General features: G+C 39.2%; 6 protein-coding genes and 1 long non-coding RNA gene across 22 annotated transcripts; 3 read left to right on the top strand and 4 right to left on the bottom strand.

Annotated features, from left to right (window-relative positions):
* Positions 1 to 48447: 48447 nt before the first annotated feature.
* Positions 48448 to 105330, top strand: NFKB1 (nuclear factor kappa B subunit 1). Of its 6 annotated transcripts, XM_039381513.1 has the most exons (25): positions 48832 to 49132; positions 51109 to 52434; positions 60486 to 60538; positions 61663 to 61747; positions 69380 to 69420; positions 71904 to 72002; positions 78174 to 78322; positions 79850 to 80013; positions 80766 to 80924; positions 82559 to 82663; positions 84584 to 84675; positions 85252 to 85390; positions 87747 to 87869; positions 88825 to 88914; positions 89750 to 89947; positions 92500 to 92641; positions 95825 to 95939; positions 97787 to 97988; positions 99697 to 99866; positions 100689 to 100791; positions 101456 to 101580; positions 101920 to 101986; positions 102313 to 102485; positions 102615 to 102792; positions 104413 to 105329. In XM_039381513.1, exons 3-25 carry the CDS (start codon positions 60494 to 60496, stop codon positions 104598 to 104600), a joined length of 2952 nt encoding a protein of 983 aa, XP_039237447.1. In that variant the 5' UTR covers positions 48832 to 49132; positions 51109 to 52434; positions 60486 to 60493; the 3' UTR covers positions 104601 to 105329. The 6 variants fall into 6 exon arrangements, with proteins under 6 accessions (XP_027573674.2, XP_027573671.2, XP_027573672.2 ...); XM_027717873.2 differs by lacking the exons at positions 48832 to 49132; positions 51109 to 52434 and adding an exon at positions 48448 to 48570 and having other exon boundaries at positions 89753 to 89947; XM_027717870.2 differs by lacking the exons at positions 48832 to 49132; positions 51109 to 52434 and adding an exon at positions 48448 to 48570.
* On the bottom strand, positions 99665 to 161268 carry MANBA (mannosidase beta). Of its 8 annotated transcripts, none has more exons than XM_039381517.1 (23): positions 160935 to 161233; positions 152176 to 152270; positions 151576 to 151681; positions 149491 to 149661; positions 146761 to 146884; positions 144173 to 144348; positions 141050 to 141160; positions 136558 to 136644; positions 135438 to 135589; positions 134391 to 134508; positions 132260 to 132346; positions 131594 to 131761; positions 128828 to 129046; positions 127362 to 127526; positions 125706 to 125850; positions 118443 to 118585; positions 116434 to 116691; positions 112613 to 114222; positions 108440 to 108554; positions 105806 to 105892; positions 103341 to 105045; positions 102896 to 102974; positions 99665 to 102725 (listed from the first exon to the last, which is right to left on the bottom strand). In XM_039381517.1, the coding sequence occupies exons 1-18, from the start codon at positions 161118 to 161120 to the stop codon at positions 113998 to 114000; spliced, it is 2736 nt and encodes a 911-aa protein (XP_039237451.1). In that variant the 5' UTR covers positions 161121 to 161233; the 3' UTR covers positions 99665 to 102725; positions 102896 to 102974; positions 103341 to 105045; positions 105806 to 105892; positions 108440 to 108554; positions 112613 to 113997. The 8 variants fall into 8 exon arrangements, with proteins under 8 accessions (XP_039237451.1, XP_039237450.1, XP_039237453.1 ...); XM_039381516.1 differs by having other exon boundaries at positions 102896 to 103797; positions 103897 to 105045; XM_039381519.1 differs by having other exon boundaries at positions 102896 to 103453; positions 103897 to 105045.
* Positions 161269 to 174723: 13455 nt separating this feature from the next.
* UBE2D3 (ubiquitin conjugating enzyme E2 D3) lies at positions 174724 to 197630 on the bottom strand. Its single transcript, XM_027717876.2, has 7 exons — positions 197017 to 197630; positions 182804 to 182867; positions 182687 to 182718; positions 180149 to 180226; positions 179189 to 179294; positions 177830 to 177923; positions 174724 to 176237 (listed from the first exon to the last, which is right to left on the bottom strand). The coding sequence occupies exons 1-7, from the start codon at positions 197038 to 197040 to the stop codon at positions 176192 to 176194; spliced, it is 444 nt and encodes a 147-aa protein (XP_027573677.1). The 5' UTR covers positions 197041 to 197630; the 3' UTR covers positions 174724 to 176191.
* Positions 197631 to 211043: 13413 nt separating this feature from the next.
* Positions 211044 to 218831, top strand: CISD2 (CDGSH iron sulfur domain 2). The gene is made up of 3 exons (XM_027717932.2): positions 211044 to 211180; positions 217231 to 217442; positions 218469 to 218831. Exons 1-3 carry the CDS (start codon positions 211078 to 211080, stop codon positions 218556 to 218558), a joined length of 405 nt encoding a protein of 134 aa, XP_027573733.1. The 5' UTR covers positions 211044 to 211077; the 3' UTR covers positions 218559 to 218831.
* Positions 218832 to 220943: 2112 nt separating this feature from the next.
* SLC9B2 (solute carrier family 9 member B2) lies at positions 220944 to 242928 on the bottom strand. Of its 3 annotated transcripts, XM_039381496.1 has the most exons (13): positions 242822 to 242893; positions 241950 to 242118; positions 240133 to 240232; positions 238400 to 238574; positions 236748 to 236918; positions 233929 to 234071; positions 231935 to 232062; positions 230903 to 231078; positions 230257 to 230363; positions 228980 to 229129; positions 226459 to 226567; positions 226119 to 226255; positions 220944 to 225163 (listed from the first exon to the last, which is right to left on the bottom strand). In XM_039381496.1, exons 3-13 carry the CDS (start codon positions 240220 to 240222, stop codon positions 224924 to 224926), a joined length of 1626 nt encoding a protein of 541 aa, XP_039237430.1. In that variant the 5' UTR covers positions 240223 to 240232; positions 241950 to 242118; positions 242822 to 242893; the 3' UTR covers positions 220944 to 224923. The 3 variants fall into 3 exon arrangements, with proteins under 3 accessions (XP_039237430.1, XP_027573727.1, XP_027573728.1); XM_027717926.2 differs by lacking the exon at positions 241950 to 242118 and having other exon boundaries at positions 242822 to 242928; XM_027717927.2 differs by lacking the exon at positions 241950 to 242118 and having other exon boundaries at positions 238400 to 238571; positions 242822 to 242895.
* On the top strand, positions 242585 to 254422 carry LOC120323282. The gene is made up of 3 exons (XR_005563592.1): positions 242585 to 243093; positions 244158 to 244209; positions 254231 to 254422. It is a non-coding gene; the product is annotated as an uncharacterized LOC120323282 (long non-coding RNA).
* On the bottom strand, positions 243812 to 258622 carry BDH2 (3-hydroxybutyrate dehydrogenase 2). Of its 2 annotated transcripts, none has more exons than XM_027717929.2 (10): positions 258547 to 258622; positions 257032 to 257112; positions 254076 to 254154; positions 252022 to 252118; positions 251387 to 251495; positions 250151 to 250211; positions 249384 to 249497; positions 248786 to 248844; positions 248004 to 248096; positions 243812 to 246758 (listed from the first exon to the last, which is right to left on the bottom strand). In XM_027717929.2, the coding sequence occupies exons 2-10, from the start codon at positions 257101 to 257103 to the stop codon at positions 246705 to 246707; spliced, it is 738 nt and encodes a 245-aa protein (XP_027573730.1). In that variant the 5' UTR covers positions 257104 to 257112; positions 258547 to 258622; the 3' UTR covers positions 243812 to 246704. The 2 variants fall into 2 exon arrangements, with proteins under 2 accessions (XP_027573730.1, XP_027573732.1); XM_027717931.2 differs by having other exon boundaries at positions 258577 to 258595.
* Between the last annotated feature and the right edge of the window lie 781 nt (positions 258623 to 259403).

The following is a 259403-nucleotide window of genomic DNA, read 5'->3' as shown; positions in this document are numbered from 1 at the left end:
TCATACTCTTGCTGCCTTGTTTTTGAACCAAGTCATTGTTGAAATGAGCAGCAGTAAACATTTCAATTTTTCAATGAACTCCAAATGTATCTAAGTTCCTAACTTATCTCTTACTTTTAGCTAATCAGAATACATGTGGGATTTTTAACTTTTACACCTTTATGTAGAACCTCCCAAGCCAAATTCCTAACCACAAGTGACCAACATTTGCTAGTTATTCATGGTTGTTTGTCAAATAGATCTTATTAGCCTTTGTCAATTGTGTACAAAAATAAACAGTAACAAATTTGTTTTTTCTATTTTTAGCTATTACCAACAAGGGGCAGTTGATCATCATAATTTTCACTACCAGCAATACTTCGGGAGGGGGAACCTTAAGAGAGGTAGGAGTAGGACAGTTTTCTTTCACGAGTAATGAGCAGAGAGGACCAGAATTTTGAGGTGCCCTTCTCTGAGACAAAATCAGCCCCACTGATGTGAGTACACAACAAACAAGTACTCTGACATATGGGTAGAAAGCAGAGTGCTGGGCAGTAAGAGATAACTGCAGTGTTCACTAAAGCAGGTCTGTGTACTAGAGCATGGGGAAACACAGAGCTGAAGTCACTGAAGGAAAGATTCAGGTCCTATCAGCATGGTTACACTTTGCAGGTGACTACAAAGGTATAAATGTCGCATGGATTTCTCCTGCCCGAAGGGGAGACTCCATGGGCAGACTCCATTCTCTCCAGCTCTTAGGTATTTCCATCCTTTTCTGATGTGTTTAGCTATCATGGCAACGACTTGGCTATTGAGAGCAACTGAAACATCTTCCAGTGAGAGCAGATCACACTCATATCTGGATTCTATTCCCAGTGCTGCTTATAACTCCTTCAAAAATGTGAGGTTGCTTCCCCTATTCATATGGATTTTAAACAGTTATATTAGAACACACAGTAGGGCTGAATTCCTCAGATAAAACAGAAAAAAACCCACACATTTTATTTAACTAGCAAGTATCTCATAAAATATGACAGGTACTTTAAGGCAAGGCTTGTTCAGTTAGTGACAGGTTTCATTACCTGGTGATAGATCTTTAATATCACTTTAAGAATCCTTTCCACAAAAAAGAGAATATAGAATCCACCAAACACAGCAACTGCCTTCTCAACATAGTTATCTACTTTCGGGTCAAACCCAAACGCCTAACAGTGAAGAAAAAAGCAATGCAAATTAGTCTGTAATCTTAATATATTTCCAGAAAAACAAACAAATGCCACACTTCACAGATACCCCTTTATTATAAAAACTGTCTCTATACCCACCACCAGTTTCCATGACCTGAAATTGTGAAAGATCCTGATCCTTTAAATTTTTTAAACTTAGATTAAATGTTAACAGTGTAGCCCAATAAAGTTCACTACGATTTTATCCAATGCATTTCTCTTTCTGTCTAAAGGCAGCATAGCCCATGAACATTGTTCCCCAATGAACAATAAGACAGAGATCTTGATGGCTCTGACTCATCCCAGAAAGGGATCATAGCTAATGGCACTGAAACCCACACAAAACTCTTTGGAGACTACAACCCACACACAGAACCCCACAGCAGCATGCTTCTAAAATTAATATACTTTAGAAACTAGTATGCAAACTAAATAATGATTCCCCTTGCTTACCTCTGGAATGAGCTGGAAAATTGCATTAGAAAAGAGAGTACCAATGGCCAAGCCCACAAAGTAAGTTAAAACCTTGGGGAAATACGACTTCTTTAAGAGAGGAGTTAAAATCAATCCCAGAAGCGATGCCAAGTTAATGATGGTCACAGTCAGGAACCCAAATCCCCAAACTGTGGATAAACAAGGAGAAATACAAAATATTTTAGTATAACACCCACTTCAGTTCTGCTTGTGATTTCTCTAATTGCTAAATTGTAAAAATGGAATTAGTAAAAGTAGTGGTTCCTTGATTGAAATTAAAATTCACAAATATGTAATTCTGAAGTTAAGATGCACACCTGCAGAAAGGAAATATCTGAAAACACTGTCTGGGACTACCATATTAAAAATGGAAACTGTGCTAGTATAAGTATAAATATACGGGCTAGCCTATATGCTGCTAATATAAATCAGGTCTCTGTACAGCCAATAAGGAGTAAAAATTAAGGCTTAGGCTAATAACTGAAGTAGCTATAGCATAGAGATGATAAGACAAAACTTGTCACTAGTCCCAGAGTCAATTGCCATTTAATGCCAAATAAATTGCCATTTACTTCTAAGGAACTCCAAGACTAGAAGGCTGCTGTCTTGGCTGTACTAGATACAAAAATCCTTCCTGATAATGGATGACTCCTTCAAATCACCCTGAAGTGGTATCTCAGTTCCTAACTCTCCTCCCTCCTTCTCTTATTCAAAGAAGTTCTGCTGGCTGAAAATGCTGCCCATCACCACTTATCAAACAGGTGGGTGACAGATAGCTCATAGTTGAGACAATTATAATAGAGAAATGAAAGTGCATTTAAAAAGAGGTTCTAGGTTCAAAAAGAAGGACATACAATTTAGGTGCGCAACGGGGAAAACTTTTTCTAAGAAGCAGTATATGCACCAGGGTTCACCATAACTTTGTTTCCTTCACCATAAGCATAGTCTCAGATTTTTCATGTTCGGACACAAGGACTTGCACAAATCCATACCATAATAATTCTGGAGTCTGAATTACAGGTTGGAGAGGTGTGGTGTGGTTGCTGTTGCTGCTCATAAGCATCACAAATTCGTGCCTCTATGTGTGATTACTGTTTTTCCCAGTGACATTTCAAGTCACTGTGAGTACAGAGAAAAGCTTTAAAAGTTGCTCTGAAGAGGTCTACAACGGTGCCTCAAGTGATGCCACAGAACCACAAAGTTATCCACACAGACAGAGGATTTGTCTGTAAAATTAACCACAAATAATAATCAGAGCCAACACCACGCTGCCTAGATGAGAACAATTTGGTATAATCCAGAACGCTGCATCATTATAAGCTTGTGTGTATGTAAAGAAGTTGCATGGCAGAAACTAACTGCAGCCTTACTTTTCTGGAACACAACTGGAAAACACAATAAACTAGATTACTCACCTGCTACCAGGATGGCTCTATTTTGTTTGTATATATATAATTATATATATATATAATTATATATTTTGTTTGTATATATATAAATTATATATATAATTTTTATATATAATGACATTTATATTATATCAAGAACAGAAACGTTAGAAACATTTAAAGTATTCAAAGAAGGTGTATCACTGCCAATTAGAACATTAATTTGCCAGGTTTGAGGGATATACACAGAGAGCAGGAAAAAACCACAACTAGATATGGGTAGATTCACTAAGCTACACAGGAGTTTAATTTCCATTAAAATAAATTACAATTAAGCTTGCAAATATCTTTTTGAAATCAAGTTTATAATAGACAAATAGGTCTGCAATGTCATCAGGAGTCACAAACCACTGTTTACAGTTTGGGATTACTACAGAAGCATGAGTCTCTTTCAGTTCAGTGTATGGACATCTACACATATTCTATGCAAAAATGTACATTTTAAACTGAGTTAACAAAATAAAAAAGTGACAAAATTCCAACATAACCAATGTTGCCGAAGTTCCTGCATTGCAGATTGTATTTCACAATGCGGTATGCACTGCTGTCTTAAAAATTATTTTATTCACTAGGACTCCATCCACACTAAGTTTTTCATGAATCCACACATCTCAGAAATCTGAGATACCAGAGCAGGGCACTCTGAACACATACTCTCTCTTCCCCAAGACTGGTGGTGCAGTCAGCTTTAGCCAACTACTATTATTCTTTCTGTCTCTGGAACTGCAGACCCAATAAAGAGACAGCCAAGATACCCAAAGACTCAAGAAATCTAAAAAACAGAATTGCAGGAGTGCAAGTAAGATGGCCTCCTTAGAACACCATTGCTCAGCATTGCTCTTTATAAGAACAAGCAGGCTCAGGCTCTTCCTTAGCCTTGGCCTAGGATGAAGAGGAAAAAAGTGCATGAATACCTTTCTAAAGAAGTCAAGAAAAGAGCACAGAAAATGTTCACGTTGGACAGAAGGAATGCCACTGGGAACTTCCAGCATTTCATACAGCTCTCCCTATTATCTTTCAGAGACGCAAGTTAGGGAAGGACTTGAGTGTGCCCCTAAGGTCAGCTAGGTTAGATATGAGTTATACAAATCCCAAGAAAAAACACGTGATATATGTTGCCTTCCAACTTCTACTCTGCTTCATCAGCACTTATTTTTTATTTCAAGTAGCTGTTCTGTAAAGCTCATTGTACAGGTTTCTTCTGTGTGTCTTGTCCATTAGTATTTCAGAAGACAGTATATCGTCTTCTGAAGTCCCTGGGGAGAAAATTCACATGAGCACAGATATAGACATGCACAGAAGATTTTGCTTCATGGGCAGTAACTGAAATCACCTGATGCCAATGCTGTAGCAATACAGATTCATTTTGTGATGGGGCGGGGGTGTGAATAAATCAACAGTTGCATTTGGCACTGGGCCTTCCTGTGAATTTCTGTTCAAAATAGGTACCACTGTGTGTCACAGCCTCATACCCTTGTGGTTTAAAATACTTTACATGGACCTTGCAGATTTCTTGCACTGCAGCCAAGGGAGGGGCAGGGAGAAGGCTGCCTTGCTTATCTGGCTACTGGACATTGCTTCTGAGCGTGAGGGATAAAAGAAAAACAAGAGGGATGGTCTAGATAGCTTAGGAGGTTAACTGTAGGTCAAGGATTCCATGTACAACCTACTTAAACAGTTCCCCCCAACAAAAGAAAAAAAAAGAGAAAGACAGATCCTACTCTCTGGTGCAGATATTATGGACTTCTTGGCAATATGTGTCTTCATATGATACAAACAATCTAGAACAGCCATAGTAAATTGGTGATATGATTTCAGTGATTACTCAAGTAGAATTCTAATCTTTCACTGACACAGCTAAGATTTAGGAATTACCTCTAATTCTTAATAAATATGATCACCTATGTTAATCAGAATGTTATTAATGCTAGTATTTCAAAAGTTACAAAAAGCACTTTTCTATCTCTTCTCATAAATGCTGACATTAGGCACCAACTCATCCAAAATCCTAACTTTTAAGTTTAATTCAGATGACTCCCTTGGAGTAGTAAATTTATTTGTGATACTGAGTCAAATCAGTGGGTCATTCTATATTTGATCCTTATCAGTGAAACAAGTTACTTCATTAACCAGCCGAATTTTCCCCGTCCTTTGTTTTTTACTGCACCATACAGTTCTGTGCACAATAAATATGGAAATAAAGTAAGAAAAATAGGAGGAAGGAAGACTAAGGCTACCTAGCCATGTGATGATATTCCACATGGAGGGGTCATCACAGAAGATGACATGAAAGCAGGAGTCAGAATTTGGAAGGAATATTTTTCCTCACAAAAACAATCGCTGGCTCCCCTGCTGTCATGACTCCCACCTGCAAGTATCTACACTCAAATGCAGCCCCCTAAGTAAACCTTGTATTGCCCTGATACATGCAAATCCCAGTTAGGTGATTTCCCACTGCAAATCAGCTGCACAGACTTCCCTTCTGTACTCCCATCTTCTCTCCTATTAACCAGCTGTTAGCGGGACTCCTTGTGTTTGTTTAGATGGTCTGCTAACCCGAAACAGCATATTGTGTTTACACTTTACAACCATATCCTCTTAAACAAGACACTCCTGTTATGTATAGATAAATGACTACTATTCCCCTAAGAAAACCCCACTCCAGTCACAGTATTAATATTAATTAATATTAACTAACCTTGTAAAGAATGTGGTTTAGACGTATCCTCAAAGTTTTCCTGATGATCACATGGGTGAAAAATTAGCTGTTGCAAAACAGCGGGACATATTGTAGAGAAGTTGGAATTTGATATGTGACTGTTGTTCGGTATCCCATGCAAAGAAAAAATTTCTTCACCAGTCAAACACTGAAACAAAAAGGAATTTTGCCAACTTAATACATTAATGCAAACCCAAAAATTCATACACTGAGAAATCCAAGAATTACATGAAAATACTGTAGTGCATTTTCAAGGAAGTCTATGCAGTGTTTGTATGCTGTGCATGAAAGCACTGTGATTGCTTAATGTGACGCAGAAATGATTCAAAGTATTTTAAGTGAGATAAACCAGAAATCAATACAACATATTTTAAAGAGACATTTGCAAATCTTATGCCCTATGAACCAGGACAGTTAAACCCTAAAATATATTTGGAAAAATAGCTTCAAAGTAAATAATAGTAATTATCAAAGTAAATAGTATGTAATTACAAAATAATTACATTTAAGAGCAGAATAAATATATTCAAAACCTCAGTGACAGAGTAGGTCAGAAAATGACTGGTAATTCAGTGACAGTTTATTCATGCAAGCGACCACTTCTGTGTTACAACAACACTTCTTATTTATTTCCCCCAATTAAGTGCTTAAAAATGGTCTAAAGCTTAGCAGCACTCAACATTTTTCATTCATTTTACAGCAATAACTGTTAAGAGCAAACATTGTTTTGTAGAGCTTTCCTGCACTCCAATGAGATACACTCCTACTTTGGATCTTCACTTTGCCTTCAGCTTGGGATATAACAGTGTCTGACGGGTCAACAATAAACGTACTTGGCAGTGCTAAACCAGGCCAGGGCAGGGCTGGTTCCTGTGCTTGTCACTTTCAACCAAAAAGATAAAATACAGACCAAGAAATATTGTAAAACATCCATCTACAGAAAAATTGAGTGGGTTTATATGAAATGTTCCAAACTGTTGAAGTCTTTCACCTAACACTTTCTGTTAATTCACGTTCTTTATTTCCTACAATAATAAGGAAAAAGTATTCTCTTTTTGAATGTCAACAAAAGTGATTTGGCTTATTTCTGCACAACAAACACACACCAAGGTTAAGTCTTGGGACCAAAAAAAGTCAAATATTTTCCTTCTATAGGAGACATCAATTACAGCATAACTCTCCCTGTAGCAAATCTCAGTTGCAAAAGCAGAGCACTTGAAGTCTTAGCAAAATAAAAACAAATGTTCCCTCCCTGCTCTTTTCAGTTTTGCTACCCTTCAGATTCCATAGCACTTCTCCAATAATTCAGCATTATTATTTATGAAGCGATTTCCTTCTAGAGACAAGCTTAAGCAACTGCAAGTCATTTACTTCAACTTCCGTTAATAAATAATTTTGTAATACTGTCCAAAAACTGAAAGCATGTGCACATCACTTGAAAGTGACTCTTTTTGATTAAGCTTGGAGGAAAAGAACATGCAGGCCAATTCAAGCGACTTCAGCTAAATTACATCCAGGATACTTCTATCCTTCCTCTTTAATGACCCAGTCTAGCAAAGCACTCAAATACATGCTTGACCTTAAATATAAGTATAAACTTTGTTAAGGTCATGAGACTCTGAGGACTCAAATACAGAGAAGCGAAGTACATATAATTTCATCTTTCAACATCAATGCTAATGTCAAAGAAGTAACACAAAATAAATACAGCTCGATAACAGAAGGCTTTTTTGCTTTAAAACATGTTGTTCCATTTAATCTCAGTGGAGTAATGCATAAAGAAATCATCACTGAACATACAGTCTTCTACAGACCAATACAAAAAACTCTGGAGCTTTCTAAACTGGTAATGTGCCATATCATTTTCCTGTTAACGCTGCATTATGGAATAATTCAAAATACATGGCTAATATGCCCACAGTGAAACAAAAGGAGAATACTTGTGGTCTACAGGAATAGTTCCTGTATGGTGCTTATTACTGGCTCATAGAGCCATTCCTGGAACCTACGGTGAAAAGCCCTTAAAAAACAAGCCACTAAGAGCTAAGAATTTATAACATAACTATCTCAAAGAGAAATTACCTTTAACTATCTCATTCCTAGAAATACAGAATGAATTATTAGTATTTTAAAACACCAATACATTAGTATTAACATTAGTTCACAAAAATCCAAACAGTGTTGTAGATAAGAAAACATATGGAGAGAAAATAAATCAGACACAGCATGAATTAGTAAACTTGAGACTTGTAACTTTGCCTACATACAAACACGTAAGTGAGGAATACCATTGGACAAGAGCTCTTTCATGTGAAATTGAGAAACAGCATTTTATTTAATTACTATTATTATTTTGATCAGGGACAAACCTAGAGGATAATGATTCTTATAAATGATTCATTGTTATAAGTCATCTCATACTCTCAGTAAACTCCTACATACATCCAAGAGCTAAAAAGCAAGCTTGCATGAGTTCCCTAGCACAATTAAAGGATTAATTAAAAGACTGAATCTATTAGAATTCTTGAACTGGAGCAATGCATGTTTGCACACTGCAGAACTCTGCATTTATCTTTGGAGGATAAATAAATACATTAACACAGCCACACTGCTGTAAAAACATGCAGTATTTATTTTGTAAGACTGACAGATGATCTCAGCAGAAAGAAAATTTAGCCTCATAAAACAGGGGACTGAAAACGATGTCCTGACTCACCAAGTCTACTGTTATGTCTATCCCCTGCTATTCAGTAAGACTTATTACAGCGATTAGGTGAGGGGACTGGCTGTAATATTACTGTCACTCAGTGTTTAGTAAACAATTGCAAAAAAAGATATAACAAGATTGTGCTGAACTTTCAAGAAAATGTTTTTAAAAACACTTTCATAAAAATTGGGAAGGACTTAAATCAGTAGGATTTACACAATTACAAAATATTCAGACTTAGAAAAAATTAAACCATCAACTAGGTTATTCAAAAACATGCTTACTTTTATCCTGCTAAGGCTCTCCCAAAAATGATTGACCAATATGGGATTCCTCTAACTGGAAAAATTAAAAAATATGACAGTAACAACTATCTTGTAAATGCATCAGTCCCCGTGTTCTGCCGTGTTCTTGTCGTTGCTCTGCCTGTTTTATCTGTAGCATTCCACATATGAAGTACTTAAACACCCAACAGCATCCTGGACTGCAGTTTCTAGATGTTGCTAGATTAAATACCAGCCCAGCCCTAAACTGAGCAAAGGGTTCCACAGTAGCAATAGCAAAGAAAGAATGCAGTGAATGCCTATCTGACCAGCTTTTTTTTTTTTTTTAACTTAGTCTGACCCTGGATAAGGCAAAATAGAGACATACAACTATGTTTTCCTTAACTTACTTGTAATAAATTAAATCATCTAATGCTGACGTGATGACTTTTTGTCACACAGCTAAGAACTGGATGCTACAAGACGATCATTCCTTCAGTAAGCAACACTCCATGAGAAGGAGTCAAACCAGATGAAGCTGCTTGAATACACTTGTGTACTTTAGGGATTTCACACACACCCCATGTTCAAGGCAGCTGGTCATGCTGGGACCTGAAAACTGTCCTTGAGTGCTGACATTTGCTGAACATATTGTAGAAATAAGACACTTAGAGGGTAGAACAACTAAGCCCATTTAGCCTCACTGATCAGGCAACATCAGATCATGGTGTTGGATCAAGAGCCTAAGTCACACTCTCCATTCTTTCAAAAAACATGAGTTTTAACTAGTAGAACACTATAAAAAAAAATCAAAGCAGATACTAGCCCAGTTCTAGTTTATTTGAAATACTAAAGTTACTAGATTTTGACTCATCCTGAGATGAAAATTAATTATAACTGATCATGAATATTAATAAAAATTTTAATTTCATTTTGTCCAAATGTTTTGTTTAAAAATTAAGATGCATCACATTAAAACACAGTATTCAGCTATAACATCTGGACTGGCATAAATATAGATTTAAGAAAGTCAAAGAAGGAAACAGGAGCATGATTTTAGCACCTACTGAGTACATCAAAGCACAAAATAAAGGTGATGTTAACAAGCTTTCTTTTCAATGACCATTTGCCTTCCATGCATTTTTGACCAAAAATTTTGAGCATGTCATTTAATCCTTTGGCATACATATATGGCTACCATACTACAGTGAATCCAATGACAGAAGATTAGGTATGCTTTCATGCTTTTACATCTTGCTAATAATGTAAAATACAGAGCACATAACCAAGCCGTCATCTGTGAGACTGCAATTGCTAATTTTACACCTGTAAGTAGGTCTCAAATGTGTGGGAATTCCACAGGAAAATGTGGAAGTATTTGAGTTTGCTCAGTTACTACTTATTTCTCTGACAAGAAGCCTGAGCTTACCTATTAAGAAAAGGTGATAACAGAAATATTGAAGAGCAAAGAAAATATAAATACACAATAAAAAGAATTACAAAAATTCATGATGAAAGAAAAGAAGAGACCAAAAGCATAAGAAATTTGAGAGAGTTAAATGCAAAATTCCAAGAGTACTCAAAAAGTGTGCCTTTTTTCCTCCTACACTAAAAAAAAAATCAATATCTTCACAAGTTACCATAAATGCCTACATCAGTATATGCTCAAACACCATCATCAACAAATTAAATCATTTTTCTTTTTTCCTTATCTTTTCAAGTCAACCTAGTATCAAAGAAAAACAGAAAACAAGCATCCATCTTCTTCTGGCTTACACATCCAGACTTTCAATCTGAAAAATGAAAAATCTGAAAAAGAAATGGATCAGCTTCTTGTAGATCTTCTCATGAGATTAATATGCTTACCAAAATTATTATGAATGAAACATTAAAACTTAAAACTAATGCTGGGATAAAACTTACAGAGGCTGTTCCTTCTTGCCAGGTGCTGTTATCACCTGTCCCTTACGGATCAGCTCTGCACTAAAAATTCCTTCAGGTTTGGCTGAAGGACTCTCAAGAGCAGGGCTGTGTTATCTTGATTCAAAGAAAGGCCTAGAAGTCATCCCATTAGCTGGAAGTTGTGAACTTAAAGTCTAAGATAAACCTTGTGTCTTCCTACAGCAGATATTTATGCAGCCTGAATGGATTCAGCCTACTTGAGAAAGACCTGAATCATTCTCCAGAGGTATTCACTTTCCTCTGTAGAGAATCAGTAGAGCTTAGGTCTTTGATACCTTCCAACCTTAGATTAGGTCACTTCATGGCTTCTGTCATAACCAGTAGACACTCAAAATCATCAACTTGTAAGCACAAAGACTCACGGTGTTTAAAAATAATCACATAGGATTTACTTGGTATGAGTATGCATTTGCATGCACCACCTGCCCAAAGTCATGGACATACCTAACATCCATGAGGGATCAAAGGTCAGGAGGAAAAAAGCGCTTGCTTTAGTGGTACAAGCTGATGGAGCAGCTGTAAGGTCAATTTTAAGAAAGAATACAAGTAACTCAGCAAAAAAAGTATACACATTTCAGTATGGTACCTACATATTATTCAACATGGACACAAATAGAACAGGCCTGTGAAAAAAATTTGTTTCTGTTAAACTTCGTATTACTTATTAGGAATATGCCTCTTTAGTAATAAGAAAGAGCATTACTCTTTTTTTCCTCTATACCTTGGTGCCAAAGCCTGCGTACGAGAGCTACGTGCTTTTGCAGAGGGAAAACTTGAAGGATTGAAGAATCTGCCCATTTCTATGCCCTTTTAAAGAAAGCTCCTTTTCATAGCCATATTGAACACTGAAAACTTGTATTTAGCATGTGTGGCTGGGAATGTTTATGTTTTTAACACACTGTGCTGGAACAGTGTTCAATTTGTGAGATTTGAAAGCAGTGAGCCCTGCAAATATTGCTATGCTTATACTCAATACTACATTGATTTCAGTGGCGTTAATTCCCGCTGAAACCTTTCTAAGACAAAGGGAGGTTATCCAAGATTCATCTCCTTCACAGAACAAGAAAAGGAGCTACTACTCCAAATGTTAAAAAACAGTTCTCAAGGTTCTAGAGTCATTCCTCTTTATTATGAAGTGGAATCAAACCAGACCAAACAGTCATTCCTACTTTCCTTTCATTTTTTTGGCTTTGTGTCCCTGATTTCTGAGCACGTAGAAATCTCCACTAGTCTCAAAATTCTCCTTCAGGAAAACAAACTTCGTCTAGGACACTAAGATACATGAAATTAAACACACTTTAAAAGTAGCCATGAGATCTGAGTTTTGAATGGAGACACTAAACAGAGAAAAATATTTTCATGAAAAGTAATATTCCAATGATTAAACATCAGTTTAAAAAAGCTTTTGGTAGGTAAATTGATGTGTGTACACTTCGTACTCAATTTAGATGAAAGATGTGAAAATTTCTTTAAAAGTTTCTTTACACAACTAGACCTGTCTGTATAATTGAGTTTGTGCTGTCTCATGACAACTGTATTTTGAACAAGTCCTGAAGATTTGCTTATTCAACTGTCGGAGGGAAAAACTAGCTGATTCTCATATACTTTTTGCTGTTGTCCAGATGCTATTTAACCAGGAAAAGTGCTACTTTAAGAGCTGAACAACGAGGAGGGAGAACTCATGCCAGGAAGCAGCAGTTCACTGATGGACGGCAGCTTCTCCCCTGCCGCAAGCTGCTCTCTCCAGCGGACCGGTACCTCTGCCCGAATCCCGGACGCAGCGCCTCATAAGACATTTCCTCCCTCCCTCCCTCTTTCCCGGCTTCAACACGAGGAAACACGACGGCAAGCGAGATTTAAGACACTACGGAGCTGCCGAGCCGGCTCGGCGCCCTCGTTCCTGGACGTGCGTTCCCAGCCGGGCCCTCGCTGCCGCCGCCGCGGAGCGAACGCGGCGCCCGGCGCAGCCCCCGCGGTACCTGGTTGTGGTGCAGGTGGTGGAGCGGCAGCGCGGAGCTCAGGGCGGGCGCGGCGCCCAGCTGGTGCAGCAGCGCCGAGAGCTGCGCGGCCGACAGGCTGTGGTTGGCCCCGAATACCCTCAGCACGTCGTCGGCGAAGCTCGTCGGGGCCGCCGCGCGTGGGAGCAGCATCTCCATCCCGGCGGGACGCGGCGAGTGTCGCGGATGGCGCAGCCCCGCCGCGCCTCCCCCGCCTCTGGGGCTCTGCGGGGCGGGAGCGGCGCCCGCCCGGCCCCTCCCCGGGGGCCGCGGTGGGGACACGGGGCGGGCGGCACCGCGGCGGAGCCCCCGCGGCTCCGGACGGGGCAGGCCCCGCTCCCCCGCGGCGGGAGCCCCCGGAGGGGACCGTCCTGCTGCTCAGTCCCCGCCACGGTGTCGGGCTGCTTACCGAGCGTCAGCGTAGCCCCGGCAGAAGGTGCCGTGGGGCTGATCGAAATGACCCCACGTGCGGGCAAAGGGGGAGGCTGCGAAACTCCTGGTTGCCACCACCCCCGGTGCAGGGGCCAAGGGTCAAACAGCCATCATAGTCATTGCCCCCAGTGTGCTCCCAGACATATATCCAGCTTGCCTGCCTGCCCCAATCTGCCATGCAACACCCTTCTCCACACCCACCTGCCCTGACCCACGAACCCCACAAGGGATAGTCGAGGCCAAGGTCCAGGTCCAGCCAGACACTCAAGTATGGCCCTGCCGTACACACCTCACCAACACTATCTCCACAGCTGAGGCTCTGGACCTTGGAATGAGTTGTTCAGTTGGCAGCTAGTTAGGCAACCTGCTTCTCTCAGTCCCCCTCCCTTCCACAGGTTGAGACATGGATTTGCATCTGGTCTACCTTCTTAGGAAGGATTAATGCACAAAAAAAGCATGGCATTTCATATATGCTTTTAACAAACGGAGAAACCTGGCACTGGTCACAGGTGTATTCCTGGGGACTATCACTCAAGTGGTTTGGATAAAAATCCTCACAACTGCAGGACAGCAGCTCCAGCTCAGTAGAGATCTGTACTGTTAAGTTATTCTGTAACTGCCTTTTACAAAAATTCTTCTATATCCATGTAGTGGGCAGAAACAGTGTGCATTTAAAGAGTTGTTTGTTTTGGGGGGTTTTAACAGTGTAACTGTGCTGAATTGCATGAGCTGCGGCACCATCCCAGATTCCAGATTTCCTGAGACCAGAATTTTGTACTGTGTGTGCCAAGTAGTCTGGGTAACAGCACTACGAAGGATGCATGGTTAAAAAGATAATTCACAAGCAGCAAAACTCATTCAGTTAAATTCTTCATAAAAAACTTTCATGTCACAATGCACAAAGTATCTTGCAGGAAAAAAAACCCACCAGCAACATAACCCACTACTGGGGGGGGAAGGGACGTGTGGAATCTACAATCGTATAAATTCTACTGCTAAAAATCTATCGCTTTTCCGAATTAGAGCCTGGATAACTAATATATTTTCACCCTTCCCTCTTACTTGGTTGGTGGCAGGTGAAACAGCCTGGGCACAATTTAGCTGCACGTTGTTCCAGATGTCCCCATCTGTACTGGCTATACCACCAGCTGTGGCTGAAGATGCTCCACCCTACCCACCGCTTTATTTGCATGTGCATTTTGACCCTCTTCCAGAGAAATTAACTTGCTGCTAAGGGAATTGCAACATTCTTCTTTAGGCAGCAGCAATATCAACGGCAAAACTGGCACCTCCTATACTTTCTTCTTTGGCGTGTGTATTTCTAAACACAGCTCTAGCACTAGTCGCTTACTGAAGGCATTCTGAAATTTTAAAAAGTCTAGATTTGAAAAGTACCTTAAGGCCAGTAGATAAACTGGTAACAACTGCAAGTTGGTTATAACAGGTAAATCAAAACAGGTTGCTGGTTACATTAAAAAGATTTGAGTGCTCTGTTGTGCAGGGCCAAAGAGTTAATCTCAAAATTGATTATTTTAAGACTTCCTTTTTATCTGTAGCAGAAATATAAAGGATTATTTAAATTAGTGTAATTAAACCATATTTGCATTCATTCTTAGGCCCACGTTTGCATAATGCTGAAAAGTTCAAGGAAGTCCTGGATAACGCCATTAAGATTTATTCTCTGTTGCCAATCCTTGGCAGAACGAAAATCCTGCTTTATTTCTGAGACACAGCCAAAATTTTTCCTCAAGGAGTGACGTATTCATACTGCTCTACTTTAAAAGAAATAAAAAGTTGCTAAACTCAGTGTCTCTGAAAAAACCTGCAAGAACTAGAAGGGCAAACTAACAATAAGACCAGACGTCATGTACTTTTCAAACAGTATGCATCGCACTTGAAGAACAATTCCAGATTTTGTGTATATTCTTGTGATGTTCAGACCTAATCAGGAAGTCCAATCTTTGTTCATGTCAAGTCTGATAAATCTTAGGCAAATAATAACAGAGCCAAATGCTCTTTCTCAAACTGAAAGAACAATCTGTTTGTACACTATAAAGCAAGTACTTCCCAACAGTACTTCACGGTCCTGATTCACTATTGTTTCGTTCCTGCTTTTCTTACACCTGTGTGATGTTGCTGTTACATTTAAACCACCACAAAGTGCCAGCACACCAGATGGTGACTGGCAGTGGGCAACACGACATAAAATCAGCTTCTCCAATCTTATACAGGGCCAAATCCTCTCTGAGGTGGGTTTTTCTTAAGAAATTCAGTGAAGGTGAAGCTAATTACATTAAAGCTAGCACGATTTGTAATCATATGTGTTATTTACCTATCTCAAAGTAAAGAAGAATCTTCTCTGTCTATTGTCATTCAAACTACTGAAATAAATCTATTTGAAAATAGCAATCATATAATTCTGTCATTTGGCAGGTAAAAGAGACACACCCATCCCATATAGTAACATTGGACCTTTTTTTCTCTTGGCTCTTAGTTGGATTAACTATCTAAATAGGATTTAAAAATTATATCTTGTAATTAAATACCCTTAAATGAAATGGCATATAGCAATGGATATTTTAGGGGAAGTACCTAGGTAGACATGACTTAAACCTTTTTGCACATATTTTCTCAAAGTAATTCTCTTCACTGTGGTGACCAAATTCTCAGCAGTTCCATTTTTTCATTTTTAGCTTGGCAAGGTAGACTTAAACACTCACAGCCACTATACCTTAACTCCCAGAGACTCGGTCAAATAAATTACAGCTTACAGCATGCTAAGTTAGATACTCCATTTTCAGTATTGCCAGCTCAGGAATCTTTCAGTTCTCCTCAAGTCTGTGCCCTTGTAAATACTGAAAAGGAATTCTGGTATTAGAACTCTAGAAAGACAGTCAAAGGGTACTGTGAAGACTGGAAACTACAGCAGCCAAATAAAAAAAACATATTGTTTGGCTTAAAATTCTTAATATAAAAATCTCATCAATCTGCAGATAATTGACTAATTTTTGAAGGCTTGGGTATATAGAGTAACACTGGAAATATGTCCTAATATATCATAGTAGAAAAGTTTCTGAAGTCAGAGAATTGGAAAGAATCCTTACTGCAAGGCACAAAATACCTACTGGAACTGTAAAATTTTCAAAAGAAAAAGTGGGATCTCAAGTTTTATGAAATATTTTGACTCTGCAATTTTAATTGTTTAATAGTGAATTAAAAAAGCTAGGGGCACGATATGGACCTTGAAGTACGAGAAATATAATGGCATTGCTATGGTAAATCAATCACAACTTGCTTCTCTTCTTAGGCTGCACTATCAGTTCCATTTGTGTACTGTTTACTATCCTGAGAAGCTTAGCTCCTGCAAAAGTTTAGCATTATGCAAGATTTCAACCAGCAAGAGGTATTACTCGTTCTATAACCTACACCAGCCAGATCATTAGCTCTCTCTGTGAAACTGTAAAATACACTGTTTCTGATAAGAAATGTGATCCATTTTCTCCTTAGGGCTAATTGCTATTTAAACAAATATCTTTAAAAACAAAATCTCTGTAATAAAATAACTATATTAAAACCTTCACTGTTTACATTTTCAATTAGGATCTTCAACCACAAGAATAAGAATTTTCTTTAATGGAGATATACAGGTGAATTAGCTTCAGTTCATAGCTGCTCATTAGAAAATTAGGCTTGGTAAAATTCCACTGACATTTTAGAAATATTATCTGTACCCACCTTGTTAGTGTAGGGTCAAGATAATTTAGATCCTGTTGCTACTGTCAAAGCCTAAAGTTGTTTTGAATCTGAAGTTTCAGCCTAGGGCCATCTCTAATTTTCAGTTGGTAAACCGGTTTCTAACTTAGAAATCCACTAACTGTTGGGCTACAACTTCGAGTAGTATGAAGTGAGATAGTGCCTGGAGAGCTGAGCCAGCCTATAGCAGCCTATGACTCAGAGTACCCCAGATATGTGTGCAGAGAGATAGGAAGTAATAAACTGCCTTAAAACAAACTGCCTCACATTAATCAAATAATTTTCACCAAAGAGTCATCTTCTGGAAAAAATACGTCTTCTGCAATTTGGGGAGGAAAAGGAAAAAAAAAAGACTTTTTTTATTTTTTTTAAAGCAAAAAGACACTATACATTCTTATCAGTTGAACTTCATTTTGTAAGAAAATGAAAGTTTGGCAATTTGGAGTTCTTTTTCAGGGCAGCCTTATTCTGAACTGTACCATTTACCATTAAAGAAAAGAATTTTTACATTTACAAATTCAAAGTCAAACATTTCAGTTATTCTCCCCAAGTCTTGCAAACACACTTTTAAATTTAGATTTTCTATTGTTCTAAAATTAGTTTAAACCCAATCTTAAAGACTCAAAAACATTGAGGAAACAATACATGTTTTGTAGGAACACGCCTAATAGTGACCTCTTACCTGGTGATGACCTTTAAATGCACCAGAGGTACCCAGGGGATGATCAATACATGACTGAAAGCTACAAGCTCAGATTCTGTTGACATACCTGCACCCAATCGTATGTATCTAAAGAACAAGGGTTACCACAGAATAAAGGAGAAGCAGTCATTTGTCAATATTAGTACGATTAGATAAGTGAAGTAGTGTCAGCAGGATGTCTGAGACACAACATGCTGGGGTTATATTTTACAGGCTGGATCCTGCAGGGATCAAGATGAGCCCTGTGAGACAGTAATGCTAAACCAGCTGCAGGAGTCCTTCAGGTTTTCCCTTCATAATCTGGTAGGATGAAAGAGTAAGTAAGGGAGGGACTAGAACAGCCTTACCAGCTCCCATAACAGGATCTGTGAAGAAAACAATTGTTCTGGACACTTTTCTAGGTAAGTGGCCTTCAATACATCGCTCTCTCCTTTTGTTTCTCAGAAATACAGCTACTAAACTAAATACAGCTACTATTTGAACAAGCAAATTCTTACTGAAAACATGAACACTCAGTCATGTCAGTATGCTTAGCACATCTACAAAATAGGTGCTGTACTGGTCCCTGGAACTGGCAACTATGCATTGAACCCAGCTTCATTTTTCAATAAACACTAACGTGAGAGGGGACAAAAGGTGCTACAAGATAGAAGATATCTTACTTCTGAGAAAAAAACGCAGCTGCAGCTAACACTTTCTTATTTGGGGATGCAGTGGTTAGCATACAGCATCAGGCCCTTCAGCCACTTCTCTTCTACACGCTTAACACTAACATTTTAAAAGTTCCAGTTAACAGACAGTACTCCAAGCCTGCATGAGTTCTCAAGAACTGTCACCATGCCAAGTTTAAATTCAGGATGAGCTTAAAACTGTGGTGCTTTAACCTATTAAAATAACATCTCCCAAATGACAAAGTATTTAAGTTTGAGGCACAGTTCTCAGTCAAATATTGGTTCAGTCATTTGGGAGATATTACTTGAACACAGAAAACATCTCACTTTTAACTCCATCCTGAGTGTATTTTTGCATCTGACTGCAAGTATCTGCAAATAATCAAGGTTAACATGATTTTAAAGATGCTTAGTATCATTCTGTTGCAAGACCAGCGACATCATCACAATGGAGCACCAGAGTTGTACACGGTTCATGACAGCTTTTGAATTCTTTGTACTGCAATGAACTTGTAACTAATACTTGTAGCCCAGATTAGTATCCAAACTCTTCCTGCATGAAAATAGGTTTTGTTTTGTTGAAAAGTATTAGAAAATAGGTTTTCTAAAACTTTAAACCTCACAATTACATTGTAGAATACTGAGACAGGACACCTTTGAGACTAGTTAAGAACTAAGCAGGATTGAATATTCATATTGATAACCAAAACATTCAGGTACATCAGACAGGACTTTATAAAATGAAATAGAAAAGAGTATGAACCTCTACATATAGGTATAATGGTTAGGTATGAAGTCACCTACAGACAACCTTACCAACATTTGGATTTCATACACACCAAGGTGAAGCTTCTAATACCATACACAGAAGGAGCACACTAGAGCAATCAAAGGCAGCTCCTGGTTCATCTAAAGTTATTCAAACCTGAAGCGTTGCACATATGAATTATTATGGAGTCAACTGACACAACAGTGGAATCCATTTCCATGCCTATTTCACAAAATATGACTGTGCATAAACACAAATAAGAGAGGGTTTAGAATATTCTACCACTAAGTAACTTATAGGAAAATCTTTAACATATGCAGCCAGAGGTACAAGGACACCCACAGGCTATACACAACTCTGGAAACATAGTGTCTGAAGCATCTAGTACAGAAAGAGGAAAAGAAGATTATATTCAGTGTTTTCATAATTAGAATTTACACATTTTCTAGAAGTTATCTTAGGAATCTGAAAGCTATTATTACCTTATGTACTTCCAGAATTTTCAGAATGCTTATTCCTTAAAGAGAAATGTACACAATTCATCGAAACAGAGAGCTATCATTGTTTTGATCTTCTGTACAATTTCACAAAGGACATGGATGCATCTGACTTCAGGGATTTGAGGTGACATTTACGTGCTAAAAATCAGTGGAGTGAAATAAGCCCTGTCAAAAGGGCAGTGCTGACATCAGGTCTTCCTTCAGCAATTAGAGCTGAAGCACTGAACAAATATCTGTTCAGTTACATGTGTAAATCACTAAACAGATTTAACTTATGTAACAGTGTCTTTTAGAGCTCACTAGAATTCATGGGGACAGCCCTCTTTGAGGGTTCCTCACATGCAGAAGGAAGCAATAATTTTAGTAGCAAGCAGCTGTTCATCAATGTTCATTCACTCTTTTTTCTTTCTGTCCTCAGCAAATTTTCTAGTCAAGTGGAATGTTTCATCATCCACGCTTTCCACAGTGCTCAGTTTTCCAAGATATGTCACACTGCTGAGCAAAGTACAAAACTACATCCAAAATTCACATATTCCCTTGGCATTCTCACTTATCAGTTGAGGAAAGCTGTGTATATGCACAGTGGTATTTCAGTACAATTTGACCTATTTGTCTACAGCAGTAACATCAGTATGAAGTAAAAGTTTGAACCTTCCCTCACTGGTACTCAAAGTGACAAAATGTTAATGGAACAATTATTTCTGACAAGCAGGTATTTAATGCATATATAGCTGCACAATTTTCAGATTTGAGAGTCTGTCATTTATGTAAGAATTTCTAATGCTATTTGTAACTTCAGCATGGCAGGCTTGTTTTAAGAGCTTTATTGGTGATGTTATTGGATATTATTCTGTGTGTGTGTGTTTTCAGGTTTTTTGGGGGGGGGGGGTTGTTGAGGAAAACCATTTGTAAGTGACAGCAGAGTTTTTTCATATTCAACTATTTTTGCTTTAAAACCTTGTACTCTCATTCAGGCTGAACACGATCAAGACTTGCTTACTGAGGCAGGAGTACAACCAGCTCTGCTGAGTAGTCTTTATGCACAATGTGTACAGAAGGTCAAGGCTGAAGAGTATTGATATTAAAGGAGTTGTGAGTTTACAGAACCAGAAAGGCTCTATGATTACAAAAATATGTTTTGGGGGAAAAAAATAAATAAAAAAAAAAAACCAAACAAAAAACCCCCCCAAAAAACCCAAAACCACCATTTTGGAAGGTGTATGTTAACATCTGGTCAGAGTACTAAAAAAACCTCCAGAGAACCATCACCTTTGTTTACCACAACACAACATGGAAGTGAGTGACTGAAACCTCAAAAAGTAATAAAAAGTGAGGAAAAAACTGGAAACAGAGAAAAAACACCACAACCTTCCAAGTGTATTTACTATCAGTTGTGGGAAACTGTGAAAAGTGTTAAAATGGCTAAAGGATAACACGATACAAACATTTGACAAAGAATACTTCCTGAACAAATTACAGATTTGTAACTGCAGGTCCCATAGAAAAAAAATCACCAAAACAAAATCAGAGAACTAGTTCAATACCATTAAGTTAAGGAAGCTGTCTGTAGAAGTGTTCAATTATTTTACAGCTCAATTCACACACTGGTTTCTTAAAATCCTAACCCTAAAATGCTGTAGAGGATTTATAGTCAATTAACACTTTGAAAGGTCTTTCAAAATTAAATACGTTACACTAAGTCATTTTTGTCAATTTGTGCTCTTCTAGGATAAATCAGAGTAGAATCTCTCTGGCAAAGCAGAACAGAGGATGAAGTAGAATCACAATTTGTAAATCAAAAATTAAGAGAGTCCCTCAGCCTCTATTTGCTTCGCCAGCAAAAAGTATCCTCTCAAGCAAGCCTAACACGGAGAAAAGAGGCACAAGAGTCCAGGTCAGCTCAGTCACCATTTCTGTGAGCTTGTCAAGCTAATCTGTGGACACAACTCTGCCTGCAAAAGCAGGTAATAATTTGCTGTAGATGAGGAAATGACCTCTCTATATCCATTTGTATAGCTGTCAAAGTATACCAACATGAATAGATAATGAAATTATTCAAAAGTAATTCTTATTTTTAGCAGAACTGAAAAACTTTGTGAGCAAATGCTTAGAACTGTAAAAGAATGATTAAAAAACAATGGCCTTAGGCAACTGCCCTAGAAATAACTCATTTTAGGGGTGTGTACAGACCACCATATGATAGAAGAACACACCACAACCAGTGAGAAATCTTCCTAAATAAACAATTATCAGTCTGCTGCTTGACACCACAAGTTGTTGAGATTCCTAGCATAGTTGCTGGTCATTAATAATGATTCCTTAGGAAAGAAAGATTCACCATCCAATCCCTGTAAATAAACACAGTTCAACCCTCATTAAAGAACAAGAAAACAATGGTTTAATAGCAATAGGAAACTCAAGTGTGACATTCATCTGAGAATCTCAGGAACACTGAATTTAACTACCTCATCTTCCCAAAACCTGTGAGTTGAAGGAAATACTATGCTAGCTTTTTCAGACCAGGACATTTACAAATGGTGAAATTCAATTATTTAAACACAAACGAGTACATGAAATCCACTTTCATAACTCCTCCTGCACACCACCCCTTGCTGCTCTATAGAGCAGATCTTCTACAAACACTGTTCCACGAGGGCAAGGCTGTGTATAAGATTAAGGGTGAGCTTTAAATTTGAGAGGCACATTAAGCATTTTACCAAGAAATTTTTTTAAGTAAATACACTCCAGGACACAGAAAATAACATAAAATAACATGTCCTTAAATAGCATTTAAGGACATGCTATAATTTTGTTTTTTGGGAGCAAAGAAGCAAAGTTAAACATTGGTTCACAATGACATGGAAGAAGCACTAATATCTTCTTTTTCTAGCAACATATTATTAAACATGGAAAGACACGACCCTCCCTGAACAATCCGAACTTTTAGCTGCTCTCTTTCATAAGGAAAACATTCACCACTGACACCTGTGTGATAAAGGACAGGCAAAGGATTTAACATGTGGAAAACTGCCATGTCAGCCACTGAAATATCTGTCATCAGGTCACGTGGCAACTGCCAAGAGGTCAGACAAGTTTTCTTCCAAAGATCAGCTGAAGTAGAGCATTTAAACAGAAGAGGAAGGAAAGTATTTGGAAAGCATCAGATAAGTATTGGGGGGGTGGGAGATTTTGAATCTGGAACTACATTGCCAGAATAATCCAACATTAAATAAAGGATATCAAACACAGTCCTGCACTTTAGTTTTTTCATGCTTTTGTCATTCCCAACATACTTATGACAGTAAGAAACATAATGACACCAACTCCTGACTTAACCACCTAGACAGTGTTTGGGAAATCTGAAGCAGTCTCACAAAGCCTGCCAGCATCACAAGCTGTCAGAAACAGAAATGTGTAAGAGACAGTGCCCATTACAGGTGATTACAGCTCAGCCCTAGTAAGCTCAGTGTCATGTACTACCTTAATCTGCTCAGATGTCTAGAGAACATTATTAAGAACAAATTCATTTCTTTTTATTGGTAAATCTTCTCACACTATGAACAGTATTCCTAAAGTATCCCATATTACAGCACTAAATACCCAACAACACACAAAAGTTTTGCATAGTAAAATTAGCAATTCTGGGACATTTTAGGAATTTCCAAGGCCTAAATCTTTGAAGTTCCATGCAATGTCACATATGCTCCACCCTGTAAGAGTATTTTATTGTAATTTTAGCATTCTATGGGGCTTTTTACTGAGATGTTTAAAATTTTTGTTGTGATGAAAAGTAATGCCTGAATTATTGTTCAGTTATTAAACATACAACACAAATTCAAAACAGATTTGCTTATTCCTGTCTAGGTGATTGAAAGCAGCATAAATAAAATTAAGATAAAATTAAGATAAGTATACATACCTTTGTTTATAGAGACTCTGTCACAGTGTCAGATAATACATATTATGACTATGTAGTGAAACACATCTCAATACTTCCATCTTCTCAGACACTATTTTCTTGCTGTTTATAGAGCAAAACTTCCCCCTTTCTGTCCTTCACTTGACTTGGTAATAAGTAATATGAGAGTGTTTGAAATTGGAACAAAACCTCCTTGTCCTGAGAGTACAAGGGGCGGAGGAAGACCCAGACAGGAATAGGTTGCTCTTACGCCACCCTCTTTGACAAAAGCCAAAGGACAGGACACTAAAGAGGCCATTCCAGGGCAGCTATTCCTGAGTCACTTGTCTCCAGCTCCTTCTTCATACTTTGTTATGAAATTTTCTGGCAAGTGGACTCTAAATTGAAAGTTGCTTAATTGGTTTCATTTTTTAAAAATAATGGAAAAATGCAATGACTGACCCCTGCCCTAATACTACTCACATTTGGTAGTGACTTAATGTCGCCAGGCAAAGGTTGTACATATACACAAGTTCCCTTTTGGTCTCTTTAATGAAGCAATAGGATTTGATTTATGAAATACCTGACAAGGATAAGGTCCTATTACACAAACCAGAAGCAGATCATGCTAAATTGAAGGAGAAATATCTTCTCCTGCTACAAGATTCAAGGAATAAATAACTTAGTATTACCTGTGAAGTCATTCCCATATGCCAGTATGTGAAAATAAGTTAACACTCAAGAAAGATTGTGTTAAACCACTGAAACTCTTCCACATGATTTATCCAAAATGAACTTCTGTCAGCCATTTCACGCTCCCATATTGAAACTTCAGAATTCACATTATTTTCATTTAATATCACTAACTACTACGCTGTTTAACACTGAACAGATTAAGGTTTTGCCTCACTAAAACCAAAGAAAAACTCCTCCAACCTTACAAAGAGCCAGGATTTTGTAGCTTGTCTTAAAGGGAAAGGACTGGACAAGGATAGGGTACTTACTCTCTCCTCTAAAATTTATAAAGAGAAAAAAAATTGTTCAGATGACAAAGCAACAGAGCTGCTGTGTAAGGCCTAAATCAGTTTCCTCATTTCTACTGATGCACAGAGACAGCAAGCAGGCATGGATATGGACAACAGAGCAGTCCTAAATGGCTATTAGAAGACAAAGGGATGGTGAGGAAAGTCAGAGACATACATCAACAAAAGATGGGATAACCAAGAATGCTGCCAAGCAGGGAAATGAAGTCATTCTGTGAAAGTCAATGTGATGTTACCTTAAATAATCACTTGCTCCCTATCAAGTTGTACAAAATCAAACACATTTCATGCAGTAACGGGTCATATATTGCATTTGTATTTTAATCTATATGATTAAAGCACTTACTTGTTTCTTCAGGGCATTACCTTTCAGTCCTGTTACAGCAAACCCACAGTATCAGAGAACACACAGCTCAGCTCCTGCCAAGAGAAGGAGATTCACAGCTGTCCTCTTGGCCTGCTCCCACCCTTGAATCCCAGCAGGTCGCTGATCAACAGTGAGGGTCTCGCCCATGCAGTTTGTCCTGCTCTGACAGGTGCTGGCGTTTGGCAGCATTCCCAGCAAGCAGGCAGTTGCAGAGATATGAAGACTTGGCTGCAAGTCAGAAAGCCAAACTCATGGAAAGCATGGAAGGACACAGAGGATGCAAAGGTGTTAAACCCCTTCTGTCCTTGAGCAGCCAAAGGCTGCCCTAAACTGTGCTAGCTTCCAGCAGTTGCAGGCAATTTTAGACAAACTAGAACACCAACAAGAAAAAATCATTTGAAAATAAGGATAGCCAAATATTTACCAGAAAACTTAGAGGATGTCCCTTAGCTCTTCATCATCTTCCAGCTCATGACACACTAAATTATTTGAGATGCCCAGTTATGCTGTCTAGATTAGCTGCAGCTTAAGATGTGGCTTGAAGCAACATACAGTTTTTCCTCCAAAGGAAGTCTAGCCCCTCCACCTCCAACATCAGATACCATCCCTTCAGCTTCTTCTGGAATTGCAAGGCTGTTTTGCTTCCATTGTTTAACAACTGTGGCCCTACAGCTTTAGGCTAGACCAACAGGCAGGACTCCCTTGAATCTGCTAAAGACATTCCACTTGCAAAACAGAACTTTCTTTCAATTCATTGTGTTTAAATGCTGGGAATTCCACCATAAGCAGCACAAAGAGCAGAAGGGCAAGTTATTTTTCCATCTCCCTCCCTCTCCATGCTCACACATTTCCAAAACATCAGCACAAGAGCAGTCCATAATTAGTGAGCCTCCATTAAACTTAAGAAAGAAAAGATAGTTATCAATTAAAATTTCTTTGTACGTCAGCTTACTAAACTAATGTTCTTAATTACACATAGGCAGCAATGCTCAAAGTGTGGTTATGATAAGAATCAGAGAAAGAGGTCATGAGAAGTTACTTCATGTATTCTCAGTCAACTTTATCTACTTTTACAACATCTCCTTCCCCTAGACTGATGCTATTCCTGCTTATTTACCTTATACTAAAGATTTCCATTACAGGAGACCTATGCATGTACCCACTGACAGATTCATTCTCCATCATAAAGAAGCAGCACATTGTTGTCTGGAAAAGCACTGTATGCTTCTTAGGTTGGAACCACACTAGGTTATTTGCAACTACTTGAAAATTCTATGAAGATTCACCAAAGTAGAATAATTTTGTCCTTATAAGACGTATAGATCAACATGGATACTTTCCTTCCAAAACTGTATGTGTATTACTTTGCATGAATGATAAAACTACACGAGATTTAGGACAGTATAAACATGGGACTCATTGACTCGTACAGCCTGAAACATTATATGGTAGTCTTTGGTTACTTTAGAGCCACATAACTGCATATAGGACAGAACTGCAAAAGAAATTAGAGTAAACACAGAAAAACTGGTAGGTTTGGAAATATTTGTCCTTAGCTATGCAAATTAAAGTCGCAATTTATAACAACCATGGAGGCCTTTTATCAATGGAGATAATATTTGATGTATCTTCAAGTCAAAATTTGTCAAACACTGATGGACTCATTCATAAAATTTAAAATTTCTTATGAAGGTAAATGAAGAAAGTCTGTCCTTACAGTGGAAAGATAAAGTACATTCTGGCAAAGCTGTTCTTTTTTTACAGTATAAACACCAAATGCTAGGTGGTTTTGGTTGTTGGGTTTTTTTTAATACACTGAAAACAGTTATTCAACACTTGCTGGACTAAGAGCTAATATATGTCATTTATACTGGGGTTAGACATAACACGTTTCTAATCCACAGAAAGCTATCGTTAATTAGAGAGTAACCATGCTGTAAAGTTAGATTACAATCCAGGATCTGAAAGCCTCCAAATATGAGTGGAGCATTAGTTTATTTTTAGTGCAGTCTAGAAGACTGACTTTAAGAAGTTAATTCCAACCCAGACTCTAAAAGCATACATACAGCACACAAAGAACTACTCATGCCAGTGTGTTAGTGAAAAAATATGTATTTCTAAAACTCCTTGGGGAGGCACTGGTAGGGTAGACAAGGCCTTTGCATTAACATTTTGCTCCAATATTAGACACAGTTAAGAATGCACATGAGTACTACCATTAAAGTAGAGGCACAGAGGCAATTTGCTAAGAAACCAAGGACCTAATGACAGAAATTCAGCTACAAACCCAGATTTGAGTTTCTACCACACCAACAATGTGTCTTTCAGTCACTTACAGGGAACACCCAGTACATCAGTACATCAGCCTTTCAGCAAGTACTTATTAAGGAGCCATTAATTACTATGTATCCAAGTGCTAGAGTATTTCAGTTCCCTCTGCTCTGATACAAATACTGTTGTTCTTGATAAACCAGAACTGTAACCAATCCTCTGGCTTTATGCCTGACTGTATATTTGTTTTTAGCGATATAATCTGACTGTGCTGGATGTTTTATAAGAAACATGCTGTTAAAAAGACAATTCAAAACCTTTTTATTTGTTTGCACAACTGAAAACTTGGCTGTCCCTGTTGTGGCCTTCTCTGCACAAACAGCAGCTCTGGGGGAGAAGAAAATTATTTCCACATTTATAGAACAGGCTTTTCAGTTTTGTTGTGAGGATTTACTTGAGAAATTAGGTAGTGTGCTGTGCTTACTCAGATCTAGTTCCCCAGCACCTTTTTCTTCAACCTATCTCCTTTTCTTGGCTTCTCTTCTGCATCCTTTTCCAACTCAAACAGGGCTTCTAGTTCATACCATCACCAACTCCTCTCTTCTGCTGCTGTTTCAGTCCTCCAGGTCCTATTGCAGGCACTGAGACCAAACTGACAACCCAAGATGACTCAGTCTACAGTTTCTCAGGTGTGCTTAAGCTATGCTCCTCATTCCAGAAGCCAGTAAAGACATGCCAGGACTTGTGCATGCAGGCTCCAAGCCACGACTGCCTCACCTGTGACACAATTATGTCTCAATCACTGGGAGATACTTTAAAACGTGCGTAAATATAACAATTTTCAGACACATTTTATGAATGCCTAACTTTAGAAAGCATTCCTTCCAGGTTAAGGTAAATGAACCTGACATTTTCTTCTGGATTTTCAAGTAGAGATACCTGCTGTGGTATATAGCATTGCAAGCTTATGTAAGAATTCAGCAGTTTGTCCTTATGCTGTTATCAGCCATTCTGTCACTACAGAACTGCACTCAAATTAGATTTTGGTGAAAGTTTAGTTCCAGAGCAGTACAATTCTGAGGGGGTGGTGTTTTCAGGGTTATTTGTAAGGGATTATGATGATGCTGGAGTTATATGTTATATACACTATCTCCAGGAAACAGTACTTTTCTGTATGTTAGCAGTTGACAAAGCAGGCAACTAACTACAAAACATATGGGAAAGTAGGCAGCAGGGACCAAATGAGCAAATTGGGTTTCCAATCTTTCTTCTTTTCTACATTTAACAACAAGAGAGAGAAATACATACAATTCATACCTCAGCACTGTTCTCCTACACTAAAGGGTCAGGCTGTGCTTCTGATTTTATGCCACAGAGTCACGATGGACTTGTTTGCAAACACAACAAAACTTGATTGTTTTCCCTCTTCACAATATATAGATATTGCAAACAATATTCTCTTTAACTACACAATGGCTACTTAAAAATAAAAATTATCAGATCAACTGCTAGATACCAGTAAAGACTCAAGAGGACAGACAGAATGAACCAGTTCATTTGTGCAGTCAACAGACCAGCTGCAATTACTAGTGAGAGGCTTTCTAAACAATTTCAATGCTTTTCTTAAGAGGGTCACCATTACTATACAGCTTAGAGGCCTGGCTTCTCTTTATTACCTGTCTCCCCAAGTTCAAGGATTGAGCCTTAAATCATCCTGCTAAAGACGTTGCCCTAGATTTAGAATACTAGATCCCAATTTCTGTTTTTCCTCTAGTCCTGTTATAAAGGACCAGAAAGCTTTCCAGTTTTATATTGTGTTTACCCTCGGGAAGGAGAAAATGCATGTACTTAAACCTAGAAAGCAGCATCACTGAAATAGCAGTAGAAGGAAGAGAGGTCTTGACCTGTTTATCTTTTTTTTCTGCTACCACCAACACTCTCCCTCAAGCCTTTTACTTCTTCACATTTCAGGGGCATCTAACCCAACCTAGTTTTTGAAATGAACAGAAAATTCAGTAATGAAGCCACCTAATGTCCTGTGAGGCACACAGCTGTTCCTTCTTTAACAGCTGGAACAGTAAACAGCAAAGTCTTTTCACAAAGAACTGGACTAACTCATTGTATCTTCCCAGGTGGAAAACTCAGTCAAATAGCAATCAGAAAGGGAAGCTCAGATTGAGAATCTGTGAAGTATTTAGAGTTTGTCAATTGACATACAAACATGAATAATGTTTTCAGGACAAGCCCCTCAAGAACAGTGAACCCCACAACCCAATCAATTAGCAGAGATAAGAACACATGAAATCATGGGGAAAGATTTTGTGCTATCACTACATGCCCTTGTAAAAAGTCCCTCTTCAGCTTTCTTGTAGACCTCCTTCAGGTAACGGAAGGACACAATAAGGTCACCCTGGAGCCTTCTCTTCTCCAGGCTGAACAATCTCAAATCTCTCAGCCTTTCCTTCCTGTGCTGGTGACCCCAGAGCTGGATGCAGCACTCCAGGTGGGGTCTAACAAAAGTAGAGTAGAGGGGCAGAATCATGTCCCGCAACCTATTGGCCACGTTGCTTTTGATGCAGCCCAGGACACATTTGACTTGCTGGGCTGTGAGCGCACATTCGCAGCTCATGTCCAGCATCTCACCCACCAGCACCCCCAAGTCCTTCTCAGCAGGGCTCCCCTCCATCTGTTCATCCCCCAGGCTGTATTGATACTGGGAGCTGCCCAAACCCAGGGCATGTGTTGGGGTATTTTCCATAGATAAATGTTCAACACAGGTCTGGCTGCACCAGGCTTGAAATGCAAGAATAACTGAAATCACAGTCTCGTTGCAGTGATATTAAATGTACAGTATATAATCAAGATTGGAAGCACTGACCAGTATGTGGCTGCATTACAACAGTTCAGCTAGTCACTTTGTCCCTAAAAATGCCCTGTATTCAGCATCACTGATGATACATAATCTATTTTTTACTGTGTGATTGGCTTGGTCTTACTTCAGAATATTGCTGTACCAGACTGTCCTCCAACAGCAACATGTAAACCCCAGACTACAATCCCAGTATTCTAAAGGCTGGACAGATCAAGGCCAAAATCATGCTCCAAAAATCACATTTGAGTCATTGATGGTAGCTGCACTTGCAATGTAAAAACACGCACTAACATGAGCACACTCTTGCCTGAGTGACCTCACACAGGCTCCAGATTCTGGTCTTCTCATTGTTTAGAGTGACCATCAGCAGTGGTGAGCAGGCACAGAGGGCTCTGGCTGATATGGGGGCAGGATGAGATAACTGCAGCAGTACCCTGCCCCCCTCTTTATCTCGCCCCCAAACAACACACCGTTATGCAGGGTGCTGAGCTGCTCACCAAGTAGCAACGTGGGCCCCTGCAGTTGACAGACAGCCTGTGAAAATAAATCAGCACCTGTTTTCGTTTAATGTACTAGTGTCAAACTTCCAACAAGTTCTGTATCACTCTGCAATACCACAGGAACTCTTACAATATGTCTTTTTTGTATGTTAGAGACACAATACACTTGCACTTGCAGCCATTAAGTTAGGATACTTTCAGATGACTTAAATTCAGAGAGTACCCCTATTCTCAAGCACTCTGCTAACATTCTTCTGTGAAGAGAACCGCACTTAGTACCACTACTTCTTCACTTTCCAGTATTGTAACACTGAATGGTTACAATTGCTATAATTGTTACAGAAGTGTTTTCAGATAACACATACTAAGGACTGTGAAAACTTGCAGACCATGAGTGAATGCCTTAAGTGTTTCGCTTCTACCCCAGCCCAGGAAATAAAATAAATGAGATACGAGCTTAAGTCCTGATGTGAATGTCTACTTTTGTCATACGTTTTTTTTTTTTTTAATCACACTCCTGAAAGATTTGGTTTGTGTGTTACATGTTTTCTGAACATACAAGAAACTTTCTCAGAAAGAAAAACCTGTGTACTACCATGGAGTATCCAAAATGAAAGCAAATTCCCTTCTGGAAGATCCCTATATATGGTAAAGTTTAGTCCAACATTTCTGGAGTTTCTTAAAAAAGTACAAAGCTCCTGTTCTACCAAACCTATAGTAATTATACTGTGTCATTCATCTCCTAAAACTGATTATGAAGAAAAACCATGAACCCCTCAATGTAAGCCTGCAGCCCTTCATTGGTTTAAATATTCTAGCCAATTTTTGCATTAAATAGTCATGAAAGATCATGCATTAGCCTGGTTGTCATCATAAAACCTTGCCACTGAGAGAAGACTCTTTACTTCCCTAGCTGCTCTAAGTCAATGAAATTAATCATGGTAAAGCTATAACAGACTGGTGTAGAATTCAGTTCTTGAAGCACACTAAAAGAGGGAAAGTACCTCATACTTTCTTCCCTAAGTAGTTCATGCTGGAGTGAAATCGAATCCTTTCCATGATGGAGATCTGGGGAAGGGATTAATGTATACTCTTCTGTAAAAGGTTACTAGGCTGTAAACAATTATCATAGAATTATAGAGTCATAGAATCATCATCATGGCTAGGCTTAGACATACAGTGTATGTCTAATGAAAAATATAAAATGCAGTGGTATTAAAAGCCTGACTCTATTTGACTCTTGTCAAATGTTAAAATATGAGGTCATGATACCATATTTGTCAATTTTGGCAGGAACTACTGCCGCTCAAGGACACACTAATGATCAAAAGATGAATGTAAGTAATGTGGTATTGCCAGGTACAGGTCTCTGTGATGCAGGGTCTAAGAGATTGCTACAGGAAGGAGTCGCACTCTGCCTTGCCATCGATCAAAGAAGCTATCACTGAAGATACCATTAAAACTAAGCAGTGTTTAAATGGATGTTTCCCCCCCCCCCCCCCAAAAAAAAAAATATATATTTAACTGAGATCTAAGCTTTCTGCAGGATCTATTCTTTTCAACTTTTCACTCAGTAGAAAAACCAAAGTGTTACATTATGGGCAAGATAGATTTTTTTTAGATATCACTGATGCGATAAAATGTCCTGAGTGACTTCTGTACAGTATGAAACACCAAAATCCAGCCTCCTGTAATTACTTTTCTTTCGTTTGGTGTCATAAGAATTAAAAAAAACATTCCTGGCTTCATTGTCTTCCACAAATCATTTATCTTTTGATAGAGACAAGAGAACTTAGACACTTAAGACACCACCAAAAGCTACAATAAGTTTTTAAAAGTAATGCCTTCCTTTCCAAGAAAAGCATGCAAGTCTAGTTCTTCCTCCACTGCTTGTCAGTGAAATAAATATGTTTCAAGCAGAGAACAGAAAGCTCTTAACTCTCTGCTGTGGCAGGGTGTGGTTATTATCACTACTCCTACAGATTGTTCTGAATTATCTTACTGTCCATTCAGACTAGGCTACTACTGATCTCTTCATGTTCTAGTGAAAAATAGTCTTTAATGAAGAGCTTACACAATTAATAGAGGCAAATCGGCAGCATGGGAGAGAAATACCACCCTTATTTCAATTTAAATAATTGGAAGCAAACAGACTAAGGAACAAATCTGCAATGAAATTCAAGTGTCTAATATTCATTAAACTCTAACAGGAGCTGTGTCTAAGCCCTTTTATTGTCCTTGGCCTGCATAGTCCAGGTCAAACAGACTGTCACAGAGTTAGGAACTGAGTCATCCAAATCCTTCTGTAGCACATTAACAGCACAGAATCATCCTTGTGTTTGTATATTTAACCTCAAAAATTATTCTATTGCCATAAAAGGAAGATATAGGACAAGGGTTGAGTCCATTCCTGAAGCACTCTAAAACTAATGTTACGTTTTCTAAGTTTTTAACTTCCTACCAAATCCAGATCCATAAGACATTTCAGTCAGATGGCTCAGATGTCCCACCTGTCACTACCGGAATTGCTCACAGCTTTAATTTCTTCCACCTACAGTCAGTCACAAACCTGCAGCATGTGTTTCTAGATGATGGCAACAGCAATGGCTGCCAACGTTGTCCCGTTAACTTGCCTTTAATATCCAACTTGTATCCTCTGATTTTGTGTAAGGCCTTCTTCATTTTGCAAATAACACAGGTATACAAGTAATCATTGTCCAAACCCAGTGATAAATTCAAGCCTAAATGACTAATTAGGACCATGTGAGTTGGATTTGATTGATTACTGGTTTTAAGCCAGTGAAAAGAAAAAGTATGACAATAAACTTTTAAAACAGCTGAAGCTGGAGCTCCTATAATTAATAGAAAACTAGTCCATACTTTCTATATATCACTATCAAGTGGAATGAAGCATCCTACTACTGTAGCCTAAAGCTTGAAAAAAAAAAAACAAACCAGGCTGTTACATACATGTTTAATAAAAAGGCTTTGCAAAAAGCTATGTTTGACATCAGATTACTCATGAAACATAGGTCCAAGTGCATGTGTTACTTCTGGAATAGGATGATACAAACACCAACACTGAGCACATCTGCACCACACTGGCTGGTTATAGAGGAGGGTGAAGGGGGGAAATAGATCATGCAGCTGGTCTGAGTGGTTTTCAGTATCTTCTTCTCCCTAAAGGTCAGTGAGTTTCCCAAAAGACACACCACTTCCTGACTTTTTTTAGAGTAAATCCTTCGAAAACTAGCTGCCATCCTCTGGAAAATAATGGAGTGGAGGGAGAAAAAAATCCCCCGTCTTTTGCTGGCAGTAACAGGGCACTTGAATAGAGTACAGCTTTAAAGTCCCACTCTTGGCAGGGTTTTTTGCATGATCTATTAAGACTCTACTTCTGGTTCATCTCTTGCTTCAACTTTTTGCTCCCCCAGTGTCAGGAAGACCAGAAACAGCTATTGTAGAGCTGATCATGATCTTTTTGCAGGCATTTTGGAACCCTCTCGCTTCTTAGGACTCACTTCACATCTGCTCAGTTGGTGCAACAGCATTCATCTCAGTGGTATCAACAATAACTCATTCCTCTTTACATTTGGTGTCTATTTAAAGTAGTTCATTCACCACATAATGTGGGGAAAAGAAAGTGAGGTTTTTTTAGGGCATCAATCATTAGCCATGCAGAGGGACCTAGACAAGCTCGAGAAGTGGGCCCATGGGAACTTCATGAGGTTCAACAAGGCCGAGAGCAAGATCCTGAGTCAGGGCAATCCCCACTATCAGAAGAGGTTAGGGAATGAAGGGATTGAGAGCAGCCCTGAGAAGAAGGACTTGGGGGTGCTGGTGGATGAGAGACTGGACATGAGGCAGCACCATGCACTTGCAGCCCAGAAAGCCAACTGTGCCCTGGGCTGCATCAAAAGAAGCGTGATGGGCAGGTCGAAGGAGGTGATTCTGCCCCTCTACTCCTCTCTCATGAGACCCTATCTGGAGTGCTGCATCCATGTCTGGAATTTTCTGTAAAAGAAAAACATGGACCACAAAGATGATCAGAGGGCTGGAGCACATCTCCTATGAAGAGGTGAGAGAATTGGAGTTGTTCAGTCTGGAGAAGCAAAGGCTCCAGGGAGACCTTACAGCAGCCTTCCAGTACCTAAAAGGGGTCTACAGAAAAGCTGGAGAGGGACTTCTAACAAGGGTATGTAGTGATAGGACAAGGGGGGATGGCTTTAAACTGACAGAAGGTAGGTTTAGATCAGCTATTAGGAAGAAATTCTTTACTGTGAGTGTGGTGAGACCCTGGGACAGGTTGCCCAGAGAAGTTATGGATATCCCATACTTGGAAGTATTCAAGGCCAGGTTGGATGGGGCTTTAAGCAACCTGATCTAGTTGAAGATGGTCCTGTTTATTGCAGGAGGTTTGGACTAGATGATCTTTAAGGCTCCCTTCCAACCCAAACAACTCTATGTTTCTACGATTGGCATTTGCAAGAAAAATCAACTACCACATAATGAAGGCCAGGCAAATAGGACCTGATTAAGATCTTCTTCAGAAAGACATTTTGGGATAATAGCTGAATCCTAAATCTACTTTAAATCCTTGTATTATATTGTAGTGTCCTCTGGGTGGACATTTAAAACACAATTATCACTACGCTGGTATTTTTCCCGAAGCCGACATTTTTCCAGTAAGACTGTAGGTGGCAGTAGCTCTACGGTTATTTATTTTCCTGGTTCCTTCTTGCAAACACTTAGCTGTTTAAAAACAAAACAAAACAAAACAAAACAACACACAGCAAGACCTTCTTCCTTTATTTTTTGTGAAAGAGGTCCTGAGAGGACAGCCAGCATCTAAAGAAAAAAAAGAAGCACTCTCTCTCTGCTTGGAAAAATTACAGGATGCGAAAAGCGCACATTTCCAAAGATTCCCCCTTCCCCAAGAATTAGATCAGGTTCCTGGTCTAAGAGAGTAAAGTTAATGCTCTTCAGGGCATGTTGGAGGGAAGCAAGGGAAATGTGTTGTAATCATTTCAGAACGTAACTTATGGTTGGATTTTTAATAGTTACACAGACTTATTTTGATGTCCTAAGGCAATACTATAGGGTTTTTCTTTAAAACTATATAATTCGACTTTGTATGTTTTTTTTAATATTTGCTAAGTAGCGAGGGCTAAAACAGGCATAAAGATTAGTTTTATGGATTATGATTCCATATTCAGGATGAAGACAGTGAGAAACCTAGAGAAGTGGTAAAACCTGCTTAGTATGTGCTAGTGAGGACACTAGACATAGAAGGGTTGATTCTCTGCTGAGTTACCCAGGTTTAGCCTGGTTGCCACAGGCTTGGAGCCAGTTAGACCAAAGTAGACTTATAGTAGACTTCATAATTGACTTAATGAGTTTAATACATTATGGTTGTGATATCAGCAACAGCCACAAGAATGTCAGCATTTGGGTAGGCTGTATATCCTTATTTCATGTATGAACACCTGTACGTTACCCAAATACACTGTAACTACCTTTATATACATGATGCCATCTTTTTTATTGCTCCTCCTTCAAGTTACTGTTTGCCAAATGAGCAGTGATGTCTTGTTCTATTTTCCTTGCTCTACATGCATTCCCATACCTTGTTCAGTGAAATGTATTAGAATTTGGGGTAGGAACAGTGTTGTGTTGCCCACAGCTCTCTTTTTTTTTTTCCTGCTTTCTGTTGTTCAACTCTATAATAAGTTGAAAAAATTCCAATACTAGCACTATTAGATATAACCTCACAATCACTTTTTGAGTTGGTCCTCCCCTGCCAAACAGAGTATGAGGTCAAGGCACAGCAAGGTTGAAAGCTGCAGTCTGGGTATGTGCAGCTCTAATATTACACCAACAACTGCTTCCCTTCTTCCACATATATAGACTCTATTCTTGACTAAATATTCAAAGTTGCTTTTTAAGTATCAGTTAGGCTTAGGATCAGTGCTTTTTATGAAGATGTCATTGATTAATTAAGAATTGAAACTAACCTTGAGGGTAGGGTTTGGGGGACCATTTTGCTGTTAAAACTAGATTTATAATAAAACACAAGGAAAAACAATGCAGCAAAGAAAAAGAATCTGCTCTTGCCATAAATAAAACAACAGTTGCCAATGCTGGACCTGTACAGGGTGTCTGTACTTGCAGAAACAAGACGATATGCATTAAATTGTAACAAACCCTCTGCTGCATTCAGCACTGAAGCTAACATTCATACCACTAAACAAGACTGCAGCATATACAGTAAAGAAAGTAATCTCTGGTTCTCTGTACCCTTAGAACCAATTTTATCTATCTGGGTTATTGCCTACTATACAAACTATATAACAAAATACACAATGAGTCAAACCAGTGAATTGCAGATCTCATAAACCTATTGCATTTCATGTTCTGTAAGTAGTAACTAAAGTTATGGAGTAATTTTAGGTCTCTTAACAGTATCATGTCCATTTAAAAAAAATATATATTTCAGTTCAATGAAAAGAAGTTAATGTAGTTGTAAGAGCTATAAAGGAACAATTCTGCTGTCTTCATCTTCTTAAAGTAAGGGTTTTGGAATCTCTCTGTATAAGCTTTAGACAGAAACACAATGGTACATTGTAATTCACTGCCCAATTTGTGGATGGTGGATTACATTGTATAGTGTCCTGACCCCACAGCCATTGAAAGGTCAAAATCTGTCAGCTTCTGGCATATTGGTTTCTGTGGTGAGGAAGACCTTGAGCAGGTCCTCAGCTGAAGCACCTGGAGGACAAGGATTCTTATGCATGGTGGGACATGCACTTGCTATAACCTCTCATTTTTAAATGGCCACTTCCCAAAGACTTTAAAACTTTCCTTCTGATGTCATTTCCTCAGCTGGATACTGAGGCTTGCTCTGCAAATCTGACCGGCACTACATATAGTACTACGCACATTTCAGAAAATGATGTATGGAGGTTCTGCTTTCTGGTTTTCTACATCACAGTCTGAATTTGACTGCAGAACCTCCCTATGTCACTGTGACCCTTTCACCACGAGAGTCAGTTCCTCTTTTGCATTTCTCAAAAGCCTGTCCACATAGCTGGACACAAGACCCCTGCCTTTGCATACTCATAACGTAGTCACAACTCATAGTCTTTTCCAAACTCCCAAAGTCAGTTCCCTGTTTGCCTGACAAGCAGACTATGATTTCAGTCATCACATTGCTTCTGCTATCACTAAATATCCTCTAGGTTCACTTAGTTCAAGTGCTCTGCTTATTTTCTATGCTGAGGCTTTCCCTGGACACAAGCTTGCTATACATGTCCTCAGTTCTTCACTTTTGATGAATCCTGTTGAGATACAGCCTAAAACCACTCACAGGGTACAGATGATGTCTTCCAGGAGCCAGGCTCACAGTCTAACATTCTCTCCACAGAGCGTAGCCCTAAATCCCTCAGGAGTATAAATACATTCCTTCCCACAGAATCACAAAGTACATGAGTTCCTCAGAAATAGAATGGCTTTGCAAAAGATTTCTCATCACAGCACAGTTTTTCTCTGAAAAGAAAAAGGCATTTACAGTTCTCCGTAAAAAAAAAAAAAAAAAGAAAGAAAAAAAAAGGAGCACAGTCCATAAAACCAGGCACCTTTACTCAGACTCACCCTGTTGTTAACTGTCTCAGACACTCTATGTAATGAAGAACAATCGCAGATATTTTCTGTTATTACTGTCTTCCTAACAAACCATACACTGTAGCTGCTAGAGAACACTAGATTTTCAGCTCTTGTTAGGGCTCTTCAGGCTTTCTGTCATATGACTGAAATAGCTTCCTACCAGGTGATGAGCTCTTCACCAGGTGACCTGAGTGCCAACATGCCGTTACTGATATCTTCAAACATACTGTTTCTTCTCTGTGGTAATCTATTTAATGTTTAGAAAGCTATGATTTTAACAGTAATTTCCTTAGCTCTGTGACCTTCTGTTTGTACTACAATTCTTTGACATGTAGTTTTTCCGTGGAAAACCTTCATGCAGTGACAAGCAGAGGGCTGTACCCAGGTGTCTGTGCAGGTTAGAGTTTAACGCAATGGATTGGGTGGAAATCAAAGGGGATTTTTTTGTTTGTTCAGTGTCAAGTTCATCTCCTTTCTCACGTGGCCAAGACGGACACTGATAAACACGGATTCCATTTACTCAGAATTTCCCTCTCTATTTTTTCCCTCTGGTCTTCGTTAAACAAGTTTAGATTGCTCTAGGAAGTCTGACATGCTGCCTAGGTTTTTTTAGACCTACTTCAGCAAGCCTGGAGATTTCAGAGCTGCTGTTCACAGCTCAGAAATATTTACCTAACAAATGCCCGACATGAATATTACCAAATTTGGAAATTTTGGAGATTGTTCAAATTGTCAAATGCCTTTTAAGGTAGATATTAAAAAAACAACATGTCTATTTCTTCAAGAGATTTCAGGGCAGGACTAAGTTTTGGGTGGTCTCCATTAATTAGATCTGACTTTTATGTATGTGCCACTCATATTTAATTTCCATTGTGTCAGTTCTCTAATGCATCTTTCAAGTGTTTCCATGCAAACAAAAGTGAAAAAGCTTAAAACTCAAAATCAGTGACAGCTTTCCTTTCTAGAAATGGCCAGTGAGAATTTGGCAAAGTATTCTGTTGATTGCACGTTTTCTAAGAAGAGTCTAGCTTAGCAGTCTTGGCACAGAAGCACATCCAGGAGTTAAAAGGAGTCAGAAATGAATTTTTAAATTTTTTTTTCATGATGATATGGCTTTGATATACGCATGGAAAAAGAGGCACTTTGCATAGCTATTAGGAGAACTTAACAACAAACATAATAAAATTCAATAGCTGTTTTTTCTGTTAAGGGGTCAGGTGATGAAACAGAAACACTTGTGGTTGGTTTTGGCCCCTTGTTAAAGAACTGTAACAGGTTTGGGCATGTATTGCATGTGATGAGGCTTTTCTACTGAAATCTCTGACCTGTTCTGTTAAAGACATGAGTCATAGCCTGAGAAACACTGCTGGAATCCTCAGAAAATCGGGAGGCTACTGACAGTTCGAGATGACAAAGTCTTCATTTGTGGTGCTACTTGATTATGTCATGACTTTACAGTATTTTATGACAAGTAAGGAATCATGTGTATACCTCATATTGTGGGGAGAGATCATCAGTGACTCCAGAAACATTTTTTCTCCGAAAATGGTGAGGACAAGGAGAATTCTTCAATTTCAGTAATATCAAAGACCTAATGAATGCCTGAGATGCAATGGTGCCTGACAATTTCAGGTCATATTGGATGAAAGTTAGTGGGAGTAGACTTTTTATGTAGGTTATTGTGATGAAAGGCATCATGAGTTTACAGTTCAGTAGTTCAGTTTTCAGATTTACCTTCCCGCTCAGCATTTCTGTTTCAATTTGTGCTGTTCATAAGCAGAGCATTTTCTAGAGAGGGAATCACTAGTTCTATTTTCAGCAAGAGAGTATTTTTCAGCTAGCGATGCTGCTTGTATGACTTTGTCACACAAAATATTGATAAATAGTGAAAGATGAGTCATAGATACTTTGATTAAATCTGGCCTTGTCTCTTCCACTTTCAGGTTTATTTAAGACTTGTTTCAAGGTTTTAAAGCTGCTCTTCTGAAAGGTTACAACTTAGTGAAATTATTGTAAAATCAATAGACTGCTCCATGGCAGCTAGACAGTTTTAATGCTTCACACTACAGGTATTTCATGCAACCAGAAAAATCACAGTACTGCATGTCAATAGAGGATCAAAGTAAGTTTTTGCTATTCAGGTCAGCAGAATCAGGATTTGGAGATTTGTTTGCAAAGTGGAAAATAATTAAAGGATTACCTGCAATACTAACCAAGAATTGGTCGCTGGCTGTTACTTTTATTTTAGATCTTCCCTCTCTTTCTATTGAGACTATTATGAATGGGGCTGATTATTCTACTATAGCACCACTAAACCATTGATGAGAACTTCTTATTAATTGATTATTTTCAGTTTATAACTTCAGAAAAATTTCTTTGCTTTGTATGAAAGTTGTCACTCCAGGGCACCTGGATAGGGCTGCTCTAGAAAAGAACTGCATATTAAAGAGACTGTTTTCTATAGGCCTCCATTAATTTCCTGGCAAAAGCTGGGAGGATTATGACAAACAAGCAGGTAACTGCCGGAAGAGACAGCATTAGATCCTTAATCCTGACCAAGTGGGCTATATTGTCTCCTCTTCTGTGCCAGAGTTCCTATGTGATGCTAGTCACATCACTTAAACCCAAACTTTTCACAGGTAGTCGGTGTTCCTCATCTCTAGGTGCTCGACAGACACTGAGTTTGATTGCAGAAGTACTAAAAACACTCACATCTGCAATTGAAGTCAACTGGGGCCATTGCTGTGAACATAGCAAATACTATACCAGTGTGTCCAAACTTCTAGCCAGGCAGGTCCTGTAGTACGGTCCAATGACAAATGACTTTTTTCTAATGGCATAATGACATCCTCCAAGTATGCTCATGAGATGGAACAAGATATAGTGGGCTCCAGAGCCATCTGAATTGTTTGAGTGTGGCACATACAGATCATGAGAGGGTGGGCATATTCATCTGCATAGTGACAAAAGCTGTGGGGAAAATGAGTCTCTTGTTTCAGAATCATCCTAACATTCTTATTTTCAATCTTCATTTCTTTGGACTTTTGTTCCTTATCACTAGAATAAGAATAGTACTTTCATCACAAGAACATCATTCTAACCTGTCTAAACCACTGTCAGAACTCCAGCAAACTCAGATGGATCTCCCCAGAAGCATTCATAAAGTCACCAGGACACCCACGTTACCTTCTTGCAGACCAACACACAGCTTGTAAAGCTAAATCTTGCTTCAAGAAAATACTTGAAGAGTTTTGCAGATGCTGCCCAGCCTTACTATTTGCAACCAGATGAGCCCACTGTCAGAATACTTTCCAAGTCTGCAGAGAAGGCAGGGATCCTCCCTCAGCCTCCAGCCCTACACCCTGGTAGGTCAACAAGAGTTTGCTGTTGATCTGAACACAAGCAGCACAGTTCTCACTATGCTATCTAAGGGAGTGTCTTTGGGTGCAGCCAATTGTTGGCAGCACAATGCTTAAAGCTGGGAAGAGCTGTTGTAAATACACCCAAGGGCTTAAACCGTAGTCTCATATTCTTATTTGGATGTCTAGGTAAACAGCAACATTTGAAGACTTTGCAATTCCATTTCCCTGCCCTCAGGTGAGAAAAGTCACATGTACTTTCAGGTCAGGTCTCAGCAGCACAGAGACCCTGAGCCTGTAGAAGTACACACACCTAACGTTTAAAGCGCTGTGTGAGGTTCCTTAGCCCTGAAAGCAAGGCAGGCCATGTAAGCATGACATGGCCTGACATGTAAGCAAGACAATGTGCTTGGGAACAGCAACAGGATTGCATAGTCATACCAGTTAAGGCTTTGGTGCTGGGATGTTTATTTATAGCTTAAAAACCACTGTACTGTGCTCTTACACCAAGTGGAGAAAGAATAAAAGACTGTCCCGTTATAAGTCAGGCTTTAAATTCCAATCAGCAAGTCAAGAGGGGAACTGAGAAAGAAACTAGAATAAGGAGAACCCTCTGCTTCCTCCACCTACTTCTTGTGTAGAGTAGAAAACAGATCGAGGTCCCTCTCAACTCCTGAGACTCTGCTCTATCACGGAGCTCTTTTTGTTGTTACACAGCATACTGTCCTGCTTTTCATCAGCCTGTTGCATCTTATCACAATCTTAGGTAGCACCTGCATCGTTTCTGATTTTGCAGCCCTAAGTATAGAATACTTTCCTAAAAAACATTTCTAGCCCTCACAGTTCTGGAACAAAGGTTGAAAACATGAGCTTTTGAGAAACCAAATCCATAAAACAGCTTGCCTTTTGTAGTGCCCTCCAAATATCCTTTTATAAGCTTGTATTTTTTGGAAGGCTTGATCCTTTACACTAGTAATTTATCTCAGTTCACCACTCACTGTTGTTAATCCACCATCATTACAAAATTATAAAGTCCTCTAAACCCACAGATTTGCCTAAAGAGAATCATATCAATTTAAAAAATACCCTTTGAACACGGATACTTTGGGGTTTTTCAAACATAAGGTTTAAATTTTCATCAAAACCTGAGAAAAAAACTAGCCATATATCCAGATATTCTAGGACTGGATTTTTAAGAAAAATATCACTAGTTGTGGTAAAGGCTTAAAACTTGAAACAGAAACAGTTCAGGAAATCAGAACTTACTCCTATCAACAACTGAGCAGAAGACTTAAATTAATCACTGCATGAGTTCAAACAGCAGTGAGTGTCATTTTGTGCTTTCATAATCTGTTTTGCATTATATATTTAGATGTTGAAAAATCTGTGGCAGAAGAAATCTCTTCCCTATATGTTTACACACTGCTTAGCTATCTGGAACTTTCCTTGAGCTGTAGCTATAAAATAGCAGCAATATAAATCAAGTTAGCTAAATTCTGCTTTCTGTACTGTGTTAACATTGGTCCTACTCAGTACACCTGACCCAAAATGACCCCATAAATTGAACTGAGCATTTATTTAATGAAAGTCACTATTAACAAAACAAAGTGACAAAGACAACAAGAATCAAACAGTTGCTTTTGTTTGCATTAGCTAACTGGGTGAAACATTGCTGAGGCTTTAAACCACAGTCATGAAATGGGAAGAACTTACATCTCTCGGGAAAACAACTGGGCCCCTGAATTGGGTTCTGATGGAGGTAATCAGATAAAAGAAGTATGTGTCATTCAGATATGCAAATTACTATGAAGAAAACCCAGCCCCCTCATATAATACTGACACAGTGCAGTATTAATCATAACACACAGAAGTAGGAAGAGAAGGGCATGAATGCAGCGGACTGGTAATAACCTGCTGCCACTGAACTCAAATGGCAAAAACCCATCCATCTGCCTTCAGTGGCTGGCCAAGGTGTTATATAGCTGAGTGACAGCTGAGTGAATTTCTCATAATCTGTATTAGGCCCAGATTCTGAAGAACTGACTGGTAGTTTATTAGATTTATTACCAGAAAGCACAACTCTTAACTGTAACTCTACTTGTTGTAGCAATCTGCTTTTGACTATAAGCTGCAAGTCCTTCACATTGTTATACTGCTATATACCACTAATGGTCCTATAAATAGTTTCTATAAACATAACCATTAACATAACATAACATAACATAACATCCTGTTGCACAGTATTACACAGCTCAGCCTCTAAACCTGAACTAGTAAGTAGGACCAGCCTAGGTAACACTTTTGGAGCAGTCTGTGTCTTCTGCATGATGCAGCTTAAGGCTCAGGAGAGCTGGTCAGCTCACAGCTTCTCATAGTGCTCTGGGTAGCTCCGTCAAGAGCAGCTTCCTTGCAGCAAGTTCACACAGAATCTACAAACCACCATTTTCCACGTAACCGAGAGGTTTGCTGTGAAACACTCCTTACTATCTGCCAGTGTAAAAGAAAGGAAGGAAGGAAGCCTGGCATTACATAGCCAAACTGAGGGGAGGCCAGGCTAACCACTCAAAAAATTATATACACAAAATTGCCTTCTCTACTTAGTTCTTTCCACGTCTTTAAGGAAGTGATACCCTGTACTGTGTCATAGCTATGAGTAAATGTTTAGCAGTCACACAAAACCAAAGCAGATGACGTCAGATCTAAAGCTGTTATTGTAACACATAATGTGGGTGTTTATGCCTAGATTTATTTCTTATATTAACTGGAATGCCTACTTCGGGGAAGCAGAGAAAGAAGTAAACTCATAACTTTATTAGCTATTAATGCAAGAAAACTATAGGACTCTGGAAGAGAAAATATGATAAACTCTCTTCCATCCCTTCTAATCTTCTCCCCACTTCAAATAGGGGATCAAAATAACCTGTTAAGTTACTTACCTCTATCTGTATTTCATGTACAATAGTCATCTATCACATAGAAACACAGGTTCACTCATACTCCTGTTCAGATTGTTCAGATTAGTTCTTATCCTTGGTAGTACCCTAGTTAAGGTTTCATGATCACTTCTGTATTTTTTTTTAGAATTCTTTAATCTTCCTTTTCTTGTTTACTTTTAGCTCCCCTTTCTCTATTAATTATACACATCAGCCATGTCTACAGCCTCATGGTTCTCTTATTTGAGTCTACTAAATTAACTCCCCTTCACGCCTCCAACAGTTATTCACTACTGATATCTCCTGCTTCAGCTCTGGCACTTTTCCCCAAACTGCTAGAAATTTAGTCTTTCAGCATAGTTACAGGTCTGAACCACTTTGGAGGTAATATGAGATCCCATGTCAGATTTTTGGCCCTGGATGAAGCAAGCAAAAGGTACATTAGGGATGTGACCTGTGTAACTACAGAAGACATCACAATGTTCTGAGCTTTGCAGGGTGTCACTGCGTCCATCTAAGTCTGATGAAATATATGATGAATTGAGGCCAGGTCATCATCCACCAAAATCGACAGAGATGACAGAAAGTACTTCTCATGGATGCTGCAATATGGGGATTTAGCAGCATCATTGAACTCTAGACCCTACTCTAGCTGCAGTTCAAACTGGTACACTTTGCATGTGTATTTTGCCTATTAAATACAATTTTTTTTTTAAACATGTTGTCTTATTATGTTTCTGGTGGATTCAAGTTACAGAAGATAATGGCAATGCCAACAGCAGATGTTGGCTAAACACTGACAAACCTCCATGAGGACTGGAGTGTGGTAAGGTGATCAGTGGCCATCGTCTAAGGCAAATCAGTTTTTAGGTTAGAACTTCTGGATTATCTGGATGAAAAATAAATAATGGATTGACCAGAAAGAGATTTGAATAATATGGCAGAACAGGTCAATGAAGATAGGCAGCTGAAAGCATTAAAAGCAAGTATCTCTCAGTAACTATTTTAGACTTTTCCTTATCTTTTCCTGTTTTAGTATCAAACCTACTATGTCAAAGGGAAGGAAAAGAGCCTATCTTGATTCCAACACATATCTCAGAAACAGAAAAAAATAATGTAGGAAACATCAATGAATTTTTCCAATTCAGGCATATCAATTAAAGGAAAGAGTGATTACTTTAAAAACCTCTGCTAGTCTTATATTTTTATCTATTATTAGTTACAGGATTAAAAAGTGCCGAGACCAAAGATTTCTGACCTTGGAGAAGGATCTGTATTCCCAGACCAAACCTAGCAGAGGACAGAAGCAGCTTCTAGATTGCATTTACATATGAGGAGACACAAATGTGCACAAGCTAAGGTGAAACAGCTTGGTTAAACATACAGCTAGAAAGCCTTTCCTCCAATGCACTTGTCCAGGTACCAGAAACACGGCTAGAAACATTTCACAACACTCCCTTCAGCTCAACGACAGAAGCATTTGCTCCTTTGGGTTCAGGTCTAATCACCTGCTCTTCATTTGTGAGCGGATACTGTCCAGGTACTGAAGTATCTTGATGGTAACAGTGGAAACCAGTGTTAACTAGAAAAGAGGCACCACTTTATCTCTACAAGAGCCTCACACCTGAGTCTATATTATCTGCCTGATTTTCCTAATAGCTGGAAATTGGATTAGAGAAATAATTGCTTATTTGGCTCTTCAGGTGGGAATCCTGTGCTTTAGAGCAGTTCATTTATCTAGAGTGTCCTGAGAAGATAATTTTACAAAACTGTGGGCTTACAGCCTGGCACTATAGTGGGTTTCGGTAGAAATAACACTTCTGTTACAGCATTAAGCTCTAGAAAAGACAAATTTATGTTTTAAATTGAGAACAGGAATTTATTTTAAAACCTAGATGTTTGTGGAAGCTGATTAGGACTTCATAGGGAAAGCTGAGCCTGAGTACTTGATAACTCGTCCTTTTCAAATAAATCCACCAGGTAAGTCTCCTTAAGTTTTGGAACTTTTCCACCTTGTCTGATTTCCTGGTACTTGTTCATACAAGTTTTGCCCTGTAAGCACACCTTTGATTAGCTGTGACATGGTACCTTTCCTTTCAAATGAATCTATTTTGAAACTTCTTGTACTTAAAATCCATCTAGACTTCCTTTTTGAAAGGCTTTGAGACCCAACTCTTTCCTCACTTGTTCCGCTTAACTCAGTGTATTTTCTTCCACAGAAAAGATTACTATTGGGTCTTGAGTGTCCGGAAGTATCCCCATTAAATAAGGAAAAACACGTTTTACTCAGAAATGCTGAGTCATTCTCAATTCCCAATTTGGACTGGGAAGTGAATGGGGGAATGCATTTTTAGAACTGCATCACAGAGCATGAGTGGCAATCCAAATAAAGGATGACTCTTTATTCATACATATGTATACGTAACCTGTATGAGATTTAAGTTCTCTTGTCAAGAGAGTAGAGACAATCCTTTACATTTCCAAGCTCTCTTTTGCAGTCTCAGCATAATTTTAAACGAGTGTATCTCTGCTCCAATCCAGACATGTGGCACTAAATGTAACATCTGAACCTACCCCCTTTCCAGGATTGAAATCGGTTACCATCTGGATAGACTAAAGTGTTCAGTAGCATAGTCTCCCTCCATGACATGACTGGATTATCTGTATAGTGTTAAACATAGGGCTGTAAGAGCTCTCTGGTAAAAATACCCCTTTCATCTTGTTCCAGTCAACAGGTGGCTTATGATTTGACCCCATTTCTTTTGAATACCTTTTTTGCCGTAGATTACAGTTCCTTGTTTCAGCAATAATCATGCACCTTGATTCCTTTATATTTTTTTTAATTTTTCTTATCAATTATGATTTTTGTTAGTCTCATTCAAGTAATTAATGAAGTTCCATGTCATGTGGCCCTAACATAACAAAATCCCCAGAGATGTGCTGCTGACTTTCTGGGCTAACATACATTAGGTGAACCATACATTAGGTGCGAGACTCTTTACTCTTAGCAAACCAGACATCTAAGATTCAGCATAAATATGTTTACACTTAAATGTTTTCCAAAATTTTTGTGTCAATTAAACGTGGCACTAGCTGACTTTCTTAAGCCTTAGTTAGATGTCTCTGGGAGACTTGGTTACTGTACTACAAACTTGGATTTTGGTATTAAGCAGTGTATTATTGATGGCTGGCACTGTTTAACAGAAGTTAAGTGACTAGAAGCCTGCTTTGCCAGCAGCTGTATAAATCCACAGAAAAATGGTGCTGTGTGGCCTGTACTCTCTGCTGATATTTTCAGGCACCAGGTGGAAATCCATTTGTAAACCTCCTTTACGAAGTGCCTGGGAAAGCCAGCCAGATGGTGGGTGAGTGGGGTTACATTCACTCTATGCACAGTCTCTCTTCCCTTCCAAAACCTTTTAAGGGTCAACCACTAAAAAACCATTGGCAGCCACCGGGTCGGGCCTGTCTCTACAGAAGAGTCGCGAATTGTCGCCGTGGGCCAAGGAACGTGGACAACGACAGGATTGCTCTTCCGGCGACGGTAACTCCCCTGGGATGAAAAGGCTCGCGTGTTTACGCGGCTTCATCCAGGCGGGAGGGCCCGTCCTCGGGAGAGGGATCTCGTGTCCGGCGAGCGGGCGAGCGGGTGAGCGGCGGGTGAGCGGCAGGCGCTGCCCTGGCTCCTTCCCCGCTGCCTCTCCGGGATGCCGCCCGGGGCGGCTCCAGCGCCCCTCCTCCTGCCCCGACGGCCGCTCGCTCCTGCTCCCGCTCCTGCCCCGCCCCGCCCGCGCGGCCCTTCGCGCTGCCGGAGCGTCAGCGGGAATTTCCAGCCAGGAAGTGCGGCGGGCCGGGGGCAGGGGCGGAGGCTGCGCAGGCCGGTGCCGCTCGGCTGCCCTGGCCGGCGGGGCGGGCGGGGAGGAGGGGGAAAGTCCGCGCGGAGCGGAGCCGGGGCGCGGGCGGCGGCACGCCGCTTACATGGCGCGGCGCTGAGGGACCCGCCGGCGGCACACCGCCACCACGACCTGGAGGACGAGGCGCCGCCAGCCCTGCCCTGCCCCGGTGAGCCCCAGGCGGCCCCTGACCCGCCGCTCGCCGCTTTCTTTCTCCGCTGTCCGTGCCTCGGCGCCCGCCTGCCGCTGGCTGCGCTCCCTGTGCCCCGCGCCAGCCCGGGCTGGGCTGGGCGGCGGCGGCAGCGCCGCGGGGAGCGCGGCAGCCCACGGAGCGGAGGTTTGCCGGCGGGAAGCGTGTCCCCGCGAACAGCCCAGCGCCTGCCACCTCGGCCCGGGCGCGGAGCTCCCGCTGGAGCGCCGGGAGGAGCTGCCGCGGGATTCGCCCGCGCTCGGCGCGGCGGCTGCGGCGAGCCGGGGGAGCGGGCGGGATGCCGGGCAGGGCTTTTCTGCTGGGGTGCTACAGGGGTCTTCCTGGCGAGGAAAGGGGTGTCTGTGACAGGCTGTCCGGTAAAGTGAAAAATTCTGAAAGCCCGACTTGTGCTGACGGCGTGGCGGGTGCTCGTAGGGTGAAGGAGGTGCTGCTCTTGTCAGTTTTGGTTTCGAAGGTGACACACGTACGTGCTCCACCTGAGACACAGCCGGGAGCGCCCGCCGGGGCACAGCATCAAAACGTGAGTTTGGTACTGGCGGCTTCGGGTGTCTTCGTCTTGGGTGGAGCCCAAGAGTGTCGCAGATAGTATTTAAAAAAGGCTGCGTTAAAAGGTAGGAAAGAGTGAGGTTTTTAAAGGTAATTTCGTAATAAGTGATGAAACTGAAAAGTTCTCATCATGAGGAGGAATATTATTAGACTGATTGGTCTGTTACACTTGACCTAAACCCCAAGAATATCCAACTTCTCATCATCACAATTTTTTTTGCCTAACGATGCTTTTTGCTTTGATGGTAACTTTGGTAAAAAAGCGCTGTTGACATTTTATGTGAACAAAAAGCGGAGTATTATTTCTGTGACACATGCTATGTGTTGTTGGGCTATTATCATAATGCAGCGTACTACTGTGTGATTTCATTCAAATAAGCGAATGTGAGTGCCTGTAAGCATTTGGGGAATAAGACTTAAGAGACAAGGGATCATCTGCTGTTTCAACTTCCTGTTTTAAAATGCTCAAAATCTTTGCTTAAGAGTAACATTTTAAAGGAAATACAGATTATTATTATTTTTAAAAGCGGTTTTAAAGTGCTGATCGTATTTGACATGTTTTGTGCTTCAGAAGTTCTCTTTTCACTTACTCTGTTCAGAGAGAAAAGTGGATGAATTCTTTGCCTTAACACCTCATGTCTTAGATTCTGTGAGGTGCTACACCACCGCTGTCAAGCTCACAGAACAGAGTTGAAAATTTAGCACTTTGATTTTATTGACATCCGGAGTCTCTGTGCTGTGTACTGTGTAGTACCAACTTTTGAAATAGCGTTTCAGTCAAAGCATTTTTACTCTTTCAGAAAAGAATGTAGCTGCCCCTTCTAGGAAAGCATTAACCAAGACGTCATTCTAAGATATCCTGTCTGCAATGTTTTGTAATCTACAGAAATGACTACAGTTTAACTGAGAAAATGAAAGATGATAAAGCAGCCTGTAACAATCCAGAAGCAGATGCTCTGTTCTGCAAACTTCTCTGGCTCAAGAATTTAGCTAACAGTTATGCTGAAATATTATTGTCAGGATCTGCCACAGTGTGTGGAGATTTCAAGGAATCTCAGTGCTGAAATCTGTGCAAGATTAGTTAAATAAGTTAATCTGAGATATTTCTTTCCACCCTTTGTAAGGAAAGAAATATCAATCAGTGATAGTCATCAAAAAATGGAGTCGTTTTCTATGCAAGGAATGAATACACTGACTAGAGATAAGAGAACAGCTTTGTATCACTTTGCATCATGTTGTATGTTTTTAAAAAACAGTGTTGTAGCAGATAAACTTCATACCTTCATTTACTTCATTCTGGCAGCACCTTGGTAATGTTTTTGTAGTGTTTATTTTGAAATCAGAAAAGTTTGCTGGAAAAAAGGTTGCTGGGAGAGAGAAAAAGAGAATCTTGGAAGAGGGTGGGAGGGTGGAAAGCAGACAGAGATATTTCACTGATGTGCACATTTGAAAATTTCCTGCTTCATTTGTTGAAAAACAGCAGTTCTAATTGTTTCTCAGTTCCTATGTATTTGACTTTAAAAATCAATTTTAATAATAAATATAAATTTGCATTTTTCCATTGAAGTGGCATTACATGAATTCAGTAGGATACCTACAAATAAATATCACTGATGCAAATTTGCTGAATAATAAATTTTTGAGTTTCCTTTTCCCAAAAACTTCCCATGCCACTGTCATATGAATACATGCAAACTCCAGAAATATGTTCAGTTAGGAATTAATGTCATTGTGCTTATTGCTGAGCCTGGAAGTACAGGAACTAAGTTTGAAGGCCTGTGAGTCTTCACTGTCAAGGGTGCTTGTATACAAAGTAGATTTTGGTCTTGAAGTTGCAAAGATACAGTGAAAGACAATATATTTTTTACTAACTTACAGTTGGTTTTCTGATGTAGTGATGATGAAATTCTGTGGTCTTCAGAGATTCTGGTTAATTCTGTGTTTTCATAGATCGCTTCAAAATAACTTGCTAAGATATTTTCGCCTGTCAGTGCTGTTTGCCAACTCTGAATTCAAAAGTACCAGTCTTAAAGAAAATTGTTACTCATTTAGGTAAGCAACTAATGAAAAGTCTAAAGTTAGCTAAAAAGTCTTTTTTCTAACAAGTTGATAGCTTTCCTTTGGTTCTCAGACAAAATAACACAGCTATTATGAAACAAAGAGGAAAGAATGTTTCAGGCGGAATGAAAAACCAGTTCCTGGTTTTGGTCACTTTTAGCTTTGACACAGGTATTTTAGAAGTGGAAGTCGTCATTTGATGTCCTCTAAATAAGCTGTGAACCTTTTAAGAAGTTCTACATTGATAAGATCATAATTATAGTTGCATTAACTGTGCCCTTAGGTCAGTCAAGCAGTAAGTTTGCATCTAACTTCAAGCACAGAAATAATTCACTGAATCTTCTTCAGTGCTTTCATTTAAACATATGTATTTTGCTGAAGCGCTGTTGACAGTTTCAAAAGTAAGGCCTTAAAAGATGTTTCAAATTATTATAGTCTCAAGGTAAAATCCTTTGTTTAGCATTTAGGTGAAGCTGACAGACCATGTGTGGGGAGGAAGCTACTATTGCTACTTACTAGCATTATTTCCCCCTTTCAGCTTCTATGTTCTTTTGAAAATCAGTGACACAGATATGGGTTTTTTCTTCATTTAAAATGCTAAACTGAAATACTTCTGTTTCATTTGTCCTCCAAGCAAATTGTTCTGGTATCAACAGGTCAAGTGCAAAGTAGGTCTGAGTTGTGTGGTGTTGGGCTTTGTTTGTGTTTTCTTTGTTTTACTTGGGTTTGGCTTTAGTTTTTTGTTTCTGCTGAAGATCATATTTCTAGCTGTTTAAAGATGGATAGATTTTAACATAAGAATGAAGTAAAAATGAAGTAAGCAGGTGATTTTTTGGTCTCATTAGTTTAGTCCAAGTGGGTTTTGTTGTGTCATAAGTTACTATAGAAAACTGAGACTGCAAGAGTTTTACCATTTCTTTGTGAAAAGCAAAAAAATAAGCCTTAGTAACCCCTTTGCATCTATAGATTTGAAAACTAGGGTATAGCTGTGACTGTGCTGGACTCAGTTTGACCTGTTTGGTTCCACTTACTGGTGTTAGTAAACTGTTTCTGTCATGTTATGTTTTCAGTGGCTGTTTGGAACTAAAAGGACGCTGAGAATCCCTTAGCTGACTTTTGTGATGGCAGTGCTAACAGCCCTTGCTATTTTCTGAGCCCTCTTCTGCTACTGTTGTTCATAAAATAGGGGACTGTCTTCAGTAAGACCCCAGAACTTGTGTAAGTGAACTTGATGATAACAGGAAACCTTATGTCAACTAGACTAATGAAATCTTGGGTTTACTTGTTACTTGGCTTCTCAGAAACACTGTTCTTCCCGTGCTCCCCTCCCACCACTCTCCCCCGCCCCCCCCAAAAAAAAAAAAAAGGAAAACTTTGCAGTTTAATATTGATGATTCATGACACTTAAGGCTTATGAAATGGGTATATGTGGCTTGTTAATTCAAACTTGACTGATGAACAACTTCTGTATGAAATAGAACTATTTGTAGAGAACATGTCAGTCTTTTTTCTGATCTGTAGGAAAAGTAACAGCATTTTAACATGATATTCAGTTTAGTTCAAGTAGTAGTAACACCCCATGTGGCTAAAATGCAGTGTAGTTACTAGAACTGTTTTGCTGTGTTGAACCTCAGTATTTTTACATATACTTAGCATTATACATGTACCAGAATATACTTGCCATATATTTGAATACTGTTTATTCCTTTGGTTTAAGTTGCTTTGAATATGTTTTAACAAAAACATTCTAACTTTATTCCAACAATATCATGGAAAAACAGTTTATATGTTTATGGCATTTTAGTGTTTCCTCTTGACATACTGGTTCACTACTTTGATACTTGGGAAAGGAATGAAACGAAAGTTCTGTTTGCACAGATAGTTAATAGAGCAACCATTCAGGTAGTCCAGTTACTCTTTGCCAATTGAATTTTCTTATGCTATGATTTTTTTTTCTTCAAATAATAATAAATTTGCTGTAATAAATTTGATTCTAGATTTTGAATCATAAAATAATTTTGCACCCAGCAATTCTGAGTTAGAGCATCACACTTCTGAAATCTCTTAAATATTTGTGATTGATTTAATTTCCTAAATATTTTGTAGTTTTTCTACTGTTGTCAAATAATGCATCTGCTCACAACTAAAAATATTTGAAAAATTTAAATTCAACAATTTTTAAATTTTAAAAATACACAGAGACAACTGCCAGGTCCCACCCAACAGGAAATAATAAACAGGCTTAATTATTAAGAAGAGGAGGCAATTTGTGTTGTTATATTAGAAAAACAAACAGTGTCATTTAGGGTTATGTAGTGTTATTGCAAATGCAACAGTCTATAAGATTGTTAACAGGATAAGAAAAAGTCTGCAGAGGAAAGTAGAATCTTTGATAAAAATGTCTCTCTGCACAAACTTTTCCTTACTTGCATACTGAGAAATTACACTCAAATCTTTATTGAACGATTACACGTCTTTGTAGTACCTGAAGGAATGTAAAAATACAACTTCCTTTTGCTGCTTTAGCGGAAATTGAGCACTGTTGAGTTGTATACTGAGAATACAGTTTCCTTAAAACAGCTCCCTTCAGCCCCAGGTATTGAAGTCATAGATGGGAGAAGAAATAGTAGTAAACATATAACATTTAAAGGCAAATTTCAAATCTGTTTCATTACTGAGTTAAAACTTCTTCAAAATAACATAGTCGATGGGGCTTCTTGTCAACCTGAGCAAGTTAGCAATCTCTTCTTGTGTTTAGCATGTTTTTCTTTCCCATTTGTGCTAAAGATATTTATGCCAATATTGTGGGTGACAGTATGCATGATGTTACCTTATATTTTGGTTCTATTTACTTCATATAATACATAATACTTTAGTTGTTTATCACCTCTTACTTTGAATAAAATGGTTTCTGCTCTGGAGCTGTACTTCTGGCATTCTGGGAAAAATAACTGAGTTCAAAGGAAATGAAGTGCTGGATGAATTGAAGAGGTGGCCAGAAGCAGGGTGAAAAGGCCATGCATTGAAAAGGAGTGGGCAGTGTCGTGACTTTGAAGGGACTGTGGTGGTGAAGGCTTGAGACTAAACAGCTTGGATCAGTATCTCAGATCTGTCAGGGCAGCATGCTCTGGCCTCTAGCCAAAATCATCTCAGCAGCTCTTGTCCTCCTTCCCTCACTGACCTAGCAATTCCAAGTCTCTATTGCACAATACTTTTTCCCAGCATCTCTGTTTGGGAAATTTTGGTCTCTAGAACAATTGTCTCTATACAGGTACAGATTATGTTTTGCAAAGGGTAGGAGAGTGAGGCTCAAGGATAAATAGTTGCCACTTAAAGTTAAGTAAACAATGCCAGGTAAAAGACATGGTAGAGACTGTACAATACAGCAGTTACTGTTTCTACCTCAGTATTTCTAGGTGCTGTTCCTAAAAACATAGTTCTCTGCAGTCACATAGTCTGCCATGTTTTATAGCCCTGATGTAGCAAAAATATACATTCAATATAATATATAAAGCACGAATGTCTTTGCTTTTTTTTCATCCTCATTCCTCTCTATTTTTAGTAAGCAAAATAAACAGGCTAAGAACATAACCACAGTGGATTTCATTACTTTCATTCAGTGTTCAGTTAAGTTTATTTTTAACAGGTAAATTACAATGAAAGCCAAGTTAAAGAGAAAAAGCACTGCTAGAATACTTTCAGGAAGTATTGTTCTTTCTGTATATCAGGTCAGTTGAAGTATAGTAGTTGAGTTTCTCACCTTGAGGCTTGCTTTCTGAATCCCAGCCTTGAAAGGTGAGAACAGGTTGATGTAAAACATCTCGGAAAGTAAGCGATGAATGTTCTTCAATGAAGAAATTTATTTAAACCATCAGACTAATTCCAGTTCACAAGTGCAATGGAGTGGGTAATAAAGATCATGATTGCCAGCAGTGTGCCCAGGTGGCCAAGAAGGCCAATGGCATCCTGGCCTGGATCAGGAACAGTGTGGCCAGCAGGAGCAGGGAAGTGATCCTTCCCCTGTACTCTGCGTTGGTGAGGCCACACCTTGAGTATTGTGTTCAGCACTGGGTCCCTCAGTTCAGGAAGGATATTGAGGTGCTGGAGCGGGTCCAGAGAAGAGCAACGAAACTGGTGAAGGGACTTGAGCACAAGTCCTATGAGGAGAGGCTGAGGGAGCTGGGACTGTTTAGTCTGGAGAAGAGAAGGCTCAGAGGTGACCTCATCACTCTCTTCAACTACCTGAAGGGAGGTTGTAGCCAGGCGGGGGTTGGTCTCTTCTCCCAGGCAACCAACAGTAGGACAAGGGGACATGGGCTCAAGCTCTGCCAGGGGAGGTTTAGGTTAGATGTTAGGAAGAAATTCTTTACAGAGAGGGTTATCAGGCATTGGAACGGCCTACCCAGAGAGGTGGTGGATTCACCATCCCTGGAGGTTTTTAAAAAGAGATTGGACGTGGCCCTTAGTGCCATGATATAGTAATTGGAGTTGGATCAGGGGTTGGACTTGATGATCTTGGAGGTCTTTTCCAACCCAATCTATTCTATGATTCTATGATTGTCTGTAGAAAGGTAATAGGAAGTCCCATTCCAAGTTTGTAGGGATTTTATTGGATGCTGGTATCAAAGAGGACAAGGGTTTACCTCATGCTTTAAATTCAGGCTGGAAAGTTGAAGAGAAGTAGAGGGAAGGATCTGGACTCTGATAAGTCAGGAGGGCTGAAAAAAATTGGATAGGGAAAGTTGTCTTGGTTTTTAAAAGGTGAACACAATGCATGCTGGAGAACAGGGAAGAGCTCTGAAATCAAATTATTGGGATAAACAGCAATGAGAATTCTTGTTCCTGGATGAGAGCATTCCTATGTTAATTATGTTGTTTCCATTTTAAATGCCTGATCCTTTTGAAGCTTTAAAACAATTATTCAGAATGCAATAAATGAAGTCATGTTCTTCCAGCTATGCCTACTTGTACCTTGTGCCATTTGGTTACTGAGGAGAGGAGTGATGGCGAAGTTACTGCCATTCTATTTGCTTGGTTGTTTGGTGCAACCCCATTGTCTTCCATATATATGGAATGTATGTATGTACAACTTCCTAGTTGATGGGTTTTTTCTCCCTTTTTAAACCTTTTTCAAAGTGGCAATTGACCTGCTGTGAGGAGAAAGGAATACTGCACATGTACGCATATGCACACACGTACACACCCTCAGTATGTACAGCTGTGTGGTTTTGGGCAAGTTTAGCTGGATTTTACATTTTCCCATTGCACTAGGAGCTAAATGAAGTTGCTTCACCGCCTTTAAATTTTCACACTTAAAAATACTGTGAATTGAAATGTTTTGTTTCCTGAGCCTTGTTATCTGAAAGACTTCAGACAATCTCCAGGGTGGAGACTGCTGTGGTTGCCTGTGGTCTGCAGATGTTGGGGCATTTTTTTATTGTAGATGCAAGTGTGCAATACAACTTGTGGGAATTGGAGATTATGCAGGAAGTGGGCATATATAATAACATGAACTTCCACAAAACAATTTTAATTGAGTCATCTTCCAATGAGAGAGAGGTGGCAGTCTCTGCCTCATAGAGGTGGCAGCTCATGTAGGGAGAGAATGAACAAAGCTACACGAGGTAGATGCTAATCTTACCATTTGATGCATGTAGGAAAGGAGTGCAGAAATGGAGCAGTAAGGGGAGAGGCCAATTAAAAGTCACACAATTAATGCTAGGGACTGTTTTTCTGCAAGCGTCTTTTTCACTTTTTGATCGTTATCAACTCTGGATTTGCACCAATTTTCGTGTAAGAAGAGGAAGTGTGGAGATTCGTTAACTAAATAAATCCTAAGGAAACAAGTTCTAGTTTGGAGGTAGGGGTCCCAGAACATCTTTGTTGTTTTTTTGGCTTTGAAGAGGACAAAACAGTGAAACTGAGGGTATTTTCAGTCATTTAGAAGGGTCATTTGAAACTGCTGGGTTAATCTTTGTCTAGGCCCTGAAAAGGCAATCAAGTGTCAGTTCACATACACAAAGATGTATATTTGCACATCTAAATCATAATCTGTTTATAATAAACTAGTTTAGCATTCAGGCCTGAGAGAAAATCTTTAACCTTCCCCCTCCAAACACTGCAGCTGACTGTTGAACACGAAAGATCTCAAGTAACAGCAGCCTGTGCTGTTGATGCAAGAGAGACTGTGTTTAACACCTGGTTAGACATTCATTAGTACATACCCGCAATATGTAGGTAGTTGCTTTGCTGCTTCCAATTGTAATGTTCATAGAATCATAGAATAGTTTGGGTTGGAAGGGACCTCAAGGATCATCTAGTTCTAACCCCCCTGCATCATAGGCAGGGACACCTCCCACTAGACCAGATTGCTCAAAGCCTATCCAACCTGGCCTTGAACACTTCCAGGGCTGGGGCATCCACACCTTCTCTGAGCAAACTGTGCCAGTGTCTCACCACCCTCCTAAGTGAAGAATTTATTCCTTCTATCTGATGTAAACCTGGTTTAAAACCATTTCCCCTTGCCTCATCACTACATACCCTCGTAAAAAGTCCTCTCCAGCTTTCCTGTAGACCCTCTCTAGGTACTTGGAAGGTGCTGTAAGGTCTCCCTGGAGTCTTCTCCAGGGTGAACAGCTGCAACCCTCTCAGCTGGTCTGCAGAGCAGAGGTGTCCCAGCCCTGTGAGCATCTTTGTGACCCTCCCTTGGACTTGCTCCAACATGTCCATGTCCTTCTTGTGCTGAGGACCCCAGAGCTGAATGTAGTACTGCAGTGGGGACATATGTAATAGTTTCTGTTTTCCTGTCATGACATTGTTCACTGCATCAGCTAAAAAGGCAGAAATTACTGCATTCATAAGGTGAAATTCAGATAGACATAGATTTTATTTCTGTATGGATTTTAATTTTTACATCAAAGTACCTAAAATGAAAAGTTTTCAGAAATACTGCCTCTGCGATATTTTTCCGCTTTGTTGGAAAGTCATGTAATGTAGAACTGTAGATGTGACCAGGAAGCATAGCAGATGTGAGAACTGCTGTTCTCACAGAGTTCTGCTGCAGGGAGAGTGGTGCAGTCTGAGAAACTAGAATAGGGCAAAGGCAATAGAACATACTGTTAAATTTGTCCTATTGGGCTTGCAGAAGAAGCTGTGCGATGCTTGCTTTGGAAGTTTTGCAAATTATACATTTAGCAAACAGGCAAGTAGGCAGATGCTATTCACATTAGCTCCTCAGAATATTTTTTTTTGAACAAGGACATTTGCTGTGTTGTCTGGGTAGGTATTTTTGAACACAGTTTTGCATATGTGACTCATGAAATAGTAAGTGTTTAAATCTGAGATCACAAAACAAGACCAGTTTTTATTCTGTTTATGCAGAAGAAACATGGCATTTGTACTCAGTTACCTAAGCAGGGTGCATCAACAGGGTTAGTATTTTCTGATGCTTTGTAAATAATGTTGGCTATTGAGATATTCAGATTGTTTTCTGTAATACTGACACTTTTCACTGGGAACTGTTTGACAAAAACTAAATTACAGTTGTTTCAGTGATTTCAGTATGTCAGTTGGCAATGATGATTATTTTATTTCTATGGAACAGAAGTCAAACAAAAACATCTTAGCAAATTTTGTTGTATGCTGAGGGGTTTTTATGCATTCTATGTCAACTTTGTCCATAAAGATTAATAATAACGATAACAGGTTGTTGATGAAAATAATGTTTTGTGAATGTGCCTGTGAAATAATGTGATTGACTGGTATTTTTCATATTGCTCAAATCCTGATGTGTTGGGTGATAAAGTACAGCATGGGTGACATTGGCTGCTTGTTCTATCTGTTACTAATTTTTGGCTGAAATCTTATGACCAGTTATTTGATGTTTGCTCAAATACTACAAATAAATATTACCCAGTAAATATTTCTCTCTAAAACTGAATTATGGTCAGGTGTGTACTTTTTACTTTGTAGAGTCAAAAATAATTTTATCCACATGAACCTCCTTTTCCTGAAAGTCATCTGTGTATTAAGTATTTCTCTATTTCTCTATTTTATTTTTTTTTCCCATTTTCTAGTTTGTGTGGGATGGGTGCCTATATGTTGGCTTTGGAGCTTGTTAATGAGCTGAGTCTCCATCAAAGTGAAGTACCTAAGTATTCCAATTTTCATATTGATACTTGCCTTTCTAGTTGCTGTAGAAGGTACATGGTGACTCAGTTTTTCTTTACTGATTTACTGATCGTTTGCAACTCTCCTTCCTAGTGCAATAGTTTTCATAGTTCACTTTGCTTTGCTGGAAAACGTGGCTCATGTTCATTGTGGTGGAATATGAGGGCCAGTGACATGTTTCTGACTTCTGTTAGTTATTAACCTTATTTAGTGTCTGCTTGCATGCAGACATGAGCCTCTTGACATAGTCATACAGTTATTTTCAGATGTTCCCTTGAAGAGCCTTATTTAGTGAGATCAACATAGGTGAAATTAAAATTCTTTCAGTAACATCTACATTAGAGGAAATAACACTAATATTTTCTAATAGACCTTATAAATTCCTAAGCAAATTCACAGGCTCTGCTCCTGGCCCTTCACTACTGGCCCCTGAAAAACTAAGCTATCCTAAACTTTCCCAGTGTCCAGCATTTACATGTAAACCTATGACAGAGGGTTGGGAATGCTGTACATCCATAATTGTCATTGTCAGCACTCTGTCGTTGTGGGTGCTAAGCACTTGTGGACTGCTGGAATTAATGGTGTCCAAAATTAGTCAATATTTGACTCCTGTTTGTATTTATAAAATGTAAAAAATATTGGATGTTCTTCCTTGGGTATCTTTGTCTTGCATTTAGCAATACTTCACAAGAAAACCGTTCTGGTTCATTCATGAATGCTCAGAATGCTCTTTTTATTGTGTAAGAATGCAGAGTCCTGCTTTTGCTAGAGTATGGTAATGATTTTGCCTAAAGTCTTAATTACAGAATAGTCAGAGGAAAGACAGAAACTAATTAATTCCTGAAGAAATTTTGACTTCAGGACTTAAATATTAATTTTTAGTTACTTGAGAGCATGCAGTGGAAAATCCCAGCTGTAACCTATCCTGTCCTTACATTGTCCCTTCCAAATCCTGAGGAATTTTGAAAGTATTTTAAAAATCATAATGTGATGAGTAAAATAAGAAGTTTCAGAGATGGGGCTTTTAACATTTTCTAGGTTTCTCTACTGCTGTACATTGAAAAAAAAAATAGAGTTTTAATCATGGTTTTGTGTTTCAGGACTTAAAATGGCAGGAGAAGATTCCTATATTATGGGAGTATCTGATCCTCAAGTAAGTGGATTTGTATGTTTTCAGTATACCTGTATCCTCTTCTAGCTCTCTGTTTAGGTTTTATCTCATACTGTCCTGTCATTTTCTAGGCTTAACAACATGGACATATCAAAGCATTTTGCACTGAAGAAGTCAGATTTGGGGAAATCTAGTTTTTTTTTCCCTAAGGTGATTTTTATGTGATCTGTAAAGTGCCTTGCCACTAGTTAAATGGTTGAAATGTAAAGGAAAGCTAGACCTGCTGAAATAAGCATTTGGAAAAATTATTTATTTTTATGCCCTGCCTGCCTGTGACACTTACTGTGAAGTTTCTGCTGTGGTAGACAGTGGACTTTTTCTGAAAATAAAACCCCTTATGCCATAGAAGGTCTTTTTGTGTAATTTTTTATGATATTTGCATTGACATAGATGAGTAAAATGTTCCTTCACTCATACAGATTGGTAGGCATAACTCTTATCAGGTCTTCCTGATCTCATTAGATCTGAACTGTGAAAATGGTGCTTGGGTGAAAAGTTTAAAGAAAGAACAGATCATTTCTACTCACCCTAATTTTCAAAGAGCAAGTACTTTCTCCTTTATGCTTGCTCCACTTTGGAAGTAGATTTATACCTGACAACAATTACAGTGAGTTAAAGATATGTCAGTGTTAAAAAAAAAAATAAATTAAACTTTAACCTGGGTATACTGTTTCTTGCATTAGACCTTGTCAATATATTTACATAAGGAATGTAGTCTGGTGAGGTTTAATCAGAGAAGTGAAAATGAAAACTCACAGGTTCTCAGCAAGGCCTTGGGCAAGACATCTAGTGTCAGATTTTCAAAATTTACTGTATAAGCTCTTTTGAATATATAGTTGTTAGCGCATGTAAGCAAAATGCACGTTTACAAACTGTGCTGAGGTCGGTGCGGTCTCATGATAGTGGTGGAACTTGGGGCAGTGCTATCAGCTCTACTTGCACTGCTGTTGCCAGTAAAAATAAATTAGCTATAAGATGTTCATGTAATTCAACAAAGTGTTTGCAGTCTCAATATCTGCAGAGAACTTTGAAATTCTTTGCTGATAGATGCTTTATGCAATTATGTATACATGTAGTAATGAAGAGTATATTTTCTTTCAATGTAGATGTTTGCAATGGATCAGTTCATGGGAATGAATGCATTATTTAATAGTACAAATTACATCCCTTCAGACTTACCAATCCGAACAGGTAAGAACCATTAGTATTTAATGGTGCTGTTGTCCTGCTGATTATTCCTGTTTGTTTCCTTTTGTAAAGTTCTTTTCAGAGGCTTTTTTTTTTCAGTCTTTCATAATACTAGATTGCAAAGTTGTCAACTAGATTTTTTTTTTACATCTTTTTGCATCTCTTTCTTACCCACATGAAACTTTCAGCAGTGAGGCAAATCTGATTCTCTTTTGGCTTGTACAGAAACTGAAAGTTTCAACAAGTTTCCCAGCTCAAACCAGAACAGTGACCAAAGAGCTTTGAGTGATCTGATTTTATGAATTATTTTGTATTGGGTTTTTTCTAAATTTGTGCCTTCGGTGACCTACCTGTTTATATTGCCAGGTTGCACGTCTTTTCCTTTTGAACACTTTCAGTTGTTGTAGTAGTTCTTAAGGTGTTTGTTTTTCACTAGTAAAATGTAGAGAATATTAACTTCCTGTGTTTTTCCTTCTCTGTGACTTCTCTGTTTCCTGTAAAGTGGCAGTGTGGTATAAGAAGTACCTGACAATTTCCTGAATAATAACACTCGTTTAAAAGTTCAGAGTCAAATTTTGCAACAAACTGCTGAAAATAAACAAATAGCATTCTGCAGAGGTCTGATATGCAGCTCTTACAGTATGGTTCAAGAACAGTAATAACAAATACAAGCCCATTGTAGCTCAGTCAGTATTAACTGCTTGATCAACCTTAGTCTGGTTTTGCTTATTAAATTTCTATATTAATATTACTTCTTGCATGAATTGGGAAAATTCTTTTTTCCTGCTTAGTTTATTGGAATAGCTGATATGAAAGGAAGAAGGAAATAAAATTTTATTTAAGCTTATGTGGGTTTTTTTCAATATATATATCTCCAATATAGCTATTAATGTCTTTTAACAGGACAAGTTTCTGTTGTTATCTATTTGACTGTTGTATCAGGATGTAGCTAGTATCTTCTGTATTACAAATTACTTTTGTTTGTTGAAAGTGAAAACCACTTCTGCTTGCAATATTTGATACACTTGACAGCAGTGAAGGTATAAAGGGTAAAATGAAATAAACATTTAGCATTTTCCTTTGTAGGGAAAATTCCACCCTGAAATAACAATAAATGCTGACTTTAAAATAAAAATGAAGGCATGCTTACTGTTTTAGTGTTTCCTTGATTGAACCATGCTTTACTTTTCTGGACTGAGTAGCAGGAAGAAAGGATCAAGAAACTCATATGGTACACATAATTTTGTTTCAAGATACAATGTTCTGATGAGCAAAGCTCTTGACGAATATGGACAAACATCCAACAAATAATTGTTGCAATCATTTGTTTGCAATGTGGTTTTATTAAGACAGATAAAATTATTCTCTAAGACTCATCTGTGTAGGATTAAATAGCTTTTGCATTGTATACCAAGAGATTTTTTTCGCTGTCTTCCCAGAGTTTCTGTGGAACAAATAAGGTTATGGAAATTTCCCCATAAGGAGCTCTCTTACATGTACCTTTTAAGTGTACTCTATACCCCTCATGCCAGATCATTCCTTCCATACCAATTATTCATTTATATAAAACTTACTTCCAGGTATCTATGTCCTGTCTAAAGTAGAAAACAGGTGTTTTCAAAACCGTGTCAGGGAGTCAAGGATTCATTGAGTTCTGCAGTCACAGAAAACTCTTACTGAGCTAAGTCTAGTTTAGTCCTTAATTTACAAAATTGCTTAGAAAAAGGCCTTTTTTTTATATGTGCCACTGCTCTTGTCTACTGCTGCACTATAGCTGCTTAGTTCCCTGTATACAAAATAGGATTCAGTTAAGAATCCTGCATTTCAGATTATTGCAAACAAAAAGTTAAGATTTAGAAAAGCTTGACAGCATCTAATGATGCCATAGTCAGTTTGCTTCTTGAGTAGTATCACTGTATTGCTTACTTCCTCCCCTGCTTAAAACTATGCCGTGTTGTTATTATGGACTAACTTTTCAGTTGTAAGATAATATAATAATTTATTTAATCTGCTTCAGTGGTTTCCAAGCAGGGACTAATTAATGATATCTTTCTACACAGCGAGGTTAGTTAAAAATTCATGTGGGATTTTCCAGGAATACTTCAGCTGAGATATGGAAAGAGTGAAATAAATGTTCTAAAAGGTTTTTTTCTAGGACGGTTGTATGATCTTTCAGTCTGTGCATTCATAAATGCACAGTGTCAGACCTATTACATTGGCAGACAGGTTTAATATATAACCATGGATTGCCATATCATGCCAGTGTACCTGAATCAACAAATAGCTAGGGAATTTGGGGACTTTCTGATGATAAACATTCTGCTGTTAATGTTAATATTTACAGTAATAGTAGAAAACCTTTGAGATGTTGGGACAATGATTTTCTCAATGACATTGTTAGTTCTCAAGTGTCTTTGCTCACTTCTTTTTCTCTCTCATGTATGCCAGCTTTAAATAAAAATTAGGATTTGTTATTTTATCTCTAAAGCTGTAGAAGATAATTACGTGGTTCAAGTTCTACATTTGCATCTATGTCTAGAAAGAGTAGTCTCTGTGTGCATTTGGTGGAAAAGAGATGGATCTATAACAAGTGCCATAACAGTGCAAGTTACAGGATGGAGCTGTGTGTTTGAAACAACACCACCAGCACAGCCAGTATGTCACAAAGTCAGCCTCTTCTTTGGCTCATTGGGAAGTATCCTGCCTTTCAGAGTTAGGTACTGAACCTCAGTGGCATCAGGGATGGAGGGAGCATTATCCATGGCATGTTTAGACAGTGTGAAAGCAGATACACATCAATGGGATGTCCATTGTGTAGTGGAGAGACAAAGCGATGCCTTATGTTGGAGAGGAAATGGGCAGAGTTGTGGGCAAAGTGGTTTATAATTTGGGATGTTTCTTACTTGCTCCTGATTATACAAAGTCATCTACAACCATGGAACACAGCAATCCGTGTGCCAGTTAGAGGTGGTTCCAGGAACTGGTTAATTGTTTTGTGTTCTAGGGGCTCTGATCTAACTAGCTCTCGGCATTAAGTGGTGTGTTTTTAAACCTTTGAAGTTGAAGCAGGGCCATCAGGAGCTGAACATTATTGCCTGGAGTCTGCTAAAATTAGTTTTCTGGTATTTCTTTAACCTCCTCTGTCCAACTCTGTGTGATGCTTGCTGTTCAGAAATGAGAAGGGCATAGAGGGAAAAAGAAGGTGCTTAAAAAAACTTTATTTCATATTTTTTCAGGGAGAGATACAGTTAGAGATTCAAGGAAGCCCAACCATTACCAAAACCGAAATGGGTGTTCCTTTTCCCTGTCCCAGGCAGTGGCCCTAGCCCTCAGAAGCTTGAACAGACTTGCATACTGTTTCTGGTGTTCTTTCTAGATCTTCTGTGCTTGTGTTTTGAAGAGTGAAGTGAGGGAAGAGGTTAAGCAAAGCGCATGTGCTGCTTGCTTTAAACATCATGCTTTGAACACTGAAGAGTTGAGATTGGAGAGTGTGTTCTTGTGCAGGTGAATCCCTGACAGGGAGGACGTGCAAATGCTACAACAGGCGTTCAGGAAGGATAAGGCACTAGGTCTTGAGTCTGAGCTTTTAGCAGCAAGGTACCAGTGCCAGGATGGACACAAGAGGGTTGGTGTAGGATTTAACAATCAAAACCTAGAGGCCGTGAGTGTTTTCATCCATGTCCATTCTATAACAGCAATTATGAGGGTGAAATGCCCATTCTGGGAGATCCACAAGCAGAGAGAAGGTAAGCGGGAGACTTTTCCACAGCTGGTTGCAGGTTAAATTGAATGGCTTCAGGTACTAGCTAAGCTGTTAGATAAAGGACCTCACTAGTCCAACAGTGCTGCCAGGCTTGCAGACATATCCCACCAACCTTACAGATCCCTTTTTCCTTGATTTTTGTTACGGTGGGAAGAAGGAATCAAGAGGGAGCCTAAGATGGGTGCTCCTTTGGAAGTGTGTGTGTAGGGTGAGGCCTGTCAAGAGGAAGAAAGAATGTAAGTGGTGGGAGTGTCAGGAGGCAGGAGGACCTCTGACTCAGGCAGGAAGGAAAATGAAGAAACTTAGCAGTTGAAGAAGACGTGGGGAAGTGGGACTGTGACTCAGGCTGGAGGTGAGGCAGCGGGATGCAAGTTGGTCTGTGGCAACCGAGGTGGGGAGATAGAAAAAGAAGCCCTGAAGCATACCCAAGATGTGGCAGTCTGCACCAAAGCCCCTCCGTGCTGGAGGACTGCATGTTTTAGTTACAGTTCTTGGCCCTCCTGGCTGCAGCAATGCCAGGCAAATTGAAGAGTGCTCGTGTCAGAACTTGGCTCTTGGCAACCATGAGAGTGATCCCTGTGTGAAGGCCAGCTCCATGACTGTGTGCCTCCAGCCTCTCTGTAGGGCAAAAGTAGAACTTAAGCTATGCATTAGATAGTGTTCCTTCTTGTGGTTGTTTAACATTTGAAAGGGGGTTGCTTGTTAACAAGAATGTGAAGCAATCAACCTTCCAGGCTACAACGGAGGTGCAAAAAATCATCACAAATCTCGTCATTATTAGTTTCTCTTACAAGGTGTTTATCTTCAGGTTCCTGCTCTCTGTCTGCTTAGACCAGACATGCCTAGTAATAGAAACGAAATATTAAAAGCTTCCCTGTGCAAAACACTAAATGTCTTTTTTTTTTCCGTGGGAAATTATGAGTGAAAGAAGGAACCACACATAGCCGATGTTAGGCTGTCGAATGTACTTCTGGGAAGTATTCAGAATTTAGTGAAGACAGTTGTATGAGACTTTTCATGGGGTAAAATCCTTTCTATGATCAAAATTATATGCCATTTATGCTTGTATGTTTTCTTGAACATTGCTGCTTAATTTTTAAATAGCATGTCAGGTGTAATTAAGGGCATTGCACTCTACTGTTATTTGGGTCTGGTTCAGATGCTATGCTAGAAAATTACTTACTCACTGTAAAAGAAAATGTTTAGTCGCAAAACCCAAGGGTTAAAATAAGACCTCACAAAACTGTGTTTTAAATACATTGGTATATGATTTATATAATATGATTAATGATAACAGCCATCTAGTTTGCCTTTGCACATTTGCACTGCATCTTTTTGCACTTTCCTAGTGTTAGTATGTAAGATTTTTATTTATTTGTCATATCTTTGTCAACTTTTTATAAACTTTTTTCCAAGGGGGAAGAAGAACCACAGTCCCAAGGTTTTAATTTCCCTGAGTTTTCACAAGTGTTGTGCAAGGTCAAACCATTTCAGTGGTGTAAACAATTTCCTTTGAGCTTTCCAATATGCCAAGATAGTGTATATTCCTCTCTTAGGAATTTGCATTTCCTTATGCTGAGGAAAAATTGAAACTTGGATCTGCTGCATCCTGGGGGACTTCTGCAGCCACTTAGCCATAGGATAAGAACGCTTCCTTTTCTGGCTAATGTTTGAGAGAAAGGGATAGTACTTTGTGTGGATACTAATCCAATGTGTATGCCTAGAAAATGAATTCCTAAGAGGAGAACAGCCAAAGAACAATTACTTTGCAGGTCTTGCCCTCAAGGCTTGGTTGAATGTTGAACTACACAGTTGTATTTTAGGTGCATTGTTTCTGCCAGTGCCCAGAAAATACAAGGCTTCTGGATTGTTAAAGTATAAAATTTCAGATGCCTAAAGCATGAGGAGGGTTAGAGGTCTATGAACAGAGGTCTTAAATTTAAGTGCTGATATATTGCTTAAACCCAACTCAGTTCCTCTTGACCCTGTTACAGACAAAAGTTGAAACATAAGACCAAAGCTAAATATTACTCTACATCTTTTAAAGTTGAGGTCCAAACTTTTTCATGCTTTCTGATGTAAGGTCGTGTGTATATGGTCTTGAGGCAATTTTTTGCATGACTTCAAGTTTACTTTTACATATGAAAGGACAAATGTTTGCCTTAGGAAATAAGTTATCTTTATATGTGAAATTGTTGTGACTGACATTTGCATTATAACTTTGGCATGAAGAAAATTCAGTGGCTGAGTCAGCTAACTGCAGCAGTAGAACACTGATTTCATCCACTGGTGTATTTATCACAACTTCCATGTTGAGAGAAGCTTGTTCAGTTAAGACCTGTGCTGACCAAAGGCATGAAGGTCTATTTTATTATAATGAAGTAGTACTGAGGAGCTGAGATGGATGCATGTAGTCATACTACAAAACATACGTTAATTAATCCCTTGCTGGTTTTAATTATTGCTAAACATTGGGCTTATTGGCAAATAAAAGTTGATGCAAGTATGTAGTTGGTGTGGTACTTGCAGATGGTGCAGTTGTTCAGAGGATGTTCACCTGGATGTGGCAGGGCATGGAATGCTTTGTGTGCTTGCTGGCTCTGCCACATCGCTGTGCCTTGTCTGCTTTGGAGGAGTCGTGTGTCCCAGTGAGCTTGCTTGATTCCTCAGCGTTAATAGAGTAGAAGTGGTGATACGTAATTCCGACAGGAATATGGCTGGCAAAATATTATGTAGGTATTCACAGTGAAGCTGTTGTTTGGAATCTACTTTGAAAACAACTGATTTTTTTAGCATTGAAATGCAAATCTTCTTGTCTGTTTAGCAAGAGGCAGGGAAGAAATCACACCTCTTGGAACTGTTGTTTTCAGACTCCTGAGTGGCTTGCATTTGAAGAGGTATTTCACAGCCATCCACCTAGAGAGCTTTCCTTCTTGATGTAAATAATCTAAATGGTCAGAGCTGGAGCTAAGCTTTGATCAGATGATGAATTCTTAACTCAGGTGACACTGAATTCTCATTGGATTTAGGGTCTGCTCCAAGACCATTTAAACTGGTGAATTTTAAATGAGGTTTATAGTATAAAGTTAACCACCGTACGAGACTGAAAGTTGTTTAAGGAAGCCGTCTTTAAAAGATGTAAGTAGAATTTTAGTAGAACATAATCCTCTGTATTGGCACCATGATCAAGATGGATCTCAATAGAGAGTCTCCATCTCTAAGCAAATTGAGTGCATTCAGTGTTTTTAGAGGCACAGCAGAACAGTATATTTAGAAGTGTATCTGAAATTATTAAAAGAATGTAAATTGTTTAGTCTTCTCAGTTCCAGGATTTTATTTAAAGCAGCTCTGACTGTTAGGGCATGTTGAGGCAGCTTGAATTCCTCTTGTATTCCCATACCTCAGAGCTTCCCATTGGCTGTCTCCAGACTTTCGAAAGCACCTATTCAGTAGGAAGCCCTAAAGCCAAAAGCTTGTGAGTATAGTCTTTAGAGCCCAAGGGGTTTAAATACAAAAGTTAACCTCAGCTCAAGAAGGCCAGGCTGCTTGTCAGTGACGAGGGGAGGATCCTGTTCTTATTCACCGTTGCAGATTTTAACTGAGTGATCAGTTGCCCATTTAGGCCCTCTGAGCTAAAATTAACTTTTTTGAGTTAATCCTTCTCTTCTTACTCCACTGGTCTCTAGGAACGCTGGAAATGACAGACCGCCAAGTGATTAAATTATTTCTTGAAAATAAAGTTCTGAGGAGACTTAGGTGCTTTCAAAAATTTTATCTCAAGACATTCAAGGACGTAATTGTACCCCTGCAACTTATATGTCATAGTAATAAAAATATAATTTCTATTAATACTTTTCTTTCTTTTATGTTAGCAGATGGACCATATCTTCAAATCATAGAACAGCCAAAACAGGTAAGAACAAGACTACATTTTGAAAACGAATTACTACATTCAGCCTTGAATAAATTTAAGACTAGAAAGAAAGAGTACAGAAAAGGCTGAACTCTCAGAACAAATGTGACACTTGAGCATTTTTAACTCTTGTAGTTAAATCGTTGCCTGTTTTGTTTTGTTTTCATCTTTGGGTCTCTGTGGGAGTGTCGTAATACAAAAAAACCCTGAGGATTTTAAAAGTATGTCTTGCTAAGTGACATCTTAGAAATGACTCTTGCAGGACCCCAGTATTTGGAAATATAAACTAGCAGACCAAACACGGAAAATTTTTAGGATTTGTTTCATGTTTCTTGAAACACAAGAAGGAAAAAAGAAAAACACTTCACTCTGTTCCCAACTTACAGGAACTTTTGACTTGTGCTTTGTCATGTTAAAGAAATTCAGTTCTTTGAGATTCCTTTTGTTGTGGTTGTCTGTTTTGAATAATCCAAGAAAAATGAAGATAAGTTCTTGAATGTAACTTTTTGTCTGATTATGTAGCAAACACTGACTTATGTTCTTCTGACAGCAGAGAAGTTATTCCAATTCACTGGTTAGTTTTCGTGCAGCTGATGTACAGAGTGATTGCTGGGTAAAGATTGCCCTGAAGTATTGCCTGGGTACTGTTCCCCTTTAGCTGGTGGCACCTGCAATTACAAGGATTCTTCCTGAAGCTGTTACAGTATGGAGGCACCTTTCCTGTCTGCCCCAATGAGTTACAGAAAACCATACCTTACAGAGCTGTTCAGTAAACAGGAGAAGAGGGTGGCTAAAAGCTGTCCCACTCTCCTCTCGGTCTTCTACAGAAGCATAACACAATCCAGTCTTCCTGGCAGGATGCAGTGGCCAATATGGTTTCAATCACACAGCAGACATTTTTGTGCTTGAGCACACATCCAGAGTTAGGAACTCTTCATCATAGTCATAAGTGAAACAGCAGTGTACTGTGAACTCTTGGAATATGCTGCCTCTTCCTTGTTGTTTTAGTTCATTCCAAATCAGGCCATGTCTTTGTATGGTGGGCCTGACAGGATACAGTAGGTAAGGAGAAACCATTGTTTCCATGTGTGACTTCTCAGCAAGTGGCTCCTCTTGTGGAATACCCATGTGGCAAGCTGGGCAATGGTTTTTAACACAGTGATGAGGGTGATTCATCAGCAGAGGGCTGAGCTTAGGATCACTGTTGGAACAGACAGATGAGGGGAGTAAGACTGTGTGTGTGAAAATATAGCTAGGACAGCAAAGAAAATAGACTGGGGAAAGCCACACAGGTGACTGCTGGGTCTGCTGGTTTGAAGGCATCAAGGTGAAGAGAGACTGGGTCATCTCCTGTGTCCTGGCTGCAGAGGATGCTTTGCCTTTTGGACAACTTGAGCTCAAGCTCATCATAGCTGGGCACTTCACTTGCATACTCTTGGTCACTCAGTTCACCTTGGGAAGGCAATATCTGAAAAAAAGTCAGATCTTTAGATTTGCCTGGGAAACAAGTTCTTAACCTGAAAAGACTTTAGCAAGATAGGTATTGGAAGCTAATGTTTACAGAGTAGTTTTAAATCGTGTTGTTTGCTTTCAGCTAATATAGACTTCGAATTCAGAGTTGTCTTCTATTAGAGAGAAGCTGAATGACTCTTGACAAAGGCTACCACACTAACTGGTGCTACTTGAACAGACACTGGGATCTGGGGATGATGGAGATTTTGCCAGAAATTGCTGGACTGGAGAGTAGATCTGAATGGATAATTGGGGACCACATGAAATATATGGTTAAGTAGAGTTAGAGTTACCAAATACACTTGCTTAAGATTTGCATCTCTTGTGCCTTATAGATTACTGTGTTAAGTAAACGGGATGTTATTTGCTATAAATAAAAACAGAATCAGTGGAGAGCTGTGCTCTGGACTGGTTGCCAACATCCTACAGTTCTCTAAAGTATATTCAGATGTCTATTTATGTAACTGAGATGAAAACCCAGCCAAAGTCCACTGAAGCTTTTGTTCTCTTTCTGGACTTCACTGGTAGATAACAGCTTTCATACACTTTTCCCGGAAGGAAGAAGCATTTCTTCTGTTTCATTCCTATTCTTTCCTTTATGATGCTTTGGACTTCATTATTACTGGCTTCAATTTCGTCTGCCTAGCAGCAATCGTGGGAGAGAGTATCTGCTCTTGTGTTCTGTGCATGTTAGTTTTTATCCTATTTTGAGAGTATTAGTAGATCTCTGCTTTAAAATATCTTAACTGAAAGAAAAAAATTCAGATTGCTGCTGTGTGTAAGAGAGAATAGAACAGTTTCTCCAGAGCTACAGTTCAGTTGTGCTTTTTTAACCAGCACTCAGCATTTCAGGGATGAACAGTTGTAACTTTTCCATTTGGGCAAGTCTTGTTTGTATGTGTGCATGTGCTATTTTTCTTTTGGTTTTGTTTCAGAACGCCTTTCAAGTTTCTTTTCCTTTCTTTCCGCAGAGGGGGTTTCGTTTTCGATACGTGTGCGAAGGACCTTCACATGGTGGACTTCCTGGTGCTTCTAGTGAAAAGAACAAAAAATCTTACCCTCAGGTCAAAGTAAGTACATAAATCATTAATTTTCTGAACTGAATACAAGTGTCATATGTACGTGTAGAGTTACGGCATAGCAACATAAATTTGTATGAAATTACTCAAGAGTGACTACATTTCAGTCCCAACTTTCAAAATGTGATTGATTTTGAAAATAAAGATTTCTTCAGATTTGTGGGGTTATTTTGGCACCATTTTTATCTGCCAGCAGCTGGGCAGTAAGCTTTCCTGCACCAACCACCTCGCTGCCCTCGTGCGGACTAGTGGAGCTCTTCCCTACGGTGCAGTTTTAGCATGAAGCAAGACCTGAGCTGTTCAGTTGCTCCACGTCTATTGCAAAGCATGAGGCTGCTTAGTTATTCCACTTCACTCTGGGATGCTATTTACCAAGTTTTCCTATTTTTTCCTGTTTATGTTACTGCTTATTCAATACCTCTAGGATACTCTGTTCTTAAGAACTTAATTCCTTTACAGTCAACTTAAAACTTCTCATTTTAATAGTTACAATGTTATGTTCAGGTGTTGGCTGAACTCTTTTGGTGGATTTTTTTTTTTCCCCTCTGGAAAAAATTCAAATATGTTAATCAAAGGAATGTTCTGTGGAGGCATAATATGAATATTAGTGATTAGTCATTCTGGGATTGGACAACTGTCTTTGCCTATGGTTCTTGCAGCAAGTTCCTTTTCTGTGGAAGTTGGGGAAATGTACACTGCATCTTTTCAGTATTTTTTAACTTAAATGGAAGTCTTGGTCTTCTTACCTTATGTCTTTGAACTATTGCACTACAGATTATCTCATGAGGCGCACAGTTAATGTATTCTAATTCTGGTGTTACTTCTTAGTGTATTTTAATTCTGGTGTTATCTCTTACTCCTTTGTGGGGAAAGAAGAGGAGGGAAGAGTGGCACACAATCAACCTCTACCTCGGTGCGTGCCTCTCCTCAGTATGTGTGTAGTTCATTTGCAGGTCTTGGGAAAGGCTGGAGTTTGGAACAGTTACATCTCCATAAGAATCAGTATAAGCATGACTCAATGGAAAATAATCAGCATTGGCTGAGGTAACCTAGGCACTTAGTCTTGCAAATTGAGAAGGTGGGAAAGCTGATTTCATATAGCCTTGCAAAACTCCTATGAAAAATTACTAGCCCAGGCAAATGATCTGCTTGCTTTCCTCTTTCCTATTTTGACAGTAATGATGAACCAATGAATGAAATTTCACTGGTATGTTCAGATATAAAATAATTTACTTCAATTGAGCCCAGTCCTTGGATTCCAATCTAATTGTATATTGATAATAATGCAAGGGATACTTTATAAAGATGTGATAAGTCACACAATAGCATGACAAGGAGATATGCAATGAGGAGTTATACAGGAAACTAGAAAGCACAATGTTCTTTGGCTTTCCATCAAACCTTCTAATTTCATTGATCATCAGATTTGAATTTCATCTAAAGCTTCCCCACACACACACATGTCCCTTCCCCTCCCTCCCGTCCTACTGTGTGCATCTGGGTTTTTTGCTAGTACAAATCCCCACATGGCAACACCTGCTGGGAGAGGCTGGCAAGGGAACACAATAAGTAAATTCCTCAAGGCCATTGCTTGTTAGTGCCTGTTCTTGATTCAAGTGGTGCCAGTAAAGACTGAAGTGTTTCACACCTTTTCCTGTAAGTCTCTTCTGTGTTTTGTCAGTGTGCTCACCTTGTCATAACTGAGGGGAGCACAGCTGAAGATTGCTATTTTTTGTTGTGTTGGGGTTTTTTGTTTTGATTTGATTTTTTGATGGTTTTGGTTGGTTTTTTTACTCCTATGCCACTGTTTTCACAATAAAACCTCCATTATTAGTTGATCACAGTGCAGTGAAAGGACAGTAGCATGAGCTTTGGCTGTGCTGTAAAAAATGAGGCTTTGTGACAGATCTTTAAACCTTGGCCATGATGTGGTCAGTGCAACTCACATTCAGATCTGCTTTCTGCTTGGCCAACTCTGCACAGAAAACTGATATAATTTACCAGTAGCTACCATAGAATGTCCTGAAAATAGACATCGTCATTGCACTGAAAAGCATTGCAGCCTCCCTGCTCTGTTTTCGTAGGATTATCGATTGAAGGCCGAAAGAAAATACATTTATGTCATATGACCTCTTGCATAATGTGGGCTGTCCGACTTCACCATTGTTTTTTCTCCCTGCACCATCACTAGCTTGTAGTTAAGCTGGAACACATCAAGATGCATCTTTCATGTAAAGACTAGAGTTTTGAAGACTTTGCTATATCTCTACGCAAGGTGTTTTGGTAGTTAATTATGTGTGTTACCACTTCCTGTATAGTATATTCATAAATGGTGTAGGTGAGGAGTTAGTGTAGCAGTTCTTCAGTACCAGTCTTTACACTTAAATCAAATGTACCCTGGACAGCAAGGTGGAATTGATGTAAAATCTCTTGTTTTAATGGAACAGTCCTGACAAATGGAGTCTGGATAACAGCAGTATTTTTCTATAATATAAAAAGGGGATTCATTTATGGTTTATGGAATTATATTCCTTTGTTTAGCCCTTTCTTTGCTAGTAATCCTAATATGTAGAAAACATCTTGCATATTCAGAGGATTCTATACAACTTTGCATGTTATTATAGAGAGCAGAGAAGTTATAGATAATTAATATGTTATAATGGAGTTACATTTCATGATTGCAGTAGAAGGCTACCTAAAATGCTTCATTTAAATTTCACTTTCATTCACTTAGTGCAAGTAACACAATGCTGGAAAATTTTACTGTCTCGAACAGTTGAAATCAAAGCTTCTGAATTGCTTGTTTGTCATTAGCTTTTTGTCCAGGGAAAAAAAACAATCAATAGTATAAGACAGAATAAAACTGGAAAATCAAATATTATCACTAGCTTACTTAACTAACTACGTTTTTTATTTATAATTTGCTTGGGTTTTACGTACTTGAAAAAAAACGTGAGAAAACTTGTACAGAAGATTTCCAGTGGCCTCACATGTTTACCATGTGTGTTTTGGTCTTGCATACTGTTATTAGTGTGGACATACTCATGGTTTACACTGAAGTGCTTGATCCGGTTTTAGGTGTGAAAATGGGCTGAAAATAGTGGAGTTGCTGTGTGTGTGTGATTAGAGTGATTAGAAAGAGAAATAGGTGCTTTTGTAGTTGCTGGCTTTGTAGGTTTCACATGGTCTTTTCTATCATTTGCTTTCTGTTGTTGACCGATTGGTTTCTCTTCTTTAACTGGAAGAAACATCTTTGAAGTAGGAAAACATTCTTATAAAGTTTTTGCAAAATTTCGGAAACTATAAAAATTGGCTGGGGTCTGGATTGCAGGATGATGGGAAATAACTGAAAAAACTTTCAACTCTTGGTTTGAAATTGACTCAACTTCAAATTCACAGGGTCCTTTTCATCTTTCAGACAAATCTCTCACACAGAAACAGCAGATAAGTGTGAGCCTACAGCATTTTAACTTTATCAGATCAATTGAATGCTGCTTCAGTACAGGATATAATCGAGTATTACAGCTATACTCTTCCCAGGAACTCCTTATTTTCTTTTTTTGCTTCATCTTTAATTTGAAGATTAGAAGGTGATTTTTTTTTTATCACAACTCTCATTTTGAGCCATACAGCACTCACATGCTATCTCCCTCCCATGCTGAGTATATGTTTTTTTGTCAACACCATAATCCCTGTGATTATATAGATATTCAGCATTGTAACATACCTTCTACCTTTTAATGCCTTTGACAGTGCTTTTTAAGTTCGTACATAAAAGGTGATAGTTACTTAATACCAGAATATATACCTTAATATATACCTTAATGCCAGAATAAATTTCAAATTATTCTGAAATTGTGGCATTATTCAAGGACATGGGAAAATTATTTCAGACTTAATTTATGGTACATAAGGATATTTAACCATTCAGACTATTTTACTGGGCACCAAGATACCCTGGATGTCTCAAAATCAAGTAGGAAAGTCTGTCTGTAAGAAATTTAGGCAGGAGACAGTTCAGGGACATTCTGTAGCCTTTGCAACATAGGACATCAGACTGGTTGACAAAAATAGTCCTTTCTTGCCTAATGACCTACATAAGGTATTATGTTTTAAGAACCCTTTTGTTTTCCCCCTGAGAGAGAGACTACAAAGATCATGCTGAGCTGAGTAACGGGGGAGATTGCAATCTGGTTACCACTGCAGTTCTGTGTTCTGCTTTCAGAGGTTGGAAAGTCCTTGACGTGCAGCAGTCCTACCTCCGGGTTTCACTGTGGTTTCTACAGCTGATGAAGGATTGTCTTGAACTTTCCTGATGTGATACTAGAACATCCATGTTACTCATAATGAATGTAGTGCTGAAGATGTGCTTTAAAAAGGAGCTTTATAGCAGGGAAAGGCTTGTTTGTAGCGAGGGATAAAACGAAAATATTTTTTTTAAAGCCACCTTTTTGAAAAGTTAATTGTAGTAGTGGTGGTGACATTTATCACCAAATGTAATCCTTTTTATTTTCAAATGACTTTGTGAAAGGCACGTAGGAATTTTCTCACTCCTAGAATTACAGAAATAGTGTAGTGGTGACTATTCTGCATCTCTGTATTGTTTCAGTCCAGCAGAGATTACAATTTGGAAACAGGAGGGAAGCATGAGTACCCCATGTCTTGTATTTTATAAACTAACACTTGTAAAATGCACATTAGTACAGTATTATACAGTTAACTAGCAGGCAGTGAGTAATAAGAGAGCTTTTGCACACCTGCTTCTCCTGGAACAACTTTTTCATAGTTGGGATTTTTTTTGCTCTCAGCAGTGAATAGAAAGGCAGGGAGGGCATGCATTGTGCATATGCAAAGTGTTTCAGCTGTGATGGAATGGGTTCAAGAGTGGGGTTAACTGGAGTGAAGGAAGCTAGAAGGACTCAGTAATGTGGTGAAATTGAGGCAATCCCTCCTTATCAGCATTTTATCAACAATATAACCTTAAATATTCAGTTCATCACTGATTCATCGCTTTAATGTTTATCGTGATCCTTTAATACCTTGGTTGATTAGATCTATAAGCTGCTGTAATACAAAGAACTTTGCCCAAGGCAAATTAGAAGAAAAATCAGAGGAGGAGGGGAAAAAGCTCAACATTGTTAAAAGGGTTAATTAAGTGAATTAGAAGGGAAGGTAATGTTTGCTTTTTAAAAAGTGGGGTAATTTTGTGTTCAGCATAATTTGAAAGTGGTGCATAACCCATAACTGACTTGGAATATTACTTGTGAGGAAAGAAAATAAAGTTCTAAATAATATATATAAAGCAAATAACTTACCAATATGGTATGTTATTAGTAACTTTAGGTGTGGTTTTGAGGCATTGTTTGACATCACAGTTTCAAAAGCTGTTAAAAAATGTGTGGTGATTAGAAATTATGGCAGAGGGGAAAAAAAATTTTGTGATCTTCTAGAGTTGGCTCTATGAAAGCACACAGTTTGTCATAGCTTTAGTCCAGTGAAATTCTAGATGGGAATTTAGCATATATCTTCATGTATATTTAAGGGAGATATTTACTGGACTGGGTAGTATGTGTTGATGTAGCATATTGAACTGACAAAATACCTATTAATGTAGAATTCGTTCACTTTAAAATTTCTACCTGAAGAGTCATTGTAATGAGACCAAAATGTTTTAAACCAATCATAATGTTTAAAAATAAATTTTTAAAGTATTTTCAAATTGGGCAAAACAATGCAGGGTTTTTAGTTAAATACATACATTTTATGTATGCTTTTTAACAGATGGCAGAGTTTATTGTGAATTCAGTGGTCTGATTGAAATTTAAGGAGAGCAATGTGGAGTAAATGGTCAGAATGTAAAACTGAGATTCATGATTTAGGAAACAGAAGATGTTTTCCTTTAGCTTTTTTGGTCACTACTTCTGCCATTTGTATATCAAGTTTAATTGCAAAAAAAAAGTGTTGGCTTTTCTTTGTGATGATCTGGTACAGTTAGTCTGCCATTTGTATTTCATGAGGAACTGCATACACATTTCTCCTATGTAAGTTTGATTGCTTGTAAGTATGTAAACTGACAGAAAATACTCAACTGGAATTACTTGTTCCATTTAAGAAAAAAAAAAAGTAAGCAAACTATCCCACATTTTTTATATTTGTTTACAGATCTGCAATTATGTTGGACCTGCAAAAGTAATTGTCCAGTTAGTAACTAATGGGAAATACGTCCACTTACATGCTCACAGCTTGGTGGGTAAATTTTGTGAAGATGGAGTGTGCACAGTTAATGCAGGACCTAAAGATATGGTTGTAGGGTAAGTCTGTCAACTCCTTTGTAAACCTGAGCACCAACACTGTAAGAAGCAATGCAGAAATACTACTAAGGGGCAGCTAAATGGAGCACTAGTCTTCATGCTCTGATCTGTGTTTTGTTTGTATCTTAAACAGAAAAATCAATGATGTTGCTATTTACCTTTGTAGAATCTGTCCTAAGCAAGCTAAATAGGTTTTAGTAAATAATATTCACTTAGAATTTGTAGAATTTTAATCTCTTGGTGTCCAGTCCAAATTTGTATTGTAAATCCATTCTTTAAAATGTAAGTATATTTGATCAGAGAAGGGACTAAAGTTACTGAAGAAAAGCTTTTATTACTGCTTTGATTAATATTTTATTTTTGTTGAAATCTGCCACTAGGAATGTAATTAAGACAAAATCATTAGAAAATAGAATTACTAAATTTGAAATTAATGCAAGACATGTATAAACGTGAAAATACTAAATGAGTCAAACTTTCAAAGTTTAAAGCAGTAAGATTGTTGTGAAATTGTAGTTGGTCTGTTCTTGTTTAATTTAAAAGAATAGTTTATATCGGTAAATGAAACTGAGGCTCCCAACTATGTTTTCAGGCTTAGATCAGGTTTCATGCTGGCTGTGAGTTTTAGTTCTGTGATCTCAAGAATGTCTTTGTTGGTGAAGAAGATGAAGTTTAAAAAGCTGAGAAGGTTGGGAGAGAGATATTCTTTTAAACTGTAACTTTTGATGTCCAAGCCCAGTGCACTGACTTTACCGAGAACAACAATTTAAATAGCTTTATTTTAAATGCTCCTTTTCATCTTGAAAAGTTTGGCTCATTTACTAACCTGTCTTGTTTTTCATCAGATGTCAGATGTTTAGAAACAGCTTTCCTGTCCTCACTTGACCTGCATGAAAATTGAGTTATTGTCTTGTTTTCATACTTCCAGATCTAATTGATTTTTAAATGTGCCAAGAGATTTTTACAAAAGCAGATCTTACATTGTGGAAGTTTTCATTCAAAGAGATACCTGAAGTGTCTGGATGAATGACCAGAGCCTTGTTTAAAATATTTTCTTTGGAAAATATTGCACTGTTGTAAGCTTCTTAGCTTGCTCTCCAAACCATTTTAAACAGATGGAGCTTATTCTGAGCAGTTTCTTTGCTTAACAGACATACAGAATGACATATTAATGTCATTGCCAAGACAGAGCAAACAAAGTGTAACAACCAGATTTTCCAATGTTTAGTAAGTTGCCTTCACAGTGTAAGTTTGAAACCTGAGAAATTACTACTTATGCCGTAGAAAAATCCTGTGCACCCATAAGATCACTGCCATATGATGGTGCTCATTTTACATGTGTTATAAGCTTGGCTCAGTTTTGCTTGGTGGAGAATTTACCCTCAAGAACTAATAGTGCCTAATTAAGCCTGCAGAGTCCTCCTTTTGACTTCATTTGTGTAGCTGTCTCTGGTAACAGAAAGACTGCCTGCTGCAGGTTTGGCATAAAGTATTAAGAAAATACCTTCCTCAATCAAAATTTGGCAGGTTTGCAAATCTTGGAATACTTCATGTCACAAAGAAGAAAGTGTTTGAAACTCTGGAAACACGCATGATAGATGCTTGCAAGAAGGGATACAACCCAGGACTCCTGGTGCATCCTGAACTCGGCTATCTGCAGGCAGAAGGATGTGGAGACAGACAGCTAACTGGTATGTAGAAATGATAGCCTGGTTTTAATTGGTCTTTTACTAAAAACAGATTGAGCTTCTGAAAACACAGGTTCTTGGGTAGGAAAGCAGCCTGTGACTGTGTGCATTAAGATCTGTTGTGCTGTTGATGTGTTTTAGGGAGTCTGAAACAAAGAGTCTTTGCTGTCAACAGACAGATGAGAAGGAAGCAACTTCCTTCCATAGCTGCCTGTACCCACCTCTGCACCTATATTCCATTGCTCTTAAGCTATTTAATAAGCCTTAGAGTAATTTTGCATTATTGCAGCAAGACATGATATTCTTAATTAACTTAGGAACCTCCTTTCGAGAACACTCTTTCCTTCAGCTGCGTTTCACCTGTGTCCTTGTAAAACCTGTGGTCTGTGTTGCTTTCAGGTACTGTGTAAAGGAGCCATCCTTCTTTTTATCACTCTTAACACCAGGAATTCCAGTGTCCTTAGTGGTGGCCTTTGTCCTTTTTGCAACCATTATAAATTGAGAGCAGCAGATAGTAATTTTCTGTCTTTTAATTATATGCCTTAAGTAAGATCTGATGCACAAACTGCATTATGAGTGCAGTATAATTTGAATGCTGCTCCTCTCTGCTTAAAAACAGAGAACCCGATGGATACTGTGTGAAAGAACGCATTTCCTCACTGTTGGTGCCTTTTGATAGTAATGTTTGTTCCATCTGTTTTGTTATGTGTCCTCTACCCCTTGTGTTACTTCATCTGTCTCCTTGTCGGTTCCAGAACGAGAGAGAGAAATTATCCGCCAGGCAGCGATACAGCAAACTAAAGAAATGGATCTCAGTGTCGTGCGTCTCATGTTTACAGCCTTTCTTCCTGACAGTAATGGCAGTTTCACACGGAAACTTGATCCCGTTATATCAGATGCAATATATGACAGCAGTAAGTATATTTGGCTTTAGTTACTTTTTTAACAAGGGGCAAGCTTTTGTACATACAAAAATGATGGGTAGATATTGCTATACATAGACTCATCTAGCCCTGCTGCTTGCCTGTTATTTGATGAATAACAGGTAAGTAGCCCATGGATAATTAGCCCCATGTCTGTCCGAGTACATGTAGTATCATTCTGGTTTTTAATGGATGGTGATGTAAGCCACTGAGCAAGATGTTATGTTGCTGTTGGCATGTTTAATCCTGCCGCTTTTATTATGAGGATTTTGTAAATTCTTGTTACATTCGTAAGAAGGGCTTGAATTTTGCGGTTTTCGGTTGCTTTTTGTGACAAAGTCTTGTCACACGGGATGTGAGGAAAAAATTACTTTGCTTCAGTCTTTGTTGAGAATTTGACACCTTTCAGTTTTGCTGACCATCTGCTTGTCCTTGTTTTGAGAGACTAACATAACCAGAGTTCTCAATTCATTTCCTTTAGATCTGTCAGTGTTTTCTGTGCTTCTGTTACATCCCTCTGTTTGTCTTTTTTCTAAGTGAATCTTTTCACTTCATGTTTTCCCTTGTGCTTTTCAATTATACTGACTCATTTTACCTGAATCCTTTCTGCTGCCTGAGTTATCCTCCCTGAGGCTGTGGATTACCATGTTCCTGATAGTCATTCTCTAATGACTCAGAAAAAGTACCATTTTTTTCTTTTGCAACAGTCATGTCTATATCATTGCTTTTTAAGGGCAAAGTCTAGATGAAAAGGTATTAAATGCAACTATTCTACTATGTCTGTTCCTTGCTATTAATTGGGAAATGTAGTGATGTCAAAAATTTTTACTTTAACTAAGGAGACAAATAAAGGGGAAATTTTGTAAGCGTGTTTCTGCTGTTGCAGTTTGCTACACAGATGTCAGTTACTAGTTTCTGATCTCCCAAGGGGAATTCTTGATTGTTAATTTCAGAAGATTTTTCTTGGGTTTTGTTTGTTGTATATGTTTTTTCTAATACTCTTCTTTGGTTCCATTCAAGCCTCTTTCACACAACAGACATGGTTTGTGGTAGCATAACTGCCTGTCACAGCTGCTTTTACTTATCAGATGATAGTTCTGTCTGGAGGACCAATAGCTGTTTATCGATGTCTCTGCTAGGATCCGTGGAGGTGGGCTTCTTTATCACAGTCCAGTAGACTGGCCAAAAACTGACATGCTTTCAAGTAAACCACAGTATAAAGCAAAGCATTGTATATAGTGAGATACAGAAAACAGCTCTCAAGAGTGTCAGGCTGTCAGCAGGGAAGAAAAAGCTATGTTCTCTTGTACTGCCCTTTTGTCATAAAATTAGTACTAGTGCAGGTTGCTGGATGCAGTTCACTGCTGGGCTACTTTGCTAGTGGAGTAATTATGGACCTTATTTTATAGTTCATAGTTCAGTCAAAGCTTAGAGGATACAAGGTTATGCCTTTCATATGAAAAGCTGTTGATTTATTCATGTTTAAAAAAAAAGACAAATTTAAGTAGGTTGTATTGGAGGCTTGTCTTTCTATTGCATTTCTGTGTGTTTTGCTTGTTTGTTTTTTTTTTTAAATCTTTAACTGTTATGAAGTTAAGCATTTTTTTTACCTTTCCTTTCAACAGAAGCTCCCAATGCCTCCAACTTAAAAATTGTAAGAATGGACAGAACAGCAGGGTGTGTGACAGGAGGGGAAGAGATTTACCTTCTCTGTGACAAGGTTCAGAAAGGTAAGAGTCCGAGTATTTTAAGATGCACCAGGGTGTTCATCTGGAGTACATGTGAAGCCTGCTGTGCTGCCTTAGTATTCTCCCACTCTGATACTGCAGCAGGATTTGTAAGCACACAGCCTTTCTAGAAGTCAGGCCAGCAGTCCAAAAATTAATAAATCAAAATAGTCTCTTGCAAACAAATTCAGCTTGTGTTGCCTCCACTGAGACCATGTGGTCACCTTTGTTCTTCTCAAGAGTTTGCCCTTCACCATATTCTGGATTTTCTTGTGGGTGGTGGGTCCTGGGTGACATTTGACTCCATTAACTAACACCTACTCTGAATTATTCTAAAGCTTATGATTTATCATTAAGTTCCTGATTATAAGGAGTAAGTATGAACATTCTCTGTTGACCATGGATGGGAACTTAATGTGTTCAGCACTACTGCTAGTAACTTCATTTTTATGTATATGCTAACGGTAGAGATTACTGTATGTAAACATACTTCTCATAGGTTCATTTTCAGTCTCTGCTCATGGCTTTGAATGTATCAGAATTTGGCAGTGTGGATTTGGATGCTTTGGTTTTGTATAGGAAGATAGTGGTTAATATGGTTGATTGTATTTGGGCTAAACTAAAAAGAAAAAAACATGGGAACAGGGGAAGTCCTTTGCATTTCTCAGGTATAGGTAGTACTTGAGACTCCCTGGTGTGGATTGCACGGTAGAGTGGGTACCTTGTTCTCATCTGTTTGGAATCAGTTCCTGCACATGTTGTTAAAATCACACTGACATTTTCTGTTAAGGCAGGCTGTCCTTTTCCATCTCTCTTTCTTGCAAATGCCCTTCTATGAATTAGGGAAGAGAGAGGGCTTTGGGGACTTCCAGGGACTTAGAAAAGAGATAGGGCTTTGAGGGCTTCTTAAAAGAAGGGACTTTGAAAAAACTATTTCCCTTCAGTAGTGTATCTACCCTTTGCCATCAGGGCTGAGATAAAACATAACTCTTGTGCACAAAATAAATAAATAAATGTCTGACTCAGTGGAAGCCCTGCGGTGGGGTTTCCCCTCAGCCTGATTGGGGTTTCCCCTGACCTCATTGCTTTCAGAAACCTCATGCCTGAAGGAACTTGAGCATGCAGGACAGCAGGACTGGAACTGGTGGTTCACAGTCTTGAGTCTAGCAGGTGTTGGATCAGAGGAAGCAGTCTGTCTGCTCCAGAAGCCTGTCCTGCATCAGTCAACCTAAGAGAAAATGGGCTTTTTCTGGTTTTTTTTTCTTGCCAGGAGTGCCGGGAAAGGAATTTGCTAGTGTGACGTTTCTCAAAAAAATATAAATAAATAAATACAAAGAGAATGAAAGAAGATTTGCTTAGAGGAGCAAAAGCCAAATGACGTGTTTCTGGCCGGTGCTGTGTTTGGAGGGTGAAGGATTGCTGCTGACATGCTGCTCGCTCACACCCTTGCCGCCTCTCTGGGCTGCAGCTCCAAAGTGGCACTCTGCCAGCAGCAAGCGGAACTTGAACTGTGGCACTTCAGGTTTTGCTACAGTTTTTTGAACTGAAACTGTTGGAGGAGAGAGGGTGGTTTCTACATTTCACGCTTCAAGTTCTCCCCTCCTTACATGTTGGTTTCAAATAAAGCTCCTCTGGAATGTTTTATAGCCCTAGAATAGGAAGAGGTAGTGAACCTAGTTCTCTTTTCACAGCTCAGTAAGTAGCAACTTCAGTGAAGTCATTACAATCAGGCTGACCTAACACTGGTGTCAAAAATGGGTTATTTCTGATGTTTTCATAAAATGGATAAAGCTAATTGATATATTGTGTAATATTGTCATTCAGCCAAGAAGTAAATGTGTTGATTTTTATCTGAAATAAACTTAGCCAAAGGTTAAACAAATGCCCAAACATCCCAGAGTGTGCTTCTTTCATTCTTCGCAGATGATATTCAAATACGTTTCTATGAAGAGGATGAGAATGGTGGTATGTGGGAAGGCTTTGGAGATTTTTCTCCTACAGATGTACATAGACAGGTAAGTAACAGCATTTGTCATTTGTTAATGATTTTCTCATCTCTGTAAGCTAGGATTATATTATAATTAGTAAATGAGGTGAAAGCATCTGTATTCTGTACTGACCTCTTCTTTGGCTGTTTACTTCCTAGTAACAATACAAACTTAACAGTTCTTTAAAGACCTACATTAGGTAACTATGCAGGTTGGGAATACAATGCAAGGAAATGAGGAGATAGCACATGCACCACTGTAAATTGGGATACGATATATAAACAGCTCTGAGAGCTCCTGTGAGCACAGTGATAAAACCACAGAATAGATGCTAAATGAGGAGGGGACAAACAGTGCAGTACTAACATATGTGATGGGGTGGTACTTTGCATGACAGTTCTGTCTTTCCCTAAAGGCCTTAGGATTCAACCTCAGGAGTGAAACTGAAAACTACAATGGAAGTTTATTGTTGTAACAGCCCTTTGCTACAACTTTTTGCCTCCCAAGCTGTAAACCAACTCCTACAAAACAGTGCAAACGTAAAAACAAAGTTGTCAAAACCCATGCTCCGTGACAGTTATCTTCCTATTGTTTCCTTCCCAGTTTGCTATCGTGTTCAAAACCCCCAAGTATCGCGATGTCAATATCACAAAGCCGGCATCTGTGTTTGTACAACTGCGGAGGAAATCGGATCTGGAAACAAGCGAACCAAAGCCTTTCCTCTACTACCCAGAAATTAAAGGTAATTCATTAAACCTGTTTTATATATTGGAAACAGAAACTGTAGGGTCCCTAGAAGTGTTTTTAATAAGTTAAGACTTGCTGGATAAGGACTTTTTTTTTTAGTTGTTGTTTTTAGAAAATATTATATTTGCCTCTTAATTTTGGGCAGAGCCAATATGAAGCGTGGTAGCTTTGTAATGGCTTTGTAGGTGTTTTTATTGGACTGGTAGGCAGTAAATCGACAAATATTTTCTTAGTGAGGCTCGCTCATGCACACATGCCTGTCTGTACGGTAGATGGCACTCTCTTCCTCTGAGTTTCTGCAAAATAATATCTGAGGGCATTTTACTGTCAGTAATTTCAGCTGAAACCTTAAACCAAAGATTGGTTGGTATCTGGTGGAAAAGGTACGTATTTTGCAGTTCTCACATTTTACCAGCATGCCAAGTCACTGATCTTTTTGAATTTTCCAAGACCGAGACATTTCTTGTGAGAGCAGGGAAAGTGCTGTTGCAATCTCTTGTGTTTAAAATTTCAGTTACTTAGCAGAAGTAGAATAGTTGGTATTGGACCTGCTTCCTAAATTATTAGTGAAAAGAAGTTTAACTAGCAGATCTGTGCCCTTTTGAAGTCTGCATTTGAAATGTTTGACATTAATGGCAGAAGCAATCATGATTTTAAATACCAATAATGTTAATGATGGAAATGCCTTGAGGCCCAAGTCATAATTGCTGTTTCATTGTATTAAGACAATCTTTCTGCTTAACAGTTTACCTGCCTGCAGGTTACACTATTAAGTTCTAATCTAGAATGTTTTCTATGTTTTCTGTGCCTAACTTAGAGCTGTGTTGAAATCAGTTTCCTGTCAAAATCTCTAAAATATGTGTGTCTGAAAGCATGAGTGGTAAGAGACTCAGGACAGCTGGAGAGGGAGGGATGGTGGTTGATGTCCAAGTGAGTCTACTTTACACCTGTTATAATAAAATAGAAGAAAACATGCATTCACAAAAGCTTCCAGAGTTGCCAGAGGATTTCTTCTTGGTAACGATTTCAGGAACCTCTTGTATAAGCATTATGGGAAGTGAAGTATACAACTACAGAGCAAAGTTGCCAGATTTAAAGCAAACTGCTTTTATATGTCTCTCAATGGAGTAAAATTAATTGAACATGATGTGCATTTTCAGATCCCCTATACAACCTAATCATAAAATTACCATTTAGGAACATTTGTTACAAGTGTTCACACAAACTCAGACATATGTATGTGGCTTTTTTTGTTTGTTTCTCTGACTAGATTGCTCTCTAGAGTTTTCTGTCCTTGTCAGTGTGAGTATGCCTGATGTGTGCATGCATATGTACTTACAGATCATGTATGCCTGGAGATAATGCACGTGTATTTTTCAGTGTACTGTTTCATGTGTTCAGCTGTCTCATTGTGCCTGTGCATGAAATTTCTTTTTGTCACGTGGCTATTGAAAACTACTAGATGGTTTAATAAACAGATTATATTTTCTTCTTTCCTCAACAGTTCTACTGGATTTTAACCCATATAATGTTTGTATCCCTATTTTTGTAGCTCTTGTAATGACATTTTCACTTTTCCCAGTCACTGCAATAATCCTTTTAAATCTTTGTGTTCTGCTTTCCAGGGGGGCTAAGTCTTATTTCGAACTTACACTATAAAATACATTCAGGTTTTTTTTCTACTGCTGCTTAGCGTGGTTTGACAGTATTATGTCCTGGTTGAAAATAAGCTGTCATTGTTCTAGGGGCTTTTAAGCTATTTTAAGTAAATAATTTCAAACAAGCATGGTTTTCACCGTCACTTGCCACCCCTTAAACAAAAGTTCAGAGGGCACTGCAGGTACCTCTGCTAAGGGTCCATTTCTCAAGTAGATTTGCTTAGTAGAAGAGCCTGTGCTTATATTCCCCAAAGACAAATTTTCTTGAACAAGTTTGTGGTTTGGGGCACTTGTGCTGATTTGACTTGGCTTAGACATTGAAGAATTTTGGGACCACTGATTTCTAGGGCTCTAAGTACACAAGATACTTTTGTAGGAATCTCTGAGTGTGTCCCCTGCAGTCTGAGCACAAGGCACTGACACAACTGAAGAGACAACACAGGCCCCAGCTATGTTGCTGGTCTGACTGGGGACTTGGCACTAGCTTGTTTCTTGGAGGAATTCTCACTGCTCCAGTACATACAAAGTTAGGTTCTGTTATTTGGAGTTTGAAGAAAATTGCCTCTTCTTACCCCACTCCACATTTTCCTTTCTAAAGTAGTAAACTGTAGTAATGCTTTCTGTATGCACGTCTGTGCTGTGCATGGCCAGCAGTAGGACTGACTCCTCTCCTGTCTGTTCCTTCCGTCCCAGATAAAGAAGAAGTGCAAAGGAAACGACAGAAGCTCATGCCTAACTTCTCTGATGGCTATGGTGGAGGCAGTGGCACCGGAGGTGGTGGCATGTATGGAGGGGGAGGTGGCAGTGCTGGCTCTGGTAAGGCAGTGGTTTTGAGTGAAGAGGGAAAGGGGTTCTACTTTGAGAGCAGGATAGATGTTTATTCTGATTTTTAAAATGTGGTGAGGATTTTGTCTCCTCCTAGGTAGATAAGACTTGACTCTGTTGCCTTTATAATAGTGTCACTCAATTGAATCAAGCATCTATCTCCTTGTTTTCTAAACACTTCCTCATCTCCTTTGCTTTCCTACTTTGGAAGCTTTCTTGCTTCCTGGGGCCTTGAAGGCACTGAAATTCATGAGACAGCTCAGTTAAGTACTGTATTGGATGCTGAAAATTAAACAGGTTCTGAATTATTTCTTGGACCACTAGTGGTATTTGGCAAATTAACCCTGTTAGTGCAAAGAACTATTAAAAAATTGGAGATACTATTTAGTAAATTTTCTACAGTGCTCTATATGTTGGAGTCGGAGTGTATCTGATACGCAGGATCATAAGAGCATTGCTTTGGTTCTTGCAGCAGAGCATTAAAAACCTATAGATCAGCAAATGTCATCTGAACAGCAATGCTTTTTTTAGAGCAGGGAACGGAGCAGCAGTTTTCAAACTGTTACATGTGTTGCCTGCAGCACATCTATAGCATAACACCAGAATACAAATCTGTTGTGGTCACAAAGATTCAGAAGCATAGAGGCAGCTTGTGATGTCTCTGCTGAGTTTTAAAAGAAGCATATAGTGATATTACATTTGTGTGGTCTTACAAATACTGGAGTAGAGAGTGTCACTAGCCAATCACCTAGAATTTCTTTGGATTTTTGGAGAGGTGGGGGAAAGCTCACCTTTAGCCTGGAAAATTTAATATAATTGGATGGAATAAAGCAGAAGGTGTGCAGAAAACAAAAATCCACTTCTTTAGCTTCACGTTCTCCTAGGTGGTGTTTTCATTGCTTTAGGATGTAATTCTCTTAATTCTTAATCTTCTTCCTTTCTTTAGGGTTCAGTTATCCTTCATATGGATACTCTGCTTTTGGAGGGATGCACTTCCACCCTGGCACAACAAAGTCCAATGCTGGAATGAAACATGGTAACAGTAAAAATGTCATTCTTCCAAGAGTTGAATTGAGTTTGACCTTCTGTATTTTCTTCTGCAGTATGAGCCCAAGTGTCATGCAGGTCTAGCTAAGTGATTACGATTATACTGCCCTGCTTCTCTTTTTTCCTCTCCAAATCTACCTTAACAGCTGTGTGCATGTTCCTTTTTACTTCTGACTCCTGAGAAGCAGTTGCCAAAACCCTTCCATGTGCTTCTGTATTCAGCATACGTTTCAAGCAACAGCCCTTTTACTTGCTTGAATGTGCTGATTACAGGTGACCCAAGGACTAGACCAGAGAAAATGTATCTTCCTTCGTTGCCACAGTCTGGTACTACACAGTAGCCCAGAGAAATCAGTGGAAAAGATTAAATTGTTAATAAGGACACTCTTGGCTTCCTATAATAGGAAGGTAATTTCAGATCTACATGTTGAATACTCTGTAGTTATTTCCACAGTCTCAGGGATGGATTTGCCATTAGGAAAACAAAAATGAATATGAATAATTCTGCTAGATTTCCTGAGACTACTTCAGACTTACATTCTTGTACCATAAAAAGAGAGGTACATCTGTTGTAATATATGAAAGTTTATTTTTAAAGCAGAGGCTGTCAAAAACATGACATAACTTCAGAGCAAGTTACATCACTATGTCTGTCCGTGTGCATTGGCATCTGAAATTGTATGATTCGTGAGTTTAATGATAACACCTATGTTAAAGTAAATTTTTATATTGATTCTTCAGGGTTTGGTTTTGTCTAGTTGAGCTTTATCACTTGCATTAAAAAAGCAACAGTATTGGACACTAACGATTCTAATTTTTGTTAGAAGGACTATCAAACAGCACAGCTGAACAAACCAGGAAGAGCTCTGATAAACAAAGTGACAAATGGGATGTGAAACATGATGTGAAGGTGGAAACTGTGGAGAGGACTGTGTGCAGAATGTCTGCTGATAATGAGGAGAAGGAGGATGCTGCTTCTTCCTGTAAAACTGAAGTAAACGAAGCAGATTTCAGGTGGCAGGGTAAGTGAACAAGTAAAGGTATTTATTTAGGGTAGATCAAACTGCTGTAAGGGTAAAGCTAGTGTAAAAGGCCTGGAAACTCCATAAATGTCTGCTTGCTGTTTTCAGAACATGATAATGCCTCCTGGAGGAAACAAGAGGGATTCCCTTCCACCAAATCTAAAGTCCCTCCCCATACATAGTTCTGTAGGTAAACCGTTGTACTGCCACTGGGCACTTGAGCTTCTGCTTGTCATGCAAAGGAGATGAGACAGCTTATCCTGCTGGGCATGTTTAACACTGCCTTTTTAATAAACCTGTATAAGGAACAGCCGCAAGCAGTGAAGGCACAAGGGATACAATTCAGCAGCTGACTTGGCTTTTGATATTTGATAGACTGTAATGGATGTGTAAATGGATGTTGGCAGTGATTGCAGAAAAGAACTACTGCAACAACACTGTCAAATTGCATGCAAAGTAGTGTTACAGGTTTGAATTTAAAATGAAAAGGTATCTATTCCCATATGGCAAATACCCAGTAAAATAACTGTTGGGTAGCAAAGTGTTATGTATCAAACAAAACGGGAGGAAGGCAAGAGTAGTCAATAGAAATGATTTCGCAGCAGAGCTGTAAAATATACAAAGACCACAAATCACCCTCTCCCAGAGCAAGACATCCTTTTTCTGGGTTGTTTTTTAAAATAATTGATGGACACTTTTTAAAAGAAATTGAGTAATTGTGCTTACCATAAAATCAAAAAAACAACTGTTGGATTACAGAGACATGCTAGCAGTAGGAATTGAGCAGGAAGGAATGTTTTGTTCTTGGCTCTTACCAAGTGCAACATGATCTAGACCACTTTAGTTGTTCCTTGGATCAGGGAGAGGGCACGTTATCTTGTGTGTATCAGCCATGTAAGGCACTTGCAATTAACAGCACTAGAAACCATGGCTTGGGAAACCAAAGTGGCATAATAGCTGGGTTGTAGTTGTAAAGCTTCTTGTGGTCTGAGAACAGATGGTGCTCTTGAGAAAAGCTGAAGGAACTTGCTGTTTGCAGTTCTGGTTGTGATAAATCACGTGGCTGGTTCAGAGAGCAAAATCTTTTGCTGATATGAAGAACTAATAATGTCCATTTAGCAGTCATGAAGGAGAGGCCTGAATTGTTTACCTGTTTTCCGAGTAATGAATGTTGTAGGCAGGAAGTTTATCATTTCTCTTCTGTATCTATTGTAATGGCATGAAAGGAGGCAACTTCTAGCTCCAGATTATATGAAGAATGGGTGCAGAAGAACAGGCTTCATAAAACAGCTACTGTAGGCTAGATCATTTGGGTATTAGACTAAAAGATGCTTGTCGTATTTTGAAGGATATTTTTTCTGTGTTTGATATGGAAAACCAGGGAGTTTCAGCATCTAGTTCATTGGTCTTTGGAAATGTCTAAATGAGAAAAGACCAAATTGCTTAATGCCCTTTACCCTGACTATTTATCCTGAACATAACATCCATTTAATGCTATTATTTAGTGTAAAGAGGTAAATAGCAAATATGAATGTAGCAGCCCAGGCATGCAGTGGAGCAGCCACAGTGATGTACTGGTTGGAACAATAAGCTTCGTGGATAGCTGAGTAAGTCTTTGCCTTACAGAAATGGTGAATTCCTGTTCATCAGGGATACACTTCTGACCCAGTCTGAATGCCTGTTTTTGTGTAACTGGAAATCCTGGGTATTGTTTCCCCGTGTGCGCTTTAAATGACGAAGTCTGTTGTACTTGTTTGCTCTTAGTAATTTCCAACCTTACGAGGTTTTATGGAAACATGAAACTGTTCAAAATGCAGGTTGGTTTCAGATGATACTTCTCAAAATGATGACTGTAGTTTAAGAGTTCATCTGTTTCATTTTCACTCGTTTCTTGCTGATACAGAACCACGAAAGTATTGACAGAGCAGCCTGAGTTACTTTTTTTTCCGCAAATGAGTTTCTTTTCTCTCCTTTCTCCCTTTTGTCTCCCCATCACAACAAATTCTACTTTTTGAAATCTCAGTGGTTGTACATTTTATAAATCTAAAATCAGGATACTACAAATACTAAGCAGTATAAAAACTGAAATGTTTAAAACAGGAGCTGCGCTGCTGCTGTACAGCAGGAGAGACTGCATGATATGAGTCTGAGGAGCACAAAGCCCTGTGTTTATTCATAGCTTTGCTGTGAACATCTGTGCAATATTTGATGGGTCACTTAGGCTTCTTGTACCTCAGTTTCCTCAAGGCAAAACTACTCAGAACTGCATGAGAGGTTTTTTTTAATTGCTGTATAGACAAGAGTCAGAGGTAGCTTCCAGGGTTTGAGTGTTCTCAGTGTTCCTGCTGCCTGAATGCTCAACATGCACCTAGTTTTGATTCCAAGGGACTCGGTTCCCTCTGTTCTTATGTCTCAGAAGTAATTAGTGAATCAGTGAATAATGCTTGGTGGTCTGCACTTTGTATTTCAAGGACAGCACAAATGCCTATTGAAAGAAGGTGGTGTTCCAAGGAAGAGAACCAAACCGATGAAGACAAAACTTTGTTTTGCAGATTCTCTGTTCCTGGAGAAGGCCATGCAGCTTGCCAAGCGTCACTGCAACGCTCTCTTTGATTATGCTGTGACTGGAGATGTGAAGATGCTGTTGTCTGCTCAGCGCCATCTCACTGCTGTCCAGGATGATAATGGAGACAAGTGAGTTGACCCCACTATGCTTACTGGGTTGAAACTGATGATTTTAGTGGCAGAATGGTGTAGTCAATTTGTTCTGTCCCTTGTGTGTGCCAATCACAGATGGCAGCACTGCTCTCATCAAATGAATATCTTTCTCCTTTGTGCTGTTTGGAAGAGGTACAGCTGTGATTTAGAAGTTCTTGTTGCATTTGCAACCAAGTTGTGCACACTACAAAGTTCATTGATCCAGTACCTGTCAGAAAGTACTCTGGTCACTGAGGGTATGTTAAGCATGTTGTGCATTTCTTTGCCATTTTTTTACTTACAATCTTGGCTGAGCATACACAATGGATGAGGATCCGCAGGTTGATGCTGAAGGAGAGTGCCCTGCTTTTTATTCCATGCAAGTCCTTAAGTCTTTATGGGAAGCTTAAAGTAAGAGATTCACTGGGAGATATAGAAACAATAGCTGGAGGGTCCATACTGCTTTTCTCCCACTGAAACCAGCTTCTTCCCAGAGGACATTATTTTGCTCTTGCTTACATCTATACTGTACTGTTGTCTTCCAAAGGATTGCACAGATGTTTGTGGCAGACTTGGCTGCTAATATTTGCTTATCAGTCCTTCAATAATGTGAGCTGGAGCAGAAATCCATTTTGTTCCTCTACAGCTATGCAGACTCTGTGGAACTCAGAGTGAAATACTGTGAGGAACTAATGATTAGTAGTTACTTAAAATGAAATTCAGCAGAAGCAGCTCTGAACATTTGCAAAGATAATCTCTGGTATAAGCAAGTGACTATCACATCCTCACTTCTCAGCTGGCAGGCCTTGAGCAGGCCCTGTGCAATTACCAGTATTTCCTTACATTGTAGTATTTTATACAGTAGAAGCCACACAAGCCTTGAGGTGTCCAGCTAGAAGGAAAATTACAAGTGATTGAGACCTGTATCCCTGTTCAATTACTCTGTGAGAGGTTACTACTTTCATTCCACTTTTGGTGAAAATAGGTCTCAGATTACACATAGAGGACTGCACAATCACAGAGAGCTACTTTACTCGCTTTGCTTTCCAATTGGCAACCTAATGTCTGCTTTCAGGAAAGCAGGAATATGAAAAAGGCAGGAGCTAGCAACAAAATCTGCCAGCACTTTGGACAACACGGCTTCTGTGTTTAAAATGAAACAAGGGGGATAGAGGAGTATTGAGCAAGTAGGACCTGCATTTAAATATCAGTAAGCTGCCTCTCAGATTTGGACTTGCAGAGCATTTAATCTAAATCAAAATAATTTTCAGAATGATGATAAATAGTTGTTTTCTTCCTGAATCAAGAAGTATCGGCAAGCTCATGTTGCCTTTCTCCTGGGATGGATTTTAGTCTGTGAGCACATCATACATCTGTTTTACTCCATAACATTTTTAAAAAAAGAAGCTTTGGTGACTGTCTTCCATCTCTCTCTTGGAGGGAGGGGGAAGGTTAAAAATCATAAATAAATTTCCCTGACTTTCACTTTAATCATTAAAATTATATGGCAACAAATAGAAAATTTTTGCTTAAGCCTTAAAAAAAATGTTAGGCTGTCAACAGTTTTGCTCATCTTTCATCAAAGCAGTATGCAGGGAATGAAAATACCTTTAGTGGGCCTTGTGTTGTGTTTCATGGCCTTGAGACAGAACACAGTAATCTATGAGTAGAGTATGTTTACAAGTAACACCGGCTGTGACTGCATTTGTACCATTTGTACCAATACCACTCCTCTGCAGATACCTGATGGCTCCACAGGGATGCAGAAATGCATGTTTTCATGTAGGACTGTTTAAGAAATGGAAGTGACTGCCCTTTTGTGGTCTGTTCAGCATGTCTTTACAGTATCACATGTAGAGGCAGGATAAAATTAAAATACTTGCTGCAGAAAAGAGAATTAAAAGCAGTAGAAGAGCATATGTGTTTCTGAAGTGAGATTTGGAAATAAAATGTCAGCACAGTAAGAAGCATCTCCCAGAGAGCAGAGGAACAGCTCTTTTCCAGTAATGGCGGGTCTGTTTGAACAGCACAGGAGACTTGGGGTAAAGTGCCATGGTACTGCCTATGGCAGTGTCTAGAACCAATAAAAAGGGCCCTGCAGGGTTGAATTTGGCTTGTAAATTATATTTTTTCCTTTGTTAAATTATCTTCTGTTTTTGAGTCCTCTCAGTCTCAATTTCAAGATCACTCTATGCCCTGAATGGCGCGGAATTTCTTTTTATTTTTCTGATGAAAGTGTAAATCTGAGACTATTCAGGTATTTCTGGAGCAGCATAACAGACACAGCACATGTCCCATGTTGATATCGTGTGTCAGCAGCAATATGCTAAACAGATGAGTCTAGAAGCTGGCCAGCACCTGCTAAAGAAGAGCTTGGCAGGATATGTTTAAAAACAAAGAGCATGACTTCCAAATGAAGTCTCAAGGGAACAAGAAATAGAGAGCTCTGTCGGACAGGGGTGATGGGATTCAAAACCTGCTTTTTTTCTTGGTGTCATTTTGCTGCTCTGACTGATGGTGAGGGACCTGCTCTGGAGAAGAGCACTGGAAAGGCCATTGCATTAACCCAGTAGAAGTGTCTCGCTATGCAGTCACTCATGTCCCAAAGCAGGGGGTTTTTTTGGCATGACATCTGTGGCCACTGCTGCAAACCTTGTGGTTGTTAGTCACCAGGCCTGAGTCCTTAGTCAGTTTTCTGTTTGAAAGTGAAGGAAAGGAAAACCCACAGATCTGGCTGGGGAAACCCCAAGGGAAAATCTGCTTTGGAGGCAGAGGGGCCTGTGGAAATTCTGCAGGAAGCTTTTGACAGTGAGAGGTGTTCATCTGCTGCATAATTCAAAATATAAAAAAAACAAATGAGCAAAGAATCTGGGGATTTTCTGAAGCAATTGTTTTGTGCTACTAATTTTGTATATTAGACTAGAAGTAAAGTTATGCTCAGGGCTGGCAAAAGCTATTCTGAGTTTGCTTTTGTGATTGAAAGGTAAACAGTTACCTTCTCACTTGCTTTTTTTACTGTTGGGGCTCATTTTAAGTGCTAATATTTAGTGCTGGGATCATTACCCCTAATAGTCAAGTGTTTATGTCAGAATTCAGTCAGATCTACAGCAAAGCCTTGAAATTTTTAGAATAAATTTGAAAACAGTCTGAATTTGTTAATCTGCTTTTTGTTTGTTTCAGTGTCCTTCATTTAGCAATTATCCACCTTCATAGTGAGCTGGTGAAAAACCTCTTGGAAGTGATGCCAGATTTGAATTACAATGACATCATTAACATGAGAAATGACCTCTATCAGGTAGGTAGATGTGGTGGTACAAGTGTTGCTGATTGTCTAGACAGTAAAAGAGAAATTGCTTCTGTGGGAAAGCACCGAGATCTGACAATTCAACAAGTTTAGAAACACAATGACATATTGTAAGGTGGTGGAGGAACGAGAGCCTGTTTTCATAAATTTAGTCCATAACTCCCCTTGATGTTAACACAAGTGTCTCCAAGGGTTAATTGCAGAATAGGCCAAAAATGGTAAATTCTTCAGTTCGTGTCTTCAGTATTTGACTTCTCTGTTGCTAAACCAGCGGTATGGATTACACTGTGCCAGCTCTGGGCTCTTTTGACCTTTTAATGTAGGTTAATTCGGGATCATGAGCCAGTTGCTTCGTCATCAGTTATCTATAGGCACGTGAAGCCATAGTAACTTATTCCCTTCCTACAGCCCAGATTGTATTTGTGTCCATCACATGAGCACCAAAGATTTCCCTTTCTATTTCTAGATTCGTATTATAGTAAAACCAAAAAAATAAGCCCATTTCCATGCCTTTTACCTTGGAGGAAAAGAACTCTTAACTGCCAGGCACAATTCTGTCTCCTCAGCTTCATCTGTGACAGAGTCTGAGCTGTTTGTATTGTAACTCAGGTTTTAGAAAGAGCTGTGGGAACCTGTCTGAAAAGGAATCTCTTCTAAAGAGATTGTGTGCACCATTTGGCTGTCGCACAGGTAACCAGCTGGACATTACACAGCAGCACTCTGACACTTGTTTGTTTTGCTGTCAACAGTAAAGGCAGGGGTTTTTTTCCATACAGGTAGTCCCAGAAGGTTTGACTCCTTTGTTTTCTTTCACATTTCATTTTTGTGTTCATATAAGGCAAGTTTGAAATGTGGAGGCTGATCAAAGCAAGCAGAACATTCTGAATTGAATTCTGTGCCCTCTGTTTAACAGAAACCAGAAGCAAAGCTGTGCTCCACACAAGAAATAAATCCCTGACTACCAGGACCTCTACACCTCTTCCTTCAACTTATACCTTAAACCAGTGATGGGAGAGAATGTAGGCTTGGGCTAGAATTTTCCTTCTGTACAGATATTCTGAAAGCTGAATTGTACATGTACCCTATAGATGCAGTAATTAATTGCAAATGTGTTGACAAACCTATTGACAAACACAAGCTTATTGTGCAAAGCTGGAATTAGTCTTTTTTTTTTAATAGTCCTCTGTTAATATAATTATCTGGAGATGGGCTCTTGTGTAACTTTTAGATTATTTTAATATTGGAAATATGATTTCCCAAGCCTTACTAGAATGCTTACTGTTTAAATACATGCAACTCTGAGTATGTTCACTAACTCCTGTGCAGCCATTTTGAGGGATAAGGAGCTTCTAAGCCTATGGTTGCAAACCTCTGATTCAGGAGCAAAATGAGAGCATGGTTCAGTGGTAAAGGCAGATCTGAGCAGGGCCTGGAAAGTGCGTGTGCTCCAACCATGGCATGAACTTGGTGATGGGGCAGCTGGAAGCATGGTTACAGTGTCTGGGGGGTGCAGGGATTATCTCATTTCCCAAGTCCCTTACACTGCAATGCTCAAATAGCCAGGTCAGTGCCCTGGCTTATAGAGTAGGCAACATCTTTGTTCCTCCCAAAGTCCAACTGCTGACACTGGCAAGGCAGCTTTTATTTCCAGTAAGTAGAAACCCTATTTGTAGTATTCAGTGGAAAAGAATGTACACATATGCAAGCTTTTAGTTTCTGTTAGCTTTGGAGTGATGTAACATCTTCTCACACTAGGAGCCTTTATGGGTTTCAGAGATTTCTGTAGAAGTGATGTAGCTATTGCTTATCTTCTCGTGGCTTGCTTCTGTCTCTTCTAGACCCCCTTGCACCTGGCAGTAATCACAAAGCAGGCAGAGGTGGTAGAAGACTTGCTGAGGGCTGGAGCAGATGTCAGCCTCCTGGATCGCCATGGTAATTCTGTCTTACATTTAGCTGCTACCGAAGGAGACGACAAGATCTTGAGTCTGCTCCTCAAGCATGAGAAGATATCTCCGATGGTCAACCTTTCCAATGGTGAAGGTATGGAAAGATAAGGGCTCTATTTTACACTTAGCTACTAGACAAACACGACCCAGTTCCTGACCCTGCCAACACTATGACTCTACATAGGTAGATACAGACCTTGAAATTAGCATCTTTCCCCATTTTGCATATGCCTGCAGGTACAGATAAGAGAACACAGATGTGTTGGTTTTCTGGTTATACAGAACAGAAAGATGTAATGGCCACATGACATAGTATGGATTTGAATTTTTGTTACTCTGTATTCTCTTCAATCTCACAAAACTTCAAGCACTGTGTTCCTTCTAAGATACCTTATGCCACCACTGTTTTTTTAAAAAAAAAAATCCCCCTAGAAGAAAATGTTTCCTCTTTTCTAGTGAACGAATCCCCTCAAAAATAGGTTCTAGACCAGTGTTGAGTTTTGTATGTGGTACTTTGTGACCATACAGAATTAGACCCTACAAATTAACCACGAAGAGACGATTCTCCCATTTTTCATTGGCATAGGGGATTTGAATTTAGTACTCCTCCTCTAGTAGACTGTAAAATGTCTGACCTAAAAATGTCATTATGGGATTCAAGAAATAGTGTTAAGTTCCTCAGAGAGAAAGAATTTTTTGTTTGGTTGGTTGATTTTTAAATACAAGGCTTTATGATCTAGTGCAGGTAATCCTGAGATGGTAAGGCAGTGTGACCTTACAGGAAGATGATACTAAAATATACCAGTTATTCCCCAGACTGTTTCTAGAAGAGATGTTCAGTAGCAGATGGGGCCAATGTGGGGTACGTACTTGTTTAGCACCAAGATGCAGGTTTTATTTTTAAGGCTACTCTCTTTTGAGTAAACAAGATGCTCTAGGTGAGCTCTGTAGTTCCTGCCTTCTGTCCCACCTTGTAGTCTGCTGGGGTTCTTTTTCTTGCGTGGTTTTGACTCACCACCATTAACACAACTAGTTCCAATTTATGCACAAAGAACGTTTTTATCAACATCATTAACATGATCCTGAGCCTCCACCTAGACTGCTACTTTAGGCTCTGGGACTCCCAGCATACAAAGGACACAGGCTTGTTAAAGCGGGTCCAGGGGAGGCCATGAAGATGCTCAGGGGGCTGGAGCACCTCTCCACTGCAGACAGGCTGAGAGAGCTGGGGCTGTTTAGCTTGGAGAGGAACAGGCTCCAGGGAGGCCTCATTGCAGCCTTCCAGTGCCTTTTAAAGGGAACCTATAGGAAAGCTGGAGAGGGACTTTTTACAAGGGCGTGTAGTGACAGGACAAGGGGGAAAGGTCTCAAACTGATGGAGGGTAGGTTTAGATTAGATATGAGGAAGAAATTCTTTACTATGAGGGTGGTGAGGCACTGGAACAGGTTGCCCAGAGAAGCTGTGGATACCTCATCCCTGGCCCAGATGGCCAGGTTGGAAGCAGCTTTGGGCAACCTCGTCTAGGGGAGGTGTCCCTGCCCATGGCAGGAGGTGGGTGGAACTAGATGATCTTTGAAATCCTTTCCAACCCAAACAATTCTATGATTCTATCATCTTTTAGTGTATAAGCAGGCAAAATATGTTACTTCTGCTCAGATAACTACAGAAACTCTAACTTATTTTACAATTCTCATAGATGCGGACATTTCAAAGCTCATTACTCTGACATTTCTGAATTTTTCAAATATTAATGCACATGGACACATGCACAGTATTAATGGTTGGGATTTATTTTTTGTAGGTCTCAGTGCAATTCACATGGTAGTGATGGCAAACAGTATGTCCTGCCTCAAACAGCTGATTGCTGCTGGAGTTAATGTCAATTCTCAGGAACAAAAATCTGGACGAACTGCGTTGCATTTGGCTGTTGAACAAGAGAACATCCCTTTGGCAGGCTGCCTTTTGCTTGAGGTAAGGGCAGAATTTCTTTCTTCCAGGTCTTTCCAACTATATATTTAAATACTCTGGACACTCCTTCAGTGCTTCAGAGGAACAGAAAGGGGGGTTCCTGTTTATTGACTAGATTACTAATAATTTTGCCATTATGCTAATTTAAGTAATGTTATTCATGGTTTTGTTCAGCACTGCTGGTGAATCTTTTGGCCAAGCTGAGGAATTTACAGTGACCCTGACCTGACTGCATATGCCATGTTTAATTTGCACTGAGTAATCCTGGCAGCCAATGAACTTATTCATGAACAAGTTCATCACTACTTCTGTGTGTAGTTGAATGTGTATAGAGAGATGTGCATAGAGATATAGTTGTGCGTATCTATAAGTATTTGTCTCATCTCTTTTAACACCTTGATCCTGGTGTCCTTAATTCTACACACCTCCTGCTGCTGTAGCTCTCCTTGGTGTTGGTGTGTGGATGTGCCACCAGCCTGGCTGCTCTTCTGAAGAGCAACAGGAAGGCAGATTTCTGTGCACACCATTCACACTCCAAAGGCCGAGGGTAATCACATGACAGAACCATTACATGGGATGCAAAGTGGCTTTTATGTACCTGGCCTATTTGGATATACACTGCGCCTCCTGCTGTAACACTGGAGCACACAACGACCATCTGCTCCTCCATGCAGACAGTTGTAGTTACTCTCTGATTATGTCTTTTCAGACATTAGTTTTTATGCAAACAGGCATGGAAAGTGCTTGCCATGCTTATGCAGACGTGAGCCTCTGCAGCTCTATTGTATAGATTTCTTTTCTTTTTGTCATTCAATAAAAACCTAGGGTGATGCAGATGTGGACAGCACTACATATGATGGGACGACTCCACTTCACATAGCAGCTGGAAGGGGCTCTACAAAACTGACAGCAGTTCTCAAAGCAGCAGGTATGAAAATAGATCATTGCTGGAGAGTTTTCTTTCACAGTGATGAAAATTCAAGTTAGAAGGCTGCAAGCAGAAAAGAATGTGCCCGTGAACTTTAATGAGTGGAGGAAGTCGGATGTTAAAAGCCTGAAGGTCTGAATTTCCTCAGAAAGTCCGACTTTGAGGTGCTATACTAACCACTCTTCAGCACCATCTAATGGCTAAAAAGGCAAATTATGCTGGTCAAGAAAAATCTCTTGAGTACTCTTGAAAGTTTTTTGAATATTTCTTGTGTAGCTTTTATAGCTGAAGAAGTGGAAAAGAGACCTTGTTATAGCTGGGATAAGTGTTGGACTGCTTTAGAAACAAAAATAACCCCATCACTGAAACATGAGCTTGTTACTGTCTCCTATTTTAGGTCACTTTAGAAGAATTAGATTTGAATATTTATTGGAACATTTTTCCCCCTCTTTATATTGGAGAGTAGCACTACACAGAGATGTGACAGCATTTAAATGTAATTTTAAAAAGAGTTATTTGCTGGCTTAATATAAAATATCATTTAGCTGGAGTAAATAAATTAGCTGGTTTGCCATTCAGAAATTAGAATGCATATTTTAAATATTGTTGAAAAGCAACTCGAAGCCTTTTTTCTTACTTTTTTTTTTGCACACTTGTTTTCCAGGTGCAAATCCTCACATTGAGAACTTTGAGCCATTGTTTGATCTAGATGATGTGAAAGATGCTGAAGATGATGATGAAGGGATTGTGCCTGGAACAACACCGCTGGATATGGCAGCCAACTGTGAGGTATGTGGTCTGTTTTTTCTGTTTGTTGAGTTTTTTCTGTTTTTATTTCTAATCATCAAGGACAGTTCAGATCTCTTAGCTAGCTCCTTTCATTGCATCCACAGTTATTTCAGTGGTGACAAGCAACTAATTTGCCATCAAAAATTAAACTAATTCAGCCACAAAACTCACCTAATGAAATAACATTGAAAGAAAGCTCCACTTAACAGACTACTGAACCTCAGAGAGGAAAAAATGCTGATTTACAGATGCAATTAGGTAGAATACTGCTGAGACTTGTTAGGATAATGGATACTAACAAGGTTTCTGCTAAATACTGAATTTAATATATTCTCTTAGGTGTATGACATATTAAATGGGAAACCCTACCAGTCAACAGAAGTTTCGGAGGAGTTGCTGACACGAGGTAACATCTATAAAGACTTGACAATATCCCTCTAGTAACTGAATTCTCAAACCATAGTGGCTGAAGACATTGCCCTGCTATAGCTTGTAACTGAACTGGTGAGGGAGAAGAGGTACCCTCCCAACCACTTGCTCACAGAATGAGCACAATTCCCTTAAGAAGTCATAAGGACACAAAGGAGTACATTTTCAATATTACAGCAATACATTTATAAACACTGGGACTGGACGCTAATATACTCTTCAGTTTAGTTTTGTTTCTGCTTAGAAATGAACTGGTGCATGATTTGTGTAAATAATAAACTAACATATTTCTCTGTTCCCCAGGAAACTTGAGAGAGCTGAATGAAAATTCCAAGATGCAGCTTTACAAACTATTGGAATTGCCTGATCCTACCAAAAACTGGTCCACTCTAGCACAAAAACTAGGTCTTGGCATACTTAATAATGCCTTCAGGTTGAGCCTTTCTCCATCGAAAACTCTGCTAGATAACTATGAGGTAACGTGGCTGTAACAAGTTATAAAGAACATTCACACATGTAGAGAACACTGTCCTCCTGGACAGTGAGGAGCCCTTCGGTTCTAGCCAGCCTGGATGATGGTGAGCATCTGGTGTCTTCTCTCTTAGGTCTCTGGTGGTACAGTTCAGGAGTTGATTGCTGCTTTGAGGCAGATGAATCACACAGAAGCCATTGAAGTCATTCAGGAAGCATTATCCATCTCACACAGCCCATCTCACCTGGAGAAGAGTACAGCAAAAGCTCTTCCGTCGTCATCACCACTCACCTTTGCAAGTGGAGAGACAGGTAAAATTGACAACAAAATATGAAGAGCTTTATTTAAGATGTTTTTCTCAGTTCTCCCTCCCCACCCCACCTTGGACTGATGATAGATTTTATATTTCCTTACACACAATGCCTCAGGTGCCTCCCTGCTTCAGAAATATTTTACTGCAGCGTGACTTTCTTGTCATAGATATTTGCTAGGCCTAGAAGAGAGAGGAAAAATGGACCATTTGAATCAGCATGCCTGCATCACAGTATTGAATACACTGCCTCCCTTTTCTAAAACCAGACACTTACTATTTGCTGATGGTAATGCCATGAATGTACTGAGAATAAGTTTCAAAAGATAAACTAGGCAATGATTTCCCAGGCATGTACAAGTGCCATTAGCTTTTGACTTTTTTCTCCCCCCTCATATACGGATACACAAAAATGTTTTGGGCACATAAGCTTCTCAATAAGACTTTGGTATTAAATATCTCTTTCTACAGTGTGTAGCACTCCAAAATGTCCCAGTATTCTGTAGGCAGAGATTACACAGGACCACAAGCAGTCCTGCTGTCAACTACCTGCTCAGAGCAGGGCCAGTATAAATATTACATGGGTTTGTCCATGTCATGTCCAGTTGAGTTCTGAGCATCTTCAATGATGGAAGTCCTACAGTGTTTCTGGGCAAGGGACTCTACTAACACAAAAACAGAGGTTGTGAGAAGTCAATAAGTCATCAGGGATGTTCAGTCAGTGCCTGGTCATTTTAAGTAAAAAAACCCTTTGTTTTTTACTGTTAAAACACCAGTAATGCTGCCTGTACGTGAAAATACTGTAGATATTTCTGGAAAGGAAAAAAAGGAAAACCACAGTCACTCCATTCTAATCTAAAGTTGCCAGTTTACTCTCTATGGAACAGTTTGTTCAGTCACGGAAAGAACCTTCACACCTACCCAAAAATGTACTTGTACACATATTACGCCTTTAGATTAATCTTGAAGGGTAAGAGGGGTTCTGCTCCTTTACAACAGGAATGGACTGCATCACATTGTTTATTTTAAGGTGTTTGTTTAGAAAAATAAGATTGAACTCTAATATGCCAACCACTGTTATAGTCACACTGATCCCATATCATACCTTCAGCTTGGACACTGATCCCTCGCAGTCAGGCACTCCTTTTGTGAATGGTGCACAGGTGATGGGTGCTGCTGACTTGTTCGTATTTCAGGCTCACTTACTAGATGAAAATTGTTCTAATATTTGTCTCAAAAAGAAATCTGTAAGTTAAAATAACATGAGCCTCATCCTGGAGCTGTACATTTGCTCAGAGCCTGAATCTGAGAACCAGAGAACCTTTTGACACCTGGGCAGAGTCCTGACCAATGTGCAGTGACAACATTAGTGTCAGCAGAGCACCAGGCTTCTCATCCCATCCAAGCTCCAACTGCAAGCTGATCTCTGCCAGCAATATGTCAGATCACATGCTCTGGTGGCCTGAAAGCACAGCTTTTCCTAAAATAATACCTCATATTAGAATCATTTTCCTATAGAAGAGCTTTGACCCTGTTGGTTTGCATTCCTTAGACTTTTCTGAAAGCAGCATTACTCAAGCCACACAAAGAATAACATATTTCCTTTTTCTCTCTCCCTCAGGTGAGCTTTATAACAGCAAATTTCAAGACAACGAAAGCACGTGTGACAGCGGTGTGGAGACCTCGTTCCGCAAACTGAGTTTTACTTATTCAGACTCTCTGAACAGCAAGTCATCACTAACACTGAGCAAAATGGCCCTGGGCTACGGACATGAAAGTTCAGTCCAAAGCAATTATATAGCTGAATAGTAATGTTCAATTAGCAATATGCAGTTACAGGAACAAATACAACATTAAAAATTACATCAGTGTCGTCCTGGTCAGAGGGAAGTGAATTCACAACCAAAAGTGCACTGGAAGAATCCCACCCAAACCAGAAGCAATGGCAACTTCAGCATGCAACTCCTAGGCACTGCTTCCTTCCTCAAGTACATTTAATTTTATTCATTTACAAGCCATATACAATAACCAGGGCTCTCCTGCCATATTAATACACAGGACTGGACGCTATGAAAGACTGACTGAGCTTTTGTGGGTTGTGAGGATTTTCTTTTACAGATGAAAGTCACTCCTTAAAGCATAATATGAACTCAAAAAAGAGGTAAGGCACACAGAGCAATCAAAGGATACAGTTTCTAGCCGGTCTCTTCATAATTTTTGCAGCACAGTTGCACGAAAAGAGCTCCTAATATAGCTGGCAAAGAAAAATCATTAATCGTAACAGTGACAATTTAGAGAAAAAAAGAAAATCCTAAAAAAAAGAATCTTGTATATTTCAAATAATGTATTTAAATTTCACTTTGGTACCTCTTATTCAAAATCTTTTTCCAGTTTGGCATTTTCCTACTTGTAAATAGTTTTTTTATATCTGTTCCTGTTTGACAAAGTGGGCTTTTTAAATGCTTATTTTTATTTTACTTTTATAATAAAACCCTAAAATTAATTCTCTTGTCTATGCTTGCTGTGATTTTTCCATATCTTTCAAGTAGAGTTATTGAAGATTTAGCATTTCAGTTTTAGTCATTGATACAAGAGCATGCTGATTTCCAAATACTAAAATAAATAAAGGGTTGCAAGCCACCTGTCTTAAAGCTTGAAGCATCTTTTTTGGTGGGAGAGCAGAAGCATCAGCAACTGCTAAGCAGCTGTGCTTTGTGCTTTGGAATTAAAGCCTCTGCCTTGTTTCAGTTCTCATAATTATGGCAGCAGAGTGTTCATTTACACTGAAACCAACTATTTAGTGTCTCAGCAAAACTCTGATGAGACAGTTCTCCTTTAGGCTATCTAGAAACTCCTGTAGTAACTGTGCTCAAGAAACAAGTGTTTCTTGTTTCACATTAATTCTGAGATAGTGAGTGTAACTGTTACTGATGTTGGCCCAACTAAAAGTACAGAGCAGGTATCAGATTTCATGATGAAAAAGCAACCAGCAGCATTGTACCATTGTCACTCACTTGCAGCCAGTTTTCGTGGCACAAAGATGGAGATTTGACAGGGTTGCTCTTGGCTCAGTTCAGTCTTCAGTAACCTGGGTGTCACTCCTGAGAAAATGAATCAAGATAAACCTTGAGAATAGCTACATTTAGAGCAGTAGTTGCTGTAATGAATTAAACCGAGTAATGAAAAAACCTTGTGAACTAATTTTATATCCAGCTGAATTACTGAGTATTTTAATTACTTTCAGGGAAACATGATGAATAATAGTAAAAATGCCATTCTTTCTTTCAGTTATTGTATGTATAACCTGCATATGCAGCATCTAAGGCATAAGGATTTTTGTTCAATTAATGTACTTGTCTAATAGAAACAGGCAAAGGTTCTCATATTCTGAGGGTGGAGGGGCTTACTGAACCCCAGATGAGCTGCTGTCCAACTCAGGAAGCTGGCAGAGATTTTTACTGAGGTCTCTACAATCTTACAGGTCACCAGTGCACCCTGACTGTTGATTCACACTTTTTAGCCTCAGTTCTGACCAGCTCTGCTTTTAAACCACCAGAAGACACCTGGGCCTATATTTCCTTTAGCACTTAATGACCAAATGCTGTATAATAGCTATTCATCCGGTTAGTGATCACGCAATGAACAGCAGGTCCCCTAGGCCCTGTGTATTGAAGTGCTTTAAATGGCAGTCTGGCAGCTTTTTTCCTTGCAGCATCTCAGTTTCAGTATATTTAACAAAAGACACTTTAGTCCTTTTATTTTTTTTCCCCTCTTTGTTTAGAGATAGAAAAAAGCTTAATTTAAAAAGTGTTCTCAGTAATTCAAACTGGAACACTAAATTTCTACAGCTGAGTCACATAATAGGATAACTTTTCCCATCTGTATCAACCCTCTCCATCTTCCACACAGTCTGTTAGAACTAGGCAAGAGGAGGAGGTAGAACACACCACCTAGTGTAGGACACACTACAGAAAGTGGCAGGACATCTACTAGGAGACATTTGTGTCTGGTGTAGTTCCATTTGGCAGAGCAAACCTGCTAGAGAGCCTAGTGCTTATTGCAAGCAGCTCAGTTAAAACACTAAAACACACAACTGTGCTCTTCTGCTCGACCTTTTTTCTTAGTAGTAGTGGTCATCCTGTACAGGGCACACTGATTCTTGCACTGATGGCACCTGGAAGAAGGTCAGGCTCCTTGCAGGTGTGAGGATGAAGGCAACATACATACAGAGGAATGAGGCTTAGCAAGAGACAGTGTGACATAGACAAGACTTGAACATTTAAAACAAATGTGTTCATATCAGGTAACTGTCAAGATGTATTTATTGACCACATCATCGTATCTGCTCTCCTCAAACAGATATTAATCCTCACACCTCCTTGCTAAGAAAGGTAGTGCCATTCCTATTTCACAAGTGTGATAGAATAAACTACAGCTACAGTCCTGCAAAAATCCAGAAATCAGCTGCCTGAGAGCTTCTGTCTACACCTGGCTTATAGAGGGAAACCTTTCTCACAGAGTAGTAATGGTGTAACTTAGGCTTAACTGTTTCATTCCAGGAGGACCGTACTACACATTGTAGCAGAGGATGTTGTCCCCATTCTATTCCATGTTACCCTGAGGAAACAAAACTGAGAAGGGTATTCACTAAGTTCTCAAAAGTCAGGAATAAGTTTGAGTTTTTTTAAGATATGTGCAGAAACGATAAGAAACACCCAACAACGTGTCAAACTCAAGAGCAGGGTGTCTCTGCACTGTGGCGGGATGAGCAGTTCTGACTAGGCCTATTCCACAGTGGGCTCTTCTTGTGCTCTGCATCGCACTGCAAGCAGCCTGGTGCCTATTTCCATTAGCAATTAAAACACTGAGGTTGAAGGTATGAGCAAAGATCATTAACCAGCAACCTCGAATTGATCCTTAAAAGCTGATTTCATGGGTTTGTTCTCACTTCTTCTCACTTTGACAGTATCAGGCTTCTTCTCACTTTGACAGTAACTGCACCCATTTACCTGCAACACTTGAAATATTCAAATGGTTCAGTATTAAAATAAGAAAGGTTATGTAATTAAGCTTTTTTTCCCCCCCTGAAATGTAAACTTCGGGCATTCTCAGTCCAGTTTAGTATTACATTTTAACTTACTTACAGTGAGGATCAAAATCTGAAATAATTCTAAACTTAATCTACATTTGCAGTGGAATGGAGCCTGCTCCACTATTTTGCTACTGTACTGCAGTAATAAACATCAGAAACTTGTGGAATGCAGCAAAAGCTGTGACAACAGATCACTATGGATCTTCTCTACATTTGATGTAAAATGGATTATTCAGAAAGTTAAACTGCCCTTGATTTTAGATTGGCTGCCACAGCTGTAAGTTTTTTGGCATCATATTTGGGGGTATTTACAAACTTGGAAATCAGTGTGGTAGTGGGAAGTTCTAGGAAGCATTCTGAAATTTTGTGGACTGCAGGAAGGATAAGAATGTTACCTACATGTGCTGGTGTATAAAGCCTCTTTTTTCCATTGTCTGGGCAAGTAAAATGCTTTTTTTCAACATTTTAAAAAAAAGAAACACTGTCCTTGCTCCCTCCAAGTGACAGGAACGCTACTGCCGATTTGTTAGCTCAGGGTGCAGTAGTCAATACTCACCCACAGTCCACAGCTTTTGGCTCTTCTGGATGAACACCCCTTGCAACAGAGCAGTTCTAAAGTAACCGCCAAAGGCGCAGTCCACACTTTTGCTGGCTTCCAAAGATTCCTACAGCTACAGGAAAAAGACAACACAAGTTAATTACCAAGGAGTTGATTTTCTGCATTCAGCATTATAAAGCAGCCTGATATCCTGCTTAGAGCCAGGCTGTAGTATGTCTGTTACTATTCAAAGCCTGCAGAGGTTTCCCCATGGCCTCATTTAAACTCAAGCACTGTAGCAATTTTTCAGCCATCCATTCACCCTTGCTTCATTTACAATACAGAGGAGCTCTAGCAGATCAGTGGCCTTCATTACATACTGCAAGGGAAAACACTTGTGACAGACTTAACACCTGTTAACCTGTGCCCCACCATGGCACTTGCCAACATTCCAGCTGAGTCAGCCCACACAGGCACAGAGCAGCATCACGCCTCTGGGATAGCTAATACAACGTCTGCCAGAAAGACAGGAGCATGACAACTGCCTCACTTCTCTTTCAGATGTGCAGTCACCTCAGTATCTTCTTGTCTTCAGCATCCCAGGGAAGAAAGTCTATATTTGGCTACAGTACAAACCAAAATCTGTAGCCAGAGCACTTCCAGATGGGTAACAGATGGCTAGATACACAAAACACGTCACTGTTCTAAACACTGAGCCCGCTTCTTTATGTGCTGCCCTTGGATCCTCACCAGTGTTCACACTGGGCAACCCAACCACAGCTTCCTACCGCCCTAACACTACCATGGAATAACAAAAGATGAAGATTTCCCCTATTTCTTTCATAGGAAACCACCTGAGGCCTGGCTCACTTTACAGTTGTTGGGGAAATGGGCTGAAGCTTAAACCCTGGTATAGTCCACGTTAGTTGGTAAGACAGAATTGCAGGGCCAGCATCCCCAAGTATTACTATTTAGCTTACTTACAACAAGTAAAGGAGGACTGCTACAATAGGAGAAGACAGAGAAGCTGCAATGCCTGGCAATGGCAATGTTTGCAAAGAGGTATCAGAGGCTGGCATTTAAGGTTTTGGTTTTTCACCACCATGAAACAGGATTGAAACTTTCAGCTCCTCCATCTGACAAGAGCTGCTTCCCCAGTAGGCCACCAGCTCAACAGACTCTTTCTTACTTAGAGCTCTGTTCTGGATTACCCAGCTCCCCACCAGGCCATAAAGCCTGGCTCAATCCACAGCCATTCCCCTCCACAGAGTCAACAAGGAACCCAGCCAGTCTCAAAGTAAAAAAGCTATGGAAAGAAAGAGCAATCCTGAACCACTTTGAACTCACAGAACCCATCAAAAAATTTCAATATCAACTCCCAAAGCAGAGCTGCATGAACAGGTCCTGGCAAGCAGCCATGCTCACTGCCTTCCTCCTGACACCTCAGGGTATTGTTTCCCTTTATGCTGCCGCACATTTCCTTTGCTGTAGTCACCTAGACCAGAGACACCTTTTATTTTGGCCATGATACACACTAATAATCAAACCAGGTATTTATGGGTCTCTACTAACTGACTCTACTTCCTACAGAAAGATGCCCTTTTTTCATTTAAGCTTTGTTTTTCCACTCTAATTAAAACTGGGACTTCGATTTCACTATTGTGTAACATCTGACTGGAAAGCAGAGTTATGTAGACCAAATTCTTTGACTGGAACACGTCCTTAAACATTCTAACCACAAGTCCCTGGATGACTTAACTTACTACTCAGAGGGTAAGAAAGAAAACTGTGATTCTGACAGTATAAAGACTGGCTTGTAAGCTACAAAACCCAACTGCCCTGTCCCAAGAATAAGAAACTCATTGGCCTGTTTCTCTGCTCCTGACACTGCTACAAGTGCCTGAAAAATGTGTCTGCTACACATCTCCAAAACCAAAAGGGGACTAATAGAAATAAAAGTACCAAAAAAAGATGTGCCTCTAAGCCAGAAAACTGTCCAGGCCAAAAGGTATGCAAACAACAGGTAACAACAAAGACTGACAAACTATGAACACTTTCTTAGAGAGGAACTTTCAGATACATTTGCATGCTTCTTTCCTGGAGAAGATGCAGAAGAACTTGAAAAAGCTTCCAAGGACATGCTCCAGTAAACTGGAGCAAAATAAGGCTTCCACATGTGGCAGAAAGTACCAACAAAGAGGTGCCCCCTAAAGCTCAAAATGGTCTCTGCAAGTCCTGAATAGGTTCAGAGCAAAATCTCTGTCTGAGACAGGTTTTAGGACAACAAATCAGCCAATGCCACACAGTGTTCTTCCCAAACCTGCTCTCAAGTTCTGTTCTAGAAGGGCATTGGTCATGGCTGAAGTGCACTCTGGCTGCTAACTTTTGCCATCAGTGGAGAATAGCCAGGAGGGGGCCCGAGAGCAAAGAAAGGCCACCAGCACAAGTAAACTCACCGGTCCTTGAACAAAACATAGCAAGGATCCACCCTGAAAGAACACGGATGAGCCCAGTCCCCTCTACTGCTACCACCAATAATTTAATGGCACGGAGGACAAGCACCATGACACTCACCATATGCTCCTCCCAATGCTCCTGCTCCTGAACCCCTGCCCATCAGACAGAACTGGCAATACAGGTGCTGCCCAGGAGCTGCAACAACACTCAGGTGGCTACAGATGGATGTGTTGATATGAGTGCTGGGTACCCTGAATCTCTCTTCATTTGCATTCCTATCTTTGCCCTGATCTGAGACAACAGCAGAACAATGTAACCAAGTATAGCACAGTATGCAACTGCAAAAGTACCAAGGGAAAATGGTTAACCAAAGCACATGTTACAGCCACTGCTGCATGGGGTAGAGAACAGCTCCTATAAATACACACCTACTACAACACCAGGAAATCAAAAGGATGTATGAAGGATATTAAGACAACAATGGAAGTGAACCTTCCCCATTAAATTCTGTTTTGAGTTCAAGCGTTTGGCTTAAGCAACTGCTAATCTTTCATAACAGCACCTACTGCGGAATTAAAGCTCTCCAGTGAGAAAGAATGGACCTGCTCCTTAGGGAGCTTCTGACCTTCAAAAACAGCAATCAAAAAAATCGCCTGAACCTTTTCACATCAATCTGGTAATTGCAGAAAGCAACAGGGGAAAAAAAACCATAAAAGAATGCTGTTCTACATAACTGTGCTGGTAGACATTAGTTGCATAGCCACTTCACCATTTATTTATCACATACCACATCATTTCTTTCACGATTTTGCCTAAAATTTGTGACAGGCTAAACAAGGTCACAGTTATCCAAATTCTAGCAATCCAAAAGCTCTTTTCTACATATCTCAAACTTCACTCCTATGCTGAGATGCACCAAGAACAAATATCATTGACCTCCAGACAATCCTCTTGACTTTCTTTAAACAAGTGACTCTATCAAAGCTCTATTTCTTTAACACTATTAAGTGCCATTTTGAAGTTCTATCTAGATGTTGCTGGAAGAAATATTTCTCCATAAGAGAAAGACATCAACAAAATCTGCCCTTTTTTTAATACACTGCAGCAGTATTTATTAATCATATTTTTTCCACATTTTTTCATCCTTACCTTATATTGACGCCATTGCTGCTTTGATTTCACTTTGATGCCAGGACACCAAAAAAAACTGAAGAATTTTTCTTGTATTGTTGGCACAGGATGCCTTTCAGATAACTTTTAATCTCCTTTATCAATATCTGCATTTTCTAACTGTTAAGTTTTACTCATGACTGTCATTTTCTCTATTTATTTTGCATAACCTATAAACATTGACACATACACCTCCATATTTTGATTGTTTTCATGTCTTCTTTTAGCTAGGACAAGTGTTGAATCAGAAAAAGCCTCCAATGCAAATGCAGTTAGTTGTTTTGCTGACCTAATAAAGAATTTGTAAGCAACTTCCATTTATCATTTCTCTTTCATCCTTAAGTTCTTTCTTTTGCTCAGGAGTATGTAATTTTTTTGTTAACACCCAATTCAAAAGCACCAGAGATCACCAAGGATTTATCAACATGTTCATCTCTCTGCCCATTAAAACTGTGGTCGCTGCAAGAAAACAACCCCCAGTCCAAGGTCTCTAAGTGTCCAGTGGAACAGCCACTCGCCCCACACGAGCTCAAGACCGCCCTCCCACCAGCAAATATCACATACCTGGTGCTTTTACAACACAGATGGACATCACCGGTAGAGCTTGTTCAAACACCACCTACTATGGTGCTGATTCTGCTTTGCAGGAAAATTAATACTTGCTAAGACTGCAAGGGGATTCTTGCGGAACCCCAGCAAGATCCCAGCTGCATTTCAAACCACATCCGACAGATAAGCCCACTGTTTAGCAACCTGCTCACAGAGTGGCTCGTTGGCCTTGATTTTGTGACAGCCAAACCCTCAGGCTTTCAGCTCCACAGGCTATTGCAGTCCACCATGCTGAAGCACGCTTATTTTCTTTGTATTAAATGCCAAAGTGAGATGACATTTCTATGAGAAACCTAAAAATTTTAAAATGTAGTTGGAAACAGAATGGAAGGTGAACCACCATTACTTTGTATAGACTCAGGAATTCAATGTGCCACCAGATGTAATAATGAGTCAAGAGTGTCTTCTACGGGGAACCATAGAAAGAAAAATGTTGAGGTTTTAATTTGTTGGAAAGAGAGGAGGATCAGTGTGGAGCACAGGACCACTCATGAGGAATGCCAAGAGGTAACAGAATGTCTGTGCAGCAGTGTCTGAGTGAGAACAGCAGCCGCTGCACCCTGCATTTAGTAGAGAAAAAACAGTCACTTGCACCTCTGTGGTTCTCTTACGTGACCATTTCTTCTCTGTACTGCCTCCTTTCTCTTGGCACCTTTGGTTAACTCTTCTCCCTGCTCCTTTTCTCACATGGCACATTATGTGGGATCCCACACAGCAGCAACAGGTTTGTGACTGCACCTGCAGCTCTCTGGGTATAGGCAAAGCTAGATGCAGAGCTCTCAAAGGCTGTTGCTTATTTTGCATGAAAAGAGAGCAGAAAACAAGTCTTGTACTGAATTCCTCTTTCAGAAAGGGGAACAGATCTGCCTGATGTCTGACTCGACAGCCCAGGTTTCATGCCTTGCAGGAGGCAGGCAGACCACCTTAATGGATGACAGCCATAGATCTGAAAGGGTAGGACTAGTGCCCTCCCGATCTGGGTGCAGATAGATCAAACAACTTGGAGGCGTACTTCTGGAGGTTGTCCCAGCTTCATTCCCTGCCCTTCCCCCTACTCCCCAGCATACCTTGCTGTTATCTTAAGATGAATTTCCACTTAAAGTATAGTGAAACTAGAAAAACTACGGATGTACTTTCAAGACACCGCATATATTATACGTAAGCTTTGCTGTTGATATCTTTACATTGAACCAGCAGTTAAAATTCACACATGACAGGAGCAGACAGTATGTTCTCCAGTTGGCTCAAATTGTGTGTCACTTCAACTTCAGTAAAATTGTTTTAACTTTTCTTCTCCTCCTGTTTCACTGTTTATATAACTAGAAGGAAACGAGGTATTTTCAGACAACATCCAACAGAGAGGTCAAGGTTAGTGAATTTTCTAGTTCTTCAACACTGGTAGGTTCCCAAGGATAAAACACAACCACTTTCTTCTTTTCAGTCATGAGGAAACCATTATCACTAAATCTGCCTTTTATACTCCCTACATCCATAGAAACAAAAGGAGCAACTGCAGTGGTCTGAAGAACAAATATATAAGTATCGTCTTGTTTGGATACAGAAGCCTGAAAGAGAAATAAAAAAAATAAATAAATAAAAGAAAATATGCATGTTAAAGAAGACCCCAGTCATACCCAAACTGGTAAAAGAGCTGCATGCCCATAACACAGACTGAACAACCACATTTGATCCAAATTAATAATCTCTTCTGGAAACCAACAGGATTCATATCCAAGAATCATGCAAAAACTGCAAATGTTATTACAGCCTTGCTACAGAATACTACAGATGGTGGAAGAATGCCAAAGTGTTATCACTCTACCATCTTCTTATGAAAATAACTGAATAAATGGTAATCTGACTTGCACATAGTACTTGTATCCTGTACTTACTGCAGTGAAAGAGATTTGTCCTTTCATAACACTTCACTCAACCGATCAATTCACAACTACTAAATTGCCATTCCAATTAAATCCATGGTAGAAATACACAGAAGTAAAAGATGGTAAAAAAAAATATCACAGTAACACAGGAGGTCGTCTCATCTTAATGGAACATGGCAGTGAAGCCCTTATACTGTGTTTAGTAAAATATAAAAAAAAATAGTTGTAAAATACCAGGACAAAGTTTAATGTTTTATATCAAGTTCTACCAGTAGTTACTCTCAGAGAGACTTAAAATCCCAACCAGGATGCATTTTCATGCAGCACTCCCCATTCACCATAATGAAATATTATGCAACATAGTTTTCAAATGCCTATTAACTATATATAAACAGAAAACAAATTATATTCAGTGCAGACGTCACATTCCAGTTACACGAAAAGCAAGGTTTTTCATTTTTAACAAAAAGCACGCATCCTTTGCATTTCATGTTTCCTGAAGAAACACTAATGTCTTCATGCTTTTTAAAAGCAATGCTATGAACAGTAGCTCTTGGATTAGCAATGTATTTGAAAATTTAGTTAGCTTATTAGTAACTACGTATAGAAGCACCAGTTTCTTGCTAAACAGAATAATGTTTTTAATCATAGAAGCATACTTTCCTAAGATGACCACTTTGAATTTATCCTTGTTAGCTATCTGTACTGCAAAGACAACACAGCTATGGGATAAAGGAGTGAAATTTCCCAACGATGCTCCAGTTGCAGAGCTTTTATTATTGATGTTGTCACCCACAAAAAAAAAACCCAGCATGACTCAGACTCCAGATTGTGCCACCAGCTGAAAAAAAAATAAAAACAGGCTGATTTCTTTCCTTTGTATACGCAGGAGGCAGACTGCACTGCGAGATAAGAGGGGAAAATCTGGCCCATTTTCTTTTTGTAAAGCAATTATGCTGGTCCAGATTCAAAGAGATTAAAGACCTCTATTCCACCCTTGTTTAGTTTAGTCCCAAAGAGCAAAGCTGCAGTTTGAAAGCCAAATGTGAGAAGGCACAGGTCCCCATCCTGCCAATCTGACGATTAAGAATTTTGCAATAAAACATAAATGCTAAGAAGTGAGGCTTAACAAAATGTGTGTGTGTACACACACACAGAGCATGCATGCTCCCTCTATACACAGCAAGCTTGCTGGGAGCAGAAGAAATCTAAGGAAAAGCACCGAACTGACTAAATGTTACACAACACTGATGCTTTTTGTGCCTGTTCAGAAGACTGACACACTTGTCAGCTATTAAGAAATAATCACTATTACGCAAATCAGAACCCTTTCTGGAGGGCAGGGAGTTGAAGAAGGAGGAAAGGATCACGGAATATTACATGTTAGCACTGATACACTGATCTTAGAGTGTGAGCACTTCAAGAGGAAATACCAGCACTTCAAAAGGAAAGAGAGGAAATATCATGACAACAATGCACTCCACACTAGGAACTAGGAACACCTAATAGTGACATTACTGCCTGCAAGCCAAAACACTTGTCATGATGCTTTTTGCTATCTAGGGACAAAAAAGTAAGAAAGGAGTAATGCTGCAGCAGTCAGGTGAAAGACAGTCTAAAAAATGAAAGGGAGGCTTCATTATTTGAAAAAAAACAAAGCCCAGGCAAAAATCACACATGAAAACAAACAAACAAACCACCAGTCTTATTTAGATATACATATAGTGACACAGAAAAAAAAAATCTGATTTTGAACTCAACACGGAAGCTATAACAGCAACAAGTAAGGAGAAAGAACATTCAGTGGAACCAGACACTGCATAGCAGGCAAACCACTCAAACCAGCAAGATTAGCAAAATCAAATGCAGTAATTTAGCATGATTGATGCTTACACTAAGCTGGGTCTTTTCTAATCCTACAGCATCCTTTAGTGATGAAAGGAAGAAATGGTTCGTAGGACTCTGGAGGCCATCTTCTCCCACAAGACAGAAAGTAATAACACAGCTTTTCCTGGTACAATTTCTGCATCTTTCCAGAACATCACTTATGGACTCCTTGTAGATGGGCACAGCACTTTGTGCTTTAACAATCACACCTTCTTTGGCAAGGGTACATACTGGCTCCAAAGAACCCCAGGTGTGCACAACGACCTATTGAAGCATATTGAGAGAGTACAAATATTAGAAGAAAAGCTACATCTATGAAAACAGTGCAGCATCCTAGGTTTCAGATTGCTCATTGCAACAGATGTTTTCCTGACAGCACCAGCTGATTTCCACCTAGCAAGAAACTCTACAAAGATTTAAACAATAGATATGGCATAATAATTAGATCATTCTAAAAACAGTTAGTCCATTTCAAACAGTCTGGAGCTGTTGTTGGTTTTGATCTGCAAGACTTTTTGTTTTCTCCAAGCTCCTCCAGAGGAGGGGATTGCCAATTTCTGCCAAGGGAGTGCTGGGAAATGGAATTAGTGAGTGACTAATTTGTTGACTCTCTTTCCTCCTCTCCTTGATTAAAAAAAGTCAAGCAAAGGATTTTCTTAAGATTGCTCAGTGTTATCTGATGTAACTCAACTGGGTAAGCTAGAGTTTCTGCATAATCACCATTAAACGGAAGCAAGCTGCATCACCTTAAAAGAGACTATGAAAGTTATATTAATACAGCAAAACACACTTCCAAACATCATGCACGCATTATGAACATACCTTTAAAAAAAGGCATAATTTGGAAGATAAACACATAATGAGAATTACATTTTATTTACAATTTATTTCATAAATTTTAGGTTATTTTTTACCTCAACAGGAGTCTGCAGTCAGAAATAGATCTTAACTCCTTTCAGAAGTTAAGTTCCAAATTTTTTTGAAGTGCAAAATACAGTATTCATCAGAACTACCCTACTGCCAATGATTTCCTGATGCTATCAGAAAATCTGAATTTAAGTCTGTTTATTTCTGGTCTGAGTTATTCTAACAATTTCAATAAGTGCAGTTCTAGTCCAAACTATCCAGAAATTGCAACCATTTTCTGTACCATATATTACTGTATATAAGCAACCTTATAAATCTCAAAATTCATGGAAATCCACCAGACAGACCAGTGAACCAGGACTTGACACACTCACCCTATTAGTTCCAAAATGACTAGTGAGTCATTCCAGATCTGGTTTTCCATCCTTACCAGAGTTTTTACATGGGACACACTTTATGCTAGGAGTTATATCTCATCGTGCAACATGGTCCCTAAATTCATTTGGGATCTGGTTGCCACATGATTAACAGCAACAAAATGTAACAAGTTGAAAAGGAAGACTGTGGTCTACAAGGCAACTCAGCAGCCCAAATACTTCCTAAAAAATCCTATCAGTTTCTACAGCATTATCAGAAAACAGTTTAAGGCATCAACTGAAAAATGATAACACTGCATAAGTGACCTTCCAATTAATGTTCTATCAGTATTTCAGAAAATAACCCAGTCCTTTTTCCCAAAGTGGTATAGTTTGAGTACCAATAAGCAGTGGTACAATCCCTTTTTCCTACCCCTGCTTAGTCAGTTAATCTAGTTCTAACACCCAGGAACAGTTTTGTTAAGTAGTGAGGTACCATTTTTCACACTTTGTTCTATTTAACCAACAATGCCTTTAAGATTTCAATAGAATAGTTAATTCCAGGCTTGTACCTACAGGTTGAAAGCAAAGCATTTAATTCCTTCTTCTGTGAAGCAGTACACACTACTATAATAAAAGACAGTGTTGCCCCTAAGAAGATTAAAGACTAGAGTTGCACCTCATTGTGTCTGAACATAGTTTGAAGCTTGTTAAGCAAAGATGTGCTCTTTCAGCTTCTCACATTTTTGCAGGAGGCACCACCACAAGGGTGGTGAGAGAGGTGTCACTTACCCTCAAAGTCAGCTTCTGGTCCCCATGAAGATCTGAGACACCGTAAATGTACAACACACCTTGGTCTTCATACGCCACAGGCAGCAGTGGTGCAAAGAAGTTCTGGGCAAAATAATGGAGCAGTTTCCACTTACCACCATACTCTGTAAAGGGTTAAAAGGAAGAAAGACTCAAACTGAACCCAAGATTGTCTTGGCACTCAATCTCTTCCTGTGCTTTCTGGTCCTGCTATGGCAATACAACATCCTCCTCTACCCTTTTGTACCTCTACCAAGTGCAAAGAATGACTGAAGGTACTCTAGCTTCCTTCCAGGCAAGGCTCTACTCTAAAGATTCGATGCTCCTTGAAGCTTTACTTTGAACTTCACCAAAAGGTCACATTTTCTACCTCTTGGTCCTATCATTGCTACACTGCCATTCAGCTAAATAAAGCCTTAAACACAAGTGACAAAACTGACACGGCATACCACACATTAAGCAAGCAGCAAGAGCATCTATGTTGTTGAGGATCCAGAAGAACACACTGGCATTGCCACAAGCTACCACTACTATAAAAAGAGACACCAGAATCTGACTTTTGGTGCTTATACAAAGTGCTTTCTTCCCCTTTTTCAGTCCCCCTCTTTCTTAGAGGAACATCAGTAGCAACAAAGATAAAAAACAAGTTCTCAAACCAAAGACAACTCTGAGCTTGGCAAAATGAATTTGCCAAGATCTAGAGACAACATTTACTTCATGAGAGCCATATGTATGTCCATGACAGACATATGCCAATCAGTTCGCATTGCCTCTTTAATGAGATGTACCTCATTACTTTTAATACTTTGAAAGCCTGCCATTAAACTGGAAAAGCCATCAAACATTGCGTCCTCTCCAAAAAAAGCAATTTTGCCAGATGCAACAGTGCCACATAATCATTTTGGAAGAAAAGCTGCTTCCATTTCTTCCTCTATTAACCTTCCATCTAGCACCCACCGTCAGCATTTTAAGTCTGTCGTTGCTCAGTCATTATCCAGTCATTGAAACAGCACTAAAAGGAAGTAGCAAGTCAGCTGCAGCATCTCATAAGGAAAGAAAAGTTAGATACTGATTTCATTCTTGTTGTTGGCTCTTTGTTTTATGCAACAGGTTTAAAGTCCATGGATGCTGAAAAATATTTTCCGTAATATGTTTTTCTCGTAACTAATTGCCTCTCTGTTTTGGTGCCTGTACAAAGCTCTTAGCATTTTCAAACATCTCTTAAGTAAAGACTTCATTCAGAGTGATGTATCCTTTAAAGGCTGTGTTTGTGACTTTCCCAGGCTGAATACACTCTGCCTGCACTCCACATAGACACAAATGAACTTTGAGGAGAGTAAAGTGCATTAGCTCCAGCTTATCACCTTACACATCACCTTGTTCTCAGCAAGTTCACAACAAGTTAGCTTGGAGAATGGAAAAGCAAAGCTCGAATCTGCTTGGAAAACCCATACAAGATTCAACTGTGCTGTGAGATCAGTCTGTTGCCAGAAAAAACACCATTCAAATTAATAGTACTGAAACAAACCAAAGAGGTAAGTCTAAACGAAAACTTCAGGAGAGGCTGCTGAGCTTCTTCAAAAAGACAGTTGACAAACTGATGAATATACTCAGTATATTGGTGCTGCTCAGTATATAGAACTGTAGAACCATTTATGTTGCAAAAGACCTCTAAGATCATCAAGTTAACTGTTCACCTGCTAAGTGCACCTCTAAAGCACGTCCCTAAGTGCCACATCTATACAACTTGTAAAGACTTTCAGGGATGGTGACTCCACCACTTCGCTGGGCAACACTGACAACCCTTTCAGTGAAGAAATTTTTCCTAAGATCCAATTTAAACTTGCCCTGGCACAATTTGAGGCTATTTCCTATTGTCCTGTCACTTGTTGCTTTTGAGAAATGGCCTACCCCCACCTGGCTACAACCTCATTTCAAGTAATTGCAGAGAGTGATAAGGTCACCCCTGAGCCTCCTTTCCTCCAGACTGAACAATCCCAGCTCCCTCATCTGCTCCTCAGACTTGTGCTCCAGAGCCTTCACCAGCTCTGTTGTCCTTCTCTGGAGACTCGCTCCAGCTCTTCAATGTCTTTCTTGTAGCGAGAGGTCCAGAACTGAACACAGAATTCAAAGTGCAGCCTCACCAGTGCTGAGTAGAGAGAGGAAATCACTGCCCTGGTCCTGCTGGCCGCACTACTTCTGATACAGGCCAGGAAGCCATTGGCCTTCTTGGCCACCTGGGCACACTACTGGCTCATGTTTAGTCTGAAGTTGACCAGCACACCCAGGTCTTTTCCTCCAGGCAGCTTTCCAGCCATTCTACCCCCAGCCTGTAGCTCTGCATGGGGTGGCTGTGGCCCAAGTGCAGGACTTGGCACTTCACCCTGTTGAATCTCATACAACTGGCCTCGGCACATCAATCTAGTCTGTCCACATCCCTCTGGAGAGCCTTCCTACCACTGCCACCCAACTCGGTGTTTGCAAACTGACTGAGGGTGCACTAAATCCCCTTGTTCAGATCAATGATAAAGGTATTAAAAACAGGGCTGGCCCCAATACTGATCCCTGGGGAAGCCTGCTAGTGACCGGCCGCCAGCTGGATATAACTCCATTCACCACCACTCTCTGGGCCCAGCCATCCAGCCAGTTTGCTTTTGCAGTGAACAGTGCACCCATCCATACCACAAGCAGCCTTTTTCTCCAGGAAAATGCTGTGGGAAATGGGTGTTAAAGTCTAGATGACAACATCCACAGCCTTTCCTTCATCCACCAAATCGGGTCACCTTGTCATAGAAGAAGATCAAGTTGGTCAAGCAGGACCTGCCTTTCATAAACCTGTGCTGGTTGGGCCTGATCCCCCAGTGATAAGAAGGAAGCATGTTCTAGCATTCCAAGGACAATTCCTGACTGAAAACATTGGTGGTTTAAAGGACAAATCCACCAATAACAGGGAGTGCTAACAAATTACTCTTTAGGGTCATGACACTTGAGAAGATGAGAGATTTGGACTGGGGATGGATTATCTGAAAGAGAGTAAACTGCAGGGCAGTACCTGATCTAACAAATAAAAGCAATGGGCCTTGTATAAGAAATGGGCTGGGACAGTTTGTGAGGGGTTGAAATCTCTAAAACTCTCAGGACTGCTACAGGACTCTCAGGAATTTCAATTGTCAGTGCAACAGACCCCCAAAAGCCCACCAGAGTTCAGACAAATTACCCAGCATGGGCTGTGGTTTCAGTGCCCATTGACTTGAATTTTTTTCCTAAGTTTCATTTACATGACGAAAATCTAGGCTTCAAGTGTCTTAAATACGTACATCAATAATGCAATTGATGTAGGGCAGTTTTTGTTACTTAGTGTAATATAAAATCATGTTTCTCTTTGATTTGGGCCCTTCTCTCAATCTCTGCTGTGCCTTGATTTCCAAATGGATTACACAGTTGGAACCACACTGCAGTGGTTACTGGAGGGAAAGAGAGAAAGTTTGCTATCTGGGTAGCAAATACAGGGACCCTCAAGAAACCTGTACAGAGGAGGAAAAAACTCAGAATAAATTTGGCATTACACTTCCACAGGGAAACAAAAACAATAGAAACCCCAACCAACATACAAAACCAAACAAACCACACACTTAAAAGTTTGTACCATTTCAAAAAACCATTCTACTACCACTACACCTATTGTTTTGGAATGTTTGAAAACATCAACAGTCTGCTTACCTCAGATCAGCTTTTTAAGATTGGTATTTCCCTTTCCAAAAAACCTAGAGCCATTCTAAAGAACCAAAGCTCAACAGCTGTAGCAGTTTCACATACAAAGTGCCTTTCAAAGAAAACTTTTCCAGCAACAGGATCTTGGTAATACAATTGTCAAAGTAACTTCAGGCAGCATAGAAAACTGAAGCTCGCTGATTAAAAACCCCCACATTCTTCAGCTCATCTGTTGTCTTGATTTCCGTAAGACCAGAGCCACATTTCTTTATTTAAAAACAGGCAAGTTGCATATAAATACCTTCACATCTCCCCCCCCCCAAAAAAATGGATGTAAGAAATCTGAAGATCAGTAGCTATCGTGAAAAATCTCTGGGCTTAAACTTTCCTGTTACAGATATGCGTGCCCAAAGGCAAGAGTCAAAAGTTATTTAAAACAGCCCTGGGGTGGTTTTCTCCTCCTCCTCCCACATTTAAATAAATTCTTAAAGAAATCCAAGTTCCCCATTTTTTTTCTGATAACATGGGGTGGGCACTCTCTGTGGTATCAAACTTCAGAACAGGAAACTAAAATTAGGTCTGTAATGAGACCCCAGTACCCTTTTTTCTGGCTCTTCCCTGAAGCTTCTACACTGATAGCAGGAGTGAAAACAAACAGTTCTCCCTGAAATGATTTTAAATTAATCACTTCACACCATTAAATGCAACCCGAGAAACATGCTGCTAGTTCTTTCCTCACTCCAGTCTCATGAATTCAGATCAATTATTCTCCATAATAGTCTGTACCAGGGCTCACCAGGGGCTCTAAATATTGAACCTGCAATAAAAGCCAGTTATCTGTTCAAGGGAACCTTGTGACAACTGAGTTGGGTACCTCAAGGTTACACCTGTGTGGGAGAGAGATAAATTGCCATGTGTATTACAGCACTCTTCACCAAAGCATACAGCATAGATGCTAAAGCATTCAACATGCACAACCAGCTCCACAACTAAGAGCTAACAGTCAAAACCCAGTTGTGATAAAGCTGTCTAGTTCTGAGCTGAAGGCAGAAGTACTATGACAGGAATGCAGTGCTGTGTTTTCATTCAATCCCAAGCAAACATCTTAAAGATAAAAATTAAAAGGATAAACATTTGCTACCTTCTTCCTTCCCCATTTCATGAGGAAACATTTTTGCTTTGTAGGGGAAATTATGTAAGCCCCTCCATGGCTCTCTTCGAAATACCAGATTCAAATAAAAGCGCTCATTGGTGATACTACTGTGCCATCTAACAAGATGCAGAAACGTGTTTTTGAAGTGCAAATAAAACTAATTTCTCTGAAGTTTTGCATAATTCCAGCCATTAGCATTTCAAAATCCCTCTACCACACTGCCTAATTAAATGAATATTAAACCTTTCCTCATTCCACTGAGGGAATAGAACAAAACAAAGGGACAGCTGTATCTCTGCTGAGCTTCTTTTCTCTAAACCAACTTCAGCAACACATGAATAATTCAAGTATTTGATATATTTTCTACAGTGATGTCAGCTCTGTACTTAAAAAGACATTTATGGTATCCACGATCTCTTCATGTATCAATACACCTGTCTTTACAAAGAGACATTTTTCCAAGCATCTTTTTCTCTTGAGGTACTTAAAGCCTAAGAGCATCACCCATTGCTAGAATCATAAAAATGAACATTGGGATATTGTATTTCCTAACACAAGTCTAGAAAGTCCCAAAAGATGAGCATTATAGCTAGACCATTGCCTTAACATTGAAATAAATTAGCCTGTTTCTTCCACTAATTTGTTTTCCTTTGTTGTTGCACTTACTTACTTTGGATGAATAAATGAAAAAAAAAAAAAAAAAAAAGAAGAACAAAAAGAGAGGGGGACAAACATCTCCCAGAGAAAGAGGGGAAGGATGGGGTGGGCTAATTTTTTTTTCAAAGGAAGAGAAAGTGGTATTTTGTTCGAAGGACAGATCAAGAGCTTCACACTCTTAGCTTTTTCTAGTTCACTCTTATTTCTTCACATTCATGAAATGCTTAAATCAAGATTTTCAAAACCAGAATATTTAAGAAATAACTAAAACTGAAAGAGAATATACCCAATAGAATAGCTGCCATAGAACAGTTCTCCCTTACAAAATGACTTGTAGCCAAAATGGAACATGAAACGCAGCCACTTCCCTCATACCACACATTCCTCATTCCTCCCCTATTTCTTACTGCCTGAGTGATTTCTCTCTTTAATATGTCTGATTACCCCGTTTTTGTGTTCTAAAAAGAAAAAAAAAATATATAATATACAAGGAGATACCATGTCTGTAAATAGCACATCAGCAGAATAATTTCATCACAAAGAATGATTCACCTCATCTGACATCACATTAGACACCAAATCCCAGCTAGTCTTTTCCTATAAAGAGCTTCTCAGAACCTATGCTGGGTGAGAGGTTTCATATGAAAGTTCTATGAAAATCACATTCAGCACGGAGAAGATAATTCCTCCCAGTTATCGGACAGCTAAGGACACAATGAATCACGTATGGAGATAACCACCTCTCCCTCAACTGACTTAAAGAAGAAATCTAGAGGCCCAGCCTTTACACTGTAAATCCCATCCTGCTCAGAACAGGATCACAGTTCTGTTGGTGTTTTGACAGTGCACTATGGTCAACTCAAGGGAGAGGTTTTGATCATTTTACCATTGGGGGTAGAGAGGACAAAATCAACCAAATTTGTTGAGATTATAGAAAGTAAAATTATACATGGGTGTTTCTTCTTACTCTCCTACCCAACTACCTCCCTCTCTGTCCATTTTCACCCAGGGTGGCTGGGTGCATAAATGTATCTGTACAGCTGAGACAATAAATATGATCAGGGATTTCCCCTTTGAAAATAGAATTTATTAGAAGTCCTCAAATTTTAAATAACTGATTTTTCTAATTTTAAAATAATTAAGCTTGCAAAAAACGTAAAGATTTTTTTTTTCTGGAAAAACCTGGAAGATATATTACATGCAGCTGGGAGGATCCACCTCTACGTAACAAAAGGAAGGGTAGTTGGAAGTTCACAAGGGGATTGTGTCCTCAATCTTAACCATCACTCCTTCCTAATAGGCAGCTTTGTCTGGCTTCAGCGATATTATTTCCTTGGGAGAAATGAGAATACTGCTTAAACAAAAAAATATGTTTTTTTAAGAAATTAAGAGTTACATACAATTTTAACTTCTCCAAACTAAACCCTGCTCAAACAAGGGTAAGAACTGGTGACTGCTAAGTTTGAACTTAAGCTGCAAAACTTCCATAGGAAAATAATTGCTTTGTTCTATACCCTCTTCCACTTTAACAGACTCTTAGGATGATCCTGAAAAAACACTTTTCTGGAAGCATTTCTAAAGGATGGACAGAAATATGTTCAGGGTTTGTAAAGTTGCCCAAGAGACAGAGCAGAGCCATACTTCTTATTCTGACATGTCCAGATGAGGAAAACAAAACAAGACTGGTACTTGGTGCTTTTCAGCAGACTGTCACAAAAACTTACCCAAGGAAGCCCATGAAGGTGCCTGCCAAATGTCATTGAGTTGCCAGTACAGAGCTCCCATTGTGTGTCCTTCTCCCCTGATTATTTCACTTTGACTAGCACGATAGAATTCAGTTTCTGTCTTTGTACACTGAGCCTGCATCACCTTGATCAACAAACACATAAAAAAATATTTTTGGTATATTGTATTCTACTTTCTTTCAAAATGTGTGAATATATTAACATACAACACAGACTTCACAGCAGTAGCATATAACTTTAAACTCCCAAGAGCTGCCAAATGTCATTATGCTGCACTACCTCCAGTACACGTTCCCTTGATGTCTAAACCCCTATGAACTGAACTCACAACACACATTCACACTATAAAGCCAAAACTCTGCACCAAAAGGGCAGCCTTTCTCCATCTGAACTCCCATTTCTTTTCTCCTTCCTCACCTCATCTAAAAAACACTTTTCAGAATTGTTCATTGGCCAAGTTGTCAACAGATGCTAAACAGCCTGTTATGTTCTTCACAAAGCACATTACTAGGCTGGGGAAGTATTGAAAGAAATTCTTAAAATAAAGTTAAAAATATTTAGGACAGCTCAAAAGCTAAAGATATCCACTTGAGCCAAGTTACTGTCTTTACCCTTTTTGCTAGCTTTATTTTGGTATTCTTCAATGGTTTCATCTGTTAGGAAGGCCCTGACAGACTTAACCCTGGAGAAACTCTCATAGCTTTTTGAGTCTGGACCCCACCGTGCAAGTTTTACCCCTGTTTTCAGTTTCACAGCATCATCTATCCTTGTTCTCTTGTCAAGAGTGCCTAAAATTCTCAAGCTGTTTTGTTTTTATATAAAACTTGCTGACAGCACTCTCAAACATTAAAAACGTAGTGTGCAGTTATTTCCATCAAGAGTGTTTCTGAATTTCCTGAAACACAACAAAAATTAACAGCACTTTAAACTTGCCTAATAGCATCAAAAAGTTACTTAACATTTTTTAAAACTTGCACAGGAATCACAAATAAAAAAGCAAGCATGAGGTAAAACTACTATGGATGAAGAACAAAATATAAGCTCCTGATTTGAAAAAAAGCCCAAATTATATTCTCTATAAAATCATTATCTGAGCATGTAACAAAATAAAAGCTACTAATAATCTAATTCATAAAGAACTACATTCCCTAGAAAAAAAATCTTGTTTCGAAAGCATGTGTGTTCCATGTGGCAAAAATCAAAGCAATAAGCCTACAAGGGCCACATGAAGAGCAAAACACACCCACCCTGGAACAGGAAGTAACATGTAGCACTGGGAATAATCTCATATAATGGAAGCCCAGCACATCCCTGCATCTTCCACCAGCTTCATGAGTGAGCCCAGCTGGGGACAGGGACCAAGGCAGCACACACTGCCAGACTTTATCCCAGTTGAGCCAGTTCCTGGGGAATTCCCTGAGAAGTATTCCAACCCTTCTATGATAAAAAGAGGAGTCTCTCTCCAATACACGAGAAAGAAGCTATTTCCAAATTAAAACGGACTCTCAAATGCTTCAGTACAGAAACTTTCTGTATGACTGAGCATTACCTAACAGAACAGGCCAAGCTCTAACTGCTGACAGAATCTAATGAACGAGTACTGGCAGCTACCTACACAGAAGATGTGACTGTTACCTGAGTGAGGTAAATTGTATCTTTGAACCTCTTTACAGGATCTGTGCCCTGCGGAAGCTTGAAATGATACCCAACTTCTTGAAGCATCTGAACATTGCCACTGTCGTGATGTTGCCGATGGAGAGAAAAATTGCTTACATAGGACCGGTCTTCAGCAGAAGAAACCTTTTAAAAAACACAAAAGTAAGGTATCAGAATGAAAAGGTAAAATGTACATTTAATGACTGTCAGGATATCAAGGAAAGGATACCTGTTACAGCCTGCTGATCATGCAAAACCTTAAAATTGGTAGTAGATTTCTACAGTGCCTCATGCAGTCATGCAAGGATTTTGAATCAGTAACACCCTTTGCTTAACACTCCTTGTACAAACAGATGAAAACAGACAATACTGTTGCAGCCAGCGGCTTTTGGCTCAATGGCATTTAACTTATTTGTCCTAAGGTTCGGTTTGGCCAAGGGATCTCAGAGTTTTGCTTGCACTTACAGTAAATCAGAAACACCCTACGCTAACATGGAAGAACGCACCCTAGTCAAGCACATTTACACAAAAAAGTTACAGAAGTCAGTAGGGCTATAAATTCTAATAACGTGTATATATATTTTCAAAACCTGCCTCTGAAAACGTATGATCATAAACCAGCTTTTTTCAGCTAAGGACAACAATGCTGCATAATTCATACAGTTATTACTGCCAAACTTTCATTGTAATTATAATTTCTATAGAATCTTTTTATTTAAATTTGTTCCTTTTTAGACTGGATTGAATAATTGTCACTGTTATTAATATGGATGAATGTTCTGATTATGCTTCAGACAATATATTTTGCCCAGTAAATTTAAAAGAACATTCTGAACTCCTTTTGGTTGCATGCATGAGCATCAACATGAAACTCATCTCTCCCTAGATAAATGGACAAACAGCACAATATGTCTCTTCTCCAATTGGATAAATAAGATAGAACATAAAATATCTAAATTCAGCAGGAGACATAAACAAATCCTCTTATGTGCGATACACCAAGAAGTGAATTATTTACGTGAAAGAAATTGCTAAAATTTACAAAAATCAAAACATTTTAAAATCCACCACAATTCAGCTTTTGTCATATTTCTTCTCTTTCTTAATGAACACATGTCCTTAGACACTACAAGAGGAAACAGATGTTAGGCAATCATTACTAAGCTATACATTAAGTAGAATTACTATTAAAACTAACAGTCTCATAATAGTCTCTTGCCTAAACTAGGTTCCCCTTGCAACATCAAGAATACTGAGGAGGAAACAGTACAGTTTCATCCCCTCCCTCCACACCATCACACACCTCTATCCCACCTGTGCCATACTACACCTAATAATACATTATCCAAACTACAGTTTGGATGCCGTAATTTGTTGGAAAGAGACTCGTTGCCCTCACTGAATGAGAGTGGAGGAGTCAGTAAGGTGTGGAAGCCCAGTCTTACCTTTTCGATTGTACTGAAGGAAGGCCAGGATTGAAATCCATATTCTGAAGCAAAACGAGTTTTAGGATACATTGTCCAGTTCCAGCAGTCATTGGTGTAGTCATAAAAGTGAGTGTCACCATAATGGGTATCATAAGGATTCTGGGAGACCCAACCTTCTTTAACTGACTCCAAGCCATTGGTGGGACTGGATGCAATAAAAGGACGACTCCTATCTTCCTGGAATTTAAAAAAACAAAACAAAACAAAACCACAACACCCTCACAGAGTGATTGGCTTTTATCATCTATATACATGGACCATATTTTGAAAAGGTGGGGCAGGGAAAACATGCCTTTTCCAAATTTTTGAGTCACCACCTAGGAAACACTCCCTTTTATGTCCTAGCATTCATCATCTTTACTTGCTTAATTAGCTTCTTACTTATGTTATTGGAGGACAGCTGGGCATGATATTGCTTGCTCCACTGTTCTGAGGGATTCTCTCCTCACATCAAGAGATTTTCTATCTTTATATGCTTCTAAATTCTTAATGAAGGCTATTTAAAGTGTGCTTTGTGACTTCTTCAGGGAAAATTATTACTTTTGCAGTGTTTTTGCAGGAACAAGGCCATGATTTTCTCCTTTCTCATTAAACAGTCACCTAAATCTAGTCCTAACAAATCCAAGGTCTTCTGCTTCTAATGCTTAGATGGTATCATTACAGGTTATTGTCATTTTACCTGGCTCTGCATGTTAAGATAGATGAGACTACAAGAAGGGTTACATTTCAAATTGTTCAGATCCGCCTTTATTTATAGCCTCAGTAGACTTACAATACTAAATCTTTTAACAGTACCCTACAAAGTACTGAAGGAATCCTTTTACAGGTCTAATTCATTTAGCACCCTACCTGCAGTAAGATAGAGGCCTGAGTTGGTTACCAGTCACAAGTTACAGCAATTGGCTCCAACACAGCAACACACTCAGACATGTGCTTCATATTTTAAGAAATATTTCTGTTCCCCCACACTTTTTTTTTTTAAATGAGTAATTAATAATTAACTGTAACAAGTTACTACAGGATATCCTGAAATCCCTGAAGTCTTTAGCTCAAGGTTAGCAGTCTTCTTAAACTATACAGTCCAGTATTGCTAGTAATTACAGGTTTCCTCAGCTGGCTTGTATTATAGAGGACCCGAAGTTATTTCACTGTATGGTTCCTTCTGGCACTGAAAATAGTTATTCTATGGATTTAAAATAAAAGAGGGTCCATATGGGATGGCAATGCTGCACGAGTAAACTGTAACTAAAACCCAGTATCAAGTCAGAACACCTCACTTTGCTGCACATGCATTGGCCATCTAACTCATGTAGCTAATCACAGAAACAGCACAGCATACCTCTACAAATAGCTCAGTATAGAAATCTAGAATCAACACATTAAGCAGGAATATAAGACACTATTACCATTTAGAATGAAAAACTGCCCTCAAAGCAGGATCCTTTTCAGCAGGTTCTTTCAAACCTGGTTTCATTTTTGTTGCTTCCTCGAATCTTTTCCTGTAGAAAGATGTTCTAAATTCTCAGAGTACAACTACACTGACAATGCCAGTAGCCTCCAATAACAAGCAATAATACTGCTGTCACTGAGTGTCTGTCTTAGCAAAGGGAAATGTCAGGTCACGAGCCTTATAATATTAAATGCATCTCATCATGAATAGGACAGAAATTAGACTAAAATTATCATACCCTGCAGTCAGTAAGATCATACTATACATGGGATAAGTAGGTAGGAAAAGGCCACTAGCATTTTTAGGTAAATAAAAACTCATACTCTTGTTGAAGCAGAAAGTTCTAACTGGACAAAATTCTCAGAGCATTTTGTCTCTTAGCTAACAGGAAAATTTACAATTCCCTACGGTTCAAGAATGGTTTGTCAATCCCTATACAATTATGTGACATTGATTTGGGACTTTTCAATCAATTTCACTCTACATACACACAAAAGAGTTAGGTAAAAGTAGATTCCATTAACTAATAAAGAACTGCAATACTTCTAGGAGGAGAAATAAAACTAGAAAAGCTGTGCAAAATGGGTAGTACCAAACTGCAGTAGACTTTACAGATTCCACGTGTTTGTGGAATGCATGCTCACAGTTTTAGTTCTACCTCAAAGTATTTTCTTTTGCCTTCATGTACTGTAGAATACCACTATTCTGTTCTTTCAAAAACACTCAATATAATGAGGACATCAGCATGAGGACAATGTTTAGCATCACTTTTGCTTAACCTGCTTAAGCCAAAAAACTTCAGTCAAATACTGGAAGAGCACACTGAAAAAATGACATCTTTATGGATTTCTTCAACCGCTATTAAAAGACCAGAGATTGTTGTTAGATGCTTCTTACAGTATCCTTCAACAAAATCAGCAAAAAGGAAACCTGATCATCTAGATTAATTAATTAATGGGCAAGTTGATTTGTGTCCACTGGCAGTGAAGGCATTTGTGGACGTATTACAAATCAGAAGGAAAAAAGAAGCAAGATCCACTACATTTTCAGGTCTTCCTTTACATATCACAAAATGCTAAAGGCATAAGTAATTTTTTGGATTGTTTTACTCTGAGAATAACCCTTAAGTTTAGAGAGCTGTTTAGAAGAGCTTGGAAAAAAAAATTTCTCAGTAATGTGCTGGGTTTAATTTCTTAAAAGGAGTAAAAAAGAAAATCCCAACTTAAAATCACTTGCCAAGGCATATTCCCCTACAGTTTCTTGAGATCACTTACATTAAGAACTATCTCTCGTATGTTCTTCACATAAAGCATCAGGTAGTCTCTGATATATCTCTCTCTTTCGGCACGAGGTATGGAGAACCAGTTGCTTGAAATTGCTGCTTCATTTTCATTGTTACCACTCCATAGAATAATTGATGGATGAGATTTTAAACGTCGCACCTGAAATACAATTTACAGTTTCAAGAGTCAAGCAAAATTACTTATCTTAAATTTTTTTTTTTTTTTAAAAATCACTTTGTTACTACTTGAATTATAAGTTCACATGCATATTATATATACTTAGCCTACAATTCCCATTTTTAGCTGCACTGTTCACTATTCCCTCAGCTTGCCACTAGGCTCAAACTTTTGTAACATACACTTTCAGAAAGGCAAACTTCTAACATGCTGACATGTATCTACCATATGCACATGTGTACCTCCATCCTCATCTACTTACTGTCTACATGTGAAGGGTAAATTCTGTGCAGTCTGCTTGACTGACTGACTGCTCCTGCAAGTAGTAGATTTACCACAGTTATGTTTTATGTATATACTGCTACATAAAGGTACACTAATAAACACTTCAAAAAAAACACTTCTGAAAAGCTAATTTATACAGTTGGTCAATCAAAAATAGATAATGGGAAATAGAACTTTGACACGTGGACAAAATACCTGATGAAGAACTTCTGCTCTTACAGATGCTAAATAATTCTGGTCAGTTGGATAAAGCGCACAGGCAAACATAAAATCCTGCCAAATCTACAGGGAAAAGAACAGATTAAAAAAAATCCATTAGCAAATTATTTTATATAATTGAAAAATATACGCTTATTGGGATGCACAATCCCATTCAGACAGAAGTTATTTATTTTAAAATATTAAACTTAAATGTTTTATTGTTATTCTTGGAAAGCACCACCAAGACAGTCATGTCCTCCCTGAGGTTCAGTATGTGCACACTCCACTGTGGTTGTCCTCAGTATCAGAGGAATCAGATCCTGACAGCCTACGCTGAGGAGTGCAATACTGCTCAGCAGTATTACTACTTTGCAGGTGTAACACCAAATCCCCATTACTTAATGAGAAGAGACAGTAATTCTTCCAGCGTGGTATCGAGCACACTCAATCGATGTCAAAGTGTACTCATTAAGAAAACACTTCCACACAAAATGATCCCAAAAAATAGCAAATCTTACACAATAAGAGGGGCAGAAACAAACTAGATCCTCTAAAAACACAGTGATTTTTCTCTTCAAAGAACAATCAAGTAGATATCATTGAGAACAACAAGCCTTTCAATTCAACAATAAACTCCATTTGTACCTTGAAGGACAAGAATTACAAAAAAAGGGGAAGGAAAGAAGCCCAATGAGATGGTTAAGATTTTTTTGTTTACCTGTTCTGTTTATTAAACTGCTGTAAATTTGAGACTCCTGCTAGTCTATCTCAAATGTTAATGGAAAGGCTTCTACAAGGAGCACATTAACCCAAAGGAGTCTGTAGGAGACTACACTTTTCTGAACACCATACTATACAGAGAGAGACAGACCAGTTCCTCATGTAATTGCATTTTGATTGCAGTGAGAACATGCTTTTCCATGGCTCTTTTCAGCATACATTCCCTAAAAAACCTGAAGATAGGGCACAAGACAGTGGGGGGTAATGGATCTATTAGTAACTGTTAAAATCCTAACACTGTACACAAAAGCAAAGCTATTGCCGAAGAGTCACTCATAATCCTTTAGTGACTGACTGTGTGGAGTCAAAACTCTCTATTGAAAGAAACTTTCTCTCACTATTTCCCTCAGTGAGCTATCACTGGTTTTCCTTAAGCACAGTTTGACACCAAGGCACTTTAAAGCCTTTGCAAGACCATCAGAAGAAACAAAACCAAAAACCTCCATCACCACCCCCTCCAGAATAAGGATCTGATTTTCTGCATCTACTTGCTATTTTGGCTGTTAAATAGGATCTAAATCTTGTATTGAACACTGTATAAGCACAGATCTAAGTGGCCTACTTAAGGTGCCTAGTGTAAAAAATGAAAGAACCGTAAGTCCTCAGAAGCCTTGAAAATCAGGACACTCATTCAGATGACTAAAATAGATGTAACTTTTTTTTTCCCCAAGCACGTATGGAAGGCAGCAAAGTATGAGTTCTGTTTCCCTGCTTTTTATGCTGCAGAGCAACACCAAACACATTTGCCAGGATTTTTAATAACAGATGCAATTTGGTCTTCATTCATCTAGTTGCTATTTCATCAAAACTTATTAATACGTGTCTCCAAGCTCATATAATTGAAGGTACTCGTCTAGTGATTGCAATAGGTGTTCCCCTTACTGCTACATTTATAGTCAAATGTAGCTTGTTCAAAATGGCCGTCTGGATGAAGCCTTCCATGTTTGACTCTGGGACAAATGAAAAGTTTGAACCAAAAAAACCCACACCTTTTCAGCAATTGCTATAAAGGAAAAAATAGTTTTAAATCCATTTCCACAACTGAGAAAAGCATGGCTAACTTCTACAGACTTCTGTAAAGTCTCCAAAATATCACTTCTAGATTCAACAGACAGCCTTTTTAATCAGAAACCATTCAAATTAAAAAGAAATTAAAAAACCCAACCAGTCAACCAAACAAAAAAACAGGTTGATCTAACTTCTCGGGTTGATACTTTACAATATCCTTTGGAAAGATGGTTAGAATGCATGTATTAATTCTCTTATTTTTGTTCATTTAAAATGAATTTTCATTTGCAAGTTCTTCTCAGTTTTTAAATAAGTGTTCTGCATTTATTGCTTTTACCATTATTCCTATTTCATCACAAATATCGTAAAATTCATCTTGTTCATATACTCCTCCTCCCCAAACCCGAAGTGCATTCATGTTAGCATCTGCTGCAGACTTCAAGAGTAGCCTTAATCTGTAAAATACAAGTTTTGTGAAACTGTATCACTTAGGAGTTGCTAAGGTTATACAAACAAACAAAGAAACAAATACCCCTACCAAAACAACAAACAAAAAGGCCAAACAAAATCACAAAACCTAAATCATTAGCAGGCAAACTAAGACTTATAACTGACAGAAATTATCAAAATACTCTGGTTTCTAAGCCTGCATGCCTTGACAGAGCTCTCAAAAAGTAATTTTTTGTGCAGAAAAAGTTGCTTGTTCCTGTTAATACTTACGGAATAGATGGAGTGACACATGTGAGAAAGTGCTTTTACAGAAGTTTTGGCATGACTAGATTTAGAAATACTCTATTTTATTAATCATATTGTTCATTTTCTTCTTAGATATTACTTGCTTTGTATGTCAATCACTTGAATTCATGTTCTCTTTTAAACACAATCAGAAACGTATATTCTCTTTGTGAGTTCCACAATGCATAGTGAGAACAGTGGAATGAGAAGGTGAGGAGAAAGACTGAGACCCTGAATCTCATTTTAAGGGTTTCAGGCTCCAGACATTTGTCCTTAAATCATACTGGCAGCCTCTGAATTGCATATGAATGCACACTGCAGCACGCTCTGTTGTCCTGATTCCCCAACTACCCAGAGCAAAGCTTAGTCAAAGTACAGTATAGTCTCCATAAAAATACCCAAAAGGCCAGTAACCTATGAACTACAAAAAAATCACCTTCCCATCAGTAATCTCACTTACATGCCTTGACACTCCAATCTATTCATGTTAATAAAGCCCTAATTCTGAAGCCTCCAACCCCCAATAATTAGTGTACTACCCTGAAAGCAGTTCCACCCACTAAAGCCAACCTTTCATAAAGGGTGTATAGAGAATCAGGAGGAGGAAAACATGATCCTTTATCCTTAGAGAACATCAAATGTGGCTTACGTGTCATAGGTCACCCTGTCCTGGAAAGAATCTGCAGGAATCCAGTTCGAGCCCTTCAGAAAAATGGGTCGGCCATTGATTCTGAAGTAGAAACTCAGACCTGGTGAGCCGGGAATAGGCTCCTGAACAAGTTCTACTGTCCGAAAATAAGCCTGTGAAGACACGAAACTTAGATTTAAAGCTGACAAAAATGAATTAAAACAAAATTAATACAGAAAACCATTACAAAAAGAATTGAACTGAACACTAACAGCATAGAATTTGTCAAGGAGTCAAAAGACATGGTCTTATCTCTAAACTCCTACTTGCTTAAAACACACTGTAGCAGGACTGAAAAATAATTCTTCCAATAAACCTGTTCACTTTTTAAAGCTACTATCATATTTAAAAGAGAGAAAGCATGAGCAAATGACTGTGCATATGCACACATATATGTAAGCAAGAGACAGATGCAGGTTTGCTTGCTGCAGAATTCAGTTAAAATTCCAGCTGATGACCAGTGGGAGGAATACAGTGGTTGCACTAGATCAGAGACACCATTTAATCTGCAATATGCTCCTCACAGAAGGATGATCCAGCAGCTCAGTTGTAAGTCCTGCCCCTAAATGCCTATCTTCAGGTTCACCTAGTAAAAGCAAAATCTTACTCTTTTACTGCCCTGAAATGATACCTTTTTAATAGGTGTAGCAATTAAAAAGATATGCATGCAAATGCAATCGCAGTTCCCAAGTGAAGGGCCCTCTGGCCTTCACAGCTGCTTTTGAACAGCAAGGTCAGCAATATGGTTTCAAAGAGACCTGTTCAGCTAAATAACCACTAACTTCGTGTAAGGTATTAAAGACCATTCCAGATAAAAGCACATCTCAAGCAGAAGCCAAACTTTTACAGCTGCTCCTTCAGCCTAATATATGACACTGTGTACTGTAGATGCTGAAACAAGAACACATTCCTTCTTCCCGTTGCAGGTGGAATAAAAGTTCTTAGGAAATCATTCCATATTTTTTCTGGGACTTTACTTCAGTCAAAGCTACAATGCTGCTCTAAGGGGTATCCTGATTGCACTGACATAAACAGTCAATTCTACAGTCATGAGAGAGCACTTGGTTCACTGCAATAGTACTTTGCTCTGTCCTCTTATTTGTACAGGTGTCTTCCCCATCTGCCATGGATCAGATGAAGAGCAGCTGCCATGCTTGCTTCTGTGCACCTGCAAAGTGTTACAGAAAATATCTTGTTCAGGGAGGCTTGAAATTTCTTTTTTTCCTGCATCCTTGTTCCAGTTCAACTTACCCAAGCCAGAAAGAAAACTCTTTTTCTTCGTTGTACCTGTTGCTCTTTTGGGACAAATTCAAAGTTTGAACCAAAAAAACCCAAACCTTTTCAGCAATTGCTATAAAGGAAAAAATAGTTTTAAAAGAAATAAAATCCATTTCCACAACTGAGAAAAGCCTCCTATTAGGGAGATAACTGGGAAATTAAATAAAGTAAATAAAGTGGAGGAAAGCCAATAGCGAATTTCAGCCAACTCACACCAAGAAACAGGTTTGGGTCAGGAAGGCAAGAACCTCATTTTTTCTAGACTACCCCTAAGATAGCAACCACTCCTCCCTCAGATGACTATTTGCTTTACCTTTTCAAAAGGTCAGCTAGTAAAGTACAGCCTGTTCCCTCTCTGCCACAAGCTGAAGCTGAGGCAAGTATCTGTCAGTAAATCAGGCTAAAATTAACCTAGTTAAGTGCAAGGGATATACCCGTCTTTAAGACGAAACTTATTTCTTTATTTCACAGACGAAACAAGGCTGGGAAAAGTACTAATCCCACTATGGGACTGCATTTTCTAAACTTTCATTTTATCAAAAAATCACACATATAGACAGAAAACTATTTCCAGAGGTAGGGAAGTAAAAGAAAATTACCGCTTATTTGCTTCCTCTTTGGTGCTTCTAAGTCAACTGAACAATTATTAACCAAACATCTGGACAGAGACAATGCATATGACAAACCAGATGCATGAGTGGAGGCTGCAGAACACTGACCTCAAACTGAACCCCCCTCTGCATTATGGCAGAGACCAAAAGATAGAAACTGAATGAATAAAAAAAATGGGATTGGCCCAAGTCCTGCAGTTTTACAGTGTTGCCCAGGGACAACAGTGCATTATCGGCAAGTGGGACTCGGCATCCATATCACTAAAGAAACTCCCAGCTAGAGAAAAACTACAAAGTCAGGCCACTGAGAACATTTCAGATTCCCAGTCCAATATCTCTGTGCACATATGTGCACTGAGGACAGTGTGCCCTCCCTTTTTTCTGCTGCAATCCCATTGCTCACTGGGTTGGTTGAATATAGGTCAAAATGATGAACTTAGCTTTAGGACAAGAGTCTTACATCCAATCCTAGAATTTTGCAGATTTATTTTAACATGAGAAGTTGAATTAAAAAAAATAACCATTACAAAAATTACCTTCCTCAGTGAATTCAGTTACTTGGAGAAAAACTCAGTCTCTATTGTGGCTCTTTTTTACGGCACAAAGTGGAATGGGATTTACAGTTGGGGCTCCCAAAGTATTTGGGATGTCCTCTTCATCGATGTCATCAGGCAGGTTGTGACTGTCTCAGAGTGCATTTGTAATGGAGTATTTATACTACTAACAGAAGTAATGTGATATCGCTTTATTCATGTTCAAGTGGAACTGGTTGAATCCGAGGCAACCTAAGAGGCTGAAACACTCAGCCAGGACCACCCATACAGCAAGAGCAAGAGGAAAAGCTCCTTAGCCTCAGCTCACATTCCCAGACTTCCAAGGTTCAGTGCCTTTGTGTTTCCAACTCCATTGCTCCCCAGGGGCCCATCTGGTAACACAGCCCATCTTCCTGTTCCTACAGCAGCTTCCTTCTGCCTCGTCGGGTAAAAGAAGGGCAAGGGGAGACAACTAGCATCTGGTATGCTTAGTTACATGCCTTTCTGGCTACCAAAACCTTGGCCACCTTGAAATCTGTCTGATAGAGCTTGCTGCCTGAGGGCTGAACATTTCTCCCAGTCTTGGAGCACACTGAAGAGGCTCTCTAGCCGCCACAGATCAGTCAGCTGGTTCTGTGCATAATTAAGAGATACCTGTCTTTTTAAGTCACATACAAAGGCTTTGTACACAGCTAAGTGACCTGTGGATCACATTTGGCATTCCCAGATTTAGCAGTAGGAAAAGTAATAAGGACGAAGATGCCTAGAGCTGAAATAAGATCACAGAATGCCCCAGTGACCTAACAAATTAGCATGCAGCATGAAAGCGGTGTGAAAACTACAAAGCCAAAAGGAAAGATTTCTGCAAGTCATACTAAAAGGCCTGGGGGGAAAAGAGGGTGTAAAAGGATGGAGGGAAAGACAGCTAGAGGCTGAGATCTTTCAAGTACTAAAATAGCCTAATGAAACAAAAAACTCATAGTACAGTGCTAAAGAAATAAACATACAGAAAGATGGGGAAACAGAACTGAAAAGCAAACAAATGCCTCATGAGGCAATGAAAGAGGTAATAAATTCCTTGATGTAGGCATGGCAAGCAACTTATCAATAGCAAATAGGACTGGATAGACCCTCACTCAAGACAATCAATTTCACTCTGAGATAACTTCTGGCTATGACTTTGTTTCACATTATCCTGAGAAACAAACTCTAAACCAAAATATTGAAATGGAAAACCAAAACCAATCCCACTTTGGATATTGGCTTTCTTCTGTTTTGGTTTTCTGCTACTCTGAACAGGAATGAGTAAGTACTTCCCTCAGCCAAAGAAGTTCCCAGCACAGCTGGTTAGAGCTCTATAGAGCTCCTGAAAGTACATACTGGAAGACCACCCAGAAATATTCCTGAAGGATTAGTTAATGTTTTGAAGACTACTCTAACATGTCAGAATCCAGAGAGTAGTTCAAGTTAAGAGTAGCCAAATCTGACATAAGATCAAGCTGTGTTTTCTCACATGTACAATTCTCATCCTTAGGTTTTTGCCTGTCCAAAGTAAAGTAGATGCTCATATGGAGACAAACCACTTGCGAAAAGTCTCACCAATAATTTTTTTTCTTAAAAAAAAAGGGTGGGAGTGGGTAATGTATTTCACCTGAATACAGTCCGTACTAGATAGACAACAGAACCGATAACAGAACAACTTTCAGGAACATTAATCCCTGTTTGTATCTCCTGAACTACTCAAAGTTCTTGTTAAGCCATATGAGTGTTGCTATTTAGTCCTGCTGACATGAGAGAAAATTGTGCTAGAACATGAAAAAACTGCATACGGAGCCTTTTTCCACTCATACAGCTCTGGGTGGGGGTGATGGTGTGCTGGTGCGCCTGTCAGAATCCAAGACAGAGATTCACAAAATACATGAAGGAAGACTAGACGTAACAATATAAAGCTTTAAAGGCTGGTTGATTTATAATGCCCACTGTGTGGTGCATTTGCTTTCTTTCCCCCTCTTTCCCCTTAAGGAGAAAAAAAGAACAGGCTTCTGAATATCTTTTGAAGACCTTGAAGTCCCTAAGATCACATGCCACAGAGCTCTATGAAATATTCTGACACAACCACACAAATGGAACCGATTAGCTTTCCTGTCATTGTGCATTTTTCACACAGTAACAACAGAATTTTCCTTTTTATAGGCTTTATAGCTGTATTTCCTATAACTAGTTTTTCCAAGCATAATATAATGTGTTTACTTGGTGTGGATTTTTTAATTGTTTCAAAATTAAATCACTAATAATAGCAAAGAATTGTTATTATGACTTCATAATCAAACTAAGGGCTAGTCCTATAATGACTAGGACTCCAGAAGCTATTGCTTTTTCATAGGGTTTTTTCACATGAACAAATGTTATGGCAAATAACAGTTTTAGATGCCTGGTGACCAGATTAATTTTTAGTGAAGCAATATACATCAGAACCATCTAATAAATGCATAAATTTACTTGGTTATTTCCACATATTGATGGCATAAGGAGCCCAGCCTAATCTCTATGATTCTTCTTTTTAATGGACAAGCAGAAATTACCTCTCTAGGGTTCTTAGCAAAACCAAACAGATAATTAAACAGCCAGTGTGTTACAGGAACCCCAATGTAAATATCCCCCAAAATTACCTTCATGGATATATTTAAGATGCTACCTCTTCTTAAACCTGAAGCACATCTATCAACATTCTAATAAATGAATGTATGTTAAGTTTTTAGGAGTGTGTCTATCACATAACTTTTTTAAAAACTGAATTAACAAGAAAAATCTCAGTAATAAACCTTCACATAATCTATAGAAATCTAAAACGATTTTTCAAAGCCAGCAGCACAGTATATTAAGTATATCTCTTTTCTGAGATTTCCATCTAACTGTAAGCCATCTTCCAGTCTCAATACAAGTAAGCATCCATACAAGCTAAGACTACCAGAAAACTGGTAACAGGTAACCATACACTGTGACATGAAAAAGAATCTTATTTCTCATTAGCATTTTCACATGCACATTACAATCAAATAAAATATTAAAGAGCTCTAGATACCTGCTGTGCAGAGTGGATGTCCTAGCAGCAACAGTGCAATGCCAGATGTAATTAAGCAGAAGGGCTCACCTTTGAAAATTTCTCAATCTGGTATCCTGCCTCCATGATAAAAGTTGTTTTCATGTTGTATCCAGTTTGCTTTCCATGTCCATTTGGCCACCAAGCCTCTACTACAGAAGTCTTGAACAGACAAGAGAGAAAGTCAGAGCAACATGTATAAAAAGAGGCACAAGATGCACCTGTGGGCTCAGATGTCTTTGAGTGAATTATCACAAGTGTAATGAGCTTTTGTGCTTCAGCTGTGGTAGGCTAATTGGGATTTCATCAGCTGCAGCTCTGAGGTGAAAACCATTTAGAGAGAAGTATGATTTCTTCCACTGAAGTCCAGGCTGCCACTTCATCTTGTGTCCACAACAGGCCATGAGCACACATACACATGCATGCACACACCTAGCTGCTACCTGTCAGTTGAGGCACACTGACAGACTACTCCTCCAAACCCCAAATATCTGTGTCAGGAGCAGACATAGTTCACTAGCCTCTGAATCATGCACCTCCTCTCACCGACAGCTTTTAACTGTGACATGCAACATTCTATAAACAGTGGGGACACTTTTGAACTGCTACTACGGTAATATGTGACTACATTGTCTGCTTCACTTATGTCAAGCTTTTCAGGCAAATTCTAAGTTTCATTCTTTCTTTTTGGTGTTTTCTGCTTTTTCTCTAAGCTTCCTAATCACACCATTAGTACTCCATAATTTTTACAAACATAAAACACTACCTCTAGAATGACAGAATGAGAACAACTTTCTCATTTTTCTAATCATGGAGTAATATTTATATCTTCATTCCAGCAGCCTGCTTCTGCTGCTCATCCTGTTGCCAGCATTTGCCAGTTGAGTGCACAACACAGAAATTGTGGAAAGAAAGCAATAACGCATGCAACCAAACAATGCAGGGATCAGCACTAAATAGAGTCATGCAAGGAGTGCCTCATCTTTTCAAATAAATTGAGGCCAGAGAGCAGCCCAACAATATGTTTTGCTGTAGCCATACTTGGATGCAATCATAATGTATCCACCAACATTTCAGCTTCCCTGATACAGAATTATCATAACTGCTTGTGCAGAAGTACTAATCTCTGTGTTGCACGGATACAAATGGAAGCACAGAATCAGCGTGTGCCTCAACAACAAGGGAGTGTTCGCAGCTGCCTGGAAGGACTGGAGTGTCTCATTGGCCACTAATGATGTCATCCCTATGCTCACCATTAGCTGATAAGCAAAACACTGTCATGTTGGCAACATAGCTGTGTGGCAACTGCAGGAAGACTGATACACATCTACACTCAAACACCTACCGACTCCGCAACGTAATCTACAATATACTCTCAACTAGAAATTAATTTCTGGTGAGGTCTCAGTATTCAACATGCACCACACATATCTGTGTACAGACTAAGGGCTCTGTTAGCCTCATCAATACATGAGAACACATTTCAGGGCTTCTCAAAAATCAGCTGATGTGAATTCATGCAGCAAAGCCTTTTGTGCACAAAGAATAATGAAACGCTGCTGCCTCTGCTCTGAAGGAAGTGCTTCCTCACGAGCTTGCAGTTGCACTACATTAACAGATCTCTTCTGAGGTTGGTGGTGGAGCAATTAAATACACAAAAATAACATCTGAAGTTTCACTTTGCAGTTCCTGCTTAATGTAATCCATTAAAAGGCTAAGCAGAGACTAATGGTTGTTTTATAAATGAAATCGGGTATTTGCAATTGCTCACGTAACTTGCATATCGGACGACAACAGTAACAAAAATTGTATGTTTGTATGCTTTTGTGTCAAAATAAAACAAAGCACATAAGTATGCAAGTCACTGAGTGTGCACACTAGAACATAAACACCCTGCTTGCCTCTTAACATATGTTTTCTCTCCACTCAAAAAACTGACAAGTGAACTCAAGAATACACACATAAGGCAGTCAAACTGGGAAAACAAATGCAGAGTTACACAGCAATATATAAAACCAGAAGAGCCAGTAAAATACAGAAAGATTTGAAGGCTGACTCTCAACTGTTATTAACTGCCAGAATGGTCAAAAGCCCCAAATTCCTTCTCACAGCACATCACTCTCCCACAGATCTAACTGTCCCGTAGCAGTGAAGCAGACAGCAGCTCCCATGGAGAACAGCCAGGGCTCCCACTCTGCCCACTGGGCTGAGCCTGGGCTGTTAGGTTCAGTTCTGCAGTAGGGAACTGCTCTCTGTGCAAGTTCATACCTCTTTGTGCCACACTGGGCTCGCTGCCTAATTCAAGACGCCTACCTACTCGTCAGCTAGAACAGACACAGTGATTTTCTTAATCTCTCAAGCCTTTACATCTTTCCTTAATTACATTTGTATGATAAAACTCAACAGTTTCTAAAAAAACAAATGAAACAAATTTTATAAAAGTTAAATAATGCTGGTGAATTAAGTCCACCACAAGACAGCTTCCCAGCACCCCCTGAAGGCAAGCAAACCAATTCTTTCCTCTTTCAGCACTGAGGTGTGTACCAAATTCATCAATTTTTCAATTGACTTGCCTCTTCCTTAGAGCATCCTTCAATGGTCCAAAACTCCTCATGAGTTTTGCCTAGCCAAAGGACTACAAACCAGTGTAAGGAAGTACTATTCCACACAATTTTCAGCCAACATCACTGCCAGGCAAGTTCTTTATAGGGCTCTTTTATTTACCTGAAAGAGTGTCTACTGAGAGGTTTGAAGAATGTTTCCTCTCTCTCCTGGGAGAGCCGTGCATATTGTAGTATATTCTAATCCCAGTTGGTCCAGTAAACAACTGCATGTGAGACACCTGCTGCCAGTGAAGTGACACAGGCTATCCAAAGGTTATCTACCTAAATACCTCAAAATAGCCCCTTTAACAGTGGCCAGCGATGATGTGATTTTATTTTTAAGGCTTCATCATCTTTTTGACATTGAGCTACACAGCTCCACAGAAAACAGTTTTTAGAAAGGAAAAGAACTGTTCTCCTATCCTGTAAGGGGTACAGAACTGTTGCTGAAAGTCGGGAACACAGCAAGGAATGGGAGGGAGGCCTAAAACTGGCACGGAGGCAGAAAGACACACTGGAAACCAGGGGAAACATTTTGCAGCTGGATAGCTTTTCACACACACCTCCTTACCTTGTTGATGTTTACAAGCAGCACAATGCTGCCTTCTCCAGGTTGAAGCTTCACAGTGAATGTTTGCTGCGTTTGCAATTTGGGAATGTTCACCATCACACGACCTGGAATTGGCTTGGAGCTGACTACCTCAAAAACAGACTCAATTTCAAGACACCACTGCTGCGTACTTTTTACTAAGTGAAGGGGAGAAAAATTTGAATTTAATAGTTATGTTTATATACTTAATAGTTAATGTGATCTCTCATCAAAGAAAAAATTCAAATACCTAAGATTAAATCTAACAATTTTCAGGCCATCTTTGAACCAGACCTACAAGGTTAATGCTTGTTTAGTGCATTTGACATCTGTGTTTACATTTGCCAACTTGGAAGAGAATGATGCCATATGATTTACGTTTCTTAACTCTTTTTTTTTTTATTTGAAAGCCATCCAGGGTTTTTTTCAGAGTTCTGTACAAAACTCAGAAACCTTGACATCAGTCACTTCATTAGGAAGGATTTTTTTCCCACCAACTCCAATAGACATCATATTTGCTTTTAGTCAGCACTCATATGAACATGGTACTCTTTGGGAAAGATCGTAATCACAAGCCAGTACAATCACTTTTGTCAATGAAACAAAAACAGTATTAACAGAAAACAAGCTGAATTCATCCCAGAGTCACTAAACAAAATGAATGGAGTTATGCTGGGGATGAATTGGGCCCACTGTGTCTAGACTTGATGGGCTATATCTTTATGTCCCTTCTGCCACCAATGTGTGGTGGAGGAAACCAATTAATGACTTCCCTGAGATCCCTCTACAGTTACCTCACAGGGTTCTCTCCTTTACAGAACTTACTGAATAAGGCAAGACAGGATCAAGGGTACTCAAGCTTTATGTGTAAATTTCCCATTAACTTCCACAATTTAATTGTGTAGCTACAAACACAGTCTGGCTAATCCTATACTTCAAATATTACTGATTAACATATAAGCAAAAGCAAATAAAACAGAAAACAAGGAAAACTAGAACTAAGATGTATTTTGTATACCCAAACTTCTAATCATGTACTTTCTCTTTTCATTTATATACTCTAGCTCTCCTTCCTCCAGGAGAGAAAGAGCGCTCCCTCCAAAAGCAAAGAATTACATTCAGCCCTGGGGTGATTTTCACTGTCTTTTGTGGAATGAAGTTTATATTACATCCAGCATTAGCCAGGGAAGACCAATTTTCAGAAATGTTGAAAGGGTTAAAAAAAACCCACCCCACAAGGGTCTTCCATTACAGTGCATCTTGCCTGCCCTCCAAAGGCATATAGAAATTTAAGCCCATCCTTAACTGCATGAACTGTGGAGCCTAGGCAGAGAAATCAAGTACAATGAATCTTTTGCAGACTCAGTGGTCAAAAAAGACTGAGTCAAATGACACCAAATCTGACAAGTAATAAAAGTACCTATGCAGCTTAAATTCAGGTCATTCATTTACTCTTTCTTTTTCAAATGTTATTATTTTTAATACTAATAAGCTCTGGCTTCTGTTCCAAACCACTCTGTTGAATGAAAGAGGTTTGCTCTCTCCACTTACCCAGAGAGCAAGATTTTACCTACCAGAAGGTGGAGTTGTGGGAATGTGGGAGGGACCAGAACAGATTTTTACTTTAACTAAATTTTAGAGAGCAGCACAGTGTGTGCTGGGGCTTTCCATGGAAATTCCAATCACGCTAAATCTAGCTAAGACCTGCAGCTATTTCAGGAAGCTTTAATAGCAGCCATGGGGTGACGTCTTCCTCTTTTATTCATACACAACAAATCTATTCCCAAGGGCTGAAATTCAACCCAGTAGAGAGAACTCATGCTAGCCCTTACTCCACTGAAGACTGGGCTCCACAGTGAAAGAAAGCACGCGGGTGGTCTACAGTGGGGCATATTACCGTTTGCAGAAAGTTTCAACAGAAAATTAACCACTTTTCCTCAGCTGAAATGATCTTCAGGACAAAGGAGAGGAAAATCAGAGACCACGGCAAGAGAGGAAACCGGTTTGGTAAGTTAGGTAGCAGGAATGCAGGAGGCCATCCTCTCAAATTGCAGCCTTAACAAATTATCCTTGCATAGCACGACTGCTTTTCTCTCTCAGACCTCATGTTGTGTCCTGAAAACTCGGCGCTCTTGAAACTGAGCTCACTGTGCATTTGTCTTTCCAACACAAATCTCAATTCCCATAGCAGCTTTGCCTTTGTTTTAAACGAAAGTGTGACAAAAGTGAGACATATTTACTGGGAGTCTTGGTGAAAACACATGCCAATAAAAAAGAAATTTTTCAAAACTATGGAGAACAGGTTCTAACCTCAGCTATACTACACATTTACTTCTGCAATTATTTGGAGACCCTCAAGCAAAAAAAAATATTCTAAATTCTATCATTTTTAATTGCTATTGTTTGTACTGAAGTACTGTTTCAAAACCTAGAAAGGTGTGCTGTGGTAGGAACTACATACAAAGTCATAAAAACCCCAACAGAACTTTTCCTAAAATGACAGTTCATTAAGCTTAACAATAAAATGGTTTTTATTCCAAAGGTGAAACAATAATAAAAACAAGACTTACCAAAGAAAGGAGTTAAAGAAAAGTAAATCAGGTGGTAATGGTTATAGGCCTCAATCCTAACATCTTTCCAGATTCCTTGAGTGGGAAAAGAAGGGCCCCAGTCCCAACTAAATGAACACTGCTCCTGGAATACAGCATGATTATGTTACAATTGCCTATTTTTCACATGGACATTGATACTGTACCAGAAATAAAAGACATTTGCTATCTAGGAATAAAATACTGGCATGCACTAAAAGAAGTTTTCCAATTTCCATAAATTCAGAAGAGCCTACAGCATTTTTTTTCTCATTTCTTGACCAAAACTCTGCTGCTATTACCTATTTTTCAGTATATAAAAAATTAAATTTTGTATTAAACATCCATGTACAGAGAAATTTTGTATTACTGAAATTTTGTATTACTTAGCACACCATTTGGAAAAAACAACAAAACAAACAGTAAAGATAAAATAAAAAATCCAGCAGATTACTCTCAATTTAACTATGAATTATCTTAGTTTGTAATGTCAGTATTTAATTGTACACCTAAAAGACAAATGAGGCAGAAAACTGATGGTTAGAAATGTTACAGTATTCTAAAAGAACAGTATCAAATTAAAAATTGTATCGCAAATACTTTATCTCCTATTTTTAGTAGTAACACCACAGTTCAGTACAAGGAAAGAGATGCATATGTCTGGTGTGTTTGTGTAGTTCAGTCATGTTCGCTGTTTCTCCCCTTTTTATGGTTCTCTTATACAAAAACAAAGGGAACAAAACCATGGTTGAGAAGTAGCTTAGTTCTGGTTCTAACATCAGAATAACTGTCAGAATTATAAAATGCTGGTCAGGCAGAGAGGTACCTACACTAATTTCCATTTAGCTGTTTTCAAACCTGGTCAGACCTCTAGTTAACAAATCCCTTGACGACATCTATTCAGCTGCCCTCCAAGTTTCACACAGCCCCAGCCCCAAAGCAAATACAATAGATCTCCTAACGTCTTGTACAGTGACACACAGTTCTAAATTTAGAGACTAATAACTTACAGCCGAGGCATACTAATTTGGGCAAACCACATTGCACAAGTCTGGCCTATCCCTTGCATCTCTACAGTCCGCCTGCCTGCCTATCAAATTGCAAAAGAGCCTTCCAGGAAGGAAACACTGTACCTATTTCAAACACAAAACCAGGGAGAGCATATTCTTAGAAAACAAGGCCAATTGAAAGCAATTTTCCCTTTAGAAAAAAATTAACTAACAAATCACTGGCAGATTGTCAGGTTTCACTAATAACACTGCAGAGACCGCTATCAGAAACAGTGTGTCATAAAAAGAACACGCTTGTATCACTGAAGTACATTACCAATGACAGGCTTGTGTTCTGCCACAAACCCTGTTCAGTTTTAGGTAAGTTTACTGCACTTAATACTGCACCCGAAATGTATAAAGAGCTTTCCATTACTTTCAGACAGCAATCCAGCTTACTTTAGAAATGTCCTAGTATGTTTGTTTACTTTTTAATACCACATAGCTGCTGTTGTTACCGTATACGTGGAACTCAGAACATTTCTGGAAATTTCTGGAGCAGCTTCCAAGTACAGTCAAACAACTCATTTGAGAAAAACCACTAGGGTATCTTCTTACAAATTTAAAGGTATAGTTCAGTGAAGCGTAAAATCATTCCTGGCCCTTTTGCTCTATAAATAAGACTACAGCTGTTTAAGGCCTTCTTCCTCCCAAGCTTCTCCTCGCACTGATTTCTAAGAAACACACTGGACTCAGAAGAATTAACAAACTTTCCAAAATGTAGTGAAAATAAAAGTAGCAGCAAGTAGAAATAAAGACAATATCTTAATCCTAAAGGATCTTTCCAGCACAACAGAGTCCATGTTTTGGACGAATTCTAAAGGAAATAACATCCAGGTTTAGATTAACAGGATTCTAGTCACTTTTTGAGGAGGCTCTAAAAAGACTTTATTAAAAAGATTTAAAATAACTAACAAGAAAGGCATTTAAGTGGAGACAAACCTGAAAAGACACCAAAAAAGAAAAATTCCAAAATAAGATCATCTAGCCATTGCTTCTATCTGCTGCCAAGCTAACAGAAATACACAAGATGCTCCTCAAACAAGAGGAGCATCTTGTTTGATAAATTTTAATAGCAACAAAGTCATGTCTTAAATCAAAGTTTCTGAGCTTCATTCATTTTCACTGAATATGTACTTATAAGTCACACTTCTCAACACTAATAAGAACAGGTTCCCTGTTAGATAACACTTCTTGGGACATGCCAGAGCTGCCCAGTATAAATAGCACAGCACATGAGCAACAGTAAACACTCACAAAGCTGCTTGGCTGAGATTTTTACAGCCTTGGCAATACACATTGGTATTTGCAACAGTGAACTCTATTGTCAGCATACGCTGCTAAACCCAGTGGATCAAAATGTAATGATTGCACATTTCCCAATACTATCCCGCTCTCTTAGCAGCAAGTCTCCTTGCTGACTCCTTGATGAAAATAGCCTTTTAAACAATCTTACATTTGAAGCCTGGCCTTCTTATGCCTATTGTATTATCAACATGCTAGATTAAAGGTTTCTAGGGGGGACATGAGAAGGAAGCTGCAATACAAAATATGCTCTACTTATAAAATGACATTGCAGGTTTCAGAATACAACTGTAAGGACAGCACACGGTGCATTCCTCTTTCCAAGCCTGAAGTCAGAGACAGACAATTGTGCCCCCACCTTTCTGATAAAATTCACATGGCACTCTCCTTTCTGCTCAGGTGGAGGGCAGGCGGGGGGGATGCTGTAAGCTTTGTGACACCTGCTCTGCTCTGCTGCATAGGAAATGGCCGACAAGAAACGGACTTCAACAAAATTGACCTCCTTGATCACGCTGGTGATATCAAAGCTCTAGAACAAATAACAGAACAAAATCATTACAGTGCTGACATTTATTTATGTGATTGAAAATCACTGTTACATTGGGATTTTAATACCACACATCTATTATTCAAAGGTATTTGAAGTACAGTCTAAACATGCTTCGGTTTTGAAGGAAAAGCTACTTCTTAAGCTAAAAAAACCCAAAATACACAGTAGCGTTTTAGACTCAAAGAGTTGTTTCTGGGCAAACCACTTTCCTCATACCAAGCCCTCACTGCCGGCTGTAGCACTCTGCTTGCACACAGAAGTGCTTGAAGGACAAGGACAGCAAGAGAATCTTTACTTTCCTTCCTCATCCAGAACTCATCTGCATCTTCAGAAAGACAACTCAGAAATCTGGTCTATACAAGAGTCTTTCCAACTCACGCTGTGCTGCCAACTCATCTACTGCAAGGCTGAGCTGCCTTGTCTGTGAATGCTGCAAAGCTGTATTTCATGCAACCTGCATTCTCATCCCCAAAATTTACAGACACACATTCTATGCCAGCACCAAATGAAGCATCTGGGGTTTCCTCAGTGGGTCACAAAATCCCCTTCAGTGTGGCTGGACAGAAGGAGAAATGTTCCATTTCAAAATTATCCTGTGCTAATATGGTTCCAGTGGCTAATATGCATTTATTCCTTACAGTGTTCATTTGTGATGAGCCAAGTCTTGGCAATCTCTTCAACCTGGGGGCAGCCCAGCCAACATGACTTATATCTGTAGAACAGAGCAGAAAACTACAAAGCAAATAGTATTCCTCCATTTAGAGCCTTCAGCGAGTTCTTCCTGCAGACATTGTTGCCACGTGGAACAGGTGAACAAAGCAGCAGTCTGGGTCACAGTGATCAGACTCAATTTAATGTGGTACACTCTGATTTTACAGTGAAGGCCACTTTATGAACTGTTACAATCTGAGACAAAATGATGTCACAGAAATATGGACAAAATAATGCCATTTCCCAACTGAACAGAGCCTGTTAATGGCAAACATTTAGATACTCTCCAAATAGTAAATAATTACAATTTTCTAAAAGCTCTATGAAATGTCTTATTTCACTGATGGTAAAACTAAGTCAAAGCTAAACTGTTTGTCCCAGGTCACACAGACCCAGGTGGCAGAATCTATCTCTCATGTCTCAGCCCAGTGCTTCTGCAATAAAACCTGCCAGAATGGTAAATGCTGAGACAGGTAGACACCAGATTTCATTTGTCATTCAGTTATTCCACTACTGTTCTTCCTTTAACTCTTAATTTTTTGATTCTTTTAAGAGAAAAGTAAGGATTGTTTCTTATGTTAGTACCACAATAATTTTATATTTTAAAGCTATACAATCAGTCTGAATGTTTTTGCCACTCTCAAGATCATTCCATGATGAATACTCTTATGCTGACATAGGTTAAGCTCAAAAATGCAAGTCAATGTCATCAAAAGCGCAACATTAAAAATAAACCACCTTGTTTAAAAAACAAAAGCATGGAAACACTTAAAAAGGCTTTAAAACACGTGCATTTTCATTGCAGTATTCACATGTAAACCATTCTAATACCAATCAGTAAGCAGATTTAGAGCTAATATAACAGATTTAAGCTTAGGTTTTCTTGGAGCTGGGACAGATCCCAAGAAGCAAGACATATTATTAGCTGAATTGATCCTCTTGCATTGGTCCTCTCATTTAGGACAAGACACATTTACCTCTAGATATGACGCTGTTGCTACTGAAAAGGTAAGTGCACTTCTCTTTCTAACATTTATCTGATTATACAGGCAGTCTTCAGGTCAACACTGCCTGCGTCCAAGCACCTATTTCCATGCGTATTTGAATGCACTGAAAGTGCTCAGAACAAAAGACCTTTGAAGAAAAAACAGAAGCACCTTCAGAAATAAACACATTACTTACATATCTGTTAAACATGTTGTCTGTTCTCCCCACAGTGACATTGTTGAGCAGGATCTGTGCTACTGTATCTACTCCCTCGAAAACCAAATTCACTTTCTGCCACTTTCTACAGAAGATAACACATACGTGAAAAAGTGTTAGAATACCTAGCATTAACAAATACAGTAGACAGACAATATAAAAATGTATATCATCATTATCTTTAGCAGCATCTGCCTCAGCTACCTCCAAAAACATTTGACTCAGTGTGGCTACATTATATCTTTAAATAGTCAAATTAAGATGACAGTTGAAGTAGCTCAAGTCTACAACACAGCATGTTCACATACACAGCAGATATCAGATGGGATGGCTTCCAGTTAGCCGAAGTATTATACTTTCTCAGTTGACAATTCATAAGTAATTTTTAACAATTAATTTTAAAAAAGGAAAAAGCAACAACTGAAGTGTTATGTAGCAACAGTTTTGCAACTGCACATGATTGCATAACTTGTTTTATTAGACACAAAAACATTAAGCAGATTTTGAGCTGATGGATTAATTTGCAATTCTGCATGAATGATGGCACAGAACTATTTTAGACATATCTTTACTGCATACCTGATGTCAAAAGGAGTTTTAAATGTCCTGCTGTAAGTCCAGTTATCTAATGAGATCCATCTGTACATCACGTCATTAAATCTATAGTATGGATCCTAGTAACAGACCAACAAAAGAAAATTACAAGACTCATTTAGTAACAGTGAATAGTTACATGAAAAGCATCATAATATCCATTAGATGAACACTTCTTATTTCAGACAGTCTGTAAATGCAAAATCCACCTTAGTTAGTTAGTCCAGATATTCCTTTTCACCTCTGAAATAATATATGAAAGTAATACCTTAGTAATATTTGGCTTTACTTATATAGGTCAAAACCCTGTTTGCTATAATCATTTATACTTAAATTAGAGATAGCAGGATTTGTTCTTACACAAGAAATTACTGGTTTGGAATTTAACCAGTAAATCCAGATAGCTTGTGACTTAATGAGAGGAACAGAAACATGATCACCCTCATAATGGTGGAGAGAGTAAGACTAATAGGATTTTAATAGGCAAAGAAACAGCATTTTAGGCCTCTAGGGACAGCAGTGAACAACTCTCTAAAATAACTACAAATACTCCAGTTGTTTCTTGTCAACTAGTCTTGCTGTGGTGAGGCTAAATGAAATTGTTATATATGGAGGGACGGAGAAAGGGAAGAAGGAGAAGCAACACAGTTTTGGTTTTGGTATAAAACTTAAATGACTACTTTTGAGAACAGCACTACATTTACGCCAAATGTGCCCTCTTCCCTTGAATCACACTTCCCAAGAGGAATAAAAGGCACAGTTGGTCTAAGCCACGTCCTCGACCTTTTAGGCTTCACGCTGTATTTATTACCTTATGGTGGGTCATGACATCCCTCACCTTGGCTGAAGGAATCAGTTACGAGGACCTGACAACCCACGGCCTTGCACCTTGAACAGAGGCAGCAGAAAGGTACAGACTCATACCCCATGTCAGAGCGCAGGTATCCGGGTCACTGACTGACAGCTCAGTGCAATCCTCTGCAGCAGCTGCACGGCTGAACTGCCTTCCCAAAACAAAGACCAGTCTCTTCTGGACTACATGACTCAAACCCAGCTGAGATAGAGGGCAGCTGCATTAAGGTTTGCTTTGATATGAGTGTTCTACAGTACCAGCACAGTTTAACTACCTGCCCTGAATATTCAAATTCACACTGAAGAAAACCTGCCCAGCTTTTTTTTTCCTACTCGCTGAAGCTAAATTTTTCTCCCTATTTCAGGAATCAGTATAGATAGCATGATGCTTTGGATTTGCAATTTTCTGAAAACAATTGTTTCATACCTCATATTTGTTTTACAACTAACAGGGCCGAATTCTGTAATACAAGCACAAAGCATAGCACAAAGCATAGCAGAGCAAAACTGTAACGCCTAAGTCACTGTCCTCAGCAGCACAAACCCCTCTGGAGTCCTACAGCAATACATCATTCCTTGAGCCCATCCAGAGGGAAAGTTATCATCTTGCCTCTACATGCTATGCGCTATCAATAAAATTTCTTACTACAAGGGAAGATTCAAAATGGAAAGGTCTTGGCACTTCAGTAAAACTGTGAACTCTGTACATACAAGGTATTGTCTAGAAGTTAAGTCATCATGATCTTACCAGGACAACTACTGAATTTAAAAATATCCATACCATTACTTTTACATGCAAAATGTACTGGGGAATAATCTCAGACTTTTATTAAGATGCAAAATTTAAGGCTAATAAATGCATAGTAAAATGCAAAATTTAGGTTCATAAAAGAAACTCCACTGAGATCATCATATTCAATGAAAGGCAAGCAACAAATGTCACAGACCATGAAAAGCAACCATATGTACTTAAAAAGCACATTTTTAACAACTGGCTTGCTTTAACATTATATACTATCTTATATACATTTACATATATATACATTATATTTGACATTATATACTATTTTATTTCAGGTTTGGAAAAATGCTTTGAAAAATGTGCATGTTAAATTTCAATCATTGCTTTTGTTATGTGTGAAATATTTAATAAAAGGCCAGAGATGTAAGTTGTAAATGCACTATCAACAGCAGACTGTAAAGCCATTTGGTTAATGGCCAAACAACCTACATCAGTACCTCGGCAAAGATGCATTAGAGAAACCTGCACCATCTCTCTCCCACAAATGCATGGATATCGAGATGTTAATGAAGAAAGTCCTGCCTTCTGCAAAACACAAAAACTGGTTGTCAAGCAGCAAAGAGAAATGTAGGAATACTTCATCAGAGGCAGAAATCAACCTCGAATGGGCTCTTACAGGAGTTTACAAACAGAGCAGCTTGTTTAAATCTCAGTGTACTGCAAATCCTTTTTCCTGAAGGAGCTTTCTTCTTTACTATCTAAAGCTTTCAACCATCAAGAAATGCACTTGACTGCTAAAATATGTGTCATAGAAGGTGCTAATTAGCCTTTCTGAGTACTGTTTCTTACTCACAGACATCCACCCTTTTGGATGGAAAACTCATAGTTCTATGTACCTTTACACAAAACAGCTTACTGATACCATTGCTGCATAACCTGTAAAACAGTTTATATATCACACAGCAAAAGTGTTAAATGTTAGTACTGGTTAGTCATTTTTGGCACGACAAATGTTGCTTGTTGTAAAATCAGTCATGTGGTAATGTTCAAGCAATGCCTTGAAGACAATCCTCCAGGTTCAGGAGAAATGCATGACCAGAACAAAGTCTTCTAAGAAAGGAAAACTACTTTTCCAATAGACTTGTGAGATTATTGACTTTTTCATTATTGACTTTTTTCATTAAATACAACTGTTCCAAGTGCTGGAAGATGTACCTGTGGAAGTCAAATTGTTTGGATTTTTCTGAAACAGAATTCCATTTCACATTAAATCAGCTTATATGAAAATTAAAGGTTTATTTCAGAAAAGTGGATTAAAAAAAAGGACAAATTTAAAACACTTAAAGGCACTAGCAGAATTTGAAAGATGATAGGATATAGACTGTGCATCTATTAAATATACTTCACATTCAATAGCTCAACAGCTCAGTGTGTTCCTGGAAGCAAGTCATAGAGGGGTGGAGTCAACTACAGCTATTTTTAGATCCCATCAAACATGTCAGCCTTGCATTTTCCTGCTCCCTGCAATTTGGGAAAGAAATCTGAACCATTCAAGCTGCTGGCCTGTTTGTTCTCTGCCCCCAGTTTCCACGCTGTAAGCAAGCAGCAAATCACCTGCTAAGATGAGGTAAAAAGCCCTGCTACAGATCATCAAAAGGAAGCAATTTCCAGGTCGGATAACAGGATATCAGCAGGACTTCAAAAGCACTGGCAGCACTACAATGAAGGCACTGCCAAGAGCCTAGATGGAAGCTTCTCCTTACAATGATTTTAAGGGGATATCTTGAAAGCTACAGTGGCATGAGCTGAGAGCTTCTCCTGCTAAGCAGGAAATGGATGAGACACGAACACAGCAGAATTTAAGTTCCAAGCCCCAGTGAGCAAGTGGTGCCAGGCACACCCTGGCCTGGAGAAGGGCCTTTTCCAGGCCCCCGTGAACCAGGAGTTTTGGGGAGCGTGACACAAACACCTGAATGACACCAGACAGAGTCAGCTGTATCCAGGCGGAAAAACTGTGTGTAATAAAATGAAATATAATAAAGAGAACAAAAACCAGATTCCTTTGCCTTATCCTGCTTTTGTCATGATCTAATTTGAAGTCACCTTATATGCTTTTCTCTCATAAATTAACTCTGCTGATTTTTTATGATGTACACCATAAGAAAATCCTGATGGTGTAACAATTTACCAAAATAAAACTTGCAAGTGATGTTTCATGATTTATAGTTTAATGATTCTGCTGTTGCTGACTTCAGACTGGAAGCTAAATAGCTAAGATATCTATATCCATGCATCCTTGCAAGCGATAGAAGTCAGGACGTTTATACAATTTTCAGCAAGCCCAGTTTCACATATTTACAGCTTGAAGTCAAGCTGACTAACAGTAGTGATGAATGGATCGTATTCTCAGAACATGAGTTTTGAAGTTCATCCTAAAGTAATTGATTTTGAGTAGTTACTCTCAGAAAGCAGTAAACTGAATGTCACTGTCAATGTTCAAAACGTGTTATAGCTGAACACTAGGCCAAACACTACTAGCATTATTTGAATACCTTACTGTATTTAACAGACCACTATAACTTTTATTGGTTTTAACATCACAAGCTGAAACTGACTTGAAAGAAAAACTTAAGCACTCTTTAATATTTATCCTAAATTTCACTAAGGCTTTTGAACACTCTTCCCACAGTTTAGCAGAGCATCTATATTTCAATGGAAAATAATATATTAATCAACTATTTCATCAGCGAATGTCATTTAACCTGACAGAACCATATAATACCCAATGGAATTGTTACTTGACTTGCTCTGAAAAATCTAAGTTATAACGAAGTGTCAGAAAACACACAACAGCATATTTTATAAAAATGTAGAACTAGCTACAGAAATTATACACTACTTTCCAGAAATGCAGAACTATCAGCTGATATACATAAATTTCTGTCTCTTCAAATATTTTAATATCTAAGTATGACCAAGACCACTGTAACCTTCTGTGTCAAGTGCATGCCCTTGTTGCCTAAAGGGCCAAAAAATACAGTGTTATCCAGCCCCTGTATAAGCATCACAGTTGCAGACTCCTCATAATAGTTCTTTACAAATCAAAGTGACTGCTAATAGGAAAAAACAGCCTTATATAGGAATGCAATGGCTGGCACATAAGAAAACAATACTCACATTCATCAGAACTGAAACTTTACAGGAGTTACTGACCAGCAAGAAATGACATCATGCAGGACTTGAAACAGTACATGGCAGAGGATGCCTACTTCTAGCACACAGATCTAATGTGCAAGTTACCTGTGGATACATATTGCTTATCAGAACAGTGCCTGAAAGAAAACACTACACTGACAGTGGTTAAAAGCAAAATCTTCAGACAAAATGGCTTTTCAGCAAATCTTTTTCAGATCTGTAGGGTTAGCAATAGGTTTGCTGCAAGCTTGTAAAATGTGTGCATTCGTAGTCAAGCTTTGCACTAACTTTATTCAAGTGACTATTACCCTGCTTTATGTGCATTTCTCATGTATTTTTTTTAAATTTTACATGTAAATAGTACTAACAGCTACAGAATTCTAATGAAATTTTATTAAAAGTACCAAGCCAAACACATACTCTGATGCTATCTCCTGCTTCAGTCATAGTTAATCCAGCATTTGAAGTACGTTGGTTGAACATGGAAGAAAATAATACTTCGGTAGAAAACTCAAAAGTATCTTCCCCAAGCGCATTTTCTAAGATATGTGTATTTGGTGCATTCAGAAAGATGTCTTCATCCAATGTATATTTTATGAGCCAGAGTAAAGATATCTCTAGAACAAATGCTAAGAGGATCCAGAGAGATGAGTAATGAACCTTCCGTGTCAGAGAGATGTTTTTCAATTCAAGTGTATGGCCTGCACAGCAGATTAAAGTAAGGCTACAGACACGCAATCAGCTGCAGCATCCCTTTGCAAAAACAGTTTGTGCATCGACCTAAATTTGAAATGAACCACATACTGATAAATAAATTGCTTGCAGCCTACTCTTGCAACCTAAGACACATTTTACAGGCTTAATATACAGCAGCTTACCCTTGCTACCCTCCTTCCCCTCATTTTTGAGATGCCCACTAAGCTACATTGCTGAAGTAGGCCCTCCCAAATTTTGCTTTAAATTTCTCTTTTGGGTGCTAACTCATTAAAAATCCCGCTGATACAGAAGTAAAGGATGCAGTACTATTTGCCATTTGCAAATCACACAGAAAAACAGCACATAGATTTCACTAGGTCACTGAACATATGGGTCCTGCCACCCAGAATCATTTTGTTCCCACTAGCTTTGTTCTCCTATTTCCTGGTACAGCTTTTCAGACCAATCTTCACTTTTGATTACAAGCAGAAAGCTTTTGGGTTGCTGGTAAAGTGACATCTTCCATACAATGAATAAAAATCCTACATTCCACGGTGAAGAGCAAAAGGAGTAAATGAAAAAAATACTCAAGACCAAAACTTTTGTATTTAGGCACCTGTAATTAAACTCCTAATTCTAGACTTGACAAAATCCCAAAAAGGGCTGATTTCCAGAGATAATGAACTCTGAAGAAATGGATCAATGCTCTGTGCCTCTAAAGTTAAGGCAGTGTGTATGCTTTTGTATAACTAGGAATACAATTTTAGTCAGCTGCATTTGAAAACCTTTGGTCATATCCATCACTGCAATAAAGAAACCTCAGGACAAACAGCTGGGCCTCCCTTTGCAGCATGAAGCCACAAACTGCAGTAATGAATGATGTCACTGACTCCCTCCAAACAACCCAGGTTTGCTGCTTTACAGAATGTTACAACTATGGTGGCAGGGATTGAGTACATTTAAGATCTGCGATAGATTTCAAATGTGCTAAGGTTGCTCCTGTGTTTGGTACAGTCTACATTCTGTCTTTTAAACAAAAACATGATTTTAAAACAATTTAGTTATCCTGGTGCAAATATTTGTGTGAACGCTTTTTTCTGTAAACTGCGCATGAATGGGTTTAAGCTGACCTTGAGTTACACACCTATACATAGAAACAAGTTAGCTCATTCTGAGCTCGAACTAGCCAGACACCAGTTGCATCCAGCCCAGAGGTCAAGCAACCACACCAGTGAAGTATTTTGGTTAACGCAGCAACTCGACTGAGCCTACTAACACCACCAATTTAGTAACAGATTCCAGTCCACAGCAGGTTCATACCCGGCCCTACCAGCACATGTTTGGAGCAAGTTCTTACTTGTATTCATGTAAACATGTCCTAAATGACCACAACCATCATCAATTTAATTGGCCAAGCACCCATCTACCTATTAGCAAGACCCGTGCTGCTGGTCAGCCGGTACTGACTAAGCTTTCATGCCTCTGTGCAGGCTTGGGATTCCGTGCAGGCACATGAGAGTTCATGATCACAGCCTCATTTCCAAATATACTGACGCTCAAAATGACTAAAACTACAAGTCAGTTTACAGCAATGCAGCTAAATTAGCAATCACGTCTTCTCGCTTTGTAAGTGTGCTTAATGTGAGTAGCTAAATGTGAGTCTTTAATTACGTCATTATCTTGCCAGCCTGAGTCAGTGCATTGGTCACAGTTTCTCCTGGATGATTATTCACACTTCTTACAGCAACACCTCCCAGCACACCCAAATATCTCAGGTAAAGTTCGCTTTACCTTGCCAACTTTTGTATTGGAGAAACTGGCACAGTTCCCTTCACTGTTTCTCCATGTACAGTCTATCTGACCACTGCACACTTGAAAACTTTAGAAAAGCCCTAAATTGTAAATGTCCAAGGTATCATGTCACTTAGCACACAGATGTTGAAGCAACAGACCATCGTGGCTTCTTTAGAGTACTTACTTTTCCAATGTTTACTGTTTCTCTTATCTGGCAATGACACTCTTTGAAATCTATTATTAGTACTGGGATTCCCAACCTATGCCAACACAGAATAATGCTAAAATTATCCTGCCCAAAGTGGCGTCACTTTCTACTTTTACCTCTCTAACTTTAGTCGGAGCAGAGCAGTATAATAACCTGAAGGATAAAAATTAAGGAAAATACAAAAAGCATGCATCCAGAATGTATTTTTTAAACATATGCTGCACAAGAACTGCAACACTGGGCTCACAGCAAATGGAGGGATAATATTATATACTCAGACAACATATGACAATACTCTATGTTTTCTAGTATAGAACCGTATTTATCAGTTTTATAGATGAATTTGTTAATTTCACTATATTTTATTTCTTTTCCTTGTTCCAGGTATACGTTTCACTTTCCATGTTTCCTTTTAAAAAGGCACTTCATTTCAAGAATGACCCAGTTAGTGCCATGGTTTTTGTCAGGTCTGAGTCACAACCACCTTATGCTGGTATCAGAGTACTTTGCTACCTATCTACAACTGCAGTTTTGATAATTTGTCCAGGAAAGTGGTCGCTATGTTTTCATAAATCTAAACAACTAAAGAGACAGGCATAAACTGAAGCAGAGAAGTTTCTTCAAAGTGTTAAGGCAAGGATTAGTCTTTTAAATTCAACAGTTTTGTTCTTGTGTTTCAGAATATACTTCCCTTAGGGAGTATGGGAATAAATAATCTCAGCTGTTCTGATATGCTCTGCAAGTATTAAAAGGGGTTTTTAATGGGCTAAAATGCCTGGAAATCCTTAAACTTCTCGCATCTACAAGTCAAACTTTAGCAGGGTGGGTTTAGCGTTTCACTCTTTTGAGGTAACACTGTAGGTAACCGCACCTTACATGCTGTGAGGATATTGCAGGTATCTGCTGTCAGCACCTTGGTTCCGTGCCAAAACCACAGAACCTCACACACTTCAAAGCACAGGTTTCCATTTCTATCCCTGGTCCCGTCTGGGACTGAGGACGCTGCAGCCACAGAACCCCTTTGCCACTGGCGGGGCCAAGAGACGAAGCCTGGCCGCTGCACCAGCAACGCCAACAACCCTGCAGTGGCTGCGGCAGCTCTCGGGACAGAGCCGTGGTTAGGGGAAGGCGGGGGGGAGCGAGGGGGTCGCCTCTACTCGTGCTTCTGGACACCTCCTCACACGGGGGCTTTGCCCTCCGAGACCGGCTGCCCACGGCGGGCTCGGCAGCGCTCCTCGGGCGCCGGGAGAACCGTACCTGGATGAGGCCGCGGCGGAGCAGCGCAGTGTGGACGCAGCCCGGCACCTCCGCTCGGAGCGACACCGAGCCGTTCCCGCTGCGCAGCCGCCAGCTCCCCCGCAGGCTGCGCCACTCCGGGCCCCCCGCGGCCGCCGCCCGCGGCACCGCCAGCACCGCCAGCACCAGCAGCGCCGCGGAGCCCATGGCCGCGCCCGCCCGCCCCTCGCACAGCCGGCACGGCCGCCAGGAGCGGAGAGCTGGGGCGGCGCTTGCAAGGGAGGAAGGAAGGAGTGAAGGTCGGCGCTGCTGAGGGCGAACGGGCGCGGCTGCGCGCGAGTCTCCGGGACGCACGAGCGGCCCTTACCCCTGGCGGCTGAGGGGACTCGGGGGCAGCGGCTGCGCTGCGCCGCCTCCCTGGCTGGAGCGGCGGTGGGCGCTCGCACAAAACCCTGCCCACGCACGCCAGAGAAAGTGCCGTTGTTGTTTTTGTTGTTGTTGTTGTTGGGTTTTTTGTTTGTTTGTTTTGTTTTGGGGGTTTGTTTGTTTTGTTTTTTGTTTTTTGTTTGTTTTGGTTTTGGTTTTTTTGGGGGGGAATTTTGTTTGTTTTGGGTTTGTTTTGTTATTGTGGTTTTTTTCTCCCATGAGGAAGCACAGCGGAACACTGGTGATAGGAGCTGCGATACCGTTACGAATCTCTCAGAAGGAAAGAGAAAAGGGCAGCGAGGTGGGAAGGAATGAGGAAGGGCTGTGACAACACCGCAGCGGGCTCTCTCGGTATTGGCTCCCTCGAGCCATGAGGTCTATATACGGCCTCAGACTTCCACCTCCTGTTTCCCATAAAATTACAGCGGCGTATAAAACCGTAAAAAACGTCATGAACATCTCAAAGTACTGTGATTTCTCGTAAAGCAGTGCTGGCACTGTTGCAGTGTATTTTGTTCAGAAAAATTGTGTGTTCATCTGCAAAGGGACAGAACAGTGAGCCTCAAAGAACCCAAAGTATGGTTTCCAAATCACACTGCAGCTTTCCTGTATGCCCTCACTAGTTTAATGCCTTCATTGACAGCTCAAAACCAGGAATTAAAGAAACAAGTTTTTAAATGGCTCGATGGAAAGAGTGGAAGACAATCCGTGGCCTGAGCTCATCTTGAGGTGTAACACCCACCCTACTTGATGCCTCTGCCCCCTCTGAGCCCTTGGTGCAGAGGGGCCCAGCTCAGCTCCCTGAACTGGGGATGTTTCACACCATGGCACGGTCCCCCCCCCCAGCTGAAGCTGTACAGCACGTAGAGAACTGAGTTTCATTTTACAGTACAGAAAAGCAAAAGAGTGACTAGCCCACATACCTTCAGGAGGTTGTGGCAGCACAAAACAGAGGAGCATCCAAGAACTTGATTTCAAGACTTGATTCCATGTCTGCCTGCTCACAGCTGTGAGCACATTACAAAGCAGTCGGTTTGCTTTTCTTTAGGTATGAATGGTTTTATTCCCCTCACACAGCTCACTATGAAATTTAAAATGCTCATTTCAGCAGCCATGCTTTGGTTTGTACAGTTTTGAGGTGGGATTGAAATGGTGGGGGTTTTTTAGTTTAGGCCATTTCTTTTGCAGGAGGGGTTTACTTTGGGGTTTTTTTTGGTGGCGGGGTTTCTTGTTTATTGTTAAAGCACAGTTGATGTTCCATCTGGATTCATTAAGTTTCTACTTCATTTATGAACCAGGTCAGAATCCTGGTCAAGAAAATAATATACTGTCTCAGAATACACTTAAGTGAGAAGGTGAAACATGCTTAAAAAACAGAAAACCATGCAAGTTCCTTTAAAGAAGTAATGGTACCATTAGTGTCACTTATCATCCTGTTATTACATGATGTTTTTTCTTTTAATGAATGAGTCAGGTCACTGTGCATACAAGGAAAGCAAACTACTGACTACATATAGGTGCCTACACGTGATTCTGCATAGAAATGCAATAGCATTCAAAGAAATCCCAATTAACTGCAGGACTTTATTCAGTTTTGTCATTTCTCTCCTCATGTTTCTTATTGTTTATAATTATAGACTGTAAACTTAGAGAAGGAAAGAATACATAAAGCACCTTGGGATGTTAGAGTTACTTTAGCAACATATATACAGCTTTTACACCAAATTACAGAAGAATAAAGTGTGACTGACACAAAAACATGCTGCTACTCCTGGTATGCAGCACAGAGTGCAAGAGTAAACTGCAGAACTCAGGGATTACCAGAGTTTGGTTTTCGCTCCTGGTTTTCACACACCTAATTCAGCATACCATAACAGTCTACCCTAGACTTGTCTTTAGGGCATGACTGAACATGGTCAACATGCCTTTATATTTTTGATACAAATCCTTTTGAACTGACAACCCTTCATTTCAATACAACATAAAAATGCTAGTCCTTCAATTCATCTACCATATAAAGAAAAAGTACGCAATACAACCATAGGTGTTTTTTCACCTGTGAGAGCACAGGGAGGGGCACAGTTCTGAAAAATACTGGTCCAAAAAGAAAAAAGTAGCTGATCTTTTTTTTCCTCTTAAAATTTCTGCTACTGATTTCAAAAAGGGATAGATGGGACCCATACTGTTCAGCAGCAGAAGTCTGTGCAGAAATTTAGCTGTTAGTTCCCATGTGTGTATTTTTAAGACTGAGTAACCCACATTCAATATATTGACTAACTGAAAGGCAGGTTCCATTTCAGTTCAACTCCCAGCCACCTTTTAGTGAGATTTAGAGAGAATTAAGTTTTAATGCTACCAAAGAACAATTTGCAAATTGGCTTTTTTCTTTTTTTAATACATTTTTTTCAGTAAGTCATGTGATAGCTTCCCAGTAAGAAGGAAACTGCATTTCAAGATGATTACTGTACTTCCGTGTTTTCTTTGCCGTTTATTCTTTCTGCTGAAGACTGACTGAAGCAACACACACACACATAAAAACCTCAACCTAAAAACAATGCTGTAATTAAGTATTCTGAGAACATGCTGTTTCCTTGTTCAAGGCTTATAATTAAGTTAAATCATGTTTCATTTTCATGTCCCAGTTTTAGGGTTTGTTTTTTGTTTGAGAGCATTTTTAAATGAATGACATTTTTGCTGTTTAAAGATATGAAAGTTTTAAAGGCAGTGGTTTTATTTTTTAAAATCTTAAGACACAAAACAAGATCTTTTGTGTGCTTTTTTACTGTGTACCACATTAACATTATTTTCTGAAATCCCACAAATTTAGGTTGCTACTATTATTACTTTGCAGTACTGCAAGCAGATATTCTTATCAACTAAGACAAAAAGCTGAAGGCAAACCTATGCCTTTGACTCTGTCAGAATAAATTCAGAGTAGTTCCGTTGAAGCTGCCCAAATTCTGCCATGTTAATCCAAAAGTCCTTTGTTTCCAATTGCATATGCAGTTTCTATCATCACAACTGCTGCTGTTTTCTCTTTCAAATTCATGTTAAATGAATTCATGCAAAGGTTTCAAACAGGTTCTTGCAGATTTGGGTGCAGTACTTCAAGATATTACTGCCCCCACCTGTCCACCCTGTACTATTCTTCTCCTGAAGGTAAACATCTCTGAAGCAAAACAGGACTTGCGTTCACACCAGTCCACATCAGGGCATGCTGTCTCTTTTGGTAGCTGTGCACTGCTGAGGATACCACCACCACTGACCATCTGTCAAAGGTGCAAAGCAACTAAAGGATCATCTACCCTGTGGAATTTTGTCTAGATGCAGAAGTATCAATGCAGACATGTCGGATAAGTACTGGTATGAAACTGGACTGGTGTTTGTATGACTAAATACCTTCAGGCAGCACAGCATATCCATATGAAAGCCCCACAGCTCCTCAACATAACACCTGACCTCTGTTTCCTGACTGCCTCTGCAGAACAGAACTGCTGTGCAAAATAGTTACTCCCTGGGCTGGGGTAAAGGCCATATGATGCAGGGAGCTCTCCAGCTATGGATTTGTAAAGGACGTTATTCCGTATTTATCTTGAATCCCACCCAAAATGATGTTAAAAATAAAATGAGGAAATAAATTAAGATTGCTTTTAGAGGAGGACGCTATTCATACAGCACTAGAAGAGAATGTTTTACTAGGTTATCATGAGCAAAATACAAAGTAGGCCTAAAGTTTCTTTCATAATTCTGGTAAAGTCAGTAGGTCATTGCAAGGGGATTTCCTTAGCAAACAAAATTACTCAATGCTAGCAATCACAAGTAATTAAAAATAAGTATGTGGAAGAGAAGTACTGCTGCAGGCAAATGCTATAATGGAAGGGAAAAAGCAAAATATATGTAATAATAATTTTAAAATTGCATAAGCAGGAAGACAGGTGATACCTTGAATGTAACCTTAAATTTCATCAGATATGCTGGGCCAAAAGCTTGTATTTCATATCTCTACATAACATCTTGCTTTGAGATGAGCTCAAAACACAGGATTTAGGTTTCAGGTCACCACCTTCTATAGCACAGACACAAAAAGTGGAAGGATCTTTAAAACCAGCATGGCCAGATTTCTACAGACAGGTTCTTTAGAAGGTGGAATTCCCACAGCTTTTATTCTCTTCATTTTTTAAACAATTTTGAAACAATCCTAATCTATTTTTAAGATTACATGACACTGACCATTGTCGTTTACCTTTTGTTTCATGAACAGCAAAGTCACTGTCTGAAGACCAGGTATGGTGCTGTCCAACCTCGCCATCAACTCTCATTAAAACTCACTTAAAACATATTGAGAATCAACGCCAATTCTCTGTCACTTACAGGAAACTAGCCTTTCTTAAAGGTCTAAAGCTAGACAGTCATCTGTCTGCAATGTACAACCACAATACAATGTACGAAAAAAGCCTCGTCCCCAAAAGCCTAAAATTAAATCCCTCAAAACGTGCGTATTGCAGGTAACAAACAGTTTCTCCCATGATGGAAGTTTGAGAGGCTCACTGAGCCTTTGTACTTGGCACTTTACCAGCTGAGTGCAGTACACACCAAATAGAGCAAACTAAATATGAAACATACTGTTTTAATGAATGTTTTCTGTGCAGGTGACTATTACGAGAATCTCAACATAGGTTTATAGCTGATGAACTGGATGACTAAATGGATTTGGAGTTGAAACAGCTGGGAGTTAGATTTCTTTTTCTAACTCAAGTGACTCTAGACAAACTACCGGGGCAGGTTAGGACCTCTGTTTCTCAGACTTTCAGTGGGGGTAATGCACCTGGCTTCAGCGCTAGGACAAACTATTAATTTCTGCAAAAATGACTCAAATGTAAGCACCGGGGAATATTCAAAATAAAACTGTGGGCACTTGAAAGAGACTTTTTTCCCCGTTGAAAGATTAATGATTATTTCAACACCTGTAAGAACTTCCAGAATTCTTAATCAATGAAGTCCCCACTGAATTGACTCAAGGCCTACTCATGCAACAGCATAAGCCAAGAGCCTGTCTACGTATGAAAAAATATTCACTTGTCCAGTGTGAATGATTCCATTGCAAACCCCTTATGTAACGGAACCACATCCTCATGCAGTCCAGGAGGCTACATGCCACATCACTCACTGCACTGGTACAAATGTCTCAGGAGTAAGAGTTATTGGAATTGACTCATTCACACTCACGAAAGAGACATTTTTTAATACGGGCTCTATTTTTTTCCCCAAATGACTTAGTACATAAACAGCACTAAAAATACTACTTTATACATACACCCATCTGTAAAAATCAAAAAAAAAGCATTACATACTTGATTCTCACTGCAACAAAAAGGAAAAGACAACTGCAATATACAAAGATCCTATATATTCTAGGATCATAGAATATCTCAAATTGGAAAGGACCCATAAGGATCATCAAAAGTCCAACTCCCTTGCAGGATTAAATAAAACTAAACCATATGACTAAGAGTATCATTCAGTTGCTCTTTGAACTCTGACAGGCTTGTTGTTGTGAACCACTTCCCTGGGGAGCCTATTCCAGTGGCTGACCACGCTCTCAGTGAAGAAGCTTTTCCTAATGTCCAACATGAACTTCTCTGATGCACCTTCATTCCATTTCCTCATGTCCTCTCATACTGACTACAAATACCTTGTTTTGCTACTAGTAAAAATTTTAATCTTATGATATATGCATTGGAAGAAGGAAATGGAGGCAGTAGTTTTATGGCTAGAAACATGAAGAACCTCAGGGATTTGAACCTTTGTCTCTTCAGCTCAGTTGTTGGTGAAGGAAGGGGAGTGGCTATGTTAAGATACTACTTACACTCATTTTGTTTATAGCTAAATTCTCAGTCCACTGGATCCAAGTAATCTGGTGCTCAAATTAGTGCCTACATCTTTGATTACTGCTACAAGTGTCACAATTCCATGAAGAAGTCCCTTTTTTCTCACCACTGGGACTGTAGGTAAGCACAGAGGCAACAGCGGCCTGTAAGAAAGGTTCTAAAAACCACAAGAGATCACTGCCTGGAATCCTCTAAAATTGTTTCAGAAAAATCTTCAGCTAGTCTAAACTGCTATAGATCTAATGAAAGGAAAAAAACTTTAATTAAACCTTCGTATAAAACACTCAGCATACATTTTGATGTCTATAGAACATTTCAAAAAAGTGCCACAATATTTGAAGTTTTAATTAGTGAGTTGGCGAGTGAACAGCCACCTAATTTTGTGGCAATTTTTACTTACTAGCAGAACAAACAGCATTCAGCAAACAACTATTTCCAGAGATATGGCTCTCTCCTACTAGGGTTTCTTCATCACAGGAAGCTGTCATGACTCCAGAATGTTATTAAGCACTTACAGAGTTCAAGATGCAGAATCATCTTGAGTACTTATCTGTCAATAAAGGTTCTATTATGTTGATTCTCTCAGCATTTTTTGAATACAGTTTATATACGGTGGTCTTATTGACAAATACAGTTTTAAAGGCCTGGAGCTATGCCCTGAGGAATTTCAATCACAATAAAAAGATACTTAAAACTAAAAAAATATTTTAGGCAATTCAGTCTAATGAAGTTCTTCAACGTGCCTAGCAAGTTGACAAGTAACTTGCTATTCCACAATATTCACTTTGGAGTCCTCCATACTTGGTCCCAGACATGAAGGTTTACTCGGAAAACAGAAGGGCACAACAAAGTTTCTCCTGCCACCTTCTGCTTTGACAGCTAGCAGTGGACAGCTTAAAGCTGCTGCATGACTGCGAAGAGTCACTCATTGTTTAGTGAACATCTTGGTGGTAATTTGAACTTGGAGGTTTTTCAAGACCTCTTTTGTTGTGTTCTTATTACCAAGGATGCTGATCTGCTGTTTATCCTTCCAGCTTCCCGTAAATGACCCATAATGTTGTAACCACCAACTATGATTACTGCTACTTCCTCCTAGCATAACTCTTCTAGAAGAGCTTATCGGTCTGCTGCAGCTGGCTCAGAAGGTACAGCTGGCTGCCCTCTCCTCTGTCCACACCCTAAATTATTCACGATGTATATGTCAGCATATGCTTCATGGTAACTACTCTTTAAAAACTCAGAGAGACTTAAAACATTGTGTTCTTCCCTTTCACTCTTTGTCTCTGCATATCTGCACTCTAAATTTCTAATCTTAATATATGGCAGTTGTTTTGCCTGTACTTACCTCACCTAAAAACTTAAGTTTCTTAACCCATGTTTTTTAGTATTTTTACAAGCTTTCCTCCCAATTAGAATGACTGCAGCAACTGAGTAAAAAAATTATTTTCTGTTACCCCTTCCCCCTTCCTTCCTACTTTGCACCTCAAGAGGCATTACTTGCCCTAGCAATTGTATTAAATACTGGCTCATAAATTGGAAGCACTCAAAGAGCCCCCAGGCGCTGCCTAGCTAAGTTACGTGAAAGACATTCCCCATCAGATCAGGGAAGGCAACAAAGAGAAACCCTATCTAGCAGGGCAGGTGTATGGGGCAAAAAAGAGTTCAGGTCTCAAAAGGGTGGAGACAAACATTGTAGGGTGGCTATGGGAAGGAAAACAAGGTTAGGACAGCTGATTGTTCAACTACAACCTATTCCTGTATCATGTCTCCAGCTCTGGGAACCAGAGATGATCTAGCTTCAGATAAACAGCAAATGGCAACTTCTCTTTTCATCTTCCTTTTTTTCTCCCCTCCCACCTCCCGTAAAGCACAGCATACTGCATGTGTAGACAGAAAGATGCCACATCAGTCACGCTAAAAGAAAAAAAAAGAAGGCTGTTTTCAAGTGAAGTTTTACATCCAAAAGTTTTAAGGTAACTGGTCAGTATTTTTCCACAAACCTGCCTTTTCAAGTTTCCATTCTGAAAAGTTGGAATGTTTTTCTACATCAGTCTTATCAGTATTGGAAAAAATATTATGTGCAAAAATATGTTTCAGGATTCCCTGTATTTTCTTTGAGCTTGAGTTTTCTCATATCATTTATAGTTAATCCAAACAGAATGCTTATTTATTTCTTTCCCAGTTTGTAAGTAAATAGTTAAGGCTATGAAAATTCACATGCTTTGCACCAGAACAGTAATTCCGAGTGTGAAGCATAGCACATACGAAGTAGCAAAGGAAAAAAGCCACGTAAGTAGCAGCCATCTACCTACCTCCCCTCTAATTCAATTGCTTGCGATGGTGTGATGATATGCTGAAGTGCTGCTTTAAACGAATTTGGAATGGATTCTCAGGAAACAAAAATCACTGTGTAAACAAGACTTAAGAGATATCTCATGAAATACAACTCAAACTGTAAAAACATTAAGAGCAGTTAGTACAATCAGTAAAATCAGGGGGTCACAATTCATTCACACAAGAAAGTTCTACCTCTTACACTGCCTAGACTTACTAACTGCACTTGTCCTCTGGCACCTCATTACTGAGTTTAGACCAGACAGATATGCTTAAGAGGTGCGATACTTTAAGGGACTTTTCACAGACACAGAGATTGAACACCACCCAGTCCCAATACTAAATTCAATTCTCCAGCCAGCACTAATCCATTCTATAAAAATATCAGTGCCATGTTCCAGAAGTTTGTTCTCCACTAAGTTTGTTATTTGAGAACTCCTACAATCACTATCAGTGATACTTTCCTCAATGCTCTTTTGAGTACAGACACAAAATCTAGCATCTTGCAAAGAGGTCCGGACCTCATACACCAATAAGAACATTCCAAACCTTGCAACAGGAAAAAGAATAATGGTTATATTGAATAATACCTTCAATTACTAAGATACCTGTGAATTAATTAAGTTTTCGGCATTCACTGTCACAGCGGGATTAATACCATGACAAGTAATCTGTAAACCTTGTTTGAGCAAGAGTATCCCTCCCTAAATAATTACCAGCTTCACAATGAGCAGTGGTCTTTGTCAGAGATGACAGATCTTCACTATTTACCTTCAAATTTGCTAGGAAGAAGGGGTTATAGACTCACATTAAGTTCTGTACATAAGGTTGTAAATGGCAGTTCCTCACTCAGATGCCAAGAGGATCAGAGTTGCACGTTCAGTAGAAAGTTCCAGAACATCCCCCAAAACACCCAACACCCCACAAAACAAAACTGAAACAAACCCAACCAAACAAAAAAACAAGGAGTCATGACTGAACATAGTTTATTTTTTGACTGGCATCAAATACTGTGAGATAAGAAGTACTGAGGGTTACCTGGCCAGAGGGGAAAAAAACTGGAGGACTGATTTATAAACAAGCACAGGCTTTTGTGTTCCTCAGCAGAGATGAAACTACCATATTCAGTATCTACCAATGTTTTCTAAGACAAGAACATCACCAGTTAGGCAGCTCTTCAAAACACAGGAAACAATTTGTGCATTCCCTCTAATGAAACAAGACACCACATCTGAGAGGCTAAACTTGAGTCAAAATTTCCATCCCAGATAAAGGTAAAGGCATGTCCAAATTCTGTCTCCACAACCACAATATGCCAAAGCAGCTGGAGCAAAGCCAGCTGCCCAGCTAGCATTCTTGCCATGGGGACAAAGTTGTATCACCACCTTCTAAGCAACTGATCATACTCTGCACACATTAAGTCTCTGATGGGACAATGTACAGTTAATATGAAGATTAATGAAGTTAAGGCAAAAGCTAGAACGATCTAGATTTGCAAAACCTAAGCAGAGCTTGAGTATTTCTGCTTGTAGCTCCTGAAGGGGAACCAATCTCAAGAGCAGCCATTTAAAGAGAGCACCCTACTCTCCCAGAGTACAACCCTAGATCAAAAATCAGCATTAAAAGCTGTTAAAAGCTGGTGAAAAACATTTTCTGATCAACACTGTATGTCTCCTGATGAAGTTTTCTCCTGTCACAAACTAAAAACTTTCACTGTTTGAAGGAGATACTGAAATCTCACCATTTCCAATGCACAGACAAAAAAAAAAAAAAAAAAAAAAAAAAAAAAAAAAAAAGCAAAAAAAGCACTGTTTTGGGCAAACAAAATTTTCAAGCATTACTTTACATAGAGCTGTCCTATCAAATTCACTGTTTCACTTCTGGCACCTATCACTGCAAAGATTATGCTTATCACCTCTTCTAACCGACCAAGGCAAGACAGCTGCTCTAGAAATAGTTACAGCTGTTACTGCTGCTTACCTGGAAGCTACTGAACTCTCTCCCCCACAACGGACTGACATTAAACAAACCCCTGGGGTACAAAAAACCAAACAACAACAACAAGACACACAAAAAGCCGGACTGCTTTGAACTACTTCTGAAGAAGAGTGTTTCCTTCGAAATGCATTGGAGACCACAGTTTCTGCAGAATTTACTGTTGCATTAATTGAGAACGGTCAGTCAGTTTTGAGGCTCCAACCAAACAATCACAAACGCCAATTTAGGAACTGTTCTGTACCCACCTGCAAGAGCTCATCTGTCTACTCTCAGAACTGCTTTTCCTAAGGCTACATCTGAACTGCTATTCAGGCTAACCTAGATGCTTAAAATTACAATTTATGAACTATCATATTCCAGATTATTTTGAAACCAGCTAGTTTTACATTAGATTGCATGAATTGACAGCAGCACAGTTCCACTTCACAGTAATACAGGCAGCCTATCTTTACCTTCCACACTTTCTCTTTACATCATGTGTTTACCCAGTTTTGTTTCTGGTGTTACTATGCCTTCTCTGTACTGTTGCCAATATATTAAGCCCTCAGCATTATACTGAAAATATTTCAGCCATAATTACAATATGCAACAATTGCCTATCAGGATCTGAATCAACAGTTCTTCAATTTCTGCCCATTTTATATTTACATTGAAGGCACTGGGGTAAAATGCTATCCATTCAATGACACCAAGAACCAAAGAGCATAAAGCGAATTAATCCCATGAGTAGCATTTTGTTTTTGTTTTCAGGTTTGAAGGAATTAATATAGTCTATGTTCTATTAAAATAACCTTTCTACATTAAGATTCTTTATTGATCGTGGATTATTTATCTCATTCCATTGTTCTATTGCTAATTTTTTAATTTAAATAATGGAGATGGTTGTCTTAGCCTCATTTTCATATATAAAACTACACACAAATCAGGGAAAACCAAGTGATTTTGAAATGTTTTGGACAGCTATAAACACAGCAAGAAATCTCCAGCTGATTTCCAACTATGCTTTAAGTTTTACTAGGACTTTAAGTTTGACTTGTGGACAGCAGATTTCTTGTGCATCAGTAGCTACGTGATGGACCTATGGCATCTGCTTCTGATGATAATGCCTGCTAAAATACTATTTTTTATAGTAGTGAAGGATTTGAAATAAAACAGCTAGGGAGAACAACTGAGGGGAGGCTGCAGAGAAGAATACAATTTAGAAGGTGTTATTTAGAACATTTCTGGCTGTAAATATTTAAACCCTCAAGTTATCTGTTAATTAGCGCAGACTCCTTTTTGCTTAAGCAACTATCCGATCTGACAGGAGCAGTGTGGTACGTTTGCACAACTATTTCCTAACTAGTTGTCTCTTTATCATCTGCCAGACTGTAGTTCCGTGCCTCCTGTAGCAATCAAAGCTTGCTGTTGTGGTCTGCTTAAAGCCAGACTTCTCAGAAAAAGTTAGCATTTATAATCTTTATATAAAAATTATGGCACAGTGCAACTGAGTGGCATGTTTTCACTCACATATGCAAAAATGTGTATATACTCATTTTTTTCAACCAACACAGAAGATAATGTGTGCATCAGGAGAAAGGCAAAGAAAAAGAAAAGATCCCTAACCAGTACCGCAGATCAGTTCTTCCTGCATCATGAAAAGACACTTGTACTTAAAACCACTCAGTTCTTCAAGTGAAATTTCAATAAGCTGACTGGAATCATGTTGTTAAACTGAAACCTCAATTAAACATAGCAATAAATCTTTAAAAAAATTATTCCAGAATGAACGCTCCCTTTCCTTTCCCTGCTATATGTGTAAGTGCCTTGGCTTGACACTTTGTTCTCTCTAAATATTCTCAAATGAAAGCCATTAAAAAAAAAAAAAAAGAGCTATTTTGTTTAATCCAATTCTTTTAGGATGGAGCTACCCCTGTGTTCTGAAGCTATTATGGCATTTATCATCCTGGAATAAACCTTTTAGTTCTGTAGGAATCAAGATCCGTGATGTACTTTTGAGATTGAATGTGGTTTTGAGTAGGTAGATTACTCATTGAGGTCATCACTAATTAAGGTTTTAGTTTTGTGTGTCTTAGAATTCTTCATCATCACCTTACTGGCTCCTGATTATCAGCTCCTCCCCTTGCCCCCTGCTTGAACAGCAAGCCCAAACAGAACTTCTGCAGGAAGCCTGCATGAGACACTACTGAGACTGCTCCAAGGACAAAACACCTGTCATTTCCCACTTCACAGAGAGATTTTAAATCTCTGCACGACCTTCAGCATGTCTATATAACATCTATAATTCACCCTCCTTTCATCAACACACACTCTAATTACAGAAAGTTACCAGAGAGGGTCAATGACGGATGCAAAAAAGAAACATGCAGTGGTCCAAACAAGATTTCCATCTTCCATGTAAAATTTTACCACCTTCTCCTTCCCTGACCCACCATCATCCACACCTCTTTGCATTTCATAAAGCTTGGTGCCTTATATCTCAAAAAACACCTTTCTAGTCGATCAGGTAAGCGATATCAGTGGCTATAACAACACAAATAAGCATCAAATAATTACTATTACAAAAAAGAGGGCAGCACATTTGTAAGCTTAAAAATAAAAACTTTTACCTCAGTTATAATTCTAGTGGCAGCTGCATTCCAACTTTCCAGCAATATGGAGTAAGCAAAAATCTCAGGTTAGCAGAAATACTGCATGAACGGCAGCTTCATAAGCAAATTCTAGAATGTCTTCTGTGAGACACATGCTGCTAAAGAGAGCCCAGGTTTCTAAATTTCAAGCCAACTAGACTTTTCAAGACTTGAAAATAAGTTCACTTTCATAGTTTAGAACCAGAACAAACCATGTCCAAACTACATGTTCAAATTTTTATAAAAATTAAGGTTTAACATTTATTTTACATCTAGCTTTCCACATCCATGTGGGGACAAGGAATCAGAATGTACATAACTATAAGCAGTGCAAAAGTGGTGCCAGTGAGAAGTCACAGATGCACAATAAAGTGATAGTACAAGACTAGAGAAAATTAAGCTATGGATGTTAAGAATGGAGACCAAAAAAATTAAACAAGAAAAAATATGAAGGAAGAGGGCAGGAAAGAGGAGAGTCGGATGTTTAATAATGCCCTTGTTGCTGCGAAGAGAAACTAATGGCACAAGACAATGTTTCTTGTAGAACAAAAATCCAATAGCAATGAGTCTTTATTCACGTTTAGTCACCTGACATGAAGAAAGTGTCTGTTGCATTAAAATAGTCATCAATGTAAATGGCAGCATGGCTGAACAAGTCTTTTTCAATGGTAACGAACATCCCACATAGTAAAGTCACTTCAACACAGCCTCATGACAATTCCCACATCAAAACAGTACTTTATTTTATAATTTTTTTTGCCTCATCATTACTCCCACATTAAGATCTTTCAGTTGTCAAGTGTACAAGGTGAAGAAAAAGGTTCTCAGTCAGCAAACGCGGGTGCATCAGGAAGTATCTCCGCAATACACCACTTCAGATCTGCTGGGTCCCAAGTCCATCCGTGAACGCTGGGCTCCCAGCACCAAGTGTAGCACACTACTACGGCTACACTGCTATGTTAGCTTATTAATTCTGCATACATCAGGCCGAGCAATGTGTCAACCTGCAACAGACTGAGCATTATAACTGAAAATGGCAAAAGATTCACTCTATTGAACTTTACATCATTATTTGATGTTAAACAATGAGGCAAATGCCAACAGTATATACAAAAACCAGCTTTGCTTTTACAAAAGATTTTGTTTCCCATATTGATTAATCCAGGCAGCTAACTCATTGGTTTATGCAACTTTATTGAAGAAAATAAATCAATTACTAGTAGAGCTATTAGTTGATCACTCATCCATTGACAACTTGCATCATTTATTCAGTGCTATATTAAACAGTGTTTTGGAAGACAGATTAACTAATAGCTCCAAGCCTCCTAACAAAATTTAAATGAATTACAAAAATGTTCTTAAACCCTATTTTGGAATACAAGGGATGTTTGACTTCCAATTTCCATTCTCTGTAAAACAAGAACTGGTCATTCCTTTATTGACATGCATAAGATACATCACATTTTCTGTTCTGCTGATGCTATAGATTCAGTACCAATTCTCCAGACACATCAGTTATGAGCAAAAGTAAATAATAAAACCTCAGTTCTCTAACACTGGAAGGTTTGGAACAAGATGGATGTTGCTACAGCAATGTTACTTCTTTGATGGGAGAAAACTGAACATCCATCTCCCCTCCCCCCTTCAGGTGATATCTTCAGTATCTGTTAGAGCAGTGAGGAATGTTTGTTTTTAATCTCATAACCAAGTTAGAATGAAGACATTGGCCACATAATACACATGCTCCATTAAAAAAAAATTCTGAATCTTGGGCAATTGTTCTTGTGTAACTACTTTACAGATTCTAAAAGCAGTTATTGTCCAAAGCTGGAAGAACTAAAGTCTTCTCAGATGAGCATGTGCATGAATGGAAGGAGGTAAACAAAAAAATAAAAAAGATGAGGTCTGATAGGGGAGCAGCCGGATAAGAAAATCAAAAAAGGAACAGTAATTTAAAGTTTATTCCAGCTATAATGCAGGTTATTCTGACTTTAAGGTAGCATCACATGGCGTACTTCTGAGTCCATTCCCGAGATATTCTGTTGTACCTGCAAACAAAAACAGGAAGTGAATTAATGTCAGCATGAAAATAAAAATTTCCTAAACAGTTTATGATTAATTATAACTTTATCCCTATCTCCCTATTCTCTTTACACTACAAGAACTCTCTTTCTGTACTAAGATATACCTGAACTGAAAAAACCTGAACAATTCCTTCTGTAGACAAATCAGGATATTCTCTAATTTATAGGAAAAACTTGAAATTCATGACAAGCCAATTTGCCAGAAGTCTGTTGTGAGAAAATGACTGAGGAAGGAATAAAGACTATCTGAGATGGGAGATGCAAAGGGAGGATTTTGTTTAAATATTGCTCTTAGGTAAGATTACACTGTATCACATGCCATAAGTAAAGATTATTTGGTTAATAATATCATTGGATACAGAACATCAAATTTCCCATTTTAAAGAAAAACAACACTAAACATGTCTTCACACTTAATACTCTCTTTCCACACAAATACACTGCTCAAACAATTTTTAAAGGACATTGAAGTACACTACTTCCACAGGAACTGAACTGACAATTAGTTTTCACTTAACTCCATGCTTGTCAGTAAGAAGTTAATTTTCAACTATACAGGCAGAACATAATCCCCATATGTTTTCCTACTTTTTGTATGTGGAAGACAGACACTGCTGTATAAAAAAAGTTGAAATTTGGATTGTCTAAATTCACCAATGTCTCTTCATGAGGTCTCGCTACATGCATCACTTTGAACCAAATTCTGACAAAATCTGGGTAAATACTTACCAGAACAAGTTGACAAGCTGGCTCAGAACTCAGTAATTATTTCATACTAACTTCTCTTTTGGGGCCATGCAAGAGCAGTAGTTGTGAGAAATAGTGACTAGCCACTATATTACACACTAATCACAGATCAAGCTGTTAAATTTCCAGGTTCAGTAACTGGTGCATCCATTATCTGTTAGTTAATCCAGTGCTTAGAGCATGCAGCACCCAAGTGCTGACAAATTTCCATTTTGTCAAATGCACCATAATGTGCAGATATTCTTACCCTACAGCATAGCGTATTTCTCTGTCCACTCTCTTGCTAACCTATTGTACCTAATTGGACAAATGTATTTAGCATTAATATATATATGAAAAAACCAAACTAATAATTCTATCTGTGCAAAATGTTAAAAGTACCTCAGGAAAATAAAGTTGTTGCAACACAGATAGGAAAAAAAGTTCTGCAGCCTGTTTTCAAGGGGAGCACCAAAATTATAGGCCAAGCTGCTGCCAAATGAAAGCACCAAAAAAACGCAGCTATCTTTTCTTCATTATAAAGATCTAACTATACTCTATTTATGTGCAGTAAGCAAAAAAATGGGGAATATATACTGTAAAATACTTCCCCACATGAGAAAAAGATAGTCTCCTTCACCCACAACTTCAAAGCTGCTCAGCTCCTCTGTTTTTAAATTATGCACCACCAAGAATAGTCACTTCTCTGACACACGAGTCCCCTCCATCTCGGATTTTCACAAAAGGCTCACTAAACACAACTGCTGTCTGACAATGCACTCTTACAAAGTCTGTTATAAAGTACTAGTCTTGTGCAACTCTGTACTTACTTGTCTCTGTCTGTTTTATAGATACGTGCAATCTCTGGCACTAGTGGGTCATCTGGATTTGGATCACATAACAGTGAACAAATGGATAAGAGAACTGTAAAAAAAAAAAAGCATTCTCAATAGCAAAACAGGAGCAACAATCTCAAACAATGGAACACAGATCTTTACATGAGCACAATGTCAGCACAGGAGAGAACCTAAGAAGTATTTTCCTGATAAACAGCCAAATATATCTGTAACTCGCTCTAAGTAAAAAGCCCAGAATAAATTAAAAGTTTGTAAGAACTATTTGTTTCCTATTTCCCAATAGTTACAGCTGTCAGTGAGCACATGAGAACAGCACTGTTGTCCCCTGCACTATGATGTAACATAGCAGCCAACAAAAGCACATTATGTACTCTGATGACCAGCATATCCATGGTTTTCATCACTAACGCTAGAAAACCTTCAAATTTAAATTTATTTTTTTTCTAAATCAGACTGACTTCTTTATCTGTTGCATGTAAGGTAACAACACCCTGGTCTGCACTGAATAAAACTACATGTATGTTGTAAAAAAGAGTAACACTGTTGTAGGCAACTAAGGCAACTGAGGACTTCATTTCCTACTCTCACAGCAGTTTTAAAGGAAAACAGTGAAGCATTAAAATATAGGGAATCCACATTCAAATCACAAACTGACTCCTTGGACAGACAGGATTTACAAGTTCTATAGACAAAAGGTCTCTGATGGATCTTTTGAAGCCATAGAGACTGTGGGTTTGAGGCAAAACAATTTGATCATCATGAAAGTATTTGAGAATTATCTGTTATTTACTATAGTAAAATGAGGAAAGCTAAAAATCTTCTACTGCAACACAACATCAATTTATCCTGAAGTAGGATCAGAAAGCTTTGTTCATGATGCAATACAATGCCAGTGCACATGGCAGAAAACAACATATATAAAAAACAGTTTTATTCATCTACCACAGATATGTCAAGATAACTCTGCATGTTATTCTAGACATTCAAAAAATATGCAAATTTCATTATTAAAAACTGACTTTAATTTAATCTTTAATTTAATATGCACGTGTGTATCTACATGGACAGCTGCAAACAAGCAGTTTCTCAGTCTTAGCTCGAATACACCACCACAGGCCTAATTCAATCCAAATGCTGGCAGATTCCTCTGGGACCAATGAAGCAAACTCTGCTAATACTGAAGCAAGTGGCCAGACAAGGCCTTAGACAGCCGTGTAGCAGAAGGTGTTAGAAAAAACAGATATCCACTAAAAATGCAGTAAGGCACCATTATCAAACTAAAAGCACAGTATTCAGTACAAGTTGGAAACATTTCTCGTTCATGAAAGTTACCTTTAGAAATAGTTAAAGCAGGAGACCACTGTGATCTGAGAATATCAAGACAAATGCTGCCATTACTGTTAATATTTGGATGATAGATTCTTGTTGTAAATGCAACCTGCAACACAAACAAAAAAAAAAGCGTTTTGGTCTACGATGACAACGATGGCATCCTTTCTTCTCAGTAAAGCTTTTAGTCAATTCAATTTACTCTAAAAGAAAAGGATCAAGCAGTTAAACTGCACCAAATTCAGGGAAATGCGCCCAAGCCACAATCTCTCAGTCTCCCATTACCAGGCACTATTTCAAACAGAGCAAGGGCAAGTACAAGGCTGTGTTTTAATCACAGCTGCCTGCATGATGAAGACACTCAACAGAAGTGCCTGAACCACAGCAACAGTGCTGTCACACAGCTAAGGAACTTCAAGTACTGCAGTCACTCCAAGGGTACATTTTCATATTGACTGAAAATTGGAAGACAAAGGCAGCGGCTGATAAAGCTACCAAAAAAAGAGCATATTTTGCAATTACTGTCAAATTCTAACAGATAACCTCTTCGATTTGAGGCACTCAGCAAGTTAATCCCTACCCATAGTGTCACATTCCTACAGACCAATCCAAACAACTACACTAATACTTGACAGTCACCTCAGCGAGAACTCTATTATAGTACCACTAAGTAACACTGTAGTAAAGCTAATGAGTTTTCCTATCAGTTAAGAAAACCAGAAATAACCCCAGATATCATTCCAAGACATTCCACATTCATACACATGGATTTGCTCATAAAATATATGCTAACACACCCATTCTTGTGGTAGTTAGAATGGGACCCAGCCATCTAATATACTGTAAGAATGTGTGAAAAGAAGTGAGAACTGGACAACATTACAACACCGAGACTGACAAGTTCTTTCCTGTACTCAGTTCTTTAAAAAGCACTAATTTCACAAATTAGAAAGCAATACCTACCTTAGGTGGTTTGAATGGGTAGTCTGTAGGAAAGTGAATTGTCAAGAAGAATACACCACCCTGATATGGACTGTCGTTCTGTCAAAGCAAACAAATAATTCCCCTATTATCATCTTTAGGACTAAATACCACCGAAGATCTTGTTTTTAAATAAATAAAAGGAGAGGAAATTTGTTTAAACAACTCAAATGTTTAATCCACCAGTACAAGAGAGATGCAATTAAAATCAGTTACTACTTCCTAAGGTAAGTGACACAGAATATATACAGACCACTTTCTGTATGGACCTCTCCAAGCTAGTGCTTCATAAAAAACAGCTTCTCTGACAATCCACTCAAGATTACTTGGCAAAAGCATTTAAATGCTTCTGAGATAACTCAAAAAAGTAATGTTAACAGAGTTCATCAGATTCAAAATCCTCCAGTTCTGTGTTTGGAGCTTATTTGTTATGACAATCCAGGTATAGAGTGGCCATGGACTCCCATTCCCTCTTTAAGTTCTGTCCTTAGCTTAGGCATTGCTCAGCCCTTCAGAAAACCTCAGAATACACAGCTAACTCCTTGTTCCTTGGAAAAAAGAAAACAAAGACCCCAACAAAAAAACCAACAAAAAACCCCCATCACCCTACCAGCACAACCAAACAGACCAAAAAAAAAAAAAAGATTCAAGTGAATTCTTCCTCCCTTTCTGTTTTAGAAATTCACTCTAATGTGGTATTGAATAGTATTTTACATTTCCTTTGTCCAAGGAAACAATTATGAGGATAATTCATTCAGGTGTCAACTATTAGCAGTAAAGCAACATGTGGAAGTAAAAAAGATGACAGTAAAACTACAACTAAATTTCTGAAATAGAGCTAACAATTTTATTCTTTAACCTGAAGACTACTATGCCTTTAATTCTGAATTCAGGGCTAGGGAAAATGAATTTGAAACATACACAGTACCCTTCTGCATTATTTGTAAATTGAATTCTCATATTAATTGCAAAACATTTCACCAATGTAAGGAAATAACTACATCTTACTTAAATACCAGAAAATGACAATCTGCAACGCAAAACAAGGGATTCAAACCTGCCAACAAGTAGGTTATAACCCATATCCAATCTCTGATGAAAATCTAGTGATCAAGAGATAACCTCTTGTACTTGGTTAATAGATACCATGTGAGGCCTTGAGGAACCAAAAAACCAATCCTTTTACTGCACATATTCTGGGGATACATTTTAGCAAATACAGAAGCTCCTCTTAGAATGTGTTAAACCAACGCAAGCTCTCTTACACCTATCTAAGAAAATCAGAGCCTGTCGAGGTGGAAGACCAGATGATTGGTTCTACAATCCTTGTTGGTTATTAAAGACAACACCACAGGAGCACAAAAACTACTAACACCACATTTCTGTCAGGATATTGCCCGATCTGGAAACAGGAACACAGACCACCTGACACCACAAAAACCACATGGGGAAAAAAGGAGCTGTACATTATTAAACCAGAACGGGAAACTAAAAATAATAATCTCAATTTAAATTCAACCAATGTTTAATACCTCATGACCATGCAGACACCAGTCACACAGATTCATCATACCCAGTATAGTGCAAAACACTCCCAGCCCTTTAAGCACGAATATAGCTATTGAACAATTCTGTCTCTTTGAGGTACCTAGTTACAATCAATGAAGACCAGGTACTTTGGGATGAAGAGATATTTTTCCAATCAGGTGAACCTCTAATAAGCACATTTTCCATTGTGGTCTCCTAATAACACACTTGTAGCTATAGAGTCAGGGCCATTCAGTATCACTGATATTTAATTCCTACTTTGTAGCCTCACCAGAAGCATCATATTGTGGCTGCAGGTCTACTGGAATCCGCTATTTGTCTTCGCAAGTTACCCAAGGTTTTGTTTTTTCAATACAGATAACCAGCCCTGAGAACTCCAGATGTCAAGTGTTTCCATGTTATGTTTTCATTAAAGGGAAACGTTTTGCTTCCTTAATGAGGAAAGAACCACATTCAGGTTTCAGATGCTTATTGAACATGTAAAAAAGAATTTTTTCCTCCAATCATAACTAAAACCTCACATTTCAGTGAACTTTTCCTCTTCTATCCTTCAAGTATTCCAGATCTCAGCGTATGACACCAGACCAAATAAGGATTCCTTGCTCTAAGATCCACACAAAAACATCCCAACTAATTCCTGACATTAGGAACAGCTCCTCGCAAAGTCCATACTAGATTCAAACTTTGGAAAAAGTTAAATGCGAACACAGTTTCTAGATATTAAGTGATAGTATATCTAACATTGCTCTAGAAATCATCTCAGCTGAAATATGTCCTCATAAAACACTGCAGCAACGAATTAATTAATTTTTTTCCCCTCCCTCATTTTCTGTTACTGTAAGAAACACCTCTAGAACTAAAGTCAGATAAGGAGAGTTTAAAAAAAAGAAAAAGTAAATCAACCCCCCCCCAGTTTTTTTCTCAATAAGAACTACTCACTTAATATTACTTCACAAGAATTAGAATACTTACAGGTCCCATAATTGTGGCTTGCCAATGAAACACTACAAAAGAAAAACTCCGCATTATTATCTATGCATGATATGCTTTGAGTTAGCAGAGCAAAACAGAAATCTTAAAGTTACTTACTGTCATCTCCAACGGGACCTGCTGAACACTGTGCTGGAGGATCACGGGCTAAGTCACTAAGTTCCTTTAGGAAAAAAACAAACAAAAAAACATACTGTTCAGAGCAGAAACACGAACAGAGTAATTTTCACTTCATGTCTAGCAAAAACCTTCAACAGTTTTTCCATATACAGACACAGGAGAATGTGCAATTAACAACTATCAGAACCACTAGATCAGTATAAAAAATGTCTTTATAAAAGACAACAAGCACAAAAACCAGCTATGAAGGTGAAGAGCTACAATGACTGTACTTTTCCAAGTGCTACCACAAAGACATTCCTGTTGAAGAAAGGAGAACAGGACACAAATCCTGAAGTAGGCAAAGTTTAACCACTTTCTGACCAAAATTTCCCAGGACTCAGTCTTAGCTAGAGAAGCCTGAAGTGGAAGGAGGGAAAGTTATTGATGAGTTTTGATGAGTTTTGATGAAACAGAAAGCATTATGTATGTAACATCTGACATTAAAACTCAGAACAGAAAGAAAAACCCCCACTGAAACTCAGTTTCACTTTAACCACTACCTCCAGCAGGGATCTATCTTGCACAGATTAGAATAGACAGGAAAATCCAAGAGGCTGACAAGTGCTGGAATCAGGAAAAATAACTGTATTTTTTATTTTAAACTTCACATTTAAGGCAATTATGCCTTTAAAATTCAAAATAACTGAGCTGTAGAAACAGTTCCCTCCCCCATTCCAGAGGGAATGAAAACAGAAACTTCAGATGGAGGATTCCTTGTGTAGTAACAATACTGCTGTGAGGAATCAAAGAAGCTCTGCATTAATTTGTTTTAATGTTCCACAAGTCATTCGTTTGGACGGTGTGTTTTAAAACTAAATTTACACTTTCAGTTAAAGCAAGTAACAGCTACCTTCTTTCTTCCCTGCTCTCCTTTGAATCTAAAAATGGCTTCAAGAGCCTCTATAAATCTGCATTTGTCAGGGTATCTAGAAGTCATGGGAAAAGGCAAAACCTTCATCCCTTCTTCCATATCTTAACAGTACCACACCAGTTTTTCTCCTGCAAGTCTCTAAAAGTCATTAAAACAAAAACTTTGTCAGACACTAAAGAAGCCCAGGCACACCTATTATGCTGGAAACACATGCAGATTTGGACCGGACAGCTAACTTTTGTCTGGGAAGATCCTAACGTGCATCCTTTATGTTTCACAAATTCTGTACTTTACATTAAAAAAACCCCAAACCCAAAACCAACTAAAAAGCCCCAAACAACAAAACCACCCCACCCAAACCCCACACCAATCCCCTTCCCCCAAAACACCAAGAAAATTTAGTCACAGATTTCCCCTTCTACATGTGTGAATTCTGATGAACTTTCCAAGTAACAAGACTTTGGTTTTGCACTGGAATCAGACTTGTTTTACAAAATGAGATTGTATCAGTTTTGATAAGCAATGGCACAATGAAATTAATATTACAGCTCATTTCACTGCTGCTGTCACTTAAGATGTGGGCAACAGCTCTTTCCAGATCATCACAGTAAAGAGACTTAGAATACATTTCTCTACACTCTCCAGTAACTACTGAGGGTCCCTGCAATAGACTTATTTCTATGAAATATCACTCATTAGGTCCATATGTAAAAGAAGTTTCAGATGGAAAGCTTCTAAGAATGATCAATCATTTCAAAAATCTGTGAGGAAAAAAAGATATCATGTTCCTTAAAGTAAGCTATAGCAATGAAATAAGGAGATAGACACAAATATTATTTTAATGCAGTTGTATAGTTACTACTGCATTCTTTGATTTAATCCCGGAAGAACATTTAGATCCTGTTGGTTTTTTTACTATCACACAGACTAAGAACTATGAAAAGGCTCTTCATGCAGTTTATGAAAATTAGGAAATTGAGTAGCATGAAGACAAGGATGAGAAAAGATCAGCATAAAGTGGACTGTCAGAGGTATGTGCATTAGACTAGAGAGCTCTTCAAAAGGTACTACCATCTTCAGAGAAACAAGAATTCAGTACTCAAGATAAAAATAGATATTTTAACACAGCAGGAGAATTAGAGTATGTCAGTAATTCAACTAGGAAAAGTAAAGATAAGTAGCATTACAAATATAAGACGTAAATTTATTAAGTTCCAGTGAAAAGTTTGTGCAAAAAACCCTTTGGTCGTACTAAAAATAAATTAAAAGCTTTGAAACAAATGAGTTCGAATATTCCGGACTCTAGTAATTTCAAAATATATGTCTATACAGAGTTACTGCTTTTAACTACTTGAACTGTTCTAGATGACAAACAAGTAGTGACCTTCATTAATGAAAGGACTGAAGTTTGTCTGGCCCAAAACACTTCAGCAAAAAAAAACCACCACCTAATTGTGCTAATCAAAGCAGTTCAATATACAGATAATTTTAGGAGCACATGATACACCACCTAGCATTTCACCCACAGGGCAAGAAATTCGCCCACTAAATTTGGAAAGGAAAAAAGGCTGAGGTAGCACAGTCTTGTATTTGCTTCTCTTGGGTACTATGGTCAGAGGAGTAAAGTTTGTAGTAGAGCTGTTTGCTTCAGCAGAGTGTGAAAGGCTGTGGAAGAACTTGGGCAAACATGAAGCAAATCCCGGCTCACAGTAACACCAGACCTACTTTGCCTCCCTGCTAAGTGAGAGACACTTCACATCTACACACAGAGGGGAGGCTTTTTGTCACAAGGGAGCGGAAAGTTCTCTCTTGGTAACTTTAAAAAGCACCTCCTTCTGAAAGCTACAACTCTGCTAAATCCAACAGGCAAACTGGAATAACTGGAAACTAAACAAGCAGAGGCATGTGGGCTGTGATATTTGGAGTGCAGCTGAAGCATTTTGTTGAAGGAAAAGGAGGAGCTTTTTTTTTTTTTAAAGTTTCCCACTTAGTATAAATACAAACCTACTTTTCTTCTCATTAATCAGTAGCAACGATTCTATAACAAAAAAATATTTAATCTGAAAAATAGATCTGACACCAAAACTAAGCTTCATCATTTCCATGAGCCGATTTAAAAATGTAATTTTTAAGAAATTACCTCATAACTGTTGCCCTCTTTTACCCATTTCTCACTAAGAAGGTAAAGACCACATTACGTTTAATTTTACAAAGCAGAGTTTAACTAGTATTTTAGAATTAAAAAATGTTCCCAAGCATTGTTCTGTAGCATTTCTACATATAAGAGCTTTCTGCTTTTCATATTTCTTCTACTGCCATACCTACTTCTCCAACTTTGCTTCTTTTCATTCACATGGTATCAGTAGTGCTTTCCCTTTACAAAGAGGTATTAAGCTACATTCCAAACCTTCTTAAAAATCCCCAAAGTAGAACCCACATTTTCCTGGAGTCAGTCATTACAGTTTTTCACGTTTTAGGTGATTTAAAAAAAATAAAAAAAACTCCCAAGAAGTAAACGTGAAACATGGGGACAATAAACCAAATTTGATACGGAGTGACATGCTATTGCCTATCGGAAAGGATTAGTCTTGAATTACAACCATGACTAGTAGTCTCTGTCACTGCCAGAGGTTTCCGGTATAGCTCCAGCATGTCACCATTTCTGTGTCCCAGTTTCCAAATATAAAGTTGCAATAGCTCCTACTTCTCCACCAGGATGATTAGTCACTCAGCATTTTACAGGCTTAAACACTGTTTAAGGAGTAAGCATCAATGCTACTGTTAGAGGACAACAGCAACGTAACACAGACAAGAAGCAATACATGCACAATTTTCTAACAGAGTTTTGGAAAACAGGGATAACTAGAAATACGGCAACAGTACCTGCCACTGCAACAGTTAGATCTGCTTTAACATAAATTCAGCACCATTGCCTTCTGCCAGTTTCACATAAAGTTTCTAGCAAGATGCAGTTTCATTGGTGAAACAGCCCCATTCTTAATCTCCTCTCTTCCCTTTCACTGTACATTAGAAAGCTAGTGAAAACCCAAATCAGTACTTTCAAAAATATGTTTATAAAGGCTAACTAATCTGCTTGTTTTGCAGAAATATAATTGTATATAACATAGAAAACATGGCTTATGCTTCAAGTGATGATTCAAAACATTGACATGTGAGTGCGAATGCAGGACTATGATTCTATTATAAACCACAAGTGTCTTTTTTGACAGAAAAGCTGCTAAAAAGACCCTCAAACAACAATTTAAAGAACAGTAAGGGATATCTCATCCAAATATCCAGGTGCAAGACAACAAAAGCTTTCAGGTCTCCGCAAATTCCGTAAGAAACGACAGCCGGGTGCCTACCAAGCTGCCTTCCTGCCCTGTATCAAACAGACCAACATCTGTGTTGGCTTCTTTTCTTCCCGTTTGTCAGAATTCATACTGTCTGTGGCACTACTACTACATGTTTCTAGTTTAAGCTAGAATAGCCAGGCCTTAATTTTAAAGGTATAGCAACTAACTAAATACAGGGTGGCAGAAGATCACTCCCACCACTGACTGAAGATTGTCCTCCATGAGCTTAAACTCAGTTACATTTAACATTGGTTTGTAGAGATTTAATATTGGTTTGTAACACAACTACTTGTAAAAATCATATATTGCAGCTTTCTGGTTTGTAGTTGAGAAAGCATATTGGAAAAAATGGAGTTAACTTCCTTTAATTTTCCAGACAATAACTTGTTCTACCTTGGAGGGCCACGAAAGGTGATATGCAGTTAAATCAGAAATTAAAAAAAAAAAAACAAAACAAAACAAAAGAAAACAAAGAAAAATCAAACCACAAACAAAAGAAAACAACAAACAAACAAACAAATTAAAGAGAAAAAAGAACACTTAGGCCAATTAAAAAAAAAAAAATCAACCTTTATTAACTTGACTGCTTGTCTAATGTTGTATCAAACAGGATATTTCAAACTCTAAGCATCCCAAAATTCATCACTGCATTAGTTTTACTCATTAGCTCACAGTTGAAAACAGCTTTAAAAAAGAAGGAAGGATTGGAAGCAGCTATAAAGGGAGGGGAAGAACATTTAAGCCTGTTTGAAGATTAAGGAGTGTCAAGCAGCAAAGAACTACTGCCTCATCCCACACACCTGCATTTGAAACATTTGTTTCAGCATGGAAATTAATTACCCCTGGAAGCAGAAAATAACATTTTGAAAGGACACTGAATGTGGATTTCTAAGCAGATTAAGAAAGCAATGGTATAATACACATCACAAAACAAATGATACCAATAGAAAATTATCAGTTTCAAACAAGCTGGCCTTTTGGCTAACAATAAATAGATAAATCTAGTGTGTAATGACAGTGCATAGATACAGAAAGATGTAGGTTTATGTCATTTAAAAAAAGACATTAGAGCAACTATGCAGAGGAAGCACATGAAGGCTAGTCACAGAAAATAGTGAGGATCAAAGAGCACAGAAAGGTTTTTTAAGAAACCCAAAACACAACCAGTAATGTAACAGTTGTGATTCTCCCTATTTTGGTTATTCTGCTTCTATTTTTCATGGTTCTCCTTTCAGCCCTTAGTACTGAATTTTTCAGGCTACACTCTGCATATTGTTTGTACAATGTCTAGCAGCAATATCATAATGGTATAATGGAAGACAAACATAGAAATAACTCATTTTTTAAGCCTTGCACTCAAGGAAGGAAATGCCAGACTGCTGCATAACTGTAATTAAAGTAACTTTGTGTACTTGGACTGTGATACAAACTACTCAGGTGACCACCTACTATCTTTTCAAAGAACCTACCTTTCAGTACACAAGCCCTTTGTGAATGAGAGTATTGTCTACAGCTCTTCTCCTCTGTTCTGAGATTTGGAAGGGGTACAGTACAGGCAATGGCTTTCAGCAGATTTCAGAGTTACTGCAACTAAAACGGCTCTCTATTTATTCCAGTGTTTTCCAGAGTAGTGGACAGATCCAACTGGAAAAGGAGCTGAGTTACAGACCTTGCTTTCCTGGTCCCTCATTAAAGGCATTCAGAACAAACTTAGAAAAAAGATGGCAACTACACACCTGTAGTTGTGCTTTGAATTCATAAGTATGGTTTGTTTCCCCCAAAATAATCAAAACCACAGTGGTTGTCTTACTCAAGATGAAGAAAATCTGCTTTACACACATAAATTCTGAGGTATTATAACAATTACCTGAAAACAGAGCTTATTAAAACACTCCTATGCTCACTGTAGAATGAGGGTTGTGTACACCGACTAAAGTACACTGAAGGGAGAAGTGTGAAGTGAAGCACTGGTTAACTACCTAGGCACTCAATGACAGCTGGTTATTTTAATTTTGGCATTTCCAAGTTTTTGAATATTGGACCCTGAAACTTAGCATTCTTTTTACTTGGGAGTTTTTTCCTGCAAGAACCATGCTGATCTTTGGTTCTGTAACCCAGGACTACAATACAGCCCTCAGAGAGGAGGGTAACCAGTGTTAACAGGCCACAAGAGAAGGAGCAAGAGGCACCAAGATAAATGAAACAGAATGGCTGGGAATCAAAGGGACAATCTGGACAAATGTAAACTGATGCAGTTGGAAAGAAGTTTATATTCAACATAACGCACTCAGGAATGTGATTTTGGCATTGTGCTAGACAATTTCCCATAAATGCTAGCTTAAGTACTTGTTAGATGCAGGTGTTTGGCAGTATTTCCCGAGAGCCTCCCAACATGCTGCCCTGCAGCTTGTTGAGGGCACAGTGACATTCAGCAGAACCTCAGCCACCAGCATCTGACACACCAACAGAAGCTGCACCTGGTACGTGCCCTGCTCTGGACTCAGTGTGACAGGAGCCTCCCAAAGCTTGCCAAGACTACACAAACAATGGCTTTGGAGAGTGGCAGAGTACAGGACAGGTTTTTGTAGAAATTACAAGCAGTCTTAATGGAGCACATAACCTCAGTAGGCCTGCATCTTCTGAATAAAGGTACAAGAATTCTCCATGTTCTCAAGCAAATGTACAGAAAGGAAAACTATGTAACACAAAGTAATCAAATTAATATTCTAACAAGTAACACCATGTCTTTAACCAGCATAGTGAATTCACTATTCAAAAGGAGTTTATTATTCTGAAATTTAATTATTTAACCTAATGAACTCTGAAAATCAGCTCTCCTTTTAAAAAGCTGTCTTGACAGCCCACGTTCTGTATGAATCCAAAGATGCACGTGAAAGCTACTGCAATATACCATAAGGGGTATATTCTATGAACACAGTTGTGTGGGAATGATTACACTAGCTTACCTACAACTACCCTATCATATTAAGCTATTTGTGTAACTACCCTTCAAAACTGTTCTATGTTTTTAACAGCTAAGTCATAGAGATGCAAAACTAAGGGCTCGTCTATAGGATTAGATACAGTTACACAAAAAATCAGCTCACACCAAGACAACAGGGTAGAAAAAAAAAAAAACAAAACAAAAAAAACCACCAAAACACAGCTGCTCTTACAGTTGAGTTCCACCTCAGTTATCCAGAGAATAGTGATGTCCAGAAGGGTCTTAAAGTTTAAAATTAAAAAAAAAAAAAGAAAAAAGAAAGGGAAAAAAGTTTTTAAAAAAAGTTTAAAAACATCTTTATCAACAGACTGCATCCTGAAGTAGGGGGTCATTGCTCAGCTGGCAAATTGTCATTCAGAAGATCCCTCTATATTATTCAAGGCAAGAAGAAACTAAAACTAAGCCTAAAAGGAAAAACAAAGTTTGCATTTATCTCATTTAAGAGAATTTTTTGGCATTATTACTCAAATAGGCCAACACAGGTTGGGAAATACTGTCTTAAAGCAAGGCACTTGTACGTATTAAAAACTTAGAAGAGCTCACAGAAATGATGAGCACCTGGCCAACCTAACTCCAGGTTACAGAGAAGCTCACTATAAAGTTAACTGAGCACTTAATACAATCCTCATGCCTTCCCAACAGGAAGACCTAAAGCACTTTAGCATCTGCACCGAGCTTGCAACTCTGGCGTCCAGATGCTTGTGGAAAGGATTAAACATTGGACACCTCCTTTTTTTTTACTGGGCCGTAACATTTGCAAAGCAGTCTGCAATCCTCCCAACTTGCCTTCTTAAGAACAGAATAAAAAACAATCACAATTACAGTGAAAAAAACTGCAGGAGATCTTGAAGATGTCTAGCATATCACACTTCTCAAATGGACGAGGTTCAGAACAAAGGCTTCCTTCAAACAAAAATTTAATACTGAAATTTACTGTTGGTAAGAAGGCTCTGAATGATGTTTAAACAAAATAAAAAAACCCCCCCTACCTATTCAGCTTTCATCCCTGAATCCTGCAATACTCTATTTGGCTCATTTTTCAGTATTAAACCTTGTGTACATCCAAGTGTTTTACAAAGAGCTGCCAAAGGCATAAACACCAACTTAAACTTGTGAATATAATTTTAACTAATTTTTTTTGCAAGGCTTCCCCAACACAACTACTGCATTTAATGTATCATATCAGTGCCCCATAAAAAGCCCAATGAAGAGAACCTGTTTTTTTTTAAAAAAAGGCACCTGCATTTGCCATTTAGTTTGAGGCACTAAATTTAGATTCCAGAAGTTTATAAAACTTTTCAGCGTGTGCAACTCAACACAGTTTAAGACTCTCTTCTGATAAAACCAACTTTTAAAACATTTAAAAATGCACTACTGACTGCAGTAATATATACATTCACACTGCTGCTTTCATTTCTTACCCTATTTTTCTTTCCTGCATATTATACCACCAGGTTACTACATCAAATCAATCACAGGAGAAAATGCATTTCTCTAACTCAGCCTTTCCAATGTAAGCTACAGCATCTTAGCCTAAAACCATCAAAAAAAGTCAGCTTATACTGAGAGATCAGATCTAATGCTGAAGTGCAAGTTCCCATCTGCCAGCTTTGATGCACAGGGGAGGGACCTATATGAGAACACAGAGCAGACAATTAAAGTGGCAAAACCTTCATATTTGCAATAGAAAGATTTAGCAGAGATGACATATCAATGCCCTAATCTGAATTACACAAAAGCTCAACCCTTTCCCACTCCTCCTTACCAGCTGTCACTTGACATCTCAGAGAAGGTGAAGAACCTCCATCCTCTCTCAGGACAGTTCAACCCAGTGGATGCAGAGAACACATCCATGGGTAGGGGATAACACCAGGCTGGAGGTGGCCTCCACAAGAGATGCCTTTGGCAAGAGGCAGTTTACTGCTCAGGATCCAACAGCTGCTGCTTACAGCTGTTTACATCCTTCCCTGCTCCTTCACCCATTAATGTGTGAGCACAGAAAAGGCCTCAGAGGCGGTTACAGACTGGGCAGGCGGCTGAAGGGAGCTCGTTCTGTGGAGTTCTACATCAGCTCTTCTGTAGAAGAAACTCACACAAGGAATAATAGCAAAAGCACTAGCTTACTTTCAAACCCACATCTCTAAAACCTGGAATGATCGTGAAGATCATAAAGGCTGGACCACTTTTTTACTCTACACATTATCCCACCTAAATCCTTAATATACTGGAGAACACTTTTTAAGGTATGCAGGAAGTACCCATCTAATGGAATACTGATCTCTGAAGTTCTGAAATTACTTAAGTGAGATAACAATCCCCATTCTCCTCCCACTCCAATGCACACATTTAAAGATCTGTGTTGACTGAGAACTTCTTTCACCACCACCATGTCCATTTAACAAGAGAAATCTTTTAAGTTATCACAGTCTAAACTTTCTAACTAAGGAAGCATCACTTTTCCCCTCTCATTAAAAAAAATGACCAGTTCTTTAAACACACCCAGTTCCTTAATAATAAATGCTGGACTTCAATATAGAGTAGCAATCCTACCCAATTAAGAAACATTATTTCCATTTTCATTATTTGATTTCATAGTATAAATGTTACTTCTGACTATTTGGATAAGCTACATCTTAAACAAAATTTAAGTGATGACACCTTTCAGCTGATAGTAAATAACTTTATTCTGATTTTTAAAAAACACTTCAATCCTAGAGCTTCCCAAACTCCATTACTGCAATATGCTTTAAAAATCAACCTCCTGCCTTCTGTCTCAACCTGACCCTTCCAACCACCGAGTGCGATAGTTGTGCTGAACTGACTACCTGAGGCAGGGCTTAGCCTAGTCCCGGATATTCGCAAGAGTTAAGGTGACATAACTACACTAAAAAAGGTAACTCAATACATAGAGAGAGCATTCACAAAGGTTTAAAGCATTTCAACTAAGCTTACATTAACTGAATTTCATTAGCTAGCTAATCTTAACTTTCTGAGGCCGTAAACACACAAACCCAGACTTATTTCTAAAATTACATTCATTTCAAGTTATTTAAATATTTTGAAAAAGCACAGCAAACTAAATCCAAGACTGCCTGCAAAAGTAAAGTGTTGTGGGTTTCCTCTAGAGAAGAACAATTTATTCACACAGCTTCACCTAGCTACTTTTTTTAAATTTCATACTAAGTTCAAAAGAAAAAAAGTAGCAGTATAAAAAAAAAGTAATAAGCAGGCTTCATAATGCTTCAACTGAATCACCTTTGGTTAAACTAATGCAGATTTCCATGCAGTCCTCATTGATACATACTACATCCAATCTCTGAAAAATATTGTGGATATCTCCAGGGTTAGCAGCATTTCTTACTATAAGCATCTGGAGAAGAGCAGTTAAAGTTGCAATTAATTATACATCTAGGAATAGTGCTGGAGGCTATAGCCTTGAGGAAAATAGTTATTCAGCCTCCACCACTGTCAATGGAAGCCTTCTATCTGTACTTAAGTAGCAATAAATGGTTTTGCCCTTTCAGCCTTTAGCTTCCAGGATGCTAACTCCACTTAAGATTTTCTAATAAATTATTCCAACATAATGATGCTGGCTTGTGCTATGCTTAATCAAACAGCCATAAAACACAGCAGGCACAAGCTTTCTTAAAGATTTCACAGACAAGACATTTCATGCATACATCTCCTGTATTAATTCTATTTTTAGCCTATCAAGATCACCACTTAGGCCACTTAGATTTACCTCACGTTAATGGATGTGTATAGCAGTGATAAAATGGATGTGTATCAATGATGTAACATGCCCAAGTTTCCTCAGCGTTACACATTCCTGATTCCCTACTCCTACATACATGCTTCCCTATTACCGGCTCATCATCATTCGAAGCGGAAGTGCCAAAATGCTGCAGCAATTACAGGATGTGTGTTCAGCAGGTACCATCAACACTTCAGACCAAGACAATGTGCCACAGCATGTACCAAGCATTTACACACAGACTCATAAATCAACACGAATTTCTTGACAATTGGCGGAAAAAAAAAATCTGGGGAAGAATTTCATCCTCAGGAAAGCAAATACCTAAAGACATAGGTTCACATTATTCTGGGGTAGAAGAACTTGCTTGCCATAACAAAACAACTGCCACTCTTGTGCAAAGCAAGCCATATCAATGAAAGTAGAGTTCTGCCAACTGAACGCAGGCTACCCTCAGAGCAGATGGCACAGATGCCATGATGAGCTCCAGCATAACAATAACCTTTCTGGGAATGGCTATGTACCTGTCAACTACTTCAGTTTGGAGAGCACTTTATAAAGGGTGTTCCAGAAGTGGATAACCCAATACAGATAACCCAATAAATACTCATGTGCTTTCATTTTCAAGTCAAAAGCAGAATTTGCCAGTTATGTCTTAAGTAGCAATTGTTGTACCCTGAATGTGTAACAGACTTCAGATTAAATGTACACACATTAACAGAATCTCAAAGTCTGGTTTACCCAATACAATAAAAAATGTTATTCTCCTTTACATGTCAAGTCCACAAAGAGGGAATCAGTCAAACAGACTGAAAGTATCTTCACTGGTGCATTCGGGATGTCATCTGCTGCAGAAGACAATGAATTCTAGTCCTGACAAGTAATACCACAAGACAAACTAAATCAGTTCTGTGTGATTACAAGGTTTTGAGGTCCTGGCCTCTCTTTAGCCTGTTCTCATCTACTGCCAACAACATACTACACGGAAGCAGAGAGTTCCAAGGTCTGATCTGTGACCTTACAACAGGATGACAGCAGATCCCAGCTTACCAGGGACAGCATGCCATTCTCTCTGGCTTTGCCGGTTGACAAGATTAAAAGGACATCCACAACCATTCTGCTACAAAACTGGCCCTGCTATATTTTGATTTCAGCCTCAATTCCAGTAAATGGTCATACTGGAAATCAGTACTGGAAAGAAAGCAACTTGCAAACAATGGTTTCAGTCTAGCAAAACATCAATTTCCAGGTTGGCAAATACAAAATCAAAACAGCAAACTCTATGTGAATTTGGAAATGCATCTTGTAGCATGGCATGATGCAATTAATTAAAAATAGCATCTTCAAAAAAACAAAACAAACAAAAAGAAAAAGGCATTAAGAAAAACCCTAACCCAATCATATCCCCACTCCTAAACTCTTGCACTGGGTAAAGGAAGAACCTTGCTACTACACAGTGCCACAGAACGTAAGGACCAATACAGGACAAGAGACTGCACACAACAGGCCAAAACCCTGCAGTCAAAGAGATGACTTACTGGTTCGAGAGTCATGCTGAATCGTTTTCAGGTTCTGACCACCAGATTACTACTTAAGTGGGGGTTTGACTTGGTTTACATTTGACAATAAATTCTTACCTGCAGCGCCTGAACGTGTTTCATAAGCATGAGCTGATGACAAAGCATACCAGGGAGTATTCTAGCTGTGTTTCAACTCAAGTGATATCATCCGCTAATACAGGGGAACAAGTTCTGACGGCAGATTCAAAAGGAATTGTTTTGAAATTCTTGTCAGAGCATAGCCGTATTTCAAGTACAATCCATTCAGTTTGCTATCCGGAATGGATTTAAAATTTTCGAAGACAACAGAACTATTGATTCACTAAAAAAAAATTAGAAAAACCCCTCATATTGACTGAAATATGCCTACAAGCACTGCGTTTAATTACAGCGAGACTAAAAGGCGGCATGAAGTTTATACACTGTCTACAAAAGGTGTTTTGTGCACCGAGTTAACCGGTTTCAGGACACACTGACTTTCTGCCATCTTGGCAGGCTACGAGATGACCAAGAAACTCCTCTGAGCTCTTGAAACACGTAAACGCTCCACGTAGCTCGCGTAGGAAGGAGCACAGACCCACAGCGACTTCCCGGTAACGTCGCTGCACTCCCATCGCGTTTTGCCATTACGTCCCAGCAATTCTCAAACCTGCCGAGAAAACCTAAGGCTGCCCAAGCGCAACCTCAGGCCGGGAGTCTTCTTACCCTGGGAGAGGTTTAATAAAAAAAACAACCAACAACAACAAAAACCCCAACAAACTTTCATCACCTCGGCATTTTTTCCGAGTTAGCCGCCGCGAAGTTGCTCCACCCGGCTTCGATTGTGCAACTGGGGGAGGCGGCGGCGCGCAGCGCGCTCCCGCCGGGCGCGGGGGGAACCGATCCCCGGGCAGCCGATGGATTCCCCGAGCGGCCGGGAGTCCCGGGGCGGCGGAAAGGAGCGACGGCGGAGCGAGGGCGGCACCGCGGCGGCCACTCCAACTGTCCGCGCCGCGTTACTGCGGAACGCGAGGGAACCCGGAAAGGGCCCGGGCCAGGCGGACCCGCCGCCATCTTACAATGCGGGAGAGAAGTTGCACGGAGGAAGGGAGAGCCCGACCGAGGGGCCGCTGCCCGCCCCGGGCAGCGCCGCCACCGCGCCGAGACTCCCCGGCACACACGGGCCAGAGCCATCCGGGCTGCCCGGCGGCCGAGGGGCAGCGGCGGCGACACCGAGCCGGCTCCGGGCTGCGCTGACATCCGAGCGGCCCCGGGACCTGCCGCTCCCCGCCGCGGCCCCGGCTCCCCGACCCACACCCTCAGGAGGGGGCCGGGGCCGAGCTCCGAGCTCCCGGGCCCAGCTCCACGGAGAGCGGCCTCGTCGTCCCGGCCGGGCCGCGGCCCCGCCGGAAGGAGCCGCCGCTTCCCGGCCTCCCGCCTCCGCCTTCCCCCCCAGCCCCGCGGTCGTGCCCGTCTCCTCCCGGGGCGGGGAGGGGGGGGGCGACGGGGAAGGGGAAAAAAAAAAAAGCTACCCAAAAAATAACAATAAAAAAAACGGGCGAAGCAGGGCAGGGGGAGGGGGGGACGCGAGGCCGGCGGAGGAGGAGGAGCCGCGGCGTCCACTCACCTTGTTGATGCGTTTCAGCGCCATTGTGTGTGTGCGAGTGCCGGGCCCGTCTGCGCGCCGCGGTGACTCCGCGCTCCGCTCGGGGGGCCGGGAGGGAGGAGGAGGAGGAGGAGGAAGAGGAGGAGGTGGGGGAGGAAGGCGGAGAGGGGGGAGGGGGCAGCCGCGTTTCTCCTTCCTCCGGAAACAGCCGGGGGGCGCCCGCCCGACCGGCCGCCCGGAGTCCTGCCTGCCTGCGGGCAGCGGGGCCGTCAGGCTGCTGCGAGAGCGCTCCGCCCGCCGCCGCCGCCCGTCACTGCCGTGAGGGGGTGTGAGGTGCGGGAGAGCCGAAAGGCACCGCCCGCCCGGGAGAGAGAGAGACAGAGGGCGAGAGAGCCCCGCGCTGCCGCCACCGCCGCTGGCCAGGCCCGGACGCCGCGGGGGGGGGCGGGAGGCGGGGCCGAGGGCCCGGTCGGGCACGCCGCCGCCAACGGCTCTGGGGGCGGGGCTTCGGCGGCGAAGAGGCGGGGCCAGAGGCGGAGGGGCGGGGCGGGCGAAGGAAGGTTCTGGGGCCGCCCGCGGGCGCCGCCGCTTCAGGGCCGCGAGCGGCTTCTTCCGCCTGGGGCTCCGCGGGGGCGCGGCCGGAGCGGGGTCGCGGCTGCTCCCGGGGGCTCCGCGGCGGGCGCGCCCCGCCCGCTCTCCGTGAAATGGCGGCGGCGGCCGGATCTAAATGGTCCCGCTGACGCGGCGGTGCGGTGTTCCTCCGCGCGTCAGCTGTCTGTCAGCGCCGCCGGCATGTCACCGGGAGGGATCGTCCTCCCGCCTGGAAAGCCCGGCCGCCGCGGGAGCGCCTGGACGCGGAGCGAGGCGGGAGCGCCAAAGCCGTGGGGTTTGAACCGTGCATCGCAGTGCGAGTGACGGAGCTAAAGCTCTGCTCCTGCCCAGGAGGAACGCGGGCCTGGTGTGAGGATAACGGGCCTGGAAGCATCCTTCTAGCAGTATATTGGCACACGCAAGGAAACGAGACCGAGTTTCTCAGTATACGGGAAAAAATAAACTACCGGAGAGGGGATACAGGGACGTTGACTGTCAGCACAAGAGTCAGATTCATCAATTAGACTCTTGGAATCACCAAGGTTGGAAGAGACCTTTAAGATCATCCAGCCCAACTGTCCACTGCCACCGTAACCCCATAACCATTGGATTATCACCCAGGGTCAGACCCAGATGCCTCCTGAACACCTCCAGACATGGTGATTCCACCACTTCCCTGGGCAACCTATCCCAATGCCTGAGAAATCATTTTCTAATATCTAATCTGGATGTCCCTCGTCTCATCTTAAAGCCATTTCCTCTGGTTCTCTCACTGCTAGCATGGTAAAAATGATCAGGCCCTACCTCACTACAAAGTCCTTTCAGATAGCTGTAAAGTGTGGTGAGGAATAATTATTTAATTTGCAGTGATACCGTCTGCGATGGTTGCAGCTCCTTGGAGACTTTTTATTTCGTGCAGCATGGGTCAACAAATAACTCTCAGCCAGGTGCTTTTTTCTCACAGTAATAAATTGTGTAGATTTACCCATAAGGAATGACTCCTACTCCACTTCTGTGAAGCAATAAGCAGAGAAAGATTGCCAGACTGCCCTTCTGCTGTAATGATAGGATATATCGCAGTGCCAAACATGGCATTTGCTGTCCAGGGAGGATGTACACATAATTAGCTGAATTCTTTGCACTGAACTTAGTTTGCATTTGTTATAGTGCACTAGTGTTATATTTCTTGCTATCTAAGATGCTAGTTATTACTGGTCTGGAGAAGGCAGCATATTCAGGAAATCTGACTCTGTAACAATATTTTCAGTATGCAGCTTGACAATAGCCAGCAGTGAATTAGGGGAGCAATGGGGTTTTTTATTATTTTTAAAATAGTACTGTAGTAGGACATAGTTTTTTTAACACTCATATCACGTACAGGCTAGAGAGAAAACAATGCCTCATACTGTAAAGTCCAGTTATCTTTCTGTGATCACTTAAACCTTCCTAGCAACTTTCTTGTGTAGTCTTCATTTTCTGCTTATTATTTTGATTGTACTGAACAGCATGTTCAGGAAGTGTAATTCCAAACTATTTCATTTTCATTCTTATCATCTTAATCAAGAATATTGCTGAGGAACACCTTGCTGTTCCTTGCCCGATTTGGATTACGGGTCCTATTTAAACTGCTCCAAATCTTTCTGTCACAGACATCTTCCTCTGCCTTGTAAATTGCTTACAAACTTTCTGAACTTCATTATTGTTTGTCATCTCAGGAGATTTTAGGTACTCGACACTATTCCAGTTATACATTTTGTATTAGGACTTAATTATTATTTCATTTTAATGATTATTTGAGATTAATGACCTTTAATAGGACTTTATATTAAGATTTTTGATCTGACTTGCGATTTGCATTTTGTTGTATAATGAAAGGAAGGAAGAACAGCACAAACATACTGTTGACAGTGTATAATTTTCTCTGCTAATTTAAGACAACAGGAATTGTTAATCTGGTAAATCAAGTTTTGTTGTGTGTTAAGTCAGTATCTCTACTAGCATTTGACCCCAAGGAGACTTTAAAATTTATTGGATAGCTCTTGTTTATAGCTATTGCTCAGAAACAGGTTTGCATATTTTGGTTTAATATACTTGTTCAGACAAACACTTTATTACACTTGCTGGTCATTTTTAAAAAAAAACAAATCTGTCAGTTTAAATACTTACCTTTAAATGCACTTGAGAAAAAGAATAAAAAAATTATAACTTGGGTAGGAATGAAAAACAAGACGAGCACTCACAGTTCTGTGGCCATTTCTGTACATCTCAGCACACAGTCCTGCTTGGAGAACATTATATTTCTCACCCTCATCTCTTTTTCCTCAAATTGTGAGGTAAAAATCATGTATTTTCTCCTCAGGATCTGGAAATAAATAAACCCAAATAGATTTTTTACTTCATTAGGAATACTTGGGCAAGTAAGGCCTGAATATGTCAATGTGCCATACACGAAGAGTTTCTCACCTTTACCATATGCAGCAGGTGTACTCTAACGCTACTTGCACAGATACCTCATATAGTAATATAAAATGCAAGAGGCACAGATGATGGGTACTGAATATGAGTGTTGCAACTTGTGGAACTATTTGGGTTTGCTTCATTTGAATTTGATTTTTGAAGCCAATCCTCAGAAGTGGCTGAAGAGACATATTACCATGTCTAATCCTCATATGGTAGTGGAGCTGGGTTAGATTTTCAGAGGTTTATTATGCAAAATAGCTCAGTAGGTGTGGCACAGTAGTAAACAGGTTGCACAAAAATACTGACAGCAGATCAGCTCACCTGAACTTAGTCTTTGAATTTTGTTTGCTTTTTCAAGTATGGTGTTGGAGAGCCCTGTGCAGCCAAGCGGTCAACAGCCTCCAAAGGCTGAATTTGCCAAGTTCATTTCAGCTGCTTCCTGATGGTCCAGCGGAACAAGCATGAATGCCTTGATACACTGTTATAGCACCGCCTCTCAGCACCAAGGGGACTTGAGGGAAAAGCAGCCCAGCCTTTTAAGTTAAAAGGTTAACGTAGTTTACTTGCCCATCAGTGTGGGTTTTTCACTTCTGCTTGCCTGAAACCAGCCAGTTTTACATTTTGAGCATGCTATTCTACCTGTCTTTAAAACAGGTGGAGCAACCAAGCATCCTGCACACGAAGCAGCATTCCATACAGGATGCTTCATATATATGAGAGGAAATGGGGAAACAAGATGCAGATTTTTTCCAAAAAGATTTTCCATTTTAGGAGAGAAAAAAAAATTACGTCAGCAGACACAAGATATCCTTCTAGTCCATCCAGCAGATTATCATTAGTTCCTGTTTGGTTAAGACGAAACACAACACTTCTACTGCTGGAAAACAAAGCAGTAAGATGAACAACAACAACAACAGCAGCAGCAGCAGCAGCAGCTTCTCCCTGTTTGCATGTATTACTGAGCCTCAATTTTCTCTCCAGCATCCTGTCCAACTTGTTTTTCCTTTAATTATCGTAAATCAAGCTTGCAGTCAAATCCCTCTTTAATCTGAGTAAAACTCACCTTATTGGGGACACTTTTGATTCAGTGGATACCACAAGAATAAGATCACAGGAGAAAGCTGATAAAATAAGACTCTTTCATTGGCTTTTTTAAAACACAATAAATAGAAAGGCTGAATTTGCCAACCATTACAAGACAGTGGAAGAAAAACAAGTTTTGGGATGACATTGGATTCCACCTGATCTGTGTTTTAAATTCCAAAGGCCAGCAGCCCTTCCTTGTAGCTGAGGGCTTCTCCCCTTCAAGAAGCACAAGAAGGCACAGTTACAGCCTTTGTAGTGCGTGCTCAGTTGCATCTGGGACCATTATGTTAGGAAGAGGAGGTAGCAAAACCCTTTCACATCTGGAGTGAAACCCAAGGTCAATGCATTAGGCAGCAGTTAGCTTTCTAAGAAATACTAGATAAAAGGTAACTTTTTGTCTTAATATTCTAACTTGGCAATTCTTCATCTCCCATTGTTTCTTTGACAGCTTCTCTGACATTCTCACTGAAACAATTCCCAAGCTAATCCACATTTCCTTTGTATAGTAGTGCTTTTTGTCTCACTGCTAGGTCATGGGGCAAAATGCTGAGTCCCTACGTTAATCCATTTTAAGTTGTTGCTGCTCTGTATAGGGAGTTGGAAGATCTAATGTTTAAGTCCACATATCACTCCCAGTGAAAAGCTGGAGTGCTTTATTGAATAATGATATGCTAAGGTTTCATGGACTGCACAAGGTCATATGGGATTCACAAGAGTGTAGAACATTTCAGTAACTTATACTAAGATAAAGAGACCGAAGCCCCCAACAAAATGTTCTGGTCTTCAGGATTTTGTTTTAGCATTTCATTGTTTAGCAGCTTTTTTGCTTCATAGTGACAACATAGTTTTCTTCCAGTTAAAGAAGATTTTTCTCTTCTCTTGAAATCCTTATGGAAAGAGATATTTTACAAGAATAAACTTATGACAACATAAAATTCATTATGCTTTTTTCACACAGATAAACGACAAAATCTTTGAAAATTGCTACAGGTTATTTATTAGTATTCATACAAAGTATTTGGATTTTTCCCAGAAAAAACTACCATTTGATCTAGGTGAAAAATATATTCCTGTCAAATCATCAGCAGTTTTTGTCAACAAGAACATTTATTTTCTGTGCTGATTCAGCTGTATGGATATTGAAGCATGAAAGTCAGATGAGCGTGTGTATGGTGTAATTACAATGCCAAATTTGAAAACTGAAAAGTTTTGTTGTCATGTAGTTACTACCTACCTTTGTTTTCTTCTTTTGTATGAATTCTTTACATGCCTGAATAAACATAGATAATATAAACCTACATGGCAAAATAGCTTAAAATAGGGGTGTGAAGGGCTGAGCAATTAGTCACAGTTGCTAAAATAACGTAAAACAGGCTGAATTCATCAGGCAAAACCCCTCTCTGGAACAACTCAGAGTTTTATCAGTTTCAGAAGGCCAGGGTACATCAGTTGGAGACCTTGTCAAAAAGGTGTTTAATGGTGACCTACTTTAGCCCATCTCTTTGGAGGTGGTTGCTCTTCCTTGTTATACCTGCTTTTTGTCCCCTCAGGCTGCTTCAGACTGCATGTTAAGTCTGTAGGAGTTCCAGTGTTACCGAAGATGACCAAGCTCTTACAGCAGTTTTCAGCAGTACCTAATTTGGCCTATTGTGTTTACTAAAGGAGACATCAAAGGACTCTCTGGAGCGCTTTCAAGATATGTCTATTTTTATTACTTTGATGTAATTGATTACTAGTCAGATTTGAACAATCCTAATACAGTTGCTCCTCCAGTGCTCATTCCAGGATGCAAACCACAACCTTTGAGGAGTGTTTGTGTTTAGCAAATGATTTGACCACTGTACACTATACCCTATAAAAGTTGCTAGTTCAGATAAAATGTTAAGGCTTAAAGGTAGTTATTCATACAGGCCAGCTAATCTTTTTCACAGGCTCCCTAGCCAGGGGCAAGGCTGATCAGACTTTACAATATGCTGCAATCACTGATTTGAAGTGCAGGCTTCCATTCACCTGCCTTGCTACATGCAAAGTACAATTTTCATTGTTTGACTACAGTTACAGAGAATTAGCCTGAGCTAATCAGGACACTGATGGTGTACTTCATACACTGAAGTATAAACTGACTTTTACCTCAGTAGATTTCCCTACAGAGATCAGCCAGTGTTTCCAGAAGACATGGGACAGGGACACTTGCTGAGTTAGGAGCCATAGTACCATTGGTGTCACAAATGGCCTGCAGCAAACTATCTTTCCTGGCCATTCCTCCTCCTTCTGAGGCACTCCGGATGGTAAAAATGTTCGCATATTTGTAGTTAAATAAACACTACACTTCAGCAGAGGTGTAGCAGGTTGACTTTCTCTCCAAAAAGAGGCACTTTTTTGCCTTCTCATTCTTTCTGTTTTTCTCCCCCCCCCATTGTGTTTTATACAAAATAATACTATAATTCCTTGGGGAAATTAGTACAGTCTTGTAGATTGCAGTGTTGTAATTGTTTGATGCTGTATTGACTTAATTTAAAATAATGCTTTAAGAAAATAAGAAAGTCCACAGAAATACTTCAGGAGTTCTTGTTTGTTTGTTCTGTTTGTCTTTGAACTGTCAGGAATACATGCTGTTTATTTAGACAATGGATTTAACTGGCCAACTATCATGTGGTACTAGGAGTCTTTTCACTTTTATTTCTAGACTTCTGAGCAACCTCATCTTTAAAGATTTGGCCGGTCTTTTCAGTTTTTGGTATGTCCCAGTTAACCAAGAGGTGTCCAAGAGCTTGCTTATACCTCGAATATCCAGCCAAATATATCTCTTAGAAGGAAAGAATACTATTCTTGTTTGCAGTCATATTGTAACTTGGGAAATATTGTTGGTGACCCTAAGTCACCTATACTGAAATTAGCCAGTTATTTCATCATTATGGTTAGGGGGATGGATCAGGGCAATATTTCAGAGACAGTGGGTTGTGACACACACAGTAGTCATGAAACATGGTCAGGTGTTGGCAAGTTGTTGACAGGTTTGCAAATTATAAAGCACAGGCAACCTGACTTCTGTACTGATTTTTATTCTTCAAGGTCAAGCATGCTTTCCAGTCTTCCAAGAAATATTACAGAGATTTGTCACTTTTATAAGTGATAGGTGTTTGGTTTTTTTTATAGAGACAATGAGAACTTTTTTTTTTTGGTGAAAAGTACTCACTTAAGGAGTTGGTAGTGGGATCCAAGATACTAATTTTCTCAGTCATAATGATTTAAATTCAAGGTAACAGCAAAAAAGATGATTTCTTAGTCCTTCCTGACTATTTGGTGGCTTATGTTAAATGATTTTATGATCTCTATTTAGCTCCCATATTAGAAAAACACTGCTGCAGAGATGGAGAACTCAGGTACTTGGAGACTAAATGATGCACTTACCCATACATCATTCAGGATATTTGACAGTATGAAATCATATTGGATGGGCAATTTGAGGGACTATGTGCAGCATCTGTTTCTACTGTACTTGTTTTCTGAATAATCATAACATTTTTGTCTCTGAAACTGTCAAAATAACTTGCATAAAAGTGTAAAAAAAACCTGAACAAAAATAATTTAATTCCTCATTGGGAAGCAGTTTTAAAATGTTATCAAGTGTCTTAATAAATTAACTACAGACACAATGACAAGACTAAGTTTCAATAAAATACATTCTGGTTTTAAAAAAGAGGCACTAGGATCTTTTCCTAGTTCCCAAAAGCATTCTCCTAACATGTTGTTCAAGATAAATGCCTCTTAATTATCATGTACCTTTCACAGTCACTAAGCTTACATTTCCTGTAAAGTAAGTTTTATAAACTTTGAGGTGATATGTTTATATCCTACTTTTTGTTTTAGTTACTTTTTCCCCCTTTAATCAGCAGAAAAAGCAACTTTTTTAAAAAAAAAATTAGTTACAGACTTTACAGCTCCGTGCACTGTGGTGGAGTACAGAGTTTATATACCATTTTGGAAATATCTTGAAAAGTAAGTGAGGAGGTAACTTACAAATCTGGGGACTAGACAACTACATCGATCTAGAAGTGCCCTGTGCTTTAGGTGACTTTCAGTCCAGAGGATGGGGAGTGTCTGGAAAAATAGAGAAAAGGAAAAGCATTACTAAGATAGGCATAAATGAGGCTATGTGAATCTTATTTAGCAACTGTAGTACTATTCCATGTCATTGTCTTGGAACCAAGATAGCCACTTTTTTCTTGCTTACATCTCCATCTGTTGGACATATACTTGTCTGAAATTGAAGAGGCACACTGTTTTGAGTTTAGGTTTTTTTAGCTCCTCTTTATTCTTGTGAGGTGACGGAGAATGAGTATGGCTTACTGTCACTGCCAGACTTCGCTAACCTTGGGAAGGGGAGCCAGGCTCAGAAATCTCCTCAGTGCTGTTGTTGCACAGCAGCCTCAGAAGGAATGACAAAATTGCTGTTTTACTGCAGTGTCAGTGGGGATTATGACATGGGAAGAACTTAAGAGCAGAGTGCAGTCCTGCAGCAGAGACCGTGTACTCTGTCCTCGGCAGGGGAAGCTGGTAGTTTTTCTGTGCTATAATTAGCCACTGCCAATGAATGCACATTGTGTCACAGGAATTGGTCTTGTAGCATTCTCACCTTTGCCTTCCAAAATGAAGGAAATATCTTTCAATGACAGCTATTACACCAAGGGAGTAAAGTATTAAGGGAATACATATACTTTTAGTTACCTGGTCAAGGATACGCAGTCCTCACTGATCAATGCAGTTTAAAAAGGAATGGTGAGTGGTCTGCTGCTGAGAATATGATGACACACATATATAGCTTCTTTTCCCCAGAATTCCCATCCTGAGAGCAGCTTGTAGTGTTTTGATAGTGGGTTTATTTCACATCTGTTCATTTAGCAGCGAGTACTTCCTAGATTATGTCAGCTTTGTCCTCTGTAGGTCCTCTAGTGAAGGGGAGGATGTATCTGTTTTCCATCACTGCAGCTTCCTCCCAGGGGACAATCTGGGGATTTTGAAGTCTGGTTTATTGCAACAAACCAGGCAGAACCTGTCACAAATCAATAACATATCTGGTCTCTTATGAGCACATTAGTGAATCCTAAGGATACTTGTTCTGATTTGAGTAAAACTTGGAAATAGCAACTCCCTGGAAGCCAATAAAGTTCCAAATCTATGCAAGTCTGTATGCGACCAGCAATCAGATCAGTCTGGATCCTCATGAGCAGTACATAGCAGATCAGCTACCTAACGTGGATGGAAAAACTGAATGATTCATGTAATGGTTCAAAATTTAAAACTCATCGCAATATTATATTTACTGTGTACTTTCTTGTGCATCATTAGGGTTACTTGACTGATGATGCTTGCAATAGTTTCATGTCATACAACTTGTTGCTTTCTGTGCTTTAAATAAACGCAGGTTCAACTTTGCATAACCAAGTGGATATTTGTAGTTTCATCTTGTGCTATTTCTGTAACTGTTACAGTAGCTGTAGAAACCACTACTGTGGACCAATGCTAACCACTGCATAAAAAGGTGGCTCCAGCTTGGAAAAATCCATAAAATGTGTAGAAAGTAACTGAACATTACGTGGAAATCTCTGGAAAGTTAGCACTCAATATACCTATTCTTTCTTGAGTTGGGGTTTTCTTCAACTTTGTTTTATACCCAGCTCATGGGTAACATTTCCCACTCCCCAGCAGTAGCAGTCAGAAAAAGGAATTAAAATGTTAAACCTGTGGCTGAGAGATCAAAGCATGGCATTTTCCTTGAATAAATTAAAACGGAGTCTACTGCTCTGTTCTCTCATGCACAAAGTTGCCACGTTGAAACTTGATCCAATTCTTAGAAATCTCGCAATTTTTCTTTATATTCTTGTTTCCATTCTTTTAAATTCTCTACAATCTGCAACAATAAATGCTGTTCTAAGCCACAGGATGCTGTTAGTAGGACACTGCATTTACTTAGGCAATCATGATAGCACCTGCTTTCAAAACATAATTCTTACATGGTAAAATTCTTGGGCACTAGTTAGATTAGAAAGTAATACCATGCTCGTTTAGGAGTAATTTTATAATATGAACATTATGCTATCACAAAATTACCCCATTGGTTCTGTTATGAATATGATTTGTTTCCTTATTTTTCTCTGGAACACTTTGCCCACCATAAACAAGTAGCTATTTTCAATAAACACCACCAGAAGCCTCTTAAGGTGCCAAGTCTCAGAGCCAAGTGAAAGCACGTCAATCTCAGCTTTCTCCTGTAGGCATCTAAGCCTCTGGATGTAAAAATACAAAGTGAAAACCTAACCTGCAGGCAATGCAATTGCAACTTGCTTGCAATGTTCTTAAGCATAAAAAAGGGAAAAGTAACTGTATATAAATACATGGTCTTATGTTCAATTTTAAGCCAGTCTCCTTCATTTTTGAGATTTAATTATTTAATAGTTGGGTGTTGACAGTGCTGCATAACTAGCTGACAGAGACAGTGCATGAAACAAATCACAGTTCCTACAGCTCTTCTGGGGTGCAATGATTTTGCTTGCTTTTGGGGAAGTGGAGAAGAGAGATCCTTGCATACAGCAGGAACAGCAGCTAATCATAACCCATTGTGAAATGATTCAAATAGAAAAGGGGAGATCTGGCTTCCTCCTAGATGGAGGCTTGTGTTTGCTGATCACAGGAGCCAGCAATGTGGTGGCAGGATAGTTTTTAGTTAACAATAGTAGTTTTGCCTGCTGCAGATATTATTCCAGGTGCTCAGTTTGGAAAATGGCAATACCAATTCCAAGAAAATGGTTTTAACAACACAAGATATCCTGTTGATAGAAAAGCTCATTACCATGAAAGAGTGCTGAGCAAATTACTGTGCTACTTAGGCTTCTTTTACAGATGGAAGAATTGTGTGTCTGCTGCCTCAGAACCTTTCATCTTTTATCCTTACTGACGTGTACTTGGTAAACTAAAAGAAATATATATAATTTACAAATGTTCTTTTCCTTTGCAAATCTTAGTGTTCTAGACAGACCAGTAAGTATCATCTCATTTTACAGCAGAATTAAAGGCAGAGGAAAATTAAGCAATTTTTGAAGGGTAGCAAAAGAAGGAACACAACCGGATTCTTTTCAATTATGTTCAGTCTGTTGGACCACCAGCTTGAGGATGCTGAAGGCAACTCTTATTTCTACTGTGTACTGGACCAATGCAGCAGCCATGTTGTAGTGACAAGAATAAATTCTGCACCACGAACTTCTCTACAATTGTTATCAAAGCATGCACAGTAGTAAGTTAATTGGGCTGGTTCTCATCTGGGCTGTGTTTTGGGAATTCCAAATGTCAAAGACATGAGCTAGCCCTAACTATGCAGCTCTCTTCATGTAAGCTCCATTTTATTTGTAATGTTCTTGCTAGATGAAAATCCCAGTGATAGAGGATACTTAGTGGTGAAATCAGTATGGATGACCTAGGTTCTGTTCAAGTAACTATAAATGGCTTTTTGTGCTGTTATTTTTATTACTGCAACTCCTATATATCCTCCCAATACCAGAATTTCAGTGGCCAAATTTAGCACGAAACACATAAGCAGAGACAATCTCTACTTTTTAACAGTTCACAAACAGAAGCTAAATATGCAGGAATGAATTCTTGCATGTTACTCTCCCCCAAAAAGCCTAGAAAATTTTCCAGATACCAAACAGTACTGATATTTGAGTTGAAAAGCATGCTGATAAAATCCTGAAGTAGCAATCTGCCTCTGGAATAAGAATGTCCACATAGGGTGTTAAACACGTGTAACAGAGGGAAGATATCACACCGGCCTACGAAACCTCCTGATGTTGACTGATAATAAGTTCTGACCCCATAATGTGGTCCCTGTGTTACTGTGTAAAACCCTGCTCTTTCCTGCAGGACTGAGCAAGCCTGTAGCTTACATTTTCCACCTTAAATCAAACAGGAAGTCTGCAACCAAATTGCAGGGTGAACATGCATCTCCTGAGCTCCAGTTTAAACTGGACTTCTAAAGAAGATTTTTTGCCTCCCCTTCAGTTAAGAATCTCATTCTCATTTTTTTTATAGGCTTCTCATAATCTATGACTCTCAGACTTTCATATGCCAAACGTGTCCATGACTCATGTCAGCTGATACCTCCACGGACAGACAAGGAGCAGCAAGAGCAGTTCCTCTCTGCCACATGTGCAGATTGACTCGCAGTGTGCTGAGTGCAGCACTGATCAAAGGCAGCACAGTGGGATTCAGGATCTTCCCTGAAATGTCAGCTGTGCTCCCAGTGTCACAGCTAGCATCCAGAGAAGGCTGGAAGAGCAAAAGAAAGGGGGGAGGAGGAGGGAAGAACAGAGGCTCTCAACTTCAGTGTGAAGTTGTTTAATTCAGAACTAGAGGATTTACCTTATGTACCTTCAGCTTTATGTATTCTTTCCCCAGAAAGTTTCACAAACAAGGTTACATCACAACATCTGATGTGTAATCTTTACAGGAATAACCAAATGTTTTACTCTTTCATTACCCTGTCTAACAGCAGGCATTTGCCTAAACAAGAAGGAATCATCTTAGGATAACAGACATATTCATTACATGGATAAATTTAGGTGAGGTAGGGAACTTAGATACTGTGAGATCACAGGAATATTCCCACTAGCTAAAGATGATGATTCATCAGGAAATGTTAATGTAGGGTCACAGGTAGAAAAGTAATATTCAGGCCAGAAGCACAAATAAGTTGGATTTGCTTGTCTTAAACCTAGCTTCCAGTACTTGGTTTTGGTAGGGTTTTTTGTTTGTTTGTTTGTTTGTTTGCTTTGCTTTAGTTCTCTACAGTGATTTTAACTTTTGGTTAAGATTGTTTGGAATTGATCATTAAAGCAAACTAGTGAAAGAGATCTAGCACTAGGTTTGTACATCCTAGTCAATAAAAGACAAACATGACTGCTGAGTAGTTTCAGCCAAAGACAGAGCAGTGGGTTCATGTGACTCAAGAAATACCTATAATTATTCTTCCATTGTCTTGTGGAACCCTATTACCCTACCCCAAAACTTCTTGAATATCAATTCTGGGCAAGCAGGAAAAGTGCATTGTTGATATGGGCAGATATGGTGTGGTTTCAGTACATGGTTTCAGTACACGGTTTCAGTACACTGAGGGAGAACAGAGAACGGTGCTTCAGTCAGGATCATGTAAGGAAGGAGACAGGTCTTCTAGGATTGGGCTGCTTCAGCTTTCCTGCTTGTGCTCTGTGCTATATGCTATTAGCACTTGATAGATTCACTCACTGTGGCAGCAAAGCATCTTGAACCAAATGGCAGTGTCATGACCAAGGGATTAACGCTAGAGTATCCAGGTCTGGATGGACTGGCTAAATTGACTCAGAATGGCTGCATACTTCACGTTATTTCACCTGGCTATACAGGGGGCATTTTCTATGCCAAAAAATGACCAGTCTCCTTGGCATAAAAGTGAAATGAAATGAAATCAAAGGTGGAGAGAGGACTTGTTCTGTGTAAACTATTGCCAAAGACAAGATGGGTGCATCTCTCCCTGTAGCATTAAACCTCTCAGCGCTCATGCTGTCCTACCTCATCCACAAGAAGAAAAATCTTCAGTCTTTTTACTTCAAAATATTTGTAAGACCTTCAATGTGGAATGCAACCTGAATGCAGCAAGGGTGACGACAGGTAATTAAATACAGCCACGTATTATTATCATAAGCCATGTATTATTCAAGCCATGCTCCCTTCCCTTCCCTTCCCGCCCGCCCCCTGGCGGCGGCAGCGCTCCCACCCCCCTCTCCGGCGGCAGCGCCCCCTGGCGGCGCCCGCGTGAAGAACGGGGCCGGCCTCCCGGGCGCGTGCGCGGCACCGCCCCTGGGCGCGTGCGCGGGGGGAGCATCCCGTGGCGGCGCGCGGAGGCACATTCCAGACATGGTGCTGGAGACCCTGGCCCGCATCGTCAAGGTCCAGCTGCCCGCCTACCTCAAGCGCCTGCCGCTGCCCGAGAGCGTCGGCGGCTTCATCCGCCTCACAGGTGAACGGGGGGAGCGGGACCCCCTTCCCGCCCCGGCGGCGCGGTCGGTCCTGCCCGGGCTCCGGCTCCCGCCCCTCGCGCCGGGCATCGCGCGCTGTCTCCGTCACGGAACGGGGAACCCCAAACCTTAAACTGTCTCAGCAGCGGAACGACCCGACAGACAGGAGGTTTGGGTGCCCTGGGAGGGAGGTGGGAGCTGTCAGGAAAAAACGCAGCGATGGAGTGAAATGTTGGCGCTGTGCTTAAAAATTCCTCTCGGTGCCGACACCGGCGAGCCAGAGGCCGTGCGGCTACAGGGAATGGGATTTTAGCTGGAGGCCTGAAACGTGGCCTCGTCCTCTGCTTCACAGGTTGAACACGGCCTTTGTACCCCGTTCAAACAACAAAAAAAAATCTCATTCTGGGAGCTTGCTACACACACAAAGTTAGTGGGTTTGGGTTTTTTTTCTTTCGACTTAATATTTTTCGTAAGTATTTTCTGGGTAAGGAAGTGAAAATACCAGTTCGTTGATCGTAGCCCTGTCACAGCGAACAAGAAAGAAAACTGAATACTGGCGAGTGTTCTGGGTGTTCAGCGCTCTCCAGTGCTCTGCGAACTGTGGCTCCCAGAGCCCAGGCTCGGCTGCAGTAATACAGGCAGGACCTCAGGCAGCGTCAAGTGACAAGATTAGTTCGGTGGTAATAAATAAGAGGAATGCTCTCAACAGAAGCTCACTGGAAGTAGAAAAAGTTTTCAAAGGGCAGAGTCAACCTTGTATCTTGCAGCACTAAGGTATCTGTGACTATAATAGTGATGGAAAATTGTTAAATTTAGAACGGGCACAATTTATTTAAAGCCAGGTTTGAGTACTTTTTTTTTCCCCAGCATGTTTTTGCTGCTTGTAAACTGTAAATCCCATTATCTTTCTCAGGACAAGCAAACCTCTTTTGAATGAACAGTTCTTCTTTTTCCACCACTACTCTTTCATTTGAAAAACTGTTAATTATATTTACCAAATAGAGAAATTCAGCTCCTACAAAGATGGGAGGAAGGGGATAAAATAAGCTACAGAACAACGCAGATTTGCCTATTCCTAGCATTTGTCAGTTTTCTACTTAAGTCATTGCCCTTTTAACTGCAAGTTGTTAAGCTCGGTAATACTTTTGTTTCTTGTTGCTTCACTTTTCCAGACATGTATTTCTGTAACAGCATTATTTGTGCAGTCTGTATTTATTCACAATACATAGTAGTAATACAATTTATTCTGAAAACCTCTGAGAAAACATTCTGAAAACCCGTCAGGACTTGTTTGTTTGTTTGTTTGTTTGTTTTTCATAGAGTGATCAGTGGGGGAGAATGTTCTGCTGTCATATTATTTACCCCACTGACAGGTACTTTCTTGAATTTGGAGGGAGGGCAAGAAGCAAACAATTGATACCTTAAGTGGAGATGAAACATGGGAAATGTCAGTCCCAAAAATACTAAACAAGGGTAAAAGAAGGACCAAGTCAGAAATTGCTTTGAGAACTGGTAGTATTTAATGAGCATACCTGAAAAAATTCCTTGCCTCAGTGATTTTTTTTTGACTGGACTCTAAAAACGGGAAATGAAGGTATAATTAAAACTACACAGCTATAGAAATAACATTTTTACAATTTTTCTTTTTTTTTTAACAGTAAGCTAGAATAGTATCTGCTGTCATGCTTATACATCTTATACATGCTTATACATCTCTTAGGGTGGATGTGAATGAAAATGGAAGAAAAAAAGCAAAACTGTACAAGGCGCTTAAAGTAATGACACAGGGTAAACGCAACATAGTGAGACTTTCGAAAAGGAAATCGTAGGACACCTCATCCTAGGCACCTAAATTAAAAAAATATCATCTCTTAGTGCTTAAAGGTTATTGGAAGTCATGCAAACGTCATTGCTCATTGAAGAGTCTTGTGCTTACATGCACTCAGAGCTGCTGTCAGTCTTAAGTTTCACGTGAGAAAATTATTGCTTCAGCAAATGCTGCCTCTTCTCTTTGCTGTCCTGTCCTAAAGTCATAAGTATCTAAGAGCAGGGGATTCCCAATCCCAGGGTTATTTTGCAGTGAATTACCAGTAGTGAAAGACTGTTAGACAATAGAGAAGATTAGATTAATGTTCTCTTTTGTGTTTACTACTACTACAAATTACAGAGTATATTCTTTGGCAAATGGCATATTAAACATTTCAAGCATTTTTCTTTGCTTCTTTTTGGAAAGTGAGAAATAATATAGATGTAAAAACATTTAAAGTGCATTACTATTTGTCCTTTTGTGGCATCTCTAGGGACCAGCAGTATAAAACACTTGCTAGCATAGACCTTGTTTGCAAAGGCAGGTCAGATCCTAGATTTGGAACAGTGCAGTCCTTTGCTTGTTAGCTCTTTTATTGCTTCTATAAACTTTCATTATCTTCCAGGCAGATGCAACCTCAGTTCCTGTAGCACATCAGTTGTAGAAAGAACAAACCAAAACTATAAGAAGCACCTTTTTTTTTGTAGGTGTGTGTTATAGTGTGCTGATTAAAAATCTTGTCACTTATTGTTTGTTGTGACCTTACCAAAACAGAATGAAAAACTGCTTGCTTGAAGGGAAAGACTGTTAACATCTAATGCATAACTCCTGAAGGTAAATGCAATGAGGGAGGAAGGAAAGAATGTTTGACCTTGGGTTTGAAAGTGGATATCTAAGTTATCATGCTGCTGCTGTTCAGAGGCCTCTTTCAGTGTTCTGTCATAGCTGCTTTAGCCTTCCCTTCTCAAGTTCAGTCAAATGAACAGTGTTGTCTCATGCTAGCATTGCTTTTCATCTTTGAAGATGTCATTAAAATGGTACAAACATTCACCTCAGAAGAGCAAACAACTGAACAGTTAGCATACATCTGCTTATTAGTTCTGAGGAAAATGTAATTAGTAAGTAATTTTAATTTGCCTGAAGAATTTAATCACTTTAGAGAATATACAATAACAGTTCAAATCTTCATTTTGTCTAGTAGCTGATACTTGTTAAGATTTTGGTTTGCATTTGAGCTGTTACTGTAAGAGGCTGGTCTTGGGTCTGCATAGGATCATTTCCACTGAAATCAGCTGAAACATAAATCAGAGTGAAAATATCAAAGGAGTAGTTGATGGAAGACAAGCAGGGAACACCTGCTTTGATTTGACTCTTAGTGTCTGGCCTGTCCCTTTCAGTTCACGATGTGTTTCTTATGTTGTTGGACTTGTTACTGTTGGACTAAAAATTACAACAACCTCTCCTTGAAAATGTAACTGTGGCCTATGGTCCGTGGCCTCAGCTTCTTGGAATTCTCTGGTCTCTGATACTTTCCAGAACTTTTCTTTGGGATCAGTCTCTGTCTAACACAAGTTAGAAGACTAACCTCTTCGATATACTACTCTTCATTTCTGTCTCCAAAGGCTGTCTCTTCCCATGCAGCAGAACTGATAAAGGATCTCCAGAATCAATGTAATTGCTGAATTTTGAGTTGTCAGCTGTGAAAATAAACAGTCTTGTGAATTGCCTTACATCTGCTTCAGAAAGGTATGAATGGCTTCAAAAACACAGAGCAGCTTACAGTTGTAGGAAGGCATAATTGCATTAGTTTGGGTGAAGCTTTTCTCTCACTGCTGCCCACCCAGCCCAAAGGTCTCTTAATTTTTTTACTTTGTCACAGTATCTTGTACCTCTTGCCCTAGAAGCATGATGATGTTGATTTTTCAGTTTAAACACATGAACTTTTAGTAGTCTTTTAGCAATAACAAGTCTCTTTATGATTAGTGTACACATTGGTGTAATTGAGGGCTTTCCAGAGACTCCCAGATTAGAAATAAGCAAAGAAATCATTGGCTAGTGGGGACAACTATTTATCAGTAGTTAGCATGGTAAAAATGTTAAATAATAACTACTGTACTTCCTATCCATGTTTGTTTCTAATTTCCCTTCTCAGAGGTTACAGCTATCATGTTCCTGTTTCATTTGGATGAACCCATCTGGTTACGAGTCTCCCACGACTCCTGATTTTGATGTTGTATCAGGGAGTTCCGAGCTATATTGAGATCATAGAACCATTAAAACTGGAAAAGACCTCTAAGATCATTGAGTCTGAGATCACTGAGTCCAACCTTTAACTCAGCACTTCCCATATTCACTGCTAAACCATACCCCTAAACCAAAGTGCCTTGAGAACATTTCTAGGAATGAGGAGTCCACCACTTCCCTCAGCAGCCTGTTTCAATGTCTGACCACACTTTCAGTGAAGAAATTTTTCCTAATATTCAATCTAAACCTCCCCCAGCACAACATGAGGCCATTTCCACCCATCCTGTCACTTGTTACCTGGGAGAAGAGGCCTATCTCCACATGGGTACAACCTCCTTTCAGGCAGCCGTAGAGTGCGATAAGGTCACCCCTGAGCCTCATCTTCCCCAGGCTAAACACCTCTGGCTCCCTCAGATGCTCCTCATCACACTTGTGCTCCATTGCCCTTCTCTGGACTCACTGCAGCACCTCAATGTCTTTGTTGTAGCGAGGGACCCAAAACTTCAGTGAAGTGATTACTGAAAGTTCTTGCAGTGCCTTTAGGATTTTTGCAGCTATAATGCATTTCCAGATAAATGCACTAAGTGTGGCTGTAATGTCAAAGGCTATAGAAAACGCAAAGAACATAAAATTAGTCCCACAAAGTATTTTCATCACATGGTGTACTTCCAGAAAAATCAATTTCTTAAGAAAAATCCACTGCATTCCAACTGGAAAAGTATTAGCATAAGTGTGTGCTCTATTAGTTTAAATAAAATCAAGCTATACACAGTAATGTATTTTCTGAGAGCTACAACCCACCTAGCATCCTTAGCTTGCTCTATTGCATTTTCTTGTGCATCTTAATTTCAAAAAAAAAACTGCAAACCAAAATTTTGCTATGTTCTGATCCTAAATAATTTAGAAGAGTAACTTGATTACAGTGTTGTATTACAAAGTGCTTATGCAGCTGCTTGTGCTCCAGCTTATTATACTTCTTTCTTTTGCTTTTTTTAAAGTATTTTTAAACTCTCTTCTGTATGAGTGTTTAGATTTAATATATTCTCCAGAAATTCAGAAAAATGCTATCAACCTTTATTTCACCATGGGATTTAAATTACACTGGAGTATTGTCACAGCATGTTTTGCTGGAAAAGTGGATCCACCTTCAATATATGTAGATCATATGCAAAGTATTGATTAATTTCTTAAAAAGTTCAGTAAGTCTTCTCTCACCAGTATACCTAGAAGATTTATAATTATATAGCAAGGCAGCCCAGCCTGCAGTGGATACTTGTATCTTTTACCTGTACTTAAAAGAGGTTCCTTACTGTGGTTAAAAGTAATTTCCTGCCACTTGAGTTACTGATCTCAAGTCTCTTTCTCTGAGTTGTAGAAACTTTTGCAGATCCCTGAGGAGAGGTCTGAAAAATAAATCCAAAAAGATTGGTAAAGGTTTTGCTAGTGTTTGCCTAATAATCTGTGTAATTTCTACCAACAGTTTGTAAATAAACTTGGAACAAAAAAAAAATTATAAAAACTTCCAAGAACAGCAAAACCTGAAATAAGCAAATAAAATTCAATTACAAAATGTATTGAACCATTTTTCCTTTACAGAATGTTGAGATACCTGCACTGAATATACTTACCACATGCAGTCATACCCAATTTGCTAGTACAAGTGCTGATTTACTGCAAGTGAGCAGAACTCCTGTAATTTTAGGGTTCCCCATTCCAGTAAATCTTTTATTTATTTTTGATTTATTCTCTTCCACTGAATCATCTTCTAGAGTCTTAAAATTTAGATGAAGTTCTAGGAGTCAGGTTTTTACTTTGCCTCTTGTAAACCCCAGGATTTAATCTGTCTCTTCTTTCTTCATAAGATTTACCCATGGAGTCTTGCTTGCCCTCAGAGCCTTGCTGACTGAGCATCTCCATTCCCTACTCTCAGCCTAAGCCATTTTAAAAGTAGCTGACATTGCACTAAACTTAAGTGCCAATCTAAATCCCACCTGTCTTTAGTTTCAGAATGGCTGCGATTGTTGCCTTTCCTGGGCGTGCTGGCCCTGCTTGGTTACCTCGCTGTTCGTCCCTTCCTCCCCAAGAAGAAGCAGCAGAAGGATAGCTTGATTAACCTTAAGATCCAGAAGGAAAATCCCAAAGTAGTGAATGAAATAAACATTGAAGATCTGTGCCTCACTAAAGCTTACTGCAGGTGTTGGCGTTCTAAGACGGTAAGACATTGTGTTACTGTAGGATTAGAGATTGAAACTTGCATGTTTTTATCAGTGCTTTGGTGGTGAATGTTGACCTGTTGCTTTTCTCTGGAGGTGGGACATGTTCCTGAGTTTTGCAGAATGGCACAATTCTTATTTTTTCTCCACATACACCTATCTACATGCAGAAAGAAACTGTAGAAACTTGAAAGAAATGCAGTAGGGCTTTTCTAGAAACATTTAGAGTGACCATGTGTGAGCAGAATAAAACCAACCAGGCTTTGTTTACTATTTTGAAATACACTGCAAATAATTAGAAGATAACTACTCTTATTTTGCAAAAAAACAATGCTTAGAAAGTTGTTCATATTAGAGTGAAAGTAAGACTGGGCCAGTGTTGGTGAGAGAGAGCATATCCCCATCAAGTCCAGAGCAGTCAATGACTGGTTTGGATAGTCTATCCCTGAAATCAACCAGATGTTAAATAAGCATTTTTCATCTAGCCTCAGTCTGAATTTCCTGATTCAATTTTGAATGTCCTGACTGCACTCTGGTTTTGTCCTCTCTGGACTGAATGCTTTCCCGTTTTAGCAACAAAAAAATCTGCCCTGAACTGAAGAAACTTGCTCAACTATTCTCACTTTGGACTAATCACTTCAGCCAAGTATTTCAGCTTTTCTTAAAAAAGTACTTTCTGGCTGCAAATGATTCAATCTATTCAGACCACTTCCAGAATAAATTTTAAACCATTTGTAGCTGTGATGGTTGCTCTGCTTGCTGTTCTGTCATGGAAAAGGGTTCATCCCTAACTTTGCGTCTAAGAACAGCTATTTTAGGACCTCACAAATCTAGTGACCTATTAACAGTGTTTGTTATCACATGTCCTCTGTCTGATAGGAGACAGAGAGTTTGATATTGAAACAGGACATAATAGGAGGAACTAGCAACATTATCAAAGTGCTCTTGGTATAGGAAGAAGTACAAAAATCACCTTGCAATTGCTGTACAGAGTTACTCTAATTCCTCATGTCTGTTTTCTTTCAGTTCCCTGTCTGTGATGGCTCCCACAACAAGCACAATGAATTAACAGGAGATAATGTAGGTCCACTAATACTCAAGAAGAAAGAAGTATAGCAGATGTTTAATCCCTTAGATCCTGACTGATAATAAGTCTTTTTATACCATTGTAGTTGCAAGGGGCAGCATTTATTATGTGATTGGTATAATTTAGTTTAATGATTGCTGTAGATTTCTTTATGGAATAAACTACATTTAGACAGTGCTGAATTTGTCACTGTTTCAATACCTTATTCTGAAAAGAATTTTGTCTGCTTTGTAAAACTGTAAAGTATCTATCTCTGTAAATAAGTCGTTTATTTCAACAATAAATTGACTTTCTACAACTAAGCCTTTTTTGTATGAACATGCAGTTATAAAACTCACTATTTCAAGTGACAGAAGTGCACTTTTCTGTTTGATTTTGTTCTGCTGAGAAGCCGTGTTTTAGTTTGCTTTTCAGCAACAAATTTGAGTGCAGTGCAGTGGGGGAGAAAAAAGATACTAAATTCATTGTTTGTGAATGTATATTCAGGCAGGCAGCATAGCAGTGTTAAGTTATGGTAACTGAAGGTCTGGCCTGTGCAGACTGCCTGCCTGGGCAGTTTGTTAGTCTTATGCAAAGTAGCCCAGCTCAGACAAACCCCAGACAAACAGCTGGAGAGTTTCCTACAGCATCCTAGGTGGAGTGCTGCAGTTCCAGACTGTATAAAAACTAAACTACTGAGCAGGTCAGCCACAAACATTATCCCTTTGTTTCAGGCCCCTGTGTTGTTCATGAGCTCTTGGGAGGAAACACCAATTTGCTTCATCCAAGTTCACTTGCACTGTAGTTGCTACTTTTTGTAATGGGAACTCTCATGGGATGAATGGGTTAAATGACAGAACTATGGATGCAGAGCTGAGCTGTTCCCCATTCAGAATTATTATTTAGGCAAGTCAGAACTTTGCTGTGATGTGGCTTAATTTCAGATGCAGGTAAATAATTGCTACTTACCTAACTGCTAGACTTCTAATGATTCTAAAGTGCTTTATTCTCCCATGAAAGACTGTATCCATCAGTTTAAAAACAAAAATCTGATCCATGCTACAGTTTTAGACAGTTGTACTGAGGCAGATTTCAGCCATTCCTTAACAGCATTTCATTTGACCCATTGTCAGGCAGGTGGGAAGCCCCAGAGCTGTTGCCAAAGCTGATCACCACAGTGCTGAAGCAGAAAGCAAGTCAGAAAGCTGTTCTCACATAAGGGCTCTTGCAACAGCAGCAGAACTGAGGTAGATCATTCCTCCTCTTTTTGTAACTGTTGTAGTTCCAGGTACCAAAACCTCTTACCTTGCAACAAAAGATGGCAGATTAGAATGTGATTATGTGTTCACTGCCTGCTTTTACAGAGTGCGTAACAGAACCATGGTATAACCTCTAATGTATTAATGCTTCATGGTGGTCTTATTTCAATGGATAAGCAAAGCATAAACGTATTAGTATATAACATTTAAAATAGATAAAAATGTGTAATATTAGGTGTCTTATACTCAGTCTTCACTTAGAGAGGTATATTGAACACCATTCTTGGGTTTGGTGAAGAAGTTATTGTGAAATGCAAAAGCCTGTCTTTAGATTTCTTTTTTCAGGCTCTAAAATCCACAGCCCATTGCAGCAGGCTGTTATTATATAAAGCCCTGTATGTACTTCCGTCTTTTATCAGGATACTTTTGTATTCAAATAATTTGGTTTCCTCTGAAATCAAAACCAAACCAGTTAAACTAAGACAAACTTTGCTGAATTAAGTAATACAGCAAAATTGGTTTTGTTTCTCCCCAAAAGCTCCTCTAAAAGCAGAATGACAGTGTAAGGTTTAACCTCTTTACTCCATCTTTAATACAGCTCGATTGTGAAATAATTTTTTTCCCTGCCTGCTCTTAGAAGAGATTGCTGTTAAACTATCTACAAATGTGGCTATGGAATAAACAGGAGTTTGGTTTTTTGTGCTTATGTCTGTAATGGAATGGAACACATTTTTAGTGTTGCAAAAGCAGCACTCAGTTACAGTGCCTTTGTAGAAAGGATGTTTTAGTAATTTCCACAAGATAAAAATATAACGACAATCACAAGCAAGATAAATCACCATTTCCTTGCATTTCAAAATCTGTCAAGGTAATACTGTCTCACGGACACAGAAATTTCTGTAGAAAATCTCAAACAATTTACTAATCAGTTCAAATCATCTACCTGAAGTCTACAGAGATAGATAGCTAAGAGCTGAAGGGCCTGCAGCGCCCTGTAATTCACCAGCAATAGAGCGAGTTGAACCAATTACCTGACTTTTCTAACCTAATTTGGAAGCTCCACACAGAGGGATAAATTTGCCTTGAAGGCTAATAAAGACCAGAACTGAGGTAGTGGACTTGAGAACTCAGGTCTTCCCAGTCTTAATAAAAAATCAGGAGAAACTGAAATTGGCATATTGTGACATATCTTTTTACTCTACTAGAACAGTAATGTTTACCTTTCTTTTGATTATAATTTGAACAATAGTTAGATTAGGCTACAAATAAACTTGCAAGTTTAGAGAAAGGTGTTTGACTTGTGGCAACTACTAGACAAAGTAAATGTAATTGAAATGCAGCTGACCCAAAATTTATCTCTTTCGCTCTGTTTATTACAAAAGCAAAATGCAGAAACTTATGATTCATTGGTTTTTGGCTGTATTACACCATGACTGTTTCACAGTTAATTTCAGGCTTCAGTCTAAATTCCTTAAAAAACTGGCTGAAAAAGAGAGAGTAAGCAGTGATTATAATTACATTATCACTGCATCCCCTGGCCTGTGCAATTCCCTGCTTCCAGATGGCCAATTTCTGTCTTTTCCCATATGCTGCCTACTGTAACTCTGCCCAATGCTGGCTGCCAGGAATGCTGTCAGACCTTCTGCTGCAGAGGTTCTTCTGAACCTTCTGGAACGGCACGTTCAGTACTCTCCCGCGCTATGCCTGTGATTGTGTCTGCATGAGAGCGGGATTCCTCTGGTTATCAGTTACTGCACATTGTGCTCTAATTTTATTTCCCGCAAATAAGAGACTGGCATGGCATAAAGATTCTCTTGGCTTGAATTTATGCATTATTCGTTAATGATTTCCCTGGCGTTTTGTTAAAAGGGAGGTGGTCTTCAATGTTACGATTCACCCACATAAAAAGTGAAATCGTATCTCTCAAAGTTAACAGCTATTTAAAATTGGCTGAAATTGTCACGATACTTATTAAAAAACACAGTGTTATAGGTTCTTAGTGCTCATATAAGATTTCTTTTCATGACGAGATGCAAGTGTTTTCTTCTTTTCTGGAAGGTAAGGAGAGGAGCATTACAAAGCTTTAACGCTTTCAGTTTTAGATCTGCAGGTCTATGTAATAGCTTCAACCTGAATCTTTCTGAAGATTTAATAAAAGCTGGGGGAAAGGAGCCTTGTGAGAAATATCCACATAAGGTAGCAAAGAAAGAAAAATGCATGGAATTTCATTTAGATTAGCAAAAAGATGACACTTTTCAGCGGTATAGCTATTCAGGAACTCAGAATGGTGGAAGTGATGTAATGCATAAATTGAGAGTGCATTGAGGTTAAGGGGACATGGTAAATCTGATTTATGGGATGCTGTTATGGTGATAAGGTTATCATGAACAAAGGCTCTTTGTCAGAGGTTTGCTTGCATACTTAAGGTTGTGTCCAAATTTAAAGGGCTGTAATCCTTACAACATCACACTTCTGTTATCGACCAGATTCCAAATTGGGCAGAGTGATCTCAGTGGGAGGATTCAGCTTTTTATAAAACTTTATGAAAAAGTGAACTCCTCAAAGTTTTACTCAAGTGGAATTATTTTACAGACAGTCTGAACTGAACACTGTATTCCCTCACCTTGTCAGTTAGGTTTATAGACAATACAATTTCAAAATACAATAACCTCCTATTCAAACCACCCCTATTTAAGGAACAGAGTGCCTTCCCTTAGCCATGCAAAGTAGGCAGAACAGGCACAGAAGTCAAGGGATGACACAATAACCACCAAGCACAGCACCCTTAACCATTCATTGGTGCACAGTTTGAAAGCATCTTTTCAAGTCAGGAGACAAACATGAACTGAACTAAAGATGGTACATTCCCAAGGAAGCAGAGAGAACAACAGTGTGCATAGTAAAAAAATACCAGTGTACTTGACAACTGTTAGAGGAAAACTTGCCAAAGAATTTCCTCGTATTTTTATCACTGTGCTGGAATTGCAGGCTATTAAACATTTCTCAGGAAGCTTTCTTTCTGCCTTGGAGAGGAAGGCATATACAAAGGAACACATATTGATCTGTAATTAATCTGTATACAGAGGCATGTGCGACACTCTGCAAATAGTACAGTTTCAATATTAAAAGTACTGAAGTAGTTAAATGCATTTTTGTACATTTTTTGTTTTGCGTATTAAAAATGTGTAAAAGTTCAAATAGAATTGGTTAGTTCTTACTAGTGCCAAAATCTAGACACATCAAATATATTTTATAGAGTATTCTGTAAAATGAATTCAGAGAACTGTATTGTAGAAATCTGCTGGGGAGTGTCGTCCCCCTCAATTACAGGCACAATACAGCATCCTTTCTAAAAAATAACAAAATAACTTCTAGTTTCTGAGGGATGCTGTACTGACTCCATGCCCCAGAATGGAGCTGGGAACAACTTACTTGGAGCTCGTTACTTGTAAAAAACGTAGCAGAGGAATGTAGATTTGCTGGTGTCTGTCAAGTGACAGCAAAGCTAAAGGCAAGACCAGGATTTTGATCAACAGAGGAAGTTACTCCTGGCTTTAGGACAGTAAAGGAGAAGAGAGAGGGAACTCTACTGGGAATGGGAAAATCAAATGTGAACTATAACGCGACTGACTGTGCAGGAGGCATTTAATTTAAATGAAATGAAGAAAACTGTATTTGACCTTTTTGCTTCCCCTGCTGAAATATTTTAGCAAGGTATTCGACACGAGTGTTGCCAATCATTACCGTGATCCACAGCCACACACATCTTGTGTTTCCGGAAAGACCCACAGGATCTGTGTGTACGTGCAGAGGGTGCTAGTGCTGTGTCCTAAACACTGCTTACTCATGACACCTGCCTTGCCCCAGTAGCCTTCCTGAAAGTAGGTGAGAATGAGGCTCCTTTTGCTTTGTATCATCCTGCTCTGCGCTGCCATTTTCAAAACTGTTCATTTAAATTATATTAGTTTTCTGCATCAGTCAGGAGTAAAAAATGCCCTGGCAAATCTGAGAGCCCTCCAGTCTCCATAGTCAATCCAGCCAGCCACCTCTTGGAAAAATGAGCACTAACTGGCTATATTTTTAGCAAATACCTGGTTTCCTTTGCTGCAGTTATCCAAATGCAGATGTGAGAAGGACCCAGTCATAGCATTTTCTCAGCCAGATGGGTATTAGGACAAAGCAACAAGAGATCCTGGCTGGCCCAGGAATCTTGATTTGAGGAGGTCTATTGCTACTGCTGAGTTCCCCAGAAGGAGCTGAGGCCTTGCCCTGTCAGTAAACCCTACTGTGAAGAGCTCTCCCATCTGTCCTACAGTGGCCAGCACCAGAACACAGCCACTCAGTGGCCCAAGAGCTGGCTTTCCCTCCCTTCACATCCTGTGTGAAGGCTGAGGTACCCAGGTGAAGGAGCAGCCTTCCCAGTCCTACACAACCCTTTCACATTTCTCATAACCTCCCCACAACCCTCATCCCATTTTCAAATTCTGTCCTTTTTTCTACCAGCACCAACACCTCTATTACCACAGTCTGTGAGGGCCCCAACTGTCTCTTTTAGCACAGAAGTATCACTTGCTGTTTCTTGCAATGACCAGAGCTGACAGTCCCCCGAAGGCACAAAGGAGTGCATCAGCTGTGAGAAAGAACAGCAGTAGGAAAAGGCAAGTTTTAGAAACACAAATGAGGAAGGAGAGGAAATCACCAGCAGGACTTGTTCAGTATGTGTTGGCAGTCTCTTATTTGGAAGTTGCTTTCTTTGAGTTATTGAACCTGTAATCTCACAGCCCAGTTTCAACCATCAAGAAGTTATTCACATTAGTCTCCATTTTCTTCTGTTTATATTCCACCTCATGACTCCACTCCATGCCTGAACAATTCTGACCCTCTCCCTGGCCTCACCACCCACACATTTTGAGTAACTGTTGACTGCTAACTTCTGACTCACTGCCTGGTCAGCCTGTTCACTCTGTGTTCAGCTATTTCATCTCAAGGCACTATCCACAGATAAAAATATTTTATAGAACTCCACCAGGGCTAATTTAAAAATAGCAGATGTAACTGATACTTGTTTTAGTTTCCTCCAGCGAAATTAGAGACATGCCATGTTTACTCAACAAAAGTGTAAGGGTTGAAGGACCATATTCCAGTAGATGTCTGTCTCACGAAGGTTCACAGGCCTCTGCTTCTTCTCCAGCCTCAGCACCTTCCTCATCCTCCTTGCTATTTGTCTGAGCCTTCTGCAAAAGTCTGGGCCCTGCCAAGCCAATAACCAGGGCTCCAATTGGAGCAGTAATCAAGATAGCCAAGAAAGCTACTGTCAGTACATCCATTCCATACTTTTCCAGTTGCTCATCTTGATGTCTTCTTGCTGTATCCAGGGCAAGAGAACCTATTGCAGCCTGCAGGGAAGAAAACATTGCTGAGATGGAAAAAAATAACCTTTAGCACTTAAAGAGGAAAAGAAGAGACCAATCATCAGTCAACATTTCATGTAACTTTGACATATTTAGTACATTCAATCCATTAGTTTCTAGGCAGTACATAGAAAAGTAAATATTATATTACACCTATGAGTACAATTTCCACTTGGCTACATTTTGAATTCCCTAAGCTGATGGGTTTATCTGGATGGTTTACCCCAATGAAGAACATTGCTTAGCTGCTATCTCATCCACATCTGGAGAATGTGTGATTAATGAAATGGGTCAGTATATTGCATATTGCAGCTGTTGAAATGCCACCCTTTGACAGTAGTCAACTAGTAGTGGCTTCTTAAAATTTGTTCACTAATCTTGCAATAATCCTTGCTTGTTTTGATTATTAACTTTTGTTTGCAAGTAATCATGTTATTGAGGCAAAGTCTAAATGACTTAATGATCACTGAAATAAAGGAGCAGGAATGCAGCCAGCCTGAGGCATCTCTAGTAATATGGCTCTCGCAGACTGCGCCTTACCAAAATGACCACAAACTGATACCTATTCTGAGTCTCTGATGCGACTGTCCCTGCAGACATTTCATGTCTGCTTCTGCCTGTTTTTGAGAGTTCTCATAATCTTTATGTAGAGGCACAATAATCTGCAATGGCTGGGAAATAGTTTAACTTCCTATGACTTATCTACACTTCACTGTCATTATTAAGAGTACAATCCAGGATGCAAGCAAAACACCATCACACAGAAGGTTCTCCATGTACTTTTCAAGCAGACTTAGGGTGGTTTAGAATATGAACTGTCAATATACTACACTCTGGTGTCACTGAGCCTGAACCTTTCCCTGTTTACTGCTGTGCTAGTTACAGGGAACTTTGCTAAGGACAATAGATTTAGGAATGAAAGTGATGTTGGACTGCTTACCTGGACAGTGGCTTTGGGCATCCATGCCAGTGAGACAAATACTTTCTCCTTGAAATTAAACCCAGTGAAAGACACCATGAGGAATGTTGTTATGATTCGCACAACTAGGGCAATGCCTAATATAGCAACACAGAACCCTGCAACAAAGACAAACACTTCTTTGAGTCCTTTTGTGCATAGGTGCCTGAGGGAAGTAAGGCTCCTAAAACTGTAGCTTTACAGTGGGGGTGTGTTTTGGGGTTTTTTTTGGGTCAGTCATAGTCTGCTTTGCTTTAGATTTCTGTATAGAGAATCTTTTGAAGGCAGTAATGAAAGCTGGATAATTTGTGAATGATCTTACCAACAGTTTCAGGCCTAAGAGATGTAACAGATACTTCTGCTCCAATTAAACCAAAAAGAAAAGGTTGGAAGATATTCCATGCAACTGCCACAATTTTTTCTACGTCCCTCTGCAATGAAAACAAAACCGATCTGTAAATTCAGAAAAGACAGCCAAGTAGACACAACATTTAATTAATCATAGAACAAAGTGAAAATGTATGTTAAGATGTCCAGAATTGCTCCTCCTTTTTTGAGATAATACTAAAAGATTCAAAATCAGTTGCACACCTTTCGAAGGGTGCAGACTGTGTCTAGCTCTGCTAGTAAATAAATGTTTGATATCTCAAGAAGAGAAATAATCACTGGTGTTTGAACAATAACAGAGCAGTTTTCAGAGAGGAGGAAAATAGAGCATTGTTGATTTTCAGTATTTAGGAAGATGTAATTTCAGCAGCTTTGGCATGAAGTTTCTGAGCCCCTGGAAACTGGCATGCTTAAACATGTTCTTCTGTTTGTATCTGAGTGCAGTCAGACTCTCAAAAGTTTCAGCCATGATCTAGCTCTGCTCGTGCTGCACTCAGTCAGAGGCCTCTCTCCATGTCAGCAGGGGCAAAGTTACAGAATCACAGAATATGCTGAGTTGGAAGGGACCCCCAGGGATCACCGAGTCCAACTCCTGGCCCTGCACAGCACCATCCCCAAGAGTCACACCATGTGCCTCAGAGTATTAGGCTGAGCAAGTCTGAAATCACATACCAATAACAAGTGCTGAACTTTCCAGTGCAATATACTGTATAAAGGCAAAACCATCTTTTCTCCTTGTGTTTGAACTTTACACCTAACAATTTTCCTAAAATAACTGCTGCCAGGATAAACAGAAATCTTCCACTTATAGGAAAAGGTACACATAGCATGTTGAATAGCACTCCTCTTTTAATTGTGTTCTACAATAGCAAATGAACCTTCGGGCTGGAGTGTGTGGAAAATATAAGTGCTGTTCTTTGTCACTTAATAACCAATCCAAGGCCTAGAGATGTCCCATCCTTGGTGTTCTCTCTGGGACTGATTCTGCAACACCTCTTGCTCTTCAGTCAATGGAATGGTAGGTTATTGTAATACAAAAACTTCTGTAACCTTACAGAGATTCAGGTGGAAATATACAGACTTCTAAACATTATTTGCCTCGTTTCTCCTTGTTCTCTCACCCTTCTAATTTTTAGCAAAAAAAAAAATAAATTCCTCTATAGATTTCAGCCTGTTTACTACCCATTTTACTGTTCCAGCAATAGGTACAATGTTCATTGTTCTCTGTGGACAGTGTCTGCCAAGTGACTTCCACTATGGACAGTGGGAGGCAGTGGCCTTTGAGAAGCTCAGCAGGGAGCTTCTGGATAATATACTGAGTATACAGTATGCAGACATCTCTGGCTGTATCTGCTGAAAAAGACCTAAGGCATTTGACATCAATATACTTAAGGCCAAGAAGCTTCATTCACAGATCAAAAGAAGTTTAACTAAACCTTTATAGATGGCATATACTCTTTTAAGGTCCTTCTTCTGAAATGAGCTTTTAAAATAGAGAACTTTATTAGTTGCAATGTCCTTAACTAGTTCAGTCCCAAGAAGAGTTTTTCATCCTTTAAAATTGGACAATCATAGCTTCTCTTTCACTGTTTTAACAAACCTTGAGATCTTAGTAAAGTCAGGGTCTAGATCAGGATAATAACATGGACTCTGCTCTATCTGACCCCCTTTCCTTTCTCTTTTCCTACTGCATATTGCAAAGCTACAGCTGTGGAAAGATGCCCTCAAAACATTACATGTAAGATGGTATCAAGCAAAAGAGGCAGTGAGACATACCAAGGTACAGAAATGCAGTGGGGCAGCAACAGTAAGAGGAAGTAGGCTTAGCAGCTAAGAGAAGGTGACTAGAAAGCAGTCTTTTGTATGGTTTTTGTATGGCCTTATATCACCAGTTATTGTGTACACCCTGCTCTCTAAGTTATCCAAATTACACTGGCTGGGATTTGGCAAAGATGAGAGAATGGCTAATTACTGTTTTTCATTTCACCCCCCAAACTCACAGAGAACAAAACCTCAGGGTATTCAGGCCATATGCACAACTATATTTTGGACACCTGTTTGTAAATTTTACCATAAAGTGACTGTGTAAGGTTACAGACACTCACAGAGCTGGGGCATAAAGCTTTTGATTCCTAGTAAAGTGCCTTCACTACTAGGTCTCCTTTACATAGCTTAAGATGTCTAAGAAAAGCTTGTGAGCATTTCTCTGTCAGTAGGCCAGGCTCTGTATCAATATCTACTCACATACCAGGTGTCATGGTAAAGACAGACAAAGACTTCCAAAATAAATGTAAAATGTGCTGGTTGTTTTAGTTTTTGGGTTTTTTTTTCAAATCTGTACACCCTCTAAAGCTTCACAAATACACCAGTACCAGTCCTGACAGAAATTCAAACTCTCGTCAGGCTGTATGTTCAACAGAGTTTGGATATGGTACGCTTCTTATGTAAGCATTCACCTTTTCATCAGACCATCCCACACCTGCAACAAAGGCTAAGACTAATGTGCAGAGTCCTCCCGATCCAGGGAAGCCAAAGTAGATGCTGCCAAAAACAGCAAACATGGACAATCCAAGTGCAAAATATGATCTCTTCCATGCCAGAGATGCCTGCAGCCAAGGAAAGAGACAAACAAAAAAAGCAACTTTCTTTAAGAAATGGAGGAAAAAAGGTACTTCTTCTAATTTTGAAAATAACAATTTGAAAAGAAAAATAAAAATTAACAATTTTGGAGGAATCAAAGCTTTCAAGTGAGACTTGAACTACTCATTTTGTTTGTGGGTTTTTTTTGACATTAATTCCTAAGAAATATAAATTTTGAAAATTTAGTATTTTCTTTCCTCTGCCCATCCAAAATCTTACTGCCAATAGGCTTTTTGTATCACAAGGAACGCAATGCAGTGTTCTAACAGCCCTTCTATCAATTCTGTGATAACAAGGTTTTCTACCTGTGCAGTCCAGTACTAAAACAGTTTATCCAACGAGAGGTGAAATCCTTGCCACCGCAAATTTTTAAGGACAAGTCAAACAAACATTTGCCAGGGACATTTTTATGTGATTCAGTCTCACAGCAGACAGTTATATCTCTACCATTGTTCCCCATTCCTATCTATCTGTTTAGCTCCTGTATCACACTTATGTTATTTAATAAGAAGAAAATTTGGTCCCACTGAGGGCAGTGGATGCTTTGCAAAGTGATTTCAGTAGTCCAAGAACATATGTACTTTCTTCCATAATTTTCTGTTCATTTAACTGCCCCTCAATAGTAAGTTCATCTACCACTTTCTATAAGATTAATTCTTATTGAAAGCAACACATTCTAATTAGCGCTAATGATATGCTCAATCACTTAAAGCCTCCAATATGTCTCCTTTATTAATTTTTAATCTTAGTCCTACTGGATACACCTTATAGGAATAAATATGTCACATTAATCTAATACATTATTATTTTACTGTCTGAAATGAGTATCAGACCCTTCCTCCTTTACATGTGGACATTTCCACTACCTTTAATGAGAGCAGGATGGTGAGCTGGGTTCCAAACTCTGCATCAGGAAGGACTATGAGATCATATATCATTATTGGTGCAGTGAACAAGTAATCACCTATAAAACACATTGTCACTTGATAGGCTTTGCAACCTGGAAGCTGTTAGCACTGTACACAGCTTTCCCAAATCACCCCATCATAAAGAACCTCTATCTTATAAAAAGTTTTTTTTACTGGGTTTTTACCTGATCATGGCTTGGGAAATATCGAATAAACATTCCCAGAATCCCCCCAGCTGCTATGCCAACAGCAACTTCCAGCACTCCACGGAGCACATTGTACAGAGTAGAACCTATTTGGCAAACAAAAAATGTGTTCAGTAAGCCATACACAGACCCTTCACACACAAACCACACTGTAGGCCTATGAGGGTGATTCCAGGACAGCGTCTGTTTTAAATTACTTGGGGCAAAGGAGTTGAGGAGGGAACCTACGGGCCTGAAAGAACTGGATAGTGCAACTTTCTCTCTCTGAAAGCTCATGGCAAGAAAATGTGCAAGACAAGCCAGAGAAAGAGCCACTGCAAGAACTTTGCCAAACCCAGGGAAATTTGAAAGTGTTATGTTGGGCATGCAGGGACCAGACTTGGCAACCAAGAGAGCAGACAGGGAGAAATGTTGTCTGAAAGTTATTGTGACCCACAGCTCAGCAGACAATGTTACACCAAGACTTTTGAACAGGAGCAATTTCCATCTCAGTATTCAAGTCCATACATGAACTTTATAAGGAGATGTCATTAAGTTACAAACCAGTCGGTCATAACAGAGCACATGTTCTTCAAAATATCACTGTTTGTTCTGGATTTCGCCATGTACAGATTAACCAGCATACCGGAGGAGAAAGCTATTCCAAGGCAAGTGTTGAAGCCTGTGATAGCCAGAATGTCATCAATGCTGCCAGCTGCCATTAGCAAAGTTGGGACACCTTTCTCCACTCCATATCCCCCAGCTTGTAAAATCAGCATTGAGGGAACCACCACAGCAGGGGAGACTGCACCTATAACAAAACTGAAAACACATAGGTTCAGGCTCTGTTAAAAAGAAAGCACTGAAATAAAAAACTTAAAATGTTCTGACCCTGTGGTCAAATTCTTTTGAAGTGTAAAAAACCAGACCCTTAGGGATATTTCTATGCAGATTGCAATCAGCTCTTACTTTCTGCCCAACTCAATAGTATTAAAAGGGCTCCAGACTGAAAAGTGAGTCTACACTGCAGGCCAGTTATGCTCCCCTGATAGATACTTTCATTGTTCCATTTAGGAACCTGGTCTAGACATGCTTATGAGTCAGTAGCCCAGTTCCTTCTCACAAAATTAAGTGTGTGGCACAGGAGGAGTTCACCCATCTTGCTCCAGTATATGGGTCTGGACTATGTCCACCAATTTAGATAGAACTAGATGGAAAATATTTTCTCTTCAAGGATATTACTCCAGAATATACCACGCCATATCCTTATCCTGCAACTTGTGATAGGAAGACTGTCCTATGTGCATCTCTCTTGGGGGAAATACTGATTTCCAGTATGAAGATTCTCTAAGTTGTGGTATAATTTTCTGTCCCTAAAAGCCCCCTGTGTTGTGGTTAAAGACTCAGGGATTGCACCATCTTTCTTCAAGTGCTCAGATCACAAACAAAGAAGAGTAATGATGCAAACACTCCTCCACAGCCTGGAAATATGACCTTTAAATCAGCCACAGAGCCAGACATGAATGGAAGCGAACGACCACAGGGGCTAAGCACAGCTTCCTAACTGACATTGAACTGAGGTCTCTGCTTGGCCTAGAGAACTAACCACACTTGGATCATTTAACTGCACCATGAAAACAGGCACCTCTGTCATACAGGAGAGGAGAAGATACATTACCCTAATATAAATCCCCACTGCCATGGCAAATGCAGGAGAAAGTAGGCAAGAACAGCAGCTGTGCATGTTTCTGAGAGGCACGGTCCAAAAGCAAGCCGTAAACAGACAGCTTTGAGCTTCTTAAGAGCCTGCAACAATACAAGCACATCAGTGTCTGTACCCTTGGCTTTATAGAGAGGAAATACAGTTACAATCTGATCTGGTTTATTAAGAGTCCTGTCTGAGTTGCACTATAGGATGTCACATGGCCTAAGCTGGAGATAGACTCAAGCACAACGGGATTTGTGTATAAAATTTCACGTGTGGCAGTGAATCTAGGTTTGACAAGGTTCCTGCATGTCTCAGGAAGGAGTAGCAAAAAATGGCTTCTTGTGCAAAGCAAACTAAATGTGAGAGGCTGGACTAGCTGGGAAGCATTTGAAAAGTGTACCCTCAACACTGCTGACTTACCCACACTGACTTTGCTCCACCCACAAAAGATTTTGCTATAATCCCAGAAGTTGCATAAGCACCCACAAAAATCTAAGAAAAAAATCATGAAAAATCATGAAAAGTTGTAGAACTACATAACTTTGGCACAAGGAGCCATGCATCTCTTTCAGCTGTCTCTCACTGGATATCCTGAGCAGATTAAGTTCCTTTTGTCTCAGTTACTTTTTTAAAAAAATTTTCTCACAGCTGTCTTTAATAGTCAGTCACAAACGTTACTCTGCTAGGACAGGTTCCTAATTTTGACATGGAATAAACAAAAAAAAATTAATGAGTTCCCCTTTTCACCAGTCCAGTTTATCCCAGCATAATCAGGGCTGAGCAGATCTACTGACATCTTTGTCTTTACAGCCTCAATTACATGAGGAACAATTGTAACTGCATCAAAGCACTGCCACATACAGAGTCAAAATGACAGTTTTGATTGCTACACGGAAAAAAATGAGTCAAAGATGAAGTTTCCTCAGTACAAAAAGTTGACATGAAGTAGAAAGAAGTGCACTCTCACAGAAGTGGGCATGCAAGCTGTGTCTAACAACACACAGTTCACGCTCATACGAGCTTCAATGTCTTGGAAAAAATACGATGACAATCTAGGAAACCAACCAGATGGTTTTCAATATTGAAAAAACCTTATTTTGCTAAATATCTGAAGCATTGGCAACTCTCTAGATTTTCTTGGTTAAGAAAAATCAGTTTAGATGTTCTCAATTACCTATATTTTACCTTAAATTTTATATAAACTCTTAAGTGGTTCCTTAAATAGGCAGGGACTAATATGCTACAGCTTTACTTCAGCCAGCTGGTTTTGAATGAGCAAAACCTTGCCTTCATTATTTATGGACCATCACACTTTAGAGTGTGCAGAGGAAGACTATTTTTTGTTCACCAGACTGTTATGGGCTTCACGGTGATGTGAGTCATTGTTTCTGTAGTGCAGTAGGACTCATCTTTGCAATTAATGCAATTAATTAAAATGGTAGTCATTAAAAAAAAAGCCAGAAAAGTCATACAGGTTTACATTTTTTTTGGTTGTGTGAGTTTTTTGGGTTTCTGTCCACACAGGAACATTCTCTTTCAAGGACTGGGGATCCCTTCCATTCCTTGCTTTAGTTTGTCAGTGTAAACTAACAGGGAGTTTGTCTGGGAGTGTAAACTCTTCCTGACAGTCCATGACAGAGCACACATCCTCAAGATGTTTACAAAATTTAGGAAATTTCTTTAGGGCAAGGGGGAAAATAGTTATAAAATCAGTTTTCTTCAGATATTTTTTGGACTGCTTGCCTACTCTACAAATTCAACTGTCAATATTAACATACATATAAGCTACGTTTATATATATATATATATATATATATATACACAATATAAGCTATGCTTTCTGTAACGATCAAATTTGCAGATTCTCCAAGACTGAACAGTTCAATATTTTTAACAGAGCCAGTTATTCAATTTTTTTGAGAGCTGCTGTATACTTTCCCTCACACAAATGGCTGGTGCCATACCTTTGGATCCAGGCCGAGTCCTGCTCGGGTCAAGATAACTGAAAGAGCAATATTCCTCAGTGCTGCAGACCAGCGTAGGTTTATCTGGACAATGTCACTAATGAACGGAGTGTTTCGGATTAGGAAACCAGCAAGTAGCATCCCTTAAATGAAAGCAAATGAAAGCTCCTATAAATGATTTGGTTTTAATGCACGAGAAAAACCTGCATAGCATTCTTAAAAATAGACACCATATTATTTATTTACGAGAGGAAAAAGTAACAATTCATGTTCTGAATTATTAGACATGTTTTAACAATGGGACTGAGGCATGAAAAGAGAGAAACATATTTAAAGCAGTGAAAGTGGCCTAAGAAAATACAGGTCACCAATAAATCTGCAGGATGCTGACACAGTTTTAGTCTGAGTCAAGAGAATTTGGCTTTGTTCACCAGGTGCAGGTTGATTACTTACCATAAGCAAAGACACTCTTGCATCCTTAAAGATTTTTTTTCTTGTTAGCTTGTTTTAACATGAAAAGAGGAAGATCTTCTAATATTGTGTATTTATCTCAGAACTTGAAAATCGTTAAAATCGTTAAAAATCCTCTTAGGTGTAAGAAATGCAGGTCACAAGAACCATAATGCTGAGGTTGGGGAAATATAATCTAAAACAGCTAATCATGGACTAATGTAGACATTTTAAAGTGTTCTGGCAATATGACTCTTACACAAAGGGGAAAAAAGGGGACAGGAAAATCAGAAACTTGGTGTTATCCTCTATTTGAGCTACTTGCAAGATTCAACTTTTGCAAATATTAGTGAAACTATCCAATCAGAGAATTCTTGCAACTGTGGCTCTGGAAGGATATGGAAAAGTACAGGAGAAGTTGACTATAGATATAGATCTGCAGAGATTCATTGTAAATCTTGATGATTCATTTTTGTGGCATAATGTTGTATTAGTCAAGTTTAGAAACAGGAAACCGAAAAAAGACAAAAAGTAAATAATCATTGTGCTCAGGTTGCTCCCTGCTTGGTGTGAGCCTCAACTGTGGACTTGATTTGTCCTGCAACACTCTGAACACTGCTTTTCCTAACACCTCCTGGAAAAAAAGCATGGCATAATTAATTTGCAGTACCTCATGAGAATTATATAAGGGTAGTATAATGATCATATGCTCTTTGCAATGTTTGCCTGAGGTCCGAGTCACCAGAACTACCCTGATCTAGAAAGCTACTTAACAAAGCAAAAGTCTCCACCTCAAAGGGTATCTTCACTGTTCTGCTCCATGTCGCCTGCTGCAGAAACCTCTCTGCAATGTGTACCTAAAATATACTATGTGGTTGTTTCAGTACCAATTTCACTCCTTTTTTCCTGAAATAGAGGCTCACTATAAGGTGCTTAAGTGCTTAGCCAGCTACATTACACTCTATTGCATCTAGCACAAGTGGGTTAAACATATGTAAGAGTACCAGATTTGCATTTTTAATGTAAAAACAATATTCAAAGACATTGTCTATCTCTTCTTCTGACTTCTCCAATTTTTCTCAAGACTGGGGATCAGAACAATGAACTCGGTGCTAAACAATTCAACAAACATGTGCAGTCACGCTTAAGTTTCTGTTGTCCAGTATTACCTGTCTGACAAGCACTTTCATGCTCAACTCATAACTTTTAGATACAGACGTAATTAAAAAAAACCCAAACAAACAGAATCCAAATGGTCAGAAACATTTTTATTTGTTTAAGGGGGGTGTTTACTTTAGAAAGGGGGACTCCCTGCGTGTGACATCCTGTGTTCATATTATTGCAGGCATGCATGTTCTATGCAAAACTTCCCTCCCTCTCATTTGAATTTTTTCTTGCTGGTGAAACTAAGCAGTGCAAGAACGTGCACGGAGATGTGTACAGAACAACTGTCTGAGGCACACCACCAGCTGTGCAGGTTACAAAGTCACACCTGTGCACTACAGGCAGGTATCTGTAAGCCCACTCTGCCATGAAGTATTACTGTCTGTCAACAGCTTTACTCATTTATGCAGTAAGCATAGCAAGGAGACAGCATACAGCTGGTGAGAAGAACCTGGAGCTTCATTTTCCAGCTTCACTGACATCACAGCACTTCACAATATTGTACTGATATAAACAAAACTGAAACATCCTCTAGGAAAGAAGTCTGAAAACATTCTGAAGATGTTATTTTCATCTCCCATTTCTATTTTGCCTTTCTATGTAAAATAAAATAGAATGATGTGAAAAACAATCTTATGATTGATTCCGAATAAATCTCTTCAGAAGAACTATTCTTTGTGGTGAATTTATTTCCTCATGTTTCAGTTATCTTGAAATAAAGGAAGAGGCAAAAAGAAATTTTTCAGACTACTAGTAGTGGTGGATTCCTATAACGATTTCTTTGGAAAACATTTTCATTGTGGAAGAAACTAATGAAACAGCTCAGCAATAGTTTTGCTATGAATTTATTATTCTACTATAACAGGAGGTCTGGATTAAGATTCCTGTTTGGTGTTATTAAACCCAAATTTTAAGTAACTGTGACAGAGGAGACTGGAGGACAATAAGCTCTGAATTTGTAGGTATACAGTTCTCTGACCCCCAAATAATTACGAGGAGAACCTCAGTAACAATTTCACCTGAGCCAGTTTCGGGAATTTTGCACCCTCTTGAAGAGGACCAAAAACGTCACTTGGAAAAGGAAGAGATTTGGAGCGTGACACATTTTGCTTGTTCCCAATTCAAACAGGCCTAGCCTGCAGATACTGCTTGGTGGTTTAAACAACACAAAATATGCAGGAAGAAAAGAAGGAAGGATATCTTACCCAGAAGAGCAGGGAGAGGGGGTAGGGTTCGTATTTTGATGAATCCAAAAATTTTACCTCCAATGACAGCAAAAAAATAAAGAAATAGAATTCCAAACAGATTTCCACCTGGGAGACACTCAGCCCCAGTTATGGACCAAACCACAGCCCAAACCAGGACCACGACTGCAACTGGAACGAAACAAAAAATATTCATATTTAATAATCTCTCAGGAACAACTTTGCTGTTGGATCACATTTGTTTTTCTCCTGAAGAAAAATGTTACTGTGACTTTCAGAAATAAAATTACTTACCTTAAAAATTAGTTTAATCATAACAATGCATTTAATCTTTGATGGTCTCTAAACTGATGTTCTGATTTTATAGATGCTAAGATACTTTAAAAAATGGTAACAGGAACATCATTAGAGATCAAAATGTTCTGAGTGAGCCTTTGGCCACCGTGGAAGGCATTTCACAGTTTCCAAATTTAAAGCAAAGACTTTCACTAACTTATTTTGCATTTGCTTATCTTCCTTCAGCTACTTCAGAACCACAGTAAAATCTGCTGCTGAACAGCCTGGCATATCTTCAAGCTCATGACTGCAGCTCCAGCCTAATTTTTAAAAGAATTGAAGTATAATTTTTAGGCTGGATCTGCTTGTACAATACATTGTTATCCTTGGGAAAAACATTCTGAAGAAGGTCATATCTCTGGACAGCCTGAAGGAGTACAGACACTTCCCTTGATACAACAATCAAAGGGGAATAATATACAAGGAAAAAGAAATCCTGAAAAATATTATGAGAACAGTAAGTGAAAATATGCTCTTTGCCGGTTCACAAATCTGTTCCTGCAGTTGTCCAACAAGAACAGCTATGCATAGATATAAAAGCAGAAGACTGAAGGAGAGGAAAAAATGTGTTGAATAAATCCCTCTTCTCATGATCATAGGAAAGTATATTGCATTTTCAGATTGGATTTTTCTTAATCTTATTTGAGGGTGACAGGTGTCAAAAGGGAAAATCAGTAGATTTCCAAACATAAAAGCCAAAGAATCCCAAGTGAGGGTGAATGGAGGCTGTGGAAACAGTCAAAGCCACAGGATGTGTCTTTTGTCAGGAAAAAGCTTAAATAACTTATTAGCCAGGCATCTCTTCTTTGAACTTTCAGTTTAGGACAAATCTTAAACAAAATGGGTCAGTTTGCCTTGTAGTTAGGATTCTTGGCTTCGCAAGCCTGGGGTATTAAGGAACAAAAGAAGGTATCACTGCCAAGTCTTATATTTATTACCTTAATTAAAAAGAAAGCCATCCAGTATGCCAAATATACCATTGTGTTCAGAATCACCTTAATGCTCTCAATACCAAAACAAAATATCAAGACAAAACCTAGGAGGTCTTTCTTCTGATGAAAACAGTTTGCAGTGCAAAAACATACCTACCATGATAAACAGGTAAGAGAGAGTGGAAAAACAAAAACTGTACATTCAAATCTTTGTTTTACTTCTTTTGTTCTGCTAAAACATTAACACAAAAGTGTGATAAGTAAAACACAACTGTTTCCCTTCACTTTTTTAAAGGATAAAGGGACAGATATCATCCCATTCAGGGAAACAAATACTTCATTTGCCATTTCTCATTTTAATTAAACTCTGTCTTTCTTACATACCATTTGTCACTGTTTGGGCCAGTAAACCCTGAGGAGGACAAGCAAATATTTGCCTCCATGTTCTTGAAGACCCTGCTATTGGTTCTGGAGGTTGCTGAGCACAGTGGTTCAAGAGAGCAGTTTCTTCTGTTTGTGTATTCCCATCGGTACCTTTGGCATCTGCTGTTGGTCCCTGCTGAATGAAAACAAGGAGACTCTCTCAGAGGTGGCACTGCATATATTTGAAGTAGTGTACAAGACCTGAAGTCAGGTGGGATGCACTAGAGCCACACTGGCTACAAATGACTATATTAACTAAACAACCACATCCAGCTTTGTAGTTTGGTGTTTTTGGTTATGTGTTTGTTTTTTCCATGGCACAAAGAACTGCATGGGAGAGACGGCAGGTCATTTGCCTTTTTATCTGCAACTGAGAGGACTCCTGTCCCAGTACAAATAGCACCTGTGCAGCAATAGTATCTGCATATTTGATGAAGAAACAATAATAACAAGCCAGGCTCAGCTTGTCTTGTATACAAACTAAATATTTATTAATATTTTCTACAATTTGATAGGGTTCTGCTTCCAGACTGGATTTCACAATAAAGTTAACAATTAGCATAATTCCAGTGAGACAGTGTCTTTAATGTATCTGCTAAATAACTCCTGTTGCAAAGCCTTGAACAAAAATAACAGAACAAATATGAAAGAAACAGAACAGCTGGCCAGTGCAAGCATTACTCACATGATCCATTGCTGGAAGGCTCAAGCTGCTAAGTCAAAGTAGAGATGGAGAAATACTACCCTGGGAGTTATTCCCTTGAAGAATGATTCCTTGAAACTGTTCTTTTATACTGATACATCTACTTATCCATATTCATAGCCAAAGCACTTTTTGACCATTTTTGGTTATGTGTCTCACTTCATTTTAGCGTCTTTATTTTTGACAAGTTAATCATCTACCTTCCCTTATGATTATTCACCTTCATGTCAGCTCATTGTCATAGTGTAGACATGGAGTTCTGCCTCTCATGTAGCCCTCCCCCACTAATACTTCCACATTCCTGATTATTTATGTCTCATCCCTCTCTCTCTCTCTACATATATAAATTCCTTACTCAGAGTCACAACTGGAACACAAATCTTGTGAGCTTTCAGCATGGAATTACTTATTTATCTACCCTGTGATTCCGTGATCGCCATATGCATATAATCACTGTGTGCATAAAGATACAGCAGTTACCTTTATACTCAATACCATAGGCTTACTTTTAAGTGCATTTTATGTTAAGAATTTTATTTGTACTTGCATTTACTTCCAAGTCTTTTTTAAAGACACAGACATTTCCAATAATACTGGAAATAGGCAGAGAAGCTTAAAAGCGTGGGCTTTTTAAATTTTTATTAGATAAGAAAAGGAAGATAGATATGCATTAACAACTTTCAGCAAATGGACTGATAAGTGCAATTTGAAAGCAAAGAAGTAATCGTCAGGCCACATAATTTTCTTCCAAAAAATGTATGCTGATGTATTTTACACCTCAAACTGAAACTGCAACCACTGATTTCCAGGAATCCAACATACTGCAGACTGTACAAACTGAACACGCGTTAATTATAAAAAATTCCCACCGAGGAGATTTCTATGTGCATTCTCTTCAGATTCAGGGATTTTAACAATATGGGAAGAAAAAGGAAAGGAAAAGGAGGGTTCCTTCTGACTAGAATTGCAGTTAGAGATCTTAGTTAATTACCTCACTTTGCTCATGCATAAGAATCATGCCATTTCGCTCACATACTGATGGCTCAGAATCTTCACTGTTATTTACATCTTCCTTTACCATTGTTGCAAACCTAAGGAAAGCAACAAAGATGGAAAAGTTAGAGAGACATAAATAACGCTGTTTTCCAAATGGAACACTTCTCAGTGTTGTCTTTTTCCCATAGCTCAGGTGAAAAAACCCTCACACCCCAATTCCAGATTTAATGGGTTTTGCATGCGCCTGTATGCTGTATGTAAGAACAAGAGACAGAAACTAACGGAAGAACAGTATTAAGCTTACAAAGACAAGCAATAAAAAAATAAAATAAAATCCCCTGAGTTTTATGATCACAATGATCTGTGCTAACCTGCTCATTCCTCTTTAAATGTATGGCTGCAACATATATATATAAAATCTATCTATCTATCTATCTATATCTATTTATCTATCTATATCTATTTGTGCCTTTTACCAGCACAAAGATAAAGGTTATTTGCTGTCAACACCACTTAGGAGGACCGCTAGTTCTGAAAGTGTCACAGGCCCTGTGTGCATGGCAGCACAAGCACCCATTAAATAAACTTAGAACAACAACTATAGTTTCTAAAGCTCCAGGGGATTTCTAAAGTTTCATGAGGGGACACTTTTCTTCTAACTTAAGCCTGACCAGATCCAGGTTGATTTTCAGGGGAATTTTCAAGAGCATAGCTCTGTTAGATGCCACTAGTCACAATATATTGACTGAATATATAAGAGAAGATGCCTTTGAGTCTATGAGTAAAGATCAAGACTATTCACAGCTTGCAGTCTGTATTCAGGTTAGGCTGATAAAACACGTCTCTTTTTAACTGCTTATATTCCACGGATATACATCTTAGAGTGGGAAATAAGGTCCAAGCTATTTGTATTTGCTCAGTCTAACTGGTCCACTTCTTGTCCCATAGATTCTAACAGGACATATGGCAGTGCACTGTTTTGTATGTCAGATTTTTTTTTTGTGCAAACATTTACTGTAGTTTCACAAGTCTGAGCCAGCAAGAGTTGCACGAGCCTGAAGACAAGGCTTGCTAGTGTTCTTTGTAACAGCAAAGCTGTGCATATATTCTCCATCAGCTAAATTTCTTGAAGTCTTTTACATTGCTCTGACCATATAAAACACCAGTGAAGTTAAGCCAGAACTTTTGAGCCAAGAAATTCCTTCCTTGCTAAATTGTTGGAAGTCAGAGCTGATTCTCACAATTATCAAGCCTTCAGTTTATAATGAAATATCTGATATTTAGGAATGATGATGCCATAAACAAAGACAGGGGCCATTGTAACACCAGGGTAGTTTGAGCAGTTCTGATAAGAAACTGGTTTGAGGCTTGGCAAAGGCAAACACTTTCAGTGTGTTCTAAGGTAAGAGTTTTGCTTTCTTTCCTGTTTAAATGTAAACTGTTAAGTCTACTCAAATTCCAATACTTTTCTATATTTTTAATTACTACTCATGGAACCAAATAGCTGTGTTCTTAGAGTTCTTTAATGACATCAGTGATACTTTTGGTTTGGTTTTTTTTTTCATCCCTTCATTGGGTCTGGGAATCCACAAATGCCAGTTGTACTAACTGGAATAGAAAGTTATCAGCAACTTACCAGTGCCTCCCTCCTTCCCTTCACTGACCTCTTTCCCAATATTTCTGTACTTAATTTTGTACTTCTGAAAAGGGCGTGTGTGGGTAAGAGACAGAAACTGGGCAACATCCCAGTTCACGGGGTCATGTAGTTGTTAACACAAAATACATTAACACTTCTGAGAAAGGCAGGCCCACCTTGCCACAGCTTCAGCTCCTGGATGCGTGGTTCACAGCAGCATGTGAAAGAAAGGACTGACTTAGCAGGGAGATGAATGTTCTGCTTAACAGGAATGGTTTCCAGGTGTGAACGAGAAATCTAATAGTGTATGTGCTGTCCTTATCTGTTTTGTGACAGGTCTTCACCCTGTTAGCAAGATCAAGAACCCACTTCTAAGCAACGTCCAGTTGGATCAATGGGACCACAGTGAGTGGTTAGTGTACTTACATCAGGGAGGGTCAGTCTTCTGGGGGTTCACTGTAATTTTTTTTCCCGGGGAGGAGGTGTTGTTTTGTTTTTTAAACTTCACCCCGTATTCAAACAAAATCAAGTGATTGAGAAATCACAGAGTGGAATTCATACCACAGGGTTAAGGCCTGTCCCATGGAAATCAGCCAATAACAGATTTATTTTAGTACCTCCCTGGAAAACACACTTTCCTTATTTTGAAACCAGAGAGGTTTTCATTAGATCCTATCATTTTACTTGTTTTTAATGGGTAAGGAGGAGGAAAGAGAGGGACAGCTGACGGACAGGGACAGCACGAGCATGCCTATCGCATTAGCTGTGTTGGCTTGGTGACTCTTTACGTTCTGCTTTGCACACAGACGGTACAGAAAGGAATACAAATAAAATACCACAAGCATCGCTAGAGCAACTGGCATTCAGAATAAACTATTAAAAACCCAAACAACCTAAACCACGCATCACATCCACAAAAAGACGCTAAGGAAACCCCGGTGCAGCCTCCCGCCTGCCAAGCCAGCCAGCAGTGCCCGGCAGTCACCCCTCCTGCTGCCTCCAGCTGCAGGGAATGGGGTGCAACGGTACAGAAGGCCAGAAAACTCACCCGGGGAACAGCAGGGACCAGAGCGAGGGAACCGCTCCCTGCGAGGACGGAGAGGCGACAACGTGGTCCCGGCTCGCTGCAACAGCTCCTCTGTGACGGCTGCGGCTCCTCCTCCTCCCCCGCTGTTGCTGCTAGCGACGTAGTCCCTCCTCCAAAACCACAGCTTCACTTAGCCAGCAGTGAAAGCCTCCTGCTGGACCCTGGGATGCCCAAAAGGGCGTCCCGGATGCCTGAGTGAAGGGGTCGCAGGAGATGGGGGGCTGACCTGTCAGGTTGGTTTGAGCGATGGATCAGACCTGAGCCCATCCAAGGCTCAGAATACCTTATCAGGGCACCGAGGAGGAAGTACGTTTTTGTGTCTTTTCAGCCTTTGCTTCCCATGACGTTTATTGCATCCTGTACGCATGGAAAAGGCTTTCTGTGCTGCCTTTTCCGTGGCTGTGGGAAGATGGATGGGGAAGCTACACACAGTTCTCTAACTCAGACACTGCAGTTGGAGGTTTGTTGAAAGGAAAGGATAAAGGAACTCTTGCTGATTCTGCTCTGGGTTCATGCAGAAGAAATGTGCTGTGGCAGGCAGGAGAATTAAAAAAACCTTAAAAACCACCCCTTGCATATTATGGTGTTCCTAGCAAGATATTCCTGCTTCTTAAAGATGAAACAAGTGTGTCCACCTCATCTGTAAATGCTCATGAGGGAATGAAACAGAGTAACTTTCAACTCTGCTCTTAGTATCATCATGCAGAACTAAGCTGACTACAAATCCAAGAGAAAAAAAAAAAAAGCAGGTTTTTGATCAGAAAATAAATTTTCCAGAAGGGCTCTGAATCGGGGACATCTATTCCTCCCCTCCCCCACAAGAGAAAAGTTTGACCTAGAATCTATAAAGTCATAAAGCCTCTTTATATTATCATTGGAGTGGAAGGAAAACAAAGAGAATTACCCAGTTTCATTAAAAACAGACCAGGGAACTAAGAGGCCACAAGAGCATTAAGAAGCATTTTCCTTTAATAATTCCCGCAAGTCTGCTGAAAAACCCCATGACAGAAGAACACATTTCAGAATTGCAGCTGTTAACACATCCATGAAAAGCATTGCTAATAAGGCAAAAGACAGCAAGCTCTGCTGACTTTTATTTTTCTGCTGCACCAGATTCTTGGCGTACCACTAAAAAAGCCCTTGCAGGAGTGCTTTGACCAAAAAGAAAAAAAGAAGAAGCCGTTTTTGAGTAGCATCTGTATACTACAATCATCAGTAAGCTTACAAATGTTAAGTGATAGAGTTCAATATGCAATAAGTATAATGAAATTTCTCTCATTCTTAATTATATTTTCAGAATGCACGGTGCAATTTTCCTGTGTTACTGTAGTGGGGAAATTCTTTTCAAGGTAAGCCTTCTATGCCTACTACAGAAGCAGGACTTTGGCCTTCGTATTAAATCCTATAACCGTTGAAACAGTATCCTGCCAGCCTGAGCTTTTAACATTTGAATTTATGTCAGTGAACATTGATGGAGTCATTTTGGATAATTTTGGATTTCTGCCTCAGCCTGATCCTGGCTTGGCTGCCAGTGTCACTTGATTGAAATATTAGATTCTCTAAAACCCCATAAACAAACTACACAAGGCCAGAGTGTGCCAACTATGATTAAAGGTAAAGGTTAAACACAATGAGCTTGAGGATGCTAACAGACACAGTATTTTTCTCATTTGTGAAATTTACATTTACTTACAATTTTAAAATAAGTGGCCTGATTTTAGCTAGACATGTTCCATTATCTTTGAAATCTGGTAATTTATATTAATGCTTCAGCTAATATTGAAAAGCTTAAGCAATAATTTTATAAACATGGCAGTTGTTACAGAAACACACACAAAATATTTTACATTTTTTCCTGTGCTTTGATTACTGATGAATCATACTCAGAAGCATTTATTCTTTAATTCCTCCCTTACATATATATGTATTTGATGTATATGATTATATATATGAAATTATATATATTCATGACCTAGATAAATGGAGCTGTGTGCAATTGTTAAAGGTAACCATCTTTATAGGCAGTAAGCCCATGTCATTCATGTTGGGTTTAAGTACGTTAGTGACACAAATACTTTTGGAATTCACGTTACTCATTGCCTTAGATCTCTGGGTCAGGATCTATGTTTTTTCACCAGAGTATAAGACTTTACAATAATAGGTTTCTGTTTCATGATCAAAGCTACCATATGTTACCACAACAAAAACATCAACACACACTCTTGTAGAAACAGTTCTTTTCAGAGAAACTTTGCCTTGTGTTTTCGTACAGACTGAATTGGTACTTGTGAATAAAGCATAGAGCTCCAAAGCGTAGTACCTAGCACGCAGATTTTACAGTATTTGTCCAGTATTAGTGCATCATTTTGGGGAAGAACATATTGGTTCTATCTAGAGTGGTAAAATCCACTCCTTTTGCTTTTGTGCCAGAAGTCAAGCATATTCATAAAGATCCACCCATGTATTTAAGAACACTTCTCTCACATATCCCCCCATCCATGCCTGCTAAAGTGACATCCTCGCATAGAACCTTCTGTACATGAAAGCAGGAGAGAGGAGATACAGTAATGATACTTCCAAGACCGTTTTAGAAGTGACCTATACAATTAATGAAACAGTTCTGGTCTCTATTTCTCCTCTTCTGTACTAGTTAATGTACTTATTTTATAACTGATTGTATAATTACATGTCTCTGTGCTCAACACGCTCTAAGGTTTAGTCTTAACCATTACAGCAGGCTCCTCTCCACCATTTCTGCTTCATGAAGACAGTGCCTATAGTGGTTACGTGCTTAAACAAAAAAAACTCTCCCAAACTCCACAAAGAGGCCAATTCTCTTGCTTCTAATGGTAATCTGTTGCCCTGCCTTCTGCATTACTGCTTTTCCAGATTTCAGCAGCCTAATTTACCCAAGATCTGGAAAATGGACATTACAGTTTCACAAAACAGCTGTGCAAGTACACTGGCTCTTTGACGCGTATGCAGGAAGTTTCATGTGCTCATACACCACATATCTACATGTTTGACTATCTTGCAGCTCTGACTTTGGATCTATAACTGTTGTCAGGCTTGGAACATTCTTTTCAACAATTCAGACTGTTTTTCTACAGCTATTAGAGTTCTAAAATATTTTGTTAACGATAGTACAGAGCAGAAAACGACTTACTTCATAACTTGCAAAGCAGTATGTGCTTTCAGCTACAGTTTGTAATTAGTATGTTTTCTTATTATAGAAACATCTGGTACCAGTAAAAAAGTGATTCAAACATTCAGATCTTCAAATTTATTTTTATTTCTATTTTATTCTGTTTAAACCATACTTAGTTCAGGATCCATTTGGCTGATTTAATAGCTGTTGCTCCATTTTATCTGGATAGTCTGTCAATGCTAGTAGAAAATCTAAATGTGAATGTTTAATTTCCAGATACTTTGTAAGATGAGAATAAAGATAGTATTTGATTCCTCTCACTCAGATTTGCTTAAAACACAACTCAGACTTTGTACCTTGAATAATATTTTTGGCCCTTTGAAATCTTAAACATTAAACTGCCGTTCTTTCATGTTTTTGGAACTGCCGTAAACTGAAGCCACATGAAGTACAATTTACTCCAGTGTTTCACCGTTTAAGGAAAAGTGAATCAGTAAGATCAATCTAGAAAGAGTAAAAATGCAGCAAATAGCAGTAAAAACGCAGCAAATAGCAGTAAAAACGCAGCAAATAGCAGTAAAAACACCGCAGATTTGTTTGGAAAGATATCATGTGCGTGATCTAAATCTTTGCAAGAAACACTATCCTCACTTTTTGCCTTTCATGGTATAAGTTTCCATTTGCAGGGAGAGTCAATCACAAGCTCCATCCTCCATCGATGATTAGTTCATTGCCAGTCACGTAGGCAGACTGAAATTACATAAAAAAGAACAATGATTGGAACTAATTTTTCATGGCTCTTAATTACAGGGAAACTCTACTTCTTTAAATTCAAAAATCTGCTTTCTTTTTGTACAAACACTTTTTTTTGTTTTACAAAAATGCCTGAATAAATAATAAAATATCTCAATATAAACTTTGAAATTGAAGCCTTTCAGTTAACTCAAGGGAGTATTACAAAAGTATTATTAGAGGCATTGAGATGAGAATGCATCCTGAGTGTACAAATTCACATAAGCTAGACTTCAGATATCTTACCTATAGGAATAAATGCCTCACACTATGTTGTTATTAGCTCTATTCAGCTGAGCAGAATCTGACCAGGTCAGGCAATAATTATGAGGAGACCTAACTGAAAATTTAGATCATGCAGAGAGTGTGGTAAGCAACTGAGCTGTTGACATTCTTCTCTATGCCAGTAGTGAAGCATACTGAATTTACTGAAAAGCTAGAATTCTGTCTATACATGGTTGAAAACCCTGTAAGCAGATTCAAAAAAATTAGTAGTGTTAAAAAAAATACTAAAACCAAGATGAAATTGAGAGGCAGATTACTGGTAGATAGCAACATTAGGACTGAGTTAAATCCATTAAAGTATTTTGACATGCACATTAGGACTGCTGGACTAGTCCAGAGGAATCCAGTCCAGTTTTTGAGACGTAGTAAATCTATAGCAGATGGAATAACGTTGATGTGTGCTCATTAGTGTTGGTGGTATTTGAAGTGGTCATCAAGAGTTTGGTGTATAACAACCTCAGTGGGTCTATTGTTTTCCTTATGCTGAAAGGGCAGATTCACTCTGAGCATTAGCTAAAATCTCCAACAGTTCTACACAAATATTTTGCCCTTGAATAGCAAAGGTAGGTGATGACTACTAATTCTACCTCCTTAGAACGTGATCTAGCCATGGTGAAAGCTTGGAAAAAGAAAACAAGTCCATTTGTCCTACCATTTAAGATGATCTGGGGTCAGTCAATTTGCTCAGATGACATGAAACCACCAGGCTATGGTACCTAATGCCTTGCAATCCCTGTCAACATTCAGTACTTTTTGTATTGCAGGTTGAACTCAGTAAAAGATGGTCACATTTTTTTACTTTTCTAATAATCCAGCTCAAAGACAATATAAATAATTCTGAAACAAATACTCTGTACTGTGAGGCAGCAAAGTAGTGTGGGGATGCTCTGATGGGACATTCTGTCGTTCTATACTTACTTCATCAGAAGCCAGGTACACAAAGAGATGGGCCACTTCTTCAGCAGTAGCCATCCTACCAGTCTTCTGTCTGGCTAGAAAGTCTTTCAGTGCCTGGATATACAAGAGCATTTGGTATATCAAAAATAAAAAAGCAATTATTTTAATCTGTTGACATGTACAAGGCAATATTGAAAATAGTCCTCTAGTCATAACTTTCTTTTTGTGCACCGAGTAGGGAACTTACACTAGAAAAATATAAGATGAACAGTGATGTGAATTTCAGGTTGAAAAAAAAGTATGAGAGTTTTAGACAGCACCTAAATCTCTGCTTCCAGAATAAAGGCAACATATATTCTTCTTCCTTTGGTGGTAGATATTCCAGGTACTTCAAATGAGAGCTTACAGTTATCTAGTCAGTACAGATAGTCAAATAATGTTGAAATGCATAGGCCAGAATGCCCTTTCTAGCATGGTTTTGCACTAGTTTGTGGCTGCCACACACCACGGTAGAAAATGTCCTCTACTTTTGCATTGGGTACTGTAATCAATAGTTACAATTGCTTCCAATAATGACAGACTGTATTCACTAAGCAATAGTATCCTTCGGAGTCATTTTAAGACTGTGGAGTAGAAGCTGACCACATTATCAAAGGAGACACTACTGTTAAGTTATCCATGGTACTCTGAAATCGGGGACATTCTTGAATATGAACAGAAGTGCCACTATATATTAATATTTTTATTTAAAGAGAGTTAAACATATGTGTGCACAGCATCAAGCTAACAAATTGCTTTCTCACCTGTTCTGGGTTAGGCCGGGCTTTGATTCTCTCCTGTAAAGATGGTGTGTCAACAGTTCCTACGCAAAATTTTAAATTCGGTTTTAAAAATCAACTACATCAGCAATCATGACAAGAAAATGCAGTTTATTTGTTCTATTTTTATGTCTTAATGCTTATGTGTAACTTCATAATATAATTCAGCAGAAAGACTGCAGAGCTACCAATATAGCATAGGATTCTAAATTTCAATAGAAGGCAAGAGTTTAAGGAATCAGATTCAATAGTTTTCTGATGGTTAAATATGGGCCAGACCATTTGCTAGCCCTTGCCTGCTCCTGACTTCCTAGACTGTATCTTTGAAAACAAACATTCAAATACTGTGTAACACATATATAAAGTGCATATACTTGGTTAACAGACTAAATATACAGCTTAACCACAGAAGTAACAACTTTTCTGTATTAAATCTCAGAAATCTTTCAGGCACGTCCTATTCTTTTAGACTGCTGGTAAATTTAGTTGCCACTGCCAAGTCTATTCTTTGTTAATAATGCCAAACTTAATCTGGTCTTCTAGTATCTGCTTCTAGTTTACAGAATAATGTAAGAACACTTACCAGGACATATGCAGTTGCATCTGATGCCTTGTTCAATAAAATCAGCAGCCACAGACTTTGTTAGCCCAATAACTGCTGCCTTTGAAGTACTGTATACACACCTGTTCACAACTCCTAACAGAAGGTCCGTGTTAAGGCAGCACAGAAAGATGGTTTAAAAAAAAAAAAAAAAAAAAAAAAAGACAAGTTTGTTCAAGAGGCACCTGCTTCTGGACTCCAGAATTTCCTGGAGCACTTGTATCCTCTCCATAAGGGCAGGCTAGCTAGAATGCTGACTGCCACAATTCTACTCAGGCATACACCAGAGGAAAGCACACAGTCTTTCAATAGTATAAGTTTGGGGAGTAGTCAAGAAAAGGTAACAAAGCAACAAAGATTTAGCAGCAGCAGAAACCCATCTGTTAGTCACCACCAGGCTTCCTTGAGAAGCATAGCTACAGCACTTATGTAATTGTTATTTCTTCATTGTTTCTCTGAAGAACATATGCAGCAAGATATCACTGGAAGTAATTACTTTTTAATTAATAAAAACAAAACATTGAAAAAGCTCAGAGATAAGGATCTTGGCATTTCTGCAATTTTCCATCTGTTTCCTTGCATGTATGAGCTGATTTTTCTATTCTTCTATTTTTCTAAATGCATCCCTCCACAGGATTTAGAAAGAACTTTGAATTTAGAATGTCCTCTGAATTCAAAGTTGTGCAATGTATACTTTGCATGCCCATAATTTTAAAGTTTTATGTAAGAAACTCTGGCAAGCTACTGACCTTTGATGCTGGATGCCACAGAAGACATATTTATAATATTCCCAGATTTCTGTTTAAGCATCTGCAAAAGAGGACTTATGTCATTCAAATGCAAACTGTTTTGTTATCTGCAGGTTCAGTAAAACAGCCCACATCAACTCACAGAACAGCCTTATGTGCAATTGATACTCAAGGTAACAAAGCTTAACTGTCATGGATAAGTGCCATTGATTGAAGCAGTAAAGCAGAGCCTGAAGTTCTCACTCGAATTCTCTTAAGTAATGTCAGGATTGGAGACTATGCCAGGAAAGGACTTTTTCCTAGATAGCCACCTCTGAATCATGGCCCTCTTGTCACCACAGTAAGTTACCCTACACAGACATCTGCTCATGCCATCTACCAATGCAGCAATTCACTGATTCCATTCAAAGCCTTTTTGTTTTGGAGAAGATTAAAACACAATATTCTCGCACCTTTGAATTGTAGCTAAATTTCTTTAAGTTGTAACCTTTTCTAGGCATCCTAAAACCTGATATGCATGAAATTGTTAGAAAAACCCCAAACCTACTTTGAAAATTAAGTTCAGCTAAGAAAAAAAGACAAACCACCACCAACCAAACCAACCAACCAAAAAGGACTGGAACAATACTGAAAAAAGTAGTTATCATCCAGTCATGGTCACACCTTCCACATCTGGCCTTTGCATTTACAGGAATACAAACACCTTATTCAGTCTACAGGATTTTGTAGACCCAAACCTAGTTATTATGTCAAAAAAAGTGTCCCCAAACTGTTAGATTCATCAAATTGTTGTTCTGCTATAAGCAGCATGTTATCAGTGTCACTGAATTGCTTCACAAGATAGTTTCCAGAGTTCCATAAAATTAATGTTAATATACATTATTTATAAATATTTTGTAGCAGTGGTATTGTGCAGTTGTGTGCTGTAGTATAATATGGTAGCACTGTATTGCAGTGGCTCCCCACTGCTCAGCATTTGAAGGATTTTAGTTACAGATTACATAGGGCAAACCCCTGAATTAATCTTCTCTACCAGATCCTTTAGATAAATTGTCTACTTAAAAGATTATACAATGCAGAGAATGCTTTACAGTAGGATCACTGTAATCTAAGGGTTTCCCTGTCCAAAGCTGCATCCTTGCATTTTTATCTCAAATCCCATGTCGCCAGAGTGGCTAACTTAGACTTCTCACACTTTAAACGTAGTGCAGCAGAGACTAGGCAATCAAGCCTTACCTTTGGAAGGAATGTCTTGATCATTAAATACATGCTGCGAACATTGAGGTTCATTGTGAAGTTCCAGTCTTGCTCCTCACACTCCAGAATGGTTCCATGATGAACAAATCTAGAATAAGTCCATGAAGTAGATTACTGTCTCTAGTTTACATTTCTGTGGCTTTTTATGCATGTTCCTCCATCACTGTTTTGCAGTAGTTAACTCTTTCAACCTCGAAAAGGAGGGACAAGAGGTCTTTAAAAGAATGCAAGTAACAGTGTATTTCTTGTGATGAGTAAGTATCAAGGACACAAGGTAGACTCAATATGTGCAATGAAATACTTAGCAATAGAAAAAAATAAGTAGAGCACTAGAAGACCATCAACTTTGCTCACTGTTGTGCTAAGAGGGCCAAAGCCATCAGTATAGGGTTCCCACAGAGTGGGGAAAATGTAAGTTCAAGAGCCCTTCTGTCTTGTCCTGGGTAACGTGGCTGCACACAAAAAGTTCAGTTTTGATGAAAACACATTAAAGTTTGTAATAAAGTTACAAAATCCATTAAATTGAAAGAAATAAAATGCATTGAAATAACAGAAAGAGTTCTGGAGGACAGGGAAAACTGGAAAAAGAGTATTATCAAAGAGAAGGTGATTACCCTGCAATGTTACAGAGGACGTCAATCTTTTCAAGCTCCTTGGCCAGATTTTCTATCTGCTCCCTTTTGGTAACATCCAGAACCCGTATTTGAATGCCTAGAAAAAAGAGTGTATTTGCTTCAATGCACTTGACTAAGGATCAGCAGATGATTTTTCTGAAGTGCTGAGAATTGCACTTACAATTCAATTCAGTGAGAACTACACTTGATCATCAAGTTAGTGCAATGATTAAACTGAGACAGCAATGGACAGCATGTCATGCTATTTAAAATTTCAGGAGGGAATTAAGAAGATCAACTGTTTTGATTACCATACAGCATCTCACAAGCAGATGAGCTAGCATAATTTACCATAAAAGCATTCCCAACAAATTTGAATTCCACTATACTTCCAAATGGTAGAATTACAGAACCTATATAATCATAATAAGCTTCCATGGTCAGTGGCATAGGATAATAATTATTTGAAACTAGTTACACGTGTCACATACACTCACAATCACATTACATGCCATCTTCCCATGTGTAGTTGACGATATTATGAATAACTTTATATAATTCAATTAATGAGGAAAAATGATTTCGCATAAATCATTATTTTAAAATCATGAGGGCAGTCACACTGGAACAAGGGCCTACAGAGGTTTATGAGGAAATTCCACCCTTGGAGACGTTCAGGACTTGATTCAATGCAGCCCTGAGCTCTAACCAGAGCCCCTTTGAGCAGCAAATGGGACTACATGGCCTCCAGAAGTCTCATTCAACATACATGATTCTATAAAATACTGTAAAGTTGTCTGTAAAGCATCTGAGTGTCGTCTAAATTAAGGGTGAATTTGATTTGAAATGGATAAAAACCTGTTTCTTTTGAAGCCAAACTGACAAGTCCATGAACAAGCTTTATATGCATTAAATGATGTAGACATTTTTGAAGAGATCTGTGTATAATGATGCAATCAGACTACAGGCTGGTTATTAACATCACACTGGAATTACCTCTCCTGGATAAAATTCAAAGACCACAACATGCCAAGTCTTGATGAATTATGGATTGACTAATCATGTGTCTAAAGGATGGAAATGGTTCTGAGTATAAGGAAAATTACTTCTTTCTTTGTGAACATACTAGCAGAGGGAGAAAATGTAACACTTTCCCAAACACCCTGAGAAAGAACCTGGAAAGCCCTAAAGTTCTCAAAGAATTACAATGGGATCGCTTATGGTTAATTCTAGTCAGTAGAGATGGATGTCCACACTGAAAGCTGTACTGGAGAAAAGAGGTTTTGTGTATTTTACTGTCACCCTGTAATAAGAATTCATTAAATCTACTTTCTTCTGTCAAATTAAGTTGGAAGCATTTTCAGTTGTAAAATATATTCAAGTCTTATTTTTTATTTCATTATGGAAAAAATATCTTTTAATGTAATGTCCCACTTTTGTCACTTATGATTAGAAATACAGCTATGCAAAACCTGCTCTTGAAGCGTGTTCCCATGGTATCAGTAGGAAAGCAACCTTCAGACCTGAACATTTTTACGAACAGAATAGGTGTATCTACTATTGGTAGAGTGAGCTTCTGAAGACATACTAATTCTACAAGATGGCAAGGAATGCATTAAAAGGATAGCCAAGTATGGAAAATGGAAATGCAAGGCACTAAATCTATCTTCTTGTATAGCTGGATGTTCTAGTGATCAGAGAAAAGCATTCCATGCCTTCCAGAGTGATGCACTTGACAATCAGCCTAGTGATGCCAAAAGGTAACTGAAATGGGTGCTATTCTGGGAAACAAATATCAACTTCTGTGACACAAGAAACTCAAAGTTATTCCATATGCCTGGAATAATAGTCTGTCTGATATGCTGATGTTGCAAAATTTTACATGCTAAATCTCTGCCATTTCACACCACAGAATGAAGCAATGCCAACATGTAAAGAATTAGTTTGGATATTTGCCATTTTTTTCTGGCCTTTTGAAGTTTTCCTGTCCTCAAATTACATTTCAGACAGCCTACAACAAAACTTGGAAGAGCTGAATTAATGCCTACATTTACCTGGATATTTCTCCAGTTCTTTCAGCTTGGACTCATTGATGTCTGTAGCAATGACTTTGGCTCCTTCTTTAGCAAAGGCCTGAAGAATACAAGAAAAGCAGTTTATATTTAGATATTCAAGATCTTATCAGAAATAAAATCTGTTTTCTTCTCAGGTCCTTTTTGGCGTAAAAGTTGGCCAAAGGCAGCTGATCTTACACTTTTCATGATGGGCACAAGAAGTCAGGGAGTACTGGACATGAATTACTACACATCCTGCTGACAATTGAGTAACTATGCATGATATAAGACAGACTTAAGATCTCTTCTCCTTACAGTAAGGAATCCATAAATAAAGTGTAAGAACAGTAACCAGACTAAGACAACTGATATTATTTTTGCCCTTATTAGCTGCACTAGTAAGCACATTATGAACGTAGGGCTAGAATTGTCTGTATTGCTGGATTTAAATGAAGTTATGGGATTTGACAGTTAAAGGCAGAAGCCATAAAAAGGGAATGGTAGTATTGAAACTTTAACAAAATCTTTTGCATCCAAATCATTGGAATAGAACAATATTAAAAGCAGCATGACTTCTCTTTGATACTTACCCAGAGATATTCCTTCATTCTTGATAGTCCCCCCAAAACCCACTTTCTTTGTATTGTGATTACTGGCAAATCAACAGCTATCAAAGTAACCTCTGTGTCAAAAGTATGCTAACATCTTGGACTGTAGCCCCTAATTCTTAAAAATAAGTGTCTCAATAAGTAGCTTAAGAGGATAGTGGCATTAAACATACCAGCCTTCCATGGCTTGTTGGGTATTTACAAACTGAAATTATCAGGAAGATTACCTACTCCTTGACTGAGCTATTTATGTAAGAGCAAAGATCAGCAGTTGTCTTCTAACCATATGCACGAGAAACTAACTAGTCTGGCAAAAATCCTACTTACAGGAGATTTTTCTGGATTGTTGATTACATTACAGAGATACTGAAATTACTGGTTTTTTTATTTGCTATGTTAAAGGGAAGTAAGCAGGAGAACTGGTCAAAAGAATTACAAGCTAAGTGGGAAGTTAATATATCTACTGAATTTTGTTTAATAGTAATCAAACAAAATTTGTAAAGGGTTTCTTATAGTTGCTCATTGTGAACAATGTTGTAGCTTTGTTCTTGTTAGTATCATGTAGACTTGGTTATGTCAACTCTGAATATAGATAAAATGTCTTGGCTTTACGATGGGGGATCTTCACAGTATTCAGCTTTAGACCACGAAATATTCACTCTATCATCCAGAACAAAGCAGCAGAGATACTGGATTAAAGGTACAGACAGTACCAACTATCATCACCACGGCTAGGCTTTGCGAACAAAGATTTGGGAGGGACTCTACCCACATTTGCTACAAGCGCGCTGGTGGCTAAAGAGGTCATTGTGAGATAGACAAGTCCGGTTGCAAAAGGCACAGCAGAAAGACTCCTTGTCGGCAAGACACAATTCTTTCTGTGTTGTCTTTTCTCTTCGAGGGTGATCCTGCGTGCGTTCTCAAATGAAGCAGCAGCGTTATAGATGGTGTGTCTCCAGATCTCCTGATTGGAGGCCAGAGTAGACCAGCGGTGAAGATCATTGTGGCCAAGGCTGAGATGTTGTTTCAGGGAGTCCTTGTATCTTCTCTTTGGGGCTCCTCTCTTGCGGCAGCCGGTGGCAAGTTCACCATAAAGCAAGATCTTAGGGAGGCGGTGGTCCTTCATCCTTGAGACATGCCCTGCCCAACGCAGTTGTGTTCTCAGTAACATGGCTCAATACTTGTAACTGCTGCCTGTTCTAGAACAGATGTATTAGTCACATAATCTGTCCAGGGGATGTTTAGGATTGTACGGAGACAGCGTTGATGGAAGCGTTCTAGGACTCGCAGGTGGTGGCGGTAGATGACCCATGATTCGGATCCATATAAGAGAGTAGACAGCACTGTGGCTCTGTAAACACTGATCTTTGTACTTTTCTTCAGGTGTTTATTTTGCCAAACTCTTTTATGAAGCTTTCCAAAGGCACTATATGCCTTTACTAACCTGTTGTCTATCTCTCTGTGAATCTTACCATCCAAGGAGATGAGGCTACCTAGGTAATCAAACTGCTGGACTGATTTGAGCTCTGATTCGCCAATGGTGATATGAGGATGATGGAAGTCTTCCTGAGATGCTGGCTGATAGAAAACTTCTGTCTTCTTCAAGCTGACTTCCAGCCCAAAAAGCTCAGCAGCCACAGCAAAGCAGGATGTTAAATGCTGCAGAGCTACTTCTGCATGGGCGACGAGGGCATCGTCGTCAGCGTAAAGCAGCTCACTGCCGGCGGGGATTGTGCCCTCGTGGGAGAGGAGAGGAAGAACTTGGGAGCGCAAGAGGTTTGCCAGTCCAATTTGGGGGAGAGGAAGGGTGTCAGACAGACCGTGGGGGTACCCGGACCAGCGGGAGGGCAGGCGGGGCAGTCCTGTATGGAGTGTCACAGGTGAGCAGTGCAAGGGAAGATCTCTGGTAACACAGTGGGGTGGCAGAAAAGTAGGGAGTGAAAGGCTTGCCCTAACCATTTTAGTGGGGAAGAAGCCTGTGTGCCCCTATGCAGTTGCGAGTTATGCTGGCGATGGTACATGCCTTCGGCAGGGCCTCCCATGCCAGACAGGTCAAAACCAAAGTACCAACCATATATTGTTAAAAAAGCAGTTGCAGCTGTTCTCAAATCTTGCTCTTATCCTTATTTAACATCTCCACTCAGAGCTGAGATTTTCAGAAATTCAAACAGCACAAAGCCTGCATGATACAGTATAGTGGATACATTATTCCCCAATTTTTTCAGTGCATAGTTCTAGCTTCATCTACAGTTTATTAATTCAAGAACAGGTTTGGTGCAGGTGTTTTTAGACAAGCTAGCATTAGAGACCTCGCTTAGGCACAGGAGAATAAACATTTTCCAACTCACTATAGCAGCTGCTCGCCCGATGCCCTGTGCTGCCGCAGACAGCAGGATGATCTTCCCATCCAGCCGACCCATGGCGCCCACCTGTGCAGACAGGAGATGTCACAGAAACTTTAACAAAAACATGAACCAACACCAACCCCCGGGAATCAGATGCAAGTACATTCCAAAAACTAGACGTGATCCAGAGTGTACCTCTGCCATCACAGTTGTCCTTTTTGGCTGCAGCACAACCCTCAGGGTTCTGAGGGGCACGACTGCCTCAACCTTCTTTTTTTTCCTCATTTTTTTTAATTAATTATATATAAGGACCTCAAAGAAAAACAAACCCAAAAGGCATTTGATCTCAGGAGTTAGGCTTCATTATAACAATAGCTTGTAATCTAGTGTTTCCACTGCCCATTGTGTACTTAGAAAGTAGGTCTTCCTCCTGTTTCTCTCAAACTACAAACACTTCAACTTCCTATACTGCAATAAATTCCACACGATACCCTGGTCTTGGTATCTGCTCTGAATTGTCTTCAGAGTCTTTCAGCACAGCAGATTCCCAGTTCCAACGAAGCAGGAAGGCAGGAGGGGAATGAAGCTGTCTTTTTTCCCCTCTCTGGCATTGCTTGTTCTCAAGGAACCACGGAGCATGCCTGGGGCAAGTGGCAGGGAACTTTTAGGAGTTTCTGCCTTAGTCATTGTGTAGCAGCCAAAAGGCAAAATACAGCTCTATTCTGCCACAGTGCACACATTCATATGCTACGTTAGATTTAAAGAAATAAAGCACGCAAAGTTGCAGACAAACAAGTGAAAGCAAGTGTCATCACCTCACTTCTGTGGATTTTTTGTTATTTAAGGAGAAAATGACTTAGTAGGATGTTTCAAAGAACTGCCTAAAAAGTAAGGTCACTGTGTTCCAGTCAGAGTGCAGTATTTGGAGTTTCTTAAGTGGGTTCCCTATAAGTAAAATTTTCTGCAGTTTTATAGTCCTCTGAGCAAACTTTGTCTATGTAGCTATGAATGTAGAAAGGTGTCGTAAGAATATACACATAAAAATATACACGTGAAACCAACACACCAAGTTCTTCACTGGGAAGTTAAGATAAAGGTACCTTAATCTTCCTTATGTTAGCAGCCAATGCTATATTCTACAGAAGCTCAAATCCATGCTGTGACTCAGATTACCAAATCAAATTTAGTGTTCTACGTCTTAAGTCAGATTATTAATTTCTCTTATTTGCATCAGAGAGACATTGTTTTGTCAGATGTTTTTCCTGACAAAAGTTGGAGCAAAACTGTTTTCCTGAAGGTTACAGGTTCAACAAATCAGACTTCTGAAACAATGTAACTGAATAATTCTTTTCTTTCCAAAAGCCACCTCATCAGTTCAATTACTTCCCCTAATCACCGTAACACATTGGAAGCAAAATGCACTATAAATACATTTTTCAATACAGCAATCAGGTTTTACCAACATTTGTCACAGACTCTATGAAGCACTTACAAATAAACAGTAATATAGTCACTCACCAAGAGATCTAAAACTGCTCCGTTACTGACCTTTGTACAAAAGGAAGTTCTACAAGTTTTTTACTGTGCTTGTTGGTATTTGTGTTTCCTATATGAACGTAATTTCCTGTTGAAACACTGAGATGCTGCCATCTAGTGAAACCTAAGATTTTAAAAGTGCGGTTTTTCTCCTGCAAAGGGAAGGACAGAAAAGGATTGCCAGCATTAGCTTTCTCTTTCCCCTAAGGAATTCAAGAGGTCAACAGGATTCCCACAAAAAAAGGCCACAAACCTGTTTTTCCAAGCAATCTCTCTTTAGCAATATAAGCTATCAAATTCCAAACTAGGACAACAATGAAAATATTAATCGTGCCAACTATTGTTAAACTGGTGATTTATGAACTTTTCTTTGGTATCTAGTGGTTTAACTTACATTTGTTAAAGCAGAGTTAATATCATCAGACTGGAAAATTCTAGGACAAAGTAATTTAGTGAGAAGTTCACACCAGACATAAAGCTTACCCTGATAATATTAAGAAATTTGGTGTCCTGCCTAACCTTTAGTTAGTTTGTCCTCAGAAAAGCCCTTCTGTGGATAAACTGGGACACACATACACAAAAGTTCAGTTTATCCTGTCTTTCTGCTAAACTATGATAGCTTTCTAGGGCTGTCTAAATCAGCTCCCCAGTAAATAAAATCTTTAATGACTGTTTTCTAAAAGCATTTATCTTTCTGTCCCTAAGGTTTTGCCTCTGAATGCAGACACAGACCTGTTGCAATAAGCTTCTGGTTTTTTTTTGCTCCATCACCAGAAAAATCTCCAAATCTAGAAATGTTCCAAACAAGCAGTAATTAACAAAAAAACCCCTGGAAATTG

This window comes from Pipra filicauda, unplaced genomic scaffold, assembly GCF_003945595.2.
Source record: "Pipra filicauda isolate LSUMZ 115617 unplaced genomic scaffold, ASM394559v2 scaffold228_size1260155_pilon, whole genome shotgun sequence".
Classification (NCBI taxonomy): domain Eukaryota; kingdom Metazoa; phylum Chordata; class Aves; order Passeriformes; family Pipridae; genus Pipra; species Pipra filicauda.
The sequence above is the reverse complement of the archived record's forward strand: the minus strand, read 5'-3'. Positions and strand labels throughout refer to the sequence as shown.

Coding starts and splice junctions, on each gene's coding strand:
- SLC9B2 (XM_027717926.2), bottom strand. CDS start 240,222: ATGGTAAAGGAAGATGTAAATAACAGTGAAGATTCTGAGCCATCAGTA. Junction 226,256..226,458: donor TCTTAGGCCTGAAACTGTTG/GTAAGATCATTC, acceptor TCTTTGTTGCAG/GGTTCTGTGTTGCTATATTA. Junction 225,164..226,118: donor TGCCCAAAGCCACTGTCCAG/GTAAGCAGTCCA, acceptor TCTTCCCTGCAG/GCTGCAATAGGTTCTCTTGC.
- NFKB1 (XM_027717870.2), top strand. CDS start 60,494: ATGGCAGGAGAAGATTCCTATATTATGGGAGTATCTGATCCTCAA. Junction 84,676..85,251: donor CTACAGATGTACATAGACAG/GTAAGTAACAGC, acceptor TTTCCTTCCCAG/TTTGCTATCGTGTTCAAAAC. Junction 102,793..104,412: donor CTTTGCAAGTGGAGAGACAG/GTAAAATTGACA, acceptor TCTCTCCCTCAG/GTGAGCTTTATAACAGCAAA.
- MANBA (XM_039381522.1), bottom strand. CDS start 161,120: ATGGGCTCCGCGGCGCTGCTGGTGCTGGCGGTGCTGGCGGTGCCGCGG. Junction 144,349..146,760: donor TTCTTTAACTCCTTTCTTTG/GTAAGTCTTGTT, acceptor CCCTTCACTTAG/TAAAAAGTACGCAGCAGTGG. Junction 136,645..141,049: donor AGATTGAGAAATTTTCAAAG/GTGAGCCCTTCT, acceptor AACACTTTGCAG/GTGCACAGAAGCAAGCATGG.
- CISD2 (XM_027717932.2), top strand. CDS start 211,078: ATGGTGCTGGAGACCCTGGCCCGCATCGTCAAGGTCCAGCTGCCCGCC. Junction 211,181..217,230: donor CGGCTTCATCCGCCTCACAG/GTGAACGGGGGG, acceptor ACCTGTCTTTAG/TTTCAGAATGGCTGCGATTG. Junction 217,443..218,468: donor GGTGTTGGCGTTCTAAGACG/GTAAGACATTGT, acceptor GTTTTCTTTCAG/TTCCCTGTCTGTGATGGCTC.
- UBE2D3 (XM_027717876.2), bottom strand. CDS start 197,040: ATGGCGCTGAAACGCATCAACAAG. Junction 182,719..182,803: donor AGGTCCCGTTGGAGATGACA/GTAAGTAACTTT, acceptor TTTCTTTTGTAG/TGTTTCATTGGCAAGCCACA. Junction 177,924..179,188: donor TGCTTTAACTATTTCTAAAG/GTAACTTTCATG, acceptor TTTTTTTTACAG/TTCTCTTATCCATTTGTTCA.
- BDH2 (XM_027717929.2), bottom strand. CDS start 257,103: ATGGGTCGGCTGGATGGGAAGATCATCCTGCTGTCTGCGGCAGCACAG. Junction 251,496..252,021: donor GTCCTCTGTAACATTGCAGG/GTAATCACCTTC, acceptor GACTTATTCTAG/ATTTGTTCATCATGGAACCA. Junction 249,498..250,150: donor TGTGGCATCCAGCATCAAAG/GTCAGTAGCTTG, acceptor ACCTTCTGTTAG/GAGTTGTGAACAGGTGTGTA.